General features: G+C 32.8%; 2 protein-coding genes across 10 annotated transcripts; both read right to left on the reverse strand.

Annotated features, from left to right (window-relative positions):
* Positions 1-589: 589 nt before the first annotated feature.
* LOC118187517 (mitogen-activated protein kinase kinase kinase kinase 5-like) lies at positions 590-171,193 on the reverse strand. Of its 9 annotated transcripts, XM_085809407.1 has the most exons (29): positions 170,731-171,193; positions 141,783-141,840; positions 131,428-131,518; positions 129,967-130,031; positions 129,707-129,853; positions 124,658-124,730; positions 122,330-122,524; positions 114,820-114,901; positions 98,776-98,883; positions 90,339-90,417; positions 80,699-80,757; positions 80,547-80,591; positions 75,213-75,289; positions 64,124-64,162; positions 60,822-60,875; positions 60,585-60,630; positions 48,843-48,987; positions 41,694-41,896; positions 35,203-35,244; positions 30,002-30,086; positions 29,637-29,716; positions 29,485-29,545; positions 29,267-29,372; positions 28,975-29,137; positions 27,855-27,952; positions 22,963-23,129; positions 21,116-21,208; positions 20,892-21,018; positions 590-3,824 (listed from the first exon to the last, which is right to left on the reverse strand). In XM_085809407.1, the coding sequence occupies exons 1-29, from the start codon at positions 170,830-170,832 to the stop codon at positions 3,737-3,739; spliced, it is 2,778 nt and encodes a 925-aa protein (XP_085665533.1). In that variant the 5' UTR covers positions 170,833-171,193; the 3' UTR covers positions 590-3,736. The 9 variants fall into 9 exon arrangements, with proteins under 9 accessions (XP_085665533.1, XP_085665535.1, XP_085665534.1 ...); XM_085809409.1 differs by lacking the exon at positions 80,547-80,591; XM_085809408.1 differs by lacking the exon at positions 64,124-64,162 and having other exon boundaries at positions 170,731-171,192.
* A 44,786-nt stretch (positions 171,194-215,979) lies between these two features.
* On the reverse strand, positions 215,980-251,662 carry LOC118197095 (uncharacterized). Its single transcript, XM_035368574.2, has 5 exons — positions 251,513-251,662; positions 232,647-232,711; positions 229,735-229,894; positions 225,376-225,500; positions 215,980-216,225 (listed from the first exon to the last, which is right to left on the reverse strand). Exons 1-5 carry the CDS (start codon positions 251,553-251,555, stop codon positions 216,088-216,090), a joined length of 531 nt encoding a protein of 176 aa, XP_035224465.1. The 5' UTR covers positions 251,556-251,662; the 3' UTR covers positions 215,980-216,087.
* Between the last annotated feature and the right edge of the window lie 9,081 nt (positions 251,663-260,743).

Here is a 260,743-nt window from a genome sequence, read left to right on the forward strand (position 1 = left end):
AAGAACATTCCACTCCTCCACCAGCCTCCCTAATCACCGGATTTAGCACCATCAGATTTCTGGCTGTTCCCTAAGATCAAAATGGGCCTTAAAGTTAATCGTTTTGGCACCATAGAAGACATCAAAACCAATGCCATGCCTGAACTTTGGAAGATATCACAACAGGACTTTAATCATTGTTTCCAGCAATAGCAGGAGAGGTGGAGCAAGTGTGTATGTTCTGACAGAGCATACTTTGATGGTAATTAAGTAAATGTGTAATTGTATTGTAATAATAAAGAATTACAATGAAATTTCAGGAACTTTTTGACTACCCGTCAATATCCTAATTTATGCTTCTGAGATATGAAAAACACAAATTCTGTCGACTGGCCTAGTAGAATGAGAGATATAGAACTGTATTTTTTGTGCAAGGTGTTCATGTACCATGCTTAAGAGATAATCATAAATAAGACTTGAATGAGGAGAAAGCCATTTATCCAAAAGTCTACTGAATGCAGCATATTTTGTCCAATTCTAGGAAACTTCCTACATAAGATGGCCCACACATACCATAACATAAAATATGCAAGCTCAAATTACAAGATGCTTTAAGGTCATAAAATTCATTTTATTTTTTACAGTAATTACATTTTTGATAAATATTTTCAGCTTACAAAACACTGATGTTATGGAGCATTTGCATCACAGCTGATGTGTAGGTGACTTTATATAATACAAAAGGCAGTACTTGGAATTATCAGAATTTTCAAAAATAAAGAATATGTTAATCTTTTTTCCACTTCTACCAATATTTCAAATATTTCTCAAGATTCAAAGTAAATGATGGTTATAGGTAACAAGAAATATCCAGTCACACAGAAACAGTTTATCTATCACACTTCTGAGCAATAAGTTTAGAAAATTAGAAAATTTCATAAACTTCCAAAACAAGCATTCTCACAATTCCAAGCACTACCAATATAACTGCTTTTCTACTAAGCAGCAAGTAAAACTGAAAGCGCTCTTTCTTTTTAAATAGTACTCACTTAAAAGTAACATACCATTTTGGAAAACTTTGTATTCTTTGTACAATTTACACTCTCATAACATTTCTGATACATACTTAACATCACTCACAAGAAAAAATTTCCAATTACATATAATTGTTATGAAGAAATATCTAAATGCACAAACCTAACAATGAAATTTAACATAAAAACATTCACATAAAATAGACTTCTAAAATCCAACGTGTATAACAGTGAAAATCTAAACAGATAACATAACAAAAATATTTTGCATTTTTTATTAATAAGCTTGTCATAAGAGCCACAAGCACAGAAAATCATTTTATGTTGAATTTTAAAATCACAATGAATATAAAAGTTTTCATGCATTTTATTACTCCGCTGCATATCTACCATTTGAGCAAATGGGACAAAATTTAACACTCAATTCTAATTTAAATTTTGTTTATTCAATTTTATCATATGATACAACTACCTTTTTGCTACTATTTTGCATTTAAATTTTAAACTTTGAAAACAAATCCTTCAAAGTTCAAACCCTTAATGCAGTTTCAATGACTAATCAGGTGCCTGTACCAGTAAACTGAGCCAATATCATTAGGACAAACTGAAGCATGGTTTTGCCTGGCATTGTGATCTTTGTTTTCCACACGGGAGACCCCAGTTCAACCCAAAGGTCATTTAATCACCTTCAAGGATATTGTGGATCTCCCTGTGTTCCACTTTCTATCCTTATTAATATAGGATATAGATGGTGCAATAGCAGCCTTAAAGAGTGAATGCTGGTGTCCACCATGACCTACATATACGAACAGATTATGGATCTACTGCTAAGGGAAAAGGTGTTTACAGCAAACTCAAAGTTTTATCATAATACTTTGGATAATCTCAGCTAAACATTTTAACAACTAAAACTGATTAAATTTCTGTGAATTTGACTAAATGCACTATAGTAAAATCCAGAGGAAAGTATATTCAGAAATTTTGCTCTAAGAAAATTAAAGATACTAAAATTGTACACAGCAATTGCTTTATAAAAGTTACTAATATAGGATTTTAAAACACAAATGAAACATATAAACAGAAAAATTTAACAGAATTAATTACATTTCACATGTAAGGAAAAAGTAACAAGAGTATTATAAAATATTTGGGTCAATAAGACAGCCAGCCACAATACAATGTCTTAATTTCTAATAATTGATTATACGTTTTAAACAGATTACATACACAAGTGTATAAATACATAAGAAAAACTATTACATTAAATTTTTATAAAATTTCAAAATGCAACTGGATGTTGACAAAAACTTTAACACATCTTACAGGTCAGCTGAACAATTAAACATTTCTTTCTGCAAATTACATCAATCTTTAGTCTTAGGACTCACAACTTTTTACATTTATTTATTTACATACATTATAAAAAATTTCATCTAACACAAAAAAATTCTATCACAAAAGACAAAATTTTAAGCTAAAAAAGATGGGGGAATGCAGAATAATACAACCCAAAATCAACATTTAAATCACATAATCATTTACAGTAAAATTATTAAATCGCTGCAAAATCTCTTTGGCACACTATCAATAAATAAAAATTTTCCATATCTAACACCACTTTGCATAAAGTGAACAAACATCTTTCCACAATACTCGTAAAATGTACAAAACTTTGGTGGAATCATAGAATAAATATATTTTTTCCAAAGGCATAATTATCTTATGCCATCATTCTTCACAAACAAGTACAGATATAAAATTAGAAAGCATGAAATAAATAGCTAGACAGAACTAACATAAATTACAAAAGTCATGGTATCAGCTTTGAGTTAAAAAAAGAAGTTATTAAAGAGTTATCACATAACCATTTGAACCTGAGTTGGAAAAAAAAATGTTGCATAGCTTAAGACTACTGAAAATAATAATATTGCATATTTTTAAAAATATCTTAATTACATAGTTAGTCGTTAAATTCTTCTTCATGTTTTTAGTCATATATCTGATATGACAAAAGCTGAGTGATCTTTGAAAATTCAAGAATTGAACACTCCATGACATTACTCAGTAGATTCGTTGAACTCATATTTCCGACTAGTACAATATCAGAAAAATAACACATGTATTTACTATCTACAGGAACACATAAGCTGAAAAACAATGATAATGAAGGAAAAATAAATTAGAGCTCCTGCATAAGCTGATAGTAGTTGTTTGCAGAAGTACAATAAAAGTGTCAGGTTCGGATGAGATAAATACACTTGCATTTACTACAAACTGCTTTTCAACAGAAAACAGCAGGGGAAAAAAATCACTACAATTACAGATAACTAAAAGTATGATCAAAATACAAGAACACGATATGGTGAAATTTAGCAAGCATCAGACTTCATTATAAAATGAATAAACATGAATTAAGGAAAACGTTGCTTTAATTAATATGTATCAATAGAAAATCATAAAAAGAATGATATGCTAAATTCTGAAAAATATGCAGGAGCAGGTAAAATGCTCATTCCTTCTTGAACATATTTTTCTCTAAGTATTATAATAAGAATATTAATCTCAAATTACAATAAGGTCATATTTGCTTTACATAATGCTACAAAGAACGCATGCATTTTATTTATAGAACAGCAGCTTGATTTGGAATAATAATCTGTTGCTGTACAGCAGCATAAAGAATTAGTCTTCTATTTATCACACAACACTGAATATAGTTCTCCTCAAAAGCTGTTTTCATGACCGGTCAAAATATATAAATTTGAAGGACTTTTTAAGTCATTTGTGGGCCTGCTTTCCAAAACCACAACACTGAAAAAGCAAACACACATTTTTCTTATATTTAAAAAAATTATGGAAAAAAAAACAAAAACATTTTTTTATCAAAAGTATCACACAACTTTAAAACTTTAATAAAAAATGATTCAAAAGTGATGCACATCAAAATTTCAAAATCTGTGTAAATTCCAAAACAGACATTAATAATAAATCATTTCAACAGATTACACTCCTATAATATCTCAAGTAATTTATCATTTGACATTACAGTTAATAGTGCTAGCTTTAAAAAACATTTTTTTTTTAGCGCAAAATGGTTATAAGTTTTTTTTTTTTCAGGCAGAATACAATTTTATGATTGAGCATTACACTGCAACATATTTTCACAGAAATGTTATTATAGCATTTAAAGAGACCTTGTAAAATGTACTGTGAAATTAACAAGACAATAATTTCCCACTTGGTAATCTGATTTCAAGAAACTGAAGCAGCCACCTTATAAATGGAGCAGTGGCTGCTTGTCTCTTCCAAGCTTAGACAAAATATGCAAAGCCAGGAACAAAATGTCACAATTATCAACAAACAATGTGAAAAAGATGCCATCATAATGAAATTTATGCCTTGCGAAATGCTCAATCAAAAATTCATTCTGCTTGGGAAAAACTCACTTGCATCTGGCACCAAACAAAAAAAACAAAGCTAAAAACATTAACAACAGCTTCAAGAGCTATATTAGATATGCAATCCACTGAATAGGTATGCCATTATTCATTCAAGAAATTTCAGTTTTTGAAAGTTTGATGTCTGCTACTTTCCAATCACCCAGTAGTTTCAAATATAAGTCACAGTCCATCTTCCTTCAGTTGTTAACAACATAAATGATAATATTATGATATTGTGCCAGCAAATATATCAGATTAAAGGTATGGCTTATCACGAATAAGCATATGAAAACACTAAACATAATATATGGACAACAGCTGGGTTTCTGCATTAGTATGGAAATTATAGTGGCAAAACAGATAATAGACGGTAAATATCCAAGTTTCCCATTCCATTCTGCCTACCTATTACATAACTAAATCACTTAGTTATCTTAAAATATTTAACAGGAATAGTAATAAAATACTTTTTATTGTATAAACCTAACATATATGTAGAAAATTGTCTTCTTAATCATTTAACAAAAATTAAACATATTTTAACACTTCATGTAATTTTTCCAAGAAATGAAACCCTAATACAGGATTTCCAATTAACCAATGAGGCCAAAGTTAGACAAATTACTTGTTAATCCCCCCCCCCAAAATACCTTTGTAAAGCAGATTTAAAATATATGCATATACATGCTGCACATAAACATTTATTAAACACATATTTACGAGGGCTATTTTATTTTCATGGTACGATCGATCACAAAATAAAAAATCTCATGAAAATTTGATGAAGCTGAGTGAAGTTGTGTTTCCTAGTGTCTCTAGTATGCCCGTCAATTATGTCAGGCCTCAGTTGTCAGTTGTGAGCATTCATTTGTCCAGTAAACATGCCTAGAACAATAACCTCTTCCACTAAGTGTGAAATGCATGCTGACATTTGATCCTGCTTGTTGAGTAGAAAGCAGCCGAAATTCATCGATGAATGAATAACGTAGTGGCAATGGTGCAGGAGCTTTGAAGCAAGATGTACAGACATTCATGATGCAGGCAGGCAGGAAAGGAAGTGAATGTCAACCAATGATCTTGTTCAGCGAGAAAAATCAGGCGATTGGCGAAAATCGTTGGTTCACAATTTCCGTGCTGACTGATTTGTTCACCTCATTGTTTCTCCAGCACTACCATGATGAAGAAGATTTTTTGAACAAAATCATGACAGGGGATATGACATAAGTCTGTTTTGAAACTGAAGAAACAAAACAGCACTCCAAACAGTGGATGCATACTCATTCCCCGAGTAAGCTAAAGAAATTCAAGTGAACCTTCTCCAGCAGAAAGTGCATGGCTACTGGGACAGAAAAGGTGTTCTCTTGGTGGAACTCATGGAATGCAAGCCTGCAGCCTCGTACAGCATTATTCTTAAATGTCTATGAAGGATAATTCAGAACGAGCACAGAGGACTGTTGTCATCAGACACTGTCCTTCTTAATTACAATGTGTGGCTGCACACTGCAGCTACAACAAAAACTCCTGCAGCAATTTTTATGGGACATGATTCATCACCCACCATACGCCCCAGACTTACCTCTCTCCGATTACTATTTCTTTGCTCACATGAAACACTGCCTAGCACAGAAATTTGGCTCAGACAAAGAGCTGCAGACCAGCATAGAGAATTCGGTGAAAGAAAGGGTGGGTGCCTTCTATGACGAGGGTATTGGAAAGCTGGTACCATGCTGTAACAAATGTCTCAGTTGGAGGGGTGGCTGAAAAGTGTATCTACATGTTCCAAATAAAAGTTTTGATTTTTACTGTAGTTCTCATTTCGTGACCAACTGGACCTTAAATAACCCTTGTGTTGCGCCTGCGCGTGCATTTCATTACTAGCGACGGCGCATGCACCTTGAGCTCTTGGAGTTTGTGACATGGGATTGTGAGCGAAGAGCGTGTGAGAGAATTCGTGGCTTCGAGTGGCCATGAACGATGTAAATTAATGAGAATAAAAGTGAGATATAATACAGTCCATTGTTCCTGAGTTTATTGAATTATAGTGTAGTGCCTGTGCAAAACATCGTGGTCCGTCATGGGCCAGAGATCTATGGATTATGAGTTATTTACAAGTAACAAGTTAAGTCAGCAGTTTCGATTTAAGAATAAAGTGCCATTTTGTTGTTTTGAGATACTGTGTAAGAGTTTTGTGAACATTTATATACTGTGTTACTGTGTTTAAGTAATTGAGAAGAATTACTTATTATCTTGTGTTATTTCATTAAGAGTACAAGGTTGATAAAAGGTGCACTAAAAGAGGATTTAAAGCTATTAGCTTTAGAACTGAATATAGAATTAAGTGAAAAGATAACTGTTACAGATTTAAATTTAGCGATTAAAAGTAGTGAAGCTTTTAATTCCGATCCAAATTCGGTAATAGAGTTGGGTAATTCCATAGTAGAGCATCGTAAATCTGAAGAAGCTAAAGTATTACAGTTAGAACAAATTAAATTAGAGAGATGTAAAACAGAACTGGAAATTGCTCGATTGCGAGCTGAAACCAAAAGTGTTAATAACGATCAAAACGAAACTCTTATTAAAAGTATAAGAACACTAACATTGAAGGTTCCAAGTAAACCTGAAAACTGGAGTTATTTTTTCTCGTCTTTAGAAAGAGCTTTCGCAGCAAAAAATGTGCCTGAGAAATCTAAAGCGGAAATATTGTTAAACTTGTTAGGGGAACAGGCTTCGAACATTATCATGTATATTAGAGATGAGGAGCTAAGTGACTATGAAAAAGTAAAAGCTATTAGTCTAAAAGAATTCGAACCTACACCAGAAATTGTTTTAGAAAATTTTAAAAAGGCTCAACGCCTAAATGAGTCCCATGTGCAGTTTGTGTCGCGATTAACCACAAATTTCGAATATTACTTAAAATTGAGGAAAGTGTCTGATTTTGAAACTCTGAAGCAGTTAATAATATCAGACAAATTGTTTGAGACATTAGATCGAGAAACGTCAGCCCATATTTCTGTAAGGCAAGCCGAAAGTTCGTTTCCGCCTCAACAAATGGCAAAGGAAGCAATTTTATTTATCACATCAGGCAAGCCGAAAGTTCGTTTCCGCCTCAACAAATGGCAAAGGAAGCAATTTTATTTATCACATCTCGGGGAAAGTCCCTTGCTGCAAGTGTGAACAGTTTTCAAAAATCTCGCAACAATTACAAAACGTCGAAAAATGTTTCAAAGGTATTCTTTGCCGATGTAAAAGGTTTAAAGTGTGTTCTTTGTGAGGAAAATCATTTTTTGGCAAAACGCCCAAATTTCTTGAAACAACCGGTGAATGATCGGGTTGAAATCATCAAAAGTCATAAATTATGCTTTAATTACCTAGCATTAAACCATTCCGTCAAAAACTGCAAATCAAAGTTTTCGTGTTCCGTTTGTGGGAAAAGACACCACGACACTGCATTTTCCAGTAGAAAATAAATCATCAAAAGAGAAGGAAAAAATAAAAACGAAACAGCGAGTAGTTCCAGTGTGCTTTCCCCCCTAGCGCCAGACTTTCTGGCCTAACAGCAGTAATACTCTGCTTACAGCGACTAGTGTAAACAGATCCAAAAAAAGTGTTCTTCTCATCATGGCTATTTGCTTTATTAGTGATGGTATGGGTAAGCTACATCCAGTCAAAACATTACTTGATGGCGGCAGTACTTCATCGTTTATAAGCAGAGACTGTGGGAATAAATTCAACTTTGATTATGAGAAGGTAAACATTACTATTTCCAGATTAAATGATTCCTTGTTTACAATTCGAAAAAGAGTTTCAGCATGCATTAGCAATAAAGATAAAAGTTACATGAGACATTTAGACTTATTAGTAGTACCAAAAATCACGCAAGATTCGATTCCTTCAAGGAAAATTGATATTAAAATGCAGGATATTTGTAACATAAAATTAGCTGATGAGAATTTTAATGTTCCAGAACATATAGAGATGCTTTTAGGAGCTGAGGTTTTCTTTGAGATATTAAAATCTGAACAAATTCGCTATGAAAACTCGAGTCTTATTTTACAAAACAGCGTGTTCGGGTTTATAGTGTCGGCAAGCATTACATCAGAAGAACAGAGCCGCGTACATTGTCGGTCAATGAAAACATCTAATGACTTAGAACAAACAATGAGAAAATTTTGGGAAATAGAGAATGTTGAAATAGCCATTCCAAAAAATAAAGAAACAGCAATATGTGAAGAACATTATGTGCAAACTCATAAGCAGAATGAAGAAGGGAGTTACATTGTAACAGTGCCACTAAAGGAAGATCCTATTTGCTTAGGAAATTCAAAAGATTTTGCCCTTGAGAGATTAAATTCCCTATGGAAAAGATTAGTTAAAGACCCTGAATATTTGAGTCTGTATCAGGATTTTTTAAAGGAGTATGAAGAGCTTGGGCATATGACTGAGGTTAAAGAGAAAAATGAGCCTAGGGTAGTGTACTATATGCCACATCATGGGATATACTGACCTCAAAAAACAACTAAATTGAGAAGTGTTTAATGCATCATGTTTAACATCAAATGGAATTTCGCTAAATTCTTTACAACGTAATGGAGGGGTTATTCAAGATTATCTCTTTTCAATCATGCTTAGATTTAGAAAGTACCCATTTGCATTTACGGCGGTTATTAGAAGAATGTATAGAATGATTAAAATTAACCCTGAACAGAGATGCTTGCAGCGAATCCTGTGGAAAAAAGAAAATGATGCCCCTGTGAAAATCTATGAGCTGTGACTTACGGTACAGTTAGTGCGCCATACTTAGCTACGAGAACTCTTAAACAATTGTCGATTGATGAAGGTCCAAAATTTCCATTAGCTGCGCCAGTCTTACTTAAAAATTTTTATATGGATGATGTGCTTAGCGGAATCTTTGAGTACAGCTAAGGAGCTTAAATCTCAGTTAACTGCAATACTGAAGCGTGCAGGAATGACACTGCATAAGTGGTGCAGTAATCATGCTGAACTTGCGGAAGATCACTCCTATTCCTTTCCTAATGAAGCAGATTCTACAACACTTGGAGTGTCTTGGAGGTCTAGAAGAGACTGTTTCCGTTTTAGAGTGAAACTCGATAATGACATAGTTGTTACCAAATGACAAATATTGTCCACAATTGCAAGATTGTTTGACCCGATTGGTTTACTAGGACCAATCATAAGTAAAGCCAAAATATTCCTGCAACGGTTGTGGTTGTTAAAGCTGAATTGGGATGAATCACTACCAAAAAAGGAAGCTGGTGAATGGAAGAAGTTCTCTACTGAATTGGAAGTTTTAAGCAAAATAGAAATTGAAAGGTTTATTCTTATTGCAGAAATAAACTATGTGGAACTTCATGGATTTGCAGATGCCTCTGAGGTAGCTTACGGAGCAACCATATATTGCAAGTGCCGTTCGAGAGATGGAGAAGTGAAGACAAGACTAGTGACGAGTAAATCCAGAGTCTCGCCTATTAAACGAGTTACTATTCCGAGACTGGAGCTTTGTGTGGCAGTCCTACTTGCAAGGTTGATGGCTGGAGTAATATCTGCATTAGAGATTCCTGTGAACAAAGTTTATCTGTGGAGTGACTCCATGATCGTGCTGTCATGGATACAAAAGGAACCTTACCAGTTGAAGACATTTGTTGCAAATCGAGTGGCAACAATTCAAGAGTTGACTAATGGTCATCAATGGTGTCATGTGTCATCAAAGGAGAATCCGAGTGATCTTATATCCCGAGGTTTGGATCCCAGTAAACTTCTACAAAATATGTGGTGGAAAGGCCCTCTGTTCCTGAGATATGACGACTACCCAAATAGAGAGATTCCGGCGGAAGTCATTGTGAAGGACTTTCCAGACGAACTTAAAATCCTTACTGACTCTAATATTTTTCTTAATGTGAAAGCTAACCCTTTCATTGAAGATTTCTTAAATTTAAGTAACAATTACACTAAAATTATTCGTGTTTTAAGTTTTATTTTTAGGTTTGTAAACAACTGCAAGGGGAAGGACAAGGTTTCAGGTCCTCTTCAGAGCTCAGAATTAAAATTAGCTGAACTTAAACTGATTAAGCTAATTCAATATAGTGAATTTAAAAAAGAAATCTCAAGCCCTGAAAAGGAGGGTAAGGTACCTCCAGATAGCAAGGTAAGAAGTGTTTTTCAATTTTTAGATCAATATGGAATTTTATGAGTTGGAGGCAGATTAGCTAATTGCAAGTTGAATTTTGATAGAAAATTTCCTATAATCTTACCAAAGAATCATAAGTTGACTAATCTAATTATTGTGATGTTTCATAAGAAATACATGCATATTGGTCCACAAGGCTTACTGTCTATTGTTAGACAAGGGTTTTAGCCCTTAAACGGGTGCAACACTTGTAGAAAAATAGTACATGAGTGCGTCGTATGTTTCAAAGCAAAACCAGTGCCTTGTCAACAACTTATGGGTCAACTCCCTCAAGAAAGAGTCAGCCCGAATTTTCCATTCAATTGCGTTGGAGTTGATTTTTTTGGTCCTTATTTTATAAAATACCCACATCAGAGAAAAGGTCGCCTTAACAAGGTGTATGTGTGCATTTTCGTTTTAAAGAAATTGAATAGACTAGTCAGCAAACCAGATGATGAATTAGGTAATTATTTATCGAGTCAGAGTATTGATTGGTCGTTCATTCCCCCTAGAGCTCCCAATCATGGAGGTCTTTGGGAGGCAGGTGTCAAATCTGTTAAGTTTCATTTGAAACGCGTAGTAGGCAATTTGAAACTAACCTATGAGGAGTTTCTTACAGTAATTGCTCAAATTGAAGGCATTTTGAATTCTAGGCCCTTGCAACCTTTATCATCCGAACCAGAGGATTTTGATATCTTGACACTAGGCCACTTCCTGATAGGCAGACCTATCACGGCTATTACAGAACCTAATATTTTAAACGTTAACAATAATAGATTAAAGAGCTGGCAAAAATTGACTAAAATAGTACAAACAATTTGGAAGTATTGGAGAAATAACTATTTGAGTGCAATGCAAGGAAGAACTAAATGGTTCTTTGAAAAAGACAATGTCAAGGTTGGAACTATGGTAATTTTAAAGACTGATAATGTTCCTGTATGTAACTGGCCCCTTGGCAGAATCTTAGAGATATTCTTAGGTAAAGACAATAAGGTTAGAGTAGTTTCAGTGAAAACGAAAGGAGGTATTTTTAAGAGATCAATTAATAAAATTTGTCTTTTACCTATGCCAAATTAAACAAAAAGTATGTTTTTCTTATTATAGTAGTTTGATTTTGTTGATGTTATTATTTGATGTTTATAATTATTTACCCGTATTTCATATTGTCACTCTGTGTAATTTTTTATTGTGAGATCTAATTTTGAATGATTACATCATGTCAAGGCGGGCGGTATGTTGCGCCTGCGCGCGCATTTCATTACTAGCGACGGCGCATGTGCCTTGAGCTCTTGGAGTTTGTGATGTGAGATTGTGAGCGAAGAGCGTGTGAGAGAATTCGTGGCTTCGAGTGGCCATGAACGATGTAAATTAATGAGAATAAAAGTGAGATATAATACAGTCCATTGTTCCTGAGTTTATTAAATTATAGTGTAGTGCCTGTGCCTTGTATTAAACTAAAAATTCATTAATTTCTCGCATAGTACCTTTGTCTAACATCGAATTCTTATTTACACAATGGCACATTTATGAAGTGGTGGTCCATCTAACCTGTATTTTCTGTGCCCCCTCATCTTAAGATACAGGATATATTTGCTATTTTTTATTAATTAGCTGATTGAAATATGGAGGCCCCTTGGAACAAACAGGCCCTCATAATTTCAACTTGGTCACCACCTTTAGATTTAAAGTTTGGTCATTATTATTATATTCCAATGCATTTCATTTCATTTATTTTCTCTTCAACCAATTCATCATTCCAAACTAATGTAAGGGAGTGGGGAGAGATTTAATTAAAAATACATACATTTAGCAACTACAATTTAATATGCACAGGTAATAGTTACTATTGTGTTGAAACATAAGTAATGGCCGTTTATGTTGTTTTCAAAATTACGTGGTAAAAATAAAATGTATTGGCATAATGTTTTGTATTATTCAAAAGAGAATCATTCCCTCTACAAGATGGCGTATATGATTTTTTGCCTGAGTTAATTTTTGTTATTTTTCAGATCATTAAAATGGAGTGTCGACAAAAAAAGGCATTTTCAACACCTTCTTCTTTTTGCTTTTAATCGAGGCGCCAATGCTGCAGAAGGCTCCCAAGAGATTTGCGAAGTGTATGGAGAAGGTGCAACACCTGAAAAAACCAGAAATTGGTTTGCCAAATTTAAAAATGGAAATTTTGACCTCAAAGATTTTGCTCGTTCTCGACAACCAAGTGAGTTTGATGAAGAGCGTTTGAATCAACTTCTGCACGAAGATGCACGTCAATCCACTCGCGAATTAGCCAAACGAATGGGTTGTAGCCAAATGACTATAGTTTGACATCTTGGATCTATGGAGAAAGTATAAAAACTCGTAGATTATTGACTAATTTATTGTTTTTTGTTTTGTTAAAATAAAAATTTTAAATTAAAAAAAAGCCATTGCTTATGTTTCAAACCCATTAATTAAAACAAGAAATCAACTTTCAAAATTACTTTTACCATTTCTCTTCTTGAATTTTCCATTAGGACAAAATCAAAAGCAACTCCAGATAACAGCATACTGAGCTTTTTTTTTTTTTTTTTTTTTTTGAATTTTCAACGGAGATTTGTTTGCGGGGGGGGGACTTAATGAAAACATGGCTAGCAAATAACAGGTTGGTTCCTGCTTAAATAACAGGGACTCTGTCAAATGTAAAAATATGGCTTTAATATCTTTACATTTGATACACACATACATCTGAATTTAGAACCAGTAGCTAAATGTCTAAAGGCACTAAACAATGACATTTCACCCCAGGTCATATCCTTAGGTTTGTTCAAGGCCAGTTATAAGAAGTTTTCATATTTTTTCTGATGTGTATCACAAATACATGCTAGTCTCCCTTACAGTGTCCTGTATTAAGACATACTTCTCCACAGCATAATAGTTCTAGTATGCTCTTACATAATTAAATGTTCTGCACTAAATGATTTTACTACATATGTACTGTCATTTTTGTGGAATATGATATATGAATATTGTTGGATAATTTTGTGGAATATGAAGATATGTACACATGCATTGTATGGCACAGAAATAGGCCTCATAATGTGGATGCCCTTCAAATTATGGAATGCAGGTAGTTGTACAACATATGCAAAGAAATTAAGCTTTCTAGTTAGTCATGTGAAACACACACATGAAGCATCATATAAAAATTCTTGCGGCTGCAAGAAGCATGTTTTTGCTGTTATTGTATGTGGGAAAAGAACATCATGTATATATATGTGAGAATAAGCCTTAATGCCTTTAAAATGTCATCATACAGAATTTCTTCAAAGGGAGCTGTTCATGCCAGATTCTATCACAGGTCCTATACTGTCAATTGTCCTTCTCCTGTACTGTACAAGAAATGCAGTATAACAACCATGGTTGCATTAGGAAGCACTGTTTCCATGATGAAAATGTACAATGTCATAGTGGGACCAGAGCTTTGAGATGAACACTTAAATGCACATATCATTATCACATCAGATTTCACACTGTTAACACATACACATGGCATCACTCTCTGAAATACAAAGGGATTCTTTTAATGCTCTGCTATCAACATGAACAGTGTTGCACTAATTAGCTGTAGTCAGTTTGCTGTCTAGCCAACCATTGTGCTTAAACAGCAAGCATCATCATCATCCTCACTTAGAAAAGTGCTGCATTTGAACTGCATGGAGTACAGAATGAAAGAATTATTTATTGACAAATTTATATCAGAATTATCAACAATAATTCATATGTGAAAACCTGGAGGTCACAACTATGCAGCAGATTTTTCAGCCAATCAGAAGCACCACACAGCCTATCATTACATAATCATAATTTGGGGTGTTTTATACACCAAGAGCCACTCAGCTCTAATACATAAAAGGTATATATTAACAGGCAGCTCTGCTCATAAAATGCTGTGTGCCATGGAACTACTATATCTGCATCCCAGATGCAATTTTTCACACCATTAATATGCCCAACCATATATACTTCAGATCAGTCTAGTGTGCACAGATGCTTTCTTCACCAGTTTCATTTTCCTGACTGAGAATCTGTGGGACACAGCATCAGTTTCAAAGCCCCCCTCCACCAAAATAAAGATTAATTGTGAACTCCAACTAACATCACAGGGTCCCCATATTCACATTAGAACATTATTTGGACACTCATCCAAGCAAAATGCTTGCTAGGTTTTGCAGTATAAAATCCAATATAAAGATTCCCTTCTTACTAATTGCCCTCTTTTTCAGCCCACTAATTTTTTTCAGTATATGAAAATTAAATCATTTGTACTGAATTTATTTGGCTATCTATGCATATAATTCGGTCTGTTTTTGAGTATTCCTTCATAATGCCACATTTCTTCTACCAGGCAGTCTACCTACTAATGAACATAAATTTACAGTTGTATTTTTAAAGTTAGCTGTTTGTTCACCAGCTGTCAAGTGTATAAGACCACTGGCAATTCATTGCATGTTCCATTCCAGTGCTTATGCTAAATATATTAAGGTTTTCATCACACTTCCAGAATGTAATACAGAATGGAATCTTGGATCACAATCTTTCTGAACAAAATATGTCTTGGCTGATGAATGGTTTAACAATACTCCAAAATGCAAGTCACATAACATGTGAACTTAATGTTAGCTAGTAGGCATCATTCGTTAAAACATCATGGTGACTGGTAAAAAAAACCTAGGCTACCTATAGCCGATATTGATGTCCTCAAAGCTAGCAGATGGTGGTTTACAAAAAGTAGAGGCATACATAAGATACTTAGGCATGGTGGAGTTGTAAGAGTGAATCAAGAATTTGCTGAGTAATTTGTGCAGGATTTTAGTGTAAAAGCTGACGGCTTTCTTCCTCGGCAACAATTCAACTGTGACAAACCTGCTTTGTTCTGAAAAAACAGCATACATGACTCAAGAGGATGTAGTTGGCACCTGGATACAGGTCAACAAAGTGACCTGCATCCAGGTGAAGAAAAGCAAATGGAGACTTAAGGCCTAACTCTTACTTTTACACCATTCAGAGAATTTGAGGGTGTTTAAAAAAAAACCATGTGATTAATCGTACACTTTCCATTACATGAAGGGCTAAGTTTAAGATTTGAATTAAGCACACAATTTTTATCAGGTGGATTCATGAAGGTTTCAACGCAGGTGTGCAGAAATACTTATGAGCAAACAATCTGCCATTAAAGTGACTTCTTGTGACAGTCAGATTACATAACAGTGAAATTCCTGTCTCTTAATATGACTTTTCCAATACAGCACATCGATCAGCATATTATCTCAAATTAAAAAAAGTTCTACACCAAAGCACTTTTTAAAAGTGTTTACAGGTAATCTATGACAGAAAATCAAAATTCAAGAGATTTCTACATTCAGAAATCCTTTCAATATTATTCACTGTTTAAGTCGCTTAGAAAAGCCAGGCAGCAAGCAACAAACATACAAGACCATTAATTTGACTTGGAAGAAATTATGGCTAGACAGTATTCTAGGCAGAGACTTTTAAGTACTCTGACACTGAGAAAGCTTTTGTTATCAATTATATTGCACCTTTAGACAAAAATTTGGAAACTTGGGCTTGAAAGTCAACAATAAAGACATGGAAGAGTCACAAGAAGACTACAAAAATCAGCATGGGAGACAAGGAACATTTTCAGAGGCAGCAATAATAGGCAAGTGTGGTAGAATGCCTTCAAAACAAGAATTTTATATTCCTAATTGAAATCTGCACAAAACAGGGTGAAGTGTTAAAAGTTTCATACAAAGTTATTGATAGATAACCTGATAAACCAATTGTAAGCTGTAGCATAAATATATATGATGATAATGTCTTGGTTTAAGAAAATTTTAAAACATAAACAGAAATAATCACATTGGATAAATTTTTAATGGGACAAAGCAGTTCTCAAGTAAAGGACATTAGTATTAAGAAAAAGATTAAAAAGATAATAAACCCCTCCAGGCAGTAGCTACCTCATATGTTTACAGAAAAAGACTACCTTTCAAGCAATAACATTTCGTATCTTTAACTTCTTCACAGTTTTCTGCATACACAGTCAAATTTAATTTATACAGATATCGTATTTTTTTTTCATATATGTTAGTACAGTAAGTATTCCTGTTTTTTTATATGTTTAGTTTAATGTATTAATACTCTGTATATGTTTTACTTTTCTTTGCTTTTTATATATGTTAAGTATTCCTGGTCTTTTTATATGCTTAGTATATTGTGTATATGTTAGCATTATACAGGTTTATTATTATGTTTATTATGTTTGGCATCTAATGGTGCAAACTTCGAGCATCTGTTGTAACATTCAAGCTGTCGCACACGATTTGTATTCATGTCCAATAAATGTTTCAAATTAATCACTTTTTTTTCCTTTCTCATCTTCTATCTCTGCTAACACTTACCCCTACCATTTCTGGGCATGGGTTCCTATACAATTCTTAATCCTTATGATGTGCCCTACGTCCCCCAAAAGTTTGTCGCAACATTCACGGGACACCCTGTATATGTATTAGGTTTAATGAAGTCCACTGGTTTTGGACTGCGAGCTGATGTACAAAGCACTCTTTTTTAAGCTATCATTTAAAGTCCAGAACAAATTAATTCCTTTTATATTAATTTCCATGGGGGAGGGAACTGTTTTGGTTTACAAGCATTTTGGGTAACAAAACTACCTTTAGGAATGAATTAAGCTCATGGACCCACGTTTCATTGTACATACATGCTAGTTTTAGTCAGAATGATCTCAAAGGCATTCTGTTTAAGGAAGACGGAATTGAATGCTTTACAATAACAAATAACCCAGCTGAAAGCTAGCTTTTACTTCACCCGTTACAGTGGGAATTGTGTACATGTTGTTTACTTTTTGAAATGCAAACATAAACTATGGGAAATAATTTACGGTAAAATTCAGGGAGAGAGACATGCAGTTTTATACGTGGCTTAACAAATATACAAAAAAGTACATTTACCATTGTTTACTGGAACAATTAAAAGCTACATATTATTTTATTAAAAAGATATAAACGAACTCTAGATTTTTTCCTTTTAAGTTCCTTTTCTTGAATAAATTATTAGGAACTTTCTTGTAGTTTTCAAAAATCCTTAACAAAGAGACATGCAGGCATTAATTCCCATACTAGAACATTGACACAAAGCTGTTTAAAACTCAGGATGCAAAACTTAAAAATTACCTAATTTACCTCTTTAACCTCAAAAGATATTTCTTCCATGCATCTAAGTTTGATTTGGTTTATTTAATTATGGCAAAGCTTATGAGAGCTATCTGCCTAGGGAAAGGGATACCTTCATGGTGGACTATTTAAGGGAAATGTTATCCATGTTACAAATGGGAAAAACAATGAGAATAGTCATGTAGCCATACCATTCCCCTGGAATCGAATAACCAGTGTTCAGCAACTTTAACTGCTTGGGGAGACATTTATTTGCAGTTTAGAGAAAAATCTATAGCAGGCCTAAAAGGTTTAATTTTCTGCAACAGCTCAACAAGTTGAAATTCCTATAGGCAATATGAAAGTTAAAAAAATAAAACATTAAGAGTATATTACAAAATTAATCTTTTATTGTTATGCTCTTAAAATTACTTTCTGGAAACCTCACATTTATATATAGTAAAATTCACATTAACAGATTAATGCTTAAAAACGGACATAAACATGAAGACTGAAATAATATTTACAAAATTATGCACAAAGTTAAACAAGTGTTCTGAAAATGAATAACTGTAACTCCATTTTCCTCTAATAAATATTTTTTTTTCACACTGCAGCCACATTTTATCTATTTCTTTAGCATAACAGCTATCTACCACTCCCTTCTGAAACCATTTTTAAGTTCTACAGGAATAATGGTGGGGTGTGAAAAGTTATTTTAACACTCGAAATCTAGCACAATTTATCAGTACTCATGATAAAACTTAGAAATTAAGTAAATATCAATAGACTTCATTAACCTCAACTCAAAACAATTAAGAATAAAACACATTTCATATTTATTGCTAAAAGATTCATCAGGATAAAGTTTCTCTTTATAAATTTAGTGATCATACAGAACAGTGAAAAAGAAAATAACAGAAAACACTAAGGTTCCCACATTTTTAACACACTGACTGCAACAGTACTTTTCAGACAAACCGATTTAATCATGTTATATTATTAAAAATATAATTATGATTAGTAACAATCATTAAAAAGGTTACAGGATATTATTTTTGTAGAAAAAAGGGTCCTACGAATTATCTCGTAGTCAGCTTTTGTTAGACAAAGCTCTTCACAGAAGTCTACTATGAGTTGATTCAAACTGACATGCTTCAACTTGTCGCCCTGGTACAACTAAAAATAAGCGGTAAGCGAGTTAGTAACTCGTAGTGGCACAAAAGTGGTAAGTCAAGAAACTACGAGATAACTTGTATTCAGTGTCCTGAAGAAGAGCACTAATATGAGTTATTTTGTGCTGGGCAGTCCATGTGTTAATTATGTACATATTTTTCTCTTCAATTTGCATATAGCCCTGGATTCTCTATTTTAATATATTTTTTAAATTTATTATATACCCTGCCATTAGGAACAACATGGAATGTGAGAGATACCATGTGGAAGACTTCTCAAGGGGAAACTGGCTCGAATCTACATTACACATCCGTAAAAATGGCCATGTAGTCGGCCCATTCTCTGGGACTCGAATCCTAGACTGAACAACATTTCAGCTACTTTTACTGCTCAGCCGCTGATGGGTCAACATCAAACATTTCAGTCAATTTTTGTCACATAGGGATAAAACTTCTTGTGTTTTATTTTTTATAACAAGTACAATATTTTGCTTAATATAAGCATAGGAATCGAAAAGATATGAAAAAGTTAGAACTTTGTATTTTATAGAAAATTGATGCTTAAATTTTAAAACACAAAAACATGAATCACTGCATCCCTTAACACATTTTTTTATCATTTAACACATTTTTTAAGTGGAAGCATGTATTACAGCTTTTATAAAAATGGCTTTAAAAACAGCCCTAATTAAAACACGGAGATTAGCACAACATGTAAAAAGTGAATGATAATAGATTATTTAATATCATGACTCTTCCTTACAAAAAGCCTAAGCCAACCAATGGCTGAATAGTTAAAGATTGTTGAACATTGGCAGTTTGACCTGTGTTTGGATTCTGGACATGGGCTGGGGTGCTTAGGAACTTTTGTAATTTTGTTCCATAAGAAAACAGAATTCATTTTCCTTAAGAAGTCCTCATATAGTTACCCTTTTCCTTAAGTAGAACACCCTCTTACACTTTGTCATATTAAACTGAACAAAGAGAAAACAGATATCCTTATGCAGAAAAAAAGAAACAAAAAAAAATATTCAAATGAAGGGATTAAAATAAAAAAATAAAGATATTACATATGACAACAGTAAAACTGATCACACTTAATGTAAGTTGATAAATGGAAATAAACAGGAAAAAAAAAAGGAAATTAATTGGACTGCAATGTCATAATCAGAAAGGAAAAGCACTGCACTCTGTTAAGATAAAGGCAACACATCTAAAATTTTGAAATGTTGTTTATACATTATTGTGGCATATACTCTCATCTTCTAACACATCTGCTTCGCAGCACCTAAGTGCAAGTTATTCAGTGTGATTTTTTACATTTGGTGGCTTTAAGGATACAGTTTATATAAGCTTATTGAGTACAGTTAAATATACAGCTCATGATCATAATTAAGATTTTAATAAAGTTTTAACTCTTAACAGAGTAGTCTGATGTGAATTTTTCCATTGTTGTGTTGCTGTATTTCAAAGCTTCAGAAACATAGCCTCTTACCAATCAGACTGCTATGATGTGTATGCTCACTACCATCCATTCAACTTTTTTGCTTCTCAACCTTCATCATTTTTAGGTTTTATGTAGAGACATTTTGCTGTTCCTTTCTATTATGTCATGCACAGACAGTTTGCTAATTTCATTGTATAAAAATCAAATCATGCACATATTTCAAAATTTATTTTGATTTTTTTATTCTCAATTTACTTTCAGTAAAGGACAGCTGCTACATTAAATAATTTCAGTATTATCTCTTAACATTATCCTATTGCAATAACAGATTTAAATTGCAATTAAATCAAATCATAAGCAGAATGAGACACAACTCCTTTCGATGCATATTTTCACAAAACGATAACATAGAAATTTTGCTCACCTATCAGCACCAAGCATACGGAATATTCGACTGTTATCACTTATTTCTTGAACAACTTCATTGTTTTTAAAACTACGACCTTGCATGCCATGTTTATGAAATGCTAATACACTATCCGTCAAACAAACTATTAGAAAATATAATAAGCAATAAATCAGTAAACTTACTGGAACAGCATTATGCACATTATATATACATATATATTTTAAAAAAGGAATACCTACCTATTGATTCTACTGGGAAATCAAAGTGGAGTTCAGCAGGTTGTTGGCGGCTAGACTTTAATTTTCCTTGCAAATTAACAACTTTAACAACATCTGGAAATAAACAGGAGCTAATATTATCTTCTTCAGAAAAATTAAACATCTTTAGGAAAGAAATAATTGTAAACAATAATCATCATTACTTAAGTCAAAACATAAAATCTTATGTAAGACAACAAGATCTAGGTTTTATGATACTATTGCTAAAAAAATAAGCAACAGATTATTGTGAAAATAAAAAATATTGAATGCAAGTTACATGAAAAGTTTTCAGGTACAAATTGCACCAGATAGCAAAAATCAAGTGATTACCAGGTAAATATGATTATAACTTTTAGAATATGGTATACTCTAATGAACTAGAACTCCATTTCATGTTCAGAATTATTTTATTCTGTATCTTAACCTTCTGATGATCATCAATGAGCTCAACTTGCAGTCTAGTTACACGCCACAGTGTTCGCAAACTAACACAGCCAGCATTAAAAATTTATGACTGACAGATATCACATGTATTTGGAAAGAAAGAATTACTTAATCTTGCAACCGCCAAAGAGTTAACCAAGCAACCATGTAGATGAGTATCATAACCTAAAAATATAAAATTATCATCACTGTGGAGAAAAATGAAGGAATATATGCTTTTAATATGTTGACTTGACACCATGTAGTAGTTATAAATCCACCAGAAAACAAATGAAGCTCATTGTTATTGTTAGACTTGTTCATACAAACCCTTTGTAAGTCTTTTTCTAGAAACACATATCCCATGGTAGTAAGACACATGCTCTTTAAAAGTCACCAAGAAACTTTCTGGAGATTAAAAAAGGAGACTTAAGAGTTAAGACGTGATGTTCATGGGTCGAATTCAAATGAGCTCATGACAGTGTGACAAAGGGACAAACACTTTGTCTCCATGCACCTTTAAAAAGCCTAAAGATACAGTTTTTTTAAGATGGTAACCTATCCAATGAAACAGATAGGTAAGAAGCTACTTATCATACTGGCTGAGTGTGATAATGCTCAATCAGCTGCAAATATAATCCTTGGACCTCCAAATTCATATCTTCTGGACACCATTTTATACTTGTGATAGTAATTCCAAAATCAATATGTGGTGCTAGCAGCATCCCATACTCTTGAACACATTTCTATACCTAGATGGTTCTTATTCAGTGCAGTTATCTCACATTTGATGCAAAACTCAAATAAATTAATATTTTTATTTAGGTAATAAAACCCAAATCATACTGCTTACATTGCCTTCAAAAGTAACTTGCGTAACCACAATTTAGATTTAGATATAAGTCAGAAGCAAAATTAAATATTTAGTATAAATAAATGCTAAACTGAAACCAAAATACTCAATGAAAATGTAATGCTGTGCTTGAATAAAATATGCATAGTACCAGCCATATGTATTACGTGTCTAGTTTACAAAATACTGACATCTAACTTTGCTTATAGATAGCAAACAGCACAGCTTAACATATATTCAACAACAGCAAAGTCTTTAAATCTTACGCAATTTTGCAACAAAATATAAAATCAGATATTTATAGATTACACATATATGCATACATATATCTGAAAAATCTATATTACACCACATTAAGAACAAGTATTAAGGATATTAAATATGCTGCTTTATTCAACTTTTGACTTCTACAGTGAAAATGTGTCCATGGGAAGATGATAAAATGAACGCTAGAAATGGCAAATGATTCTATTTTCAGAGCTTTCTATTGGATAAAAAAATACTGTACCAGTTAAAATCAAATCTAAGACAAACAATTAATCATACTTACTGTTAGAGCAAACAAGTATAGTATCTTTTTCTAACTGAGACACACTAACAACATCAATTGAGTCATGGCGAGGTACAATTGTTTCTGTGCCATCACTGTCTTCTCCAAACCAATTAGCATTTGAGTTTAGGTTTATCATGTCTAATTTCAAGTTTCCTCTATCATACCTGTAAAAATGAAGTAATAAAACTAGGGAAATAAAAAAGCAGGGGAGAAATGGCTTCATTAAATACTGAAATAACAGAAGACCAAATTGAAGACATAAATTATTGCAATAAGTTATAAAAAGTAGAAAAGCACTCATATAAGATGAAAATAATTCCTTTTTTAAATCTATTTTAAAAAGTTGACTTTTTGCATTTATGAAACTTACTTAGAAAACTGTCAGAATTTAAAATAGTATTTATGCCACATGTTTTATTTAATATTTTTTAATGACAGCTGACTATAATATTAAATTATGTCACTACTTGTGATTTCCTCTTTATTAATTGACTGTTTCCCTATTTTCACTTATCTTACAAATGACTGGATTTCCACTACTTTAATGGCATGTTAAATACCCAAAGTGAAATCCCAGATGTAATAAGGATAAGGAGAAAACAACTAAGACAGGTGAAAATAAAAAATTTCCTAGTTTCATTTACATTCCTCACTTGACTAACACGATATGAAAACTCTTTCTATGATTTATCTATTACTCTTCATTAGTTGGCTCATTATGATTTATCTACCACTCTTTATTAGTCTGCTACCTTTTTCTATTCAATGTTTTAATAAATTAGCATAAATAAATTTAAACTACCTTCCAAGTTCTTGCAGTTATTAGTAGATATTCACAGCAGAAACATACTCATACATGTATAGTTTAAATGCATATCTAAATTTTCCTTCATATTCTAAGACTAGGTCTTGATTTTTTTATAATGAGTTCTAGGGAATTCACAGACATTCTGAAAGCTAATTTTGTGGTTGACGTTTGCTCTCCAAGTACATGTAAATCTTTTAATTCCTTAAAAAAGGCTTAAAATTGTTATTTCATACATTCAGTTGTTATTTTCATTTATTCATTACTCACATCTTTTCAAAATGAACATAAGTGAATCCAGATAATAATTTGGAATGAAGACTTAAAAACTTCTTACATATAACTTTTACTGGTCTCAGAAACAACAAAGCCATACTGGTCGCAAAATAAAAAAATGTCAAAATGACAGTTGAATTTTTTTTAAATGTATGAGCAGCATACAATAAAATGACAAATAATATGGTGACAATCTTAAAAAGAAATAGGCATTCAAGCATTCATATTCTTGAAAGAGGTTACCACAGTGAATTATATGATGAATGACAGTCATAATCCTGAGAGCTTTAATTTTTTTCAAATAGAAGAAAACATATTTAGAAGTATAGTTTTCACAAAGTAATAAAATGTTTCATTGTGTGATATGGATTTTAATTCCAACTCACATACCATCTATCCAGATTAAGTTAAAAAAATTAAAAAGAAAAATAAACCTTAATTTAAGAGTTTGCTGGTATTTGTATGTTATTCTTTATTTCTGGAATTTTTATCCTAAATTACCCCTAACAACTGGCACTCATTATAGCTGCATTATTAGAATTCACAAAATATATATAATCAAAGTAGCAACAACAGCATCTACATTACTACATTTTATATAACTGCGCTATATAATAATAACCATAAAAAATAACAATAGTGAAACTTCACTGCAGGTTTAAGCAGTATGCATTGATCAGTCGAGGTTGCCTTGGGTAAATTTAAAGAAAGAGAAAAACAATCACAACATTACTTGAAAATAATCCTGTGAATAAATTAACAGCTAAAATATGTACAGTTAAAAAAAAAGTAGTTGTTCTTCCAGGACCCTCAAAATCCAACTCTGGTGAAAGCTTAGTTTTTCTTTGTTTTTTTATTATATATAAATTTTTAAGTTTATTTACAGCTAGATTAAGAGTATCAATTATTACTCCTGGTATTTTCAACATAACAAATTTGTATGCTGATCATGAAAGAAATTATTTTAATAATTCCCTAGAAAGAAGTATAGTGTTAATTCCTCCTATTCAGTATTTATCTTATCAAAGATTTTGCTTTATACATAATGAACAATTCTTATTCACATCACCATGACAATCACCATCAGTGAGACATCAATATACAAAATGAATGTTTTTTCACATTGAGGCAAAAATACAACCTTAGATTGATACAGGTTTTGAATACAACTCTATCAGTTTTGCAGGCGATCACACATAGGCCACTCTCCCTTTTTTCTCATTATTATAACATCTAAGAAGTTTTAAACTCTACATTGCTGTTCCTACTCCCCAGTTTTCTCATTTACTTGGGTTATTTTATTTCAGAAACAAGTGTTATGACAGATTCTCATTTCAATATTCACTAAAGTGGGGAGTACACTTTGCAGCTTCAGTTTTTTTTTTCATTTTAGCTGTTGCAGGTGATTAGATTAAATTTAAGATTAATTGACACTTGACCAAATTTTACCTTTTTCATTTAAAAATGCACATTTTTTTGACTGCCAAAATTTTGCTATTAATTTCCTGCTACTATTTATTTGATAACACATTTTGGGGGTGTAATGGGGCACAATTGAAAATTTGAGTTAAACAGAGAATAAAATAAACCCCAAACTTGTAAACATTTGGAAAACTAAATGAGCTTAAAAATATACCTGTTAAAAGAGATGAAGAACAGAAGTGGCCACCATGGCTACATGGAGCTGTAACACTCCACACAACTTCCTAAACATAGGTAACTCTATTATCAAAATCCATGAGGTGCAAAGGTAAAAGAGATATATACTAAAGCAGCAGAAACCAAATCACATCTCCATTTGCAAACACATTATTTGCTTTAAAAAGCACAATCCTTTAGAACATTAAACACAGCTGATTTATTATATTTGCACTGTAAATAAGAATAGAAATACCATGTGTGGCCTATTGATATCTAATGCCTCATCAGAACCATGCATTTATGAATCACCTTATCTAGAATGTTACATGCTTATCAAGATTCAGAGTTCTCTAAAATTATGATCGTTACGATAGCACAAAACAAGTCACACCTGCATTTAATTCACACATATTAACGTATCAACCCCAAAATATTTAAAATTTATCCTTTTTACGTACTCACATCTAAAAATTTTATTAAGGAATTTAATTTGTCAATATTCTATAACTTTTATATTTAAAGGTGAATATGAGATTTATATATAGAATATCCTTCATTCACCAGTAGGAAACAACTGATGATGATGTCAGATAGATTGTTAAAATGCCCCACAATGCAGCGAAAGCCTAAAAAGGCATGGCCAAACATCATAGTCACAGTTCACAAATATAATTATTAATCACATCAACATCCAGAGATAACAATCACACTCACAACATGGACTTGACTGTAACAGCTAGTCACATCCTTTAATATGGCATTCCAGAACGCTAGATTGCTGTGAGGCAACCAATGTTTACAGGGAGAATAAGATCTTATTATTGGTCCCCAGACTACAGCCTTCTTTAATAAACTTGGATACCTAACCTAGTAACCAGGATTCTTTTCCACTATCTGTTCTGATAGTGGGAAGCAACATCAGAAAGAACAACTTAACATTGCAGATTAAAGTTAATTATCAGCACATCAGATTTCAGGACATTAAGCAAGCCATGCTCCTCAAACATGAAAAAAAAAAAAAAAAAAAAAAAAAAAAAAAAAAAAAAAAAAAAAGCATACTTACCCAGTTTCACATAAAAATAGAATATTTAAGCTATTTAATATCTTTCTTGCAAAGAAACTTTATTATATCAATCTTATAAATACAAAACCATTTTATATGCAAATTTTCCATGAAAAACTTTCAAACTGTCATTTCACACATGAGGTCAATTTACTTTAGATGCAATACAGTATTTTTTTACATTTATATTGCTCTATATAACACATATAGAGTTCACTTTATTAAAACCAGCCTTGCATTTTTCATAATCGCTTTGCACTATTCTTCTAATTTTGGGTATCAGCCAAAAAAGACTTATTCATGACAGAATAAGGTTTTTTTATACATTAATAAAATACTTCACATGACTATGTGATAGTTACAGTGGGGGCCTTGGTATACATTATGTTTGGGTGAAAATTTTTGTTTGGAATACGACTCAAGTGATAAGCCATGCCTGTGTGCAACACACGAAGAGAATCCTATGATTCTCCATGAGTGTCAGTATAACAGTTGCTGAATTTTCAAGTGATTTTGTGTTCCTTTGGCATAATTTTTTTTGCAAATTTGAGTTTTAGGAAAGTTAATGAGAAGCATAAAGAAATTAAGAATATTAAGATCACCATGGAAGTGGAGAAATACATTGTTGAAAAGTAATGAAGATAGCATGCGTATCCAAAATTTCACTATTGCATACTGTTTTACCAAGGATGATGGTGCTTACAACCATGAAAAGTAAAAACATTACTAAATCAGATTACGTTGCTATGGGAATAAAACTGATTACCAAACCAAGACCAGAGATATCACAGCATACTGCAAAATTGTTTTTCAATTGGACAACAGAAAACATTTATGTGCAGTATTATGTGTAGTGCTTCATTTATGTACAGTATATATTTCACTCACTGCATTTGTATTTTAATATCAAATAATGTTAAAATATATATGACTTTTTAAAAGGACAATAGGACTTTTTTTAAAAGAACAGTTTAAATCTTTTCCCTTTATTTCTTATAGAAAAAGTTTAGCATACATTCCAGGATCTGAAACAGATTCATGACACACATTGAAGCATCACTGCAACATGAAATATATGAAAATATAACTGATAAAGCAGCTTACCCTTTCCGCACACCAACACAAATCATTGGATACTCCATTTCGTGAGATATAATCATCTCAAAGATTGACAATTTTGATGGAACCCAGCATTCAAATTGCTGTAAAACAAATGAACAGAATATAGTGTACATTGTAATCATTTAACATATGAGCAAAAACAATCTTTACCAGCAATGAAATCATAGATTTGAAAGGAAAATGTTGAATAACCTAAAACATAACTAAGCAATTATTTTTAATGAGTAGAAAGTTATTAATTCTATTGTGCATAGAAAGCTACTGATGAGCAATACCAAATATTTCAACATTTAAAGTTCAGCTTTATAAATATTATCAAAAGATTAAAACAAAATGGAAGATGAAGAAAAAAGAAGATTCTTGGAAAAAAATTAATAAAATCTTACACATATTTAATGTAATGAAAGAATTATTTTCCACAGGGGGGGGGAGTATTATTAAAAACTGCAACTGGAACTTTAAACTGAAATATTTAGAGAACTAACACTGATGCATAGAATAAGAAGCTAAAATTTATTTAGAATTTAAATAGCATTTTCTTGTGCCCTTTTTCTCTCCTTGTGCAATGTAAATTTAATCTCCAGTCATGCATAATATAAAAATCTAATTTGAATTTTACATATGTGAGACATTAATCACTGAAATTCAAGTGCAGACAAAATTAAAAAAACTGCACACAAATAAATGTATTAAAATTAGGCACAGCCACAGATTTTGCCATAGTATTTAAGATTTTGCCATAGTATTTAATACATTTATTAGAAATCAGAAAGTAAATATATCTTTTCCAAGAATATCCAAATGGCTAATTGTAATATTACAACTCAAATTTTTAAATTAAGTTCAAATTCAGTAAGAGTGAAATGTAATTTATTTCTTATTTGGACAAGTAACACACATGGGCAGTAATGAAGACACAAAGATGTTACTATACAAAACATACTATTTGCAGAATATACTATTTTACTATAAAATCATACTAACACTCACAAAACAATAATATGGTAATACAAATGCAACATCTGTTGATAATTTTGTTAGTTTACAGTTACTGAACATCAAATCGCAATAGTTATAAAATACCAATAATTATGAAACATACTTTCAAAAGCATAAATTTATTGAGTGGGTTATACCACTGCATGAGAAATAAACCATTCATTGTAGCTCCACATAAATATTTATAGCCATTATATGGATTGCGCCCAACACAGCACTTGATACACCCTTTAGTATCTGGAACTTTTGTTGTAGTAGCAAACCGCCTAAAAGTTTAAAACAGTGAAATTTAATGAATAGCCGAAAAACAACATACAATAAAAAACAAAACAGTGACACAAATGACAACAGCTTTAGGATATATATAATGTATTATGCTGGTTTATTTAACTAACCTTGGAACAAATCTTTCTGGGATTTTATTCATTGACAAGGAGAACCTGTAAGTTTGCTTGCTGTGGAGGGCCAACAAATCATGGCGATATAACTGTGGTGTTTTGCCTATATATTGAATATAAAAATTTACTACACAAAACAACAAAACAAACATCACCTACAAATTTATTAAATTAAAAAAAGTTCCGTTATCTCCAAGAAATTTCAATTCATGTACCTGAAAGTGTCATGAGTACATCTTTAACCACAAACATCCAAGTAGTTCGCCTTGGATATAGCTATAACAGAAACACGGAAAGTGCATTAAAAAATAAGATATAACTACAAAATAAAATACTTTCAAATTTTAGCATTAAATTAAACACTTACTTGATCCATACAAGCATCGTGTAGTTCATTGAGGTTTAAAGTATAAATGCCTTCTTCACACCCAAATAAAATATGCTGATCTGCAAATATATTTATGTAACTTTAAACAAAATAAATGAAATATACAATTAGTGTGAAACCTTTTCAGGCAACTATCCTGGAAAAGGGACCAGTATTTTTGAGAGCATAATTAAATAAAGACACTGGAAATTACTGGCAGTCCCGTTTTTTAAGATAACCATCTTCACAGAGAAATACAATCATCTGCAATTGTAGATGGCCATCTTGATGATTTATTATTTATTTTGATAAAATAATTAATAAATTATCACATTAACATATTTTTAAGTAACATTTTCTTTTACCTCGTGTTTCAGGATGAATCCATGTGGCTGTGCAGTGAATTCTCAAAGGACATTCATTAAAAACTTTGGAAAAACAGGCCCCCATCTGAAAACAGATATGGAAAGGTAGTATTTTTAGCAATTCAAACATTACAAATGAAATTCATAATAAAATAACCTCTTACATTTCAAAAAAGATTTTTACCTTTGATGAGATGATAAATTACTAGGTAGCTGAGAAATTTTTGGATATTTTAGAGTTTGGACAAAGTTGTATTAAAAAATCTCTTCTTTAACAGAATATGTATGTTTCTGCTGTAGATTTATATAAAGAAAAACAATTAAGCAACATAAATGTGTAAACGTGTTAAACTCATCTTTTATGCATGAACTCCAAAGTGCCTCAGACTCAGATCTTTGTTCATGGATATCAACTTTATGCCTTTCAATCTAGGTGTGATACTGTTTAGTTAACAATAAATTCAAAAAAGTGTTGCAAAAAAAAAAAAAAAAAAAAAAGCAAACTACTGTTTTATGCTTCTTTTCAATGTCAGAACTTATAATCGGCCCCAATTCAAGACAGCTTTCAACGGTGAATTAAAAACGCACATATGTATAACTGAGTAAGTGTTTGCAGAAAGCTAAAAAATACGTAACATCACTATTTCCTGGACACCCCTCACTTTGAACATAAGCTTGAACTGTCCACTGAAAATTAATATTATAGAGGTATCTGTTTCTCTGTTGCTTCATCTTCACACCAATATATGGATGTTTTTTATCTACTCAGGGTGTAAAAAATATGAAACCCATGTGAACTTGGATGAAGAACACACTGCTCAAACCTAAGTCTACAGAAGGATCTACTTGCATAAAGTGATGCTGAGTTTTGAGCTAGATTCACATTCATACTCATTTAGAATCCTCTTCCATTAGGCATCAGCTAAATGTCAAACTTTAATGTTAGGAACTACAACATGCATTGAGAAATTTGTTAAGATGCAGAAAAGCTACAGATTTCTTTTGTGAATCTTTCAAGACGACTAGCATCATCATATAACTTGAGCAAGCCATGAAGATACCAGAGCTAGGCTAAGTTTAGCCCAACAATTTACAACAACAAGCATTTATACTGTTTATTATGGAATACATCAATTCAAGCAAAATCATAAAACCTCAGAGAGAATAATTTTTTTCACTTCTGCCCAAGAAGGATCGCAAGCAGTTTACTATGCATTTTAAAGTGAGGATTCAACTGAAGACTAATCAAACAAGCAAATACATGTATGAGTAATAAAAATATGATAATAAAATTATAAATGTTCATGTAACAATATAATGCAAAACAAAACTATACAATACTTATGCCTTACTTTTTTTAAGGATTACTATATAACATTATATAATACACAAATATAATCAACCTCATATTTTTACATACCTTTACAACATATTAAAATAACAGAAACCACCTGTGACGATCATCCACAGTTCGAAGATACTTTGCATTTTTGTTGAGGAGGTTACCTCAAGAAAGACTATGTTCAGTACCAATGTTTACTTATGTGCTAAGAACCAGTGGGCAGACATGGCTGCTATAAGACATTTCACAGTACTTTCTATTTTACATATTATTTTTAATAAATTACTTGAATAAAAAGGCAATAAAGGCATTTTGGTCGGGCATATGTTGAATATGTTGTATAATTCAACATATGCAACATTGGTATTCTGGCATATGTTGAGAAGGAGGAATACACCAAAAAAGAATGAAAACCACTGGTGAAATTCATCAAACCCTTACTCAGAAATTATTTTTATTTAAGATCTTAGAATCAAACATTCTCATGTAATTTAGAAAAGTCAAACAATTAAAAAAAGTGGGAAATAATGGTGATAACAAGAACTTAAAATGCTTTCTCAAAGGTACATATGACTTCAAAACATCATTTATTGTAAATAACTGAATGTCCCACCATCACAGATTATAACCAGAACTACATGAGAATCTGCCTTTCAATTGCAGAGCTATACAAATTTCAAATAATTTCTAACTACTCATATTTAAACTTTATATTTAAACTCATATTTAACTCAAAGGTACATATGACTTCAAAACATCATTTATTGTAAATAACTGACTGTCCCACCATCACAGATTATAACCAGAAGTACATGAGAATCTGCCTTTCAATTGCAAAGCTATACAAATTTCAAATAATTTCTAACTACTCATATTTAAACTTCAGCAATATATTTTCAGAGAAGTATAAAGAGGTATATTTAAAAGAAAAAAAAATTACTGGATATTAGAAAGATCCACTTGTAGTCCATGCTATTAAATCATTATGCCTATCTTTAACTACAAGGGAGTTATTTTACTAAATGGTAACACAAATTCCCATAAAAAGTTACAAACTTTGGAACTTTTGGATTATAGTGCAAAGATTTGAGCTAAAATATTGTTTTAGCTAATTATAGGTACGATTTTCGGAAGTACATTACAATTGTATCAATTTAAGCATGTATTTTATTCAGCGATTATATTATTAGGCTGTTGAGAAAGAATTCTCTTATTTCAGCATTTAGCAAAAAATCTCTTTACTGAAATGTCTTGAAATTTTGGCTGCAAAGATATAAAAATGTAAGGTATGGGTCCTGTTCTGTTATCAGGACCGGATCCAAAAATGTATGTCCGTATGCATGCATGTATTATGGATGTATGTGCTCATGTATGCATGTATATATGTAAGTAAGAATGTATATATACGCATAACACATACACACATAATAACAAAAAATTAAATGTTTTGGTTTTAACTTTTAAAATTCTTCGTCACATTTACATGATTTTTTGAAATTTATTAATTATGAATATCAATTTCTGGTCTGTGTGAGATATTAGTTCTAAATTTTTTACTTTATGTCTTCACATACACATATATATGCACATATGTTCATACATTTCTGAATCCAGTCCGAATAACAGAAGAGTACCAAGGTATGAAACAAACCCTGCATTCAAGTTAACCACTTGCGCTAAAAAGACGTGCCACGCACGTCGATAGGCATTTATTGCAAAAATGAAAATAACGTGGTGCACACGTCGCCTAACAGCGAAATTGTTTGTTTCTCGAGTTACAGCTCTGGATTGCACTTGCAGACATGGAGCGGCGTAAATGAGACACTTTACTGCTTGTTATATTGTAGTGCACACCATGAAGTTTAGTCGTAGCGCAAGTGGTTAAATGCACTCTTTATGGCTGAGCATGAGCTCTAACAAGCCTTTGAATAAATGCATTTTTCTTGCATTATCTATTCTCAGACATCAAAATTGGGTTCAGAGCCCCCAAATAAAGTTAGTGATTTAGCCTCTCAACCAGCTAGGCTATAAAAGTATCCAATGCATGCTATTTTATTCACATGCTTCCACAATGGCATAATAACTCTAGCAAATCAACTCCAACTAGGACATCTTAGGGTTGCAGATCACGGCACATTAACATGTAACTGTGCATAAGCATGCAAATCTTACTTCTACACAATATCACTGTGATTAACCACTTGTACGTTTTAAGCTCGAAGAACACGATTTAGCAATGACACAGTGTATCTAATGATAATTAGTACAAGAGTTCTTCTGCTTCTCTGCTGCGTTACAATTACACCAGTAACTGACTTGATTTTATCATCACAAGAGAAGAAAAATTGTGTCTATGTGTATGGGAAGTGTATGCGAATACAGATAAAGAACACATTGCTTAGACATCAGAACAAAAAAATTCAGCATTTGGAAGAGAAAAATGTATTTAAAGCAAACAACATGGCTTAAGTTATTTCTGATCTGCTTCTGCAGACATCAAAATCACAGTCATACTGAATCACTATCACCTATAGCATGTTGTTGACAAACTCACTGAGATACAGCCACAGTACAATGTTGTTTGATTTCTATATGAGGGCATGCAGGTAGAAATGACTAGCGAGAAATTACTGGAGCTGGGGAATTTTGCCTTATCTACTGCATAAGCCAAACTTCTACATCTACCAATCACGGTTAAGAGGCATCTTTGATCAACAAAGCAAAGGTAAATGACTGAACGACAGTTTACACTTCTAAGCAAGAACAGTTTTACAGGGATGGATCCAAAATTTTCAAGAAGTTACCAAAAGATCACTGATCTAGACAATGCCAATTTTTAAGTAAGATCAGCTTTTCATTTTGGGCAAAATAATCACTCACGATGTACATCTAAGGTGGCCAGAAGTTTCTCAGCAACCCCATATAAACAGATAATCAGAAACCTTTAACCCTTTCCAGCACGCTACCTTTTAAAGTTGGAGATTTGATTTAAAAAAAAAAAAAAAAAGTAGGCAATCTAATTAGGCCTAGAGGAGTACACAAGTAAAATTTTGTGAAGATAGCACTTATAATTTAATTCTGTGGATGTGCCCAAAGTTGGCACACTGATTGAATAGAGCTTCGAAAAGAATGCTGAAATGAGCATTGTTGTCAATGAACTGACCGATGAGATGTGGAGAAACAAAGAATACAGACTCTCAGTTGTCCTAGATTATCGGTGGGATCAGTTTGGGCACACCTAGGGTTCACCGTTTTGTTTTAGGCAAGATTTCAAGGTAAATATTTAAAACTAATATAGAATAAGAAGATTAGCATACAGCCAAAAAAATAACATAGAAATTTCTTTTCAAATAATTCCTTTTATACCCTAAAAAAAATCTAGAAGATTTGTTTGAAGAATGAGGGTCTTAAAAAACTAAACAAGACTAAAATATATGGACTGGTTTGTGTTGAGCTGCCATCTACTATAAATAAAGAAGGTTCAGAGTAACCTATAGTAAGCTATAAATCCTTTTCATTCATTTTTTTTCTGTGCATACAGAAGGAAATTTTTAGGTATGTCCAGACCAGACACACTGCACCGCAAAGGGTTAATGAGACATTTAGAATACTTTTTAAATACTTTAGACACATTAAAATTAAGCACAGTATTCATAAATTAACATCTATGATGTTCAAGTACAGATTTACAATAACAGACATTCAGTGTTGTAAAGAAAAAGGTATGAAAAGAAAAGAAAATTTATTTTAAAGCACTAGGTAATTTTGTTGCATTTCAGTTTTAAGCACCATACATTGATTTTATGATTATTTTGCTTATTCTGATTACATTGCTTATAGAAGATTAATAACTACTTACATGAACTTTTGGTGTAGGGGGAAGTCCATTGCTGACAGGTTTCTGAAATTATAATGGAGGTATGAAAATTAGTTGAAGTGGACAAAGGTTACTGTTTTTTATACATATGGACAAACAGGCACAATTCAATCCTCTCAAGACATCTTGTTACATATATCTTGTAAACACACTTATTTATAATCCTGTAAACTAATGTTTCACACCACTGCCTAACAAACAAGGAATATGAAAATTGCTCTCATATTAATTATTATAATATTTTTTTGCTGTGATTTTTAAGTTACAAGAGTTTTCAAAAGATTTCAGGACAAAGCCTATTCTTTCTGTAACAATCTACAGCTATCTTCATTGTAACATTCTATAACTAAATAAAGCATTCTACAGCTTCTAAATAAATTACAATCCAAAGCAATCATTAGAAAACATACTTCAGATAATTTATCAAGAACAGTTACAACAAAAAAATTGTTTTACTTCAATAAATATGAATAATTACAATCAATAAGCAGTTTAGTATGTTTACCTATCATCACTAGAGTGTTAATCATATCCGATGTTTGAAAACAATGCAACAGGAACATTCATGTACATATCCTACTATTTAGAGTAAATATCTACTAGTAATAAAACGACACGCCAAATGATTTTTTTAAAAAAACTGCACTCAAATCCAAATATCAAAAGAAAAATTCAGTTGATGTTAAATAGAGAACTATATCTCAGAAAACTATAACAGACAGAATGACTTTACACAGATCTGTAGCAAAGAAACATGAATATAATTCTTAAAAATGAGAGATTTATCATCTATCAATAATGAAAAAATGCCATAGCCAGCAAAACTGGAGAAAACGTCACCCTAAAATAATTTACTAATGCTACAATATGCATTCTAAATAATGTAAAAGAAGCAAGATCCCAATTACTGTTAACCCCTACCATAGGCTTATCATATTTTTTTGGTCCAAAACAGGACATAGTTTTTAAATTAAAAATGTTTTTTAAAGTTTACTGAAAATTAAACTTTATTTACACAGTTCTGTATGTCTTACTAGAAATGGTTTCTTTGTTTTAATCATACTGTAAAATTTACAAGAAGAAAATTCTGATTTAATTTTAACATTTAGCAGATGTTTAATAACAGATATTAAAAATATACTATAACTATAACAGATATTGAAAGTACTATAACTGTAAAAGACTCTCTCAAATGGAGATGTCCCAGGCAAAGACATCACAAACGCAACCATTTTTGAAATATTGCAACATGAAATACCAGTCTTTTGAGACATCTTAAAAATTGTTTTTCTCTTCTCTTTAATAGCATCTCGTGCTTCCTCAGAACCTGAACCACGACTTACCCTTTGGTTTTGAATTATCTGGTTCAACAACTTATGTTCATTAAAAAGGTCATCATTATTTATACAATCTTTTACAATTTCATTAATAACTGTGCACTCTCATCAGACCAGGCAAATCAATGCCTGGTCTGATGCAAATCAACTTCTAAATCAGACCAGGCAATTTCAATTCATAAATTTATCCACTGAAACTAACTTTATCCAAACTGGTCTCCCACAAATCTAAGTATTGGTAACTAGAATTATAAAAATTGTTTATGCTTGAGAATTTTTCTTCCTGGACATCAATATTTTCTTTTAGAGTGCATAGTAATTCTTTGACTTATATTTGTGGGTTTTTCTTTCCTGAAGTTGACAAATCAATTTAAAATGCAACTGAAATGCTTCTGTTGCTGTGACAGAATTAGCTTCTAATTTCAGAACTACATTATTACATAAACGCAGCGTACCATATAAAAATTTCAAAATCAGCTCACTTTCTAATGAAGTATGATTTGGGGCCATCAAAAGAGGAAAGAATTCTTTCTATTGAAGGAACTGGTAAAAATATATTTCAGGGTACCCCCCCTTGGTGAAAATTGGTGATTTTTGGGGGGCCATTCCTGTTTATGTCCAACACCCTCCCCAGTAAAATGGCTTCCAAACATAATGCAATAAAACATAATTAAAATAAAAACTATATAATCTTAATAAATTGCATTTTAAAGCAAACAAGGAAATAACATAAAAATGGAAATACACGTTATCTAATTAATCTACGCAGCGCAAAAAGGACATATTGACATACCTTATTTTAAAATTTATTTTCCTTCGATATGTGTGACACACAGAGTTCTTTAACAGCATCCCAAAACTTTTTAAAATTATCTGAACTAGAATCTGTTTACTGCTGTCACCACATAACTTCCCAAAAATAAGAATCAAATTTAATTAAGGCTTAATCATTTTAGTATTAGCTTCATACATCCACGTAAAAACTCAAAGTCCCAAAAATACTCAAATGAAGCTCCTCAAACCATGATCACTTTATAATGGAATGTTTCATAATGTGAGCGCTTGAACCTTTCTTGCGAAAAACCTACTCAAAGTCACATGAACGATCTTTACGTTCAAACATATGCATTTCCTTTGTACAAGCAGGACACTTATAATGATCACTGAGTAAATCTTCATTTACACACAAATCCATTAATGCTTCTTTTAACATTCATTCCAAATCGTATAGAAACTTCAGATCAACCTTATCATAGGCAGCCATTTTACAGCGTACAGCACAAATAAGCAATGTACTTCCTACGTGACATCCAATGCAGAAATAAGCTCTGAGAAATTAAAATCACTGTGATGACGTATTACAACCAATCATGTCATAGCAGGATTTCCTTAATATTCAACTACTCAGGTTTCCATAAATGTAACAACTTGGTGATAGTCCAAGGGGTACCCTAAAACATAGATTAACTCAGGAACCTAGTGCTGCTATGAGATAATACTTTTCTGTAATGTGTTTCCACAAATTCACAGAACTCTTTTAAGTTTCATTACTGTTGCTGTATATATGTAAAAATATTCATAAAATTTTATAACTTATGTGTCCAGAAGTAGAGAGTCATATTCTCTTTGCAGTGAATTGTGTACAATGAGGGCTGAACGACCAGTTCCTAAAACAGGTCTATCTAAATCATTTTGAGCTTTTCTGAACACGCTTTTATTCCCCTTTCTCTTCACACAACCAAAATTACTGTCAGTGTTATCAACAATATAACAGACCAACTTTTCTTCAAGTTTGTATCATTTCGCATATTGCAAAAGATACTGAGTCAAAATGTGAGCAATTCCACCTGACACTTCATTGAAATTTTTTGTCTAGTTTAACTTGTAAGTGAAGTTTAACTTGAATTTCCGTCCTCTAGACTAAAACACCTTACAGAAATCGGAATAAATTTTACTTTCCTTCTGTTTTAGCGGTGTGGAACCATAGGCGGAGGGCTAGTTTCCCTTGGTTTACCAGGTAATGGCCCACTGCGACGGGCTCGCCCATGCGACTGGCAGGAACAACTGACGATCAGTGCTGTCTGGTGTCATATCCAGGTGATGGCTGCTCCCCTGGAAGGATAATAATGGAGGTTGAACCTCCACGAAGTGCCCAAGGGGGGAGACCCGTAGTGTGATATAGTTCATGAGGCCGGGAAGACAATAACCTTGTTGTTGTTGTTTCCTTCTCTTTGAACTATCGATTGATAAAGTTTTCCAAAGAATGTGAAACATTATAAGGTATTTCTACCGCCTTCTTAGCATGCCTTCATGGTGTAATGGCCAGCACACTCTGTGCGTATTCCGAGAGGTCCGTGGTTCAAGTCCCAGGCAAAGGCATTGCTCATTTTTCACCTTTCCTGCTTTAAAATAACCTACTAAAAACGGTGGTAGATGATGATTCTCCACACCATGAGGATTTGGCGACTGGGTCCCCTAATTCCAAGTTGCCCTTTAAAAGGAAGAGTATATAAGGTACTTCTAGCACCTTTTAAGCACACCTTCATGGTGTAATGGTCAGCACACTCGGCGCATATCAAGAGGTCTGAGGTTCGAGTCCCACCGAGGGCATTGTTCATTTTTCACTTCTCCTCCTTCCAGATAATCCTAATGTCTGTATAACATTATCAAACAGAAATAGCGAAATAACGTTAAAAATATTTGCCTCGATTTTAGTTCTAGCAGATGAAAATTTTGGGTCATATAAATTTTTAACCACCAGTTTAGATGTCTGATGTTTTGAAACTGAGGTCATGTCTAGCACTGTGGTATGAAAAATGTAGCCTTTATCAGCAGCACCAGAACACTTGTATTGTTATTCCCTTTTTTGGCTTTAAAATATGTTTTATATTCGCTGAAGCAGCAATTAATAGCACTCTTATGTTTAGCTGTTCTCGGTCGGTCTGCAATATCACCCTTTCCTTTATATGCAACATAAAATTGCATATGTGGTGTTCAATATTACCCTTTCTTTTATATGCAATAGATTTCCAGGTGGTTTTGGTTTTCAATATCGACCCTTTCTTTATATGCAACAGAAAATTATCCAGCATATAGTGTGAAACAAACACATTCATTATTGCTGCCACTACACAATCTCAAAAATTTGTATTCCTATTGCAGACTAACATCAAACACATATTTCTTTGCCCACAAATGAAGGATGAGGGGGGGAAAAAAGAAAAAAAAATACCAAAAACGTGTAGACAAGTTGCTTTGCACACAAAAACAACATTAACACGTTTCCTCTGTTGCGCTGCCAAATGATTAAGTAAAAAGTTGTGGCAAGAATGGCAGCCATGCCCCTGTCAAAACTGACCACAGTGCTTGCTCCAAGATCAGCTGAACGACACATGCCCATAAGAGAATGTTTAAAAAACATGACGTTGAACATCTAGGTCTAAAGTTTAAAAAATCTCACCATAAAACAGTCGAAGCACGGACAGCACTAAAAAAACAGAACTGTCCAGTCTAATCCTCGACATATGAGAAGCTTACCCTACCAGTGAGCAGTTTTGTTGTCTTTAAAGGTCAATTTTGCATAAGACCTTCCAAATATGAACTCTTTTAATTTTTCTTGATGAATATAAACAAAGCATATTTTTAAAGTAAGTTTTTAAAGAAATTTAGGTGCAGCAGCACTGTGGCCAGCATACTGTGAATGAGCACTGTTTACCTTTATCTGTTAGCATGCCATAGGCAACATTATGGAAACAAGTCCATTATGGAAATTAGTCCAAACAACATTAACTTTGATATCAGTGAATTTCTCATAAAAGTTGCTGACATTTTGTTTATCCAAATTCTTAACATTTTATTTAGTTATTTATTTATTTCAGACGTTTCACAATATCACTTTTCCAGAATGAAATTATATATAATCGCATCCTCACATATTGCAGTATACATAAGTATTTACCTCGCGTCTTTCTTCAATACAAAGAAGTTCAACATTGTAGGCTGGATCTTTACTCATTTTCAAATACATTTTATCAAACAACGTGCAAACAATTTTGAATTCTACTTAATATATTCCGCAACCATGAATTCAGCCAAACTCCTAATAAGATACATGTTTTATTTTCATATACTTTTATTACATTTATTTTATTAAATTTAATACTTTTATTAAATTTAATGACATCACAATAAAGGTAATATTTTTGAAAAAATGTGAAGAAATTCAAAAATTACCAACTGAAATCGAGCTAAAACTGCTTTAAATTTGGTAAAATAATAATTAAACCTGATGACACAAAGTAAAAATGTGGAAATGATAAATCATCCCACATTTCTTCCACCTCCATAGGAAAAAAAGTTAATTCGTCTAATGATACAATGAAGACTAGTAACCCCAAATTTGATAAAAGAAATTATAGTTTTTAACCATGTGATCTGAAAGTAATTCACATCTAACAAAAATTATGCTGAAAACAAATCTGAAGACAAATCGCCATGATGGAACAATTTTAGGCATTTTTTCCAAAACTAATGCAAAATTATTTAAAAAAGTGTCTTCAAGCATAAAATCATAAAGCTAGTTGTTTTCATAAAAATTACAAAAATTTTGTAAGAGCTAGTACATATGCCACTGTAATGTACAGAACTTAGTTACTGAGACATTGCCACAGCAATAGATTCAACAAGTTATTATCTACTCCAACCAGTAAAGACAATGTGCCTAAAACCCTGTGATTTCTTTATAAAGATATGCAAAGGAAAATAAATGCAAACCACCTCTCTCCTAAAATAAACATGAACTCAAGATCACATTAGCATAGCAGTGCAAGAACTGATAAGAATACATTGGAATGCATCTGGCAGACGATGGATTAGCATGTGAACATTTGCGGAACAACATTTTCAAGCAGAGCATGTGGGAGCTTGTCACAGAATAATAGATAGTCCTTTAGACATGTGTGAAATTGTACCTAATTTTGATAATTCTTAAGTAAGGTATGACAAATTTAAATCATTTCTAAATACTTTGTATAATTAGACTTCAGAAAAATATGTATAAATTCTAACTTGGAGGTAATATGAATTAGAAAAACAACACTACTCTGCTTAACCAATAATAATTATAAAATATTTTACCGGACAAGAGCTTTTTTTCTGATTTCTTCGTCTTGGAGGAGCTTGAGGTGGCTGCTTATCTTCCTGACTATTCTCTTTGTCATCATCTTCACTTAAACTGTTCCTGTTATAGTTCTGAGTTTTAGGATGTAACCTTGGACTGTTTGTAGGTGTCATGGATCCATTTTGACAGGTAGAAGCAGTGTTATTAAGATCCTGCAATTCTAAAAGGTACATAATAAAATGTTATTTTAAAAGATAAAACATAACTTAGCAAACAGCATTTAATCAAATGAAGAGCTTATCCTAATCAATACGAAGTATGCGAATTTCATTAACAATGCTCTCATTTTATATTTATTTATATGTCAACCTATAAAAAAAATTGCAAATTTTCCCTTCTACACAACATCCTAGGGCTATGTGGAGAATAAAAATTTAAAAAATAAAAATAAATTACTTATAAATTTACAAAATAAAAAAATTTTGTAATTTTTATAAGTAATAACACAGATAAGAATTTTCAGAAACACAGTTTCACACAGAACAGATTTTTTATACATGATTAACTAACTTTTTTTTATTTGAAATTATATATGATGAGGCCTGACTAGTTTCTCAGGATTGACATTCAATGCAATGACTGTTTACCAATATATTTAAAAAATGTTATGTATATGTAAAGAATTTTACTAAAATTATGTGTAAATTGTAGCATTTCTAGTATAATGTAACATGAAAGGCCTCAAGAATGCGAAGCTTCGCTGGAAGAACACGGTTACAGGGACAAGTCTATTTAAGACAGTGAGATGGCTAATGGTGACTAATTTTTGTCACAAAATTTGGCAAGAAGTCACCAACTTGGTGACAGTATGGTCTGACCCCTGCATAACTGTAACTGTTTCCAGCTGTATGTAAATGAAACTGCATATGCCTTCCATGAATTTTGAGAAAGTGATGGTAGTGAAAATTTCTCAGCCAGAAGAACAATACATAACATTGGAGAGAGCATCAGTTCTCAGTTTAGTTAAGAGTGTTAAGCACTGAAGGATTACTGCGCGAGTTTACGCATTAAGGCTTTTAAAATTGTCTTGTTCTTAGCAGTTTGAAGTGGTAACTACTGATTGTGCTCTATCACTGAGAAAAGCTGTATGAGTATTTTTGAAAAAAGTTCCATAACTGTTAAGTGCTTATTTTAAAATAAATTTTATAAAGGTATCATGGGTTCTGTGTGCATTTAATCCATTATGAACCCATACGCACCTAACAACATCATGGAGCTAACAACTTAATTGACAGACTGAATTCCAAAAGGATATTCATACATTGTTGTAACAATGCATAAATTCTTTCTTTCAGTAGACTGGGACTTTCAGTAGAATGAAGACTATATTAAGTAACAGAGAGAAATAATATAAGTTTCAGTATTATCTCCTCCGATAGTGAAAACATTCAAAGAACCAGTAGCAAACATATGCTCCACTAACAGTGAACACATTCTATGATACTCTTTATCAACAAATGGCCAGATGAAAACTTGCACGAAAAAATCCATAGCATAAATCTCACAATTATAATTGTCCACTCAAAAAATAGCACCACAGATAAAAGTACACATGAATATATATGCATATATGAGGCCGAAAAAATTCTTATTTCAAAATTTAATTGCAAATATATTCCAAAACAGACTTATATTCTTAAAATTATATATTTTATTATATTCTAACCTCTAATAAGACTCTAAAACAAATAACACCAGATGTTTTAGCTTCACTGTTTTTCCCAACCTTTACAAAATTATACAAGAGTATAAAATGCATGTAAATACAAATAATACATAAGGAGGACAGTTATCGCTATATTAAAAATGATTTAATAGTTTCAGAAAATTTTGCATGCATTAAATCAGATGCACGGGACAGGAATTTTAAGAACAGTTTTTCATTTAATAATAGTGACAGTATCTTACTGTGCTTGTGGATATTTTTTTTTTTTTTTTTTTTTTTTTTTTTTGCGCTAACAGAAACACTTACAAGAATAAATTGAAAACAAGGTTTCAAAATATTTTCTTAAGCAACTATCACACTTTACATCATTGTAATTTCTTAGACCTAACATTTAATTACAATTATTTTCAAACTTTTCAGATGACCAAATTTTATTTTGTAGGCTTTTGACACATAATCCTCTAAGTGCTGCTGGCCATTCACTCTGTGACAGCTGATGAATCATTTGTGATTTTTTTTTCTTCCATTCTTAAGTGGAAGAAGCAATTTAAAAAAGGAGAGGTTCACACAAATGTTTTAGTCCAATTCTCTTTTGAAATTGCAAAACTAAAGTGGACGTATATTGTACCATGGCTTTGGCAATGTCTCTCCACATGCCACACTGTAAATTAGGGATTGCGAATGTATTTCCAGTTATCCCTTATGACTACGTATTTATTCTGAGGAAATGTTAATGAGAACAGTTGTCGGTAGTCAGAAAGAAATTATCTTTAAAGGGATTTTTAGAATATTTAATAGAAAATAACACATTTAAAATTTCACAAGAATTGTTTTGGTTATTATTAAAAAAACTTAGTTAAAAAAAACTAAGAATTAGTTAAAAAAAACTTCCTGCTTTCCTTAAATTTCAAATACAGGTACCCTTCCTACAACATAGCATCCTGTAGCATGGTTTCACTATAACATGATTCATAAATTGCGAGAATCCTCCTATAACATGGATTTCCTATAACACGGTTTCTCTCAAACACAATAAGAAAATTGCCCAAGCAATCAGAATAAATTTAATGATCAATCACCAGGTAAAAATGAAGAAACAAGGCACTCAGCATTTGGATTGATGATAGCTGTCAAAAAAGAATTCCGTTGGATGTTAATATTGTTAAACAAAAAGCACTCAAAATTTTCAAGCACCTTAAAGAACATGGATAATCATTTCTCAACCCAGATTTTCTGACAAGTAAAGGTTGGTTCGAAAATTTAAAAAAGTGTCTCGCAACTCATAGCATAAGAATTCAAGGAGAATCATCGGCTGATTATGACGCTGTTAGGATGTTGATTATGAAGCTAAAGCTTCGCTTTTAAAATATTTTGTGCCAGATGCAAGGCAGAAAAATTTGAACTTCAAGGCTCTATTACTACTAGATAACTCCATGTCACCCACAAGATTTGAATCATCCTAACATCAAAATACTATTCCTACCACAACTTCGTTACTCCAACCATTGGATCAAGGTATTATTTATACCTACAAAACATATTACAGATTACAGTGAATTTTAGATGCAACCGATTCAAAATCAATTAAGGTAATAGAAGCTTGGAAGACATTTTCAATCAAGTACTGTACTGACAAGATCTAAGCATCAATGTTAAATGCATGTTAGAAGATATGTCCCTCTTCAGATGAAATAGAAAACATGTTTGAATCGTCAGAAAATGAAATTGTTGGCTTATTTAAATTTGCTAAATAAATCAGAGGTGAAGATTTAGTCGACATGGCTATTGAAGATGTTCAAGATTTATTAGCGGAAGAAGAAATTGACTAGAAATTTACATTAACCCGCTAAGAACTAGTAAGCAATTAAAATTACAGATTTTTTAAAGAGGGAAGAAAATACCAGAACTTTAAATGAAGAAAGAAATTCTAAAAGTGAAAGCGATCTCATTCCACAGAAAAAAAGTTCTCGGTTGATTATACTGAGCAGTTAAAATATGTAATATTTTTTGTTTTGTGTTGTACATACATATATATAAGTAATAAAAATTAAGTTGCTTATGTAGAATTAAAAAAAAAAAAACATTTGTTTTTAATAAGTTTTCGGAATGTAATCCCCCTTTTTATAATAGCTCTGGGTCTCATACAACACGGTTTCACACAACACAGCATTTTCTAGGAACCTATCTATCGTGTTATACGAGGGTTACTTGCACTTTACAAATTTTCAGCAACTGAAAATTGAAGAAAATAAAATAATATGGAAGATGGCTTGGAAATATTTTATACCATGTTTAATGATTTCAGCAATAGATAATCTGCAAAATAAGCAAATTCTTGGTTGAAATGCTTCTTTTCTAGCATCTGCATAAACCAAAACAATACATTAAACAACCTTTTAATGAAGTTATTAGCTATGTCTGTTACAATAAAGGAAAAACAATTTAAAAAAATTAGACTACTGAATTATTCTGAAGAAATGAAATAAACAGATTTCCTAAAATTTACACAATGACACTATCTTTAATTTCAGAATTTTTTCCTTCACATACTCCAATTTGGATTTAACTATATTAATGTACTTGCATTCAGCAGTGAAATATGCTACACCTGAAAGAAAGCATTTATGCTTAAAACTCATGAATTGTGAGCCCACTGTATATTGAAAAGAAATTAAGTCTTTCATGTTAAAAATGTTTGCGACTGCAGTAAAACAGTGACTACTGAAATATGACACTAAACTCAATTAGCTCCAGATATTAAAAAATAATTTTAAAGTAATGTCAAAATGTTGATATACACAGTAAATTTTTTCAGAAACACATTTTTGAAAACATTGAAAAAGTTGCAATTGTGAGTAATATGAACAGCTCATTCATTTTTATTTTAATTGCACTTCTCAAGTTTATTTGCCTATGAGCTTATATTTTAAGAAAAATGCAGGAAGCTTATATTTAAGGAAACTGTTTTGTGAAAATAAAGTAGTGTTTGGCCTGACATGTTCCTTACATTTTTAGTACTCTTTCCCTTACTCTGAGTTTGGAAATTCACTTCTCCCTTCATATTTGTAGAGTTTTTCAGAAGATTCATGCATCTAAAAAAGTGTACACAGAGACATTTTTAACAGAAGTGCTACTGACCAGGAATTGAAGCTCTGTTAGGACATATGCAGATACTAATTCCTAGTATTTTGTTTGATTTAACTACATGCTTCTTTTTTTAAACTTATTTTTACTTCTCCATTTCCATGTTTATTTTGCATTTCTTGTGAAGCCACTATTTTAGCTAAAGACTTCAAGGCATAATACTAATAAGCAGTACAAACATTTGCAATGAAATCAGTTATGCAAACTAAAATGGGCTAAATAAACATTATGAAGTTATTAGGAAAAAACAAATGCTTATAAATTTATATGACATTATTTTCAGCAACCTGGATTTAATAATGAATTAATGTTGTTATCAATTATGGAACAGCATAAAATACTTCTGGCTTCAATTATTTATACAGTAATGAGTTTTAAAACAAGCGACATTTCAATCCCATGTGATGAAAGCATAGCAGCAAAATTTGCATAATTTCAACATAAAGAGGGAGGAAACTAAAATTTTAAGTATTTTGAAATATTTTACGCTGAAAATGCATTCACTGTTTAAAACTCTTAATTATATATCTCTCACTTTGTTTTTTAGTGGTTTCATTTCTGTTATATCTAGGGTGCTGTTCTGTTATCAGGCCCAGATTCAGATATGTATGAATGTATGCATGTGTGTATGTTAAGTATGTACATATATGTGTATACATGAACACATACATGCATATATTTCTGAATACATTTCTGAATCTGTTCCTGATAACAGAACAGTACCATATCTTCCTTAACATAGTCTTCACAACAGAGAAATAATTCAACAACATGAAATAAAAGTTTATCTTATAAGTAATGTCTCTGAAGACACAAAATTAAAAAAAAAATCACTAACTTGAATACTCTTCTTTCCTTACATATGTAAAACTGAAAGCACTACTTGCTTACACTACATTTCTAGAAGTCTGCTTTTATAAAATACATTGTCATTTAGCTTCTGTTAAAATGCTAAAAGCAGAAGTTTCCAGCAGGTTTTGGCGGTATGTATTCTTTGGCATAGTTTCAAGCAAACTGACTTCACATGTCATCAGCACCACAACAGAACTGAAAACTTGCATGTCTTGCTATTTCCAACAAATACTTTTAATCAGAATACTACTAAATACTATACAAAAAACAGACATAACTGTCTTCTCCAGGACTTGCATAAAAGAATTACTATGCAAGAGTGCAAGATGATTTTTCTCAAAGCTTCAAATTTTTAAAGTGTTTTGCTCAAAATTAGGTTTTTCAGATTCATTGCTTTAGTAGAGGGATGATAATATATTACAGCAAAATTATGAATTATAAACAGTTAAAAATACTTGCAATATTTCTATTCCTGCAGGTGCCTATTTAAGCCACAATTGTTAAATGTTGTAGATAGTACTGTCTCATCATATTTACTCATATTTGGATTTCATAATGTAGCTTTTCATGTGTCTAATCAATTATTTATGCAAAATTAATTTTCCGACATAAATAATATAATTATTAAATTTTGATTCCAAATACTCAGTCAGTTATTGCATATCAAAGCAGTCCTTTACAAATCACATACTTTTCATAACAATATTAAAAATGATCTAACAAATAATATGATGAGTAATACACTGAATAGCTCTCAGAATTATATTGCTTTCACTTGAAATGAGAAACAGAGAGAAAGTATTATAGAGAGAAAGTAATAATATCAAAGAAAGTTAGATGCTATGTGAGGTTGCAATTCACATCACATACAGAACAAAACAATTATTTAAAGGCAAATGGAACTTGTTATTTACCCTGAATGATAAACAATCAGTTCAGCAATTCATACACCAGAAATAAAATCATTTGTCACTTACGAATAGGATACTTAGCTCCACATTGAGCTGCATAACAAACTGCATTACATATTTTATTTTACATTATTCCATGTTCATGTGAATTTGATAATCTATCTATGTGAAAATATAATTAAAAAAACTAAACTCAGTGGCATAACAACCCTAATGGGCCAAGGCCTGCAGTGCCCGAAATCTGCTTTCTTGACCGTGGGCCGCGGGATGCAAAAGCATATGCCCTGAACAAGTGGTCAGCTTGTCGCAGAACCCCTTCCCCAGTGTTTAGTCCCCAAGCAAACTTGGTACTTATTTTATTGATCCAAATGATGGAAATCAAGCAATGAAAGGCTGAGTTGACCGTGCCCAGCCCGGAAATCAAACCCCGGACCTGTGGTGCTGCTGCGCGATGCGCTAGCCACTGTGCCACCGGGCCTCGAAAATATAATTAAACTATACAATTTGAAAAAAAAAAAAAAAAAAATACATACCAGATGAAAAATGGTTTGATAATTCATCCATCAGTGATGATAGTCTATTCTGTCCCAAGTTTTGTGCATTAGGCAAATCTGTTGACACATAGTTTTCATGATTCTCATATATTCGATCAGACACACCTCTTACTTTGGGTTCAATCTATTATAACAGAACATATATGAATTTTTTCAAGGAAGAAATGGAAGCAATGGAAAAAGCTTTTATGAAATGGTCAATTTTTGTTTCTTATGCAAATTAAAACATTAGTATAAATTAAGATATAATATATAATCTAGTGATAAATTTTCTAAAAATACACTTTTAAACATATTATTTGCATGAATATATTGCAATACAAATACATTAAATCAACTAAGACTTTGGGAAAATAAAAAAAAATAAATAAATAAATAAATAAAAAAATTAAATAAAAAAAAAAAATAATTGTACAGTATTTGATAACATCAAAATACATGATTTTAACAGAATCTTTTACAGAATGTCAAGCTGCGATAGAATAATTGCTCAACAATCATCTAAGAAGATATACATCAGTAAATATCTAGTAAGAAATCATAAAAAAATCACATAATTATCATACACAATAGAGTTTACACATTGAAAATGAGATCCAAAATCAAATTCGTGGAATATCAAATTATATTCACAACTCTCTCGAAACATTTCATACAATAACTGAAATATGACATGATTTAAGGTTGTAAGCAATTAAGACTATATTTCAACACTTTTAGTGATTGCTTTGAATGAACAAACTTATTTTTTCTTTCGCGTCAGTTACAACAAAGCTGCAACAGGAAAATACGGTTGACCTTCTATTTTTGACTGCGCAAGCTGTTGTGCAAACAACTTGCCCAGTCAAAAATTATATAATTATCAAAACTATAAATACACAATTATTGATAGCATAGCAAGTGTCTGCCCAGTAGATTAAATACATATAAATGGTAAAACTTGGATGAAGCTGCTCTTTGTAATAACTTGGTGTGGTAGATGGATGCATAAACCAAAAAATTGTAGATACAGCCGAATTCAATTGCTTACTTTTTATTCATTTATTATTTTATTCATTTATTATTACTTGCTATTCACTTTTATTTAATCTAACACAAATCAAATCAATGCTACAGGGCCTTGTTCTTAAAGAATGCTTTACATTCAATAAACCTGAAAAATATACTTTTTGAAGGCAGCAGCATATTGCTGTAGAGAAGCAGAAGAGTGCAAAAAAGCGGCGAACAAAAAGAGCTAGAAAAGAGATGTGATCAAAAAGACAGAGAGAGAGAGTGCAGCAATGACCTTTTATACCACATTACATTTCAGATCACATTGCAAGACTGTTGACATTAAATGAATTAAATTTCAGACAAACAGTGAATTATTATTCAGATGACGGGTTAAGATTTCATCGCCTTCCAGGAATAATTGTGCAACAGAGATTAGATGTTAGATCTTTTTCCAGAATTAGAGGAAGTAAATGTTAGAAAAAGTTATTATTTGTTATTTTTAGAATGAAGAAGGGAGTTAAGAGTGCTATTGTTAATTTATTATAAGATATTTTTACATACACATAGCCTGCCCTGGGCTGGAAGCCTTAACAACAATATAAGCAGAAATTTAACACATATTTTTCTTTTATGTTATATTCTTGCAATACAGATGGAAAAAGTTTTTTAAAAAAATTCAGTGAGAAAATACATCAATACTGTACTGAATCCATCAATATGAGTTTATGACCAGTTTACAAGATGAACTGCCCGTCTGTCAAAATATGCATCAGTGTTACCTTAGACGATATAAGGACAGGTATTTATACAGACAAATTTTTAAAAAAATTTCAGAATCAAAAAAGAGTTACCCAAATAATACCAAATAGGAAATAAATGCAGAATAACATTTGACTACAGTAAAAGAACTGGTATGAAAAGTATGTGCCTTATACAAAGTAGAGAGCTTTACAAAGCTTATACAAATGTATATGTACCACAGCTTCAATTTCTCAGAATCAAAGAAACAGTATACAGACTGAAATGCTGAGATGTAGTGGTGATGGTCTGTTTGGCTGAGCCACTGGATGTACAGAAGACTATATTGTAAGAGACAGAGTCACCTGTTTACATATTGAATCCATGAAGTAGTCAAGATGCTAACATCTACACCTGGTATATTTATCTTCTTCAAATCACAGGTCAGTATACATTGTGTATTGCTACCTAAGTGGTAGATCTAAAATATGACAGCACTTGACTGCTCAACTTCATGCATTTGCCTAACTTAAGAGTACTTTACAGACACTCAAAACATTTTAATGATATACCTTTAACCTGCATGCTCTTTCATAATTACACGCTGAATGCTCTCATTAAAGTAAAAATTTATTTTTATATTTCTTTTGGTTAGTGAAAACATGTACAGATTTAGGTCTTTTGTAAGAGCAAAATAGTATACAGCAAACTCCTAAAATGGAAGATACCAGTTTTACTAACACTAGGGGAAAAAAAAAAAATTAAAAACATGAAAAATGTAGCAGACATGATTGACTGTGTTACAGGAACCAGATAAATGTGATCTAGCAACTATTTTACAGTAGTCTAGCCAAGTTTATATACAATATTAAATACATAACTTTTTATGTTGAGATTACTGCAATCATATTCATAACAGAGTAATGTAAACATTATGTTATTACAAAATTATAAAGCATACAAAGTCATTTGGGGCAACAGAAATATTCTAATTTGTATTTTACTTCTTGAAAGCAAGCCAGCAAAAGTAATGACACTCCACATTGTATTTATGGTGTTACTTAAGGCTTACAGTATCATGCTGCTATGCATATAAGCAAAAAATAAATCCAAACTATAAGATTATACTTTACTTGCACTGATTACCTAATTATAACAACACATAATAGGGCTACCTGTCTACAGGAAGGCATGAACTCATGGAAAACTTTCTAAAGAAACCTGGCTTGCATTTATATTATTCATGAACAAAACTAGAAAAAAAAAACTCGCACATTCAGCCTTTTCAACTGTTAAGATAAGAACACTGGTAAACTATCAAGTTTTGTAACCCTGCCACTATGTCAATGAACACTTTATTGCTATGTTCAATTAATTAAAGAGATGAAGGGGTTTGGTTTGGTTTATGTGATTGTGGCAAAGCCTCGAGGGATATCTGCCTAAGAGGAGGGATGCCTTCATGGAGCTCTTTTTAAGGGAAACTGGCTCGTACACACATTACACATGGGGAAAACTACAAAAACGTCCATTCCTGGGATTCAAATCGTAGACCTAACAACCAGTGTTCAATGACTTCATTGCTTGGCCTCTGCTGGGCACTCTTTAACCCTCTAATGCCCACGGTAGCATATTAGCTACCATACATTAAACACCACGTTTTTATACCAGGAATGCCATGATATGTAATTTTTTATGTCATAAATTTATAGACTAAACCTTTCTCATGTATTATTAGAAAATTTTAGGCATAGACAGCAGCACCAGCTTAAAGGGAAAAATTAAAAGAAACATGGATGCAGCAAACAATGCAAGCACCTTTTCAGACGTAAGTTGTTTGTTTATTTTACAAAAATTTTATTAATAAAACAGTTAATAATTACTATTTATATAAAGTAAAAGAGTTAGTGTATCATACAGTATAAAATAACTTTTACATAATTATCGTTTTTAATGCTAAAATGTATTTTTAAAATCATGGTAGCAAATCTGCTACCACCATGGGCATTCGTGTATCTAAGCACAGCAGGTCTCTGAAGAAAATATGTTTTTACATTGAAATTAGTTCATGAACATTAATCTTTGTAATTTTACAGATAATATATCCTTACATACAATTGATGGATTTCAATTTTATTAGTTTAAATTTTGATACTTTTCAATTTAAAAAATATTTTAAGATATATTTTTCCTGTACAAAAGTCTCTAGGAAAATTCATTTTGAGATTTAAGTTGAAAAATAAATTTAATCCTCTGTAAATCTCAAGTTCTTTTTAATATATTTGTACTTTATTTATTGAAAGAAATTTTTAAAAATAATTTAATAAAATCTTTGGAATTTTAAATAAAATTTTGAATTTCCTTTTCCCACAGAGTAAGAGGAAGAAATGTGTTTAAAAAACTAGAAGATGCCATAGCGTATATGAATGATTTGGAAAGTGATTTATCCGATATATCTGATGACTACTCTGACGGTGAATATATGCCTACATGAACATCTGATATCTTCCATGACGGAAGCTCAGATGATGAAAACCAAGATCATAATGAAGACGTAGAAAATAACCAAAATGCATCAAATATTGAAGAACGTGTATATCTACGTACGAGCTATAAAAATTTTAAATTCTCTGGAGGAAAAAAGAACCTAATCTTATGCCTTTCCTGATCCTACAGAAGCTCTTCCATCTGCTCATGCATATTTTCAGATTGTCATATCAACAGATATGATAAAATTTTTAGTTGAACAAACAAATCTGCATAGTGATCAACAAACAGGAACTTCTCTTATAGTGACGGCAAATGAAATAGAGCAAGTAATAGGAATGATTATCAGATTGGGACTAGTCTATATACCTCATATTATTACAGGATATTGAGAAGAGGGAATAAAGGATGAACCAATTGCAGAAGTAATGTCTAGAAACAGATTTGAAAAAATCTTAAGATTTTTGCATATTGTGGATAATTTACAAATTGATGATGATGTTAGAAGTGAAAAATGCTAGAAAAAGCGACCATGGTTGTCTACACTTAGAGAAAACATGCTATCCATTCCAGGTGAGACCAAGCAGTCTATTGATGAAATAATGATTCCATTTCGTGGGACAATCCATATCAAACAATATACGCCTAAAAAACCTCATAGCAAACAGGGTTTAAAAATGTCGGCCCGGTGTGGACAATCAGGCATTTGTTACAATTTTGATGTTTACACATGAAAATCTGAAGGTTACTATTGAGATCAAACTGCCTACGCATTAGGTCTAGGAGCAGGTGTTATGATGCAGTATGCAGCACTCTAAATAACCCAACAAAAACTACTATCTTTGTGGATAATTTTTTCTCTGGAATCCCATTAGTATATGAATTATCAAAAAAAATATAGGATTTGTTGGGAGGTTGAGAGAAAACAGGCTAATGAAATTAAATTAAAGAACGAGAAGGAATTGAAAAAAGAAGGCAGAGGATCCATTGATTATTCTGTAGCATCTGTAAAGAACGCAGATATCATAGCTGTAAATATAAATATTGTAACCTTAAATAATTGGTTTTCAATTATTTATTACTTTTAGAATCAAAGAACTGATGGTGTGCATTACTGGCCAGTGTAATAATTCCATACAGCAAAGATATCACATATGCCCTAAAGGAATATTTACTCAGGTTAAATGTGATAAATGTGAAAAATATCTTTGTTTTAACAAGGACAGAAACTGTTTTAGAGTTCATAATTTGCAAATAACTGTACATAAACTAAACGAAATCTTTAAAAAAAAAAAAAAAAGAAAAGAAAAGAAAAGAAAAAAAGAAAGAAAGAAAATGGTGTTTGAAAATTTTGAAAATCACTTGATTTTTACCTTAATCATTAAAAAAACATTTTAAAAATTTTTTTTTCACAATTTTTCGCCATGTTTGTTTTATTTGACCTAAAAAAAACTTTTAACTAACAAATAATTTTTTGTTTGGAAATTTCTTGTAGTGGGCATTAGAGGGTTAAGGGAAGATGATCTAGCATTCTAGGAGAATGCTTGTAAGACTTACATCATATCAAGTCTTCCAAATATGTGCTGGCTAATAGCTTGGCCTGGTTGGTTTTAATTAAGGCAAAGCATGTGATGTGAACTAGCCAATGTAACATCTTGGCAAATTTCAACTTTTTGTAAGAGGTTTGGGTTTGTTTTATGGTAGTATACCTGCCAACCTCTAAAGATAAATATTCAGATTTCTCCCCCAAATTCAGAAGATTTCTCCAAAATTCAGAAGAACACGAAGAATTAATATCATGCTTTGATATTAAAAAAATAACAACTTATACAAATAGAAAAAAGAAAATTGTACTTACATTAGTAAATCTCAATTAAGTAGTAACTAAAAAATTTATTCCGAAACATAAAACAAGAACTTAATGTTACGCAAAAAAATTATTGCAATGAATTTAGAGTGCATTTTTTGGCTTTTTAGAGTGCATGTTTTGGCAAAAATTCTTTGGAAAATTTCCTGTCATAACAATTAGTTTCCTCATAACATTTAGCAATTAAAATGTTTTCTAGAGTTTTTGGTGAAATTGAAGAACGAAACATAGTTTTGTTTTTCTTCACAACACTGAAGACTCTCTCGCACTCAGCATTACTGTGTGGAATAATGAGATTGCGACAATCCACGCTCGCTGAGTTTGAGCTGAGTAATTCCCTTGCTGCTGAAGCGAACGTGAAAAAAATAATCTGGCGCCCACAAAGAAAAGAGTGGGATAAACAAGTTCAGCGCACTGGATTGGCTGGTTAAGGGGCGAGTTGGGAGAAACCACAGGTTACTGGATTCGAAGTAGTCGGTAGTTGGCGGTAAAACACGATACAATTGGTGAAAAATTCTAAAATTTTGACAAAAATCACTAAAAACACTTGAAAAAGGAAAAAAATCATAAAAAATGAATTACGATCGTAAAATCGTAAAGAGAAACGCATTTTCGTAAAAATTACGAAAAATTCGTAAAAGTTGGCAGGTATGTGGTAGTAAACTATAAAATAGGTTAGTAGCTACATGGATTTCATTTATTTCTGATACATCTAACTTTTTTTGTTAGTAAGATTTTCCAAATTTTTGCATATCTCCAAACAGTATTCAGATATATTCAGTGAAAACAAATATGCATATAGCTGCATGGACTAAATGAACATAACACACACATAAAAATAAGCATATAATTAACAAAGAATTGCACAAGAACTGATGTAACATTTCATACACATCGAAGTCCCTTCATCTCATGTTCTCAATTTAGGGAACAAAATCATAGTTAAATTCGCCTATATCTTGTAATTCATTCTTTGAAGAAACTGGCATCAAATTAATTAATGGGAAGATAAAAAAAAAATACTCAAAAACACAGTCAAACCTACAATAATAATTATGCCTTAACAATGCAACAATAACAACAGCGAACTTACAATATAGACTTAGAACACTAATAATATTAATAACCAACTTACAACAGTTATAATCAATAAGTGGATAAATGGTTGATCTAGATCAGTGGTTCCAAAACTTATAATGCCCTTGGACCCCTTCTTAGAGCAAACACATGACCATGAACCCCCCAGCAAAATAACTATATAGGTGCATAAAAGAAAAATTATAAATTTAACTTTGATGTTTTAAATGGTTAATGGTGATGTAAAAATAAAAATATAAATAAAACATTTTGATATTAAAAGTAACATTTATTGAATTTATAACTTGTTTTAAAATATAAAAACACATTTTTTCCCCCTTCATGTGATTGGTGAACCCCTGATGAGATGATACGAAATTATTTATGTTCAGTTCTGTGTTTGTTAGTAACATTCATAATTCTCCATTTTCTGATGAGGTTCATAACTGCACTAAATCCCTGTTCTATTAAATAGAAAATTTTGGGCAAGCAATCAATAGCTTTTCTAAAGTGACCCATAATGCAGGATATAAATCTGGTATCTGTTTTTTAATTAACATTTGTAATATCCTTGTTCAAACATTGCCGTCAGCTGCTTATTTGTGAATAATTCAATAAATTTCCCCTGTATTAGTTGCAAAACTACTTGCAAAAGGGCTCAACACTCAATCCTGAATAACCAAGAGAGGAATGTTTTTAAATCATTGGCTGGGGTCAGAATGAAGAGCTGGCTACGTGTTGATAATAAGCAAGCAAATTTGCACCTCGTTTTTGTAATTTTGAAGGATTTGGAAACAGAGCATTCTCTTCTCTCCGAATTTGGTTTGTATATGAAAAATTTTGCAACACATGCACAGAATATTATATAGTTTTTATTATGTTTAATTGATCACCTGAAAAAATTGCTTTCACTAAATTTGGCAAATTAGTCAGTCATATAAGCTATGTCATTTTTTGAATTAGAGTGAGCAGCATACCATTACCTTTCATTTCCAGGAATTGCAACACTGAATCAAAGACTGCATAAAAATCAATCTAAACATGGACTTAGATAGCTAAGGAACTTCTGAAATAAGTAGTAAACTAATCAACTAATCAACATTTTCCAACCAAAGTGAAATAAATAATCTCTTACTTAATCCTTTTGATTTTATTAACTAGTTTAATGACATAAACTAATGAGCCATGCAAGCATTCTCCAAGATTTTTGGCAAATAAATGTTGACGATGAATTACAGATAATACAATCGTTATAGCTTGTGTCAAGTATGCCAGAAAGCTTCAGTGTCATCCTACCATTGCTGGTGCACTATCAGAAACAATGAAGACGCTATTACTCAGCATAGTTTTTACATCAAAAAATCTTTTTCATTAATTAAGCATTGTTTTTCCTTTCATTTGAGTTTCCAAACACTTTGATAAATAATGGTTCTTGGGAAATTTTTTCTTCTTCTCTTACAAATCTTTCATAAGCTAAAAGTAAAGTTTTGTTTCCTGGCAAAGTTAACTCATCAAGCTATACAGAGAATTCAGACTTTTTAAGTAATCCCATAAAGAATTTTCTATAAATTGATCCATTCTGCCAGTCTTTTTTTGTACTGTATTATTACGCATTGGAAGTTTACTTATAATATCAAAACTGATTTACACAGCACAGTGCATATTACTTCATTTACAGCTGGTAAAATAAGTTCATTAACTATGTGTGGCTTTCTGACTTTGCAATCAGTAAAAAAATGTTATAAGAAGAATGTAGTCCACTGCCATCCCTCTTAGTTGTTGTCGCAAAAACTGAGTTTTCAATTTTTCCCCTTGATCGTTTTAAAAGAGATAAATCTTTATCTTTCTTGTCACTATGGACTTGTTTCTCAAATGTTTCTTATGCTTCATTGATTCATTTGATAAATTTTATTGCACAGAAAACACACAGGTAAAATACGATATCGTGCTGATAGACTACAGCCGTGTTTTAAATATTTAAAGTCTATGCTGTCTATATTTTTTCTTCTATCTGTAAAAAAAGGTACAATTTGTATTACTTCACTCATGATATAAAAATTACTTCCAATTTATTTCCTTTTGTTTTATTTTACTAATGACATAAATTGCTTCAAGTTTATTTATTGCTATTTAGTTTAACTTTCACAATAATGAAAGAGGGTCACAATTACTTTAGTTCATACTATTAAACCATTCATGCCCTCCCAACATTGTCCACGCACCCTCAAATTTATTTTAATTTGTTACAGTTTCTCTCAATGGTCATAAGGACCCCTGGGGATCTGTAGGAGCCACTGATCTAGAAGTCAGACTATTCAAGCTTCACACAAGAAATTGTTAAAATTCCCCTTCTATGAATATTTTAGCTCATGCATACTCTAAGACATGTTATCAAAACTAAACACTATTTTCAGTATGAATTACTTGCTCTTGGAGACTGCTAATCTCTCGAAATACAATGATAATATAAAAGGCAAAATTTGCCAATTATTATTACACAATCAGTTTCAACACACTGCTTTTCCAGTCAGCTAAGGAGCAACATAACTTTTAAATGACACCATGGCTTCAAGGTTAAATAGCAAATGCATCAAATTTTGAAATTCTGCTAAGTTATATTTAACATGAAAATAAAGATTAAACATTTGCAATCTTGTTTAAATTCCTCTTTACAAGCATAAAACAACTAACTTAACAGAAGGAAATGTTTGCTTAGTTGAATACAGCAAAGCACAACAGTTAAGATTGATGCTTTCTTGGAAGATCTTTTACAGAAAATTTGTGCATGAGTTACACATGAGAAAAACCACGAAAACAATCATGCAGCCAGGCTAGTTGTGAGAATTCAAGCCTCAGTTGAACTACCAGCATTCAGTGGGCTTATCCACTATTAGAGATTAATTAGAGTTCTCAAATTAGATAGAATTAAAATAACAATAGAAGACAGAACACTAAGAACTCTTAAATAAAGTTCAAATAGAGTTCTTAAATTAGAATGACATTAAAAATGGAATTTACTCTCACTTTCATTTGTTAAGAGATTCATTAAAAAGCGCACATCGATTTTTGTTTGCTTCATAACTATAGATCAACACTGACATACTTTACAATGAACCTTAACACAAGAATCCATTTTTTTTAAAACTTTTCTTTTGATGATTCAGAGGAAAATACATGATCTGCATGATACATGATATGCGGAAAATACATGATACATGAACACAGATTTTTGCTGCCTATGTAAAATGTCAGTTTGTCTTACTTTACAGTACAGATGCCAATATATTAAGCATCTCAGGTCAACATGCTACTGCAATTTTTGAAGAGAGTTTTCTGCAATAACTGCCTTGATACTTAACAAACCATGTATCAAATTTGATTGTGGAGGCAAATATCTATCTTATTTTTATCTATTTATTTACTTCATCAAATTGGGTGATGCAAAAATCTGAAAATTTTAATCAACCCGAAAAATTCTTTTTTTCTTCTTAATCTTATATATATGTATATATATTGAGTTCGTAAAAAAAAAAAAAAAAAAAAAAAAAAATTCAGTTAGAAAAATGAAGAGGAATTTAGCTCTAGCACTATGGAGTACTCTGCAGGATAAGCACGGTAATCTGTGAAAACCAGTAAACATGAATCCAGTTTAATGATAATTATGTTTCCATGTGTTATTAAAAATTACATTTTCAGTCTACTTCATTCAAATTTATTAATATTTATATATTATAGTTACATACAGCAACAGGTAAATATTTGGATAACTTAATCGTTTGAGTCCAGCGAGCGCTTCACATGTCGTATGCCAAAAATACGGTGCAGCGCGATAATGCTTCTCTTGTTTTGTATCGAGAATGCGAAGACACTGCTGTTGGTTAGTATACTTTACGCAATTATTGAGAGCAGTTATAGTGATATCAGTAGCAGTTGTTTTATAGGAATTGGAAATTGTTTTCATTCTTTTTTTACCAAGTGTTATAGTGATACTTATGAAATAACCCATGTCAAGTTCTTCATTTGAAAGTGACTATGTTATGAGAAGTGATAATGAAGAGTATAGTAATGACCTTGAAAGTGATAGTGGAAGTGACATCATCATTCGTTCTAAGAGATTACGAGTTATTAGTGATAGCAGTAATGATGATGAAGTAACTGCAAGTATCTCTGATGATGATATTATTGATGAGTTTTTACCCATGGCTACAATTTTTTCGAACGAATCGAATACTTTTCTGAAGTACCTGGACCAAAGCATGCCCCTCCTCCTGATGCGAAACCAATTGAATATTTCAATAATTTTGTTTCAATTTTCAATAATTTTTTTTCAAGCATACTAACCAACAGCAGCGTCTTCGCATTCTCGATACAAAACAAGAGAAGAGCTATCGCGCCGCGCCGTATTTTTGGCATATGACAAATGACGTGCGATAGCGCTTCGCCGGACTCAAACAGTTAATATAATCAAAGAAAAAAAATGTAAATATCACATCTTAAATATTTTGAAATACTACACTTCAACACACTACAGAAATATGATGTAAACAAGGGAAGTATCTCACCCTTTTGGATGATTCCTGGCTATTAATACCCACAGGCAAAGTAGCTCTATAACAATTTCAAAAATGAAAAACATCAATTTATCATTTTGATACATATGTGCACTAAATTTTGATTCATGGAATGGAATAAATATGATACAGAAAATTATTTAGGCTAGGAAGAAATGCAATAAATAAAATAAATGTGTTGTATTAAAAAAAAGAAAATTTTCAAAATTATTTCTGAAATATGCTTACTGCTGACAATACTTGTAATCATCATCTAAATCAGCTAAGCGCTCTGTATGTCCCCTGTAAGCAAGCACAGGGAGGAAGGTTAAAGGTTAGAGAGCAGAATTAAATTATTTCAAGCTTCAAGTCAACATAAACAGCAAGCCTGGAAAAAGCTACTGTAATGCACAGCGATTTCTGACTCAGAGAAGAGTCATTTAATAAAAGGCACAAGAATTATAACAAACCAACTATTGTTACAAAGTATTAGACAAAGGATTCTATTCATCTTTCTGCAATGCCTGCACAAAATGTACAAGTGTAAAAAAAAGCACTCATGTAATAACAGTAGTAACAAAGGAAAAAGCAATATTGTGAAGTTGGATAACACAGAAGTAGGATAACACATTACTAAACATAAAACTGATATATGAAAAGTGAGCTCATAAAATCCTTGCATGCAATTAGCAACCATTAATTAATTATTGCACAAGACAACAAAAATGATGAAGCTTTTGAAAACTATCATGAATTTATAGAATACTTTTATACACTTAATCACAGAAGAAATATTAGATAACTATGTTACATTTCATATTTCTTACTACAGATTAAAAGCTTCCTTACAGTCAATGAGAATTAGCAAAAAACACCCAAATTTCACTAAACTGTTAGCTATACATTTTCCTAATTAATATAATTATCGCTAACTGTGATGAATAGGATCACCAACTGAAAGCCATTCATTTGAAGAAATTCTTAAAAAGCAATTCCCAAATGCAAAAATAAGTGGTAACAGATTGTTTGCCTGATTACTTGGGGTATTAGGCAATTTAAATGGGATTCTAATCAGAAATGAAATTCCTCACATTGAGCATTAAGTGCCTTCAGCACACTGAAATGTTACAATATTTAAGAACAGATTATAAAATTAGTTTTACCTTTTCATAGTGTGAATGAATTATGTATTAGTATGTTTTTTGAATTTTTTTCCCCAAGATGCTTTACATTTCCATCAAGATCCATGATCTACACCAGGTCTAATATAACTAACTTATCTGTTTCTGTGGCATTCCCATTTTTTTTTTTTCCAACTTTGCTTTTTTTAAAATACTTTTCCAGCTTTGACATTTTTAACCTTTGGTCTTCAATTTTATTTTTTTAAGTTTTGAAATCAATTCTAGATGATTAGAACTATCTTGCTGGACTAAAATATTTTAGTTTTGATAGGGCTTAATTAACCAGAAATATCTCATTAATAAATGAGACAACATTCTATCCACATTTCTGGCTAAAGGATATTGCCAAAAAATTACTTAAACAAGAAAAGGCATACTCTAATTACTAATACTTATTCTATAAAATAATATCTAAGAAAATATAAGCTAATAAAAAAATCTTGCAAAAGTCTTAATTGAGAACTGAAGAATGAGGCTAGGAAGATCATTTTATTTATTTATTTTTAGTTAAAGAAGAAAACTGTAATTTTACTAAAGAATTCTATATACGTATATAAACACAGTGACAAAATACATTATAGAAGTAACAGTCTAATCCATATTTTCAATATTTCTTTTCACTTATGTGAGAGGTAATGCCAAAATTTTAGAAGAATTTACCTGAAAAATATTGCAATTTTAGAAAATATAATAATCCTTAGGAAACACTGCAAAATTTTTACCTCATGTTTAGAAAAGTTAATTTAAAATGCTTTTTACCTTTGAGGGAATAAACTACCCTTCACAAGGTAAAAAACAGATTTATTTTAAAGAAATGAAAAATAAATATGTCAAATACAACTTAAGAAACTAATGTGCATTTTAAAAAAATGCATAAATAAAACAAACTCTTACTGTGTAAAATATCAGGCATTTAAAAAAAAAAAAAGCAAAGACAGTTCAATAAATTGCACTTTACCAATGTTAAGATAAACACAACTTCAACTTAGGCATAACAGGGAGAGCTCGCACTGACTTAAAAGGTTCTAGGCATTTCAAGACACAATCTGATACATGCCCATTTTCAAAACATGCATTATTATCTGTTAGATCAGTATCACACATATACAGCCTTTAATTTAAAACTAATGCCAATGTATGGTTAAAATGCGTAATAGTTGTACTTTCATAAATGCTTCACTTTCTAACCAGCACTTGTGGACTGTTCATTTAAAGAACAGTGCTGATTATATCATGGCAAAATCATTTACTAAATTCACTAAGATGTAAAGCTATTGGGAGGATAAGAATGCACTTACCACATTCTCAGAAAACATTAGCTTAGTCATAATGTGATCATGACGGTGTTAAATCAACCCCAGTGTAAAGAAATATTACAAAAGGGACTAGCACCAGTAACAAAAGAGCAGGATTTAATAATGCTACTTTTAGAAATATCAAGTATCAAATGAAAACTTAGCAATCAAATCTTAATCAATTTCAAAATCAGTGGGACTACCTAGAAAGAAAGTGGACAATCTTATGTCTCCAAGATTTTTAAATGAGTTAAAACAAAGGTCTCGGGTGCATATAGTCTTTATATTCCTGGGACATGCCTGATAAACTAACAATTACAATACATGTCATTTATAACATAGGGAATGTCCCTCAAGCATTTAAACTCTGTGACCGCAATATACAGTTATGATACATTGCAACTGACATGCATATGGCTGCAAATCATAATGACCTATAAGGTTGCTCTGAAGGAAAGGAAGAAAAGAAAGATTCCTTGAAAGAAATAATTTCATAATGCAATAGTTATAAACACATATAATTATTGGAACTTAATTTCTAATTATAAATATACTCACAACTATAGTTAAGTCTACATCATTACACAATATGCATCATTACACAACATACAAAGCAATACTTCAAAATATTTTGAGAGCCACCAAAAATTGTCCACATTTTGAATATCACTGATACAGAGCATTCATAATATAGGGAAGGCAGTACGAATTATTTCTGCAGTAGTTTTTATAATCTTTTTTCTTCAGACAGACATTTTTTCAAAAATCCTTACTATTTTGTAAATGACACACAAAGTTAAAAAAATGGATCAATGTAAACTAAATCAAACTTTATTCCTAAAGGCGCCAATTGTTTTTCAAAGGATTTTTTGGGTGCTGTATAAAGGAGTACTTTTTTTTACTTGAAATCTCAGCTTATTTTTTATCAAATTAAATATTTCTTCTATTCAAATAAAATGCATAAAAATGAAGGAAAACATGCAGGTAAATTTATAAATGCTACTTTTTTTACAAATGCAAATTAAAGTTTGCAAGCATGGAAACTACTAAAGAACAAGGACAGTAAGGTGCATACCTTTGCAACAGTTCTTCATCTACAACTTCCAACAGACTCCTATGAATATAAAATGCTTTAAGCTGCTTGTACTTGCAAAGCTATTCCTTTAATGTTAGCAACACTTAAAAAGTTAAGGAAATAATTCTACTTCAAGGAAGGAGGAAATAAGCAACATAAATGACAGAGGATTCTGCAGCCAGAAAAGCACAATTTTCATACATAATAATAAAAAAAAGGTTTAGAATTCAATACATACAAAAATGAAATTTCATAGAACTATCAAAATATACTTTCTACAGTTAAGCTCCCATTCATGTTGTGCTTTTATATTTCAACCTATATTTTACTTTCAACACGGGAAATTATAACAGTAACAACTATACAAATTATACTATGAAAATGCATTTCAAGCTTGAAAAGCTGTATTTCATGCACTGCATACTACTTGTTTTAATTGGTACTATTTACTATGAATCGAGCTGAATTCCAATTATATACTTTTAACACAGCTAAAATAAATAACTAAAGCCCACTGTTTCAAATACATGATTGATTTAATATAGCAAATGAAAATTATTACTAAAATCATTCAACATATGATTCATTAATTACAGGATTTCAAGATTATTCAGTCAAGTAAATTATTAGCTTCTGGTATTTGTTTTTACTGCGTTCTATATTAACTTGTGCTTAGATATTACAAAGCACTGCTTCTCAAACTTTTCTGAAAAGTTAAAACTCAGTTTTTAAACTGACAGGCTTACTAAGCATACTTAATATTTCCTTACTCTTTTAAAATATATGAAAATTTATTTAATACTGTTAAGCCTTTCAACTAAATTTACAAATAATTCATGTCTGTTACATGTTGGTTAAAAAACTATTTTAATTTTTAAACTATTTAAAACTCCTCAAACTAAGCAGACTTTGGAACATCCAAATGCAAAGGCAATCAGTTTCAATCTTAATATCTTTTAAATTTAATAAACATAACAGTAGTTTAAATACAAAAAATTTACAAACTTGCTGTTATTAACTTTACAGAAATTGTTGCACTTCACTGGGTAAAATATGCCTCTTTGGAGACTTAATGCTGTTTGCAGAAACCAACACTTTTCCTTATGTATCTTCTAAATCTTAAAGTCAAATGGCTGTATATAAGCATTAGTCTTTTCATTTATTTCATGCTTGATCTGCACACAAGAGGGCATGGCAGATCCATAGAAAATAGGGAAAAACTATTATGATAACATGACCAGTCATGCACAGGCCAAACATCTGATAAAGCAATGCTTTTGAGAAATGTTTCTATGGTATCCTAGGGGAGAGTTTTCTAAGAAAAACAGGCTTATATTCAATTATAAGGGGGGAGAAAGTATAAAGAATCCATGCATTCTGTCCTGCCTCTGCAAATAAAATCCATCAAGAAATATTACTACTTAGCAATTCCATCCACTCAGCAAAAAATAAGTTATCTACCACGTCACTTAAAATTTTAATACTTACCCCTCCCCCCCCAAAAAAAAGGGAGGAAAAAGAAAGAAAAGAAATATTTACGAGGGCTATCCAGAAACTAGATTACGTTTTGGAATAAAAAAATAAACAAAGTATAGGAAACAAATTTTATTATATACAGATGAAAGCCACACTCAAATACTACTTTTCTACATAGTCACCATACAAATTAAGGCATTTATCGTAGCGATGTACGAGCTTGGAAATTCCTTCGTCGAAAAATTCGGCCGCCTGCGCCTTCAACCACTTCGTTACCTCTTCTTGCCTTCCATCTTGCACAAAACTTGTGGTAACCAAGCTTTTCGCTGATGATTTCGTGCAACAAACTTCGCGAAATTTGTGGAAAACTCAAAGAAAGTTCCGTTATTGTGAAATTTCGATTTTCACGGACTTTAGCATCGACTTTTTCGAGAAGTTCGGCGGTCACTATGCTGGGTCTCCCACTTCGATCTTCGTCGTGAACATTGGTTCGGCCATTTTGAAATCTTATGACCCACTGACGCACTCCACCTTCAGTGATAATGTTGTCCTCATACACTTCACGAAGCTGCCGATAGATTTCTATCGGTTTACAGTTTTTTGCAGTCAGAAACCTTATTACTGAGCGCACCTCGCAGCTCGCGGGATTTTCAATTAACGCAGACATTTCAAACCGTCACAGTATCTGAACGGAGCACAGCACGAACCTCTCACTAGCACGGCTAGATGCAGACTGAGCTGCGCAACGCTCTGACCCCAAGATGGCCGCGCTAGCCCCGCCCCTAGCGGACACAGACGGAAACGTAATCTACTTCCTGGATGGCCCTCGTATATCAAACAGCTGGAAATCCGGAATATCAGCATCAGAAATTTTTTAAATATCATTAGTGACAAATTATCACCATGCAAAAAATGTACAGGGGTGTAAGCATGTGTGAAAAGATATTATGGTTAAGATTCAAAGGACAACTTAAAAAAATACACTGACAAAGAACCAATATAAAAGTCTATAAGGCATTGTAGTTTCTATTAGTGTTATGTCACAGGAAAATGTAAAAATGTCAATGAATCACTTACTTAGTACACTTAGTTACATTTAAATGGGGGGGGGATAAATTCTAAGTAAACCATAAACACAACATTATGCATTAGGATTCGCAATACCTGCAGGTGAATGTACAGAAATTTCCATAACTAACTTTTATTATTCTAAATAACTACTAGGTCACAATGACACAATTAACTTTCTGTGAAATTTGATAATTATATATTCTTATTAACTTAATGCATTTTATGAAATACAACATCTGACATACACAACAATGCTATGAATGAACTGGGGTCATCCAAAAAGTTTTGCAGTTTTTCAAATAAAAATGTTCTTTTTTTCTAATTATTTTGTTACTGCTGATACGGGAGACCCTTGACTGAAATAGACTTTATAAACATGGTTTATTCCACTTATGTTGCATGATTCCAACACGAGTTGTGGCATATTTTTTGTTTCAGTGAATGAAGAATTTTGCTAAGAATGAAGGACTCAAAAGTTCATCATATCATGCTCCTCCATTAAAAAAAGTGATAATCAGATCTCCCATTAAATTTCTGTTATCTATGGAAAAAGTGCTGTTCCTGATGACACAATTTTTGTTTTGAGAAGTTTAAGCATGGATATTTCAGTATCCCTCTAAATCACCATCCACTTTAACTGCTTTCCTGATTATCCTGAGTTATCTCGGGTTCGTATATATTGCAGTTAATTATTATCCCGAGAAAACTCGGCCGAAGCAGAATTTGTTAGTACGATTTCTTTTATTACGGTTTTACTCGGACTGGGGGAAATGAAAGGAAATATTCAGCTTTGATTGGCAGTTTGTCAAATTTTGTTGGTTGAGCGGTTCTTTTGGAGGGACTGGTCACGTGTTTCCCTATTGTATAGTATACATTGGCTTGTGGATTAGTAATGTATAAAGAAGGATGCATGCGTTGAAAAAAAATAAAATAATGACATTGATGCAAGACAGCGAAAGCAATGATTTTTCAGATAGTGATTATGAAGAGGTGGAAAAGAAATCAAATCCAACAAGACAGTGTACTCTGTGCTCCCATGAAAGAGATTCCATTGGTAAGCCAGTAAGAAAAGAGAACAGATATCAGTGTAGAATGTCAGGTTATCACTCTGTGTTGTCCCTCGTTTCAAAAACTATCATACAAAGATTAATATTTAACTTTTTTGTTTGCCCGAGATAACTCGGGATAGTAAACTAATATTAAAATTAAATGCTTTTACACCTTCAAAAAATTCAACTTAAAACCTACATATTTTGATTTGTTTTGTTTTGTTGTATTTAATAATAATAAAAAAAATGTGATGATTTTTTGCAATTTTTCTAAAAAAAATTTGTAAGGGAAGCGGTTAAGTTAATTTAAGCCACTGTAAAAGAAGCTCTTGCTGAAAAATCAAGTTATACATTTCAAGAACTTTCAGACAGAAGTATATGATAATCTGAAGAAGACTGGGCATTTAAACTGCTATGATGTATGGATACCCATACTTTAAGACAGGAGAATATGCTTGCTCAAGTTTTGGCATACAGTTTGTTGCTGAAAAAAAAAGAAGCTCCTATTTTTGAAACAGCTCATTACTGGATATGAGAAATGGATATTATACAAAAATTCTACTGGAAAAAGATCATGAATAATGCTAAAAGAACTTCAACAACATTGAGAGGGGGACTGCATCCCCCAGAAACTGCTTCGTGTATGATAGGATTATACAGAAAATAACCACAAACTGCTGCCACCAAATCAGACATTAAATTTGGAAAACTACTGTTCCCAACTGGATGTTTCAAAAACCAAAATTGAAGCAAAGTACCCAGAATTGACCAATCCTTGAGGTGATATCTTCTATCATGACATGTTTAACTTCATATTTTAATTAATGTCAAACAAAAACTTATTGAGTGCAGAAGAGATGTTTTGTGTATCCCCCAAATTCATTAGACCTTGCTTTCTCGGATTTTCTTGAATGGCTCCCTGAATGGCCTAGAGATCACTTCTCTGGAGACTGTAAAGCAGCACATCAATAACATTTTTACAAATAAAACCTAATGACATTTCTAAAAAAAGGAATTTTCCAACTGCCTCAGAGATGAGAAAAAATCATAAAATAAATTTATGTTTATGTGAATCAAATGAAGTTCCCAATATTTTTATATTGCTTCATTTGCATTTATCATCAAAAACTGCAGAACTTTTCATATGACCCAATAAATGACACAAGATGTTCTGTGTATCCCCCAAATTCATTAGACCTCGCTCTCTCGGATTTTCTTGTCTTCGGTCACTTCAAAATTCCCTGAATGGCCTAGAGATCACTTCTCTGGAGACTGTGATCTCTAGGCCTAGGATCTCTAGGTTACATTTTTCCCTCAGTAAGAATTTAATCCCAAACAACCATTTACTTCACATTAATTCTATGATATTGGGTGTTAACTCCATAAGACCATACAATAAATCTAAGATACATATATTATACAAGCTATTTCATAAGCACCATTTTTAAATATTAAAATCACAAACTTACATAAAAATGTCTGTGATAATTTGCATAACAATGAATGTTCTGTAGAAAGTTTATGCATACATAGATTATTAATCATGGCCACAGGGACAATATGATTTCACTTTAACTGACAAAAACTGAGAGTAGCAACTAAGCCAACTACATCTGAAGGAATAAACTTATGAATGTATCATGTTTCAAAGCCATTCCTTAATTACAATTCAGAGATACATGCAAACTAATTTTTGAAAATAAGAGAAATATAGCAGTCTTACTAATATGCTCAAGCAGTTCAGAATAGCATGTCTCAGTATCAAGGTTCTAAGCAGTATTTTAAATTAACGGAATGAAGTCCAAAACACATACTAAGAAATCAGTCTAGGCCTGCTATAGGACGTGAAGACAGATTTTGGGCTGCAAAGGCAACATATTATGGCTTGCTATATTCTCAGTATTTCCATTTCAGTACATAAATGCAGACACCATGACAAACTATGACAAGATATTTGCAATACATTGTGCTGTACACAGAACTTGTAGTTGATGTTCCCCCTAGGTAAAGCTTAATATAATGTTTCCAAAAGTTCGTAGCCACAGAAACTGGACAAATCAGCCCTGAGCTAGTGTCATTAAGAAATGAAAATTGTTTCAATATATTGTCAGTTTGACTTAAATGTAGTATTGTATACCCTAAAAAGACTAAAGTTGCATTCACACTGGCCCAGGAGCAAGAATGAAAAAAAAAATTTTTTTTTTTTTTCTCTTTGCATGCAGAAATGCAGAAAAAAGTGCTCGATTTGCCTCACAGCTAAAGACTTTGTTTTAAAAGTTGTCATGCGAGTACAGTAGATGACTCTTTAACCACTGTATATATCTTATTTATTTTATTTATGAATACTGTTGAATGATAATTAAAAAATCTTATTTGAATGTTTCAATTTCACAGTGATTTTTTTCATTGGGAAGAACACCGCTTATACAGTATTTTGCATGATATTTGTACTTTCCTTAACGAAACTGGTAAATTCATATAATTAAAATTTATAATATATTGTTATAATGTGTATAGGGTTTATAGTTACCAAACATCCCACTTGAAGAAGAAGCAGTTTCTAAAAAAAAAAAAAAAAAAGAGAGAGAGAGAGAGACAAAAAAAGAAAGAAAGAGGAAAAGGGGGAAGAAAGTTAATAAGGGAAATTTTTAAAAATGTTTATTAAAATGTATTTCCTGCCTTATGTACATACTTTTTGCCCTTAAATGTAACAGCAATTACCTCAGTTAATCATTCATATATTAAAGACGAGTGAGTCAATGTAAAAACTCACTGAATTAAATGCATATCATATAATATTTCTGTTTTTGTTTTGAAAAAAGCAAATCTGCCAGAGTTCATGAAAGCATTCTTTAAACTAACAAGAAATTATCATCAAGGTCATCATTTGCCTTGATTCTTACAAAATTTGTGTCACGCATTTTGAAGAAAACCACAAGCTGTCATTAAAATGCATAGAAGTTATCCATAAAATCACCAACAATCAGACTGTGATTTTGTTTGTTTGTTTGTTTAATTTAAATGCTGTGTATTAACAAGCATCCTTTGTGCATAAAATGATAGTTTTCCTAAAGTTTTTAAACAAATGGCTTATAGTCACCAGCTACTTAAAACTAAGAATTCACTAATTTTTTTTTAATTAGGTTCAAAATAAATCTTAAATTGGTAACAATTTTAAGTAAAATTCCAAATATGTCATTATTTTCTCACAACAAACTGTTGCTTTAGGCTGTTCTGTAAAAATTATCACCCATTAAATTATCATTTACGATATTGATAATTACAGTTTATCACTCTTGAAAATTTTCTTTCAAATAATTTACTTAAATGTTGTGTTAACTTAAACATTTTCAATTATCATCCGAATTTTTTTATTATGATCATTACATTTAATTTCACATTTTCCTCAAGAATTTTTAAAAGCATATTCATTTAAAAACTATGGTAAAACAGGACACCTGAAACTATATATTTAAATCAGCAAATGGTAGAAAGTTGAAGTTGGATCAACTACAACAGTCTTTGCCCACCTAAAACATAATGCCTCTGAGCTCGTTTACAACTGGCTACTGCTGTTCGCCTCGACACAGGACCTCAGTGGTCTGAATTAAGTCTTTAGAAGTAAAAGACCTATACCAATGGTTGTAGTCTTGGTAAAGGAAGTTGAAAAGCTGCACCAAGTGATGTTAGGAAATGGGACTATGAGAATCAGTGTTCCTGTCTTTCAGTTTCCTGTGGCAGAAATCTGAAGCAAGTGATGTAGGTGGGCTTTCGCTGGAGTGTTCAGCAAAACATAATGATAGAAAAATACACTTGCTGATTTTTATAACTAAATGCTTCTTTTTAGTTAACATTCAAATGTTATTCGTCTTACTTAATTATTACAATAAAGCTAATTATAAGCTACAGTATGGTAACTAAATTACTATTTGATAATTTGCATTAATTAGACATACTTTTATCTATACTTGGAACATTAATGCTTAATTATGAATCTATTCAGTTGTATACTGAAGACAATTCATTATTATTAATAAAATCTAATGTTTTCAAAACATTTATGACAAAATGTGATCTATTATCATTTTGAAGTACTTAAAGAAATGAACATGCTACCTGCTTTTGAAATGCATTTGATAAAACACCAATGATGAATTTTATATTATTGCATGAATGCAAACTGGAAAATAGATAAGTACATCACAATTTATCAACAAAAAGCATTCAAGAATATTTTCCCTGAAAGATGCCTTTAGGGAATGCTTTCAAGGGAAACTGATTTGTAGTCACTCAACCAATGAGAAAAATAAATTATGAAAGCCCTTGGCAGCCCATTAGCATATCAGAAATATATATATGTATGTATGCACATACATAGATATACAGAAATATATACATATGTAGAAGTTCACATTTTTTAACATTAGCCATCAATCACATATTTTGCTACATGAATTAGCAAACATGCTAATATTTTACGAAATTCAAGAATAAAATGATTAACATGAATTAGTGATAAAATTGTTAATGTAAAGGAATTATGTCAAAAGTTTTATTTTATTGGTATGCTTTGACATTATTTGATATCATTAATATACTCATGACATCTTAGACCATGTAGTGTCTACGACATAGTTTTATATAATTTGGAATATTAGTTAAAAACCAATTTATTATCAGAACATAATTTTATAACAGAAATTTTTTTCCATATAATTTGGTACTCTTTTAAAAGAGAACATGCTTTTAAGCCTCATGTGATAGATGAGTTGATACTAGTTTTTCTTCATTCAGTTATTGAAGACAGATGAACTGTTTTTGACAAAATTAAGTCTAAAAGAAACATGAGCTGCCAAAGTACTTTACCTTTGCATTTTACAATTATTAGTTTCTTGTCAATGACTAGATGAAAACTCAAGCACCAACTTCAATTATTTTAATAAGTTTTACATCAGGAACTCAAGGAAAATTTTTGACTTTCACTGCACTTGCAAATTCACAATTTTGCATGCTCTGAAATATCACCATCCTAGGATTATGAGTTTTTTTCACTGATATTCTCATTGTCAAGTTTTATCTATTCATAACTTTTTAATCATTTTGAATCTTTTGCTTTTATGATTTTTGTCATTTCTTTAAAAATTTTAATGCAAAACAATAAATTTTTAAGCTTTCAACACTGTATTTACATCACTCAAATGGCTCACTTAAAACTATTTTAATGCAGACTGTTGACATTACATTTTAAACTCCCCCCTCCAACAAAATCTAAATTCTTTTTTCAACTTAATATTCTTTCTAAAAAAGAATCTTCAAATTTTTTTCTTAATTTTTCTTTTTCTCTGCTTAATTTCAATTGATTATTTGTTAAGATAAATTAACATTCAAACTGTAGATAGTGTATGTGTGTTTGCCTGTCACAACTTCACTGTCACATGTCTGGACCCAGTTGCTACATTAATATTTTAATTAAAAGGTATTAATTGTATATGTAAATATTTGCCTGCATTAACTACAACTACTGAAATTTAGCAGGACTATTATTGTATGTAGAAACCATATTGCATGTAGAAACCATACTACATCTGAAAAATCACCAAATTGCTTTTATTTATCTCTTATGTTGTGATATTTATTGGATGCAAAAATGTTCTAATATTGAATATTTTGATTTTGAATAATTTTTTTTGCAAAATACTAAAATATGTCTTTAATGGTAATTTCGTTAAAAATATACACATACTTAGTGTTATCATTTAGAAGTGAAAAGTAAGTGTATGTTTGTAATGAATGCATGTCTGTAATACACTATATTAAAAAATCAAATTTAAATGCATTAAAAACAACAATTGTTACAAGAGGCACTGGGGATTGACACCCATTTACATTGCACAGCATCCAGCTTGCCCTCAAACTGGTTCATGGAGGCATTTTTCTCTTCAAAGAGTCCCTGTCCTTAGACCCATTGATCATCACTTTGACTACTGCAATGAATTTGGAGCATTCCGCTGCATTTTAAACAAAGAACTACATTTTAGGAATGCCAACAAACACTATCCACACTTCTGAGAAAATGATACAAAAAAATATACTCATCAACAAATTATGTAGCTTTTCCCCCCAAGAATAACTGCTAAGGTCAAATTATGAAGGATTAAGAAAACAACAGATATTCATCCATGCTCTGAAGAAAGCAGGTTGACTTTGTTCCAGGAAAACCTGAGACTCAAGTGGTATTTTGACACTAATATGCTTACACTCTTACAATAAAGCACAGAACAACTAGTAATATGTAACTCTTGAGAGGAAGCACTCATTAAAATTTATTTACGACACATTTTTATGTTATTCAGTTATACTCTTACTTATGCAAACTGAAAGTTATATATATGGTTACCTAATTTCTTTGTACTACTTTACACATTTATGCTTGCAATTAATTCCTATTTGAAACTGTCAGTAATTCAGAAAATGCTGATAAACAAGACATTACCTATACACTAAAATTAGCTATAAAGAAATAAAATGCATAATAATTTATGCTAAATGAACTAAAACAACACATCCTTCTTCAAAAACTGCACTTACGTTATAGCTGTGTTCACAGACAAAATAGATGATTTACATTTATATAAATAGTACTGTTATTGTTTTAACTTTAAGAAAGGTGAAGAATGCAGTTTGAGATTCTTTGTCTTTTTTTCTTTACTTTATGAGTATGAATTGAGTCATCAGAAGAGTTTGTTAAATTTTATGATGCTGACAGCATCTAAATAATCCACATTTACTTTATTTTGTATTGCAGCGCATTTCTTTTATTTTGTATCGATATGAACGAAAACTACATTCTTTATTACATACTTTTTTTCATCTAAACAAGTGTTTTTTTTTTTCAACCCTTAGTCCTAAAGAGCAAAGTTAGACCCCCAATATATGCACATTTTGTCTGTCGCACCTATCATGCAACTTCAAAGTATTAACATCACATAAATATTATAATGTATTTTTTTCCCATACTTGACCAAATTTGCATGCACAGGTAAAAATACAGCATACTTAACCTTCTGACTGCTTATCCTGTCATTTCCACAGGCAACATAAATGTAGCAAAATTTGCTCATCCCATAAAATGATTTTAAATAAATTTGACTCAGTAACTCATGTTTTGTTCAACATATGGGATTGGCTGCTCACTAAATTTCATATACTTGCATAAATTTTGCAAACTGGTGTGTAGATTTCAAATAAGAAATAAAAAAATATGCAGTTTTGGAAGCGATTTGATAAAAAAAAAAATATTGAGCAAAGTTAAGCTCAACACTAGTGTAATAATCTCATTTGAAAAATTTTGTCTTACAGTAACACAAGCAAAAGCCAACAACTAGCTTAGATTACATTATACATACTACACAGAAAAATGCATTCTTTCTTTCAATATTGCAACATGTTACAAAATTATTAATAAAGGCTGAACATTAAAATATGGTGCTTACTTGCAAATTACATCTGAATCCAAATCTTGTTCCATCCAAGCAGTTGCTAAATCATAAGCAGGTTCTACAACTGGCTCCTAGTGAAAAACCAAATGCAACTAATTAAAAATTAACACAGAAAGCTCATAAGGAATAAAAAGATCAGAATGTCTAACCCGTGATTCATAATGAAAACACTGATGTATTACTAAAGTCAGAGCAAATGCAGGAAATGGTTAATTCGAATAAACGCATTTTTTTTTTTTTTTTTTTTTTTTTTTTTTAAGGAAAAAAATTCGAACTTAGTTTTGTATTTATTTCAAATGAAAAAGAGCCACTGAATTCCAAAAGAAAATTTGAAGCAAGTTTTTCTCCTTGTTGAAGTAAAGTTATTGTGCATACCTTTTAGTTTATAACCATTAAACATAATACAAAATACAGAAAATCTACCAGACTGAATTTGAACACATGAAGTAGTATAGACAAAATTCTTGAAAAATGAAAAACAAAATACTGTACAAAGTTGAAAAGTTTAATGAATATGGAAAATATCAAGAAAATTGTTATTAACCATCTGTATTCTCAAAGGTAATCTCCAAACTCCATATACTGTTGGGAAGTTTTGAGGGGAGATAAAGAACATCAGTATCAGCCATATTCAAAGATGAAGGCATGATTGGACATATACCCACAAGAGATACAAGACATGATGATACAACACGAACATAACACAGAAAGAAATGTAAAGTGCTTTACTTGGCGAAACCTAACAAGTGCAAGTGGTAAACATAGAATATAATTTCACAAGACAAAATTCTGACCATTCGCAGGCATGATTAGCACAAATACTACAGGGATGGCCAAACATTTAAAAAATAACAGAAGTTTCTCAAATGTTAGTAGTGGTGATGGTAATTCTTGCCACAAGGTCCAAAATACAACCAAAAAGCATTTAATACTTAAATAATCCTGAAGGTTCCTCAGAAAAAGAAATCAATGATAGATAAATACATGTGGGGACTATGAATAAAGGGCCCCATGCCCAAACCATCAATTCTCAAACATCTAGTGCAAATAAGTACACAAATGGTGTAATGGCTGCAGCCCTGTAGTGTTGAAACCACAACTAGTGATGCATAATCAACAGAATCATCACTCAGTAAATTAGAGTGAGCCTCCTCCAGCTTACATCTGAGTATCCAGTTGAGGTATAAGCCAAATGAACAATCACCCATGTTACTTTGCAGCAAAGCACATGTCTGCAGTACATGATTGCATGTAGGTTCTAAACCATGGTTTCTAGACTATGGTGGGGAATGAAGACCTCTTCATCAAAGAAAGATTTTTCATACATAAACAACTTATGAATAACAGGCCATCCACACTTTCCTGAAGAAGCCACTGCTTAAATGCCACATATTACAGATAACCTCCCTTTTGCAGCAAATGGACATATATTGTTGATGAAAGGGTAGAAAGAAAGCTGCAATATGCCCAACATGCCATATAATAGCTCAAAATACTCTCTCTTTTACAGTGGCAACTACACATATGCTTGTAAAAGGAAATTTTGGTGCATGTTTTGACTTAGTCATACTAAAAAAGAAATGGGACATTATAATAAAAATTCAGATATGGAATATGGCCATAAAATATTGAATTATTCAAAGAATTTTACCACAAAAGTAGATTCAATTTTTTGTTGAAAAATTGTTCAGAGAATCCAAGCAATTTGAATCCAGGCAATATTTCAATGAAAAAGAAAGATATGGTAGTTATCAATTAAAGTTCATTGCCTATAATGATAAGTACCTTGCTTAAAACATTTACAAAATATAATATATAATTCACATATTTAAATAAAAATATTTACACATTAATTGTTAGTTTTCACAAAACCCTCTACAAATCTGTCTAATATTTTAAAACACTTCAGATAGAAAAAAAAATTAATCAGAAAAATAATTCTGATAATCACTAGAGAAAAAAATAGATTTTGTATAACTTTAGTTTCATTAAGAGAGAAAAACATCATTGACCAAGTTTTTTTTTTTTTTTTTTTTTTTTAAAGTATCAAAATTTTCTTTATAGCATTCCCTTACCCTTGGCACATTATCAGTATTCATTCTTGATTTACATATGAAAGACATTATCTAAATTCAAGTAAATTAAAACCAGAGATTTAAAGATTTACCGAGTTACTGAGAGATGCAATAAAAAATCAGGAATCTTTTAGTTTAATAGCACAGTTGGCAGCTTTAAAATATAACAATTTTCGGAAGTGAAGTCAAAAGAGCATGAACAAAATTAAAATTTCCAACTAACATGAAACGGTTTAAACTCTCTTTGTAACCCCCCCCCAAATAATGGGTTTTAAACAATTTGGTATCATTGGTGCATAATATCATCAAGAAGACAACAGAAGTTTCCATGATTATTTATTCTGTTTGATGATGATATGATTTTAAAAAAGAAAGTGCACCATATTAAAAGTATTCTAATACACAGAGGGGGCACTGCTTTGAAACCAAACCAATTAGATAACTTTTTATGTTCCATAGGTTACCATCTTATCTTTTGGTTTGGTGGGTTTTTTTTTTTGTTTTGTTTTATTAGATTGAGGCAAAGCACTCGAGGGCTATCTGCCAGGGAGGGATGCCTTCGTGGAGGACTTTCTAAGGTAAACTGGCTCATATACACGTTACACATGGGGAAAACCACGAAAACGCCCATGCAGCCAGCCCGTTCGCGGGATTCGAACCTCGGACCGAACTACCAGTGTTCAGCGACGTTACCGCTCGGCCGCTGGTGGGCCCTCTTATCTTTTGGAGATGACAGAAGAGAATTACTAAATCTTATTACCAATTATAAATCTTACAAGTTATTACATTCAGTACACTCTTGAATTAAAATGTTTAATTTCTTTTTTCTCAGATTTCAATAACAGATAATGAATTTAATTTAGCACAGTACTTTATTGATAGGTTCTTTTCTTCCTCACACCATCTTAGGACTAATTAAACAAAACAAAAAAAATTTCTAATTTAAGATTTTTATACACTTCATGTTTGCTTATCACAGTCTAATCTTTTCTAGACAGATTTAACTATTTGACAACTGCAGCTTTGCAGACATTTCTCATTTTATTTCTGACAAAGCTTTTATAAATTTATGTACATTTATACACTGCATCTTTGTATTATATATAAAAAAAAAAGATGGTTCAGTTTGCTGTTTGTACATTTCGACCTTCTGTTATTTAAGAAAAAATGTCCAAACTTTGACAATAGGTTCAATTTTGAAACTATTTTACCCCTCTAAAAAATGTGTATTTTTGTCAGCATGGTTTAACTTGCATTACTGATGCTAAGAACACCTTGGAATATCATATTACCAAAACTCTAATCTTACATGAGAAAAGGAATCTAAAATGCTACCAAATATTGCCCCTAATTTGCAGTCTTCCTCTAAAGACTTATTTTACATAGCAAAAATATCTAGGAGAAAATCACCACTGAAGCATTAATTAGTGGTGGGCAGAATAATTAGGTAATCTCTTAGGTAACTAGAAGTCAAAATAGTAATGTACATAATTTAGGATTAGTAGAAAAGTACAAATCTATTATCAGAAAAAGAAACAATGTTCCTGAAATGACTGGCATAAAAAGTTAAAACACAATTAAATACTCAAGTTTAAAGTTAAATAATGGTACTCTATATATGTAATGTATTTTATTTATCTGTATGTAATTATATTTATATAATTACATATAGTTATTATTTATTTCTCATATATGCAAAGTACTTTATTTCTATTTATGGTACTTTATATATGTAATGTATGTATGATATAAAGTAATCACATATATTTAAATAAATTTAAAAAAAATTAATTAATTAAGAAACACTACGACAGTGGAAATAAAATTGATGTTATTGGAAAAATTAAAGTAAAAGTGTTAACTATCCAATGGGGGGGGGAATTCAAGTACTTGAGTCTTAGCTGTTAATTATAAGCAAAAAATCCAAATTCAGGAAAACATATTTGTCCAGGTCCACATTTTCATATCTTCAGAGTTTGACAGCTAACACACATTATTATCATCTTACAAAGGATTTCCTTTACTGCTGTAACCTCTCCCATCTTTATCAAATTCATTTCATTTTAATATTTCTTCAACAAAGCTTGCATATCAATTATTAGCCCTTTTTACAAAAATTCTTAGAATATTCAAAACCATATATAAGTGCAATGCATAAATAAATTAAGCTTTTTCAGTGTTTGTAAAAAATGATTAATACAGTTAAATCCTGCTACTGTGACCCTGTTTATGATAAATATCTGCATATAAAAAATAAACTTTTTTGCTCCCATCCACTTTCCAAGATACTTAATGTTATTTCATATGGCTATAGCAAATTTACAAATGTATTAAAACTGAACCTATTACACTTTTTTACGAATTTTTGTTAGTTTTTACGTATGCTTGTCATCGTGTGCATGTGTGCGTGTACAATATGCATGTCATTAATTTTTATTCACACAAATTGTAGCACTGAAAATGGTGGATTTGGACAAAAACATAGATGAAATTTTCTTACAATATGCCTCAATCCAGCAGAGAACTGCAGATTTCTTTTGAGCTCAAAAGAAATATGTTATTCATATTTAGTATACTTATATTTTTATGGATTAAATTATTATTAAACACATATTTTAAATGAAGATGTATAATTAGAGGGAGAAGTCTACACCATGACTTTTATAAGCTAAGTCATTTGATATATAAACTTATTAATAGATCGTGAAACCGGAAAACAATAAAAGAGAAATTTTGGGACTGCACATAATATTGAAATTAACCCTCAATATGGTATTTTTTAATTAGAATCATTAGTCACTTCTTTTTGGAAACAAAACAATACTAATCATTCTTTTGTGAATAATCAATCAGTTTTTCTTTATTAGATCAGATATAGTCAATCTAGAATTAACAATTTTGCGAATGTTAAATTATGCTACTATGGTTATTTGTGCATTAGTTAGATAAAAGAAGCCAGAAAATATAATGGCATACAGGAAAAAGATTGAAAAATTCATTTCTTCTTTGGCCAACAACCTACTCTAGTTACATTTCAGTAAATTAAAATATAAAGCCTATCAAAAAATGAGCTTTTACTCATTTTTCAGAATAATCTAAACTGCATACAGCAAAAAGTCACTGGCATGCCTGTGACTGCTCACCTCTCTCTCTGTTCTAAGTTAATCTTAACTATTAATAATTAAGCGAAATATTTTGAACAAACTTATTTAACATTAAAACTCAAAACAAAATGATAAAGTTAATTAAATACCTCAGAAATGCCCCATGCTTGTGATACATCATACGCACCAGATCCCTAAAAACAAACCGTCTTAAAACTGCTGACATTTAGATCCTAGGATACAAAAATGATGAAATACGAAATATTTTAGAAATAACTACAGTTTATGTAATTATACTTACTTTGTCATTTGCAGTTGACAATTCTGACATCAGAGGGAGGTCAAAACTGACACTTTCAACTACAATAAATTTAAGAATATTAAAAGCAAAATTCTAAAATATGCTAAAAATTTACAAGATATTAAAACTCATAATAAAAGAAGCACATTTTGAAACTAACGAGCATCTAGACAGATGTCATTTTGCTTGTCTTAAGAACTACTATCATTCTCATAATTCTTTAACACATATTACACTAAGACAAAATAAAATTTTCAGTCTATATGCAAATTGTTCAAATGTCCCAAAAAGATACAATTTTGCTGGAAGGGCTGGGTTGTTACACTGCAAAATAATTGCTTTTCATACACCTAGTTCAAATTACTTCCTATCAGACTTTCATCTATTTAATTTAATATAGATCAATTGGAAATATTACATACAAAGGGAGTATTGCATTACATATAAGTAGTAGAAATCTATCATTTATGCATTTCATTTTATAAGCAAGTATGCTCTCTGATAAGAAGAAATCTATAAATGAAAATAGGAATACTAATTCATAACAAGGGATTAAACTGAAGAAATGTTAAATGTACCGCCAGTCCTCAACTTATAACAACTTGCTTTCATGACAGACAAACACAAGGGTTTAAAATCCTCTATTTAAAGTTAACCATCCACATATACACACAATTATCATCCAAAGCAATAACAATTACTTACCTGTCATTTTTAATTAATGATACCAATTATAAGTTTCTGTGCTTCCTATTAACTAATAAGAATAGATATGCTAATTCTATAAAACCTGTACATATGCAAATAAATTGTTTATTATATTCTTAAACCTATTTTATATCAAATGAAAGCCTAATTAATGAAAATATTATCAAAGCCATTGCGATATAACATACATCTTGAATTTATGGCAGAATCAAGAAATGATCTGACCTTTCAAACAGCATTTGTCATCTAATTAAGGACTTCCTATATTTTACTATATCAAGTGCAATAATTTTATGAGTAAATTTCTATAATTTATACAGAATCCCAAAATATTATCTAGACAGCTATAACAGTAAAATTTCTTTTCACTACAAATGTATTTCAATATTACATTAGTTCATCCAACTTTTAATTTTTTAAAAATATTCTTGAATCATTCATTATAGAAATGATAAGTTGCCAGTGAAAAGTTAAGGATACCACATACAAGAAACAAATACCTATGATTGCCTAAATTTAACACAATAATATCACATAATTATACTTCTGAAACGTGTCAATACTTTTCTCATATTGAGTGAAATAATGCTAGTAATCAAAATATACTATACTTATTTCATTGAAAAAATTAATATCCTTTAAAACTCATTTATTGAATTTTCCTGTCAGTCTAAAAGGTTAGATGAAAAACACCTAAATACATCTGTTTAACCCATATTGGAACAAAGATATATATTTGCAAACTGTTTACTTGACACCTAGTATCACAGCTCTGTTGCAACCATTGTTCAAGGTTTAATAAAGAACTTTAATCAAGAGCAGAATAAAGTGATGATGGATTTTAAGCAAAATCTGCTTTTTACAATGAACTAGTAAACATCAATCAATCAAGATCTAGCAGTGACTTTGTAGAGTCATTAGGTTAATTGGAAGCAGAAAAGATGAAAAATATGCAACCGCCTTCGCTGGGAATCGAACCACGGACCTCTGGAATACCGGCCCAACGTACTACCATTACACCATGAAGGCACGCTAGGGAAGTGGGAGAAATACCTTATAATTTTTCCATTTCTTGTTGCTTATTACATAAAAAATTAGAATGAGAGTAAAATCATACAAGCAGTCAGGTGTTATCCTAGAGGAAATCACAAGGATGAACAGCAATTTTATTTCAAATAATGACTATCTGGGAATAAATAGAAGAAAATGAAGAAATTTTTATAAATGCATAGTTTTGAAGATGGTAGTTTAATGAGCAATAGCCTACTCTGTGTCAAAACTAGATAAAGGTAGTGAGAAAAAGACCCACTAAAATCACCACTAGAGAAAAGTTTTACGATATACACATATATTAAACCTTTACATTTAATGTACGTGTATACCTTAAAGCTACATTAAACTTTGACATACATACCATGAAACCTTGATATTAAACCAATGACTCAAAACTCAAATTCTGGAAAATAAAAAAAAGGTTTTTCTAGACATTTCCCAAATGACTTTACCTATCTGTAGTTTTTCATTGGATGCACTGCCTTCATTACTTGGATACAACTGAAGATGCATGAATATGATGCAAGGATTCAATATAGTGTTAGATATAATGGCAATATATATATATGTGTGTGGATAATATATGTGTGTGTGTAAAATATAAAACATGAAAGAAACTTAATTGGCAATGGACCTTTAAATAACTAAGTAAAACACCGTTTACATCTGCCCTCTTTCCTTGCAGTATTCCACATTGCTGTGATCTTATATCCAGTCACCATTTAGAACTCAAAAAATTTCTGAGTATATAAATACTTACGTGCACGCTATTTCACCATTTGCACTTTCCTAGTAAATTATGTCTCTTCACTAAGCTACATTTCTGCACTGTTTAAAAAAATGTAACTAATTAGTTTTAAATTGTGGGGAGGGGTGGGGGCAGATTGCTCCAAATGTTCTTTGCCAATGAGATACATTATGCAATAAGTTGTAAGGTTTACCCTAAGTTTTTAACAGTTAATTTTTAGTTAAAGCCACTTTCCTATCTTTCCTAATTTCAGCTTACAATTTCCTGCCAGAACATGTTTTCAGAATCGCGGTTAAATGCAAATTGAAGGAAGAGAGAATATTTAAAGTTGAAGTTCTACTGACTTCATTGAAGAGCCAGAGATTCTAACCAGTGCGTGTTTACCTTTTAAGCTACACTCTCTCTAAGCAATTTCTACGCTCAGCCATATTTCAGGCCCATGATAGTTTCACAGTTTACTTAGCGTTAAGGGGTTAACTCCTGTAGAAATTTAATAGCTTCGGCTATATCTCTTAAGTTTCATTCCTTAGCATTTTTGAGTTCAAACCCAAGTAGAGGCTTTTGCGCATGTCCTGAGAGAGCACCATCTATTAAATTTATTTTGTTCACTAAAGGGTAATTAAACCTTCCTGAGTTCTGTTTTCTGTCTACTGAACTAAAGCGATTATTTGCTTACCAGTTCTCAAGGTTCCGTACATTTAGCTGTAAATTATAGGTTGGAACATGACAAAGTAATGAACAGATGTTGAGATTATCAAGTGATTTTGTGGTTCTTCAAAAGAATTCCAGTTATCTACTATTTCCACAGAGTAATGCTATCTTCTATTGCCATCACGACTGCGACGCAATTGTCTTTTTCATTGTCTAATAAAAAATTTATCATTATATATATACACACAGAGTGTTTCAGCAAATCAATTATAAGCTTTTGGGAGAGATAGAGTACACTTAGATCAGTGATTCTCAACTGGTGGTATGCAAGAGAAAAATAGGTGGTATGCAAAGAAATAAAGTATTTTTAACTATTAAATTCAAAAATTAAATACCCCAACATCCAGTTTAAATTTTTTCTCTAAACCACATAAATTTATGTGCCTGAGCTTTGTTCAATGTCAATAGCTGCTCATAGACTTTAGCAAAGTAATCCGTTTTTATTTTCACAAATATCTTTTTAGCCACAGACATAACAAAATCTGTCATAAATGATGTTTTTTAAAGGAGTAATAGAAATGGATGTTGTATTTAATAGGAAATAAAAATAAGTTCCAATAAAAAGGTAATAGTACCTCATTAATTCTTTTAGAGTTGATCGATTTATAAGCATGCTAACACTTTACTTCAGCAACATTTCTGGGCTCATATTGCTCTATTTTCATTCAGAATTATTTTTATGTCAACTTGCTGTCTCTAACAGCAGGTATTTCGTCCTCTTGCAGCTTTCTATTTCTTACAAAGCAAATTTTGCAGTCCTCCCTTCCCACTATTTGAGAATATCATCGCTTGTTTTTGAAGAACTCGTAATATATTGTGTATTTAAATATTTACACATACAAATAATAATAATAATAATAATAATAATAATAATAAAACAAACCTGGATCTTAAAAATTAAAAAAATGGCTAGGACTGACTAAGCAGAAAAGTTATGATTCACAGGTGATGGATCCAGAACAATATAATAGCATTAAGAATATGGAGAAGGAAAGAAAAATTGTTTATAGAAAATATTATGAAAGTTATTTATCATTTGAGTTTACTTGGAATAGATCTGAAATGGAGCCTCAACTTCAATGTGTTGCGGTAAACTGTTATCCAATAAAAGTATGAAACCATCGTTTTTTAAAAGACATCTTGAATCAAAGCATGAAAATTTAAAGGATAAATCTGAAGAATATTTTAAGAGGTTACAGTAAACAAGTAATGGATGGTTTTGTTACTTCAAGTGAAAGAGCTTTCGAAGATAGTTACCTAGCAAGCCTAAGAATTGCCAATACTGGGCAGGCTCACGCTCTTGGAGAAAACCCTTATATTACCAGCAGCTAAAAATATCATTTTAACCTTATTCAATGAAAAAGTGGCTAATGAACTTAATAATATTCCATTATCAGATGATACAGTTAAGTCGATTTGATTCATAAAATGGCCAATTCCATAATAGAGACACTTATTCAAAAATAAAACACAGTGAGTATTTTGCATTGAATCTGGATGATAGTTCTTATATAACGAACTTTATTCAATTATTAGTTTAAATACGTTTAGAAGAAGATAAATGAACTGCCGAAGAGTATTTATTTTGGGAATCTCTTCTTGATAGAACAACTCCACATAAAATTTTCAAAGTAATTGATCATTTTGTCTGAGAATGATATTCCTTGAAATAAGTGCATAGCCGTTAGCAGTGACGGAGCTTGGGCTTTAACAGGAAAATGTTCTGGTGTTATTTCTCAAATAAAGAATGTCCCACCTGAAATTAAATTTACTCACTGCTCCATCATCGTAAGCTTTAGTAGCCAAAACTATCCCCGAAAATAGTTTTGAATCAAACAGTGAAAATGGTTAATTTTATTAAAGGCCAAGCTTTAAATTCAAGAGTATTTACGATTTTTTATGCCAAGAGACGGGCAGTGAACTTGAAATGCTTTTGTTATATTCCGAAGTAAGGTGGTCATCCTGAGGCAAAGTTTTAAATCGTCTTTTTGAACTTCGATCAGAAATTCAAATTTTCCTCAGTCATTCAAAATTTGTATTGCAAAATTGTTTATTAAGTAAATTACGATTGACACATTTAGTACATTTAAGTGATATTTTTGGAAAGTTAAATGAATTAAATTTAGGATTACAAGGACAAAGTGTTAATTTGTTTACCATTAGAGATAAAATAAATACAATGATATAAAAAAACTCAAGCTAATAATTAAAGACTTGGCTTAAGCTTTTTACCACTTTTAGAACTTTTTCTAGCTGGAAAAAAAAAAAAAAAAAAAAAAAAAAAAAAAAAAAAAAAAAGACGACGACGAAGAAGAATTAGCATCCGACAATCAAAATCTTTGTTTTTCCTCTAAATAATTTCAACATGTATTTTTCTGAGGACTGTGAAAAAGAAAATTGGATTAGAAATCCATTTTATTCAAATGTACCTGAAATTTTATCTCGTAAAGAAAAAGAACAAATCAAAGAAATTTCCTGTGATCGAATGCTAACTGAAGATTTCAAAAATAACACACTTGTTAACTTTCGGCTGAACTAAAAAAAAGAAATTTAAAGGCATTTCAAATAAAGCTATTAAATTTTTATTGCCATTTAACACAACTTACTTGTGTAACAAGTTACTTTGTAACTGATTTGCTAAAACAATCTGTACATATAGTTTGATTAACTGGAAGATTAAAAGCTCATTTCTAATCTATGAACAAAATACTAGCTAAAAAAAGATCATAAGATAGTGCACACATTTAAAGGGAAAAACTAGATTTTTAATTCTACATAACAAGAATTAAACTGAAACTTCATTTTAAAAAGTAAAAATGTTATAGAAACTAATAAAACATTTCTTCCATGCTCTGGAATAAATCTACATTTCATGAGAAAAATCTTTGATAAATTAATTTTAAAATACTTTTGCAATCACCTTACTTAATATATTATCAGTTTAATCAGCCTTCTGATTGATGCACTACTCACGTTTAGTTGATTAATTAATTATATGAAACTATTTGACATAAAATGCAGAAAACTTCATACAGACTTTATTAGAATAAATACAATAAGAAATAAAGAAAAAATAATGAAAGTGGTGTAAGATAACATTTTAATGATAGGTAACTATTAGAATTTATTTTGAAATCATGACAAATTTTCTAATAACAGCAGAGATGCAAAAATGACTGCCTGGATACACATAAAACTTGTGGCAGTTCATATGATGGAATTTTGGGAGCCAAAGCTCTGTATTACAAAGACATAAGTACACATTTTATAACAGTTTCAACATGATATACCTGTCCCAAATTTCAACATAATATATATACAGTCAAAAGTCGTTAATCCGGACTCGTCAGGACTTCGGCAATTCCGGATTATAGATCATCAGTTTAAATCTGATGCAGAAATTATAAAATTAAAAATATGAAACCGTAATTGATGAAATAAAGAACAATTATGATCTAAAGAGTATCAAAATTTACAAAAAAAAAAAAAAAAAAAAAAAAGCTTAATACGAGGGCTATCCAGAAAGTAGATTACGTTTTGGAATAAAAAAATAAACAAAGTATAGGAAACAAATTTTATTATATACAGATGAAAGCCACACTCAAATACTACTTTTCTACATAGTCACCATACAAATTAAGGCATTTATCGTAGCGATGTACGAGCTTGGAAATTCCTTCGTCGAAAAATTCGGCCGCCTGCGCCTTCAACCACTTCGTTACCTCTTCTTGCAGCTGTGCGTCGTCATCAAAACGCTGCATAGCCAGCCACTTCTTCATTGCTGGGAATAGGTGGAAGTCGCTCGGTGCCAGGTCGGGACTGTACGGCGGATGAGGAAACAACTCCCACTTAAAAGATTCAAGAACTTTACGAGTGACATTTGCCGTGTGGGGCCGGGCGTTGTCGTGAATCAACAAGATCTTAGAGCTCAACATTCCTCTGCGCTTGTTTTGAATTGCTCTTCTGAGTTTTTGGAGAGTTTGGCAATACCTTTGAGAGTTTATTGTAGTGCCTCTTTCCAGGAAGTCCACCAAAATTACACCTTTTCTGTCCCAAAAAACAGTCGCCATCATCTTCCTTGCCGACATTGTTTGCATGCATTTCTTGGGTTTTTGGGGAGAACTTGTGTGCCCCCACTGCATTGATTGCAATTTCGTTTCACAGTTCACATGTTTCACCCATGTTTCGTCACCAGTAACGATGCGATCGAGTAAAGAGTCACCATCCTTATGGTAAGCGTCCAAAAAGTTCAACGCTGCAGCCATTCGCTGATTTTTGTGGTCCTCTGTCAAGATTTTTGGAATCCATCTTTGCACAAAACTTGTGGTAACCAAGCTTTTCGCTGATGATTTCGTGCAACAAACTTCGCGAAATTTGTGGAAAACTCATAGAAAGTTCCGTTATTGTGAAATTTCGATTTTCACGGACTTTAGCATCGACTTTTTCGAGAAGTTCGGCGGTCACTATGCTGGGTCTCCCACTTCGATCTTCGTCGTGAACATTGGTTCGGCCATTTTGAAATCTTATGACCCACTGACGCACTCCACCTTCAGTGATAATGTTGTCCCCATACACTTCACGAAGCTGCCGATAGATTTCTATCGGTTTACAGTTTTTTGCAGTCAGAAACCTTATTACTGAGCGCACCTCGCAGCTCGCGGGATTTTCAATTAACGCAGACATTTCAAACCGTCACAGTATCTGAACGGAGCACAGCACGGCTAGATGCAGACTGAGCTGCGCAACGCTCTGACCCCAAGATGGCCGCGCTAGCCCCGCCCCTAGCGGACACAGACGGAAACGTAATCTACTTCCTGGATGGCCCTCGTATTTATTTGTTTACTTTATTAAACATTTCTTTCAATGCAAGTTGTTTAAGTTGCTTCGTTTTTTATGTGATAATACATTCTCTTTAATTCTATAAACAGACATAATTTCTTGTTCAGTTACAAAGTTCCGCTGTTTAAGTCCTATAATTGCTGTGTGGAGAATAACGACTAATTTGTCAATCGAAATTTTTTCATTTTCAATAACCTCTGTGTCACTTTCTTCACTATGGAAGCAAATTATAATGATGAGGAATTTCATTTAAATCATATCAAAGATGGAGTACATTGAGATGAAATACTACATTTAGTAAAGAATTATAAGCCAAATAAAATAAAAACATCTGCCCTGAAGATAAGGATAGTGCTGACAGATCAACTTCCAATTCATTGTGCGCCGCGGCTTTAAAGATAAACAAAGTTTAGATAAACAAAGGATATGCCTTTATCCATTTTTTGCAGCAATTCCACTTTTAATTGACTTTGAAACATACTTTCGCTTTGTAGATCCTTTACATATTAGTAAATATATATCAGAAATTCTATTTGACATAATCGAAAGTTCAAGCTTACTTTTATAAAATTGCTCTAACAGTCTGCAAAAAATAATAAGCGGAATCCAATTCGAAGATTAAGGAACAACGCAATCTGCAACATTAACGGAATTAGATAATTTTAGCTTAGCTTATACTGTCCGTTATACATTAAACGCGCATTCGTAAACGTATTTTGCGGACACGCATATTTGCAGCCGTAAAGGTCTCAGCTGTTCGCAGCCGCAAAGTTACAAACTTTCTCATCTTTTCGTCAAAGCGACGCATGCGCAGAAAGTTTGTAACTTTGAGGTCCGGATTATAGATCATTCCAGATTATGGGTGTCCGAATTAACGACTTTTGACTGTATCACCAAATTTTGCAAATGGACATAACTATGTTACTTGATCTGTTAAAAAACCTCATTATTTAAATTACCAAAATTTATAAAAAAAAAAAAAAAAAAAAAAAAACGTAATATTTATTTGTTTACTTTATTAAACATTTCTTTCAGTGTAAGTTGTTTAAGTTGCTTCGTTTCATGTGATAATACTTTCTCTTTAATTCTATAAACAGACATAATTTCTTCTTCAGTTACAAAGTTCCGCTGTTCAAGTCCTATAATTGCTGTGTCGAGAATACCGACTAATTTGTCAATCGAAATTTTTTCGTTTTCAGTAACCTCTGTATCACTTTCTTCACTATTGGATGCAAATTATAATGACGAGGAATTTGATTTAAATCATATCAAAGACGGAGTACATCGAGATAAAATACTACATTTAGTAAGGAATTATAAGCCAAATAAATAAAAACATCTGCCCTGAAGATAAGGATAGTGCTGACAGATCAACTTCCAATTCATTACGCGCTTGAATGAAGTAATAAAGAATGAAGCAATGAATGAAGTAATAAAGCAATTTTTCTCTAAAAATTCAAGTCATGATGTACCTGTTGCAAGTGATTTTAAGGAAACAAAACTTAAAAAAAAATTTTTTTTTAAATTGTAAAAAGTACAGTTAAAAAAACTGACAGTCAATGCAACATTTAATGAACTTACAATTAAGTTCTGATTGAGTTTTCTGCCGACTTCGACCAGACTGCTTTGAAGGTATTCTTTGTGGAACATTCATTAAAACCTAATGGAAAAAAAAAAATTAATGTGATTTTAAATGCTTAAAATAATTTCTGACAGTTGAATTTTATAATTTACAGAATCCCCCTTCTTTTGAAGTATGAGTATGAAGTATATCTGCACTTGGAATTTTAATCCAATCTAAGTTCGAGTATATAAATCTAATAATTGTAATACAATTTCAATTCTTTAAATTTTATTCAATGAAATCAAACCATACTAATTTTAATGTTAAAACTTTAGATTACAATATCACAATCACTGGAAAAAAAACCACAGTACGAGGTAGAATTCAAAAGTTCCTGGACTGAGTCTATAATGTAAAAAATATTATGAACTGAATTGCAGAAACACATCCTCCTTCGAAATAAGACCCTTGTGCAACAACACACTTTTGTTACCGCCTGTAAAGTTCATTGAAAAATGTCTGGAATACATTTTTGGCCATGTTCTTTAATTCAGCCTGCGATGCACATTTAACCCCATTTGAAGATTGAAATCCAACTTCTTTGAATTTCTGTACCCTATTAGAAACAAAAGGTTTCCAGTTGCTTGAAGATCCTTTAATCCAGTATAATACGATTTGCGAATCTGTCTATAAATATATCTGTTGACAAATATGATTAAATAATTTAGTTAGATATTTTGCAATTCTAGCTGCTGTCACTGCTCCCATCAATTCCAATCGGGGTAATGTTAAGCTTTTAAGAGGAGCTACTCTGGTCCTTGATAAATGAAACTCATTTTGATTTCACCAAACTTATTTGTATATCTGAAATATATCACACATCAATATGCGTTACTACTTGCATCACAGAATATGTGTAGTGAAATGTCACTATTTTGCTTATCAACATCTCGAAAGTATTTTCTATCAATCGATATTTCTTTTGAATGAATTATTTCTGCAAGCCATTTCTTAAACTCAATTTCAATATCATTTGGAAGCTGTTCGTCCCAATCAAGACCCTTTATCCGCATCTGTTGTAGTAGGATTTTAACTTTGATCACGAATGGCGATATAAATCCGGTTGGATCATAAATTTTAGCAGTAACTTGGAAATACTGTTCTTTTAGTATATAACACACAAGTAGCTGAAGATAATTCTAAAGATTTTAAATATAGTTTAATAGTATCATTTTCTGTATCCCAATCAAGACCTAAAATTTTAACTTGCGCAAAGGAATCATTCATTGATAAACCGTTTTTTAACTACATGTCTTTTAACTCTTTAGAATTGAATTAAATTTACGTAGATTCATATTCCCGTGTTTTAAGATCGTAACTGCATCAGATCGCAATTGATAGGCCTTTTCTACTGTACTTGTTCCATAATACTAATCGCTGACATATAAAGATGAATTTAACATTTCATAACTTTCAAGATTTTTAGCGATGTATTTTTTAATATGGTGCTTTATTGTGGCTGCTAGAATGAATGGACTGGTACTAATACCAAATGGTAAACGTGTCAAGTTCATAATTTTGAACGATTCACTGTTGTCATTCTGAAACCAAAGAAAATATTTGCGATCTTCATCGGCAATACTTATAATTAGAAATGCCTTTTCTATATCAGCGGAAAAAGCGATATCGTGTTCTCGAAATTTAAGAATAACATCTAATATGTTAGGAATTATAAATTACGAAATTTTACACAAAATAAAACCCCAAAGGAATACCTTTGAATGACATTAAATGGAAAAACATTAATTTTGACATTAGAGAAAATGAACGAATAGTCATTGGAGATTAGTAATGCAAAAATTGTGGAAAAACCCCCACAAACGATTTTTCTATCGGCGTTAGAGAGTGCTTCTCTTATCAGAAAAGAATGTTAGTTAGTTCAGTTTATGACGTAGTAAGCAGTGAACCATCGATGCAATCCAGGTTGCTCTGAAAATAAAATCATTAGTTTTGTAGACTGCTGAAGTATTGGCTTCAATTATATTTAAAGTATGACCAGCTCTCTTAAGGAAGTCATTATAATATAAATATAATGTACTTTTTATATCTTGGTGCATCGGCCAGGAAAAAGACGAATATGCTGGTTGTGCTTTGAATAAAGAATTATAGTATAGAACTGTTGCTAACTTTGGAAATATGTGCTGCTATCTTTGGATACCTTGTTCCAAGTAAGATAAATATGAAGATAGTTCAAGGTATGATTTAATATTCACCTTTATGTTAAGAAATGAATCTTATATTGCAAATTACTTTTGTTTTGATTGAACTAATGACTGAACAAGTTGCAAATGACTTCTAACTCCTTTCTTTACGTAATTAAAATCAGAAGAGCAATTTAGTTAAATGAAGATATCAAGTTAGTTTGAAAGCATTGTTAAAAGTGATTTCGAAATGGAAATCACAAAGGCTAAAAGAGCTACGCTTAGATCTCTTACAACAAGATTAATTTCTAAAATCGAAGCTCGAATTTTAGAAAATGAAACATAAGAAGAGTTGGAAGAACTTTCAGAACAGCTAAATTTGGAATTTAAAACAGTTGAAATAAATAGATTCTGAAATTCAAGTCAGATTACCGATGTTAAAGAAATAGAAAACAAAATTATAAAATGTGATGAGTATCATGAAAAATTGATTAATTGCTCATGTAAGTTGCAAGCTGCTATCACTAAATGTAAACCAAACACACAAAGAACATAAAAACCTATTAGTTTGTTAAAATTAGAAAAACAATCTCTTAAATTTCCGTCGTTAATAGTGTGGGATGGCATCGTTCATTATAATTGGATGACGCGACAAGCTGTGAGAATAAATCTTTTACTTTTCCGATGATAGAAGTCAGACGATTCCGCCATTAAGACGATGACACGATTAAAAGATGTTTCAATATAAAAGATGATTCCTTCTCTTCATCTGTAAATAATCTCACCTATTTCCTTCTACGTACGTAATTACTTTGTAGTTAGTAGCAACTATTCATGTTTCATTAAATATTCAAGTTTTACATAAATCGGACTAGTTTATTAGCCCCTAGACAGCCACCTAAGAAGTAAGTTTACAAACATCATATTCCTAGACAGTAAGTACCGATTCTACAGATTTGGGGGCTCGGGCCGGGATGAGCCTAGGAAGAAACATGATGAATATTATAAAAGAAGAGAAGTAAGTTTTGTTTTGATTTCCACATTGTTACTTCTAAGAATAGTGTTCTATGATATTGTGAATTAAGATGACTACCTTAAATTCTATTCCTAGAATTTCAAATTCTTTAAAGACCGGGCCTACTAAAGTCAATTAAACTTTTACATCAAATAGTGTTTCGAACTTTGGGTGATCGAAAAAATAGAGCTAGATTGCGTAACTTTTGTGGTTTTCCATCTGATTTTAATATTGAAGAAACAAAACAAAAATTACTTAAAACTCTTACTGCAAATGATTTTATTTCTGTGTGTAATTTGTTACATCTTAATTATGATTCAAATTCTGATAAAAACTGTGATTTAATATTGAATAGTGTTTGTTATTTTAAGCTTTTAAAATCCGAAAGTGATGACGATGATGAGTTATCTGAAAACGAAAGTGTTTATGATTCTGATAAAAATGAAGATATTAATTCTGTTCGGTCAGAATCACCTCCCTCCCATAAATAACTCAGTGGATGAAAACATTATAATGCATAGCAATATTTCCCTACATTTTCGTGATATCTTAGAAACCATTTCTGAATTTAATGGCACTGATACATATCCAGTTGAATCCTTCATTGGTGATTTAGAAGAATCTTTTAAATTATTTAAGTTATCGGAATTACAGAAAATTGTGTTTGCTAAAAAATTGCTTACTCATTCTGCTAAATAGGTCTTTGAAGGGTATAATATCATGGGACAAATTAAAAGAAAATCTTTTATCTGAATTTGGTTCTAAAATAAACAGTGCACAACTTCATAATTTGTTACAGAAACGACACTTAAAACCTGGTGAATCACTTTCCGAATATTTAATTGCCATGCGTGAAATAGCCAGTTGCGGTTCTGTTGATGATTCATCAATTCTTGATTATATAATCAATGGGATACCAGATCAGAGTAGTAACAAAATTGTTTTGTATGGGTGTAAAAGTATTTCTGAATTCAAAGAGAAATTAAAAATTTATGAGAAAATCCGCGTTCCAGATACGAAAAATAAGGGTTATTCAAGTACTAACACACAAAATAAAACACGCGCTGTACCTAGTAAGATTAAAGAGCCAATGTGTTATAGTTGTGGAAGTTTAGGCCATAAGTCGAATTTTTGTAACAATAAGAGTAAAGGATTTAAGTGTTTTAAATGCGATTTGTTTGGACACAAAGCCGTAGATTGTTCGAAAACATCATCTAAAAATATCGAAGATGCCAAAGCTGTTACTCCAATAACTCAGACTTGTCAGAAAGAAATGCATAAAACTGTTAATTTAGGCAATTTGCAAATTGATGCTTTAATAGATACTGGTAGTCAAGTAACGCTAATCCGAGAAGATATACATAAGAAGATAGGTTCTCCTGAACTTAAGTCGGCCGAGCTACAGTTAACAGAATTTGGCAACAAACCTATAGAGAGATTTGAAGGTGAATTCCAAATTGATGGTTCTTTATTTAGATCAAATATTTGTGTTATCGTAGAAAACAAGAAATCTGAGGATGATTCTGAAGAGCAAAAAAATGCTTATTGCAATGGAAATGGTTCTGAAGAAGGATTTGAAAAAGTTGTTAATTATGGTTTTTTACTTTCAAAACCAGAAACTGGTCCTATTAGTATAGTTCCTGTTAAAGTACAGAATGTGATAAAACTGGACACTTCATCTACAATCAAAGCAAGTGGCATTGATTCCCTGATTTTGAATTCTGATGATGTTCCGAGTGATGCAGATTCTGCTGTAAATGAAAATGATGCTATTAAAGATGAATTAATGCAAAAAGGAAACTCAAGCACAATACAATTAGCTCTGAAGCCAACGAGGAGAAAGGCCGCTGCAGAAGGAGATTCTGAAGAGAAGCATTTTCTAGAAGAAGAGTCATTTGATGAAGTTGATGAATCAAATGCTAATTCAACTAAAACAATTTCAGTAAAATGCCTTGCAATAGAGAAGCAAAAGAAGCCACTGGAGACGAAGAAACTACAGAGACCACCGAAGAAGAAGAGAAGATTGAAAAGCCGAAGTCAGTCAGAAAACCTGATCACAACGACGCTGATACGGAAAGCAAAGACGGAACAAAAGAAATTAAAGAAGGTGAGAAAAAAGAAACGAAAAAGCAGATTAAGAAGATCCAGGAAGAAAACCAAAAGGCTTTGATGATGCAATGCCGATTTTAATGATTCCTGATTATAGACTTTTTCCCAAGTTGACAAATTTCTCCCTATTTGACTAATGAACTGTTTTAAGAAGAATGAAGATGAGTCTAAGGATGAAATGTATGAAGGAAGACGGCTTAAATAAGACGATTTTGAGAAGACGCATTCGAATGGCGGATCTTGAAGATATCTAAGACGCATTCAGAAGACGTATCCAGACAATATCTAAGAAGACGCATTCAGAAGATGTATCCGGACGGTATCTAAGAAGACACATTCAGAAGACATATTCAGATTATGTTTAAGAAGACGTAAATACGAAGATGAATTGTTCCAGACAACATCAAAGGAAGATGTGTTTGTAAAATTCATGTATTCAGATAGACTGTTGAAGATGGACGAACACTGAAAGAGCATTTAAGAAGAGCTAACGCCGTTATTTTTGAAGATGTTAAGATGATAAGGGAAGATGGCTGAAATAAATCATTTAAGATGACTTTTCACTCAATAGTAACTAAAAATCTTTTTTTTTTTTTTTTAATTTTATTTTTGAGATCCCTAGATGTAGATGGTGGTGCTACGAGAATGCGAGGCCACATTCCATCAGGATGGACGAGCAGTTGTGGGATGGCATCGTTCATTATAATCGGACGACGCGACTAGCTGTGAGAATAAATCTTTTACTTTTCCGATGATAGAAGTCAGACGATTCTGCCATTAAGACGTTGACGCGATTAAAAGATGTTTGAATATAAAAGATGATTCCTTCTCTTCATCTGTAAATAATCTCACCTATTTCCTTCTACGTATGTAATTACTTTGTAGTTTGTAGCAACTATTCATATTTCATTAAATATTCAAGTTTTACATAAATCGGACTAGTTTATCAGCCCCTAGACAGCCACCTAAGAAGTAAGTTTACAAACATCATATTCCTAGACAGTAAGTACCGATTCTACAATAGTAATAAGATTCGATGGTGATCCCGCCGAATGGCAAAAATTTTGGGATCAGTTTGAATCCCTGATACACAGAAATGAAGATTTATCTAATGTAGACAAATTTAATTACTTACACTCATATTTGAAAGGAGAAGCCACAAATGCAATTAAAGGAATTACACTAACAAATCAAAATTATGAAGCAGCAATAGAAAACTTAAAGAAGAGATTTGGACAAAAAACTTTTGTCATTAATTCTCATTTGAATAAGCTGTTAAATCTAACACCTGTTAGGAAATCAACAGACATCTCTATGCTTAGAGAATTGTTAGATACTTGTCAAAGAGAAGTTCACAATTTAGAAGCCTTAGGGGTAAATCCACTTATAGTTCTCTATTATGTCCCATATTGATTAAATTAATACTGCAAGATATTGTTCTAGAGATCACTAAGAAATGCGGGGTACAGAAGATTGGAAGGTCACGAAAGTAATTAATATTCTAAAAATAGAAGTTGAATTCAGAGAAAAAACATTTTTGACACGCAACAAGTATTCAAATGAACATGAAACGAAATTTCAAACACCATTAGGAAAAACTACTGATCCAAGTGCAAAGTTTCAACACTTTTGTGAAAGGAATTCATAAAAGTACACCATCAGCAGTGGCATTCAATATGACGCAGTTTACATGTATTTTCTGTTTTGCACCACGATTCATTTAAATGCAAAATGTCACCACAAAATAAAATAGGAATTTAAAGGAATACTATACGTTGCTTCAAATGTTTCAAAATGTATCGCATTAGTAAAAACTATCGTTCTAATAAACTTTCTTGTTTCAAGTGCAAAAGCAAAAGTCATCATAAGCCTTTAGAGATACTCCAAACAATAGCCAAAACATTCAAGTAAACAGAAACTATGATTACACTTTCAAAAAACTTCATAAAATTTTAGCATAATAAAACTACAAAAAGATTTCATGATGAAAATGTGTTTATAATGCAAATACACCATCTTTCTTTCATTCCCCCCTGCTCTTTTACAGAGAACATAATGAAATTAAGCCTAGTGTCTTCCTCTGAAAAACATTGAGATAAATGATTTTAAAAGATAAAATTTATTTAAATGGACAAATTCCATGGCTATATAAATCAATCCCACTTTCCTATATGTGATATAGTATCACACAATTACGTTTTGAATCAATTATACTTGTCCAGACAGAACTTGTCCACATCAAAGAATGTACTGCTTCTAGGATATACAAAAACGATGGTACATTATGAGCTGTTCACCCCAGACTTGCATTTTTTATACACTGTTCTGATATATTCCATGGAATAGTTTTCAAAGCAATGAATAATAACAGAGGCATTTTTTTTTTCCTCCTTATAAGAGTGAATGGTACTTTTCCATTTTGCTGCCGCAAATCTCGCCAAACAGACTTAATTGGCGACAACACACAGTACACACATAAAAAATGTTAGTTCAAAAAATTTCTTTAAGGCATAAACATTTTAATATTGTTTAAAATTTTGTAAAAAAAAAAAAAAAAAAAAAAAAAAAAAAAACAATAAATAAAGACAATAAATTTGTAAAAAAGACATTAATTTAAGAATTAACTATGCTTTCATGGTAGAATAGCTTGATTCGCTGGTTCATATCACGTGACCCCAATCTCGTGTAAACTACGCTACAAAAATATAATTCTCTCAGTAATTTCAATATATATATATATATATATATTTGCAATATACAAAAATATAATTCTCTCAGTAATCTTTCAGTAATAAACATTTCCATGGGGCAAAAATAGTCTTTAAAATTTTTTTACATATTTTCATGATAAAAGCAATTTTAAAAACAATTTTTCTAATAAACAAAGGAATCATTAATTCCTCTTCCAATTACTAAGTATGCAACTTCAATTAGAAAACAGACTAGCAAATTTTATTTAAAACATGCCATTTAATGATTGAAATCCTATCAAATTTGGGTCATTAAATGGGAAATCTGTACAATTCAAAACTTTTGGTTTTAAAAGTATAAAAACATTTTAAATTGTTACTGAAAATTGCCATCATATATGCATTAAAGAAAACATGTTAAAATAGTATTAAAAATTACCCCTTCATCGTCAGGATCCAAGTCTGAAAAATTATGCTGAGGATTGCTAAATTTGTCCAGCAATTCTCGAGCTAAATGTTTGCCAAGATCTCCTTGCAGAAAAGGATGCTAAAAATTATAGAAAAGAAATGCAGTCTAAGCCATAAGTGTTAAGCATATTAACTATTATGAAAATATATTACTTTCCCTGAAAATTTTAAAACTATTGAAAAACATGAGCACACAACGAAGCTTGCGCAATAAGTGTGTCAATACAACCTTGTAACAGATAGCAATTTTGTATGTACAGTTATAGATTTAATTGCAAACTCTGATGTGATGCAGACGGCAAAAACTGCTAAAACTACAAGAAGCGTCAACAAGCTAAGCAACTATAGCAAGTTGCAATAATTGCAAATTTTTAAGTCTATCAACTCCAGCATTAGATCAACAGCTGCTTATGTATGTTTTTAGAATTAATCTGAAGTTGATGTAAAATGATATAATTCTCACAAGTCTTTTACAAGTTCTCTGATGATTTACAATTGTTTCATCAATAATTACGATGCACACAACAAAGTTACAATAAACAAAATATAGAAAAAAAAAACAAAAAATAGTGCTGACTAGTGAAAAAAATCACAATGAAGACTCTTGAATACTTTGTGTAGCAAAAGACCAGGCATCTCTACTTGCAAAAAATACTATACTTATCTTCAAGATTAGGAACACTTCAGCTGATAACATGCCTGCAATGCACTTATCCAAACATCCTGTCTCAAAATTAATAGATAAGAGTCTTCAAAGGCTGTTGAGAGAAATGTGGCTATTTTGTGCAATAATTATGAGACATATACATGCATTTCATAAGTTCTGAGTCTGGTCTTTCGGAGCTCTTTTTCACCCTCTTTTAATTGCTTTTAATCTAATTTTGTTGCATTGGGAAAAATTCTGCCTTATCCTTCTATCAATATTAACTTCTGTCTAGTGCTGTTACAGAAGGAATCTTATTTATTATTTAATACTACATAAGAATAATTTTACAAATTAATGAAAACTTACATGGGCAAATAAACTGATGACTACTAAAATAGTTACTGTATAAAAGAAAGCACACAGCAGAATCGTATTTACTCACAAATAAATTACATGGAAATAATGATTAAAATTTTCGGTAATTTTGAGGCACAAAATTCAGAAATGAATATCATAAGCATCTGCCTCTAGAGCAATGATAGCTGTTATATGGCAAGGTATGGGGTTAAACAGACTTTGGATGGCATTTTGAGATATCGCAATACATGCAACTTCAATTCTGTCAAAGTTCATGTTGTACTGGCTGATGGGTGTTGTCATGCAGCCATTGACAATATGTTTTCAATCCGTGAAATGCCAGAAGAACATGCTGAGCAAGGCAGAAATCAAATGTCCTATATATTGCAGAAATGAAGAACAGCATGAGCTACATGCAGTCTCGCATTGTCCCACTTAAGGATGAGATAATGAAAGCCCAGAATCATGGGCATTAAAATCGCAGTAGCATAATGGCAGCTGGTCAGAGCATGGGATATGCAGACTACAGGTGAACAGAATATGTACCCAGTGGCACCCTATATCATCAATCCAGGTAATGGAGGGCTATAATGAAGAGAACCTGCTTTTAACATTCATTCCCTCCAAAGCCACCACATACAGATACAGCCATCATAATGCTATAAGCAAAAGTGGTATTTGTCAGAAAAGGCAATGTTATGCTGATGATGTGTCCATATGCATCATTCAACATAACATCAGACATGAAGCTAAAGTAAGTCACTTCGTTGAAATCCAAGATAAGGCACATACCATATCATTGCATGATTCTTGATGCTGAGCAAGAAAACTAATTTCCTTATGGAGAGTACATGATGTTGCTGTGCAACTGCTAAAAGTGATGTGAACAAGATGTCATTTACCTCTGCTGCTGGTGAATGGGGGCCGTTCAGATCCGGGAAATCTCTGTACGGCTTTGTTGGATGCATCAATACAAATTTTCATACACTGGATCTTTATGAACACAAGCAGCAACAAAATGGTACAATAATCTATTTTTCAATAGATATGATTCTCTCAGGATCAAATTCTGAAACATGCTAGTATATGTTCCTTCTCCTTACATGAGGCCTAATGAACATTCTTGAACACAATATTCTACTATGACCACAAATACAAAAACATTAAATAAATGGGATTTCCAAATATGAATCTGCATTTTAGTCTAATTTTCTAAACTACTTCTAAGTGCCATTACTCTTGCCAGTAATGTGCCAGTTAATCATTTGCATAGCTAGCATGTTCTACCCTTCAAGCAAATTTCAGGTTTCTTTGGTGCTTTCTTCATGGTACATAAATTTTAATGATGAGCAATGTATCAAATCGAGTAAGAAAAAAATCTATTTCCTACCAGACCAATTACTAACTTACTTGTACCTACTTGCATATTTATCACTAGCTTTTTCAGTATTCTGAATTATAGCATAAGTAAGCAAAGTACAGGTAAACAGCAAAATATAACATATGAGTAAATTCAGAAACATTAGTATATCTGCTCTTATGCACTCTTTAATTAGTTAACTACTTCTTTTAACTCGTTTCTTTCAGAAATGATGTGTCACATAGCTCTCATTTCTCCATTTTCAAGAGATAAAATTAAGGAGAAAAATATGCAAGTAAATATAATGTCTGTTATTCTTTATTCCGCATTTGATCACTAGTTTTTATAAAACTTGGTATTTCAGATCCACAACAGGCCAAAACAGCTATACAATGATTTGTCATACATATGCTTGCTCATGTTTCAGCTCAAGAAATTAATCAAATTAAACTTACAGCACGGTTAGTTATGTACAACTACTAAGAACTCAATATTTTTACATAGGACTTGCAGAAAATAAATATCAACTGAAAAACGTTTTCCATACCCTATAGTAGTGAAAAACAAATAAATAAATAATGTAAATAAACTCAAAATTGTTTGAGATATCGACAATTAGTTAAAATCTAAAGCGAGTGTATAATCTAGAGCGACGTATTTCTAAAAACAACTATGCATGTTTACAAACTTTCAAATGACACTTATTATGTCAGATAAAGATTAACACCAAAGTAAATTTTTCAGATCGCTTTTAGGAAAAATGCTAAAATTTTAAATTTTTAGTACTTTCTGATTACCTACCTTTCTGACTTCTGAAAAAGTATAAAAATGTATTGGTGAGGCAACACACCATATCATAAAAAAGCATTTATGTGGCAATGCAGATACATGCGTATCACACTCATGTTTGAGTTTAGACTCAATGACACTCATGTGACACTCATGTTTGGATTTGTACTTTTAAGACTTAATGGTCATTTTTTTATTAATATTTCTTATTGCATTGAGTATATTTGTTTGGGTTGTAAAGAAATGTGATGATTTTGTAGTAACAAATACAGATGGAGGACAAAATAATGTGAACACATGTGAAAAAGTATGACGTACTTCACACCTGCAGTACAGCCGCGCCACCTGCAACAGAAGTCTGCCACCTAGTGAGCGTGAAGAGGAAGGTATCAGTCTCTCAACAGCAGTCACCTGTGTTGCATGCTTCGATCAACCTGTCTGTGAGAAGTTGAAATGTCAGATCTGTCAGAGTTCCAAAGAGGAATGATAGTTGGAGCGCATTTAAGTGGAGCATCCCCCCATAGCACAAAATATCCTCAGGATGTCCTATTTCAGTCACAATATCCCGGGACATACTTAGGATGTCCTAAGGATGTTGATTCTCAGATGTCCTGAGGAGATCGTAATTTAACATCCTGAGGATGTCTTATTTAAGTCGCTATGTCCCGGGAAATGACAGGATGTCCTGAAGATGTTGATTCTCATATGTCCTGAGGAGTTCACCAATTTCACATCCTGAGGACATTCATTCTGCATTGTCCGGAGGACTTTTGTTGTCAAACATTTTGAGGATATTTGTTCTCAAATTTACCAGTTTTAATTTTTTGACATTGCACATCTGAAACTTGCACATTATTTTATTTTTCATATGTATTTTACTAAGTTGTTTCTAAATGCTGTACATTAAAAATATTGATATTATTGATGATTTATTCTTGTTATTTTGTTATTAATTTTAACTGCTATTTTTTCTGACTTTTTTAAAAATTTATTTAGTCATAAAAAAGATTTTTTTCAATGGATTAGCATTTTCTAGAATATTTGCAAAATTCTAAATAACATATATTTTTTTATAAAAAATGTATAAATTACATGTATAATTACTTACAGATTACAAACCCTACTACAAATATAGGTAAAATTAGATATAGATATATTTAATTACGGAAACGAATTTTTTTTTTAAATTTGGGTATAGAGACATTAGGTATTTTTTTGGAAGCAGGAAACATGAAAAATTAGCAACTGCCTTCGCCGGGAATCGAAGGACGGACCTCTGGAATACCGGCCCAGTGTGCAGAACCACTACACCACGAAGACACGCTAGGTGTGGTGGTGGTGTATTTAATTATGGAAAAGCACACTAGGGCTATCTGCCTAAGGGGAGGGATGTCTTCGTGGAGGACTTTCTAAGGGATATTGGCTCGTATACACGTTACACATGGGGAAAACCACGAAAACACCCATGCAGCCAGCCCGTTCGCGGGATTCGAACCTCGGATCGCACTACCAGGGTTCAGCGACTTTACCGCTCGGCCGCTGGTGGGCCGAAGACACGCTAGGAAAGCGGGAGAAATACCTTTTTAAAGGCCGACTTTTTTTTTAAGGGGATCCAATCACTAAATCCTGGGTGTGGATATACCTCATCCAACACCTTTTTAGTTCGGGTGCCACTGTAGAGACATTAGGATTTTTTTGGGAAGCCGTAGAGATGAAAAATTAGCAACCGCCTTCGCCGTGAATCGAACCACGGACCTCTGAAATACCGGCCCAGCGTGCAGAACTATTACACCACGAAGGCACGCTAGGAAAGTGAGAGAAATACCTCATAAGGAAAATTTTTTTCCTCTAATTACAGGACAGAAAATGTTTTTCAATCGCGCGATCTGTTATTGATATTGAATTACAGTCGTGCGATAATTTCGCAGTAAAGATACATCTCTGATGACTATCCAAGATTCTAGAAACTTTGGTCTTATATAGAGATGGTCGTCTTATAGAAATAATGCTTAATATCAATATTTATTTATAATCTCAGACCTATTGGTCACTTTCAGAAGCGGTCGTTTGAGAGGCGATATTCTATATATTTATTTACTGATACTCTCAGATTCCAAAATTTGTTTATATTCTCAGAAATATTGGACGGAAGGTGGTCGTCCCATACATGCAAAATTTTACATTTCATTAAAAATGAATTTGGCATTATTTAACTATTTCCCTATTAATTAATTAATTAGATAAAGAAAAAATTAGGAAATAGTACTGTTTATTACGGAATAATGTAGGAAGTTCTAGAGAACTATATTCTTTCGCGTCATTGCACATTGTATCCGGCATACTAGTTCCTCATATTCTTCCGCAAATCCGTAAACATTTGTCTGATTTGAAACGAAATCCAAAATGGCTGCGCCATGAGGTTAACTTGTATGGATATTTTTTGTTGCATGAAAGGTACGTTCAGTTGCAATACTTGTATGTTTACTTTTTTTGCTTTTCGAATTTATGTTATTAATGTCATTTTGACAGTTAAATGTTTCACAGCTTTATGAATTGTTACCATTCTGTCGTGAATTACGTGTATCTCAATGGCTGGCTGTCTTTTCAAATATTTAATTTGCCCTGCTATCCAAATGTTTATGACTGAATTTTTTTTACTCTAGTTTATGCATTCAGTTTCAAAATAATATGTGTGATCAGATTGCTTATTATTTTATTGCAGCAATAAATTTATGTTAAATAGTTTGAACAATTGTATAAAAATAAGAGTTTGCATTGTTTTGTCCAAAATATGTATGGTTGAAACATTATCTTAATCTAGTTTGTAATTAAAGTTTTTTTGGGGGTACTGTTCTGTTATTGAGACCAGAATCGGAAATGTATGAACCTGTGTTCGTAAGTATGTGCATAGATGCGTATATGTAGACACACAAACATACAATATACAAGCATACATAAATACTATTCTGAACCCGGTCCTGATAACAGAACAGTACCTTTTTTTAATCTTTTTTGAATATTTTATAAAAGGATTAAGCATTTTTCAAACTGCATATCATTTTAAGATTCGACTTGCAGGAAGACAAAATATGGTCATTCAATCAAATGCTTATGATTGCTTTTAACATTTTCTCATAAATATTGTTTGCATTTTTATTGTATTTTAGATACTTTAGTTATGTAAAGTGAACATGAGAATATTAGGAAAGCTGAAGAATATGAATAGCTACCATAATACATGTATTTTTTCATCGAGCCCATTGTTTTAGAAACCAATGCACCATTATTATATGCTGGCTTATTTTATAGTTATATGCAGTTTAATTTTATGTTCATGTTACTGTAGTATTGTCATTATAATAAAAGTATTGATAATTTTTGTTGAATCTTGCAAGTTGCCTAACATTCAGAATTATTACTACCGAATTTTACTGATAGGTTTTTTCTAGTTGACATAATCTGTCTGATAAATAAAATAAACTGGTGTTTAAATTATGTGCATTTCTCTTAATGTTTCATTGAAAGTGAGATGGAAATATAAATGCTATCCAGAAAAGTGAATTCTTTTTGCCTGAAATAACAAACTGTACTAAATGATTAATGTTTATATCATTTTAGAAATGTCAATATTAAAGTTTCTCCCCCTTCTCTTCTTTGATTTTGAAATAATTTATAATAAAATAATATATGCATAAGTGTATTAATGTAAAGTGTCATTCAATAATATAATTTATTTTTACTGATATTTTTATATTTCTTATTTGGGTTTTCTTTTGGTGTTAGAAGGAAGAAAAGACTGTAATGTTTTAATTAAGGAAATAATTAAAACATTACAGTCTTTTAAATAACACAGTTACAGTAATGTTTATTGAAGCAATCAGTACTGTGTGATTGCCAGTGATTGAATAATGTTAAAATGCATTGTTCATAAGGAAATTTGCTTATCTTTGTGTTATAGATTTTATTTTGACACAAGCTGAAATTTGAATATTGGAAGCACTTTGAAAAACCGAATTATTTCCTGAATCATTAATCAGGCCAATATATAACATACAAATTTTCATACAAAATTATTTCTTTGAGCATATTATAAAGAGCTCATTTAATTTTATTATTTGTACAAATTTTAGACAAAAGTAGCATGTAACAGTTAAAGATTTATTGAAGCCTACTTGTTACTTGTGGTAACAAAGAAGTGTGAAAGATATTGCCACATCAGCGAACATGACGATCATTGATGCTTAGTTTAGTAATTTAATAATATATTGAGAAATGCTGGGAACTTTCAGAAGTAGACATTTTGGAAATGATGGGCTTGATAAGAAATTTACATGGTTTTATTATTTATTCTTTAGTTAAGAATGGATTTTAGATGTTCATGTGAAAGAATTCTATTTAATTATATGTGAAAGAATTGTTAAAGTTTGGCATTTAAAAAAAATGAATTAATAATATGCAATTATCTTTTTATTATATATATATTTCTAATGCGCTATGTAAATGTCAGTGCTAAACAATTGAGATGCTATTGTCAGGGCAATCTTTTCTTATACATGAAAAATTCTGATACTTTCTTATCATCTGCCCTCACAGCTTCAACTTATGCTAAAACAGCAAGAGTATGCACACGATAATAGCAAACTATGAATATGTATACCACACACATGTATTTACATGCTTTATATTTAATATTTATTTCTGAATAATATTCCATTGGATGAAAAATATGTGAATATTGACCCAATGTATATATTTTAGTGTGTGTGCATCCTAAAATTTCTTGTTTCTTATAAAGTGCTTATTTGAATTACTACTTGTGAACAGAGCAGTAGATATGAACCATAAACTAACCATTTTGCCAATTTTCACAGCTTTGCAGATAGTCAGAAAGCACCAAAATTTGTAATAATGTTAAGTTTAAATGATGTTCTATACTTTTGTGTTAATTTTTCTATTCTATTAATTCTATTACTGTGTTATCAAACTTTCTGCAGGAATTTCAACTGGTTAAGATGTTATTACCATGTGGAGAAGAATTTGGTTTTCAAGCTAGAAAAAATTGCAGCTGAAGGATTTTGTAGAAGGTCAGTCAAACTGGTTTTAGTTAATTATAATTTAATTTTGGGTGAAGAATTCTCAAATTTATTTATCATAAGTGTCTAAAGGTCTTCTAAATTAAATTCTGCTTGTTTTTTGAAATTTTTCATGACATTCATTCTTTGATTATTATTATTATTATTATTTTTTTAAATTTACTAACTTATATCCAGGCACATAATGTTGCATTTAATGCCATACCTTAAATATTGTAAAATGTTAAAATAATACATTTCACTTAAAAATGTGGTTGTGACGGTAAATTTTCTGTTACATTTAATCATATCTATAAACATTGGTATACATCATTTTTCAATAATCTGTATATTATTTTGTGCATTTCTTTTACATCCAAGATCTGGCATATGACTTGCTTTTCAAACTGATAACATGATGTAATAATGTAATCTAATGGTTAAAGTTTACTAGGGAACGGGCCAAATTTAATATTCTTTGATAGAAATTTATTCATGTGTTCAGTGTGTCTCATCTCTTTAAATTGCTAAAGTAAATTTTATGTACTTGCATTTAGAAATTTTGACTGTATCAGAGTAATTTTGTTTCAGTTATTATAACATGCAAGGGAAAAAATTCATTCATAGCTCCGTATTTAAAATTAGTTAATTAAAGTCCTTAATAAAGAGGGACATTTTGTTGTTTTTAATGTCGATAGAGTTTAATTCAAAAATATGCCACATTAAGGGTTACTTTTTAACCTAATTTAAAATTTTCATTACTTCAACATGTCCAATAATTGTTATTTTAACTCCGATATTGTAATAATATCAAAATTCCTTACTTTTTGATAGGTAATCCAAATGTAAAACAAGAAAAGAAAAAATTAAAATCTAGAAATATATTTACTTCATACCTCTAACAAATAAAAACAACACAAGCACTTTTTACTGTCTATCTGCATAGTGTGGCATGTCCCGTAAGACTGAGATTTGTATGGTCAAATCCATGTTTCAGTTAAAGGAAAATGCATGCACAGTCTTCTGATTTTCCCTTCGATTAAGGATTCTGTATATACTAGCATAAGAAATATATTAGTTAATGCAGTGTTATACATCAATATTTATAGACAATTATTGTGGCTATGTTTATTATAATTTTGTTCACTGTAATGGCTGGAGTGCCTAAACCATCATGCTGTGTAAACAAAACTCAAATCTTCATCTCTGCATACTGCTCCACTAGTGTTTAAACCACTGAAATGGTGATTATGGTAGAACATCTTTGGTAAAAATTTACTGTACTGTAACCCTTGGCGAATCGTTTCTTTTTTTTATATCAAGATCATCACCTGAGAGGATCGGCACCAATTTCAAGGTGGCCGCTACACAAAACCAAAATAAGAAGTCAAAGACATACACAAACTCTGTGTCTATGTACACATCGACCTATTAAAACACAGAACTGCACAAACTGGGCATTGTGCACTGCCTTAACTTTGTCCATGTGCACATTGATCTATTTTCACTTTAAGAAAATCAGAAAGTTAAAAATATCATAGTTACCAGAAAAAATTCGCCACTGTCTTAACACACAGACAACCAAAAATACACAAACAGAGAAGAATAAGTTACCAAAAATACATATTTCCTAACATAAAAACATTAAACAACAAATCTTCTAACAAAAATTAACACACAGAGACAAAAAAATAAATGAAATGTCATTTTTTTAACATACCTTTTTTTTTACATGCATATGTTTAGGCTTCCCACCACCATCCTCCAGGTAAGCAATTCAATTAAATTTTTCGTCTCTTAGTCACCTCAGACATACTCAAACAATGGTACCCACACCAAAATAATAGCATGTTCAAAATACAAGACCATACCAAACACAGCAATTGAAAAGAATAGTATGAACCAAAAACCTGGGACTGTACAAAAGGTTTACTATTAAAAAAAGTAGCCCAAAACTAAATTTATCACTGCACGTTGGCAATATTTGCAGAAATAACTCCTTTTTATTGACAAAAAAAAGTTTTTTTTTTTTCTCCCAAAGGCTACTTTCGCCAACATTATCAACATTAGGGTTACCGAAAAACTTATTTGACGCAATGGGCTTCCACATTTCACAAACAACCAATACAACTTTGCGATTTTTTTTCAGACAGAAACCAAGGTGTACCATACAGTAAAGATTAGCCACATCTTCATTTACTACTGTTACAAGTACTTCTTTGGTAAATTTCTGCAGTTAAATTCAAAAGTTTAAAACTGTATTAACATGATCAGATTCAGAGTCATAGCTAGGGTTTTCAGCACTCAGGGACAACTGAAGATTTCGCGCCCCCTACTGCTTGCCTAGGATGGAAAACATTTAATTCTAAAATGTTCTAACATCAGTTTGGCGCCCCTTAGATTCTGCACCTGGGGACAGATGCCCCCTTTGCCCCCCTCTAGCTACGCCCCTGATCAGATTTTATTTTCTGCACGTAGCTAACAATTACTTATGTGTTGTCAGATAAATGTTACCAGATGCAGTTAATTATTTTTTACTTGCCAATCTCATGAGACAAGTTTTTTTTTTGCTCCTGCAAGACTTTACTTTGTGTTGCAAAATAAATTCATTCTCACTCTTTCTGGACTTGCCTACACATTAAATTTAAAATAGTTTTATGAATAGGTAAGATGTGATTATCATAATTTTGTTTCTCTCTTTATCATGGCAACTTTATATGTTGATTCAGTAACCAGGTTACCTACCAGTGGCTGATTGATAAAACTGCTCATATGTTCAGCTGGTGGTTTGAGTTTATTTTCTGATATAAAAAATTTTAAAAGGCATCCCCCATGTTTATTTTACTATAATCGAAAAATCAAATAATTGCACTCTGTTTATAGGTACTAAATGTTTAAATATTTTAAATGCTTCCTTTAATTTGCATTCTAATAGTCATTTGTTTAAATTTAATTATGAATTATATTCACATATAGTAATTGTGAGTGTTTTTTTATTGTTTTTCATGAATTCAAATAAAATGTGATAAATTGGATTAATAAAAACTATTTTGAATTTTGAAATGTGTTTTTCCTCTGTTAATCATAACATAGTGCCATAAATTTCTGAATGTGTTTATTTTTCATCCAAATAAATAGCTTTACAAAAATTTGTCATATTAATAGATATTGCATAATTTAGCATTATTGTAAATATTTATTATAGCAGATTTAGCTGAACTACTTTTTTAGTCTCTTTGCAGATAAAGTCACAAAGGTAAGTGGTTAGATATTTTTCTGTATTCCCCATTAAGTAATTTTATCTGGTAAATTACCATTACTTATATACTAAAGGTGAAAGAATAAGCTTTCCTTGAAGATACAAAAATTTGCAGATATTTCAAAAAATTGGTATACGTAAAGTTCTTAAATTGTCACATATGCGAAACTGAAAATGTTATATATGAAATAGTTCAGAAATATAAATATTTTCACTATTTTTTAACTATAATTCACTGCATTTGTTATATATAATCACAGTTTAAGGTAGCAGTGCTTTTCTCACTGTGATTTCTCATGTATTTTGATTCATAACTACACGTACATAAATCCACGTATTTTGATTTCTCTTTTGAGACCAAATAAAAAATGAACTATTCTCGTTGACATTGAGAGTTGAATAAAAGCTCACCTCAAAATAAAATGAATTAATAAATTTATGGAAAATTTTACATTGCATATATTGAGCAGAAAGAGTAAACTGAATATACTTAATGAAATTAATTGGTAGAGTTGATAGCAGAATAAAATGCCTTAATTGCATCGTAAACAGTAGATCTTTTGAAGTTTTTCTATGTTGCATAAAATGCAGATTTAAATTTTTGATATTGATTGTCATATAAATAGCAATTACTGTTTTATTTTGCTCTGAAATGAATGGTTAGTAATAAAATTCAGGATGAGACAACCTTTAACATGCGCTAGAATTTACAAAGTTTAATTTGGTGCTGATTTCAACGGGTAAATTTCATTTTACTGAATTTTGCGTAAAATAATGCCAATGAATCATTGCAAATTATTTTCAGAACTTTTTTTTTTAATCTAAAAGGGCTGTTAGTTTTGAAATGTGACTTCATATTGTCAGTCGTAAACTTGTTTTGCTTTTCATTCAAGTCTTGCCATTTGGCAAAATTTAACATATTTACCTTTAAAATCTAATATATTATTGACTAACAAGCCAAGCTATTTAAAAGCATTACACACATTTGTTAACAATGCTTTTTTTAAATTTTTAATCTGATTGATTTAAAATGCATTTAATTCATGATATATCTAATTGAAAACATTTTAATATTTCTACATAATAACATGATATATTTCTTCATTTTTCAAATATATAGAAGATATATAACTTTCTGGTGTCAGTATCTTATAAAATGTTTTGCTATTTCCACTGCCCCATCTGTATTGATAATCTATGCATTCATAAACTTTTAGCCTCTTTGAGTGACTGCTAAAATGAGGCCTTTCAGATTTTTTTTTAATTGTGTGAGCAGAAAGATAGAATTTTAGAAGAGCTTCTTGAGTTACCTTTTGAATGATATAAAGAATTGTTAACATATTGTCAAATTTTTACAACTAAATATTAAATATATAAAAAAGCCTGCAGCATTCTCATGTTACGAAAACATATTTATTTATTCTGAGGCTAGGAATTGATTTAGTTTTAAAAATACAATTTATTCCTTTTAACAATTTCCCAACAGTGTCATCAAAACACTATAAATTCCTTACATGTTTTAAAGAAAGATGATTCATTTATGTAAAGATTATTAAATGGGTAATTTTATTATTCAATTTTTAATACAAATTAACTGAAATTAGAAATTGATTTTGTAAAATAATTTAATTATGAATAATTCAATTTGGGGGCTATTGGATGTTTAAAAATGATCAAAAGATTTTTAATATCTTAAAAATAAAAGCAAAATTTTCAGTTTTAATATTTTGTATTAATAATTCATTTTAATTTCCTTGCTCAGTTTTAATATATTCACAAATTCAGATTTTAAAACAAAATAAGTTGTATAAATATTTTCAACATTTCTGATTTTTCCATAGTAACCATAGGAGAACGATTTGAGACTATCCGTGTAAAAAAAAGTAGGTTTTAGATCATCACACCTTCACATACTTTCACTGGAATTTTACTTTGTATATATACTGGGATGTGACACTAAGCAGTTGAGAGTATGTATTTAAGAGGTTAAAGGGATATTGTAACTAGTGTTTCAAATCCTGATAACATCCCATACGCTGTCGGTGGGACGTAGATAGGATGTCCTAAGGATATACTGGGATGTGACATTAAGCGTTCAGGAGGATGAGTTTAGGAGGAAATTGGGATATTACAGGATGTCCTGAGGATGTAGTAAGTAGGACTTTAAATCCTAATAACATCCCATATGCTGTCGATGGGACATAGATAGGATGTTTTTAGGATATAATGGGATGTGCTTAGGAGGTTTGTGGGACATCCCGGGATGTCCTGAGGATGTAGTAAGTAGGAGTTCATATCCTAATAACATCCCGCACGCTGTCAATGGGACTTGGTTAGGATGTCCTGAGGATATCCCGGGATGTGACATCAAGCACTCGGGAGGAGGTGTTTAGGAGGTTCGCGGGATATTCCGGGATGTCCTGAGGATGTGCGCATATCCCGCGAGCAACATCCTTGGGATATCCCAAGGATGTTTTTGTGCTATGTGGGTCAGTTACGGAAACAGCAAACCTTGTGGGGTGTGCAAAGAGTACAGTATCAGCTGTTATGACAGCGCACACAAAAGAGGATAAGATGACTGATAGGGATAGATAGGTCTTAAAGCGCATAGTAGCCCGAAAGCACAAGCAATCGTTATCCAATATAACATCCAAAATGAACAGTCATCTCCAGGACCCCGTTTCAACAAAAACTGTCAAAAGGGAACTTCATGCTGTGAACATTTATGGCAGAGTGGCAATTTGTAAACCCTTGGTGACAACAACTAATGCTTTCAAAGCAACGCCAATGGTGCAGAGATCACAAAGGCTGGCCCCCACAGCAGTAGCAACAGGTAATATAGTCATATGAATCGTCATTCACCCTATTTCAGACTACCGGACGCGTTTACGTCTGGAGAATGCTCAAAGAAGCATTTCATTCTGACTGCCTCTTGCCGACTGTGAAACACGGGGGTGGTGCCGTTACGGTATGGGGTGTGATATCTTGGCGCGGTCTTGGGCCACTTGTTATTCTGCATAGGAAGATCACTTCCAATTACTATCTAAGCATTCTAGAGGATTATGTCCAGACTGTATTCTCTGGGGAGTAACCACTTTTTGAAAATGACAATGCCCCTATCCACACTGCTAGGTGTACTCCAGAATGGTTCGAAGAGCATGATGATGCAATTGAACATCTCACTTAGCCCCCCTCAGTCTCTGGACATAAATATTATTGAACATTTATGGGCATATTTGGAGTCCAAATATGCCCATAAATGTTCGTTCTCGATTTCAATCTCTAGCCGGACTTTCAGAATTAGAGACTGCTCTGCAGGAGGAATGGCTTAATATTCCTTTAAATATTGTCCATGACCTTTATGCATCTATACCATGTCTCATTCAATCTGTACTCCAGTCAAAGGGTGGTCCAACCCCGAATTCATAAAAATTTTCCATTATTTCACAGGTGTTTGTATTATTTTGTCTTCCATATGTATCTTCCTTCTTTTATTTTCATTACGCTGGAGATTACATTGAAGTTTCAACTTTCTTCAGCGTTGGTTGTCGGTGTGCAATGTGGATTTTGTGCAGTTCTTTGATCTCTTTTTACTGAAAACAGAGCGCTGTGTACACTGGGAAAACAGCACAAAAACAGTACAGAAAAATTTCTCAAAAAATGCACTTTATTTTTTTAATGAAAGTTAAAAAAAAAATAGGCAGCTCAATTATTTAAATGCATGGAAAGATACACAAATAGATGTTTTTCTGCAATGTCACCAGAGAATTTACCACTTTTCAGTGGGGGTGTGGTTAATTAGAAAGTACCAAATTTTTTATTGATGGAGTTTGTAACTCCCCTCCCACAGGTAAAACTGTCACATAATTTGAAAATTTATGTCAAAATAAATTTTGCATGGAATAAAACTTGCTTTTCATCAGAAACTTCTGTAGTAATATAAGTAATACCTTACTAATTGGAATGTTTTCCTAGAGGGATATTAGGTCAACTTATTTATCAAATTGCTTAGGGAGAAATTTACATAAACCCATGTTGTATTTTACCTAAATATTATGTACATTACTTCAAATACTGACTTCCCCCCTCCTAACACTTAAGTATGCTGACTTCCTTGATTTCAAATGAGTGTTAATAACATGCATATATCTGTCATGAATTTTTTTTATATTCAGCAATATGAAAGCAGAATTTACTTATTATTTTCAACACATTTTCTACTTTCTGCTTTAAATTTACAGGAAAACCAAAGTTAACTTCATTGATTTAATTACACTAAGTGAAACTGTTGATTAATTTATTCACCAATTAATGAACATTAGAGAAACTGTTAAGCAAATAGAGCAGAAGGAATAACTGTAACTGAACCATCAGTTAGCTTAACTATGAAAAATGAATTTGCAAAGCATATTGGAAGACATCAAAATTATTAAATACAGATGAAATAACAGTACAATTAACATAATAATTAAAATAAGCATTTAGTTAAGTAATTAAAATAATAACAGTATGCAAACTACATTTGGCCATACCTGTAATAGTCTTTCTGCAGTCGGCCTTTTTTTTGGGTTTTTTGTTAAAGCTACTTTGACAAAATGATGGAAAACAGGAGTCCTGAAAGAAAGAGTTATTTCAAATGATAATGCTTAAATTAATTTAGAAAGAGCTTCTGAAATTAAAGCCAACATTATTTTTTAATTGTGGTTATTAGACAAATGCAGAGGTCAAATACCTTAAAAAATAATTCAACAGTTCTTTCACTTATTGATTTATACTGAAAAAAAAAAGAACAATATTACACTGCATTTAAAACATTTTGTTTTATTAAACAAGGGATGAAAATAATAGCATGGAAAATTAATATTTTACTAAATTTGTTAATTTTTTATTTACACCTGAAAGCTTTTATTTGATGCATAAGATACAGTAACATAATGGCCCTATCACTTCTATGGACGCGCTCGCTTACCCGGCACAATTCCGAGAAACGAGATTCTAGTAGCATGGCTTTAAGCGGCAGGCTTCCGAGAAATGTTTTGTCTACCTAAAAGGAACATGTCTCGGCTACGAGCAACATTTTAAAACTTGTCTAAAAATGTTCTGGATGGAGACGTGTTCCTCGAACGTTCAACCAATCAGACAAAAGTTCTGCTTCTGAAGGATCACGGGTAACTTTCAATATGGCGATGGCTCTCACTATGAAGTCATGGACGGTGGAAATAGAGGCCGATTTAATTATTGCTGTTTTGTTGTAATACAACTGCCTGAGTCACTTTCTAAATGTGTTTTAAATTTGTCGCATTTCGTGCTGATCGTGTATTATCACTGTTATATAATAGAATTTTATTTCTCAAAATTTAAGTTGAATAATTTTTTTAAATCCGTTTGTATATGCACGGCTTTTCTCCTAATTACTTGTCTTTTATATTGTTAATTGTATAATCAGTGACACATTTTAAACAGCATAAAACATGCATAAAAAAAGAAAAGCATAGCTTATGTAATAATGAGAAAACTCATTAAATTTGTCTATTATTTTCATGTTATTAATGAAATACTTTTTGGATTATAAATACATTAGAAACTATACTTTTATTGTAAATGCTACATAATGAAACATTGGAAATTTATGGATTTATTATTATGCATGATGAGAAACATTTGTATATACATTCATTAATATAAATCTTATTCATTACATTATTACTAATAAATATATATTAACAACTTCTAAACCACCGCATCTCTCTATCTGTATGTAAATATATGACTTATTAGATGTGTATATATATATGTATGTATGAATACAAAAATGAACATTGCCAAGAAGTTTATTTAAAGTTACTTTTAATTCAGATAACGATTATGTAATTGGCAGCAACTATACTTATCAGTTCTTTGCAAATTATTATGGGTATGTAATCAGTTGAAAAATAATTGATGAGTATTTGAGTACTAAAGAGTGTATACATTTTGTTATTGGGTTAATTCATAATTATATCATATGTATGATCTACATAATAAAAACATGATTAATAAATAATAAGAAATGTAACAGCTGTGCATTTATAACATTTGATTACTTAAAACAGTGCACAACTGATTATCACCTTCATATCTGTTTACAAAATGAATTGCACTTTCCAATTAAGTGCACGGGCCTACTAGTGGCCGAAGTGTCGTTGAACACTGGTAGTTCTGTCTCAGGTTAGAATGCCGCGAACAGGCTGGCTACATGACGTTACCTAGGTTTGCCCCATTTGTAACTGGTATACAAGCCAATTTTAAAAAATCTTCTACAAAGGGATCCCTCCTGTTAGGCAGATATCCCTCAAGGCTTTTCCGTAATCACATAAAACAAACTCATGATGTGCACCACCTAATTTCTAGAGTTGGTATAATTAATGTGTTTTAGGTGTATTACCAAGTGTTCTATGGGACAGTAAACAACTCGCACATGTATTCATATGCTTTATTTGATCTTCGTTTTGCTGGCTGTGAGGATGTAAATATCAGCCATATAGACTTTTGTCATAAGAGATCTTCTTCTTCTTTTTTTTTTTTTTTCTGTTTGTTTGTTTGAATGGACAGAACAGTAATTATGAGCCATAAAGTTAGTCAAGGTCAGAAGGCTGTCACCAGGACATAAATAATGTCTGATAAATAGACTTATCCAGCACACGTTTTAAACTATTTTTAGTGTATACAGAATTTGGCTATTACTGATGTAATTGATTACTATAACCAGAAGTGTGTTTATCTGTTACTTGAAGTGCCAGAGTGGAGATCAAAGTGATTAATTTGATAGCAATCACCTTTCTATTATCTTCCATTACTAACAATAAAGTTTAAAACGAAACGCGTATGACCGATACAAAACAACACGAAGAAGCAAATGTCACTTGAAAGGAAACGTCACTTTCGCCAATCTGAGCGATAACTGATTCTTGTTTGGCTTTCAGCCTGTTTACCAAGTGAAGCTGGTAACCCTATTTCGCCAAAGGGTGTTTCTCAGAACTGTTGCTGCCAACGTTTTGTTCCGGCAACAAATATCGTATATAATAAGGGTTTAAAATGTTACTCTCACAAAATAACTGATATTTTAACAAAATGTAAGAGAAGCATACAGAACTTCTCAATATAGCTTTTAAGCATGTAACAGAAACTGCAGAATGCGATTATGCTACATCTTTCCCTAAATTTCGAAATTCCCTATCAAACACTACTAAAAATAAAATATATATACACAAAAAAAGGAATAACAGGAAAAAAAGGACCATACCTCATATTTATCTCCAACAAATTGTGTCTAGCCCTTATTTTACATCTAAATTAGTGAAAGTAGCATAGTTTCTTATCATTCAATATATAAGTACATTTATACAATACTTGGAAGTCGTAACAGAAACCACATTTTACCTCAGATGTGCGATCAAGCATTATTCAATGCAGTAACATCAACAAACTGAGTTAAAATAACATGCCGAACAATGGTTATTGAAGACCAAAGGTTTAAACACAGAATCTTCTTCTTCAGCAGCTGAAGTGCAAATTATAAAAGAGAAGCCTGTGCTCATTTAGAATGTCAGACTCTATTTCTATTGCCATGAATGTTTATTGCAATGAACCAATTTATTACTTTCATAATGTTTTACAACCAGTGTTTACTTGACTAGAAGAGAAACACGCTAATGTGACAATCAAAATCGTAAAAACAACCTTGTATTTAGCATAAGTATATTGAAACAATCAATTTCGAGGGCAGCTAAAGGTCCCTCCTCATCAGGAGAAAGAAATACCTAGAAAGAAGAAAACAAGTGTTTACATCCATGCCTATCGAATTAATTTCCACTTTTCGTTGCCCTGCGTTGGCAACATGCTTTTGAGATTTGTTGTTCATAGAATTTGGTCGCTAAAAATGTAAATGACCTATAAACTATTGTAATTCTTATTTTAAAGCTTATCTGTATTGCTGTATTAACACTAAATGTTTACATGTGAATGTTTTATTATTAAATGTATGCAGTTTGGTTTAAATAGACAGAGAGTGGTTGAATTTATTAAGGATATTTAAAATCGAAACTACTTCATCCATTTTGGCGCCATTCTAATATGAGGAACATAAACAACCAGTAAAGAATTTTATGTATCATATCATGATAACATAAACTAATAATTCTTTGTATAATATTTCACTGAATGGAATCACTCAGCTAAGGTCAGAATGTTGCTGCCTCTCACTACATTTATGCGAAACTTAGCAACCTTACATTTCGAAAAGGATGCCACTAACTTGGCAGGAGAAACCATCCTCTTATGTGGGGTTGATATGGTGCTTATACTGACACTAGATCCAAACGGTTCAAAAAATAACTATCAAGAACCTCAAATCTAATAATGTATAATTTAATTTTTATTGCTTCATTTTAGCAAAAGAAAATCAAAGAAAGCCTCCATCACAAACACAGTTCATTGAAAAGAAACTTCATGGAAACATCAAAACATAACAAATTCAGCAGACCTAAGAAATTGGGATAAAAAAATTAAACTTATTCTCAAACAAAATCATCAGGCAGCATTCACTACTACTTGCAACAATTCAGTACCATTGCTGCAACAATGACGGAACTCAGTAGGAGATGATGGCACTTGATGGTTGTGCTATTATCGACAAGCTGCTGATCACACTAACATTGCTTGACATCAGTGTCGCTGGCTATAAGGAAAAGGTCCTCAAGAGATATGATTTACAGTATATAATCTCATAAGTCAACAAGCATGTTTAAATTTTGTAGACAACTAGCAGCAACTGCTAGGTAAAACTGTGCAACTGGCATGCCAACAATGAAATACAGAGGTGGTGAAATACGATTTGAAGCCGTGATTTTCAAGTGAACATCGAAGGCATAGTTCCTGCCAAACAAAACAGCACAGTGCTGGTTTCAAATGCAAAGTCATTTAGTTTGTGGAAAGAAATGGAAATCATGCTGCAGCAAGGGTGTTTCCTGTTGATGAAAGATGGAACGGGTGATGATTTTTAGCCCAAAACAGCGTTAGCCCAGAAAAACTATTTGTGCATATCTTTAGAATTTCAGATATGATAAATATGGCACAGACATTACAACAAGTTCCAGATCTGGCCTTTCAAGTGCTCATAATCAGGTGGAGGAGTACATTTTTCAAAATTTGATGGCTTTAGATAATGTTATTTCTGAATGCGAGAAACACATGGTAGGAGCAATTAAGTTTTCTCTTATTCCGAATTTAGCTTCTCAGTTTTTACTTCTTAATATTTAAGTTCTGAACTGCATACCATGGCAGCATTTTGGAAATCCTTCCTTCTCATTACAGCACGTCAACTGAACTTGCTCACAATGGAAGTCAATTTTATTCCATCATCTGAAAATATACAAAATTAAATGGGCAAACAAATGCCATAACATTAAGTAGGATCTTCAGGATAAGCTGGAATGTTGATTACTTGTCACTGCTCAATCAACTATCGCTCATCAACTGGTTACTAGACTACAGAACAAAAAATAGAAACATAGTTTAAGAACAATTTTTCAGAAGTTACAAGAGTACCTATCACATAGCAACTGAACCTGAATTCCTATTAACACCACTTCAGTAGCCTTAAAACAGTACTTTTGCTTATATAATGGAAAAATAGAAATTATTCCTTACAAAAAAGGAACTACATCCCATTAATCATTTCAGGAAGCTTTTCTAAGAGGAACTAGGATTTATTATCCTCAGTCAAAAAAAGCTGCAAACATATTCGGTTAGAAAACATCATGTCTGAATATTTTAAATGCACACAAAATAGCAGGAAAGAAGACACACGAGGAACATTAACAGCCAAGAACAACACGTGTATAAACAGGAAAACAGAAATAAAGAAAACTGTGCAGTCTTCACACAAAATATATGCCAGAATTTTAAAGCATACCAAATCATGTTACAAGAGTAAATTATTATTAATAGACAAAATGTGAATGGATGTGCTCTAGACAAACCCTGTATCAATCAGTACAAATTAACTTATATTGCTTTAAGCTACATAAAATTTGTTTATTTTACATTTACTCTCTAAACTGATGTTGCTGATTCTTGAGAATTAACAAAAGTAAGATATCTAAAATATTGTGACTACTAACAATTTAAAATAATAAAATTTAGTTATGCTCAGTACCCACACTTTAAGTTTCAATGGAATGGAAAAATAATGACTTTTATTTTGGCCACTCACTAAAGTACTAGTCTTTCACAGAGTGAACACTTCACTGCTATACTCTCTTTTAAGGATTAGGCTAAAAAGTCAGAATTTCTTAATTTCATGGAGATACCACATTTGACGGCATATAAGACGCACCCTTATTTAGAAGGCCACACAAAAGGAAAAAAAGTTTCAATAGTCCGTGTGAGACCACAATAACTTAAAATGTGGTTTCTTTTAGTTCTCATGTTCCGTTAAAAGCCAAATAAACAGACATTAAATGCAATTACCAAACATATTTTTTTAAGAAAATTCACAAACGGCAAGCTATTTTGAACATGATATGTAAATTTCAATAATGAATAAATGAATGAATGGCAAGCAATCAAGCATAATACAAAATAAAGTAGAAACAGCAAAAAACACAGATTCAAGGAAAACATTGCCTATCACAAAATTAAACTTTAATCACTTTCAAAACCATAAAAATCCTTTTCACTATCATCATCGAAAACAAGAATATCGTTCTGATTCCCATGTTTTTCTGCAAATCCTTTGGCCTCATTGATTATCAGTTTGGTTGAAACACTTATCCCAGATTTCCTCTTATCTATCACCCACATTTTTACGGCATTTTCAAGTTCAGGCCAAGATGGAGCTGGGCATCGAAGGTTATGTTTTTGTTTTTTAGCAATCTTCAGTTGATCTTCAAGTATATATAATTTTTTCGGTAGGTGGTGGACCGAAATGCCTTGCTGCTGCTCTGTTCCCATGCACTTTGGCGTAGTTTAACACTCCTAGTTTATACTGAATTGTATAGCTCTTGTTTCCTGTAGTCATATTTTACAGGGTATTTTTTTAAACAAATAGTTTTAAGCACCGATACCAACACGTTTATACACTGTAGCACCGATACCGACACGTGTGTCGGCTGAGTCAAAGAAAGTCTATGTAAAGAAGGAAAGGCTCCATAGACGTAATGTGACCGTTGAACCTGTTCGAACTTCGACATCAGCTTCGAGCTTTGCCGCTGTTTGGCGACAGATATTTCACACATGCGCAAAATAATTATGGCAGATGTAGAAAAAGTTATGTGTGTCTAGACCTTTATACGGGCTAAAAATAGCATTCAGTTGTGAAAGCTATTTTTAGCCCGGATAAACTAACTGGCTAACCTGTGTCCTTCACGTATAAGATGCAGGTAACTTTTTTGAGACCAAATTTAGGGAAAAAAGTATGTCTTACATGCCGTCAAATACGATAATACTCAGAAATAATACTCCATGCCTTTAGTAATACAAGCTTACAGTATATTTTTTGTCAAAAGTATCATACTGTGTTCAGTTTACCAATTAAGCTAGACCAGGGGTTCTTATCCATAACAAAGTTTCATAGTTTTAGTGAGATGCAGGCAGTCAGACTCCACTTGCTTCCTCCCATGCAGTTAAAAAGTAATCCAAATCTAAATAAACAAATATGCATTTTTTGGAGTTTTGTTAAGAAAGTAATGATCTTCTAGCAATGCTGAAAAGAGTACATGGGTCAAAACAGGTTGAGAACTATTAAGCTAGACAGCATCTGTACATATCACAAGTATCACATGTAATACAGTATTTCCAATCAGTCACTGTTGCAGGTATTTTCACTGTATCGAAATTTACTATTTGGGGATATGAGAGCACAACTGTATTAATATTTTAACAATTTATATTATTATTATCATTATTGACTACAATCGTTCATAAATGCACATTTTCAATAAAATTGAAAAAATACTCCTTTCAAGAAATATCTTGGAATGTACAATAAAAAATAATGCCTACCATTTATTTCTGTCCTTCAGCTGTGGTGGTTTAAAACCTGATTTTGACATTAAAAATAAAGCTCTCATTGGATGCAAATCAAACATAGGAGGCTGTAATTCAGCAAGTTCAATTGAAGTGACACCAACAGCCCATATGTCACATTGCTGGTTGTAACCACCTTTTCGTTCCACAGCAGCTACTTCAGGAGCCATCCTAAGATTAAAATTAATTTAGTTTGTACAGTAATAAAGATAGTATGATAAACAATAATATCTCAAAATATACGAACAGGAAATATAAAACTTAAAAAAAAAAAAAAAAAAAAAAAAAAAAAAAACTTAAGCACATTAACATAAAATTTAAAATTTTTTGTTGTAAAATTTAAAAGTTCCTTTTCTTTTGGTTCAATCTTCCTAGGGGGGGACATAATTAACCTTCTAATTGGCACAGGTTTCTGGAACTGCTGATGATGTATTTAAACAACTTCTATTGGCAAAATTTGTGTAATTACTTATTTTAGTCTGTTTTCATGAAATTCCATTTATGAAGAATGATATTTACATAAATGAAGAACATAAAAAATAACATAATTTAAATTATAAGCTAAAATAAGTCAAGCTAAAAAAAACAATCTCATGACAAGATAAAGGTGACCACACTATTTACAGGGTTAAAAAATATAAATTCAATAATGATGTGTGTAATTTATTTCAAAAGGTACATCACAACTCAGCATCCAAGAAACAAAGCCTCTTCACATATCTGCATTTATCAAAACACAAGAAAAATGTGATTATTTAATACTTCATAAAGAAACAAAAAAAAATACACTTATCTCCACAATTAAACTCTTAGAAGCATGTCATTTGAACAGTACATATATATATATGGGTAGTATTTAACCACATCATGAGCTAATTTAAAAATGAACTGCTGCTAATTAAACTTGTTTGGAACATTTTACATTTTCCTTATTTTTTTCACAAGACCTCATACAAAAATAGTTTCTGCACATATTCAAGTAATATCCTTAATATACTGCCTCTATAACAAACAGCCTAACTACAATTTCCAAGTTACCTTAGAAACAATGACTTTATTAAATTCAAACATCCAATAAATTTCCATTTTAAACATAAAATTAATTGCAGTATGTCTCAGGTAAAGAATATCTGTATCATCATCCCAATACACACATTTGATACTAACTTAAAAATATCTTTATTTAAAGCATCTTAATGTATCTGTGCATTTGATATATTCTTTTTATACACATACTTCTAAAAACATGCTTCAAAGTCTAAAACTGCTTCTTCGGATGGATTTGTTTTTGCAGCTTATTTTTCTCTCCAAATTCCTATTTATCTTATGTCCTCCTATTGAGAACACTTTGCATCAAAGAAATTTTTGGGAGAATAAATTAACCAATAAAAGACATAGCGCAAATTCTTCTACATATCAAGTTTGAGTTTATCAGCATTTAGATAATTTACTAGAATTTGCTAAAAAGCATAATATGACAGGAAAATAATTACTTTTAAATGGTAAAGGGAAATAGAAATTTGCATACAAATCAAGCTTAATAATGAAACACTAAGATAATTTTTCTAAAGTATTACTGCTTCGTGTTGCTTTACTGCATGTGGAAAAGTTTCTCAGCACACCAATCATCCCCTTCTGCATAATGCAGAGGATGATTCAGAATGATTCATCCAACTCTGTTTTACTTGTAGTTTTAAAGATTTAAAAAAAAAAAAAAAAAAAAGATTCATTACAGAAAAAGTTTTGTCAGCTTGTAAGTATTCTATGTAATACTTTCCGATTTAAATAAGCAATGTTGAGATGACATTATATTCATCTCATACTTAATCTAGCATAGCCTTTATCACTCACTGTGTAGTTGTGGCGAGGCAATCTTTGGCTCATCCATACTTATTCAGTTGCATTCATGCCAGAACTGTCCAGAAACTTGAATAGTTAAAAAAATTGCAGTTTATTCTAGCAGAATGATTATGTCAGAATGAATGAAATGCGATCATGGAGTCATTGGTTTAACATTAAAAAGTACTGAATTCTAATGAAATAAGAAGCAAAAGCTGCATAAATTTTTCATATGTAGCTCATCACGCCATTGAAAACTTCAAAAACATAATAATTTTGAGTTAGCTTATACTATTCATTAGTTTGATTTTTCCCTTCAGATCACCATCAGTCAATAAAATTGATATACTTTAATTTAATTATCTGAGAAAAACAGAATTCTTGTGCAAAAATTACCACTGTATTTAACCTACTTACACAACAAAAGGAAGTTTAAAAGTTTACATTATAAACAAACAAACTTACCAATAAGGTGTTCCAATAAAAGACTTCCTCTTGCTTATTGTTGCAGTAATTTGGGCTGAAACTCCAAAATCAGCTGAAAAGTAAAAGAACATACTATTGAGAGGCAACGATAACAAAATTTAAGAAATAGCACACCCAAGTTTTAATGCTTTAAAAGAAAAGAAAAACATGGTTTCAGCATCGATTGTTTGTACATAATCTCTTACAAGATAAAAGCTGTGAAATATTACCTACGGACATTTATTTCATTACAATTTTTTTTCTTTTTTTACCATTTGCCCATTCATAATACTGATACACGAAGTCATAATTTACACCAGCATACTGTACATATTCATGCAATACTTGTTGTCAGCCACATCTAAATGCAACTGGTTTTGCATTTAAATGCACAACCTTTTCAGAATCATTCTCAAGAATTACAAGTTTCACATTTTACTTGTGTGTAAATACAAAAAACTTCACCCACTACCTTTACTATGTTCAAAATAGTTTTCAGGACAAATATAATAAAAAATAGTTTTTAAGACAAAGTGCCTTGACTGTATCTACTTCTATAAATAATAAAACTACTTTCTTCCAGTTACACCCACATTAACGGCATTTCAATCTCAATGGACATTCATACAAGATAATGTTCATATCCTCTATCAAAAGAAAACAGTAATCACACTGTCTATTGAGAGTAAGGGATATTCGAAAATTAAAAATTTTGGGTTTTGATTATAACAGCAGACTTTATCAATTCCAAATTTCTACACCTTTATTATTAAATTCAAAGTGCATTTTCCATCTTTTCTATAACTACACTCCTTTCGACACCCCCTATCATTATCATCACCATCTATTATGACAGAACTCCAATTACTTGGAATCCAGCTTTACAATTTTTCTTTTCCTTTTTGTCAAAAAAGCATGTTTTGCATTCAGTTTTAAGGAAATGAAAATAGTTTACTTTTCCTTATGATCTCTGATGAAATAAAACCAGATAAGTAAAAAATTTCTTCACTTGCAGTAGAGTACATGTATTTAGTTACAGAGAGATTAGCTTTCAAGACAATCTCTCTACTTCCATTGTTTTCTGTCATTATGCTTGCAGCAAGAATAAATCTTCCTTTAAAAAGCGACCATGAAGGTCTGGAAATCCAGTCTATCAAAACTTTCTTGGACAAGCAGAACTGATGACCAAATATGATGAGGAGGAAATTAAAAAAACAATCAGGATTTTTTTTATTATCTGGTTATGCTGTGGTCCAGTTTTTTAGAACTTAGTGCCTGGAGTTCTAAAATATGTGGTATGAATCCATAACATAATATGAGAATAAGTTTTCTCTATATGTGTGAATTTTGAAATATTAACTATAAAGCAAGATCAACTCTTATTCAAGAATGACTTCATTTTAAATATATATATAGTGCCTGATTTAGAGATGAACATTTTAAATACCAGCAACATGAATGACATGGTTTCAAAATAAAGAAAAAAAGAGCTTCCACACAATATGGTAGCTGAATACATGATTTTTCTCCAAATAAACTACCTAACATGATGTTTATCAACCAAATTTATATGCTAAATCAGAGGATTCCCATCACATAAAGACTCATACAGAATTAATTAAAATCTACAATTAAGATTTCTAACAATATTCATTGCTAATATATTAGTACAAATCATGCAAATTTAGGAAATTAAAATACAGATATTTAAATAGTACATTGTAACAAATAAAAATACAGGTACACCTCTGAAACTTCAAATAAGAACTCAAAAAATCCTCTCACGGCTACAGTTCATTAAATATGCAGATACAGAAAATGGCTTTTGCTTATTATGACAAAGACTTGCTATACTAAAAGTATACAAAGGTTTATAAAAGAACTAATCTCGCCAAAAATTAACATACTGACATTTTTTACATATAATAATGAAAAATCATCCTCTGAAATTGGCAGTTGACATACAGAATATTTGTCATCTGTATGGAAACAGCTTTTCAGTTAGCAAATATTATGTTTATTAATTCTGCAGTCATCAAAATGTAAAAAATGGGATTAATTATAATGCTTGAAATTCTCATTCTGTATTTTCCTAATCTGCAAGACAAATAAACAGTCTAAAGTTGCATCAATCAGTTACCATATCTATGACACAAGTTGTCTTCAATAAACATAGAGATATTTATTGTGAAGAGCAAATTATTTCCCACAGATAAAGGAACAAGATGTTTTAGTGTTCATCACTTCTCTCACTAGCTTTCCAGCTGTGAGAAGTTGAAGCATTATTGGTTTGAATATTTAGAGAAAAAGGACACTGTGTATTGCTATTTGTACAAATATTTTAATACTAATTGTAACTCTCTTGTCAGACATGAGTACAGAAATTGGAAAAGTCTTGTAGCTTCTCTCTAATCACAAATTAACTCAAAATCAAACAGATCATATGTGCCAATGGAAAAAAAGTGCCTCTAAGAGTACAAAACTCAAAATTCAATAGATAGAGAAATGCAAGATCAAAATGAGAAGGAAGAAAAAAGACAGAAACTAGCTATAGAGAGCTTGTTCTCAATTATTCTTCCAGGACAGAAAAATCTTCCTTTAAGGGGTTATCATGAGAAGCTAGGAGATACAGTCAATCAAAACTTTCTCAAAGAACTTGAATTAATTGCCTAATATGACAGTAAATAAACATTTCAGATGAATACTGAAGTGAGAAGATTGGCAAGGATATTAAAAATGAAAAACTGTATATTTATATAAAAAAAAAAGTATCAGAAACAAAAATTAAAATCAGTTGTTCTATCAGTTCTAGAGTGCACTCCAAACATAAGTCATAAAGAAAAGCTGAATATGATTTATACTGATGTATATCTAGATCAGTTACAATTTAAGAATATTTGTTTTGATATTTTGAAATAGGAAATATCACACATACTGGAACAATGCTCAATAAATTATTGCTTTATATAATCTTAATCTTAGGGTATCTTGCAGACTGCTGTGAACAGTCATACAATAATGAAAATTTGAAAGGTAAAAAAAAGGGATACATGCATGCATTTTTTAAAAGAGAACCCACGAGCTCATTTACATATCTTGTTCTGTTGATTGCATGAATTTGTCTTTTAAGATTACAATTAAAACTTTAAAAATCGCACTAAAATTGCTTCAAAAACTGCACTCTGTGTGTGAGGGGAAAGACTTAATGTAGTTCCCACATCTATGAAGTTCTTAAAATTTTTTATAAGTCATATTGCTATTGTCATATGCAATAACCATTGGTCATTTAGCTATCTCATCGTCGAGAACAATGCCCAGGGTGCATCATCACACAGAGCAATCAAACCACGCCCATGACAAAGGGAAATTTCCTCCCAATTTTGATGAACACCTGGGGAAAGGATCCAAATTTCTTGACATACTTTCAGCTTGCCAATGTTTTATTTGAACCCTGAGAATTGTAAATACTAAATCTGTTATATATAAATTTAAGAATACGTGTCTTAGAACAACTTAAAGAAAATTCTATTTCCACTTGTTTCCGTGAGACATCTAGTTTGTTAAAAGAAACTATGACTTTTATATTTTTGTTATATCTTGTGATCTGGTACAATATCTTTATTCATGTCAATGCAGTTAATAAAGTAATTCAACAAGAAGGCATGCAAATGTGAACTAGAATGACACTAAGTGTTACTGAATAATCCAGGTGAATGGATTTCAAAAAGGAAAAAAAATTACAAAAGAATTTGTTATATACTTACAGGAACGTGTTCAATTCAACGACACCAAATGTAGAAATTTCAAACAGCAAATTTCTTTTGAGGCATGCATGAATGCAATTTACAGAAAGTGTGTTTCACATTAGAGGTTTTTACTTTGCTTGTATTTCATTTGAATATGAAAAACTTAAGTTTGAAAACTAATACACAAAATATACTATGAAAAAAACCTCTTTTATTTTATTTTGAAATAAAATTTAGTGCTAACATATTATATAACTATAGAAAATGGAATTTTAAAGGTCACCCTACAAGGAGGCTCGCATATTCCAGCTTGAAGGGGTTTCGAAATTATTTAAACCAGTTTTGCTAAAATATATTAGGAATGGTGCTATCCATAACATGTATAAGTAAAAATCACTTTTAGCCGTTTTAATTAAAACATTAAAATAATATAAACACAGAACATAAATTTGTAATCCATAATTTCAAATTTTAGTTAGTCTCCTCCCACTCCAAAAGAACCAAAATCTATTTTTTTAATTAACTGAATTAGAACTGGATCTTCATTTCTAATTAGCTGAATTTAATTCTAACAGCTTACTCAAAACAGTAGTACAATTTAAGGGTTGCTGAGAATAGGGAAAAAAAAAAAGAGAGCTTCAATTTACAAATATGCCAATGAAAAATTATTAAAACTTTTGAATTTTCACCTTTTAAATAGAATGCATTATTTGCATTAAATAATTTATATCTTCAGTGATTTTATACAAACAAAATTTACAAGTTAATGGCGAAATCTATTTATATCATATTCACAGCCATACTGTATGGACAGCATAACATGCTCCCCATGACAGTGTCATATTATTAATTATGTTTTGAACATGTTTGAACTCCAAGTTTTTTCCCCCAGATTGTAGAACTGAATCTATCATTTAAGCAACCTGAATGTAAAGTTTTAATTTTATTTGATTTCTAAATTTAACAACTACAAAACAATGTAAAATTTAATGGTATGAAAAACATTACAAGACAGTATTTATCAATAAAAAATAATAAAAATTGATCAGTTAAATAAATAGCAGCAAGAATCTTGCTTAAATAAATTTCACACCAAAATTTATGCAATTCAGACTTTCCAGTTTATTATATTTATAACCTAATAACTGTATACGCAGCATATGAATGAATAAATACTTTATTATTTTCAATATGCTAATATTTGTATGCTGATGATAATTTCTCACTTCCTACGGAAAATGCAATTGTCAAAATTTAAAAAATAATAAAATCTACAAAAAATAATAAAAATATAACTTAATACCTAGTTTCACATCTCCATTTTCTGTTAATAAAATATTTGCTCCTTTGATATCTCTATGCATTTTCCCCATTGAATGAAGGTATGCTAATCCTTTTAGAGTTTCACGGCACACATATGCTATCTGCAGCTCAGACAAAGGCCCAGTTACTAAAGAAAACATACCAGATATACCAACAAAATTAAAATTTCCTCTTGTATATTTCATATTGCTACTAATACCAACAGGAAAAGTTCTGAATGCTAAAAAATAAGTAACTTACAGTGATATATATCTTGTAAAGATCCTCCTCCACAGTACTCCATGCATATCCATAATTTATCTCGCCTAAAATGAGTTTTAATTAATGAAATTTAAACATAAAATGTGATATGATAAAAAAATCAATATATTCTGTTTCTACATTTAAAAATTATTTTTAAGCATACAGAAGCTGTGTTACTAATATTCAGCTCTACATATCCTATCTCTCAATAAATAAAGGGAACCACTCAAGAAAAATCATCTCATAATTTCAAAACTAAACAAACACATTTCAGCCAGATGTGCAAATTATAGAGAATTCACAGCCAATAAATCCAGCATAGGACAAAAACACAAAGGAAATATGCAAAATATATATATTGTATATTACTTGGCTATGCTTAGTTGAACTGCTTGTAAGTGTTGTTTGTAGTAAATAAGAATGAACGCCCAAATTCTGTAACTAATTGGAAAAATTATGCTAATGAATCAACTGGCATGAAGGCAGAGAAAAAATTACCCAATATGATTATTTTTTCAGTGAGCCAAACATAGTAGCAATAGGATGACAGCTTCACAAAAGGACTGTACAGGATTGGTATCTGGCAGATAACAATAATGGCTTCACTATACAGCTTTCAGAACAACATACCCATATATCTTGGACATGGTATGACAAAAAATGTTTGAAAGTCCCAGTTTACCCACTTGAACAACTCTGGAAAAACTGGGGCTCATATTAAGCACTGTGACTAACTTCCCAGCTTCGACGACCAGATTTACTATACCTCTCAGGAAAAGAATAAAAAAATTTTTATTTCCAATTCAGACAGAAATAAATATCTATCTCTAAAATATTAAGTAAGCTTCTACCTATCCATCAACCACATGGTCATGGAAAAAACACCAGTGTCATCTGGTGACATTGGTGTTTCTGTGTCACCAGATGACACAAAAACTGAACACAAAATTTTGCAGTCATCTGAAATATATAAGCTTATTACATCTTTGAGAAACACGTATCCTGTCTCAACAAAGAAAGATTTATGAATTCACCAAAAAGTATTTATGGAAAAAAAAAAAAAAAATTTTTTTATCGAACGGTAGGCACTTTTCTTTTTTCAACATTGACAACTAAGGCCAGAAGAAGTGGCCATTTTATTGTGGAGGCACCTAATAGGTGGCCACCGTTACAATAGGTGGCCACTGTTACAATAGGTGGTCACCGTTACTTCCTATAAAGGGACAGACAATTTACATCCATGCCTTCTCTGGGATTTGAACACGGGCCCTACGGTATTGCAGTCAGCTCCCCTAAGCACTATACCGTCTGGATGGCTCATGAAAAAATTATTATGAATTATTTCAACAAAAATTATTTATGAATATTTATGAATTGACAACTAAATACAAAATATATTCCAGATATTTTTCTGACTAATTTTGTATATGTGCTCAGTTCACTTTATAGATGCATTACCTCAAATAGCTTCCAAAATACGCCACGATATTAGGATGTCTACAACCTTTCATCATGAGTATCTCTTGCTGTATAATAGCAAAATCATCCCCTGAAATAGCATTAAAAAATTCAGAGAATTATCAGAAAATGTTTAAAAAAACTATTAAAAATTCCAAGAATTACCAATAAAAATTAGAAAATATATCAGATACAGAAAAACTTTTCATTGCATACATGTATAAATGAGCTCACACAATACATTACACTACATAAAATTCAATTTATTTCAGCTACATTTTCATGCTTCAACATTCAGGACAATATTTTGTACTACTACTACTAGGAATTTTTCATTGTTGTAAGCTTATTCTCCCACATATCCTAAGATTTATCAATACAGCATTAAACAAAATGTGGCAACCCATAAAATGTAATCTGAATGACTCTTAGAGTAGATAACAAAAGAATGTTGAAAAACATTTGATACCTAACTAGTGAACTGCATAAAATCAACCATTTTCTCCCTTTTTGTATTTACAATATAATTATATTTTAATATTCTTTGGCTAAGTCCTTTCAACAAAACATGTACCTACGTCCAGAAAGAGATTTTTTGGGATGGCATGCTAAAAAGCTACAGCACCAAGTTTAGATTAGTTTCAGGTATTAATTGATGAAAAATTGAGAACTGAAGAAAATAACTTTATCACTTAGTTTCAAGGAGATTTTTTACCCCATGAAATGTACAACTTACCGCTGCACCTTCTTAATTTGCAAAAAACATATGGTTCTACTACACTGCTTGCCATTAAAATTGCAACACTATGAAGGAAAATAAATATAAAACATATTTATTGTATGTAAACAATGTAGCATGAAGACAAAAGGATTAAATTTGTAAGCAGTTTGGGATTTACAGGGTGCAAAATAAGTAGGAACAGCTGCCACCCCTGACAGCTAAAACCACCCTTACCCTGTTAGGCATGGAGTCGAGGTGGGGTTGAATGACAGAAACGGGCAACTCATTCATACGGCCATCAGAATATTGCAGGCAGAACCGGGACTCCTATGAAAGGTCAACATTGTGCCACTCCTGTATCCAGTTTTGTCATTCAGCGCATCAGAGTCATCATCTCTCTCTATTCTGCACTGTCAAGGGAAGCCGAAATAATGGTCGCCATGCTGATAGTCCGTGCTGCAGCAAACACTGACACACTGTACGAGCAGATACTGGGCATGCTGCAGACATTCCCACTTCCTGACTAATGGTACATGATGTGGTTGTATGGTTTTGAAGAGCTGACCTCACTATATGTCTTTCCTTTCGGGCATTAGTCATGGGAGAGCATTGAGATCCTGCATGTTGTTCAGTATGACCCTCAGCAACCCATTTATTTCACATTAGCATGCCAGTGGTTGGATGTCCACCAGTGCGACGGGCAATATCACGGAACAATAATCCACACTCCCGATAGGCACTAATCCTGCCTCTATTGAATTTCGACACTTGCTGGTAAGCATTTTTTATTCTTATTCGAGACATAACATGATATTCAAACAAAAACAGAGCAAACTCTGAACTTACAAAGCACTTTCCGAATGAGAAATCGACTGCAAAACTTTTCTTTTATGCAGTGGGTTCAGATGTCATTTCTCCCTCCTGCGTCGTCCAAATGTGCTGAAATACTAATTATTTGCATATCCCACCAACCTCTTCTTCCCTTCATGTGATTTTTGACTTTCATCAGATCATTCCTTCCTGGTGTTCCTATTTTAATGGCCAGCCAGCAGTATATATGAAAAATAAAGCAATACCACACCACAATATAATTTCAGCATCATGTAATACAGTAGAAAGTATGAAATCCAGACATTCAAAATGAAAAAAAAAAAACTTCTCTAAAAAATCTAGGAAAATCTAGGAATGTTAACTCAAAGGTTGTGTCGATAGATTGTGAAATATTTACTGTGCATAAATGAAGCACTGTAAAAAAAATGCATTCTGCAATACAAATCAAAAGAACTCTTTAACATGCTCTAATGTCTCTGATCTTTGTTTGATAACCAATTTCAGCCCCATTGCAACGTTAGCCAATTTAAAAGCCTCTTCATTTTTCATGATCATAGGCACCATTGTACTTGCCTTGTGGTATCCAATATCTAAATCCTGGGTACACATGCCATCTTTATACTTTTCAATAATTTCTTTTTTCATCTTTATGGTTATCTTAATTTTCTCCTTTGCTTTACTTCTCATTAACTTTCCTAACACTCATTTTGCAAAAGATCTACATGCAAAAATACAAATATTTTGAAAATTCAATTATAGTGCAAGCTCTTTACTGAAAAGTAGCAAAAGGCATTCTGATGCTCATGGGCAGTCATACCATTGTCTCAAAAGGAGTAAACAAGTATAGTGTGCTCAGACATAACTCATCCAATTTGAGTCACATGCCAAAACTTTTCATGTCCAAGAAGTACATATACGAAGTTGGATATATCTAAAAGCGGGTGTATACCAGGTACCACTGTATTTCGGTTCATCTATTACTACTAATAAAATCACAGTTTTAAAAAATGATAATGTTTTACTCCTTCACTGAAACTATGCATTTATAAATCAGCCAATGGATATCAGAAATTTGCACACGCTAAAATGCAAATAAAATAGCTTTTTAAAAGCTGGTGCAGGAGCAAATTTACCCAAGAATTTCAAAAATATTTCAATATAAAATCCGGTGTTGATGAAAAACCGCAACTATGAAATTTTCAAATATCACAAGTAAACAGCAAAATTTTGTGATGAACCACTTGCCTGTTTTGAATGTGCACTGCTTTCAGATCTTTGCTGGTTTATCCGCACACTGTACAGGCAGTCTCATTCCTCTGTTTCTTTTATTGCTTTGCCTGCATATTTTCTACTTTTAATATCAAATTAATCACATAAATGGCACTAGATATCCACTAGCGTGCATTTGTTTCACATTATTTGTATGTATTAGCAAGTTTTTATTTTTCAGTGCTTAACTTTTTGCATGTATTTTAGTGCTGGTTTGATAACTTTATTGACGTAGTCGTTGAAGCTTTTTTTTTACCATTAATAACTGCAGATTCTTAAGAGCAGCTAATTTCCTGTGATTCAGTATCAAAATCTGAAATGTCTGTAAGTAAGTCTAGTATTACTGAAAGTTTTCTTGATGATTTTGATATTAGTAGAAAAACCATGGGGGGTGAAGATATAAATTTACAGTTTTGAATGGATACTACCATTTGACAAATTGAAAGGCATGCAACAGTAAAAAGTTAAAGAAAAGTTTTTCTGGATATTTACCTGTACTGAGACTTGCAGAAAAAAATTTTTAGAAATGACCTACAGAAACTTACCGAAAAAAAAAAAAAAAAAAAAAAAAAAAAAAAAAAACTAGGACCCACAAGACAGTGTGATGTGTGTTCATTGAAGTAAAAAGACAACAGCAAAGGAATAATTAGAAGAGAGACTCGGTATTTTTACCTGAGCTGTGCCTGCTGTCTCTTTTTTGTGCGTGTGTGTGTAAAAGAGTAGGTTAAGTCCAACTATTATTTTGTTCAGCAAAATCATTAGTGTTGAAGAGCTTTCATCAGGATAAAAGTTTCAGCACAAGACTGCATAGACAGCATACACTAAGAAGCACTGGCCATCAAGAAAATGCCACTTTTAACTGCAACTATGCACAAGTATGTAAAATTTACAAATCTAATACAATCTCATCTACTGAATTCAAGAATATTCTGTGCTGTGCAATGAAATAGGGATGATAACATAAATTTCAGTTCACAAACTACAGTTGAATAAGGCAAATTATGTGCATTCAAGATTCTTCTATACAATGAAGACCATTTTATTTGCGAGTTCTTCAGTAATTAACCTCATTGAATTGCTGAATTCAATGAATGTGCTGTAGAAATGAACTACTTAGATCAGCATTTCCCAAATGGCAAATTCAAATCCAGAACCAGATCCCTGGAAACATAATGTCAAATCACTTTTTAAAAAATGAAAATCTAGGATTTGTGTGTGTGTATGTGAAACTATAGAATAGAAGTAAACAATGATAAACTGGGATTACTTATTATATAATTCATTTAATAAAAATAAAAAAAACTCTCCACCAGCATCAGCAACACCCTACAATGTCACAGTCATTGTTGTCTCATTGCTCATAGTAAACCATACAAAGGCAGTATGGTGGCAGGAATATAGCTGAAAATAAAGTGCCAAATCATTTGCACATGCCTGTACTTCTGTTTGCTTTGCTTAAATTAAATATCAGAGGACAGAGTTTTTCTTTCTTTTTCTTTCCTTTCTTTTGTATTTACTGAATTTGAGGCATGAGTTCTAAGAATGGCGTTCACACTATACAGTGTTTCCTACTTTTACATAAAAGGAGATGGCCTATATTCTAGTGTATTCAGAGAAGTTACATACATTTTGGTTCCATAAACAACACTGAGGGCAAATTTCTATATGTTATGCATTACGTAATGTTCTAAACCTGCTCTATCAGAACTTTAACCCTCTGAGCAGCCAGGGTTTTTGCTAAGAAAACACAAATTTCCCAAAACTACTATGAGAACAAATTATTTTTTATTTTAATGTAAAAACTCTCCTGGTATTTCATACATGGATTTGTTTTCTTTTGACATATTGCCTTAATTTCTTTGACATATTTTAATATGCACATATAGATATACGTTCTTACAGATATCACAAAAAATATTCTAAGCCGTATATATATATATATGGCGTTGCCGCTTACAGACTTAACGTTGAAATGAACACATCCACAGTAAAAACGCTAACACATTTCTTTATAAGTTAAAAAAAGAATTCATAGCTACCAAGAAAACAATGGATTTGCATTTTTGTCATGGTCTAAAACTTTTTGTGAAATACCAAAATTAATCGCTGAAACTGGTCATCCTTACAGAGTTGCCAAAAAATTGATATTTTTATTAGTAAAAACATTTGATAATAAATAAAACAATCAAGTACATATGTAGATTCTACAGTAGGCACTACTTAATTGTGATCTCATTTGTCCACACTTGTTTTGATAACATTCACTAAATAATGGCATTAAATGATGAGGGAAAATATTGCTTCAAAATAGCAATCGAATTTAACTAATTTAATATAAATATAACTAAAACCATATGAAGAGGCTTTAATCACAGCTTTTAATCATGGGAAGTGTAAAAGTTTATGAATTGCCCACAATGTTTTTTTATACGAAAGTTCACTTATGAACAAATCATTCATAACATTTCTGCAAATTACTGAACCAATGCTTAATCTCCAATCTTAATACTTCGAAGGCATTCCTTATTAGAAATTTTTAAATTAGGTAAAAAAGCAGGCTTAGTTTGGCATAGAATGTTTTTAGGGAAGTCCCCCCTTTTGTTTTCTAAGAGGTACCAATGCCTAACTGCCCTCAAATCCAATAACTGCAACTATGCATGAGTATTAAAATTTATAAACTCTTAAAAATCTCATTCACTGAATTCCAGAGCACTTTTTCAATTGTGCAATAAAATACAAATGAAACAAAAGCATCTTCTTTTACACTGTGCAATGGCTATCAACAGGAAATGCATTAAGAAGACTAAATGAAATGAAAAAGTTTTATGTTCTTAGATTAATATCACCCCAGCAGCTAGACTTCAAATTCACATATTGTTTTCATAATGTCAATGAGATACATTCTGCAAGAGAAGAAGAGGGAAAATGTGGTCATGTGTTTAAGAACAACAATATCCGCATGTGCTATGTTTACAATGGAGTCGATAGCAGATATTCCACTGAAATGAATTGATTTTTGGAATTTAGAAATTTATGGCTATTGCAAGAAATTAAAAAATATGCTTGGAAATGGTTCCTCTTTTCTTGATGTCGACATGTACAGTCTTTTGTTATTCAAGGAAAAGCATTAACAATATTTGTTTCAAAGTAATGCCGGATATCACTGTACTTATAACAAGCCGTGTTAAGGGAAAATGAATAAATCAATTAATTATGAAACATCTGTGCAAATTTCTGCAAAAAACGATGTAAGATTTATAAATTTTTCTTATGCGTGATGCTTACCAGTATTAATAATGTTTTTATTACGAATATTAAGTGTATATCAGTTAATTGAAAACTATTCCCAAGACCTTGAATAACGTTTTCCACTTTTAAATGTAAGTGTAATAATAATAATATATTCATAAATCAAGAATAGTTGTTCTAAATTACTGAAATAGTCGAACTCGGGAAAGATCTGTTTATCTGCAAGACCATGAGAACAAAGCCAATTTTCTCATTAATATTAATTAATGTCATAGAACATTTTATGCGGCTAAAATTTTATTAATTTTATCAGGCTATGTTTTAATATTTTAGCTGTTGTAATCGATTTTTAATAAATACACATTAATATCAGAATGGTATTTTTTTTAATACTTTCCATTGTAGATATTAAGGATATTAGAAAAATCAGTAATACTGAAACATTTTAATATAAAAGGATGCTTTTATAAGAATTTATATTTAATTCTAAATTTTCAAGGGAGATTGCCGAGTTTTTTAGTTTAAATATTAAATTAGCATGTATATTTAGTCCTTGAAAATCAGTGGTTGTGTCAGTCCGTAACATGTGTCTTAAGTATATGCATTAGAATTACACTAGTATATTTCCTATGATAGATCTTTTAAATAAATACACTTAAAAATCTTTTTGAGCTACATGATTTTAAAATAAAAATTTCTGCACATAAATTATGTAACTTACAAGGATAAAAAATAACTTCAAATTTATTTTTTGAATATTGAAAATGTATACAGATAGTACATTTTTATTATTTATTATTATAAAATGAAGAAAAATGTATTATGAAAAATTATTAGTTTCACAGCTAATACTGCAATGAACTCAGTTGCACAAATCTCTATATTTTTCTTTGTGACATTTACATTATAGTATACAAAATATGTTAATTTGCAGTTCATACTATTGTTACGGATTTGGTATTTAAATAGCTAATGTTAGTTAAATTATAAATTAAATTGTTTTATTCCCCATGCAGTGCAGCGCGTGACGAATATTAAAGGAAAGCTAAGCTGGAAAATTAAAAATACAAGAGCGTGTGCATTTAACATTTAATATATATCTCTTTTGATTTCGAGAAAGTACTAGAAAATTCTCTCGTGCGATTTTAAAATCTTATAACACGAGGAAAACCTCTCAGTTCGTTGTACCTACGTAGTTTTTTGTTGTTTAGAAAACTGCTCTTGTTGACTGTAGCGAATTCGCGGATTAGCTTTCCTTAGCTGTGTTGAATTAAGTTCTTATGAATGTTTGAGTAGTTAAAAGATAACTACTGTGAGATTTTGTAATACTGCATGAATATTTGAGGAAATTTAAGCATATTTCTTGTGATGATAATAAATTTTTGTTCATTTTTCATCGGACTTGTGCATTCAATTCCAAATGAACCCGTACGCACGCAACACTATCAATAGGATAATAGTCAGTTGCTAAAAATTAAATTTTAAATTGTATAAAATTATATATTAATTTTGAACTGTGAAGAACATTGGCATCGTTATTCTTACATGATTTACGGGCCAACTGCATTTACAGTGCTCCGGAAATTTGAATATTACGATTTTTAAAAATCAACTATTAATATTTACCGTTCTGCTTGTTAAGCTGATAAAATTATGACTTAAAAATATTTATAGTAACTTTCCTTTCACTGTAGAAGAGCACTCTATGTAAACATGATTTAATGTATTTATTTTTACATTTTTTATAAATGAATTAATTATCAGAGCAAGGAAAGAATTCATAAATAAATATTAACAATCAAAACATGGTAAAGTAGAGAGTAAAAGAGTATCATGAAGATAACAATAACATATGAGTTAGCATAATTATACAAACCAAATGAATGAACAATTAATTAATGGATGAAATAATAATTAAAGATGAAATGCAAATTTCATAACTTATTAAAAGTAAACAAAATTTCCGAATTTTCAACACATCTACCACAGCACAAGCTTGTTTGTTTACATTAGCAGTTCTTACATCACATGACCTCCGATGTCACCGGAATGTATCTCATTAGTTAATCCAGATAGCATCCCTTTGTGTCATTTCTTACTTTTCTGAATAATTATTTATTTGATAGTACAAAGTACCAATTTCATTATAATGCAAGGGAAAAAGAGACTGATATAAAGAAAATTTCTAATCCAGTCATGTGGAAGACAGAAAAACTTTAACAAATGTAAAAGAGTATGAAACAAGTTCCATGCTAGATAAGTTTTCAATGCCTATCAAGGAAATCAACTAAAACTGCAGGAAATCTTTTAAAATCTTTTCCCCAGACAATAGCAATAAAATATGGATAAGAAAACCTCTTATGAAAAATCTAAGTTGCCAGACTTAAATTATGATCTGCAATTGAATAGTCCCATGATACAGCACTCAAAAAAATATTAATGATGGATTTTTCACCATCTTGTTGCCAGGAATATGTAGTTTTAGCAAAAAAAAAAGTAATAAAACTTCTAATGTTTTTTGTTGTAGTCTATAAATATGAAACAGGCTTTTCAATACAGGTTTTCTTAAACCATAAATAAAAACACATTAGAAGTTGAACCAGATTTAAATAGTAAATTACCATTTTATCAATTTAATCTGAAATTTTTACTTAACAATAATCAACTTCTCATTAAAAAGTAATTTTGATTTAATTTGATTTTTTAACCATTTTGTAAGAGAAAATACTTTATTATAATAATAAATAAATAAATAAATAAATAAATCCCCATGAACAGTAAAATACCTTGTTTTTTTATTTTACCTGCCATTAGTGACACAGCTAGGTGAAGTAATACCAGGGCAAATCGATCATAACCACTCCAAAGCTTTGGCTATGAAAATTAATCTTAGGTGTGAGCACGCATCTCTGAAAGACACTGTCTTTCATTGGCTACCCTGCAATTTCAAAATTTTTAAACTTTGAAGCTCTGAAGGCAATGGATAATATACCTTTAAGCCCTTAATAAATACTCTTTTTGGAGATTACAAATTTTTACATATTCTAGCAATCATTATATCTACTCTCCCAAGGCTATCATTAAATTATCCTCCTGCAGTACTTCTGCTTATCTAACAAGTCGTAGTGAGTCATGAAGCAGGAATATTAAAAAGACCAGGTCATAGGAAAAAGGGTGGAAATTGCTATCTAAATAAAGGAAACTTTCATTACTACATAATAAAATAATACTTCAAATTAAAATCGGGTAAACAAAAATGACTTATGAAAGAACTATCGTTAGCTCAAGGTGTTAATTTGTTTTTCTTTGACTCTTAAAATTTCATACTGAAAATATCTATTTCTTAATTTCATTTTCCTCAGAAATATTACTGAATGCATTATGTAACTAAATCAGAAATATCTTCATTCACTTCTTTCATTTTTGATTAACTCAATTAGAGCACTATCAGTAACTGGTATATGACTTCTTATATTCTCTTCATTTCCTTATGTTAATATTTTTGTCTTAGTCATATAACATGGTACATTACCTGTAATAAGAAAAAAAAACTCCTCAAACTCTACTCCAAAACATAAATACATTTATTAATAGCCACCATGAGTAAATGCTTCAATGAACAGGTTTGGTTCCGTTGATTATAGTAAAGCACGTGATGGCTATTTGCTTAAAAGAAGGATTGTCTTCATGGAGGACCTTCTCGAAGAAATAGTCTCATATCAACATAACATATGAAAATACCCATGTAGCTAGCCCATCCACTGAGATTTGAAACTGGGTCAAACTACCAAACATGTTCAACATTTTTACCACTCAGCCACTGGTGAGCCGCTTTATTAAATACCCTATAATATACACTATAATTTTAAAAAATTTTGAAAAAATTTGATAGTTTTTCAGTTGAAAAAAAATAGTTTTCGAACAGCACTATGTAAGACAATTAAATTGCAGAAAAAGAATTTCCTGAACATTTATTATAAATGGAACAGAAAAACCAGCATATCATTAAACACACAATAATGAAATAACATAAAAACAAACACAAAGAATAACAAGCAAACAAAACATTACATCTTAAAAAAGAATGTGTCGAATAATACAGAGATGGGAAAGAATAGAAAAAATACAAAACTACAATAAAATAATGAAAAATAGATTAAAGCAGACTTCAAGAAAACAAATTGCAACATATATATATATATATTCAGTCCTACTCAATAAATGAAAAAAAATAAGGAAATAATAAAAAAAGAATTAATGTATTTATGCATGCACATATACTGACCAGGTTCCAATTTAATGACTTTCACTGCAGATAGCTCTCCAGTACTAATCCTCCTTGCCTAGAAATAAAGATTAAAAAATAATAAATAAAAAACTTGAATTTGACCAAAAGAAAATAATTTACATATTTTACTCAATAATTACTAAATATATATGCTGGCTTACAAAAGTTAAGCACATGAAGGTAAAATCAACAAAAATAAAACAGTAATGCTCTGATAAACACCATATTTCACGTGAAAGAAAACCACCATTCTGTATAAAGATGAAAACAATATTTAATTTTCATAAACTATAGAATGATGTTGCATATGGGTAAAAAATTTGATTTTTACAGCTAAATGCAAACAAATAAAACTTTCATTAACAAGGTATGTGACCACTCCAGACCACACACATTTTACAGCAATTACCCACACTGTCTACTAGGCAATCAAACATCCCAGATGATAGCAATGACCATTCCTTCATTAGAATGAAGTAAACATTCAGAAATAACATGTCCGACGGCATCCCAATGATTTTTAATGAGGTTACAACTAGGCTGAGATGCTTTAAAATTATGAGTAAGAAAAATGTCCTCTCTCCCTCCAGGTACTCATTATCAATGCTGGCTCAACTGAAATAGCATTATCATGCATAAGCAGGACAACAGTAACAGAGTCTCACAATGGAGTTTTAGGACTTCATCCTGATACTGTGTACCATCACAAAATGCTTTTAAGTATGTGCAGCTGTGTGTGACATCCCACTGTAATTGCAGGCCACACCATGCTGATGCCACCTATGAATGCATGATGTTCTGGACAAGATTCTGTATTTCTCATTCTCTCCGGACCCTTACACGCTTATCTGATTCTAGGGCAAATCTCGCCTCTTCTATGAACAGGGTATCTCACCAATCTGAGACAGTTCCTTTGTGATGTTGATGATACCACTTTATCTTGCATCTCTGGATTGGATGGTTAGTGGAACACAAATACTTGATGTTATATGTATAACTGTATTTATTATTATTATTAATGATAACTGTGATATAGACTATTGAAGTAGCAATGTAGAATAAACGATGTTTTTGTAGATCTCATAATCATCATTTTATCCAACATATAAAAAGGATACATGACGCAGCCAGTAGTAGATTTAAAGAAAATGAAAATCTTTTTTAAAGAACCATGCTGCATCATCACTTGTGAACAACTTTAAAGATATTCTAAATTTTGAAATATGATGGGAAGTTGTTTACGATGAAATCAAAACTCTCATCGCTGGTAAGTGGGTTGTTTATTTTTATTTGAAGTGGCTAAAATATGTATATATAAATTATTTGAAGATTTTAATTAAATATGGGTGGATTAAAGCCACCAAATAAAATAAATTTTGAAAGAAATTTAAGAGAAAATTGGAACAAATGGAAACAAAATTCCAGATCTACATGTTAGAATCTGGAGGTATTACTAAATCACCTGAAATTAAAGTAGCTATTTTATTGCATATTATTGGTGAAAAAGCACTTGAAAAGTTTAATACTTTTAATTAAGTGAAGAACATAAGAAGGATGTTAACAAAGTAATTGAAGCTTTCGAAAACTATTGCATACCAAAAGCAAATGAAAGTGCTAACAGACATATATTTTTCTGTCAAACACAACATATGGGCCCACCAGCGGCTGAGCGGTAAAGTCGCTGAACACTGGTAGTTCGGTCCGAGGTTCGAATCCCGCGAACGGGCTGGCTGCATGGGTGTTTTCGTGGTTTTCCCCACGTGTAACATGTATACGAGCCAGTTTCCCTTAGAAAGTCCTCAATGAAAGGCATCCCTCCTCTTAGGCAGATAGCCCTAGTGTGCTTTGCCATAATTAAATACACCAACACCAACACCAAAGACAACATATAGGCCAATTGTTTGATGATTTTTTAACAGATTTAAAGAAATTAAGTAGTACACCAGTGGATTTGCAGAATTAAAATATAATTTTAATAAGAGATAGAATAATAGGTGGAATTTTAAGTAAAAATCTTAAAGATAGGTTATTAAGATAAGTTAACATTGGAAAAATGGATTAAAATGTGTAAAACTTCTGAATTAGCAGAACTTCAGCTGAAAATTTTAAAAGAAAAGAAAATAGAAATGATCAATCAGAATAAAATTCTAGCTTCAGAAGAAAAAAGTCAGTTGTGTAAGACAAAATACCATATTAAACAAAATCAACAAATTATTAAATCATCTTCAAACTACCAAGGAGATAAGTATAATAATCCAAAACCATGTAGAAAATGTGGAACTTTTCATAAGTTATACAGTTGTCCTGTTTATAATAAGATTTGCTTATACTGTAAAAAGAAAAACCACTTTTCTAAAATGTGCCCTTATAAAAATTTTAATGTTGTACAGAATAATTTAGACCACGAGTTACATTATAATGGTAATGAATATCAGTAAAAGATAAAAATCCAGTTTCTAAAAATAAAACAGAATGGTTTGAAAGACTAAAAGTTAACATATCTAAATATTTATTTGTTAAGTTGGATACGGGTACTCAGTGTAATAAGTTGCCTAAATTTAAACAATTAAATTTAAGAGATAAACATTTGACTGAGTCAAAAGTCACTTTAAATAATCACAATGGTTCTAAAATTGATGTAGATGGAAAACTAAGTTCGTATGTGAGACATCTAAAGGTGATAAAGATGAAGTAGAATTTCAAGTAGTAGCATGTGATAAACTGTCCCAGCTATTTTAGGTTTACCTACATTGCAAAAATTAAACCTAGTACAAAGGATTTGTACAGTAAATCCTGAGTCTAATGAAAAGTTGCCAGAATTTTTAAAAGGATATCAAGATTTATTTAAACGAACTGGGAATTTAGCTGGATATACCTATCACATTAAATTAAAACCAGACACTGTTGGTAAAACAGGGTTCGTACACATTTCTGCACATGGAAATTCAGTACTTTTAAGGAATTTTAAGGACCATTAAAGAAAAAAATTAAGGACCTATGAGCAGATGAGAACTCAATAAATTCAATTAAAAATATTATCTATGCCTAAAATTCACTTTTGTAATACCATCCTAAAAATAAAATAGATCCGCAAGTAGTATGCATTATTACTAAACATGAATTAATTAACATAATTATTAATAAGTTAGACAATAAAATAAACTTTATGCAATTTATCAAGTAGCATTAAAGATTTTACACTTATAATAGTTGAACATATTTGAAAGATGATAAGTGACATTTATGTTTTACTAGCTTTATGTTGATTTTTTTTACGTCTCATTTTGTCACATACTTGGTCAGTCTAGAGGTTTAGTAAATAGCATGTAGATTTTATGTCAAGCGGCATAGGTTAAAATGAGAAGTAAGATCATAAGCAGCATGATTCGTAACAAAAGACTGAATGTTGTCACCACTGCTGCTTGTCTAGATAGAGACCTGCTGATTAGAACAAACCTGAAAGGCCTGATGTAGGCACGGTTGGCAAGTGTTGAAAGTTAGTTAGGCTCTGTTTGATGCAGTTAGTAAGTTTTTTTGTATTATTTTAAGTCTCACTAGATGAAAAGAATAAGATTTACTTAAATTTTTACATTTTTGTGTTTTATCTTGTGACCACAGTGACTATTAATGAAAGACAATAGCTCGCTCTAATAGGTTACAGGTTTTGGAGGACAGGGGCACCTGGTGTCCAACATAGGTAAACAGGCGTATATCCCTGCCCTCCTTTATCTAGCAGCAAGAACTCCCTGGAGCCCCAAGAGGCTGCTTCAGGAGTTTATTGAGACATGAAAAAGGCTGTACATGGCCAAACAAGTGGGCTCATGTTTTGTTTTACAGATCTGGAGAGACTTTGACTGAACAGATATGGCAAGGAAACAAAAATGTTGCAGAATTTAAAAAAAAAAAAAAAAAAAAGGAGGCTGCAAGAGCAAGAATTAAAACATGCAAAAAAATATAATTAAGGCATGTCTTGAGCTAAATTGCTAGGATAATGACCTCAGGTGGCATGCGGTGCACAGTATGTTGAGTTCTGTGCTACGAGTTCGTAGGGCATAGATTACACAAGCGTTTGCACATAAGGTTGTCCATGGTTGTGTAGTTCATACAGCTAAACAGTTTGCACATGTGTGTAGTCGCAAATAATTCGCTGTTTGCATGTGTTGTTCATAATTTGCACATAGTATACAGTTGCTTCAGGTCTCTGTTTACGAACGTGCACAGGAGGATGCAGCTGGCAGCAGTTGTAGTACATGAGGATGAACATTTACACTCTCTGCAGTTTCACAGTTTGCGCATTAGTGGAGTGCAGGCATTGCACATTGCTTGTGACAATTTCATGGAACCTAAAATATTTGAAGTCAATACTCTTTGGTTGCTCATGTAGATCATGTTCTTGTTACTGGGAAGCTGGCAAGGGTTTAATGTGGCTGGCACACATCTTGGCCCATGGAGGCTAATGCATTGATGGTTTTGCAGATTTGTGTTTTTGTTGGCTTAATGATGATAATGTAATGCTGGAAGGCCTCAGTTATTATTGTGGGATGCTTAATATGAGTTAAGGTTGTCAGTGGGCAGTGGAAGATGTAATGATCAGGTGCTCCTTCTCAGCCGCAGATGCAGGTGTCTGTGTTGGAGATATGGTGTCTGAAGTAATATGAAGGGAAAGGGCCGTGTCCAGTGATATGTCTTGTGAGTTATGGGGTTGCAATGAGACAGGCCGTTGACACTTTTGGAAGAAAGATATAGGTACGGCGACCTGTTTCACTTGTGTTCCATTCATGTTGCCACTCTCTTGAGGACTGCTTGATGCAATATTGGTTTTAAATGAGACGGCGGAACTGGGATATTCTTTCAATGGACGTCGGGTGCGTTGGCAGCTTCCTTTGCCAGGACATCTGCACCCTCGTTGCCCTCTGTGCCCTCGTGCGCCTTGACTGTGGTTAGTTGAATACTGCTATATCTGCTGTGGTAAAGTTGACTCTGTATACCTGTAATTACTGGTGATGAGTGGCGGTGATTCAGGATGACATGGAGAGATGATTGGCTGTTGGAGCAGATGCAAATGGGATGCTGTGTGATTCTTGTAGTTTGTAGATTTTATGTCAAGCGTCATAGGTTAAAATGAGAAGTAAGCATAATCAGCATGATTCATAACAAAAGACTGAATGTTGTCAGAGCTACTGCTTGTCTAGAGAGAGACATGCTGATTAGAACAAAACCTGATGTGGGCACAGTTTGGGCTTTGTTTGATGTAGTTAGTGTCGTAGCTTCGTGTAGAGTTCCAGGGGTTGTAACCCAGTTAATATACTTTAAGGTTTCAATACGCCACTAAAGCACTAGAGGTGATAAGTTGTTTTGTATTATTTTAAGTCTCACTAGATGCAAAGAAAAAGTTGTATAGTCTCACTAGATGCAAAGAAAAAGTTGTATAGTCTCACTAGATGCAAAGAAAAGAAATACTTCAATTTTTTGTGTTTTATCTTGTGACCATGGTGAGGATTAATGAAAGGCAATAAATAACTTGCTTTAATATGCAGAGATAATTTTTAAGGGTATGCAATTAGTTATAAATAATTAAATTAGGTTATTAGATAATCTTAGTCAGGATTTACATGGCCACTACTAAATTTTATTTTTTAATAATATTTGTTAGAAAATCCCTATTAAAATCAAAATCTAATCAAATTTCATTGTTTAAAATACATGTAATTTATGACATTGATTCTTAAATGATATTAGGATAATTACACATTAAAAGCTACAAGAAAACTGAACAAAATATTTATCTGTCATTTTAATTTGAAGCCTTCCCAAACATTTTGGCTATTTTATATCGATTTCCTTCTCTTTAAGATTCTTTTCTAACAATTAGAGATTTATCTCAATATGCAAACCAATTCTCTCGCTAGTTTCTGCATGCTTTATCTCCTAACTTGTCAACCTCTCCACAATGTACCTATGAGGGTTTACTTGATCTGGTAAAAGTTAAATAGTCCAAAACCCCCAACAGACATGAAGCAAATTATCACTATGTCTGAAAGTAACTACAATATCAGACAAAGGCTTAAATAAGCCTCTTAGAACATAAAGACATGTTCTAATGCTAACAAAATCAACTACAGCTCACGGTGATGTAATTAAACAAGAACAGTCAAATTCAAACTAAAAATGTGGACTAGTGGTCAAAGATTATACAATTTAATTTTAATTTAATCTGGCTCAGTAACTCTATCATAAGAAGAAATAGAAAGGGAACATTTATGGAGATTTCCGGTTATGTTTTACCACCAATCCTCGAATTCCATATCACAGATTATGTTCTTACTGCATTAATATAAATACTAACGAGACATAGTGCACAATAAAAATTAAACTTTATTTAGGAACATCGCGCATACTCCCCGACAGCCTGCCTGTTTCGCTCTGCTCGCTACTCGTAAGAAATTTCTCCTCTAGGGTTGCCACACTTATCGGAGGGCGCAAGGCACGCTCCTTATCGCCATCACCACAGAGTTTCCCCCCAGTTCCTTTAATGACTATTCAAAGGAACGACATAGGTTATGAAATTATCTCAGAGTATCCGTACTGTCGGGTATTTTTACATGATTACAAAATTAGAATAGATCAAAATGAAATTCAATATATAACAAGGTATTGACACATATAATAAACATGAAATAACAAGAAATATGTTAAGATATGAATTTTAAAAAAATGTTTTAAATTGTTATGTAAGAAGCAAGTTTCTTAGGGAAGTGAACATGTCTTCCCGATCTGGTGACAGTTTGTGTCTTAGAGAGTTCGTTTGCAGATTTATTCTGCTGAACTGTCTTTAAGTCTTTACTTGTTTTCAGTTCAGGCAAATTAGAGTCCGAAAGCAAATAGGCTGGTTTCACACGGTCTATAGACACAGTAGATTTCAGACCGTTAACATCAATTGTGAAAGTTTTGTCCGTTCTAGAAAAGACTTTATGCGGACCTGTGTATGGTTGGCACAGAGGTGGCTTTACTTGATCGACACGTAAGTATACATGCGTACACGACTTTAAGGTAGCACTTACGTAACATTTTTCTTGGCAATGTGCAGATGTTGCTATTGGATTCAATTGTTGCATTCTATGCCTAAGATTCGTGATAAATTGTGTGTCATACGGAGATATCTTAGATGACGTTATCATATCACTAGGCAGCTTGAGAGTTGTGCCGTACACCAGTTCAGCACAAGATGACTGTAGATCTTCCTTTACGGCTGTCCGAATACCAAGCATAACAACTGGTAGTGTTTCAGTCCAGTTATTGGTCTCGTGAGCCTTGAGAGAAGATTTTAAATGTCGATGAAATCGTTCAACAATGCCGTTGGACATTGGATGATAGGCTGTTGTTGTGATTCTGTTCGTACCCAAAATGCGCGTGAATTCTGCAAAAAGTGCGGATCTCATTTGAGAACCTTGGTCTGTTGTTATGATCGATGGGCAGCCAAAACGAGATATCCAACAGTTGAAGATGGCTCTGCAAATGGTTTCCGTTTTCATATCCGGGATGGGAATGGCTTCAGGCCATCTGGAGAATCTATCTATTAGAGTCAAAAGGTACACATTGCCTTCTGATGGAGGTAACGGTCCGACGATATCCATATGGATTTCTGAAAAACGTGCATCAGGAAGAGAGAATGTGCCCAGTGGTGCTTTAGTATGCCTAGTAATTTTCGATTTTTGGCAAGATTCACAGGATTTCACCCAATTTTTGATATGACGTTTCATATCAGGCCATACATAACGAGAACAAATAAGCTTCGTAGTAGCTGCAATTCCTGGATGTGACAGATTATGCAGATGATTAAAGATGAGTCTGCGAAAGGAATTCGGAACAAATGGACGAGGAATGTCTGTTGATATGTCACAAAGAATATTACCATCAGAATATTGGCACGGTTTAAATTCCAGTTTCAAAGATGATGTGTTGTTTTTGAGAAGGTCTTGTACCTCCGGATCATGCCGTTGAGCTTCCGAAAATTTTTTAAAATCCAAAAATGGAGATTTTGTTATGGAATCAATTTCGATTCTTGAAAGAGCGTCAGCAACGACGTTTTTTGAACCTTGCACATGCCTAATATCAGTAGAGTACTGAGAAATAAAATCTAAATGTCGCAATTGTCGAGGAGAACATTTATGAGGGTTCTGTTTAAAAGCGTATATTAACGGTTTTTGATCCGTATAAATTATAAAATTTCTGCCCTCTAACATGTGTCGGAATTTCTTAATTGCAGAATAAATAGAAAATAATTCCCTATCGTACGCGGACCATTTCTGTTGACTTTTACTGAGTTTCATAGAGAAAAATGCTATAGGTTCCCATGTTTGTTGAGACAACTGCATAAGTGTGCCGCCGATTGCGACGTCTGAGGCATCTACCCAGATGCTTAGCTGGGCTCCGGGAATAGGGTGTCTCAAAAGGGTAGCCTGAGCAATGGCATTTTTGGCAGCAATAAAGGCTTGTTCAGCATTCTCGTTCCAATTTAATTGTGGGGATGAATCCTGAACACGAGAACGAGATTTCTTTTTATTAATATAGCCTTCTAACAATTTTATTAAAGGAGAAAGAATATGTGCTGCTTTAGGTATGAAACATCTGTAAAAGTTAAACATGCCTAAAAATCGGCGAAGCTGAGTGAGAGTGGTAGGTTGAGGAAAATCTAAAATACATTTGACTTTGTCAGGAAGAGGCTCAATTCCGTTTTCACTAAGGTGAAAACCTAAGAAATCAATAGATGTTTGACCAAAGGTGCATTTTGAAACATTTATGCAAAGTCCATATTCCTGAAGTTTGGAAAATAAAGCTTTCAAATGCCTGCAATGTTCCTCAGAATCTTTAGAGGCTATGAGCAAGTCATCGACAAAAGCGTAAACGCCTTCTAAATCCCGCGTGACTTCATCTATAAAACGTTGAAAAGTCGCAGATGCATTGCATAAGCCGAGTTGCATACGGATACTTTCGAATAAACCGAATGGTGTGCATATGGCGGTTTTGTGGATGTCGGCTGGGTTAATTGGTATTTGATGGTATGCCTTAATCAGGTCGACACGACTAAAAATTTTAGTACCGTGCAATGCAGCAGTAAAATCGGCTAAGCATGGAATAGGGTATTTGTCTTTTATCGTTTGAGCGTTCAATGCTCGATAATCTCCTACAGGTCTCCATTCCAGACTTCCCTTTTTTGGAACCATGTGAAGTGGGGATGCATAATTGCTGCTCGAAGGTCTCAAATGCCCCAATTGCATCATAGTTTGAAATTCTTGTTTTGCTATTTTTAAGCAATCTGGAGCTAACAGACGAGGTTTTGCAACCACAGGTGGACCTTTAGTTATGATATAATGAACGGTGTTATGTTTAACAGGTTGGTTAGGATCTGGTAATCTAGTAACTGAAGGAAATTCTTTTAAAATTTTGTGATATGGTGTATCATTAAATACAGTTTTTACTGAATAAATGCTTGCATTTTTCACGCAACCGACGGTTTTAAAATGCGTTTTTAAATCTTTGAGACATTTGTTTCTGAGATCAGGCACCAATTCAAAGAAATGGAGAAAATCTGCTCCAAGAATGGGTGTACTAACATTTGCTATAAGAAAAGTCCATGTAAACTGTCGTCTTAATTTGAAATCCAAAGAAAGTGTTTTTTGACCATAAACATGAATAGTAGAAGAATTAGCAGCGAAAAGTGCTTGTTGGGACGAATTCCGTTTTTGAGAATTATTTGCTGGAAGTAAGGACACGTCAGAGCCGGTATCGACCAAGAATGAAAGGTTTGTTCTACGGTCACGAACGAACAGGCGACGTGAAACTTGAGGCAAAGAATAAGTCGCCTCTATTCTTTGCTGGTTTCGTTTCCCTGCCATGAACAAGGTTTTGTACATTTGTCATCTCTACACTTTTTCCCAAAACGTCTATGATACCAGCAAACAGAATAATCTCTCCTTTTGGAATTGCTTCTTTCCCTATTGCGATCTCCGCGGTTTGGCGAGCGACCACGAGAAAGAGAAATGCGATCAATACGTTTGTTTAATTTTTCTATTTGTTTAAATAATTTATCCTCAAGAGACTGATCGACTGTGCGAGAAACGGCACAAGTCCCTGGGGTTGGATTTACTTCTAAAATTCTGTCGGCAATTTCTGCAGCTTTATCTACAGTTAAATTGGAAACCGCTGCCAAAATAGACTGAACAGTCGAAGGCAAACGTTGAAGGAATAATTCTAACATTAAGTTATCAGGAACATTTAAAGATTCTGCTCGACGTTTCATATTTCTAAGCAAATCGGAAGGTTTTCGAGAACCTAATTCTTCTCCAGATAATAATTGGCGAATTTCTTGCTGAGAAGATTCTCCTGAACGATTTATTAACTCAGTTTTAAGCTTTGCATATGGATCAATAGGGTCTGGTTTCATAAGTAAATCCCGTACTAGTGATGCGATATCTGGAGGAAGATGAGAAACTACATAATTATATTTAGTAATGGATTCTGTGATAGGTTTGTGGGTGGCAAGAGGAAAAGTACTTTCACACATAATAAACCATAAAGATGGGTCTGATCGGTTATAAACCGGAATTTGGACGGCATGAACATCAGACATTGTGCAAGGTTTTTAAGCCAAAATAAAAGCAAAAATTTAACTAAAGAAAATGAAATTAAATGATAAGTAAAAAACAGAATTATAAAATGATCTATAATTACTACTCATCTGTGATCCGGAGGATGAAAACCGATGTAATCCATTACTTCTGGTTTGGAGATCTTGAGTGATGGCTTGTAGTCAAAACCGAAAGTGTTTGAGAACTGTTCATACGATTTAACACAGTCCAGGTTACCATTATGGAGATTTCCGGTTATGTTTTACCACCAATCCTCGAATTCCATATCACAGATTATGTTCTTACTGCATTAATATAAATACTAACGAGACATAGTGCACAATAAAAATTAAACTTTATTTAGGAACATCGCGCATACTCCCCGACAGCCTGCCTGTTTCGCTCTGCTCGCTACTCGTAAGAAATTTCTCCTCTAGGGTTGCCACACTTATCGGAGGGTGCAAGGCGCGCTCCTTATCGCCATCACCACACATTATAGTAAAGGCTGAAATCATAAACCTTTGGGTAATTTACATAATAATAATTGCACATATTTTTGAAGAATAATTTTCTTTATGTATTCATTTCTTTCTACAACATGTTTCCTTTTCATTTTAGGATTTTTGGATTTAATTAAGGATTTGTGTTATTCTAAAAAACATTAAATGAATTTAGAATGTATAAAAAAAAAGTGGCTAATTTTATTTCTTTAGTAATATGAACATTCTGAAGAAATATGAAATATATATGGTAAAGGCCGGTTACAGAGCTGGTGTCTCAGAATTTTTAGAATTTAGTGACACACCGAACAGCAAAATTTAGAAATGGCAAAACTTTTAGAATTTAGAGCAGACATTGGAAACAGAATTTAAAAAGACACTAGGCAGCGGAATTTAGGACCCATAGAGATTGCATCAGCTGGGAAAATGCCTATGCTCTGTGTATGATGCATTAAGACATATTAGATGAATATTTTAAATTGTAAGTTTTTCAATTTCTTTATTAATAAAAAAAATCCCTTTCTATAATGCCTGCCCATGGGATAAGATTAGAAGCATTTTTGATGTTTTCCATGTTTGTGCCAAGTGAAAAGTAGAGAAAATAAAGGAAAGATAAACATGTTAAGAAAAAGATTCTAGTATCAGGAGTAAAACATTCAAATATGTTTTCATTCTTCCAGAGGTTCTCTAAAAAGCAAGAAATTCATCACTAACTTTCTTTTAAATACATCCATTACGTGTTGATACCATGGAGACATTTTTTCTTTTGTCACATATTTCTCGAATCTTCTAGAATCGTGGGTCTAAAAATCTTGCCTTCAAATCCTTCTAAACTTTCCAAGCTGCAATGTCTAAAATACTAAAGAAAAATTATCCCTACCAATTCTGTAACAGCAAAAGGCCAGAAATATCTTGGGGGGAGGGGAAGGAGAGAAAACTGTAAAATTAATTTTATAGAGAAAACTGATGCATATTGAGAATTTTGAATATTCTAAGACAATTAAATGAGAAAAACACTTGCTATGAAAAAATTAAAAAGAAGACATTTTTAATTAATTGCATAGCTAATTTTGCTTTTGCTAAGTGCTGTTTGCTGTAAATCTTGCTTTATAGCATTATACCTTGTTTATTTCTCAGATCCAAATTATTGTATAATAAGTGGCCAAAATGAAACTTTATAATACGACAGCGAAAAATAATTTTTTTATTTTAATGTTGTTTTTTAAATATAATTTCAATATATTACCATTATTTTAATGAAATTTATCAATGTTACAATGTTTCAGAAAAAAATCGTCGAAAAATTCTCAGATCTTGGAATTAAAAATTTTCTATAGAAACTGATCTAAAAATCACCAAATTTAGAAACGTTTAATAAAAGAATTGACATCCCCAAAAGCGAAAAATTGTTTAAGAGCTCTTTATTAGAAAAAATGAGTTTCAAAATGTTTATGTTTCAGTCACAAAAACAGATAGAAATTTCAGATGATTAAAATTAAGGACCTTCTGCTAATTTTGGCCAAAATTAAGGACTTTTAAGGACCAAAAATCGATTCCAAAAAATCTAAGGACTTTTAAGGACTCTTAAGGACCGTACGAACCCTGTTAAAAATAGAGCCCTGTAGAAAAATTCCACTGAGTTTATTGAATCCATTAAAAAAAAGGAACTGGCAAAAATGGAAAAAGATGGTACATAAAGAAAGTTAATCCACCTACAGAATTTGTGAATTCATTAGTTGCAGTAAGAAAAAAGGATGGTAATTTAAAAGTGTGTTTAGATCCTCAGCACCTTAACCAAAATATACTGGGAACATTATCACAGACCAACCTTTGAAGAAATTTCATCTCAAATGTTAAATGCAAAGGTGTTTAGTTTTTAGATGCCAACAAAGCATTCTGGCAAATTAAACTATCAGATTCAAGTTGTGAATTTACTACATTAAAATACTCCGTTTAGCAGCTATTGTTTTTTAAGGTTCCATATGGATCAAATTCATCACCAGAAGTTTTTCTGAAATTTTTAGTGATGCAGAAGGAGTTCAAATATAGTATATAGATGACTTAGTACATTGGGAAAAAGATAAAAAAGAGCATAATTTAAGATTAAAGAAGTTGTTGGACAGCGTCAGAGAAAAGAACACACAAAGGATCGCACAAAGGTCTCCTGAAAACTATTCAACTTACTTGGAATTGTTTTCACGTTAGAAAATTTACTGAATGATCAAAGTAAACAGCAACATCTCTGATTGATTGTCTTGCTTCAATGCATCCGACAATATGCCAGCACTTACTACCTGCCATAGGAACCTTCATCCAGCCACAGGAACACAATATCATCAAAAATTATCCTATGAAAGTTATACACACTTTGTATCAGCATTTAAACGAACCTTCTCAAACCCTTCAGAGTACTGGCATCTTTAACAATTGCCTTATTAGCATGTCTGAAGAGACAGTTGTGATTGACGGTAGTAACGTATCATCTGCATCTACCGCTAGTCTTAGCCGCTCAAGTTCAACTAAGCTTTTGTAAAATTGCTAATTTTCATTACATGCTCAACTTTTTGTAGCCAGTGTATTAATTAATACTACTTGAAATCTAAATTTTTATATGATCATAAAAGCTTTTTACAAATAGCTCAATGCAAATCAACCCAGTTGAACATCAACATTAAAATTGGTCAAACTTGCTGCATTTACATAGAATTAAACAAGACATGATTTTTGGCATGCATGCCCAAAACAAGATAGGGGCTTACTTGGGATTAAAAAAATTAAAAGTGGAAAAACAAAACTGAATATAGAAATATACAAAGCAGTTTGACACAGATAAAAACTATGTAAAAATTAAAATTGCAAAACTTAAAAATTTTTCTCTGTATTTTATCAATTTCTTCTTTAAATCATGTTTGCAGCTTGTACAAAGATTTTACATTTTGCTTATATCATTATCTAGGTGATTGATGTACAAAAAGCAACTCTGCATGGTCTTTTGAAAGCTTAACAAGAACCATTTGCTCTTTTAAATTGAGATATACGAGGCACGTCCAGAAAGTAAGTTCCGTTTCAATTTATCTCCGCTGCAGCTCTGCGATCACAGTTCCACACATGCGCAGTAGACGCTCTGTATCAAGGAGAAGAAAAGTGCACCATTTGGAAATCGCTGTCAGTCACATACGCTTTGTTGTGCTTGTTTACAATGTTGGTGTTGATTGAAAATCCCGCCGCTTGTGAAATCAGATCTGTGATTCGTTTTCTGAATGTGAGGAAAGTGAAACCTAGTGAAATTTATCGGCAAATTTGCGATGTTTACGGACCAAAAGCGATGAGTGATTCAATGGTGAGAAGATGGGTTCGATTCAAGCGATTGATGACAAGATCCATGAAAACCGAAGGTTTACGATTACTGCTCTCGCTATGGAATTTCCCCAAATTTCCCGATCATTAATGCATGAAATTGTTACCGAAAAACTGAAATTTCGTAAACTTTGCTCATGTTGGGTACCAAAGATTCTTACTGAGCAACACAAAACAAAACGGATGGGTAGTGCACTTCAGTTTTTGACCCGTTATGCTGAAAGCGGCGAAGAATTTCTGACACAGATAGTCACAGGAGATGAAACTTGGGTTTCTTACGACACCCCTGAAAGTAAGCGGCAATCAGTGGAATGGAGGCACACTTCATCCCCAGCAAAGGTTAAGCCGAAGCAAATCTTGACACCTCGAAAAATGATGTGCACAGTGTTCTGGGACTGGAAAGGCATCTTATTCATTGATTTCTTACCGCGTGGTCAAACAATCAGAGCAGATGCTTATTGCGAGACACTTTGGAAATTGCGCCGCACAATACAGAATAAGCGACGAGGATTGCTGTCAAAAGGTGTTTTTCTTCACGACAACGCACGACCACACATTGCAAATGTGACGAAAAACCTCCTACAGGGATTTGGGTGTGACGTGTTTGACCATCCTCCGTACAGCCCTGACCTCGCTCCTAGCGACTTTCATCTGTTCTTCCACCTTAAGTCTTTCCTTGGCGGTCAACACTTGAACAATGACGACGAGCTGAAAGAAACTGTTTCCAACTGGTTGAAGACACAGGCGGCAAATTTCTATGAAGAAGGTATACAAAAACTTGTGCCCCGCTATGACAAATGCCTGCAATATTTCGGCAGTTATGTGGAAAAGTAGTTTAAGAGTTGTTGAATTTTGTGCAATAAATAACTTTTCTGTAGCTGTACACAATTTACTTTTATTACCAAACGGAACTTACTTTCTGGACGTACATTGTATAATTATGCATAAAAAATTCTGTTGATATTGGAATCCCTTTAATCATTTCAGTGCAGCATAAAAAAAATCTAATAGATAAAAATATCATTAAACAAATATTAAAATTCATCATACTTTGTAAGGAAAACATTTGTTTAACATGCATGGTTAACAATTGCTACTTTAATTGTATCATTCCGACTTTCTAAAAATATGTTTAACCTTTTAAAAGTGCAAATTAAATGCATAAATAAAACAACTATAAATATAATTAATTAAGCATTCACATACATTTAAATCAACAAATCAAAAACTGATGAAATGTCCATTTTTTAAATACAAAAACCAAAATGAATAAATAATTGCTTAATAAAATTTTGGTCTACATTTAGTTCTTTATGTTTAATAAGCTTAAACCAACACTGAACAGCATTATTTCATTTTTAGATTTTGTTTTTATTTAGTAAAATGCATGTTTTCAAAAGGATCCAAATTAGAGCTGTTCCTTGGATGGGCTGATCATAATTCTGTCAGACAAAAACAGGACGAGGGAATAAAAATTTGATAAAGAAAACTAAAAAAATTGCTACATAAGAATACTGATGATGAACACTTTTATTCTACAGATAACTCTGCAAAATCTTTGTTATTATGAAAGAAAAAATGCATATCTTCATGCTAGTACCATGCATTTTTTCAGATTAAATTTTCAATTTTCAAATATGTTCAAATTCTATTACAATTAATATGAATTTCATTAGTTTGATATTAAGTCTGGATTTCTCCTTAAACTGCATTCACAGCAGAAAGTATATTTTTCACCAGAACCACCCTAAGCATACACGGAATAAGCTCTACCGCATCAAAAAAATCTTGTACTTTCTGATTATGCACTCCCACCAAAAAGTCTCGAAAAAGCATGCATGAGACAAGGCAGTATGTTGTCAAAGTAGTTATATGGCAATCCATGATGCTGCTGTAAAGTACATATGAGGCAGCCCTGATATGAATACAGCACATTGGTTTTGATCGGTGAGCGATGCCGAAGCTGTATAATGTAGAGTTTGTGCAAGACTGATTTTTTTTTTTTTTTTTAAGTGAAAACAGATTGCTGTGTACATGGGAAGAACAACAGCACAAAAAAGAAACCAGGCATGAGTGTAGCACATATGTGTTTTGGCAGGAGCGCAATGCCGAAGTTATACAATTTTGAGTTCATGCAATTCTCTCATTTTTAATGCAAAAACTGATCACTGTGTAATGAAGAGAAAAAGAGTACAAAAAAAAAAGGATTTCTCAAAAATGGTAAGTGTTTTATTACCGATGTTCCTTACCTGATTTCATTCTGTGTGGAATTCTCAGAGAACTACTAGTTCAAAAATGGCTGTTGCATTTCCTGCATTAGTTACCAACAAGTTTGCAACTACACCAAAGAGCCATTACATTACGACCACCCTCCAACTATAACAATGGGCTTGCACAGGAACAAAACCACTGCATGTGCACAGCTGATGTTGGAGTATGTAAAGCAGCCATGTATTGTCTTTCCAAACATAGCGAGATTAACAACATAATGGGAAAAGCAGGTGTTTATCAAACTTAAAAAAAGGTCAAATTGTTATGGCTCGCCGACTGGAAACGTCAACATCAGAAACAGCACACATGCAGTTGTTGTGAGCACACATCGAAAGCGGTGTATGGATGGTGAAATGACAAGTCACCAGCCAGCTGTGTGTTGTCGACAGCAAATTGATTCTAGAGGAAAGCGGGCCAACAGCCGAAATCACCAAAAGCTACAACAGTGGTGACTCGGGCAGTGCAGCGTACATTGCTGTGTACGGGTCTATGCAGCTGGAGGCTGAAGCATGTCCCTGTACTGATGGCACATCATCAGCAACTGCATCTGCAAAGGGCCAAGAAACATCAGAATTGGACATTAGATGAATGGAAGAAAGTTGCAAGATCCGACGAATCATGTTTTCTGGTCCATCATATCGACGGGCATATGTAGATTTCTAAACAAAACCCTGGCTACAGTGTGGGCAATGTTTTAATGGAGCACATTAGGACCCATAATCTCCATAGAACACTCCCTGATGTCTGTATGCTACATGAACATCGTTGCAAACCAGGTTCACCCATTCATGACAACAGTATTTCTGGGGGGGATGGTATTTACCATCAGGATAATGCACCATGTCATAAGGGTTGAATTGTCAGGGAGTGGCAGGAACAGTCCAGTGACTTTCAAGTCATGTCTTGGCCTCCAAATTCACCTGACATTAATCCAAAAGAGCATTTGTGGTCCCACCTGGAAAACCAAATTCGTGCTGCCATGCTACCCCCTCGCAATCAATGCCACGCCGGGTTCTGGCATTTTTAAGAGCAAAAGGTGGTCCTACATGTTATAACAGGGTGGTCAAAATGTAATGGCTCTTCAGTGTATAAAATTAGTAATGTAACAATCTTGAGTTTGGCACAGATTTAGTTTAAGATCTCAAACGACTTCAAGGTCAAACAGGTATAGGTACCTCTTTGTTAGGAGCAAAGAAATCTGTAAGACTTCTATTTCCAAGTTTGCAAATGCTCTCAAAGTCAGCAACAAGTCTGTAACTTTTGTGCAGGGTTGTAGATAATCAAAAAGGTAAAGAACTCATTAAAGTTGAACAGCAAAATACTCTAAAATGTTTACTTTGTAATGCTTGTAGCCCAGTCATTATTACTTATGTTATTCATATTTATCTTAAAAATACCAGTTATTTATCAACATCATATAATATGACAAAAATAACATGCCAAAGAACAAATGTTAAGCGTAACAGAGAACAAGAATCAGCTCAAGTTACATAAACTTTCAGGATTATACTTCTGAAAGTTAAAAGAATCTTCTTTAGCTGCATAAGTGGTGGAAATGATTTTCCTTTTTTCTTCGTTCACTCCTGCTGCTCAAGAAGGTTCTATTTAACCTTCCAAACTACAAGTCTGCAAATTTATACAACTTATGCTGACTCTTGTTGCTACAGTATTTTCACATAATACATATGTCCAGTAAAAATTGGAATGGCAGCAATGTATTGAAGATCTCTCATTTGGCAGTCCTAGTTAAAAATCTGTTTCGCCCAGAATCATTCTAACAGTGATGTTATAAAGCATGGATGTCCAAAGTGCAGCCCAAGGGCCACATGCGGCCCAAATGCAAATTATGAAAGCATTTAAATTTACACATTTTAATTTTAAAAAATGAACGCTTGAATTTGATTCATATATAATCGATACATTGACATTTGTTTTAAAATAAAAATTTTAATAAAAACATCTTAATATGTCACAATGTATTAAAACCCTCCACGTTCGGCTCCCGCGATTTCAAAAGGATGCAAAATCCATCTTGTAATATGGGTCACGTAAAAGTAGTGTGCATACGTTTATTTCATTTATTTTCAATACAGATCCTGCTTTTTCTCCATGTAGGCTAAGAATATTATAATATTCATATTTCACATCTCATTTTGCACCTAGATGGTGTTACAGGTTTATATCGTTGTAAGGGAGTACTATTGCTTCTTTCTTTCTTGACGGGAACTGTCTTTGTCTTTTGCGAGACCAAAATTTCAGATTTATAAATAATTATAAGTACAAGTTATATTATTAGCTATACAAATTAGTTAGCATGTGGTATCAGTTCATTTTATACTTTTGCAATTCACTAGAGTTCACAACTTGTAAAATATTTATACACCCTAAAACCGTTCCATGTGGTATATTTTACCACACATGAGAATTTACGTTTTGAATTATGTGTGTATCCACTCGATTTTATATTTCAAAAATAATCAACCGTTAATTGTCAATGTCTTTTTGCCGTAGTAAAACTTTTAAAAATTTTAAATATGTATACAAATTTTTAACAAATTACAAAGTTTGTATGCAGTATATTGCACTGCATTTTATGTTCCCGATTCTTGCATCAAATTCTTAAAAAGGTATGAATAATTCATATTCATTATGGATATTTTCTTATAAAATTAAAATATATAATTTTGTTAGATGACCTCCATATCATTTAAAAAACAAACAGAACATAAAAAAAGAAAAAACTGAAGCTGAAAAAAATGAGTTTTTAATGAAAACTGGACAGAGAAATAATTTTGTATTGAGGAGAATATTAAAGCACTTTGCTTAATTTGTAGGGACTTTGTGCCAGTTTTTAAAGACTACAATTTGAAATGCCATTATAGTCAAAAGCATGCCGCAATATATGATGTATAGCTCGGCATTTATCCTAAAGATAAAATGACAGAACTAAAAAGGTATTAATGTCTGAACAAAAGTTTTTTAAAAAGACAGCTACTTAAAATAATAACACTGCAAAAGCAAGTTATGTCGTAGCAAATTTGATAGAGAAAAAAAATCAAACCCCTATATTGATGGCGAATTTATAAAAGAATGTATGGAAAGCGTAGCAAACATAATTTGCCCTGACAAAAAAGTTGGATTTTTCTAAAATCAGTTTATCACACCAAACTATATCCACAGAAATTGAAGAGTTGGGGAATTGAGTTCAAAAGTCCCTAAAAAGCAAATGCATCAATTTTAAATTTTATTCATTAGCCATGGACGAAAGCACTGACACTTCTGACACGGCACAATTGGAAATCTTTATCAGAGGAATTGATGAACATTATAATATCACGGAAGAAATAGTTGCTTTAGTATCCTTAAAAGACACAACCAAGTCTTTAGATTTATTCGATGCATTAAAAAAAAAAAAAATGACGATGAAAAGGTTTGACTTATCTATGAAAAATTTATCAGCTATCATAACCAATGGAGTCCCTGCCATGGTTGGAAAAAATGGGGGACTCGTTAAAATGGTTAATAATGAAGCCATCAATGCCTGCAATATGATGTTAATGGCATATTACTGTATTGTATATCAGAACAATTTATGAAGAAAAATTTTTAAAATGGAAAGAGTATAGAGCGTTGTTATAAAAACCATTAACATTATAAGAGCAAAAGGACTTAATCATAGACAATTTCAAGATTTTCTTAAGGTAATGGGCACTGAATTTGCTGATGTTATTTATTATACAGAAGTGAGATGGGTCAGTAAGGGGAAAATGCTCAAAAGATATTACGATTTAAGATCTGAAATAAAAATATTTATGGAAACAAAAGGGAGACCTGCGATTGAAATTTGAAGACAAAGATTGTGTTTTAGATTTAGCTTTTTAGTAGTAACAGAACATTTGAATGATTTAAATTTGAGACTTCAAGGAAAAAATAAACTTATTAATAATATGTTCCAAACAATAATAGCGTTTGAAAGAAAGTTAAAATTTTGGCCCAATCAAATAAAAGTAAAAGATTTGACACATTTCAGTACTTTGGCTGCACATAAAGCTGCGAGTTGCATAAAATATGCTGCATTAATTTTTGATTTAATTCAAAAGAGTTTGAAAGCAGATTTCAAGATTAAAAATGAAGAGAATTTAAACATATTTTCTATCCCATTTTCTCTGGAAATAAGTAAATTACCTTCAAATCTTCAAATGGAATGCACTGAACTGCAAACTGAAAGAAAAATTTGAAAATGTTTCTTTACTGGAGTTTTATAAAGATTCCCTACCCCGCGATAAATATCCTAATTTTCACAATCATGCTCTATTAATGTCTTCAGTTTTTGGCAGTACCTATATTTGTGAACAATTATTTTCAAGAATGAAGCATACAAAAAACAAAATTAGGACAAAAATCACCGACAAACATCTTGAAAATGCATTAAGAATTGCAACCTCATCTATTGAAGACAATATCAATTTGCTTGTTCAACTCGACTTGTATAACTCGGAGAATTTTAAATCCTGTTACCATAAGCAAATGAATGGTACAGGGTGCTTTTCTGTTAACATGGCACCACTTACTGCCATTTGTAATGATGACGTGAAATTTAACTAGATGGTGATTCTAACAATATATATAATTTTATAGAAAGAATGTCCACTTTATAGTTCAGAATAAATATAAAAAACACTAATGTGGATATCACGCAACATCCTAGTACGGAATATGGGTAGAGTAGACTTTAAGGTACCCCTTGTATTATGGTGAAGTTGTTGTTTGATTTAGCGCCAAGTTGTTGTTTCATTTATGGTAGCCTGAGTAGTTGAATTTTATGGAAACCCTATTGTGACGTAATCGGGTGCATGATTCTGGGAAATTTTGAATCATGGGATGTTTTGTAAGCATTTTCGTGGTGTGTGTTAAAACCATTTAGATGGATTTGAATGGGTTTGTAGGAAGAAAGGTTCAGATGGTCACTATGTGAAGTGTTCTATCAGAAAGAGTACTTGGTTTGAAAAAAGTCATTTGAGTATGATTGATATTTTGATTTTCACATGGCTCTGGGTGTACACAGCAAACTCGAAAATCATGGTAAGTGAATATTTGCTTTTGGTAGTGCTTACATGTATAACATGTTTTTCTTTTTTATGTTATTTTATCGTTTGGTTTAAAATGTATTTCATTAAGACTATGTATTTCTTGTTTGCCTATATTGTAGAATTTAGTGCTCCTTTGACTTTTTAAGTGAAAATATATTGATGTGTACATGGACAAAGTAAAGGGAGTGCACAATGCAAGTTTGTGCAATTCTGGGATTTTTTTTAAGTGAAAATAGGTTGACGTGTACATGGATAAAGTCAAAGGAGTGCGCAATGCCACTTTTGTGCAATTCGGGGTTTTTTTTTTTTAAGTGAAAATAAGTCGGTGTGTATATGGATACCGAGTTTGTGCAATTGTTTGTCTTGTTATTTTGGCTTTGTGTAGCGGCGATTTTTGGCCTCTTCGCAAGCCAAAATAACGAGTCAAAGAATTGCACAAAATCGGTACCCATGTACAGCCAAAAATCACGAAGTTTCGCCAAGAGGTACCCTAAACTATACTTTTATCCGGAATATTAAATTACAGGCATTTTTTGCTGCAAACTTATTTCCTTGAATTTCATTAGATATATTTCTCATTCAACTAATTCAGTTCTCACTTCGCGGCAAGACAAAAATGCATAAAACTTCAAAATATCTTGATTAAAAACTAAAAATTTAAAAAAAAAAAAAAAACTTATAAAACACCAAATACATTTACAACAATTTTACAAAATTTATAATTATAAATAGAGTTTCTAAGCAAAAACAAGCAATTCAGCTAGTGGGCAAGATTTTTAAATGCACAAAACTCAAAGCTTACTTTTGGTCCCACTAGACAAAAAGACACAGAAGATTCAGAAACTGACTTAATTCACTATTCTGCTAAGTTCCAAATGTAAACAAATATGGCTGCTATGGTTAAAAAAAATCAGGCTTAGCCACACTTAAACAACTTTAAATTGTTGATAATTCTACAACTATTGCATGCAGATTAACTAAAGTCATAAAAACCTTAACTGGAAGATAAGAACAATGTAATTCAATCACTTTTAAAGCAAAAAAATGCACAATTTGCCAACATATAAGAATAAAAAAAAAATGAGCTCGCAGAGCCGAGTAACAGAGTGATACTTTTGGTGCGGCCGATTGCAACCAAAAAGGGCGGTGAACAACTACATATTATAGCAGTCCTATATACAAAATTTCAATGTTCTGAGGCTACTTATTTTTGAGTTATGCGAGATACATAACGTACATACGAACAGACATCACCAAAAAAAAAAAAAAAAATGCCTGAAAATTTCCATGATTACAATACATCCTCTACTCCATACAAGGAAGTAAAAATGAAAATAAATACATATAAAACAGATTTTACTAGGTCAGTTTTAATGAAGAGGAGGCATTACACAGAGACCAATTTAATGTAACATTGCTGAAAATATTTTAGTCTCTTCATGCAACTGATACCAAATTAATTCAATTCATTCGGAGGGTTGATGATGGCGGGAAATGCTATACTGGCATTTATTTTGAAATTTTGCATTACCCAACAACCTTACAAAAGTTCCTCAGCAAAAGATAAACATGTGAAACCCCCTAAAAAAATGAAAAGCTATAGGAGAAAATTACTGTATAGAGTTTAGTCTTCTTAGGTAGCATAAAATAGACTAAAACTCTAAAAGACGTTAGTGAATTTTCACTATGCCTTGTAAATACCACAGAGACATGGAAAAGTTGCAAAGGACACTTTCTATGTCCATGTTTATTTGATTCAAATAACTGAATCAATCAAAAATTTAACAGACAGCATTGACTTGTGCTTAAAGAAGCCAACAGTTATGCCTTATATCAAAGACAATAGATTAACTAAAACTCCATTTATATATATTTAAGTCTATCCTGTTGAGAAAAAGCTTAGCTTAATCAAGGTTATGGTTATTCCTTCATTTGGGGATTTAAACTTAATTATTGGCAAGGTTTATTTTTGCTGTTTTACATAAAAAAATTTTATAGTTTATTTTATTTGAAATATTAATGAGGTAATCAAAAAATTAAAAAAGTATTTGAAATATTATCAATATTCAAAAGTATTGTTCAGAAATGTGCATGGAGGTCTGGAACACAATAACAGGCAATAATCAAACAGGAACATAGGGTGGCATGCATGACCTTGACAAGAAAGAGTGCAATGAAAGATGAGGAAGTGTGACCAGACGTGAAGCTATAGAAAGTGTTATTTGTGTTTATGAGCATGCATGAGTACGAAGCTCTACTCGAATACGGGGTGACGGATTAGCTTCATTGCACCCATTCCACAGCCACCTCCATCTGGGTTGCACATACAAACTTATCTTAATATACGATCACTGAATGTAATCGTGTTCAAGACCTCCAGGCACATTTCTGGAACAGCTGGTACACGTGTCAGTGTGCATGGAGTTTTGTGTACTCACCACAAGATCTCTTTCCCCTCTGTGAATTTTGACAGATTCTGAAACTGAATTTTTCATCATAACAATAAGAAAAATAGAAAAAATATTTAAAAAGATGAGAAAAAAATTGAAATAAAAAAAGGTGGAAAATTAAACAGCAAAACGGAATCTAGATCATTATAAAAACAGTATAACAAAACAAGCATTTTGTCTAACACATGCAATAAAATATTTTGAAATTTTGATAACGAATGCATAAATTCAAAAAAGGAGAAAATTTGGTCTAATCCTGATGAAATTTAAACTCAATATATAAAACATTTCATGTGAAATTTTAGGAATAACACATTCCTTTCTACCATACAAGATTTTACATACTGCATATAGCATCAAGGTAAAGTAAAATATTAGAAATGGTGCATTTGCAGGAGGTTAAGCAAGATTCTTCCACAGCACAGAAAATCAGTCAGAAGAAATTTAATTTTTTACTTATTTAACAATAGTAATACATTTATATTTTATTCATATATAACACTACTTTATTACTAATCAATTTAAAGATTTTCATTATATGCATACTTAGCTTCATTTGTATGCCTACAATAACTGACTTTGGTAACATGTATAACATGCATAGCACTTGCTATGAAGTCTGCTCTCAGATCTATAAGTTTGGAATTTGAAATTGAATTTCAGTTGCTAAGAGCAATAAAAATAAATATTTAACAAATTCATTCAGAGAGAGCAGGAAAGAAGCCTTATAGTTAAAAAACAATCTACATCATCACTAATGCAGAATAACATACTGAAAATGAATAAAAATTCTATTACACTTTTTACTTTACTTTTCATAGAAAATTAATTAGTATGCAGGTTTTATCCTAGTATCCGGTGCACAAGGGATTTGGCTACTTTTGGCAAATTTATAAGTAGTAAACGGGACATACACGATAAGTAGTTAAACGGGTCATTTTGGTGGTGATAATTTTCAAAATTGTGCCAAAGCTGCACCGTATACTAGGATTTTACCAGTATGCATTTTATTGCAGAAATAATTAAACATTTATTTTCAAATAAGTTAAACTGCTAGTAGTGATTTTATCTCTTTAGAGCACGCCATTCATTATGAGCATGCCATTCATATCTTCCAGTTTCTTCCACTGTCCTGGAAGAAAGATGTTTCTTCCAAAAGAATGTCAAACTTATTATAAAATCAATTATTCACAGAAAAGGAATCAAACCAAGCTGGCGGTATCTGGAACCCCGAAAATATATCTGAACAACAACAAAAAAAAAAAAAAAAAGGGCCAAGTTGTATGGCTTTAAACCTATGATGGTTGGTGGAAAAGTAAAAAAAAAAAAAAATACTGATCACTAACAATTTTAGCACACTCTTGAAGATTGTATAACAGAAAAGAAGCCATGAACTATACTTTTATTTCTTTAGAACTTCAGTAGCAAATCATAAAAGTACAATATAAGAATTTTAATAATGAATAAAAGAACTCATTAGTTTTTACACATATATTGCACAACAAAAACCTAAGTCACAGATTTCTTTTTTACATTTGCATTATTAAAACATACTTAGAAAACTGATTTTATATCACCTGCTTATGATACTCTCCAAATGTTTTAACGGAAAATTCTGCATAGAAGGCAGCATTCTATATTCATTATACATAAAAATTTCTGCTAGTTTTTAATGCATCTGATTTCGGTTTGAATGTATATTGGAAGAAAAGGAAGGTAAAATCCTAGTATACGGTGCAGCCTTGACGCGATTTTGAAAATTATCGTCAACACCAAAAATGACCCAAACAACGTCTATGTACTATACACTATATACATACCCAAACAACGTCTATGTATATACTATACACTATACACTAAGTATATACTATGTATAACTATATATATTCTTTGAATGACCTGTTTACTACTCATCGTATATGTCCCATTTTTATTGCTCATCATAAAGTCGCCAAATCCTGTGTGCACCGGATACTAGGACTAAACCGAAAAGGAATCAAGGTACAAAATGAGAGAGTCATTTTTTAATTAAAATCAAGAAAATACCACTTATTCATGACATTTTGAGGAACTTTGAAATTTCAGGGCTAAACCCTCAGGGTAAGCAGTTCCAGAAAAAGTTATACAATACTTTTTTAATAGAAAAATTCTTTTTTCTTATCCTTTATCCTTTTTTTGTATACAAATTTAAACATACTACTACTTATATTTTAGTTATAATGCACACTTTCCAGATCACGTTTTTAAACTTTCTATCCTACACAACACAAAACTAAATATTAACTACAGTGCAATAGAACTATATAGTATACTACAAGACATGTAATTGTATGTATGTTGATGCATACAAGAGTAAGTTTGCATGCATAATTATAAAAAGCAAGAAGCATAATATGCAAAAATAAAACTGAAAAGTACTTAAAATATAAGCTTTAAGTATTATACAGATTAAGAACAGAAAACAGCACACAAGAAACTGCACTCTAAATTATATAACAATACTTACACATCCACATTAATAGCTACATATAATGCAAGATATATAGCAAATACATAATTTATATAAACAAACTGGATAATTATCCAACTTTTTCTAAATTAAGTACTTTAGTTCTTTAATATATGTGTATAGGACAAAAATACAGTAAGTGAGGGATTTGTTTCACATTTGCATAATAGACACATGCTTAAAAATTATGTCAATTGCTCATAATTTTTTATAACTGTCAGGTAACTGACTATTAAAGTGGATCAGTTTTTTTCAGATTCACAGTAGATGTATCACTTGGCTTTTAATTTTTTTAATACTATACCTTTTTATACGTATACATAGCTATAAAAATATGAACTATATTCAAACTTTAGTTTTCCAGTTTTCATCTCTCATGTAAATGTCAAAATACAGGTTGAAGGAAAAGAACAAAAACATCAAAATTTAAAAATAAACTTAACTACTTGAATGCCTTAACTGTTTCAAGTACTAAAAATTTAAAGAATTTTTTTTAAGAACCAAGACCCTTTTCATCATTTTAATTGGGTGATGACATATTGACACTGTACGAAATTATTATAAAAATTAATTATTTTACTTTCTAATGAGTAAGCTATAGATCATAAAACTTACAAAAAAATTAATATGTAACTCTTAAATGATTAGTTTACAGTTGTATTCCTGACTATATATAAAATTAATATTAGATCTAACACTAATCAATTTTGAGGAGTTCTTTAAATTCACTAATTATACTCACAATAACTTTGAAGGGGGAAAAGAAAAGAATACTCAGCACTCTAAAGAATACTGGCTAGCATCCAATTCTAAAAAAGAGGTTACTAACCTCTTTCAGATTCAAAGGCCTTCTTTAAAATGGTTGCAGATATTGTGAGAAAGCCAATATCAGAATAAATACACAATTTAACATTCATTTACAATAATATTATTACACTGAAGAGATGTGCTGAAGATCAAAATGTATTTTTTTAAAGAACTATGCCTACTTTATTAATATTATAGTAAAAGTAAATATTTAACTATCTGAAATGAAATATGATCTTTAATTTACTCAGAATATTAAGAAATATATTAACAAAACAGAAAGCCTATTAATTAAAAAAAATTGCAAAAAATAAGAATCTCTTCAACAGTTTAACACAAGGCTCTTAATCAAGAATAAACCTGAGCAATTGAACTATAAGCAGTTCTTTTAAAGACTTTCCTCATCATTTTAACTTACTGCCAACTTTATGACACTATAAGAGAGCAATTTAAAAACAAATTATTCTACATTTAACTGCCAATAATTCTTATTGTGTTTATTGCTGGTAACATTAAGTTCTGATCTAAGCAACCTAATAGTTAATTTTTGAAAGTATAGCTCTCTTTCCTTTTGATCAGTTAGTTCACAACAAATAAGTTAGAAATGTAAAATTAATTTAAAAGAAAGATAATGTAGGTTAGTAATTACTAAATTTGCCCCCAAAGCCTGAAATTTAAAAGGCCAAAATAAAGACTACTGAAGAAATTATACAAAAACACTTAAACCAAATCAAATATTTCACATCCTATTTCAAATAATTACTTTAATTCACAAAATTATAAGTCTGTTTGTTATCAGATAGTTTACAACTATTGGTTCTGCTCATTATTATCACAATAATCACTTTCATTTCTAAAAATACAAACTGTTGCATTATACAGTGGAAAACAGCAAAAGCTGCAAAATATCAATCAAATTCTATTATTTTATTGTATTTATAGGAAAAATTTTAAACTATACCTGTCCTCCATTTATTTACTATTAGCTACCTGTAAATAAATGAGGTACACGTAGTTCCTGAAGTAAACAAATCTAAATTTGACGGTAGGCATGAGAAATGAAAGTGATCCAGTATTTGTATCATGCACTTAAAAACTTCAAAAACCCAGCTTCTAGCTCAGAGTTAAGAGAATGTTTTACAAACCTAAATACAAGCATGCTTATATATATGTTTTTTGAAGAAAACTTATACACTCTGGTTTATATTTCATCCTCCAGTTTTAGGACACTGCGATCTTTATTCAGATATAAGTCCTAATATATTTTTACAAAATTTCCAATATAGATTACTGAATTTTATTACAGCACTTTAAAGAAATAAACGCAATGTACCTTATATACATCACCATAAGTACCACTACCAATGCGCTGGATAAGATCATACTCATCTTGAGGGTTTCGTCTCGAAATTTCCAGTCCAGTAGCGGCTGCCATCTCATAGCATTAGCTAGTCTTTAGCATTATAAAATATAAATTTGAAAATTATTCATTACTGTCTCTTACTTTACTCTGACACATTCAAGCCATTATCAAGTATAGAAACTTTATCGCCCACCTAAACAATTTGTGAATTTATATTCTTCGTTAAAATGTTAAAATATTAAAAAAGATAAACAATCTCATCTTTGCATTTCTTCATTCTTGTGAAACATTTTTAAGAAACATTAACAGCGACTCCCAAAAGAGAAACACAACGATATACAGAACACCCTTCCCTAAATCACAACACTTGATTTTTAACAATGTTTTCCAACATGCATCAATACAGAAACTAGCGCCCCTACTGCTACATAAACAAACCTTCCACAGCACAGCCTGGCACACCACAGAAGTATGGTTAACAACCAACTCTGATTTTCATTGGTATTAACGCATTAAAAGGATAATAAATTCAAAAATTAAATCTGAATGACAAGATTTTAAAAAAGGGTCTATTTCATATGTTAAGTCTCTAACTGTAATTTTTTAAAGCTAGAATTTCTTTAATTCTAAGAAATTTGAAAATGACACATATTTCAAAGTTCGTCTGAAAAATAATATTGGTTAATTCAGTGACTTTTAAATTTAGGCGAAATTCAACATCGGATGGGTGCATTCCTATCTGACGTTACCGCAAGATATATACTGGGCGTTTCCCAGTTCATCTCTCTCGCCAAAATGTTTAAAACACAATTTATAAAATGTGCCCGACAACTGCAGTCATGTAACTACGAAACAAACTTAAAAGGATTTTTTAAAAAGTAATCTAGCTTCTTCGTGTGGTACAAACACCGGAGTACCTGGTCTGTGGTGACATGACTCCCTCTAGTAAATAGTTACTTAAGAACTTACGGCGAAGTAACAGAGGTGCTTCTAAATGGTGAGGAATAATCACTAAAATGGTAAAGGCTCTAAGCATAAAAATACCGCGGTCACATAGCACTTCGCTTACAAAAGAAACGTGTAAGACGAACTATCGAACTGGTGAACATATAAACAAAAATAAAATTAAACATATAAAGACAGTGCGAGTCTAAAGGGCATCATAACAAATTTTAAAATAATACAAAATCATAAACGGATTCAAACTGCAAAACAAAAAGTCTAAATACCAAATACACACCACTTTCTTCATTGTGGCTTTTGGCCTCTCAGAAGTTTTAATAGCGAATAATCTAATATTGATAATATTTCTGCTTTCCTCAAGTCCAGATTTAGATTTATCAGCACGAGCAATTATCATTTAGTTTCGTGGCTCCTCGCCACATGGTACAGAGCTGTTTTTGCTATAGTCAATAATTTTTCAGAATATTTTTTACGTATATTTATTGGATTTGGGGGGCACTTAGAAAACCTGGCGGCATATTCGCCACCACAATTGCAGCATTTCGATCCATTTTACATGACAATCAGAACTTTCGTGTGCGAGAGCACATTTTACTCACCTCGGAGCAAGTTTACACTCGTCCGAGGAATGATGGAAATATTAGCAGTTGTGGCACTAGCCCCCCCCCGGCCATTGAATTTGTAAGGCTCGACAGAGACCTTGAAGAAAGATAGACTCTCCATATCGTAGGTCTTTTCCACATATGGGTTCATTTGCGAGCTGGTTTTGGAACATAGGAATGGGAACAAATGTTTTGAATTTTATCATCTGTGCTACCTTGAGCACGTTCTATCCATCTCTAATTAATCATCCTTTATTTCGTCCCAAGTACAATCAGCTGGAATACCCCTAATCACAACTCTAATGGGTCTGACTTTTTTAGGATGTACGAGATAATATTGAAAATTGTTGTCAGATAAATACCTCGAGATAACTCTGTGATCATTCTCATCAACGGGAAAATTTGCAGAAAGTCCCCGGCTACTCTAGCCGTAGATACAAACTTAGTTTCCACAGATAATTTTTTTTTTCAAATTCGTTAAATTTCAAAGTAGTTATCACTATAACAGACTTCATCCTAGTAGCTGGAGCTTTTGTGCGAAGCGGCGCGTTACCTTGCACACTATCATTATTATCGACATTGATTTTAAAAAATACATCGAATTTGTTGCTGACATCAACATCCAAAAATTATTTATCATATAATTTATTAATTTATTATAGATATTACAGATTATTATATATCATTTTTATGACATTAGAATTGTAAGATCTATCTCTAGTTATCCACATACACTAACTTAGATCCTACAATGAACCTGGCGAATTCTCGCACAGGCGTGAATTAAATACCAGCACAGAAGAAGGGTGCAAAATAACCCTTTATTAACTCAAACTAAAATAACAGAAAGCACGGACTTCGTGCGTTACAAACACCGTTCACTTGCGGCGATAACTAAACGCAGACTAGAATACAAATCAAAAATCTAAAAAAATAAACGAGTGCAAGAACGCACTTCAAAATTACTCCTAAGAGATAGGCTCACAGAAATCTAACCGGCGTGATACTATACAGATATGGCCAAGAAGCTTACTAGCGTGATCGCGGAATAACAACGAAACGTGCCCTAGGCTAGCGAAACTGAGATAATCACCCGTTTAAATAGCATTTCACTTAACTTTAAATTTACATCCTGGCGAGAGAATGTGTGGTGAAGTTTGAGAAGTTGAGAACAGGAAAACTTAATAAATTTGTTATGCAAATTAAGAAAACCCTACAGAATATTTGATATTTTTAACCTTTACATCAATGGGAGCCTTGCTACAACTAGGTAGAGATGCATCACTATTAAACTTATCCTTATTAAACTTATCACTTAGTAAACTTAATTTAGGCACATTTTACAAATAACTTTATCAGCACTAAGAGCATTAGAATGTTTTAATTTATTATTATTAATTTAGTATTTATTAATATTAAAATTCAAATTAAAGCATAAGAATTTACAAAATATATTTAGAATTAACTAAGAACAAAAAGTTTGAACTTACTATGGGAAGAACAAAGGAACAGAAGGCAATAATTCAAAAGGAAAGAGCAAAGCTAATGGATTGCCTGTTAGACACTATTATCGACATAAACTAGCGATAGAAAGTTAGAAATCTCCCAAAAGGTGAATTTATAGTAAGATTTTTTTTTTAATTTTAAATTTGTAAAGCATTTAAGTAATGCAAGTAAGAAAAGGAAAAAAAAGGATGTTACATGTTAGGAAAGAATAAAATTTTCACACCATGGACTTATCATCACGATTTAGAATAGAAGAGGCCCTCAGTTAATAAAAGTATCTGGGTGTAACGAAAGTTTTTCGCCAAAAAACGTTCTTAATAAAGGTCCAGGGAAAAACATGAAAGCAGTGCTTTTAGCGCGGGTTGTAATCACCAACAAATCTATGATTTTTTGACAATGTTTTGGTGGCTTTTCAAAGCCTTCAGACCAAAAACTTAGTGGCGGCGAGTCCAAAAACAGATCAAACCCGTTTCAGATGTCCTGTGCAGAATGGGTAACATCAGGGATGGCCTAAGAACGATGCGTAGTGCCGGGAGAAAATTATGCCGCGTGCGCATGACGTCATGTGAGCGACAGTCATTAGTTCTTGGCGTTTGTTTAAATTCCTTGCATCAACAGTTTCATTTGATTTGTGTTGTGGATTTGCTATTATATCTGGTCAGAAATGGCAAATTACACTGTAGCATTAGAATTTAGAAGAAATACTAGAAGTCAGGGTATCACAGACCATCGTTTTCCAAGTGATCCAGAACTTCGTAAATTGTGGATTGTTCGCTGCAAAAAAGCAGATAATTTCAACATCGAAAATTCAAGAATATGTGCTCTCTATTTTACACCTGATGTACGGGATCTAAAGGCAGAATTGCTTGGTTCAACTTCTAAAAGGGTGCTGAAAGTCAATGCTGTTCCCACCTTACATCTTACATCCTCATCGCGTGAAAATAACCCACCAATATGTTATACTTCAAAAACTGAAGTTAATCTGAAGAGAACGATTTCTAACACGAATTATTCATCCAAATTTATGCTAAAAAGAGATAGAGCAAACAGGTGCCAGGCTCGCGAAAATAAGGAAACGAGCGTTGGAAAATTTAGCTTCCCCAAAAAAGAAAAGGCTATAAGCTGATAAAATAGACTGTGCAACTCAGTTTACACCCAGTGACACATCTGATTTAGTTGAAGTGACACATCAAGTGACACATTATCCAGTGACACATTTGAGTTAGTCGTTACAACCAAATAAAATATCTACTTATTTTTTTAATGAATTTATGTAGTTTTGATACATAATTGTGATCGAATGGACACATTAGTATATGTAATTGTACATTTATAGGTCATTTTACTATTATTTTACATTTAAATTAAAAATTTTTTTCATCTTAAGTGAATACAATTATTTCAAAACAAATTGAATATTCATTTGCCCCACGGCTTGGTAGTTTATTAACGAGTTAACAAAACTTAAATTCTGCTTTTTGTGTCTAAGAATACAACAATATTTTAAATATTTATAAATAAAATATTAAATTGGAGTCTCACCAGTTACCTAGCATTTGAAGATTGTTAATACTAATTGTTTGTTGCGAAGTCTAACCCAGCTGCATGGTTGGTTTTCGTAGTTTTCTATGTTCTCTTTACAAAGGTTTTCTATGAAAGCATCTTAACCAAATAGCTCCCATGTTCTTTCTATGTTCAAATAACCAACTAACCTAGTGTAAGCGCGATGTAGCTTGCCAGTCGGGAGTAACATGAAAGATACGGCGCTAATAATTGAATTGCTGTTACGGTACGCTGCTTCTAAACTTATATGGTCATTTCTTAATTAAATATAATTGATTTGTAACTTCTACTAGAGTTGACGGTAAGAAATAAAGTGCAAATAAATAGTATCGTGTGCAATCTTGATTAATATAAAATTAGAAATATTTTCATTCAGACAGAAAGCTTTTTGAAATATTTGCAGTTACTTTATAAGAAGGATTTATTAATAACCGTAATAATTACTTATTATATTACTGATGACTAGAATTCAGTTCTTGACAATTACATTCTAAAATAGAATTTTAAGGATATAATGAAAATACGCTACGCATAAAAATACATTTTAGGATAAAAAATGAGTTGATTTTTTTATGTTTAAAAACCTCTTAAATTCTTTTAATAAACATCGTACCCTCGTTGTTAATTGACTCCAGAATTTGGATGTCGTTTATATAATTATTCTTACTTGTCCACAGAACCTGCTGACTTATCCAGCCATTAAGTAGCTGCAGATCATTTCTACATAACCATTGAACTTTCATTTATTCGTTCTCTAGAGGGTTTTATATTTATATCATAGTTTGACTTTTATAAAAATGATTATTCTAAATCTTATGTTTCTAGTAAAATATACTGTGCTTTAAAAATATGGATGATAGTATCATCCGCTCATTCAGTCACTTAATAAGCAACAGCATGTCTAGAAATAAATTATGCAGTTAATGTCATAAAATATTTTCGTAAAATTCAAATAAACATCAAACGAAATTTCTCAGTTTTAGACAATTCGATTTAAACGAAGTTAAATTAAAGTAGCAGACGATAAAACGCCGAAGATAAAAATTTATTCTTACAAATATTTTTTTAAAACAAGGAAGAAAGAGAGAAATTAAAAAAAAATAGTTAAAAATTTGAATAATATCATCTATAATTTAAAATATAGCTTTTCATATACTATTAATAAATATTTATTACGTATCATTGAGGGAAAAAATTTCGTATAATTAATTCTCCGTAAAATCTTACTTGAAATTTAAGGTTAAAAATAGCTGTGGCAATTCACTGCAACAAAAATCCATAAACCACATTTGGCGTTATTATCGCTCAGAAAAATATGCCAAATTTCAAAACGCGAAAATATGTAAATTCATGTATATCTTAGAAAATTTTGAATAAAAAAGTCTAATTTTTTGCAGGTATGCTTAGAAATACACCTACTTTAAGATGATGGTAAAAATTTTATAGGTTATAATTCAAAATATTTTTCGAAAAATTTATAAAAATTATTTAAAAATAGAAATTTAAAAAATAGAACACAAAAAATAGGTAAATATTATTTGGAATGAACCTAAATTTCGAAATGTGAAAGGAAAAATCAAAAAAATTTAATAAAAAAAAAAGATATTAATAAATATTTGCCAAATTCAATTAACATTGAGGAGCTAAAATTTTGAGAGCTAATATTTTAAAAACTACTCGTACGATTTTTACAAAACTTGGTATTCTGGCACAATTTGAGTCGTAGAATCGAAATATGGAAAAAAATTGGTATGCTATTTCAGAAAAAGTCCGATTTTGTGTCAAAATACCTATGTTAGAATAGTGCTATATATAAAATCTAATATATATCCTAAGTCGCGCTTTCGAGACATGAAGACCGCAATTTGAATTTCGTGAATCGCCCCAGTAGAACGGGAGATATAGCACTGTTCCATTTTTTTTCTTTTGAGCAGTGTACATGCTAGCAGGCATAACGCTGGTAAATATGCCTGGTGGCATACGGCTTGTAAATAAATGTAAAGTAATATATCTTGGTGTAATAGGTCAAGGAACACGCATCAACAGCCTACCTTCTGATCATTTGGATACGTACAGTGTGCGTTCCGTAGTACGCATAGATGTTTTTATGCGCATCATAATTTAACATTGTATCTGTGTATTGTGTATTTTATTTAGATCAAATGTCATTTTTATTGCATTTCCTGAAGGTGATTAAATGTTGTAATAATTCCAGTTATTATGAAACATGTGTAGTGTGTAGAATGTAATTCTTGTGGGCATAATGGCTTAATATTATATTTACGAGGAATGTACTATACTTAGTTGAATGTCTTATTTAGCATACATTATAGAAGTAAATAGTTTTTATATATGTATTTTTTATATATTTTTTTTATATATTTGCTTTTTATAGCAGCAACATCTGCTGAATTAAATGGGAGATCTACCTGCAAGTACAGTGATTCCAAGTAGAACCATTTCAAAGGTTGGTGTTGATTATGGCGGACCATTTGCTGTGAAATTGAAAAGGGGGGAGAGGTATAAGGCCAGTTAAATGTTATGTCTGTATTTTCGTTTGTTTAGCTACGAAAGCTATCTATTTAGAGATAGTTAGCGACTTATCAAGTGAAGCATTCCTAGCTGCTCTAAAACGATTTGTTTCGAGGAGAGGAAAAACCTCAGGAAATAAGAACTAATTTATCTTAAGGAATCAAATAAAAATCCTTAAGGAAGCAGTTTCTTCCGTCCAGTAAAACTCAGAAGTTCAAAGGTGGTTGGCAAATGAAAACATAAGGTGGATATTCAATCCGCCAGATGCTCCACATCATGGGGGGTATATGGGAGGCAGCTGTTAGATCCATGAAGCTGCATCTAAAGAAATGTGTTGGAACTCAAATTTGTTGAAATGAAGATGTTCCAAGGGTTTTGGAAGCGGTGGTCTAAAGAGTACCTGGGCCAACTACAGCGGCGCAGCAAATGGAGACAGCCTAGCAGAAATATTCGTCTAAATGACTTAATTCTCATTAAAGAAGATAATAGGCCTTCACTACGGTGGAAACTCGGACGAGTAATAGAAGTGTTTCCTGGAAGAGACAATAATGCCCTAGTGGTAAGACTAAAAACTGCACGGGGATATTAAACGTCGTGTTACCAAACTGTGTCCTTTACCAGTTAAATGAAAAGGAACATTAACTTAAGTGTTTGGTTCATATTGAATATGTTTTATTATTATTTTTTTATATTTCTTATTACACTAATAATTTTATTTGTTTTAGTTTAACCTTACAGTTAATTGTTCAATAGTAAGCTATTGAAGATGTTTTTACTGTTTAGATGTTTTGCTAGAAGATTGGTAAGTGTAATATGTAATATGTAATATTCTACTTTTGAAGATTTTTGTATGTTTTCAGTTTCTATATTTTTCATTTACTTGTTTGCATATATTGAATATTGTATTGAGATGAATGTAATTCATCGGGGGGGGGGAAGGATGTTTTAGCCTCCTTGGTGATTACGGTGATTTGTAACCAGAGGGCGCACCGCACAAAAAGTTAGTTGCGTTATAGAACGTAAGGGGAGCGGACACGCCAAAAAATGTCGGGCGTATTACTGCTAATTGATATAATTGCGTCGTATCTGCCAGGTTGCAGAAAACTAGTATGATGTATCAATTTACATGCCAGGTGGCAGAATATGTGTATCATGTACATGCCAGGAGGCATAACGCTGGTAAATATGCCTGGTGGCATACGGCTTGTAAATAAATGTAGAGTAAAATATCTTGGTGTAATAGGCCAAGGAACACGCATCAACAGCCTACCTTCGGATCATTTGGATACGTAACAGTGTGCGTTCCGTATTACGCATAGAGGTTTTTATGCGCATCATAATTTAACATTGTATCTATGTATTGTGTATTTTACTTAGATCAAATGTCACTTTTATTGCATTTTATGAAGGTGATTAAATGTTGTAATAATTGCAATTATTATGCAACATGTGTAGTGTGTAGAATGTAATTCTTGTGGGCATAATAGCTTAATATTATATTTATGAGTAATGTACTCTACTTAGTTGAATGTCTTATTTAGCATACTTTATAGAAGTAAATGCTTTATATATATATATGCAGCGAGTAGTGCGTCCGCTGAGTAGTATGCATATAGTTTCTAACTTGCATCATAATTTCGTATTGTATCTATGCATTGTGCATTTTGCTTATTTTGCGTCATATTTTGTGTACTTTACTTGTTATAAGTGTAGAGTCATTAGGTTATATCGACGCAGGAATATGAAGAATGTGCTATGACCTCACCGAGATTCGAACTCCGGGCATCCCGAATACGCGTCGAGCGTGTTTGAACCACGAAGGCATGCGGAAAGAAAAGAGAAGGTACCGTATTAAGTGTTTTAAGAACTGCAAGTATTAGGTAGCATGCGCATTGTGTAACTGCATTTCTCATGCATATAATTTAATACTGTATTTGTGTATTGTGCGTTCTAATTCGTTCAATGGCCTGTTTAACTTGCTTTACATCGGTAATTATGTACTTTATATTTGTATGCATATTGCAGTCCGTACATTGAGTAATAAAACATAAAGATTTTTATGATCATCACAGTTTAATATTGTAGTTATGCATCTGTGTAATTTACTTAGTTTTATGTCAGATTTAGTGTATTTTCATTATTTATGTGCTTTATAACTGAATGTATTGCGTGGGACTTGCAATATGTAGTATTCAACTATGCGTAACATAATTTAATACTGTATTTACATATTGTGTTTTCTATTTGGTTCAATGCCTTACTTAGAGGATTATAAATAGATATTTAAGTGCTTAATAATTGTTTGTATTCTGCAATATGGGAGCTGCGTAGTACCATACGGATTTTATGCGTATCATAATTTAATATTGTATCTATGCCTTTTGTATTATATTTAGTTCAATGTCCTATTTGGAGTACCATATAAATATTTATGTGGTTTCTAACTGAAGATTGAATGTCTGCATTGTGCATTTTATTTAATTCAGTACCCTAACTTAATGTATCTTATAGGTATTTATGCAATTTATAACTGTCTGTTTTGCCAAGTATGTGCACTGTGTAATACGCATATAGGTTTTTACCCGTATCATAATTTAACACTGTACCTATGCATTGTGTACTTTATTTAGTTTAATGTCCTTTTAATGTATTTTACATAGATTTTAAATAGGTATTTACATGATATATACAGTAGGTTGTGTAGCATGTGTATACGAGGGCTATCCAGAAAGTAGATTACGTTTTGGAATAAAATAAACAAAGTATAGGAAACAAATTTTATTATATACAGATGAAAGCCACACTCAAATACTACTTTTCTACATAGTCACCATACAAATTAAGGCATTTATCGTAGCGATGTACGAGCTTGGAATTTCCTTCGTCGAAAAATTCGGCCGCCTGCGCCTTCAACCACTTCGTTACCTCTTATTGCCTTCCATCTTGCACAAAACTTGTGGTAACCAAGCTTTTCGCTGATGATTTCGTGCAACAAACTTCGCGAAATTTGTGGAAAACTCAAAGAAAGTTCCGTTATTGTGAAATTTCGATTTTTACGGACTTTAGCATCGACTTTTTCGAGAAGTTCGGCGGTCACTATGCTGGGTCTCCCACTTCGATCTTCGTCGTGAACATTGGTTCGGCCATTTTGAAATCTTATGATCCACTGACGCACTCCACCTTCAGTGATAATGTTGTCCCCATACACTTCACGAAGCTGCCGATAGATTTCTATCGGTTTACAGTTTTTTGCAGTCAGAAACCTTATTACTGAGCGCACCTCGCAGCTCGCGGGATTTTCAATTAACGCAGACATTTCAAACCGTCACAGTATCTGAACGGAGCACAGCACGAACCTCTCACTAGCACGGCTAGATGCAGACTGAGCTGCGCAACGCTCTGACCCCAAGATGGCCGCGCTAGCCCCGCCCCTAGCGGACACAGACGGAAACGTAATCTACTTCCTGGATGGCCCTCGTAGATTTTAACTTGCTTTATAGTTTAATACTGTATATGTGCATTGAGAACTTTATTTAGTTTAATGTCTTATTTAGTGTATTTACTGAGAAGTGTCTCACATCTGAATGTAAGTGCCTCGCATCTGCGTAGTTTAATGGTTTATCTAGTGTATTTCATATAGAGTAAAACCTAAGTACACTTATCTGAGTGCTGTATTATACTTTCCATAGTGCAATATTTCTGTGTAGTTAAACTCATAGTAACAATTTTGTGTCAAATATTTGTATTATAACGTAGGTCTGTTAAATGACTGATGTACTAAGGACTTGTAAGGCCATGTGATTTAGAAGTAGTTTACAATAAAATCCCGAGGCAACCTATTACGACAAAGAAAATGTATGTAAAGAAGGAAAGGTTCCAGAGACGTAATGTAAACCAGTTTGACTATTGCGCTGCTGCATCGCGGAGGATTTCTCCCTCCGCGATGCAGGTCCCGTCTAAATCCCCAGGTGTACAGGAAATTGAAGACTACGGTACAAATTTAAAGAACTTATTGGATTCGTTCTTTGATAAAGCTTTTCTTCTTTGACTTTTGGAAGTGATGACCAATTAGATGAAGTTTCATTTTCATTTGCTGTTGATTAATCCATATAGCACTTTAATCACTGATTTTATTTCCGTCGATGTGCCAAAAAAAATGGAGTCACAGAACTTTGAACTCTTGATAAACGTGACCTTCGACACTGGATCAAAAGCTATTTCACGCATGCGCAGCTATTTCCCTGTTGCGATATGAGTAAGCCACTCCTGCTTTGGCGAAGTTTTCCTTCTCAACAATACGTATTCTCTGTTTTGCGGATCCAGAGAGTTGATGCCTTTATATGATAGGAGGGCGCGGAACAAATACCTACTTACCTTTGTTATCCACTAGGTGTTCCCGTCGTCTCACACTTATCACCCGGGTGAGGCATCCAGGAATAGCTGGTCACTGGTAAATGCTAACTGTAGCTGTTGTTGCCGTGTGCAAGTTCAAAGAATTTCTTGGGCCTATATGCGTTTAACGGGCTTCCAGCGAAGTTTCCTTCTTCCAAAATTTGCATGCGGTATTCTTTTCTTTCTATTCCATCATAAATTACAAAAGTGATTTATTATATATTCTTAAATTTTGAGAAATGCTTTAATTACGATTTGCTCATTTGAATACAGGCAAAATTAAGCATTGTTGTAAGTTTCGACAGCTTGGTAGAGATTTGAGAAGGAGAAGTTAATAATGCTATGGATTATATTACACAGTCATGTCCAAAATTATCTTCATATCAGATGAAATCACAGATTTTTCAGAAAATGTTAACTATAACACTGGGGAACAACAATTTCGTTATCTTAAGTCTGTCACTTATTTTTGACCAACTTTGGGCCTCGGAATACAAAATTAGCCTCAGTTTTTGTCTATCACGACAACGTTTTAAGCTGCACTCTCTTTGTGTCAAACTGATGCAGAATATCCCTATAACCCTTTGCGACACGCATATTTAAAATATATTTAAATCTTTAAAAAAATGCCTTAGAATAAGTCAGATGGACTTACTTAAGTGCCTTTAAGGCTTGAAAAAAATTCTGCGCTTTTATTTTTTACGGTGGAAGGTGGGATACCGTTTGTCCCACCATGCAACTAGCACATGTCTTATAGCATATTGGTGTATAGCAGGGAAAAAAAAATCCTATGTGGAATGAATAAACAAAATAAAGCGTGCATTCTAAAATATTCATAATAAACACACTAAAATGCATTTTGTACTTTTTGCATATATGCATGACTTGTAAAATTTTGCATATAGTATATATTTAACATTTTTAAATTTTAGGAACAAAAGAAAATATTTTTTTGAATATTATTTTAAGATTAAAATTTGATACTCGTACATATGATACTAAATAAAATATTAAAATTGGCACTTGATTCAAAAACATTTATATATGATTAAAATTGAAAAAAATCATTTTTCATGAAACTTTGAAAAACATGTTGTTTCATTCTTTTGTAAGCATAGAGACACTTCACATGTTTCACAGATCCAAAATGTTCGTCGTTCTTCTTTCGATATGCTGCAATACGCACATCTTCTCCTGCTCGTTCTCTTTGGCGTTTTACTTACATTTTTTAGTCTTTTTTCTGGTTGTACGAACGGGATTTTAGTTTTTATTTGAACTAGGGATTTCAGTTTTCTTTTCAGCTCTTTCTTGCCTGCAAGTGCCATTAGACCTTCTGTAACTGAGGGAAGAAAATCTTTCATTGTTTTTACATCATGATCAGGTTCGCGAACAAACTTGACTAAATGTGTTTACTATACTCGCATCTAAAAAGTAAAGAAAAATCATGTGCCACCATTTCTTGCTTTTGTGGTCTATTTCATATAGTCTGTCAGTTGATCAAACAAACTTGACTAAATGTGTTTACTATACTTGCATCTAAAAAGTAAAAAAAAAAAATCATGTGCCACCATTTCTTGCTTTTGCGGTCTATTTCATATAGTCTGTCAGTTGATCAATCAGTCGACATATCCCATATTCTTATTGTATGGAATAATGCTGTTTGGGCACAGTACTTTTTTTTTTTTTTGTCTTTCCATCTCGCTCTTTTCTATTAATTTCTTTCATTTCAGTTGCCTTTTCCAAGCAAGACAGGATAGAAACGCATCTTTTATCCTTCCATTTTATGCAATAAATTGAATCATCGCTAACTGAAAAGTCTATATATTCTCTTGACATAAATTTGTCTTTTAAAATTTGGGTAGATACTTCCGATCCATATTTACAGTGTCACATGCATAGATGGGTCTGTGTCTTTAAAAAGCGAAACAAATTATAACTACTTCCCTTTCTTCTTCAGCAATAACTTCAACCTCAGTTATTCTCTCCTGGATTTCAATTTCATCTAAATCAGAACTGACATCTGAAGCATTTGAGTCGCAATCGGATGGCAATTCAGCAAAAAGATCCAAATCTTCCTGAGTTGTTAATATTTTTCTAGATATTTTAGCACATCAGAGCATACAACGGATGTAAAAGCGCGCACAATCACCAAAAAAGTAGATGCAAAAAAGAAAAGAAAAAATAATCGTGAGTGCTGCCATCTATTGAGCGGAAATTCAAGTGTGTGGTGGGACAAATTTTAACCCACTTATTTCAACTGCAAAATTAATGTTATAAAATATTGAATCCAATTAAGATTTTTGAAAATAAAATACCTTTGAATATTAAAAAGAATCATACATATCATAAATTGTATACCAAAATTTTTAAAATATGGAAAAATGCGAGATACATGGATATCACTCTTGTGATCCTATTTTGAATATTTTTTGTTTATAAACTTAAGCCCTGGTATAGTAGTAACATATACTGAGAAAAATAATAACTAAAATAGATTATTTTTAAAAGATTAGAAAATTTCTAACGGAAATTGCTAAGTGAGAAAATAAATATTAATTAGGTGGGACATATATTGACCCACCATGCCGCAAAGGGATAAAGGGAAAACTAAGCAAATATACTGTTCACAAAGAATAGTTTTATTCATACAGAAGCTATATATAGTTACTGCAAGTTAAATTTTGTTCATACAAACAATAAAGGTTTTTAACCGAACGATAAAATAAAAATTTCGCTTATGACTTTTTCTGGAAAGTTTAATCTGTTGACATTCTCGCTTGATGTTCCAACAATAGTCGTTCATATGTACATCCCATCTCTTTTAGTACCATATGCTTCCATGACCTTCACATCTTGGTAAAATCGCTCACCCTGTTCTTCACTGATTGCACCAAGAATTTTTGGAACGTATCCTAATGGCTAAGTCTGTGTATTTTCAAGAACATCTCTAGCAATGTTTTTGAATGCCAACCAAATATTTTTGTTGAAATTCTGTTGTTGCTACGATGAAAGGTTCATCTTTAAGGAGATGCCGAATCTGTGGACAATCAAACTCACCAACATTCATCTTTTCAAATGACAGGCGGGGAAATACCAAAATAGGATACTTGAAACAATCTCCTTCAATTGGCAAAGCTTATAAGGTATTTCACCAGCCTTCCTAGCATGCCTTCGTGGTGTAGTGGTTCTGCACGCTGGGCCGGTATTCCAGAGGTCAGCGGTTCGATTCTTGGTGAAGGCGTTGGTAATTCTTCATCTTGCCTATTTCCAAAAATACCTAATGTCTGTACAGTGCCACCCGAACTGAAATGGTGTTGGATGATGATTCTCCTCACCCAGAATTTGGCGACTGTGTCCCCTAAAAACCCCAGTCGCCCTTTAAAAGGAAGAGTATATAAGGTATTTCTCCCGCCTTTCTAGTGTGTCTTCGTGGTGAAGTGGTTCTGCATGCTGAGCCGGTATTCCAGTGATCCTTGGTTCGATTCTCGGCGAAGTAGTTTGCTCATGTTTCATCTTGCCTGCTTCCAAAAATACCTAATGGCTCTACAGACTTTAAGAAATTGCTTCATGCGACCCAGTATTTTATCCACAGGTGGAAATATAATGTTATTTCTGTCGACAAGTGGCTGATATAGAATGTTTGGATCACAAGGTTTCAGGTCAGATCTTGGCGGTAATGCGACAGCACCCAATGATTATCAGGAGCTCTATTGTCCCCACATACACAAAAGATAGCGATACTTGGTATATCTACGTTGCTGGTTAAGGAGGAAGCAGCCTATTTTAAGGTCCAGACGACATGATCCGTTGGTGCGTGTGATATTGCAACAAATCAATCACTCTCTTTATTTCTTCATATTCTTCACGCAAAAAAACTGAATGGCCTGTTGGGGCTGCACCAAATGAATTTCCATTGTGGAGTAGGACATACTTCAATCTCTGCTTTGAGTTATCGATGAACAATCGCCATTGAATTGTGATATAGGTTGAAATTCCCAATTCTTCCATTAAACCATGTACATTATGGAAATACACAAATCCATCATCACTTAAAATATTGGAGAAATGCACTTTCTGTTTATCGAAAGTATGATAAATTATCTCCTTTTTGAAGCACGTTTTTCTCGTATAGTCTTGATGCTAACGGCTCTGAAGCGTTTTTGGATAGTCCCAAATCTCGTGCCCAAATAATTCAACTCATGCTGGTCAAATCTCTTGCTACTGGGATTTCAGCTGAGTGTACTACTGGGTTTATATCTGATAGTAAACTAAGATACTTTATTTTACATATTTTCTTATATCTTAACGTTTTTGCTATTCAAGAGTAACAATAGCTTGAGTGATCTTTGGGATCTTGCCAAATTATAGGTATAGAAAATGGAAATTTATAAAGTGTTCCCTTCATCCACATCCGCAAACTCTAGACACACTGCTTGTACACTTTATGAGGGGTCCAAGATTTATCTTTATCACCAATTTTCACTTTAAAATAGTCAGAATAGGCTTGCCTGATAAACATACTGGTGTTTGACCTTTCACTGGGAATGGTAAAACTCCCATATATATAACAAAAAGAATCGGGATTGTTTAAAACACTTATACGGAACCTTCAACAAACGCTTCTAAGATTTCAAGAGGATTTCACTTGGTGCACAGTTTGTCAAATCGCTTTTTATAGATATTAATGCTGAAAAGTTCTCTACTTGTGTCATGGAGCATTTTGATTTTCAAGAAGACCATACTGCATTAGAATTGGAACTGACTGATTTTCAAAACTATTTACTTTCCATATCGCTTTCTTCAAGCTCTGAAAATATTTGGCCTCCTGTTCCTAAAGAAAAATACCCAATTTTGGTCCACGTTTGCCTCAAAGTGAAAGCAATGTTCAGCTCTACATACCAGTGTGAAGTTTCTTTTTCTAGTATAAAATTTATTAAAAATAAGTACAGAAACAGATCCACTGATGAACACTTGGACAATTGTATTCGAATGACAGCCACTACCTACTCTTTCAACACTAAAAAACTTGTTGATGATTAAAAAAAAGAGTTCCCATTAAATTTCATAAGTCCGTTAAAAAATCTGTTATTATATTTGTTATTTATTACTAACTGCACTTCAGTTTCTTTCTTAGGTACAATTCAATTTCAGTTTCTTTTTGTTATATACAATTTAACTAAAATTGATTTCATATTTACTAGAAGTTTAAGTTTATAGGCAATAACAAAGGTAAGATATCTTTAAAAAATTTGGCATTTCTTTAGGTTGGTAGCTCATAGTAGGACTTAAAAACGGTACGGTAGCTCAGAAGCTTCATAAGTTTGGCGACCACTACACAAAACTATCCTTCTCCAATGCAATCAAAAAATTCCACTGCTGAAATGTAATGAACGATATGGAGTATACTGAAATATATGAGGAGACTGATATTAAGTATTATAAACAATGCTCAAGAAAATATTGGAGCACAAGTACATGAATTGAATGCACGTAGAATGCATAAAGGCCCGTCCACACGAGTACGCTCGAAACGTAGCTGACGAACGCGCTTTTACGTTACCAGCGTAAAAGCGTCCAAACGAGTACGCTTGCGAAGAGTGCGTTTAACCAATAGAATTATTTTGCGCAAAAATCACGTGACGCTGTAATATAGCGTCAACAGAGCTGTTATCAGGGTCTATGTTCCTTCTAACCTTCTTCGGGAACATACAAGGACCTGAGTCGGAACAGAGAGCTTACTAAAGCTATGTTCACTAATTGTGGTAAGTAGACAGTATACAGACGAAGGGTATACAAAACCCTTTATTTTTCTCTATATACAATAACTTCCGTACTTCGGAATACACTGACCCGCCACTTGGGGTCTAACGTAAAAGTATAAAAATAAAACTAAACTCTAATTTAACTTTAGAATAATAAACGTGGAAGATTGGCCTTATAATAACAGGAAGCGTATGTAGCACAGAGACTGTGAACACTACAATACGTTTAATTTATCAAGAGGATTAAAACCTCTGGCCTGGAAGGCAAACAGCAACTGCGTAACTTCTAAGGTAGGCGGCCTGCTTTGACTCACTGCTTCCTCTCTCGCGCTTGGCAAAAGGCCACAACTTAAATACTTGGCGTTCGCCAAACAGACTTTGCATAAAAACCTTCACGCTTATAATTCTGGCCGGAAGTAGAAAATAAGAAGTGATAGTAAAGATTTAAAATAAAATAAACGTTAGTAAAACTTAAGATCCTTACATACTTCCCGCCAGAGTTAATTAGTTTGAAACTGAGGTCTAAAACGACCTTGTTGAAAACTTTTAGCTCTAGAATCTAACGCGAGGCCAATCTTTTACAAACATACTTCGCTAGAAACTAGAAATTTAAAAGAAAGAAATTTGTTACAATAGCAGCTCCCAGGATATACAACAATTTTTTTTCATCTGTACTGCATCTAAACAGGAGCTTTTATTCAATTCTGGTTCCTTCCAGAGATCTGGAAGGAAAACTAGTTTAATGAAATGTTACACAATGAAATGGCAAGTAACATATACAATTATACTTCTCTTAACATTCTTATTTCATTCATGATTATTTTAATTATCTCTCCCCGTGCTCTCTGACATGTGTTGTAAAAGAACACCAAACACGAATGTGTTTCTGTCTACGTGTGCCACACTTCCTCCTACAATCAAAACACTAACGTGTTAAAATTCAACATAACAAGACCTCTTAACACACCCTAATTTCAACTCTAAACCCTGAGGTACTATTCTGAAAGTGTCTAACTCTAAAGTGTAGCGTCAGAGAGCCTAACTACATCATTCAACCTTTAACACATATTCGCCATGATTTAGTCTTTACAGTCACACGAATAACAAATTTTTAACATTACTTTCACTTTTACCATATCACGGTACTTCTTAACATTTAAAATAACAGTTCACATGTATATAAGAACATATCAACATGCCGTTAATTTTACACATTTGAAAACATACATTAGTAGTACATTGTTAACTTCTATTCTTTTCAAAGCAAATGCCAATTCTTTCTACATTGAAATAACACATTTCAAAAAGTCTTTCAGACTAAAACTTCTTTCTTGCTAGAATGTTTTAAATAAAATTTATACAATAACTTTTTACAATATTTAAGTCTTTACACAACGCTATTATACATCAACTTTAGTTTTACGCGCGAGTAATTGAAAAACATAATACGAAAATCGGTCACAACTCATTTCTCGCCCTTTTGGCGATAAAGGTAGACCTCGCATGAGGTAAAACTTCTTGAAATCTGCCACTTGCAGTAAGAATGAAAGATTAACTTAAGTTTGCAAAGTAACATAAAATTTTACTTATCTTTGTAATATTCGGACATCCTTTTCTGGGCCCAGTCTTTAAAGCTACTGCAGATAGTAGTTTGATTTATCCTCCTTCTTGTACGGGCTCGCCCTTCAGTGCTTTCCTCTGGAAGCTTCATTTTTTCACCAGTTCGGCCACCCTTGAATACCTTCTTTTTCTCCTCTGCTTGTGGTCTTGGCCGTTTGATGGCAGCTGGTCTTGGCGGAACCGGGAAACTTCTGTCGTGTTCCTGCTTGGACCTCGTTGTTGGCCGTTCAAATTTTCCTTGTAACTTTTCCTCCGCCGCTGATGGCCCTTCCGCAGTTCGGCGACTTTTGCTGCGGAGAGTTCTGTCGGATGAGTAGATCTTCCGTTTTAAAGCCGGGTTATAGTTGCCGTCATTTCTCCTGGTTCTCTTCACATACGTCGTCCTTCTCCCTTCTTCATTCTGGGGGTGTTCGTGAACTCTCTTTTCTGGACGGTGGAACGGCTTCTTTTTCTTGTTACCTTCAATTTTTCCTCGGGGCAATTTTCTTTTCACTTGCTTCTGTCTCTCATTGGCTTGCCCTTGTACTTGTCGTTTTTCCACCTCTGGAGCTTGTACCTGCGGTGTCTGCCGTGCCGGATCCTGCAAAAGATCTGAAAAGATTTGCATTTTATTACGATCGAAGTAGGGCTTGATTTGATCAATGTTTGCGGAACAGGTTTCACCATTTCTGGCTTTTAACACTACAACAGCGTGAGTTATTTTTTCTATAACATATGGTCCTTCAAATCGTGGAAAAAATTTGGCAGTTTTATCTTCTGGTGCTGAAGAAAGTGAATGCTTAATTTTTAAAACTTCATCCCCTACTTTATAAGTTACTCCCCATCGTTTCAAATCATAATATAGCTTCTGTTTTCTTTGTGCTACTTCCGTATTCTTTTTTGCTTCTTTTATTAGTTTTTCTATATCACCCATTTTAAATTCTGGGGCTCTTTGTTGCACATAAAATAATTTATCTAACGGTGTTATAATCTTTCTGCCTAGAAATAACTCAGCAGGAGTTTTGCCCGTTGTATCATGTTTTGCGGTCCTAAGGGCGAAAGCAAATTCATTGACATAGTTATCCCAGCTTTTATGAAAATTTTTAACATAACTACGGATAATTTTCACTATATTTCTGTTGACCCGTTCCGCTATATTTGATTGCGGCCGATACGGGACCATTTTTAAATGACGTATGTCCAGTTTTTGGCACATGTCTTCAAATATATTACTTACAAATTGAGGACCATTATCCGATATAACTTTTAGGGGCGCCCCGTATTTTAAAATATATTTATTTAAAATAGAATCAGTAACTAATTTCGCGGAGGCTCGTTTTAAGGGAACAATTTCGGTCCACTTACTAAAATGATCAACCATAACAAGGAGATAGCGACTTTTATTTAACTGACTTTTTGGGAAAGGGCGCAATAAATCGATGCCAATTATTTCATTTGGAAATTCGGATTTAATACTATTTAGAAACCCGGCCGGGCGGAAATTAATATAATTAACTGCTTGACATGTTGGGCAGGACTGGACATACGCCCTTGTTAACTTTTGCAGTTCAGGAAAGTAGACTGCCTCGCGTACGCGTTGGATAGTTTTTCGAATACCAGCATGAGAAGCTAAAGGGCTGTCATGGAGCTCCTGCAGGATATTTAATCTAAGACTAGCTGGGATAACAGGTCGAAATTCGTTGTTGGAATTCGTAGTTTTTGTATAAAATAATAGACCATCTATTAGTTCGTAATGGGCCGCCCTATTTCTTATCGCCACAATATCTTGGTGGCTAAAATTTTCAGGATCCTTCAAATACTCATAAATGCTTCCAAACTCAGGATCCTTACCCAGTTCGGTTATTACAGTTTCTCGGGAATTTATTGTACATGCTGTCAGCATTGCCATCTTTACGGTATTGCCTTGTTCGTCTATTTTAATCCTTGATAGGGCATCTGCTACGATATTTTCATTTCCAGGGGTATGCTTGATTACCAGATTATATTCTTGCAGCTTGAGTGCCCATCTTATTAACCTTGGGGATAAATTTTTTCCTGAGTACAATCTAGTTACCGCCGCATGATCAGAGTACACTGTTATCGGCGCCTTTCCAAAATAGACTCGGAACTTTTGCACTGCTAACAGAGCTGCAAGTGCCTCTCTCTCGGTCGCGGAATAGTTTCTTTGTGTTTGATTTAAAGTTCGGCTAAAAAATGCCACGGGCTGCTGATTTTGCGAAAGTACCGCTCCTACCGCATAATCCGAAGCATCCGCTGAAATTTCTAAATTCTCATCCTTTTCAGGAAATTTCAACACAGGGGCTTGCGTTAATGCTTGTTTTAATTTTTCGAAAGCACTATTGGCTTCGGCCGTCCACGAGAATCTTGCCTTTTTCCTTTTTAATTTTAACAATGGCTCAGCAATAGCTGCAAAATTTTTTATAAAGGACCTATAATATGAACAAAGTCCTAGAAAAGAAGAGAGCTTCTTTGCCGTGTTTGGAGTCGGATACTTTTGTACAGCGATTATTTTTGATTCATCTGTCTCGATCCCTTTTTGAGATATTTTGTAACCTAAATATTTTAATTCAGGGGCTGCAAATTTGCACTTTTCGACATTAACTTTTAGACCGGCCTCATTTAATAAAGAAAACACCTGTCTTAAATCCTGTACATGTTGGTCGAGATTATCACTAGTAATAATGATATCGTCTAAATAGATAAATGTGGACTTTCCAAGAACAGGTCTTAACACAATGTCCATGCATCGCTGAAATGTTGCCGGGGCCCCTGAAAGGCCAAACGGCATACGCAAAAATGCATAAGTGCCAGACTTGGTTATAAAAGCAGTCTTAGGCACGTCCTCAAGCCTCACCCCTATTTGAAAATAAACAGTCGTTAAGTCTAAAGTCGTCATAAATTTGGTTGATTTTATGTTCCTTAAAATTTCTTCTGTGATCGGTAAGGGATATACCGGATATTTAGTTATGGAGTTTAATTTACGGTAATCAATAGCGAATCTCCATTTTTTGGATGCTCCAAAGGATAGTCATTATTTTTCTTACATAAAACCACCGGGCTAGCATAACTACTTGAGATGGGCGTTATGATCTTTTTACGTAGCATATCGGTAATATGCCATTCTATAATTTTTTCCTTATTCTTATCATACCGGTATGGTTTTTGGCGAACTGGCATTGCATCTCCGGTGTCAATACTATGGTTAGTAACCTGAGTAAATCCTGGAATATCACTAAATAACGAAGCAAATTCACTTACCACTTGTCGGATTCTATCTTGCTCGTCATTAGGGATGTGGTCAAGTTTTAACATCGGCGGTTCAGCGTTTTCAGTACGAACTGGTTTCATTGTCAGCTTAAGGGACGCTTCATTAAAATCCAGCGTAGCTTGTGCTTCTGAAAGAAAATCTATTCCTAAAATTAAATGTGCTTGCAGATTCTTTACTATAAAAAACATCACCTTTACTTGTTCGTCCTTGATACGGATATACAAAGGTACTTTACCTACGCACTTACATTTTTCTCCTTGCGCCGCTAACACTATCGTATTATCCGCATTATATATGCGGTATTTGCGAAAATTCTTCCTAAAAAACTCTTCTGCCACACAGGAACACTGCGCGCCGGTATCAAGGAGTGCGGTGGCTGGGATATTATTCACCAAGACTTCAATCTTCGGAAGAGTCAGATTTTTCACCATTACTGTATGTAACTTGTAGGAAGAGGGGTTTTCGTGGCCTTCGGATTTCCGCACCCTCTCGTCAGCAGAAATCCGTTTTGGTTTAAATTATTTTTCCTTTCCGTGCTTTCCTTTTTCCCCTGGCCTTGAGACTTTTTTCCTGGGTTGCTATTGAACTGTCTGTTTTTGAATGCTCGGGTTTCCTTGCCCACTGATTCGCTTTTTCTCCGTAGCCATGTGCTTGAGTTTGCTGTAGTCTTGGCGTACCAAATAGGTTTCGCTGTTGATACTGGCGTCTTCTTTCGACGTCCGCCGTTCTTCTACTTTCAAACTGGATTGGTAGCTCAAATAACTTTTCCAGTGTAGTCGGGTTTCTTAATTCAATAAAGTCTTGCACTTGGGGTAGTAACCTCGGCAAAATCACTTGAATTATTTCAGGATCCGGACGGTTTCCATACAAGAGCTTGAAAACGTGAATTTTTCTTAAAATAAAGCTCGAGAGGTTTTCGGTTCTTTGTTGATATATACTGAAAATTTCCATTTCTAATTTCGCACGATCCCTTACAACAGGGAAGGCTTTTAGTAGGGCAGTCTTGAAATTTTCGTAAGTATAAGTGGGACTTCCTGCTTGACCCAAGAGACTTCTGCCTATACATTTGAACCAGTTAAGCGCTTGGCCCCTCAAAGCGCTGGTAGCTAAGGAAACTTTTTGAAACTCGTGCACGGGGTAGAGCATGAAGTGGTCATCCAATTTTTCCAAAAAACTGGTTACCGGTGAGTTTCCATTAAACGTTGCTTCTGGTTTCATCGAAGCGCGCATGGTCTGGAAGATGTAACCGAATCCTTCCAGGGCGGCAGCTGGCATTTCTGGATTCTGAGCCGTTTCTGCAGGCAGCACAGGTTCTTCTTGAAACTCGGCCATGGTTATTCTTCTTCGTTGGGCGCCACTATCAGGGTCTATGTTCCTTCTAACCTTCTTCGGGAACATACAAGGACCTGACTCGGAACAGAAACCTTACTAAAGCTATGTTCACTAATTGTGGTAAGTAGACAGGATACAGACGAAGGGTATACAAAACCCTTTATTTTTCTCTATATACAATAACTTCCGTACTTCGGAATACACTGATCCGCCACTTGGGGTCTAACGTAAAAGTATAAAAATAAAACTAAACTCTAATTTAACTTTAAAATAATAAACGTGGAAGATTGGCCTTATAATAACAGGAAGCGTATGTAGCACAGAGACTGTGAACACTACAATACGTTTAATTTATCAAGAGGATTAAAACCTCTGGCCTGGAAGGCAAACAGCAACTGCGTAACTTCTAAGGTAAGCGGCCTGCTTTGACTCACTGCTTCCTCTCTCGCGCTTGGCAAAAGGCCACAACTTAAATACTTGGCGTTCGCCAGACAAACTTTGCATAAAAACCTTCACGCTTATAATTCTAGCCGGAAGTAGAAAATAAGAAGTGATAGTAAAGATTTAAAATAAAATAAACGTTAGTAAAACTTAAGATCCTTACACTGTATCTTATTACTTCGCTGTTCTTCTGTATGTTTGCGGCAAGTTGTCCGAATCAGATGATTTTTTTTATAGCTGAAACTTTACTATTATGTACAATTATTAAGCAGAGGCAAAACCGCAAAAAATGGCAAGAATGGGTCCGAAAGATTTATTTAGAGCGACCTGTTCAAAGAGATTTTTTTTTTTTTTTACTGCCTTGTTTGCGAAAGGAATATCTGGAATTATTAAATTCCTACTATTAGCTCACACTCTCCCTATATCTTGTTCAAATTTTCAGTACATAAAATGCTTTTTATTCATCCACTCAAGTTCAAATACAATTTTTTTAACTTGCAGTGAATGACACTTGATGTTAATACAGCTTTTTCAGATATTAAAATTTTTTAATTTTTAATTTAAAAAAATTATGTTTGTATTTTTATTTATTTATTTATTTATTTTTGTATTTTTAAACTTTTCTTTGTGGACCTAAGTAGGAATTGACTTAATTTTTTTTTGGGGGGGGGTATATTACTTGTTTTTTAATTCCTTCAGGATGAGTATCGACCAGTTTGACAGACTTGCAGATTCTATATCGTATGAAAATTAGGATTTATAAAATTGGTTTGGAATACAGTATATAAAGAGAATTAAATTACTTAATTCTCTTTATATACACCATCCACCATATAATAAAACCAACTTCATATTTTTTTAACTCGATGTCTTTTGTTTTTCTTTTTATTTATTTTTGAATTTAGAATGAAGTTCAAACTTTGGACAGTTTATGAAAAATTATGTGCATGATCAAATATGCAATAAAGTAAAAATAAAGAGAGAATTTATAGATGATATATGATAAAGAGATGCAGATATATTTTTACATAAGGATTTCTATTTGCACTGAACTTTTTTAAACTAAATTTAAAAAAATAATAATAATGAATAAAATAAGAAATAAAAACAATAATAATAAATAAAATAAGAATATAATGATTCATGATTAAATATAAGAAACACGTTTCAAAATGAGAAAACCTAACTGAATTACACCGTCTACGGGTGAGGTTCGAACTTGCCACCTTTCCATCCCTCCGCCAACAAAGCAGCGCGCTGACCACTCAGCTATCTGTGATAGCATTGTTTGTGAAAAATAATGTAACAAGTAGAAGTTGCTGCAAAGGTCATTTAATTAAACTTAAATAAATGATTGCTGTATGACACAACTTTCCTCCAAAATTTCGTAATTGTATTTTATTGAATACTCTTTCACAGTCAACTGCTTTATTTTAGGAGTTATTATATTGCTGAAGTTAGGTTTTGGTATATTTAATATTGGGATATTTATAGAGCTTTTTATTACACATGATATAGCCAATATTTATAATAATTAAGGAGAATTTTGTAAGGCAGAAACTTTGATTTCGTAGAAACTGTAATTTATTTAGGCTCCTATTACTTACGGTGTTATAAATAGGTGAAGCATATGGACATACTGGTCGGATCATTGCTTTATAAGTATACAGTTTTCCCCTTTAATGAGAATTTTAAATTTATACTAATATGTACGGTTTGAGAAATCTGAAGATGGCGTGAACAATGCTGATTATTTTATTGCTGTATACAGTTATATTTCTAAGCAAAAACTCATCTCTGTGTGGCTCTGACGCCATATTGAAACGGGTAAGCAAGAAGGTTTTCTGATTATGACACGTGATAAGAACTCGGTCGGCTATTGGCTATACGCGCGCGTCGCGGGCGTAAAAGCTGAACAGGAGCGTACTCAGTTTTACGTCTTCTGCGTCCTGCGAATTTACGCCGGCGTCAAAAAAGTTACGTCAACTACGTCGGGAGCGTCCTCGTGTGGACGGGCCTTAAGTTCGATAATAGGTTAATAAAATTTATTCTTAACAAAAGAAATATATATCAGAACTCTCGAATTTTCCTCAAAGTTGTTCGTACAAGTGTTCAAAATATCACGCAATATAATCAGAAGTTATACTTTAAACTACTAAATAAGTTAAAATACAACGCAATGCAAAGCGCTATCTAAAGAGCTAACTACGATTTATCTCAGTTTACGCGGAACTACAACTCGCAATAACAGTAACTAAGCAACTGAACTGAGACGCACTCTCTCCGGCATTTTATAATTTTCAACCAGTCGCGCGAGATAATTTCTGCTTCTCGATATTTCTGGAAAGCAATAAGAGGATGGAATTACGGTTACAGCTAATGTAGTGGTCAATTAGATTTATTCAATTTAAATACAAATTACCGAGATATCCATTTACTCAAAGTTTAATGCACATGCTCCTATATTTTTACTTTGACGGCATAGCTTTCTGTTAAAATTTTACTAAAATTAGCTGTCTAAATATAAATTCGTAACAATATGTATTTCTTAGCCTAGATACTTTCGTAGGCTGAAAAGGTTTTCGACGGTTCTCCCTTATCCATTTTCAACGGAGATCTGGATAACTTTGGAGAAGAAAAATTGACACGTTCGATTTTCCGTTATAGTTTCTTTGCATTTATTGATACAACATCGAGCGGGTACGGCGTGGTTTAATTCAAGAGGAAAACACTAGAAAAACACACGTCATTTACATGAGAAAACATCTTAATGGCGATCGGTCAAAGCAACACCACCCAGAACTAGTGAAGATATCATTCGAACGTCAAGGCTACGAATCGCAAGAGTCTTTTCATTGTGACTTAGCGAGAGCAGGAATATAGCCTTCTTAACTCTCGGCGGTGTCGCCACAACACGTTGCAGACAACCTTAATATCTCAAGTGTTTCTGCCAAGCTTTTCCCATTTTGGAGAAGTAAACCCCAATTTAGGGTTAACGCAACTGCAGGTCCACTTTTGACATCTCCGGACTATCTGTTGATTCCGCAAACTTTAACAGTGTGCTATCTCCTTTTGACTCTGATATCCTTAATATTGTTTATGATATTGTTTTATAACATTCATTGACTGGCAAATACACATCGTATTGACTGGGAAATCCGTATCGTATCTAAAAACGCATTGAATCGGGTTTCATTTTGAGAGTCAGAAGTCGGAAATCCGTAACCTGCTTCAATGGTTAGAACATGACAATCAGCGCCCTTCTCAATTACTTTCACATAAGCAAAAACGCAGGAAAGACTGTTGAAGAACCCTTACTAAAATCCCCATGGATATCCAGCTTTCAGCAAAACAGACAGAATATTCTAAACGTTTTAATTCATTAACTCTCAAAACTCGCGTCAGTGGCTGACAAAATTATCGATATCCCCAGTCTCCTTAATATAAATAGCGCTGCCATAGCACTTTCTCCTCGAATAGCAAATTGTGGAGCTGACGAAGCAAATAAATAAACTCTCGCTAGCCTTCAAAAGTAAACGCGAACGCCCCGTGAACTTAAAGGCAGTCTTTCTCAAAACAGCAAAAGGCATAGTAGGTACGACGGACGTTATTGACACTATAAAGAGCCGATCATTAATATTTGCTTTTATTTTAGCTTCTATCTTATACTTGTTTATGCTTGTTTAGCCATGATAAATTTCTATCATCACTTCTTATCAAAGCCAGCTGAGACACAAGCTCCTTTGCACGATCTCTTAAAAAATTAAAGGAAAAATGATAAACGCTCGTTCCTTGGAACAAATAATTAGTAAAGCATTTAAAAAGGTAAGTACCACTTTACTAACGCACCAACTCTCAGTTCTTATTCTTCTGGTCAAAAGCTCTATATTATGGTCGACGCTTCTGACACTTTCATCTGAGCTGTTTTAAACGTTCGACACACTAACAACTGTCAGTCATTTTCTCTCGAAAACTCTCTCCCACTGAACAAAAATATAGCACGTACGACAGAGAGTTACTTGCCATTTATGCGCTATGAAGTTTTTCAGATATAATCTCGAGGGTCATCATTTCACTGCATTTACTGAACATCAACCGCTAACTTATGCATTCACATTAAAATGAAATTCTGCCTCATCGCCGTAAATTAGGCACTTAAATTACTAGCTCAGTTCAGCACTGACATCCGGTATATATCTGCCTTGAGCAACGTCGTGGCAGATATGCTCTCTCGCATTCAAAACATTGATACGAATGCACCATTGAATTTCATTCTCATTGTTCACTCGCAAGCCACAGATGACAAGTTGAAGAGTCTCAATGAAGAACCAAACATTTCATTAAAATTCCAGTCATTATAACTTATCCCAGACCACCAGTGTGTGACACTTCTAATAACAAACTTCGAAGCTTGCCGGCCGAGCGATTCGACCACGTTCATATATACATCGTCGGTCCTCAACCTCAATCTGAGAGTTATCAACTTCACCCTAGAAAATAAATTTTTGACCCTTTCTACAATCTATCGCATCCAGGCATTCCGGTTTCCGAAAAGCTCATGCAAGAAAATTTCGCTGATGGCCTGAAGCTATTCCCAAACAAGAGCTCTCTGTTAATTCTGTGGCTCTAAAATTCATCTCCTTCTGGTTTTCACGATTTGGTGTACCATTAATCATGATAACTGACCAAGGTCGACAATTCCAGTCTCACCTTTTGTTTTCTCTAAAATCCTTGCTTGTATGCTTGTAACATTCTGAATTCGCACTTCACCGTATTATCCTTCCACAAATGGCTTGGTGGAACGTTTTCGTTGTGACTTAAAAGCAGCTCTAAAGTGTCATAATAATACTTGTTGGACTACATCACTTCCTCTTATGATTCTTGGGGCCCACCAGCGGCCGAGTGGTAAAGTCGCTGAACACTGGTAGTTCGGTCCGAGGTTCGAATCCCGCGAACGGGCTGGCTGCATGGGCGTTTTCGTGGTTTTCCCCATGTGTAACGTGTATACGAGCTACGAGCCAGTTTCCCTTAGAAAGTCCTCCACGAAGGCATCCCTCCTCTTAGGCAGATAGCCCTCGAGGCTTTGCCATACTCACACACACACACTTATGATTCTTGGTCTACGTTCTTCCTTCAAGCAAGACCTCTAAGGTTCATCTGCCGAACTTAGTTACAGCATGACGATTCGACTACCACCTGAGTTCTTTCAACCATCTTCTTCTTCAGTCGAAGTATCCTCCTACCTTCAGACTTTCCGACAGGCGATAAAACGCTGTCTCCAACTCCAGCATCATGCCTCAACACAGCAACCTCGTTCGTGCATCCTGCACTGAGCACTTACACTCAAGTGTTTGTGCGTTAACCGAGGCGGTAAAAACTCCGCTCACTCTTCCATACGATGGTCCCTTCAGAGTCTGCGCCCGTAACAACAAAAATTTCACCGTTCTCGTTAAGTGAGACGAAAATTATCCTAGGAATTGATCAACTGAAGCCTGCATCCTTCGAAGCTTCGAATCCTCCAATTTTTGTGATAAGTGATTCTCCTGTTCCTTCAATCACTCTGCTTCTCCAAATCCTCCGCCATCGCTCAACCTTCAGCTTCCTCCCAGTGCTCCACCTGTCGTTACACGCTCTGGAAGACGTGTCCACTTCAACACCAGATATTTGTGCCTTCTTTTCTTGAACTTGGGCGGAATATTGCGTAGAACGTTTAGACAGAAGAAAGATCCAAACTATGGAGCTACCTCTCGTCCTTTAGGGGGGGGGGAATTTGTGACTGGAAAGGGCCCTCTTTGGCAGCTATCGATGAAGCATAGAAGTAACCTCGCTTAAGTTGACTTCCAAACTAGCAATTTTACTCACTGTGGAATTCTGCCTATGATTCTTCTTTGATTGTGTCGAGTTACATGTGATGCTTATCTTTGTTATTTGTGGATATGTGTTTAAATTAAAGCAATTTATGTAAAACCAGGCATATCATCTTCGTCCTTGCATTAACACATGTCTGTGTGGAATGGTGACTCTAATCTTGACTAAGGTAAGATGTGACAAGCTCGTTTAGTCAGGCCGAAACAGAGTTATGACAAATGCTTCATAAAGTATGTTGAGAAAATTTTCCCGTCTTTTAACACTGGCAAATTTCTAAAAGTATTATTATGTTAAAAAAGAACATATCTTTAAATATGTAAAGTAAATTTAAAAAAAAAGCTTGTTATACTATCATATTAATGATAAATATTCCCCAAAATGTATCGTTTGATTTTTTATTAAATACAGAGACATTTTACTAGTTTGAGCGAAAATGGAGAGGGGGGGGGAATTAGACGAATAGCTTAACTTCCGAATGACGTGGCTACGGTAAGAACATATTGAATGAAAAGTATTCATGGATAAACAATGGGAAACAATAATATTTATTTAAGAAAAACTTACAATCTTATAAGAATACACAGCAATATTAACATTCTAATTCTTAATTAAAATATCTTCATTTCTATTTTCTCGCGTCTCAACTCTTGTCCGCTCTTAATGTTGCCCACAGCTACTTCCCGGGCATTAAATCATTCAATGTTGCTGAAATGGTGTTGTCTGCAACAGCTCGCAAGGTCATCCCCATCATCACCGTTACGGTTCAATCTTCCTCGAGCAATGATTTCGAATTATTAACAGTATTAGATATCATGTTTTCTTGAAGATCATCACTATAATTACTTCATCAATCAGAGCCTACATATTCAAAACTACAAGGAATTTAGTAAGAAGGAATCAACCACTACACGGACGAAATGGTTTTAAAATTTAGGGAAGCTCGCTTTCTGAACTTCTTGAGATCGGGGGAAATTGCTCGAATACTTTAAAAAATTTCCCAACTAGGGGGCCAAATGCCTGAGTAAATACGGTATTTAAATTTTCAGCATTATATTCGACAGACTATCAGGTTCAATGTTCCGTCTAACCTTCTTCGGGAACATGCAAGGACCTGACTCGGAACAGAGAGCTTACTAAAGCTATGTTCAACAATTGTGGGAAGTAGACAGGATACACAAGAAGGGTATACAAAACCCTTTATTTTTCTCTATTTACAATAACTTCCGTACTTCGGAAATACACAGACCCGCTACTTGGGGTCAAAACGTAAAAGTATAAAAATAAAACTAAACTCTAATTTAACTTTAAAATAATAAACGTGGAAGATTGGCCTTATATTAACAGGAAGCCGTATGTAGTACCGAGAACTGTGAACACTACAATACGTTTAAAAATTATCAAGAGGATTAAAACCTCTAGCCTGGAAGGCAACCAGCAACTGAGTAAACTTCTAAGGTAAGCGGCTTGCTTCGACTAACTGCTTCCTCTCTCTCGCTTGGCAAAAAGCCACAACTTAAATACTTGGCGTTCGCCAGACAAACTTTGCATAAATACTTTAACGCTTATAATTCTGGCCGGAAGTAGAAAATAAGAAGTGATAGTAAAGATTTAAAATAAAATAAACGTTAGTAAAACTTAAGATCCTTACAAGACTACTGATGGGTCTTCTTGTCAAAGAGACCGTACACATTTGGCCAGTGGTTCTCAATCTTTTTTATTCGCGGAACTCTTTCTAGGAAACAATTCCTATGGCGGAGCAACTAAACGGCTGTTCTCACCGGGATTTTACGTCCTACAAAATACTGATTGAAAATACAATATTTGAATTTAAAGATAGCTTTAGTGATGTCAATTGGTTGAAGATGTTATCTTGCCTTCCTAACATTTCTGATTTTTTAAATAAATTAATTTTTCTTTACAAGGCAGCAAAATTACTGCTTTTAAATTGCAAGAAATGATGAACGCGCTGGAATGGAAAAAGCTTAGTTTGTCGACCCTTCATGTGAAAATAAGAAATTATTATCCTTTTATGAAGCTAACTGAGGTGCAAAAAGAATACAATATTAGGTCCATTTCTGTTTAAATTTCAGTTGCTTTCAAGGAACATTTGATAGGATTGCAAAAAAATCTGAAAAAACATTTCTCCAATTCATGGCAACAAAGCATGTATGAGAAACCGTTTCACAATTAATATAAGATCAGAATCTTAAATATTAGATTCAGTTATTGAATGTGTAATTGGACAGTCTTGCGATAAAGCGCTTAGAAACAGATTCGACAAAATATTTTAGGTAACCTTTTGTGAAGAAATTGCTTTTTTAGTGCAAAAGGAGACTTAGTTTTTAATGTCTCTTGCTACAGCTCAAAATGTGAAACAGACTTCTAAGCGCTTGATTTCCTAAAAAATAAATATAGACACCGATTAGATGTGGAATCAGATTTTAGTAATAAAATAGTTATCTTTTTTTTTTCTGCAGACTTGAAAGTTCTAGTTAGCTAGAAACAGCACCACACTTCCCATTAAGACCTTTTTCATTATTTTACATGCATTTTTGTTACTTTCAAAATAAAGGAAAACTATTTGAACGTTGGTCCTAAAACAACTCTGGCAGCCATAACTAATCGAAATGAAATCTCAAATATTATCATTTGAAAGTAATGATTTAAAACAATACAGCTCTTACGGTTATGGTTACAGTGAAAAAATTAAGAAATTTCCGAAGGGCAACACTCAGCGTTTTCCTGCTTAAATTGATCAGAACACTGGAAAACCATAAATGGCGTTGGATTGATACACCTAATGACGAAAATTGCCGGAGTAAAACATTTACAAAAAAGATCATCGTAGAGAACCAATGGCAACGCAGGAGACGAAACGGAAAATAACTTTTATTGTAATTTTCAGTTTTCATCCTTCCGACCTTCACAGACGATATTACGTATTTCCAGCGTCATTCTGACTAGAGGGCGCTGCGTTCGTCCTAATAGTCAGTGGCAGGCAGGATACTAAAGGTGTAAGACGTGGAAGGCAGAGATGCCTAATAATATATCTCTAATTGATTGAAATTTTCGTATATTTTCTTGTAAATAAATGTTGTTATTGTTAACAAAACCTCTTATTATCTCTTGGATGCACCTTTAGTCTCACAGAACCATTAGATGCAAAATTGGTGCATCTTGTCCGCGAATGTGGAATACCGGAAGTAATTAGTCATCATTACTGGATTATATTTCTGAGAAGTTTGGATACTTTACGCACGTTTTTGAATACGTAACATTGCATACTGGACTGTGGAGGTAAGACCTTTTGAACTCACAAATTCTGAGTTAATATGGATAAGCTGTCGAAAATAATTGAAAAAAGAAGTAACGTTCGCGCTAGTGTTACTAAACTAGTTAAAAGAGTGCAGAAGCTCGATGAAGCTGTCGAAGACGTAAGTTCATTATCAGAACTACTGGAACTATTAGAAACGAAAGAGCAGATATTGAAAAGCCATGATTTAGAGGTGGAAGCACTCATAGACGATCCAGAAAAATTTAAAAGCGAATTAAAAGCTTCGGAAGAATACGAGGACAAAATATTGTTAGCTAAGATTAAACTAAAGAGCAAAATTAAAGAATTAGCAGCAGAAAATGTTCAGCGGACCTCTTCAGTTCTTAACACATCTAGTGTTTCGGAAAACACTGTTACGGCTTTAAAATTACCAAAGTTAGAAATTTCGCGATTCTATGGTGATTCTGGAAAATTTATGGAATTCTTAAACTGTTTTGATAGCGCAATCGGTTCAAACAATTCACTTACGAAAATTGAAAAATTCCAATATTTAAAATCTCTTCTTTCTTGTCCTGCATATAACGTAGTTGCGGGTTTTGAATTGAATGAGAAAAACTATGACTCATGTCTTCAGCTTTTAAAACAAAGATATGGTAGAACTGATTCTATTATAAATTCTTACATGACTAAATTATTAAGCTTAGAACCCGTGAGAAGTTCGTCTAATGTTAAGGGTTTGCGTAAATTATACGATGAAATAGAAGTTAATATAAGAAATTTGCGTTCATTAAATGTAACGGAGGGTTCATATGGGCATTTATTGAATCCAATATTATTGAAGTTGCTACCACAAGAGATTTGGTGTTAGATTTTCACCGAAAACGAAACAGGGAAGTGAATTGTGAGGTTTCGGAAATTATTACGTTTTTGAGGAATGAAGTCGAATCTAGGGAAATTGCCGAAACAGTGATGAGCCCCCTAAAAAGTTACGAAACGAAACGATCCTTTTCCCAAAATTATCAAAGTGGTCAAACTTATCAGAAAAATTATTCAAAGCCTAAAAATATATCAACCGCTTCAGCGTTAAATACACAAATAAAAAATGTTTGTTTATTCTATGACGGTCATCATGATTCCGTAAGTTGTAAAAAATTTGATGTAGAACAAAAAATAAATAAACTTAGGACTGAAGCTAGATGCTGGTGTTGTTTCCAGAAATATCACGTGTCTCGTGTATGCAGGGCAAAAATATCATGTAAAAATTGTTTAAGCAATTTTCATCATGAGTCAGTGTGTAGAAAAAATAAACCCGTTAATGTTACGATGAAAGATTGTGAGAAGCGAGTGGAAAGCGAAACTGTTTTGAATGACTCACAATCTAAATCTAATAAAAGCGCCGAGAATATTTCTGTGTCTCATAATAATATATGTACCAAAAATAAGCCCTTTTTACAAACATGTACAGTTTTAGCTTGTTCGGATAAAAATTCAGTCTTAACTAATGTTATTTTAGACAATGGTAGTCATCGAAGTTTTATTTCATCTCGATTAGTTAAAGAATTAAAATTAAAGCCAATACGCTACGAAAGAATAGCTATTTTCGCTTTCGGAGACAAAATAGCACGTGAGAAGGAATACGGTATCGTTTCATTGACGTTGCGCAATAGGGATCAAAGTTCGAATTCGTACGAGTTAGAAGCTGTCATAACGGATTATATATCTAATTTGTCCTTGAAAATTCCTGTTGTATCTATTCGTAATGCGTTGAAGGAAAGAGGTTTACCTTTGGCTGATTCATTTTCTGGCGACTGCCAGACGGAAATACTTATCGGATGCGATTCATTTTGGGATGTTGTTTATGACCAGAGAGTAAAGTTAAATGAAAACATTACTGCGATAAATTCTTGTTTCGGTTGGTTACTAGCGGGAGTGGAAGGAAGTAATAAATTAACTAATAATTATGAAAATGTATGTTTAGTCATGGACTCTTCTTCCATTTTGTGCGATTTAAAAAAATTTTGGGAAATAGAAGTATTTCAGTCAGACAAACAAAAGTTTTCTGAATGGGACAATCAGTTGATTGAAAAATTTGAAAATTCTCTGGAATTTAAAGGGGAAAGGTACGTTTGTAGATTGATGTGGAAGGAAAACTTGGGACCTGCAGTTGGGTTGAATTCTAATTATGAGGTTGCGAAAAAGCGTTTTGATTCGTTAAAGCACAAACTAAATAAAAATCAGGAAATTTATGACCAGTATAAACAAATTATATCGGATCAGTTAGAATGTCAGATTGTGGGAAAATGTGTTAATGAAGATAAAAATTCAGGATATTATATGCCTCACAGAGCGGTAATTAGGGATGACAAGGAAACAACTCGAGTTAGAATTGTTTATGACTGTAGCAGTAAAGCTAATGAAAATAATAAATCTCTTAATGAGTCTCTAGAATCAGGAGTAAATCTTTATGCAAATTTATTGGACATAATTCTTAAATTTCGAGAATATCAAGTTGCATTTTGCGGAGATTTAGAGAAAGCTTTTCTTATGATAGAGATTGCGGAGGAAGATAGAAAATACCTTAAATTTTTGTGGTTTTCCGAAGAGGTAGGTCATTCAACCGAAACTCTCCATTTAAATCGTCTCCCATTCGGTTTAACTACTTTGCCATTTTCCTTGGCTTGCGTTTTGAAATTTCACATAAAGAAATTTAAGGAACATCATCCAGAATGTTATGACATGTTAAATTCTTTTCTTTATGTTGATGATCTCTGCTATGGAGCCAATACCGTTCAAGATGCTTATCATTTAACTTCTACGGCAATAGAGATATTAAAAGCAGCGGGATTTCATTTGAGGAAATTAAAAACTAATTGTCCGGAATTGTATAAACTTTGGAATGAAAACGGATATGAGGAAAATACTGACTTTGGGCAAGGAACAGATTTCTTGGGATTGAAGTGGGATCCGATTGAGGATAAAATTAAATTAGATTTAAGAGATGTTAGGGATTCCATTGATGCTAGAATCACCAAGCGTCACGTTTTGAGAGTTATTTCAAAGATATTTGATCCATGTGGACTGATCAGTCCCTTTGTAATCACTGTGAAAATTCTTCTGCAAGAGATATGGGAACGTGGTCTACAATGGGATGAAGATTTGCCAAGTGACCTACAAAATAAATGGAGAACCTGGTGTTCTGAACTTTGTGAGCTTGAATCAGTATCTATTGAAAGAAGGTTTTTTGAAAGTGTAGAAATAAGTGAAGTTTCTCTTCATGTGTTTTGTGACGCCAGTCCCAAGGCATATGGGGCTGTTGCGTTCCTAAGGTACGTGAATTACAATGGCCAAATCAAAGTGAGCTTTATAATGTCAAAAAGTAAAGTTGCTCCTTTAAAAACTTTGACTCTTGCAAGATTAGAGTTAATGGCAGCTCTCCTCGCTGCACGTTTAGGAAATTATTTACAAGGTCTATTTCCTAATTTCGCGAAACAAATTTTCTTTTGGAGCGACTCTCAAATCGTCCTTCATTGGCTGAAAGGATCTTCTAAACAATGGAAACCATTTGTCGCCAACAGAGTAGCTCAAGTGCAGTCGCTGACTCTACCAGAGTGTTGGAACCATTGCAGTGGCTCCGACAATCCCGCAGACCTTACTACTAGAGGAGAATCGGCTAGGAGGATTCTTACAAGTTCTCTGTGGTGGTCAGGCCCTGTTTGGTTGTCTAAACCACTTTACTCGTGGCCTCTTCAAGAATCGCTACATGATTTTAATGACATCTGTGATGAACGCGTTATAGTGAAAGAGCGACGGACTGCACTGGTTAATTCCATGGTAACCAATTCAGCTAATGGAAACTTACCTATGTCGTCGTTATTGGACTTTAATGACTTCAGCAAATTAAGTAGATTACTGCGTGTTACTGCTTGGATTAAAAGGTTTGTGCACAATTCTAAACCTAATTCTACAAAATTAAATGGACCTATATGTGCTCCAGAACTCGAGCAAGCTTTGCGTTTTTGGATCAAAGCTACTCAATTCAAACATTATAGTACAGAAGTTACCCAACTTCTTTCTAAAGGAACTATCGATAAGAGTTCACGCATATTTAATTTGAATCCTGAACTTGATGATAATAACTTACTTTGTTTAAAGGGACGTTTACAGTTTTCAAGTAACGATATGCGAGCCAAATATCCTTGGCTTCTTCCGTCTAATGATAAATTTGTGGAACTACTTAACTGTGATTCTCATACTAAAATGTGCCATTTAGGTGTTGATGCAACTTTAACACATTTACGAGAACAATTCTGGATTGTTAAAGGTCGTCAATTTGTGAAAAAAGTGTTAAATAACTGTCTGATTTGTAGACGATTCAGAGTGAAATCTGGAATGCAGGTGGTTGCCCCTTCACCGCCTGATAGAATTCAAGAGCATCCACCATTTGATGTATGCGGTGTGGATTTTGCCGGACCATTTTTTGTTCGTGATTTTAATTCAAAGTGTTATTTACTTATATTCAGCTGTGCAGTGACAAGAGCTATCCACTTAGAAGTAGTTCTTAACATAAGTGCTGATTCCTTTTTGTTAGGATTCCGACGATTTGTTTCTCGTCGAGGATTATGTTCCACTATATATTCTGATAACGCCAAAGCTTTTAAAAAAGCAAATAGTGAATTGAAAAAATGGTGGAATCAGATAGATAATGATCAAGTTAAAAATTTGTTTGCTTCTAAAGGTATAGTTTGGAATTTTATAGTTGAAAAAAGTCCATGGTGGGGAGGTTTCTGGGAGAGACAGATACGAACGGTTAAAACCTGCTTAAAGAAAATTGTTGGACGATCCTCTCTCTCTTTGAAGGAATTGGAAACTGTTAAGGACAAATAAAACGCTCAGTGCAACTTGTGTATAATTTGGAAATTAATCCTTAATTATGTTAGTTTAATTGAGTTGCAACCTGTTAATGTTCTATCTGTGTATTAATGATAGTTTAATTGTGCTTATATTTTAATGCTTGATATTTGAAAATTTTTTCTTTGAAAGTTAAAAGTGTAATTTGTTTTTGTATGTTAAGTCACTGAATAATTTTGAAGCTTTGTATTTGATATAATATGCTATTTATATTTTTATTCTTGTAATTTTAAATGGTTCCTGAATGTAAATTTAGTTGAAATTCAATGGTAAGTGAACTCAAGTGAGTTCAGGTGGGGAGTATTACGTATTTCCAGCGTCATTCTGACTAGAGGGCGCTGCATTCGTCCTAATAGTCAGTGGCAGGCAGGATACTAAAGGTGTAAGACGTGGAAGGCAGAGATGCCTAATAATATATCTCTAATTGATTGAAATTTTCGTATATTTTCTTGTAAATAAATGTTGTTATTGTTAACAAAACCTGTTATTATCTCTTGGATGCACCTTTAGTCTCACAGAACCATTAGATGCAAAAGACGATAACTCATTACTTGTGGGAGATTGTTTGTAACAATGACGAACTTAACATCGCAGAAGAAATCTCTATGATTTCACGCTTTACAGCGTCATTCCATTCTGTCATATCTCGTGGATCTGATGTGTACACCTCAGATTTCAAATAACCCCAGAACCAGAAATCCATCGGAGGAAGATTGGGGAATCGCAGTGGCACGAAGCTGCAAAGTTACAGGAAATGACTCTATCCCCAAAGTGCTGTTGAAACACTTGGCGATCGCATATGGCCATGCGTGAAAGAGCATCATCTTGTACCCATACAATATCATTAACGACATTTTGCTGCTGCATTCTGGAATTACGTAATTCTGCAACATTGTTGTATATCAAGCACTTGTGATGTAGCACATTCTGATACTTGTGCTCAGAATTTCGTTCACTGGCTGACGAAAATCCCTATGGTGTGGTACGAGTGCCTTTACACAAAGTGACTGTGTGGTGAGGCATCATAATCACATTCATTCTCGATCCGTACTTCTTCGAAGAGCTCACATCCACAGGTATGAAAATGTGCTGCACTACAAGTGCTCGGTATACAGCAATGATGCAAAATTAAGTAATTCCAGAATTGCAGCAGCGAAAAAGGGCGTCAATGACATCGTATGGATTCAAGATGACGCTCCTTCACACGTCGTCATATGTATTCGGCAAGTGCTACAATAGGCACCAGTCATCTTCCGTAACTTCGCAGTTTCGTAGCCACTGTGGCTAACCGACCTTACTCCGATGGATTACTGGTTCTATATTTTGGGGTTGTCTGAAATACATACCAAACTTACAAGACTTGTTAGAATTGAACGATGCTATAAAAGGTGCAGTTATTCCCGAGAAGATTCTTCCCACGATGTTACATTTACAAAGGCATCCCTCTCCTTAGGTAGATAGCCCTCGAGGCTTTGCTGTAAACAAACAAACCTTCCATATCCTCATACTGTGTCTAGAATTCTCAAGATCCTTCTTAGTGGAGTTTTAATCGTTTTAGTTTTTTCCTTGGTGTGCTGCAAAAAAAAAAAAAAAAAAAAAAAAAAAAAGAGTGGCGACGGTCATCCCTTGGAACAGTACCTACGGATGTCTCAGATGGATATATAGAACATTTTGCAGCTGATATAAAAATGTTTCGTTTAAAGCGCTGTGTCTTGTAGGTTTACCCAAAGAAGTGACTTTCTTTTAAGTCAACGAAACAAATGCTCCTAAAGCGAAAATTCGAGGAGAGGTTTCTTTCGACGCGCTTTTTTTTTTTTTTTTTTTTTTCTTTTTTCTGCTTGAGTTTAGGTAGTAGAAGTGATATCGGTTTTAGCCTAGATGAAACTGTGATTTAGTTCAGCTGTACGCGAGCAGTAAATCCAAAGGAGCTGACAGTAGACATTAATTATCTCACGAATAAGGCAGCTATAAGTTTAATTTATTGAGAATTAAAGATGAGACAAAATTTAAGTGCAGTTCGTCAATATATTAGTTTAGTCATTTTAAGTTATTTTCTTTCACACATCTGTATATTGTTTGAGAAATGTGGTCTGAGGCGGTCATGACTCATAGAAGACAGAAGGTGTAAAGATCATTAATCAATTTTGTTATACCGGAGCAGGAAACTTGAAGAGTGCGCAGTGTTCCCACATGGATTTCAACTTCGAACCTTCTGATGCTAGCCGGACGTACTTTCCAATTACATCCCGACAACAGGTAGTATGGAGGTAGAAAATAAGTTATATTCTGCCCAATTTAAGGCCGATTGGAGAGTAAGCGACACAAAAATCTGGTGGTGAAGAATTAACGTCCAACCCATTCAGTTCGAGTGATACTTCTGGAGTGATTTAGAATTTTTCGCAGTCAGGAAACAGGAGAAATGTGCAATACTTGCTCCAGGATTAGAATTCCGGAACTTCCGATGCTAGCCAATGGGCTTTCCAATTAGATCTCGAAGGCACACGGCAGAGAGGGACAAAATACCTTAGAAAGTCAAGAACCTTTCAGAACCTCTATTTAACTTTGAACTCTTAAGTAACGTACTAGAATACAAATGTTAAGATTTCAGAACTTCTAATATGATATAGCCTTTTTTTTGGAGGGGGAGAGAAGCCGTTAGATCATAACTAAAATAAATTATCATTTTTCATGTAATGGGGACTATGTAGTAGGAATTTAATTTTATATTTCATAATTAACAATAACTGCATAATTATACAAACAAGTTTGTTAAATCCAAATATATAAACTCTTTTTCAGTTTGAGTTACCTCTTTTAATAATATTTAGTGTATTATTTTACAGCTGCAATGAAATTCCAGCAACTGGATACTAAGAATTTTTTTCTTCTTTTTAATCTGATAGCATTCTTTAAAGATAGTATGGTTCCGATTGTTTATCTTAGAGATTTTCGCCAATCCTCTGCTAAGCTCCCTGAGCTGTGTGTTAAGCTGTCCTGATTAAGCTTTGTCTTAAATGCAAACTTGTGTTTTGAAGGGGAAGGAAGGGGAGCCTTTAAAAACTCAGGGTCATCTTATGCGTAAATACGCCTTACATTTCGTGTTAAATGCTGCATTACACGTGGAGACAATTGTTTTCATCTGTTTCCTTCTTAGCCTTATCAACATTGCTTCACGAAAATTGCAAATACATTTTTTAGAAATAAGAAATTGTAGAAGTACGCTTCTAGATTTTTTCATTTAAGTGTTAAGTCTAACGCATAGCTTTTCAATTTGTGGTCTTTGAAACCTGCTCTTATAGTCCTTCTAGATTTCCAAAAAAGACAACAAATAAAATTCACTTTAACTGCATATATCCTACTATAGCTGAAAATCTCAGTTCAGAAATTGCACATAGCAATTCCTCCTTTTTTTGTTCCTTAAGGCTAATATTTTGTGAAATTTATTAACTGTTACCACACCTACAGGCTTCCCACTCTACTGTTAGCATCTAAAGATGAGTTTCATGTACTGAACTGTATTGCTTCTTGCCAGCATACATCCAAACACAGAACAGGAATCGGCAGGAATCGGCAGGCTCATTTATCTCATCAATATGAGTATCAACATTTATTTAATTTTCAATTAATACACATTTAAATAAATTTTAGCCTGTGCTTCCCATACGCTATCGCAAGAAAACAAGACCTTGTGATAATCAGTCAATACCTCTAGTCACGCTGAAATGTTTTGTTTCTAGTATAACACCATGTAAAATTTTCAGCTGTTTCAAGTCACTGCATATGTCCATTTACATTCTTGTTCCTTAATTTTGCAAATTTTTCTTGATGTAATTTAACTATACGTCTATAGTTGTATCCACACTCTGGCCTTATTATATTTGTATGCTGAACTTATAATTCTTCGATAGCGATCATGTGCTTTCTCTTCTTCCTCCGTTCCTTTTAAAGTTCCTCACTATACATAGTAAAGTTCCGGAGACTAAGCTCCAATTTTTTTTTTTTTTCTTTATCGACGGGATTCAGCAAGCTGACCAGCACTTAACCTATAGAAACAGCTGTTACGTCGATGGCGAAAAGAAAAAAGCAGATAAATAAAATAAATTGTCAAGGTTATCCAAACTACAATAGCCCTAAATTATTAAAAACAAATATGATTTTCCCTGCTAATTTAGTTATTTAATACCAGTATAAAATTAAATTAATATTAATTCTGTTTTAAAAAGTAAGTATACTGGTAGTACCATATTGTTACGAATATTGTACACAGATAGATGATTTTAGTGCAATTATATGTGAAACTGTTGTATTTTTCTGTGCAGTGTAACATAAAAAAAATAATCTGAAGAGAGCTATGCCAGAAAAGTAAGAATACAGGGGCAAGTCTGTTTAACATTGAGTAAATGGGTATCTCGGTAATTTGGCAAGATATCGCGAAGCTGGTAATGGTTTTGAGGACTAATTTTTGTGGCCAAATTTGGCAAGAAATCTCCAAAGGTTATCAAACTTGGCGACATTTTGGTCCGGTACCTGTATCATCGTAATAAGTATTGTAACTGAATAAATGTAATTGAACACTATATTAGCCATAACCTTAATTCGACCCTCATATGGCCTTCCAATGTTCTCGAGAATCAGAAAGTACTAGAAATATCTCGAAGGCCAGGTAAAAATTATATTGCTCCCAGTAGTTGTTGTTCTTGCTGTTGGAAGTAGTTCAGTTCAGCGCGAGTTCTGAGCACCGAAATATCTTCAGGTTAGCTTTCTCTATAAAAACGCTTTGCATTGCATTGTGTTTAATGTTATTAGTAATCTGAATCGTAACTACTGATTATACTCTGTGATATACCTATTCGAGTATTTCTGTAGAAAATTCCAGAACTCTGAAATGTTTCTTTTGATAAAATAAATTTTATCAACCTATCATCGGGCCTGCGTGCATTCAATCTATTGCGATCCCGTACGCACGCAAAAATATTTTAAAAGATTGCTTTCAAAAGAGAAAGAATAAGGTGGTCCTCAGAAAGTTCTAATTTATAAAAGTAGTTTCCACTTGAAAAACTCTGGTACTTATCTAATGGGATCATAAAAAATGCCCAGTTCAGTAAAAAACAGTAATGATATACACAGTGATATGATTACGATGCATGCAGTGGGAAAGGAAACCCCTTTGTTACTAAATGTTTCATGTTAGTTTTATTCGTTCTGAGAAATACCCCCGTGCATTATGAAACAGCAGTTTTAGCCATTCAGAAAGAAATACAACGAAATCTTTAACGTAGTAGGACAAGTATATATTTGAATTTGGGGACGAATAGTTTTCTTACAAAAAATATTTCGTCAGGCACCTTGAAAATGTCAAAATATGCCAAGCATTTTAATACACTGAAGTTGAATATCATTGTAACTAAGTGGGTTATGATGAGGAAATTTTGTATACGTATTTCGATACCTTTTGTATTGTATTTTCTACCTTTACTTCATGTTTAAGATAATAAATATATCAAATAAAATAAAAATAAAGTACCTTCTTCATCACTGACATAAAATTGCAATACGTACTGAGCTCAGCATTATAACTAAACATTTTAAATACATTGAAGCTGAATATCATTGTAACTAAGTAGATTACGATACAAAACATTTTAACACACTGAATCTGAATATCATTGTACCTAAGTGGGTTATGATCAGGAAATTTTGTATACATATTTCAATACCTTTTATATTCTGTTTTTTACCTTTATGTTTTAGATAATAAATATTTCAAATAAAACAAAGTGCCTTCTTCATCATTCACATAAAACTGTAATACGCACTGAGCTCAGCATTATAGCTAAACAAATCATTGTACTTACCTAATTTTTTCTCCAAATTAGAAACCTGATGACCTATTTTAGAAATAATTGAATAATGGATTTCTCGAAAAATATATATATATTTTTAAATTTGAGAGCGCAAATACAACTTAAATAGTTTTATGGAATTGGATTTAATATATATTGAATATAAATAATAAATAAGAAGATGCAAATGCATTTATCAGTTAGTATGCATAATTATATATTTAAACAATATTACATACATAATCACTATAATTTTATTTGAGACAACGAAAAGTGACATTCGAAATTTTCATACGATTTCAAATTTAAGTATACTTTTAAAAGGTCTCAGTTAGACACATAATAATTTGTCATTTTTTTATAGATATAGTGCTTACAAAATTCGGCAAAATTTCTTGAAATTCTAATCAGCAGGTTCAGAGAAATTATGCCACGCAAACAGGAAAATCACATTTTTGTGAAATCCTAATTGAAAAATCTAATCGGGATTGAAATCGTGTTAGCACATTACTTTCTTAAATTAATATGCTTATAAGTGAACTTTTCTATCATGTGTAACGATTTATTTGTATAAAACAGCATACAGAAACATTTTATAAGTATTTAATACGAGAAATTTGCTGAAATGTAAATACAAAGTTTATAAATTTTGTTTCAAGTAAGATGACATTTTTAAAGTATTTATTTTGATGTTATACATAGTATTTCGCACGAATAAAATAATCTTTCATTTTCATTCTGTTTTGTTTTTTCAGTGTGAGCCTTGAAACATTTTCTTAAATATTTAAGGTGCATCGTCATTAGTTGTAGCATGTTTAGGCGCAAAAAAGATATATTTAATATATAATATATTTTATATATAATATATTTAATATTTCTTGCTGAAGGAAATGGATCTTGAAATAATGGATCTTGATCTGGAATAAAATGAATTCGTTCGCCACATCGCTTTCATGTACACGATTGTTATGATTACAACTTCTTGAAACTTATTTATGACAAAACCTCTTGAAAATAGCGAGTCCTTCATGAGATAAAAATGCAGAATCTGTAACTGAGACATAATATTTTAAATGAGGATACTATTAAGCTTCTTCTAAGCATTTGTGAAAGGAATTTTTAATTTCTTTGACTTTTTTAATACTTTTTTATGGTTTCAGGTCAAATATCCTATCAAATGTTTCAGTTTATTATATTGGGTATATATCAAGGCTTTACTACTTTTATGTTCTATTTAGGTAGTTTTCCTTTTTTTTTCCCCTTTTCTTTTTCTTTTTTTGAGTAAACTTTTATGTTGTGGAAAGGAAACAATAAATGTTTCAAATGAAAAATAATTTACTTCTCATTTTTGGCTTTAGGTAATATTTCTTTATTTGTGGAACAATAACTCTACTCATTATTTAGAAATGCAAAGAACAATGTAGAATTTCAAATAAGTCCGAAGAAGTTATTTTTAAGTAAAAGGTGTTGCGTTTGGATTACGCTGTTGAATTTGTTCTTGAATTCTTTTCTGTAAGAATTGCTTGACCTTTTTTTTATGCTGCATATGTTGCCGAAGACGCCTTGGAGATTGACCTTGACGGATAAATTCCTGAAACAGTGAATGAGATTAATTATATTTTAGTAATAAATTTCAAATAATTGTACTCTAATCATATTTCTTTAAATAATACGAATTTATATGTTCAATTTAATTTCTTATATAACATATGAGTAATATGTAAAAGACAGGAAATGGATCTTATTCAGCTAAAATATACTTACTAGAACGATTAGCAAATTTAAATGGCTTTAAAATTATTAATTTTAGAAAACAAAAATCAGTCATATGTTCATTTATAATAGACAACCTTTGTTTAGTTTCTCTGTGAGTAAATTTACGATATAAATATATATATATGTAAGATATAAAATATGAAAGAAAAGTACTAACTCTCAGTTAGCAATAGTTCTTTTAATTCATCATTATTATCTGGCTACCTCCTCTTTCTGCCCTAAACGTAGAAATTGTTTATGATAACGTTCTGGATTGCGTAGATATTGATCCGTAATAAACAGTAAATTTAGCAGAGGAAATAGATTGAATATTCATTTTTATTTTAACTTACTTTTCTGGACACAACTTGGTACTCTAATCGTGCTTGATTCAAAACACTTGCGTTTTTATAGCTTTATGATAAGAAGAGAAGCCGAAATAATGGTTGCCGTGCTCATAGTCTACGCTGCTGCAAACGTCAAAGCACAGTACAAGCGGATATTGGGCGTGCTGCAAACATTCCCATTTCCTGACTAATGGTCCGTGATGTGGTTTTACGGTTTATGATAAGAAGCTAAGACGAGATGCGCAAAGCAATTGCTTTAATTATCCAATATTAAGAGTAAAGCTTCAGTTCTAGAAATTTTGGCTTTAGGTTTCCGAATCAGCTACATAAATTCTTCGTTATTTATGGTATGGATTAATCTAGAAGTAAGGCAGTCCAGAAAAAAGTTAATAAACAACTGCTATTATTAGAAGGGGATGCAATCAAATTAAAATGAAGAATTAAGGGGCTATTGCTAATTTGAGTTATTGCTTTGATTTGCACATTTCTTATCTTACTTAAATGTATAATATATATATATATATATGTGTGTGTGTGTGTATATTGCAGTTTCCCAGTTTATACCATCCTCAAAAAAGTCCTTACTCATCCTGTATTTTCGCAACCGCGGTCGTAGACATATACTTTGTAAAGTATGTTTTAATTTTATAACAGTTATTTTACACTGCTGGCCATTAAAATTGCAACACCAGAGAGGAATGATCTGACGAACGTCAAAATCATATGAAAGGACGAAGAGGTTGGGACATGCAAACGATTGGTATTTCAGCGCATTTAGAGGACGCAGGAGGGAGACAAGACATCTGAAGATCTGCATAAAAGAAAAGTTGTGTAGTGGATTTCTTATTCGGAAAGCGCTTTGTAAGGTTGCAGTTTTCTCATAATATCGTGTTATGCCTCGAATAATAATAAGAAATGCTTACCAGAAAATGTCGGAATTCATTGCCCATCGAGAGTGTGGATTATCGTTCCGTGATATCGCCCATCGCACTGGTCGACATCCAACCACCGTCATGCGAATATGGAATCAATGGGTTGCCGAAGGTCATACTGAACGGCATGCAGGATCTCAATGCCCTACTATGATCAACGCTGCAGAGGACAGACATATTATGAGGTCAGCCCTGGAAAACCGTAAAACCACATCACGGACCATTAGTCAGGAAATGGGAATGTTTGCAGCACGCCCAATATCCGCTTGTACTGTGCTTTGACGTTTGCAGCAGCGTAGACTATGAGCACGGCAACCATTATTTCGGCTTCCCGTGACAATGCTGCATATAGGGAGATGATGACTCTGGTACGCCGAACGGCAAAGCTGGATACAGGAGGGACACAATGTAGTCTTTTGAAATGAGTCCTTGTTCTGCGTGTAGTATTCTGAAGGCCGTATACGTGTCTGGAGGAACCACACATAGCCTGTTTGCATTTGATATCGGCATAGGGGCGCTGCACCCGATGTGATGGTTTGGGCAGCCATTGGGTACACGACACACAAATCTCTAGTTCGGATCGACGGTAATTTGAACGCAGATGGTGCATTTCTGACATGTTACGTCTAGTGGTTGTGCTCTATGTTCGAGGCCTGCCAAACGCCATCTTCCAACAAGATAATACAAGAACATATGTTGCACTTCGTGTTCTGACATTCCTCGATACACAGGGTATTCGACTGCTGCTCTGGCATGTACCGTCTCCAGATCTGTCACCCATTAAAAGCATCTGGCTATGGGTTGCTGAACACCTGGCCCGCCACCCCTCTCGAGCTAACACGGTTGATGAAATGTGGCATAGATTTGAAGCAGCATGAAATGAGTTGCCCGTTTCTGTCATCCAATCCTAGTTCGACTCCATGCCTAACCGGGTAAGGGCTGTTTTAGCTGCCAGGGTCGGAAGCTGTTTCTATTAATTTGGTACCCCTATAACTTCCCAAACTGCTTAAAAATTAATCATTATGTCTTCATGCCATAGTGTTTACATAAAATGAATATAATTTTTGTATTTGCCTTCCTTCATAGTGTTGCAATTGTGATGGCCAGCAGTGTAATTTTTAAACCCTTTCCTTTCAGTTCTTGTTTTCACTTACAACTCCCTACCAGAATGAGGTTTTAGAATCGAGTTGAATGCAAATGAGTTAGAAGAAATGTTTAAGGCAGGTTAAGCTTACTTCGATAAAGGGTGCTGGGAGTCCTTAGTGGCGAGTATTCGCCTTCTGGCCAAATCACTCTTGAAGCTGTTACGTGCGGCCTTATTATAAGTGCTTATTGATATTCACCGGCTAGTTTAATTTAAGGGCCAACTACGTTAGATAATTGTGTCTAGCTTCTGTTAAGTCACGTTTAGTTAATTTTAGTTTAGTTGCTGTTTCTTATTCTCAGTTAAAGCAGAAGTAGAGGCTCTCCTGTAAGCCCGAGAAGCGGCCGACTGTTATTCTTATTTGGGTGAATAAAAGGGTAATTTAATCCTTCTCGAGTCTTAGTTGTTCTGAACACAGCAATAAGTCGCTACATAGTTCACTAGGTTCTTCGTTGTTTCATCATAGACAAAGGGGAGGAACCCTACAACTTACAAAATAGTTTAAATGATGCGAATATTTTTGTTTTTGCTTTTTTAAATTAAAAAACACCAATTTTGAAAAAAATATGACATCTAGTTTTCATGCGGTCCCTGATCCCTGTGCTTATATTTAGGAAAAGTTTGTACTCATTACAAAAAAACACGAAAAATTTAACTATTTCAAAATTTTGGATACTTGATGTCTTTTTCAACTTTGCCTTGAGAAGTTAGTTAATAAATAAGTTATGAAAATATGGGGTCTGTTTTCCCCCTTTAGTGCCACTCAGTGATATCTTTTGGGACTTACTATTGTGTAGCAAGCATTCCGTAACTTGTAATTTCGTTACAATTTGTGTGGTAAAAGAATTTTCGCAGAATCAATTTTTAAGTTTTTCAAACCCTCAAACTACGTTATTATTCTCATGAAAATTTATTACTTTGCAATCATAATCTGATAAACAAACAAAAAAATCGTCAAGTCAAAAATATGTTTTTTTTTTTTTTTTTTTTTTTTTTTTTAAATTTATAAGCAATGTTGTGCTAAAACTGAAGTCTGCTAGTGTTTTCTGGGAAACGAATTCTATAAGATTCTGTGAATAAGATCCCCTTTTTGAAAGTGTTTATATTGATCAATATTTTTTATAACAATGTGCATAGAAATGCTCGTCACGTAATCTCTTAACATCCGACCACTTTTTCTAAATTGACATTTTATTTTTATTTGTGTATAAATGCAAACATTTTGTTCTTTAATTCGTGTATGGCCCCTGAATATGAATTCCAGGTTTAAAACGAATTCTCTGATAAAGGGTACTCTCGATTATCCGGATGCGGATTATCCGGTTTGCGGATAATCCTTGTGTGGTGGGGTCTCCACATGCGCACATAACTTATGGGATAGAGTGTGTAAAATACAAAAATGCGCAAGTCCAAGCATAGTATAAAAACTGCTGAATTACGTCCTTTAGTTTAAATGATTTCCTCACACAAGTCAATCTGAATGTACATAGTGGAAGGAATCATTTCTGTTGACCGCTGTGATTTTTTTAGTACCAATTTATTGTATTTGTGTATAAATGTAGATTGGGAAAAACACTGAGGAATGGTTTGAAGGCGATTCTTCTGAGCGGAGGTTTGATTGCTTGTGTGCTGCGGATATCATTTCAAATGCCAGAACAGAAGAGACAAAGAGTGATACTGAAAATATAAGTGAAGAAGAGACTGACGATTACATATGTGCCAAGACAGTAGTGGCCTTCTGTTGAAACTCCATTGGACTTCGTCGACCAAAGCGGATTCGAATACAATCGTAAAATATCACTTCAAAAACTGCGCTGTGATATTTGACAAATATTTAAACGTTTTCAAAAATAAAGTAAAATTACTGATTTGTTTAAAGAAACAAACATACAATATGCATTGAAATTAATAGTTTGAATTATCCGTGTTTTTTAATTATCCGTGACCTGCTTCCGCGGCATTAGCTCGGATAATCAAGAGTACACTGTATCTCGGTCAACTTTTGTCGTATGGATTGACGCTTTTTGTATTTTATATTTTACGGGCTGTATAAACTTGCCTAATCATGGAGACCGGAAAAACGTAAAAAATTGGATTTCATAATTTCTACAAAACTGATTTTTTTTTTTTTTAAATTCAAATTTCCAAAACAAGAAGATTTCTGTCATTTAAAAAATTTCTTGCAATTTTAAGTACATGTTTATGATCAATGTGAAAATACAGGTAAGGATTTCGGTGGAGACGGTTTATATTTGGCCTGTTGATAATAAGAGTGCTTCTAAAATCCAACTATGAACTGAATTTATGGAGGAAAAAAAATCAAGGAAGAGATGTATTGCAGAAAAATGCCGCTACATCCTAAAAATAAAATTAAATCCATTTGGAGGAATTAAGTTGTCAATAAAAACAGCAAAATTAAGTCTTTGTAATGCATAAATTCTTTTTTAAATTATGGAATCTATGAATATGATGGGAATTACTAAGTTGAATAATGGATATTTCAAAATTAAGAGGCTATCAAAATGTGCTAACCCATACCATGGTCTCTACAATGAATAGTTTACCCCAAAATTAAAAGGCTTTCAAAGAAAATATTCTAATTTTAGTAAAACTGAAGCTGTTAAAAATAATACTGGGGTAACCTCATTTACTTTCTTCCAACCGTTAAGTGCTCTCAAACAGAGTGAAGCATATTGTTGCGTGCGTATGGGTTCGTAACAGATTGAATGCACTCAAAATTGATGATAGCTTGATAAAATTTATTTTACCAAAAGGAGCCATTCAAAGTTCTGGAACTTTCCACAAAAATACTCTTACATTTCTTCACAGTATTATAGAGTATAATCAATAATTACCCTTCAAATTACTAAGAGCGTTAAACACGAGGCAGGGCAAAACGCATCTAAAAGGAGAAGCTCTTTCGAGTATCTCAATACTCCGACCTCAGTCCTGAACTAACAACTGAGAAACTGATCGCTTCTCTCCGGTCTTATATAGTTTTAACTCCCGGTCGCCAAGAAACCTCTAGTACTTTCTTCTTCTCGAATTACTGGAAGGCATATGAGAGCCGGATATTACAGCTAATATAGAAATTAATTACAGTTATACAGGGACCGAACCAAAATATCGCGAAATGGTCGTCAAGTTTAGCGATTTTTGGCGATTTGTCGTCAAATTCGGAGACAAAAATTAGTCGCCAAAACCGTTTCTAGCTTGGCGATATCTGGCCAAATTAGCGAGATAGCTGATTACTCAATGTTAAATAGACGTACCACTATATTCTTATTTTTTCGACAAAGCATCATTTCTCTCAAGCTTTTCATGTTACAGTACACAGAAAAATGCAATAACTTCACTAAAATTATATATCTGTGTACAAAATTCGTAACAATATGTATCACAATATATGGTCTCTGCCAAAAAATTACTCAGTCATATTCGATTAGTGTTTCATGCACAGAATTGATAATTAAAAGACCAAAAAAAAATTGAAATTCCTTCTAATTTTTGTTATAGCTGCATGGAATTAAAATTAAAGAAATGCGAAATAAAATTATGGCTCCGAACGATACGCATAATATCAGATCAATGGTCACCAGCTTACATCAGGTGTCGGCAACGCGACGCTTGTGGCACATTTTAGATGCGCAACTCGCTACTAGCGTCTCAAAATACTTATTGTATTATGCTCATATTTTTAAGTATGCTCTTTTAGTTATTAACTTGCATGTATAATCTTTACTTTGTACAAAATGTACCTATTTCAAAACATAATTATTGCATATTTGTTTAATATTACAGCACTGTGATTAAAAAATAAAATTTATAATTTGATTATTTTATTTAATTAGATGAACCTTCGATGGTTTCTAAATTTTTATTGCACCTTAGTAGTAAAGTGTTCCCCCCCCCCGATTTAGATCATCGTGAATGTTTGTATGTTAATGTCCTGAATGATGGTGACCCAGAAAATGAAAGCAACAGTGCAGTTTTGTACAAATTAGGGCATCGTACATTCGTGACTTACAAGGAGTGTTGTAAACTTAACAAATAATTTCACTGTTTGAAAGCTAGAAGTTTTCTTCACCACACCTTTTCTTTGCTGGACGTTTTTGAATCATTATGGTAAGGGTGAATAGTTTCCGTTAAATCTAGCTTTAATCCGGCTTTAAATCTTTTCTTTCCCAACCTAATTTATTTTAAATTATCTCCTCTAAAAATATGTTTTTTTAACGATTCTGTTTAGATTTGGAAATAATGTATAACAATTTTAGCCATTTTTCATATTTATAGCATGCTTTATTTTTACTTATATTTTTATATAACTTGATAATTAAATAATGAGAATGAAGTTAAAAAATTAAAAAATAAATGAAAAACAAGAATGTAACTTATTTTGTATTCAAAGTACATCCTTTTTACATCTAACCAATAAGTGGGACTATCTAATACAGTCTAGACTAAGCAGCGTTAAATCTGCACTTTGAAATGCTGCCTGCTATCTGAATATCTGTGCACAGCATAAATAATTATATCCATACATTTGCCTCATAAAATGAACTTCCTCAATAACATTTTTTCAGAATTGAAAATAAAATTTAATGTTCACCTTTTGTTCCCTGCTGACTCAACAACGTTCTTTCACTAGCTAAACGAAATGTTTTCATATTTTCCATCATACTGGGTGGGTGTCAAAAGCATATTACCGTACTATACAAGAGGATTCGCTGCCGGTGCGACAAACTTACAGGAGATGTAAGATACATAAAGATGGCTCGGAATCACATAGCACTGTAAAGTCCGAAATGCCTTCAACCCGAGCTGCGTTAAAAGAAGCAATATAAAAGAACAGAAACAGCAACATTTTAGGGTAACAGACTTTATTTTATTACAAGTTTTACTTTGGCAAAAATCTAAGTAATACAGAAGGTGTTCTAAATGACGTCCAGAAGCAGTCACACAGGCTTCACAGGGGCGCCGCATGGAATTCCTAATGTTCTGGAAGAGTCCTGGTGTGTCTCTTATCCTCTGGTGTGTCAAAGATGTGAGCGAGGAAGTCTTTAACTGAATCAACGGGGACCTCGTACACAAATGCCTTCATCTGACTCCAGAAGAAGTTCAGGCATGATAGGCCCGACGATATAGCAAGCCAATGAATCGGAGCACCTTGACCTACCCAATGCTGTCCAAATGTAACGCTTAGGACGTCATTGTATTAGTGTGGGAGAGCTCCATCATGGTAGCACCACACTGAACGACGCAACGACCGAGGAACACATGCTTCTTCATTAAGTTCGGGCAGGACTTCACGTAGGAAGATCAAGTATGTTTTACTGTCCATACGAAGGGGTAGAAGGTACGGTCTAAGAAGAGAAACGGCTTTGAGCTGTACGTATTCGTATACCACGGGTCTTATTCAAAGCCCAAAAATGGGCATTATGTTGATTGAAGGCTCCCTTTCTTGTGAAAAATGCCTCATCCGTGAACAATACGGAGAAAACACATGCGCAAAGATGGTACTAGCACATTTGGTTTCCTGACAGTATCCTTCATACAATGGATTTGGACAAACCCAATCTTTGGGCTATTGCTCGAGTACTTGTATTCGGATTGCCTTCTGTCAGATATAGGAAATTCTCCTCACTATCTGGCGTCTTCCTTGTTCGCTCTCGATTCATGGTAGATCTCATGAAACAACGTCTCAAGCAACCTTCTATGCAGACGTACGAAGATCGTATGATGTGGATCACGCCAGTGCGCGAAACGTTTCTGGTGTAAGTGTAGAGTGCCACGTCCGTTAGCGTACTCAGCTTCATATGCGAGATGCATGTCTCCCAAAATCTTTTAAATGTTCAGGGCCTCTAGAAATCTTAATTCGACTCTGATAAGTATCCAAAATAGCAATTCATGTAAGGGTACATCATAAGGCATTTTACGATTTAAAACCTCTCTTACAATTTTCACAAAGAAAGTGTCCATCGTGGATAGTCTAGATGTAAGCATAATAAGTTTAATGTCCAAATAAGTTTAAAAAACAAAGTTAAAAGTTAAATAAAGTTAATTGTTAATTATTAATGCCCGGCACGTAGGAATCACAGGAGGCGAAACGCATAAAAACAAGTGTTCTTCAGTAAGAGTTCATTCTACTGCCTCTTGAATGCATTTTCGACCCTGAAATTTTATGTGCTTTCAAACCGTCATTTTGCCCTCTACATCTCCTTCAAATTTATCGCAATGGTAGCGAATCACTCTGTAGATGAAAGTTGGCGATTTGAATGACCATGAATCGCTTCTTCAATGATTCTTTTATCTTATCTGTCATAAATTCAGACTCATTATTTAATTGTCAGACCTTGCTTATTATCATTAAATATTGTACTAATAATTATTATAAGACAGTGCATTATTTGTCATTTTATTGTTAAGTTATTAAATGAGAGTTTTGTACAAATTTGCTACCAGAACTCTTTTAATAAAGGAAAATTAATAATCTTTTTTTAACTGAATATAACATTAAAATTTTACACAGAAATGAAATATTTCGTTTATAAAATTCTAATTACGGGATTGTTTTTCCGCGCTTTGCTTTGCTTCTTCAATTTTCTATCAGCCCCTGTGAACAATTTGTGAGACTTTATTGCATCTTCTTTACCAGAGATACTCCCTCTCCTTTTCGAATTCCTGTTACCTATAAAACGAAAATAAGAAATACATTTTATTTACTATTTACTGAAATTTAGAAATGTTTAAATGTTCAGATATTGTATTCTCGAAGCAAATCATACATCTATCATGGAACATTTCGTGAAACACTGATATGAAGACAAATAATGAGAAAAATGTTCTGACGCATATAGGCGAGGATTTCCTGGAGACGAGGTCCTACATCGATCAATAAATTACGTCAGTGTTGCGAATGGCAGTTTTATATAACGTTCACAAGAAGTCCATAACACATGAGAAGAAGAGTTTTCGTAATAGACTAACAGGATTTGTAAGAATAAAAGCTATCGAGAACTGGTGACAAAAGCAAACATTGATTACTAGGAATCATGGACAGGACAAACCAGTAAGTAATATAAACACGGGCTTAGGGCAACAAAGAAAAGGAACACCGCAAAAATGTCCCTAGGTATTCAGGAAAGGGGACATAAAAAATTTCCCTTTGACGCTTTTACCATAGGATGCATAGTGCAACTAAACAAAAATCATCAGAGAAAAGGTATGAAGGAAAAAACTGGTTAGAACGTACGTGAGGGTACTAAAATCTTTTAAATGTTCTGGGCCTCTAGAAGTCTTAATTCGGCTCTGATCAGGATAACTATCCAAAATAGCAGTTCATGTAAGGATTATAAAAGGTTCATGTAAGGCAATTTACGATTTAAAACCTCTCTTACAACTTGCCCTTAGAAAGTGTCCATCGTGGAGAGTCTAGATGTAAGCATAAGTTAAAAGTCCAGTACACGTTGATAATTAGTGATGCCCGGCACATATGAATCACAGGAGGCGAAATGCATGAAAACAAGTGTTCTTCAGTAAAAGTTCAAGTGAATATGTAACATAACACACTCTATATTGTGAATAAGTCATTGATTCATAAACTTCACAGAATTGATGCCCAATAAGCGTTAGCACAAATAAATTCTTTGCTAGATCGCCAAGTATTTGAATTAAATTACGAACAGCTTAAAAATACATGAATAATACAAGCGGGACAATTTAGAGCTGCCGGAACAGTAAAAATAAATAAACTACATTTATCAGCACCGTGAGGTACACATAATTTAATATACATATCATTATGGGACTAAGCTTCAATAATTTATATACATTTAATTAGATAAATTATAGTAAATAGAAGTTAATTTTGTTTTAGGGTAAGGATATCTTCAAAGAATGAGAAATTAAAAATAAAATAAAAAGTTTGCCAATAAAATTTAGAAATTTAAACAGCTTTAATTTAGGCGATACGTCTAGAAATTTTCTTAATAACGTCCAACAGAGAGAATTCTGAACATTTCCTTTAGTTCCTTAATAACGTTTTGAAATCACAAATATTTCTAATATTACTGTTATCGCATAAGCTTTGAAGCTTACCAATAGTAATAGAAAAATGAATGAATTTTGTAATTTCGTAAATTCTCTCTCAGTTCTAGATTCCTCAATCAATTGTAACTGGAATAGACGAAGCCAAACGCGTGTGATAAGTTTGTTTATTTGAGTAAACTTTTTCACATGGAAGCCTCTACTAAAGAATTCGTTTTCAATTTTGTTAACTGGAGAATACCTAGAGAGCTAGTCAATTATTACCTTAACTGGTTTATCATTCTCTGCATAGGCTACATAATGTTCTACGCCATTCGTCATAAGATAATCTTAAATACAGAGATGTGCTGCCTTATTACTAGGAGACACCTTAAGGAATGTCTTTCGCTGATAATAGCGTGTTAAAATTACATGTGGTTTGAGCACTAAGGAATTGAATGAAATTCAACACTGGGTTTAAACATAATGGATCTGACTCGATGTGAATTAGCAGTGTATGTAGCTGGCTCATAGATTTCTTAATTAGCCTGAACATCAGTTTCCATATTATTTGCATCAGCGCTTAGAAAAACATTAAATTAATAATCATTAATAAAGGGGACAGTATTTGGGATTGCCTTGGTTGGTCTTGCTGGTTCTTTAGGAGATTTGTAATATTTCCACAGTCATTTTATCGTATTCTTTCCAAGTGCTTCGAAAGATAGGTGAAAAGTATGCTTATCATCAGGAGTAATTGCTCCTGAAACGAAGTACCTATTGGACCTCGATATCGATAGGGTTTCAATTAAAGCAACGCGAAATACAAGGTTATTTTTTTTTTTTTTTTTGCGTAATTTTAAACTAAATTCCTGCTATAAACAGGAAAAAGACAGGGTTTTGTTTTTTTTAATAGAGAAAAATAAATCATTCAGTTTCCCTTTTTTCTGCTTTTCATGTTGTTTCTCTAATCGTGTCATTGTCCCCGGAAATCTGAAAAAGATGTCTCGAGGTAGATAATAAATCGAGCAATCATTTAGTGAGACTTTTATTCAAAACGTGTGGCATCTAATCGAAAAAAAATACTCCTTAAGGATAAATCTAGAACATGCTGTCTTAGAATTTAGGTATTCTTTGTGATTTACGTCCGGCATGCAATTTTAGACCTATTGAATAATATTGTTTTTAATAATATTTTTTTAACAGTACGCTATTTTTTTTTCATAAGAAATCATTGAAATAATTTCATTTTGAAAGTCTTTGCTTAAGTACATAACTACTCTTTCTGATTTCGTAACTCTCTGAGCATGTTCGTTCAGCAAGGATACTCTTATATGGAGTTGACTACAACTTGTCCTAGGAAGTTTCCAATGTTTGGTTTTTCTAGCTTTTCTTGATATCTTTACTAACTTTTCTTAATTTTTAAAGAAGATTTCATTCTGTTCAAATGAAAATGTCAGAAACAAGTATAAAGTATATCTAAATCTATCATTTGACTGTCTTCTCAGTTTGACCTTATATTACTTCACCCATTTGTTTTTAATTTTAGACTTTTAGAGACAATCATTTTTGTTCGAAGATACGACTTGTGTAATCTCGAGACAATAAATTACATAGAAGCTTATAGAGCCCTTTCCAAGCTTTGTATAACAACTAGCTAGGTACAAAGTTTTACGAAAGAGGAGTATAGAACTCTACTCTTGAAATTACGAAACTCTGTAGCGCTTGGAAAGAGAGTACAAAGCTCTGCTCGTCTCTTTCCAAGCTTTGTAGAACAGCTCTGTTTTCACAAAGTAGATACAATTAGAACTGAACTATTTGTAAGAAAAGTACTCCGCCAAAATAGCCCAAGTTAAAATTGCCCCGACAAAACAGCCCATGACAAAAGAGTTAGTGACAAAATAGTATAAAACATATATAAATATAGTTAAGTTATTATATTAAATATAGTTAGTGACAAAATAGTCTGAAACACAAGCTTCTGAACTGGGTCCCGCAAAAGGTTTTTCATATTTTTAGTACATAATTACATGCAGGTGATATAAAAGAGTTCCAGGGCGTATTTAAAATCCGTAATTACATTATAAGGTAATTTTTCCCTCTTTTCCGCGTGCCTTCGTTGTGTAATTAGAAGCATGCTCGACGCGTATTCGAGAGGTCCAGGTTTCGAGTCCCGGTGAGGGCTTTGCACTTTTTTCATGTCTCCTTTTTTCAGAAAAACCTAATGACTACAACATATTGGACGCAAATGTGTTTAAAAAATGCGCATGTTCAAATTTGATGTTGTACGCATTGAAAAATGTTTTACAGCCACTTGATAATTAGGCTGCTGTAGTAATAATTCCGTATACAGGTTACTGCTACATACAAAAGTTTGGTATCCCCTGGTTTATATCGAAAATTATAATTGTTATATAATTCAGAGAAGATTTATACTTTTTGAGCAAAAAAAGTATCTAAGAAGAGCAAAAATCTTGAAATATGAGTGTCATTAAAAACTGATTTTGTTGTTTTTACTGTTTTATAAGTCTTATTTTTATTTAAGAAAAGTATAGAATTTTTTTCCCTTTATTTTTAGAACTATTTTTTCATGGCTACTTTGTCATGGTCTATTTTGACGGTCACAAAAGCAATGCATAGCATCCCCTCTTTTTTAAGTATGCAAACCAATAACGGTTCATTCATTTTTTCTCCATTTGGAAGCCGACGAAGTGACAGAAACTTAAACTATTTTTGGTGGGTGGGGGGTAGGGTGGAAATCTGTTAAGAAATATTAAGCTCTCACCAATAAATATCTCTAAGATATTCAGAATTAATTTGAATGCCAGTTTCCTAATGAAGAAAAGGATTACATTTAAAAAATCATTTATAAATTCAAGACAATATTATTAGCCACTCACCTTTTCTCCTAGACTTCTGTTGCAATTGAGGAATGGGTGTAGGGATGTCTTCGGCCTTGGTGAAATTTGAAGTACGTAGCACCACTTCATGTCTTGGTATGATTAGCCTCTTATTTCTTTTATGTGAAGCTTCAGGTATATGCATTTCTGATGATATCCACTACTTACATCCAGTAAAATGAAATAATTATTATAAAGTGTTATGTATGACTTAGAATATAGTAGTATAGTAACACAGTGATTTTAAACTCTTCTAAATATTGCATTTCTCTTTACTTAAAAATTTGTAAGCTACATATTCAAAAGCGCACATCGTTTCTTTATTAGGTAAAAATGCTTAATATAACCTTTACTCGCATATTTACACATTTTATTTTTACTAAGCTTACCTCTTGAAAACCGAAAATGGAAACTTACGCGTTGTGTACTTTTACTGAGAAAAAGAGTGGAGTTAACCGGTATAATGGTTAGCGTTGCTGACTGCCGTGCCGAAGTGCCCGGGCTCGAATCTCGGCGAAGGCATGGATGTTTCTAAATGTATAGTGTAGGTGCGGCATGGTGGCACCGTGACAAGTGCTGCCGCAGTTACCCACCTCTCACCTCACATCAAACATAATATTTCTAAAAAGTCATGCAAAAAGAGAGTGAATTTCTAAACTTCTCTGAATTCTAGGCAGTATAACAAAGTAAACTTTCTTCGAATAAGAGGGATATCCAGTAAGTAAGCTCCTTTCAAGAATGCTTTTAAGTTACTGTGATGCAGGAAACAGTCGTTCTGTAAATTTCAGTTACAATTGTACCATGTAAGGTGAATTTCTTTTGCTATTGGCAAGCTAAAGGTGTCATTTGGAAAAAATCAGATGATGCTGAGATATTATTTTGCATTTTCAAATAGTTTAAGATAAACGAGCGGCTTATTTCTGCTAAATGCAGTGTCTTATCCGACTGTGAATGTTAAAGGGTGTGAAAGTATTAGCCATTAATCATCGCCTTTACGAAGTGTAATAACAAAAATGCTATGAGTAATGCAACAATAAGAACTGAAGACATTTCTATAAGAATTACTTGATCAGCTTTCATGTACTCACAGCTAAATGACTTTTACCTTTCATTAATTTAAAATGTTTTTTTTAAGCCGTGTTTTTTTCCGACGACGCCGATGTTAAAAAAAGTCGTTTACAATTGATTTCGATCACAGGTGCATAATTTACATGTAAAGCAAAACTTGATGACTAATGTAAGAAGTGTTTTAATAATGATGCAAACTACACATAAAAGTAATTTAAGGTACATAAGCGACTCGCACTTTTTTTCTGGATCCCTTAAGTATAGAGATACTTGATACTATACTTTCTATACTTTAAAAAAAAAATAATTAACCTATTGTTAAAACATAAAAATAGTCATAAATAAAGGTTTCTTAAAGTATCATATTCTTTCAAGATAATGCGTAATGCGTTTACTTTTTCAGTTTCAATCGTCAGATTCAAAATACATATTTAATTAAAAAAAAAGTACTTAATAGCATGTAATGAAGTAGCAAAAAATTTAATTTTAACAAAGCAAATTTAAAGTACCAAATTTAATATATTGATATTTCATTTAGCTAGCCATCCATTATACTAACTGGTAACTAACCATTAACTATACTGGTTTTCAAGGTTAAATATATATTTTAAAACTAAACTAATACAGATTCACAATATTTTTCATGTAAAAATGCATCTCCTCGTAAGCAAGGATACTTCGCTTAAAACAATAATTCGAACAATACATTTTTTCTGAATAGATATATCTCTTACTTTCGATATTTTCCTTTAAGGCTAGGAAAAAAAACTGCTGTTTTAAATAGTCATAAGCAAGAATTTATTTACATTCTGGAAAAAGTTAGTAACCGGATTTAAAATTTAGAAACTATTTTGGGTATCACGCAAAGCGAAGGTACTACAAAAGACAAATTAAAAAAGTCTGCAAACCCCCAAAACCCTATTAAAACGATTCTCGGAGTAGCGTAGTATTCTTTTAGCGGTTTCTAACGTCTACTTTTCTTCCTTTCTAAGGAAAAAAAAAAAAAACCGCCATGGAAGTACTATAAGTTTATTTGGCAGTTCTGCCAAAATCTGGACCCTAGTCTTGTGCCTCATGACCATAATCAGTAATAAGAGTCCGTTGATTCCAGAATTAAAAAGATAGTTCTTATGACTTAAGTAGCAAAGTAAAAGTCATTATAAATAATATTCGCACGAAAATTATTTTTATGGCTCGTTTGCATGAATACAAAAATCCCAATGATACCGGCTTCTTAACACTTTTTGAAGAATCCTTTCGTTAATAAGTTTCTTGTTTAAGGGAATGTTTTGAGCTTTTCCTAGACCATATTAGTAGCTTTCTGCATTTTTATGGTGCAAATTTACTAATCTGTGACACTTGAGACGCAAAATTTTCTACATAAATTTAAAAAAAAAAAAGAGAGAGACATGGAGATGTTCTAAAAATGATTATTTTGCATATTAAATAATTTTTTTATCAATATTATAAAATAACAACATCGTTAGATAAACTGTGAATTGCCATTTCTTCTTTAAAGATTTGCCTGCCATGTCAGGACACCCTTGTCCTTTAATATTAAGAAGTTAAAGAATTAAAAGAAAAGGCAGTTGGTACATAGCACTTTCTTACACTGGCGTATCGAAAGATACTGTATTCGCATTCTTATAGACTCAAAAGTAATGCAAAATCTGAACCGTGCAGGAAAAGTTAAATCGGTTAATAATAAGCCACCGACAGCCGTATTTCCCAATTCTAGAGTTAGTATCATCGAGTGGTATTTTGTATGCATGTTAACGAGCCCTTTAAGTTCAGTTCAGTTTATTTCCTTTTTTTAAAGAATGAATTAGTTTTGAAAAACTAACCTTATATCCAATTGTGCTGTCTAGTTGATCTGCAGTTGGAAGAAATGAACTCTCCACGAAAAAACCTGAGGGAAAAGATATTTACTTTTGACTCGGAAAGAACGTCGTGATACGAACATACAAATTACAGTGAAGCATCTTTATACGTTTCTTATTTCTGCCTCATTTCACTTTTGTCTCATTTCATTCCTAGTCCTGTTAATATTAAAATATTTCTTTATACATTATTTTCTTCTAACTTATTCATTGACACGACTTTTCACAGACTATACGTTTCTTTCATATGTTATTTCTTTCTTTCTGTAGTACCTGGATGTTGTATACTGGGATCCAGAGGGGAGAAAAGAAGACATCAGATAACTTGGAATAGTGTTAGGTTAGGCTTGGGGCTTGGTCATCTAAATATGTCAAAACTCACGAAGTCTATCTGCCTAAGCGGAGACTTTGCAGCCCTCTGACAAATGGTACAAAAGGTCATAAAAGCGTAAAAAAATCCTACTTTTTCTTCCTGCGAAACTGATTGCAGTGGAAATCCTAGTTTCTGCCAACGCAATAAGAACATTCCCCGCTTATTTCAGGATGAAAAGTGAAGGTGTTATTCAGAGATTCCGCTTTTGGAGAGTTAAGGGAAATCGGCGGTTTGCATTTATGTTACACATGAGGAAAACCACGAAAACCACCCGTACAGCCATTCCGGTCGCTGGGGTTCAAACCTGATTGAACTACCAACATTCAAGCGGCCTTAACCAATCGGCCACTGTTAGGAGTCTTAAGCAAGGTAGGTTACTTTATTAGATTACGGCAAAGCACACGAGTGCTATCTGCCTAAGGGGTGGAATGCTTTCGTAGATCACTTTAACAGAAACTGGTTCGTATCCGCATTATTCATGGAGAATTTTGAGAAAGCACCGATGAAGCCAGCCCATTCGATACCAATGATGAACGACTTAACCTCTAGGCCAATGATAGGATCAGACGAGGTAGCAATTTTCATGATTGACGAATTGGAGGCGGGTCGCTTGGAAGGGTAGAATAGGCAAAAAATGTCTAATGAACAGATAAGCTTATTAATAGAAGATGATTCTTTCTTATATCATTTTATATATATTTTAAATTGGGCTGGTGTTTACTTTTTGCACTCTTAGTGTTTTGCGTAAGGTTCAAAATAGGCGGCATATCAAATAAAGCCTGAGGGTATAATCCTATTAGAAAAGTTAAAATCTGCATACTTGGTTAAAATCTTCCCTGGAAAAGTATTACTTATTTAAGATGCAATTAAAAAAAAGTTATTGACATTCTCATTTTTATGTTAAATATCGGCCAGCTTAAATTCTTATGATTTTAAAAATGATATATTTTAATTTTTTAAAAATATAATAAGTATTTTAAACAAACCAAAAACAAGATAATAAAATTAAATTTGTATAATACACTAGTGAGCAAAATTAAAAGAATTTGCACATTATGTCGAATTTCTGAAAACTAATGGACAGGTTTTGATGAAGTTCAGCATGAATATGTGTTTATAACAGAGAAAGAGACGTACATTCGAAATCATTCTATGTACATATGATTATCAGTTAATCTCATAATGCTAGGATGTACAAAATTCACATTGTGTTATCGAACAGAAAATGAGTTTAGTATTGGATATGGTTTCCTATCACAGCCCAGACAGGTCGCGCAACGTGATGGCATACTGGATAGGAGGCAATCAAGGAGTCCCTGTGGTACTCGATCTCACTCCTACAGCAAGGCAGTTTTCAAGACCGGGATGGTTCTCGGAGGGGAATGGCGAGATAAAATTGCGCTGCTAAGAGCATTTCAGACTTGCTCTACCAGAGTTAAGGTCAGGAGATCCAATCCATCTTCGTTGGCCAATCCATGCGGAGAAAATTATGATTTTCCAGGTAATCGCCGATCAGCTGAGCTCTATGTGGAAGACCGTTATCGTCCATTAACAGGAACCCAGGATCAACTGCACCCCTGAAAATTCGAACTTTATGGCTCTAAGATCTCCTCTCTGTACCTCACAGCTATCAGAGAGCATTTGTCAAACACATGCAGGGGTGCGCGGCCGTCCAACATAACGCTTGCCCACACTTTTATACCCCCACCACTGTAATGATCCCTTTCCGTGATGAGGTAGGAATACTATCGTGTTGCAGGCTGTCTACAGATACAGGTACTCAGAGAATCAGTGTTCAAGCTGAACCTCGACTCATCTATAAACGCACGTTGCTCCACAGAAGTCTGGATCAAGGCGCATGTTTTCCGCACCAGTCTTGTATGCTGCAGTGAGCAGGATGCAAACAGAAGATTTCTGGTACATAGCCCTATCTCACTAAGCCTTCGGGCAACTGTTGAACCGTGAAACTCGGGTTCCAGTGGCATACAACATACAACTCACGTGTGAGCTGTGAAGCGGTAGCAGTTTTGTCTCGCCCCGCTGAAAGGGCAAAACAGCAATCCTGATTCCTCGCTGTGGATCTTAATAGACCTTATCCAGGGGTTCTTGGTATGGATCCAGTATCCTGAAACCGTTTCATCAAATTGCAGACGACAGCGGGCGTTACATTTAGTTCTGTAGCCGCCTGCTTGTAATTAATTGGCCTGCCTCCAATGTACTGGCAGTTTTTCATCTCATTCAGTCACGTATAAGTTCGGGGAAATTCATTTTACCTGGTACCTCATAAAATGTACCCAACTCTTGTGAGAAACACGGCGAATGTCTTGAAGGAGTTACAGGCGCAGAAATCGTCGAAAACCCCTCGTGCACTTATATTCTCTCCACAATCACAGCTTCGCAGTCATGTACGTGTACATTTACGTATTCGACTCTGAATATGTGTATAATTCTTCTGCGGCATAAATTAGTACCCTTGGCTTAATATTTTTCGTAAAAATAGAAATAATTTGCAAAGTCTCTTAATTTTGCACATGACTGTAGTAAGGTAACAATATTGTTTTAGTATTAAAATTCTGTCGCATTCCTAATATAAAATCTCGATTAAACGTCTTTTACAATAGTACTTCCCTTTCTTTAGCGGTTCCTTGAAAGATGTATTATAGTTTTTTTTCTTTAGGAGTTCGTTGAAAGCCGTATAAGCAGTGCTTTGCTTCATGTATCAGAAAGACAATTTTTTTCTTTATCATGAAATAATCATGAAAATGGGAACATTTTTTAAATCGCAATTTAGATTGATTTCAGAAGGAGAATTAAGGCTTCAAATGAAAACGGTTAATTCATAAGAAATTCAGTAGCCACAAAAGTATAGTAACTGATTAGGAAAAGTAAAACCTTTGTCTAAATTTATATATGTTTAAGGGGGCTCATACACCTTAAACCCCTTGTGATCTTCGAATATGTGACTGTTGCAAGAATTGGGATAATTCATTTATTTTAAAAGCAATTACTTCCAACCTTTTACAGCTGACTACATAATATAGCTGCTTTAGAAACTAGTAACCAGAAAGTTTGTGTTGCCACAAATATTTTTGTAATTTAATCCGCTTTGTGACAAAAGTTTTCGTCATGTTTCCACCTTGCGCGCATATTTTAAAAATGGCTAATGGTACATACTTGAAATTCAATGGAAGTCTTTATATGGGCACTATTTTCTAACTGAACCGAAAATTTGATGAATATTGTAGTATTAAAAAAAATTATGCACAAAAGCATTACAGATTTTTTTAATAAAATACATTTTATAAACTCAACTCCAAATAAAATAAAATTTAACATGAAATTCTTAGAATTTTAGGTTCACAGTAGTTTCCAAATGTTATAAAAGCTATATATTAAATATGAAATTAAATTATACAACAGAATGTTTTAAACTGTGCGCGCAAGTTGGAAACTTGACGAAAGGTTTTGTCACAAAACTGATTAAATTATAAAAATATTTGTGGCAACACAAACTTTCAGATTACTATTTCAGAAAGCAGCTATATTATGTTGTCAGCTGTAAAAATTTGGAAGTAATTTCTTTAAAAATAAATAAGTTATTCCAATTCTTGCAACAGTCACATATTCGAAGATCTTATAGGTTTGAAGGTGTATGAGCCCCATTAACTCTTTGTACTCTAAGTTGAAGCGCTTCACGTGAGCGACCGCAGAATGACTGACCAAATCAACGAGATTTCATTTTTTTCTTGTTTGCTAACCAATGAATGAGGTATAAGGTTTCTGCCAGTTTTAGACATATACGATAGAAATAATTTCCGAACATACACATGAGAACGAAGCATGGGAGAAGTAATCTTACTTTAAATGTGTCTAAAATGAAAAAGGCCTGTGATTTTTGTTTCAGTTGTCCTTAAAAGGGGGCGATAAACATTTGAAAAGCCAACATATAGTCGAATTTTTAAAAAAATTCAGATTTAATAAATTATGGGAAATCACATTACGGCAGTTTGCCAAAGGAGAGATATGACTCCTGAAAGAATTTTTAAGGGAAACCGGCTTACGCCTACATGGAGAAAATCACGAAACCGACTGTCCAGCCAGCTCGTTCGCCGGGATTTGAAACCGGGACGAACTACCCACGTTCAGCGGTTGAAAGGAGTAAATCAAAAGGTGGAAATTAAAAATATTTGCAACAATGTCCAATACTTACAGGAAGAAATCATTAACTTAGTCAAAATTCTCTTAGAGAATAAAACCCCACTATTCAAAATTTCTATAACTCTAATGAAAGCTGATATTAACTATTTTTTTTTTTAATTTCTCATCTAAAGTGATATGATAATTATTACTTAAACCTTAATGAGATAATAGTTGAATGACTACGATAAGAAATAAGATAAATGTAAATATGTAAAAAGATCTTTTTCCCCCTTTCAATTATTAGTTATACTATCTTTCTACTATTTATATTACTACTATTTCTACTATTTATATTACTACTATTTCTACTATTTATATTACTACTATTTTTACTACTATTCTACCTTGTAGGTAATAGTTTTTAAAGACCACACCCAACTTTTGGCATCCCCGCACGCAAAGTTTAACAGGATAAGACATTTTGAACACATATTTAAATACTTAAGTCTGCTATTGGACACTTTGAACCTTATCGCATATTTTCCCCAAGAACTACAAATTTTTGCATCTCTAGGGCAGCTTTGAATTCTAAAAGGAACAGAGTTGGGTGCTCTGAAGAATTCAGTAAATTTTCATTTAGAAGGTTATCCTAAGATTTCAGTAAGTTTGCGTTTACTTCCATTTTTGTTTCTAACAGTTTTTCGATTTTTAGCTAATTAAGACTTGATTTTATTATTTAAATAAATCTCTATGAAATGTTTTTCGTTTCTTTGGTATTAAAAGTTTAGTTTAGCATAATCGTAGACCACCCACTATTTGAGTACTGTTTAAATGACTATTTGGTTTAAAGCAGGGTTTCTTAAACCTTTTTCAGTCGCGACCCCTTTTTATCGCTGAGATTTTTTCGCGACCCCCAGGACCCCATATTTACAAAAATTTTGTAGAACCCCATAAGTACTGCGCCCGACACACGCGTGAATGAAACTGTCAATTTTTTCACTTGTACTATAATATACTATTGCAGTTTTAGGTCATTAACTGTAATTTCCAATTTTAAGACACAGAACAATGTGAAAGTTTTAAATAAGTGACAGACGAAATGACAGCGTCACGTGCAAATCAAAGAAAATGAACGTTTATATTATAAAAAGAATGCGTCGAAACGTTTTCGTTTTTTTCTTTGTCTGTTTGTCTTATCTTTATCTATTTTCAGATACATTGTGTAAAAATATTCGGTAATTGTAAAATTATTATAATAAGTTAAAGAAATATCAAAACTGCTAACATTTTTGGCGACCCCCTGCTGCAGATCCCGCAACCCCCTTGGGGGTCGTGACCCAGTGACCCACAGTTTAATAAACCCTGGTTTAAAGTATATCTGTTTTGATTTTTATTTGTATTTACTTTTGAATTTCGGATTTGCATATAATGGTTTTAGACTTTTTTTTTTTTTTTTTTTAAATGTATATTTTACATAATGCAAAGTTTTACGGCCTTTTTTTTTTCTTTTGAGTAGTCAATTTGGCACAGTATTATATTTTATTCTTGTTTCTAAGTGTTTCGAAGGCACGTAAGGAAAATTCTAGTACATTAGAGATTCGATTTCTCGGTTTTATATGAATTTTAATGTCTTAAATGAAAATTTAATTGATTCTTATTTTGGTTTTTGATCTCAAATGAACCAGGAGAACGAAACACGTTTTTGAAACATATTAATCGACTTTTATGAAGCTTTAATTCATTTTATCCTGGAATGGAGTTCTGAATTGGAATTTCAGTAAAAGGAGATTAATTTTTATATTTCTATTAATTTTTCTCTTTTGCATTTTTATTTTCCGAGTTTATGTTACTATGAATTGTTATTTTAATTTTGATTTGTTTAGATATTGTGTTAAGCCTTTTATACAAGGTTGCAATTATTAATATTGTCGAGAAATTCCATTGTTTTGACTCCATTCGGTGCTTTACGTTTATTATATATATATATATTGAAATATAACTAAAATTAAGAAATTCATTATTATACTTTTCAGAGATGACAAAATAAGCAAATAAAATGAGATAAACAATTCTGAAGAAAGTGGTAAAGGGATGAGATTAGATTATTTGAATGTGCTAAAGTTCATAACGGATATCTGCCAAAGGGGATGCCTTCTTGTGGAACTTTCTAAAGGATCAGTGTCCAGAGTCTTAAACTGTCACTGGAGTCAAAGTCGAATTACCAGTATTCAGCAGTGTTACCCACTCGGCCACTTGAGGAGCACTACAGATATGAAATCATATAATTCTGTTCGCGAATTACGAAGTATATTTATATACAAAATGAAAAATGAAATGTATTTATATATAAAATGAAAATTTATAAAAAAAAAATAATTCCTTTGCATCTGGAAAATTTATTTTTCCTTTTGGCAGCAGAGTTATTAGGTAAAAGCATGAATGTGACCTTGTAACAAAACGCATATTTCTATTTTATATGTTTATAAGTCTTTTTGGTTAGTTCGATAACTGAGCAGAGTATTAAATGCTTTAGAATATGGAATAATAATGTAAAATATTAAACAGCTCAATTTCCCTCAATTCTAAATGGAAATGTAGACTATATAAATTGAATTTTCCTCTGAAGCTTTTATCTTTACTTCTTATCTGGAGGGGAAAAAAAGGCTAGTAGAGAAAAGAAACTACTAGTATTCAACCACTGCATTTCAAAATAATTCGGGGTTTAAAAATAGAAATGTTACTACAGTTTTTCCAATAAAACTGCTTAGACTTGTTGCTACTTGATCATTTCTGATGCATGAAGTCAATATTTTTCACTTGTAAGTATTAATCTTTCTAGATGACTTAAGCCTGAGAAAGGAAAAAAAAACTGAAATTGCTTTTAATAGTATTCTAAAATAATTTAATTTTAAAACTAAATGCGGCTTGCCAGCGTCTGAGTGTATGAGAATAAAAACTGCAGTTTGTTACTGTAAAACAGGCACTTCGAAACTGTTCCCAACCCTCCTCATTTGTGACTGTAGAGGGTGCCGTCATCATCGCACAGCACTTAGTTTCTCCATCTCAGGTAACCATGCTAAACGGAAATGAATGAAATGGAGGAAAAAAATTAAGGAACTCAAATCATTTATTGCAGCTGTCATTCCCATGATTACGAGGAAAGTCGGGCGACGGAAAATAACCTTAAACTCCTATTTTTAAGTAGCAGGTTATAGCAATTCGCAGGGAGGTGAATCCTCGGTTGATAAACAGGCTGCTGCATAGAGATTTCGCCTCCTTTCCAACCTGTATCGAAAACATGAGCCAATTTTATTTAGAAAGCGCTCGACGACAACGTGCTTTTTATGGCAACTAATTCTCGGCGACTTTATAAATTACCTTAAATTACAAAGAAATTTTAAAAATGAGTTTTCTTTTCATGTGTGTTCTTCTGTAGAATAGTTGATGTAACATGATATACTGTTAAACAAATTTTCTTGTTCCTTTCAAAGTACTCCTTTCGATGTTGTTTGCTTCGCCTTAAATAAATACATAATATTTCCAAAAGCGTATTATGATTTGCTTGAATATTGAATTTCTGTGTCTGTTTCGTAAATGCTAGTTTTTCTAACATAATCAGTCCACGATTCCTTTATCCACATATAGCTATGAGCCAGTTTCCCTTAGAAAATCCTCCCTTAAAGCATCCCTTTCCATAGGCAGATAGCCATCTAGTTGCTTTGTCTTAATTGATTAATCTAACTTCCTTAATCTACACGGAAAAAAAAAAAAAAAAAAAAAACCACTTAACACCACTTTGTTGGTTGGTTAGTCGGCTAGAGAAAAGTTTACGAGGGCTACCCGCCTAAGCAAACGGATGCCTTCTAAGGATTCTTTAGGAAAAAACTGATTGAACATTACTCACGGGTGAAAACCTCAAATATCCTACGGAGACGCCCAAGTTCTATCCTTTCCAGGTTTACCGGGAATCGGATTCGGAACGGATTACCAGCGCTCAGCAATCTTAGCCATTCGGCTATCAGTGGACCATTTGGCATGTTGATGTTGATATTTCAGCTGTAAATTGAGCTGTCTAAAAATATCTTTCAGTTATTCCTTTGGACAATTGCATAATTCATTTCTGAGTAGAAATAGCTCAGAGATTTTGGAGAAAAAAAACTGTTTAATTAAATATGGTAAAGAACGCCAGGCAACTGCTTAAGGGGAGAGACACCTCCTTGAGGGACTTTCTAAAGGAAACCGGCTCTTATTTTCATTACATGCGGGAAAAGCTATGAAAATGGCCAACACCTAACCCGTTCACTGAAACCCGAAACTGAGTCAAACTGCCAGTGTTCAGCGGTTTTAACCTCTCGGCGGCTAGTAGGCTGATTCTGATATTAATACTGAAAATCAACTCTATTGACATTAAATCTTTAAAATATATTGCTTTAAAGGTTATTTATAGAAAGGAATATATCAATTTGAATATCACTATTCATCTTTATACCAGACATTAACGCCGAAAAGAAGTGACGCCAATATCTAATTTTTGAGAGTTGTTGAATTTAAGGAATGTGGCAAATTCTAGTTTAAAAAAAAGTAGGAAATTACGCGGCATTATTTCTTGTGTTCTGGTTGAGCTATTCTAATGAAATTATATTGAGTGTTTTAAAGTGCGGATGGCAGGAGTATCCATCTGAGTAAAATATGTATAGGTTCTCATTTGTGTGTGCAATTTTCGTTAACAGAAATAACATTAAAGATGATACATTTGAGAATTCCGTGAATTTTGTTTACGTATGTGGTTTTATTCAATATTCGTTCATCAGAGAAACATGAGCTCACCAGCGGCCGAGTGGTTAAGACCGCCAAATACTGATAGTTCGAGCTGGGTTCGAATTCCCGAGAATGGACTGATTGCAGGGCTCTTTCGTAATTTTCCCCCATGTATAACGTAGATGCGAGCCAGCTTTTCCTTAGAAAGTCCTCCCCGAAGCATCCCTCTCGCCAGGCAAATAGTCCTCCCATGCTTTGTTGTTTTCAACTAACCAATCCCTCCAGTGGATAAAAAACAGCGGTGTCATTTAGATGATGTGCTGTCTTTCGCTTAGTTTGTCCTATCAATAGCCGACTAGTTAAGACCGCTGAATACAAGTAATTCAACCTGCTTCGTGTTCGATCCCAGGCGAATAGGCTGGTTGCAAGGATAGTTTTCGTTGCTTTTCCCCAAGTGTAACGTAGATGCGAGCCAGCTTTTCCTTAGAAAGTCCTCCCCGAAGCATCCCTCTCGCCAGGCAAATAGTCCTCCCATGCTTTGTTGTTTTCAACTAACCAATCCCTCCAGTGGATAAAAAACAGCGGTGTCATTTAGATGATGTGCTGTCTTTCACTTACCAGTTACCTCAGAACTTTTACAATATGAGCCAGTTACCTCAGAAGATCCTCCATGAAGGCATCTCTTCTCTTAGGCAGATAGCTCTCGTGGCTTAGCCATATTCAAATAACCTAACCTAACATTTTGCTTAGTTTCGCTTTCCTTCTTTAAATACTTCTCTACTAACTTACTTTATAGCATTTGACTCTCTGGCATAATTATGTTATTTGTGGCAATTTAAGGATTAGGTTTTATAATTTCCATTTCGTTCTCTTGTCATTGATGTATGGGTTTATATTTTGCGTATGCAATTTTCTTATTTTACGATCATTTGTCAATAATTTAGATCATAGGTTCCAGCTTTTTTTGGCTTTCTGCCCCATTTTTGAGGTTTATTTTACTCAACGCCCCTTTCAAGTTTCTTCAGCTCCACCCTGTCTAATGGCAGCTTAGATAGCTTTGTAGATAGTAATTTGTAGGTATTGAGATCAAACACATACTTATTTCAGACTTTATTACCCTTCCACTGCATCTATTTATTAGTTAAAACTCCTGTGATATAATATGGAAGGAGCATGCAAATGATTAACGGTTTTCAACAAATTAACTGTAAGGAACCAACATGCATTGGCTGGGTTTATTCGAATATGGCAACGCACGCTAGGGCTACCTGCCTAAGGGCAGGAATGTCTTCGCGGAGAACTTTTTAAAGGCAACTGGCTCGCATCCACGTTATACATTGGGAAAACCATGAAAACGCTCATGCCGGTTGCTCGTTCGCCTGGAATCGAGCCACCAATGTTCAGTAACTTCATCGCTCTGCCGCTGGTGGGTTCCAGTATGCAATATAATCTCACGGTAATATATACCGTATTACTTTGAATTGAAGCTGCAGCTAAAAATTTTAAGACGTGAATTTCGGGTGCGGTTTAAAGCGAATATTTTAAAATCTAACAAGATATCCCCGAAAAGATTATGGAAAAAAATTAAAATGTTGCATTGCTAACGGTTTAAACTGCACTGAAGATGATATACTGTGGTGCAATAGGGAAGATGAGAATTCAAGTTGCGAAAGTGAAGACGTCAAAAGTGGGAGCATATCCGAAGAAGATTCTCAATAAATTAAGTAGTTTATCACAGTCATATTAGCAACAATTAAAAATGCTTCTTATTTTTAATACCAATTATCAAATCATTTAAAATTTTTATTATGCTTGCAATTTTACCTGGGCGTAAATTTAAGGGCAGCTATTTATAATTATTTTTTCCAGTTTTAAAATACTGTTGCGGCTAAAATTCGAAGTAATGAGTCATTGAAAGAACATGTTACTTGGGCTCGCTGGATATCATTGCAGCTGTTGTGTTTTTAGAATATTAGGCTGATAGTTTTTATCTTCTTATCTCTTGCAACAGAAAAATGGAGCTACGTGCTGTTTCGAGCAACTCGTGCTTAGGTTTGCCTGACATAATTTTTGGTATGATTCTTAACAAGATGCGTGATTATAATAGTTGTACAATCAAGTGAATGTTTAAACGTTTGTTTAAAAAATGTTTCAGAATTTTTTTTAAAAAAATCAATATAAAATAATAAAAATAACTGTAAACATACAATTTTTGGAAAATTTAGAACTATATTAATTTTATTTAAGTTTGACTTTAAAGATGTTAATTATTTAAATTTGAAAGAAATGCTTATTTTTAATCATGTAAAATATCGTCAGCATCTTACCCTCAGCTGCTTTACGTGTGTCCTATTATAATGAGCAAGTTTTTGTTTTACTTCTATTTATTTGTTTTATCTATTAAATTGCCCTGATTTTAATTAAATTAATTTTGATTTAATAAAGTAGAAGAAAGTTAAAAAGCGATAGAAAGGCAGTTATCCAGTTTGCACAAAAAAAAAAAAAAAGAAGAAAGGCTTTAAAGGGCGCTTTTTAACGTTTTGTGTGTTACCTTTATTTATTAAATATCATGTTCTACGTACTCAAACTTTAAAATTTAGTTCAACAGCAATATCGCAAATTAATTTTAAAATGAGCATATCTTTAGAATTTCCGATACAGAGTCTCGCGTTGGAGATAATTTTTTTTCACACAGTGTTGCCATTGCTGGCTTTGAAATCGTTTAGTTTTTTAATCAAAAATTCGTTGAAGTGTTACAAAAATCTGAAATCGATTAAAAAAAAATTCAAATTGAAATTAGGTCTTCCACGTACCCATATTCTGTGGAAGATTACGTTATTCAAATTTTGATGGTTCTTAGGTACCGTAGTTTTATCACAATGCGAGAAACATACATACATTTATGCAGATACTTCATTATTTAATCTATTTAAATATAAGACAGGGCGATAATATATGGTGGCAACGATTTTAAAAGTGATACAGCCTTTTAAAGTTTTCGACGCAAAATGCCAAAACGAAATTAATAGTCCTTCAAGACAAATTGCCTCTTTGGACTAATGATTCATTGTACGAATGGATATGCTTCCGAAAACTAGTTTTAAACCACTTTACCTTTTAAGATGATAAACTTCAGAGAAGTAATTTAGACTGCAATTCTTTTCCCGATTTCCTCAAATTTTGACTACTGGAAATTTTCTGATGTCAAATAAAAAGAGCTCTAAGTTTATTTTGCTGAGGTGAAATTATTGAATACTACGAACGCATAAATACAAATAAAATTACATTGCTTTCCAATTCTTTAGGTGATTAGGGTAAAGGAAACTACAGTTGTGTGCCTCAGGACAGAGATGCCTTTATTGTGGACATTCTACGGAAAGTTGACATTTATTCATCTTACACATAGGAGAAGTACCAAAAATGTTTAGGCCAACCACACGTTCGTGAAGATTCGAACACAGCTTTAACAAATGTAATAGACATAAACTTAATCAAAGCAATAAGCTTGTGTTTGATGTAGTTTTTAGTCAAGACTCTATCGATTTCGAAAGCAAACAGCTATAGGTCCCTCTTCACCAGGAACCAAGAAATCTGGAACGAAGCGAAATCCACGGTTGTATTTATGCTCAAAAGGAGCAAAGCAAAAGAAAATGCAATCCCATCTGTCAGCAGAAATAGTAACGAAAATTGAAAAATTAAGTTGATAGAATGTTAAAAGCATGATAGATGATAGAATGTTGATAGATGTAAAATAGATGTAAAATGTTGATAGAATGTAAAAGCAGTCCTTCCTGACTGTATTGAAATTAAAGCTTTAACTAAACAAGATAAATCATTGTGAATGGGAAAAGCTTCAAGAAAATACAATTCACCAATTATAGAAGCTTTTTGGAAAAATTTTTGCAGACTTACTTGTTCACTTAATGACTCTAATTACATTAACTAAACAAGACAAATCTTTGTAAATGGGAAAAGCTTCAACAAAATACAATTCACCAATTGAAGAAGCTTTTTGGATAACTTTTGCAGAATTTCTTCTTCAGTTAATGACTCTAATTAGAATCCAGTGCTTTCTAACACTTTTAACATTCTATTAACTTAATTTTTCAATTTTCTTTACTATTTCTATCGACAGATTGCGCTACCTCCCCTTCGCTTTACTCCTTTTGGGTACAAATACAACCAGAGCTTTCCCTTCGTTGCAGATTTTTTACCCCTCCAGTTGAAGAGGGAAATCACTAGTTTGCCTTCGAAATCGATAGAATTTTGACTAAAATCTACGCCAAAAACAAAGTTGTTGCTTTTCCTAATTTTATGTTTCACTTTGCCATGTTTCTCTACGGTCTTTAAATTCAATAGACTTATCCGCTTGGTCACTCATAGGCCTATCTTTTGCTGATACGTTTTGCACACGCAATTACTTATTCACATAGATACTTAGGTGCCCTAAGGCCTGGCCACGGAAAGAGGGTACCACGGCATAGCCTAGCCCTGATTATCTTGATAAATTAAGCTCCTAAAAGTTGAGAACACAACGTTGGTTTTCAGGTGATAGCTGATTCAATAATTGTTCATTCATTTTAGCGATAGTTCATAGGTTTTTTTTTTTTTTTTTTTTTTTTTTTAAACATCAGAAATAAAGGTCAGAAATGTCGGGGAAGCAGGCGATTGGTTACGATCATGGAAGCTTAGCTATAAATGGAAAAAAAGTACAAGACTTAGCAGACTTTCGGGAGGGTAGAGGAGACTTTCTCAGATCGCATACAGTTTAGAATGCAAAAAAAATGGGAAAAGGCAGGGAAAAATTTCTAGAATAAATTAAAATTTGTATTACTTTAGGAGTACATTAACGTAGAACTCTTAGGCTTGCGCCGGAGCGTTTCCTGTTGATTTCAGCCATATAGTCATAATCTAAAGATTGAAATTAGTTATAGTTAAGTTTAAAATATTTCTCAAAAATTTGTTGGCAGTTTTTGGCCTAAATATGTCAATGAGCTTTATACCCGTTTTCTCGTAGATCGCTTTGCTCCTAACGAACCAGCGTGATCTTGTTAGTTTTCGCTGAGTAACATTTTGAATTACCTGAAGTCAAAGATCAAAGAAGTACATGTAAATTCTCAGACAGAACAAGCATATGTGATAATTGGTCGAAACATGGTATCATAGATGAGCAGCTTATTGTCTAAGGAAAGAGTTAAGTTCCTCAGAATTAAGGCGTATAGTGAAATAACTTAAAAACTTAGAGATCACTTCTTTAATGTGAGGCATCCATGTGGGTCGTTGGTATAAAACAGCACCGAGATATTTTACCTGCTTGACCCACGGTATATACATAGAAAGTCTTCCGAATGAACATTACTGAAACTGTGTTGTCCACGCTAATCTTAATTTCCGACTGCTGAAGTCAGGCCTCCACTGCATGCATATGATTTTGCAGTAAATTAGCTATTGAACCCAGAGATGCATTTTGTGAAATGATCGCAGTATCATCTGCATACATTGCTAGCGTAGTGTTGTGAGACTGAAGAATGTCATACACATACAATATGAATAATAAAGAACAGTGAACAGAACCTGTAGAAGGCCAGCGTTAATTAATCGACGCGTGGAATATGTGGTTTTGATGCGAAGGACAAAATTTCTTTATAACGTTTACGATATATATAATTAATTATCATTATCATTCTATTAATAATGTGTGTAATGTAAAATAGAAACCAAAAGTGTTTAATTTATAAGTGAGACCCTCCAGCCAAACACGATCGAAGGCCTTCAGAATATCGAGAAAAAGTCCACTAGTTGATCTTTGATTTTGAAGTGCATCTGAAATTTACTCAACCATTCTAACTCTATGAACAGTTGAATGTTTTATACTTGTTCATATTGGTGCATGAAATAATCATTAAATTTGGCTCATACCACTCATAGCTAAAGGTTATATATTCACCCTTTATTAATCATTGAAGGAGTTTTTTTTAATCAAAGAAGAAAAATTACTCAAATGTTGAATAATTATGAGAATTTACTTTCAGTTTTATATGCAGAATCATCTTCCTTAAACGACATTTCAGATTTCCAGATCACTTTGATCTTCTCTGGATGTAGTTCGACAACACGATTAACAGTGATGTTCATTATAGTTACCAACACTTCGAAGAAGTGTTATTGCTTTCACTTAGCTGTAAAATCATGTCTATACCAAAGTGCAGAAACACGAAAACACGTCATTATCAGTCGATGGTGGATATCAGCTTTTATTTATCTTCTGTATCAGAGTTTCTTAAACTGTGGGTCACGTATGCAATTGGGTTCGCGGGACCTTCAGCAGGGGGTCGCCAAAAATTTAGCAATTTTGATATTTCTGTAACTTATTATAATAATTTTACAATTACCAAATATTTTTACATAATGTATCTGAAAATAGATAAAGATAAGACAATACAGGCAAAGAAAAACCGAAAACATTTCGACACATTTTTTTATATAATAGAAACGTTCATTTAACTTTAAAAAATTAGACAAAATTAGACATTTAAAAAATAGACAATGACCTAAAACTGCAGTAGTATATTACAGTACAAGCGAAGAAACTAAAAGTTACCCTCACGCGTGTGTTGGATTTGCGCAATGCTTATGGGGTGCCACAAAATTTTCGTAAATATTAGGGGTCCCCACACCAAAAAGTTTAAGCAACCCTGTTCTATAATATAAAAATGCATTGCTTATCTGAGAAAAAAAAAAGGATGAATTATTTTAAGAAAATGATTTTATCTGCATATCTTAATGACATATTGCAACAAGTGTTACTTTATACTCTAACCGTTATCAATAAAATATGTTTCAAGCCTCCTGTGCACTTATTTCTTATACACTATGTAAATATACATCGATTGCAAAATGCTTAACTATATTTCTGGCATACATTATCATATACGTTCAAGTGAAAGTCTGAATGACCCCCCCCCCAAAAAAAAAGCCTCAGTATACAAATCACGTGTCTCGCTGTATGTATTACTTTTTTAAAGCTCATTTATACAATAATAGACTTTTTTTCAATATTTTGATATTCTCTCCTTTGCACCATTTCCCATTTAGAAAAGAAATGACGAAATTTCTAAGCTTTTAAAATTGTAATTTTTTTTTCAATTAAGTTTTAGTATTAATCACAAACTTCAAAGACTTAGTTTTATGAATTGATATCTCAGATACTATATTTGTTTTATAAAATAACGCACATATCTTTACAATTTTTATTAGCTATTGTCTTAACTTTTTTAATATTTTAAATGCCAAATGCTTTTTTGAAATGTTAGATTGAAATCTTAACTTTTCTGGTTTTAAGATAATTATTTTTAATATTTATATATAAAAAAACTAGTAATCTGGTCATTTTCAGAAGTGGATGACTAAGGGAAACAATCAGCATGAGATATGCGTATTCCTTGCTAATTCTGGATCCACCAGCGGCCGAATATAGTAAAGTCGCTGAATATTGGTAGTCCGATCTGTGGTTCGAATCCCGGCGAAGGGGATGGCTGCATGCGCGCTCTCGTGGCTTACCCCGTGTTTAACGTACATACAAGCCAGCCTACCTTACAAAAGCCTTCAACAAAAGCATCCCTTCCCTTAGGCAGATATCCCTCGAGTGCTTTGTCATAATCGGTTAAACCAAATCAAAACAACCTTACTCTCTTCGTTGTATAATATATTCTCAATTTTTTTAAATACTGCATAAAGTAAAAGCTCTGCTGATTATTATGAAATCAAAACTACAAATGGAAATTTTTAAGAAAATGTCAGACAAACTGTTAAAACTATTCTCCTTGTTGAAAAGCTATTTAGCACAAGATTTCTTATGATATTCTCTGTTGACATGTTCTCATCAAACCTTTAATTTTTTATGGCAAGTGAATCTAAATATGAAATTATATCCGCAAATAAATTAAATTTTAAAAGAATTTCTCTCTCAAGCCAATAAAGAAAGCTTTTCAAAATATTTCTTTCTCAAACCAAACCTCTAATTATTCTCATAAAATCTTAATTTCTTTTAAAAACACGCAGATTAAAAAAAAATGAATATCGTAATAACAGAAATATTGATTTCAAAAACAAATTTAAACAATCGATATTTATATTTACGATTTAATTAATGCATCGAACAATTAAAAAAACTGGTTAAAGTTAAATTAGAAATTCCCCATATGAAATTATTAGTTAAAAAAGTTAGCGCCAAAAGTCGTGCACACAAGACTTCTCGTACGAATTTTACAGAATCTGATGTTTAGGCATAATTCGACGTGTAGAATCGAAATTTACAACAAATCGGCATGTCATTTCAGAAAAATCCAGTTTTGTGTGAAAATGCTTGAACATATATATATATATATATATATATATTGCTTCACTGATATTTTTGGTTTTCTCCTTGAATTAGATGATAAAAGGAATAAAATATTCTGAAATACTTTTCATTTATTATTCATGCGGATTTCGTGGAAGGTAGAAAAAAATAATATTATATCATTTTTTAAAATATAGACAACATCATGGACATAAATTTTTCAAAAATAATATTGACATTTTATTCTCAAATGAAAGAAAAATGGAGAGGGGAATCTAAAATTTATTTGTTACATAAACTGATTTTCTGATTTTAAAAAATAATGTAATGAAAGGAGTTGATTTTAATCAAGTACAATAGGTAGTAAATAATAAAAGTTAATAGAAGGGATGAGTTTGTCACGGTTGTTTAGGCTTAGTGAGTTTTACCTCTTTCTTGATCTATTTTTTCACAGCACGACCTCTACGCTTTTAAATTTGTGTTTTGCATTTTGTTCCATGAAATCTGCGAAATTGAGGGTGATAAAGCATATGTCATTTTTCTTCGGGAGCTCAAAAAATGCTTTTTGCTCCTGGAAAAGAAGGATGCCTGTCTTTCGCGCTTAAAATTGCTAGATTTTTATTGAAATCTACTTCAAACCAAACTTGCCATTTTTGGCCTTATTTTAAACACTAACAGCAGTGATTCTCAACCTTTTTGCCCCACATACGCCTTACACCATTGCTAGATGAACATACCCCCTTCCTTTCCAAAACTTGAAAAATATATACAAATTTATTTAAATTTAGATTGTTTTAAATATGTTCAATAAATTAAACAAGAAAAAGTATAGAAGATGTTGATAATACCAAAACTTGAGTAAGAGAATTTTTATATATATATATTCATAAACTAAAATTAAATTCTTAACACATAAATAAAAATCTGACCAAATCCCCTCTTGAAACTATGAAAATTCCCTCCTAGGGAGAACTCTGTTGGAACCCCTGACTTATAATTTACAAAATATGTAATGCTGTCTGAACAGTGAGAAAAAATGAGTTTATTTCATGCTTTTATCCTTTTATAAATAGCAAAGCAATACACGAAATAAATTTTTCACAGAAATGCTATTTTGAAGATAGCTGTTAGCAAGCAAGGGTCATGGATGCTAAAAATCCTACATGATTTTGATCTTCTGAAGCATTAAAGAGACCAAACATAAAGTCAATTACTCACCTAAGCCATTTAGGAGCAACCAGAGAAGGGAGCAACCCACCATCCCGCTCCTGAGATTCCGCAGCGATCCGGAATTCTCTGCAGAGCATGCGATCGAATTGCTTCCCGTAAAATCTCCTGTTTGTTCGACCAAAGGTGATGGCGCTTGCGCATAAGCAGGTGCTTAATTTGACGCGTGAAATACAAAAATAATAATAACCAGCAGCGCCTTCTGTTGGAACACTTTCGATTTCAGTGTAGATCGATTAGACCGAGCAGTTAAAAGCATATGAGCGCAATTAAAAATATTACGAAAGAAATTATTTACTAAAATAATTATACTTCTATAAATAGAAGATGTGCATTTCAATGGAATTTAATCATGATATATGTTTCTGTTAGATGGTTCTACCAACTTCTCAGCGGTAACACATGAATGTCACACTGTATTGAACGAAAGACACTAGAAAGAATAGAATTATGCTTTGAGCCGTGCCTTAAGGAGGCTTTTCAAAGTTCTCATTTTCATCTGCATGCTAAATATGATAATCCTATGCTCAGTGTTATATTATGAGTAAAATAAATGAAGAATTTAGTGCCAATAGTGCAAAACGTATTCACGTTTAATAATTAATAATGTAATATTAGATTCAGTAGTAGAATTAAATAAAAGGAAAACAATTACTAAAAGCACTCAGGAAAAGAATTACGTTAATAGCTGCAGCAATTCATTTCTTAAGTGTTTTATGTACAACTTGAGAATTTTCTTATTTTTATATATACTTTTATAACAGATGAATTACTTTGAAATACTGATGAAATCTGAAGATCTGATGAAATGTTTTGCTTTGATAATGAAATATTTTGCTTCTTTTTTTTTTCCCAATGATATTTATATTTTTAAATTCTCTTCTGCCATTGAAAGGAAATAGAAGAAAGTTGATATCAAAGGGCATTCCTTCTTAAATTCGCAGGATGGCAAACAGCATAGCCGCAGCCCTGGAGAGGGTTATAAATATTAAATAGAGAAATCTAGTTGTCTGCTATGTATTTATGGGAGCATATTTTTGTGAAGAGAAATTTTAAGCTTCTGTATGATGATAAATCAAACTATCGCAAAAAATCATTAAGACAAATTTAAGAGTTTTTTTTAATTCCACATATAGATCATTTAATATATTTTTTAGAATTAATGACAGAAAAACTTCATTTGGAACAGATAATTTTTATGGTGGACAGAAATACCACAGTTACTTTTCAGTATCTCTGATATACTGTGCTATATTATTAAATTTAGAAGTGCATTCTGTTGCTGGGTAAGAAAGCAAAATTAAAGCAATAAGATCTCTTAAAAATAATATAAAGGAAATTGAAATTACTGAAGATGGTACTATAAATAGCATCTAAAATTCAGGCTCTAAATGGCTTGAAAGTTTATAAGTAAACTGATGCATAATCCCAACATTCAATTTACAACTATTTTGTATAAATTATGATCTCATTGCAAAGGGTTTGGAGAATATGAGGACCGATGAAAATTTTGAAAATAACATTACTTCTACAAAGTTGGTGGTAACCACCTCCATTACCAATCCTATTTTCCAGAAATTTGAAAGGGAAAAAAAAATGTGTGGATGAGAAGCATCATATGAGTCTATAAATAAAGTCCTAGAAGATTTTAATACCCAGTTCATTTTCCCCTTGTTTTTAGATACCACGCTGTCATAAATAACACAGAGGTTTGCACAGTTAAACAGTATAATAATGACTTTAAGCTGTTTATTTGTAATTCAGCCTTTGCATTTAAAATACAATATTGGATGCAGATTAAGAGAATGGATTAAAATTTATTTAAATATGGCAAAGATATGCCCATGAAAGTAAGTGACACTAACAGTTCTAACGATGGGATACTAAGTGATATTATAAATAAAATAACTTACAAAGTTTTATTGAAAAAACTCATTGGGCATTAAGAAAGTTTTAAAACGGAATTTTTCATGCTGATCCGAGTAAAGCAGCTAGGTCATAATTAGTGACAGCAGTTACTAACATATTTCATCTTGCTTCCATAAAAATATCATCTTATTGTGTAAAGAATTTTGAGGTAAATTTTTGTATTTTCTTTTAGGTAGCAGATACCAGATATTGTAGATTTCAATGGCTAAATAAAGAGAAAAAAATTTTCTTCGCCCATTAAAATTTGATCAAGGAGCTTATTGAAAACCATAGTATAAATGTTCAAAATATTCTTTTTTACTCACTAGATTTGGATACAGGTGGATTACTGTGTGTTTCACCTGTATCCGAAGTTCCCAAACCATTCCTTCCTTTGATGAAGTAGCACCCATCTGAGGATTTGGAGCACTATAAGCACGACACAAAAGAGTATTCCAAGAGTTTATAACGTATTTCCTCCCCCTTCTTAGCATGCCTTCGTGGTGTAACGGACAGCACATTCAGCGCTTATCGAGAGGTCCGAGGTTCGAGTCCCGGCGAGGGCATTGCTCATTTTTCATCTCTCCTGCTTAAAAAAATACCTAACCTCTCTACAGTGGCGCTCGAACTAAAAAAGGTGGTGGATGATGATTCTCCACCATCAGAATTTGGCGAATGGATCCCCTAATCCTCAGTCGCCCTTAAAAAAGGAGAGTATATAAGGTATTTCTCCCGCCTTCTTAGCATGCCTTCGTGTTGTAATGGCCAGCACACTCGGCGCGTATGGAAAGGTCCGAAGTTCGAGTCCCGGTGAAGGCATGGGCTCATTTTTCATTTCTCCTGCTTAAAAAAATACCTAGTGTCTCTACAAGTTGACTTCTAAAAAGCGGTAAAAGCTCTGGAAACATGCCAAAAAATGTAGACGCCGGACATGGAATGTGTATGGGAGACTAAGTAGCAGCAACGAATTTTTTTTTTTTTTTTTTGCACTTGCCTTTGGCAGAAATTGAGTCCTAAAGTTTTGTACTGTGTATATCTCCTTGTCATGCTTTTGAATAGTTTTAGGAAAACTTACCTAATATAGCCTAGGAAAAATTTTTCAAAGCTAAAATTAAAAAAAATATAATTTGCAACAATATCAATAGAAAATTACACTAAGGATTATTTGCATATATACGGTATAACTAAGAATTTTGTGGACAAGTATGTAATGAATGATATTATATATGCTAAAGTTCAAAATACATTACTCTGTTATGATTTTTTACGCTTAAATTTTTATTAGTGAAATGCCGTATTTTCATATATAACCCTCTGAGGGTCCACCTAGGCAAGGTGGAGGCTAGCAGCGTTTAAGGAGGGAAGCGATAAACAGACCCGCCATCAATCAGCAGCCGGTTTCCAATATGGGGGCAAAGCAGAATTTGGTGGTACATTTAACATCGTACACGTAAAGCTGTTATCAATGACATCGGCTCTCAACGCATTCCAACGTGTGCTATCACTAGCAGATTCGAGTTGCGTGCAGCTCGAAAATTCTGTGAATGTAAACAGGGATGCTTCAAAATCCTCGAAAGTTGTATAGTGAACCCTGATTGGCAAAGTAACGGCAGGATCCAAATTTGATTGTTAAGCTCAACGTTGTGAGTTTGTAACATCTAGCGACGTTCACCAGGATTTTCTTCATTTCCATTTCAGGTGATCGACGTTGTTCGCTCCTCATTCTTGTCCTAGACGTATAATGCAAGTGCACTCCATCTTCGCATCCCCCGGGAAAGGTCCTAGGTAAGTATTGAACCACTGATGAAAACTTCCAAAGTTGAATACCAGAAGAAAAGAGTGCAGTCCCATCAAAAGAAAAAAGGAGGTTCGTCAGTAGTGAGGATGCTTCTTCGGCTTCACAATGAATAGCAATGATAGCATCTTGTTGGTGCAGGTCAGCGTGTGCTTAACAGACGGGTGATATGTTGCCTCATAGCCTGAGAAAGGATAATTCTAAAACTGTGTTTTTTCTTGTAGATATGTAAATAATATTATACATCAAATACATAAAAATTCTCTGAAGTTAATTTCGTTTTTATTATATTTATCTTTTTATAGGGAGCGCTAAAATATAACCACACAGATGCCTCCAGTCTGTCGGTGCACTGCAACTAGGTTTAGTTATTAAGCACATGGAGAAATTACACATTATCAGTTAGGTGTGCCTGATATTTTGACTCTTTATTTGAAATGGAGTTGATAACTACACCGATTTCCAAAAAATAAGGAAAATCACAAAAATAGCGATAACTCTTCGAAAAATAAGTCAATCCGTATAAAATTTGAATGTGTTATTAAGTAAGAATTGCTGAACAAAACTGCGGTATGCAAATTAGTAGCGCTGCACTTGAAATACCTCATCTGCGAGGAGAATAAAATTGCATGTTTCAGAGCAAGCCTGCAAATTTGTCTGTGATATTGAAATAAGAAATCTGGTATAGCAAATTTATAACAATGACCTTCAGGCATCATTTGCCCAAAGAACTGCGATGGCGAGTTATTGGAGACTAGAGACAGAAAGAAGTTGACCAGATGGACAAATGTGAGTTCTACTGCGGTTCATATACTTTGGCAATAGTTTCGGCAATCGGAAAGTTCAGCCAAGAACAGCCAACCGCTACAACGGCGATGATGACCGATATTTGTTATTATGCGCAGGAAGAAATAGAACCTCAACTACGCCTCAACTCAGATCCTCCCTTGCTGCAGCCACTGGAAGGTTGGCGTTAACGTCAACCGTGGGTGAAAGGCTTCACGAAGGAGATCTGTATGCGCGGCAACCAGCCATTTGCCTGCCGCTCACGTCATGTCATGGAAGGGAACGTTTGACATGAGCACTTCAATATGTCCACTGGACAGCTGATCAGTGGAGGACTGTTCTCTTTACGGATGAGTTCAGATTTAGTCTCCAAAGCGATACTAGGCGTTCCGTGAAAGAGATGCATAAGGAGAAACCAATGTCTGTGTTTGGGATGGTATCTCTTTGGGTGAAAGTACAGATCTCCATGTCTTTCCACATGAAACAATGAATGGTTAGGCCTATAGAAATGACATCCTTGATTCTTATGTGCACCCATATGCCGGAGCAATAGGTGATCATTTTCTGCTACAGGACGACAACCCTAGACCTCACAGGGCTCGTATCGTGGATGATTATCTTCAGCACCAAACAATTCAGCGCATGGAGTGGCCAGCTCTATCACCGAACCTGAATCTATCCAGCATGCTTGGAATGCTTTAGGGAGACGTATAGCTGCTTTCAGGTCTCCTCTTCAGACTTTTGCCACACTCGCAACTGCTTTGCACACTTGCAACTGCTTTATTTTCAATAGCTCTCATTTCCTACGGAACTGAAAGACTGCATAATTGACAGTTTCACACATCGCTGTATGTGTTTTATTGCTCTTAAGGGAAATCATACTCCATATTGAAGGTAATTTTCCGATACCAGACTGACACATCCGATTTACACATTTTTACATATGCTAATTTCTATAACACCATAACTGTCTAGTAGTTTCTTTTCATTTTATTTTATACTTTACTATGCATTGCATACTGTGGGTCAGCTTTATGAAGTTCTGCATGTAATTTTTTGAGCAATCGTCATTTTTGTGGTTTTTCCTTAATTGATGATAACCAATGTATGTAATTAAGTTACTCGTAAATATTAAAAGGTGTCATTTATGGTTAGTATTTAGAGTAGTACATTTTCATGCCTCTTGATGACTCTTCGCAGTTGTTCACACTTGGTGATACCTACAAAAAATCTTGAAGCAATGGCATATCAGCGCCCCCCATAATAGCACGTAGTCTGATCGACTTTGGCTTTCGTGCTTTCACCATTTTTACCTTTCAGAAATGCTACTGTCTGTCTTGTTTTTTCAATAAGAAACCAGCGAAACTTCCCACCTTTCTTTCTGATCCACACGAAAGGCAACGTTTAATTTTCAAAACTTCATCTCCTACATTAAAATCAACTTCCTGACTTTTCTTGTCTATAATATTATCCCCCTGGCCATATCATAATATCTAATTGCCTTGTGCACTAATATCTGAATGTCTGCCATCTTAAATTCCGCAGACCTCTTTTGAAGAAAAAAAGTTTAGCTAAGAGCGTAATTAACCTTCTGCCAAGAAATAATTTAGCCAGTGTGTTTCCGATAGTATCATGTTTGGCTGTTCTCAAGGGAAATGAGAGTTCGTTGACGCAGTTATCTCAACGTTTGTGATAATGTTTTACATAGCTGCGGATAATTTTAACTATGTTTCTATTCACCCTACTCTTCAGTAATCTACTATAGTTGACAAGGAACTGTCTTAAAATATTGTATGTCAAGACCAGTATATATATCCTGAAATGTTTGACTAACAAATTGCTTTCTGTTCGTTATTATTTTAAGTGGGACTCCATATATTTCTACCCACTTTGAGAAATGATCAGATGTTACGAGTAAATATCTATTTTTTTTTTCGCTATGTGGGTAGGCACCTAATAGGTCAATTCCTATTAAATAACTATTCTAACCCAGGCGAACGGGCTGGCTGTAGAGTTGGATTGCGTGGTGTTCTCACGTGTAACGTGAATACGAATCAGTTTCCCTCAGAAAGCTTTCTACGAAGTCATCCCCGCTCTCGTGGTTTTGCTTTTCAAATAACCTAACCTGATATGTATTTTATCTATGACCACCATTTCTGTGGGACTAAATATATATTATCACAATGCTTAAAATACAAGGTGGTCATAAAAACTTTCCCGATATAAGAAACCCTAGAAGCTAATCTACTCAATCCATTGAAATGAAATTTTATTTACTGTAATTTGAAGGTTATGCGCTCTCTTGAGCGCACAATCTTTTGTGATGATTTAAAACAGCAGAGTTCTCACTATTACGATTACAGTCAGCATTTTCTATAATTTTTCTGGTTTAATTTATAAAACGCAATAAACAGTTATCTTAATTCAAATAAATATGCATATATTTTCCAATTTTGTAAATGAGGAAGAGGCGAATGATCGTCTAGCAATGAGAAAAGGGATGCAAGGGGGAAGAAAAGTAGAGAACAACTGGTATAGATAAGTAGTTAAAGAAAGCTAAGTTAAATAAAATTTAAAATATTAAGCACAGCATTCATTCTAGAATTTATAGAGTTCATTTTCTATAAAAGGAAAAAAAAAAGAATTGATTTTCTTAAAATTTCACTTTGCAATAGATTTTTCTGAAAAATTTCTGAATAAATCACTTGTAGATTCATTAGGTTATATCGAGGTCAGAAAACTGAAGAAATCCGCACTGCCCTCACCAGGATTCGAACGCCAGACCTCCCGAACACGAGTCGCGCATGCATCCAGTTAAAACACGAAGGCCAGCGAACGGGAGGGAGAAAATACTTTATATTCTGTCCTTTTAAAGGGCGATTGAGTAATAGGAGACGCAGTTTTTAATCCTGGTGTTGAGGAATTATCACCAGTTATCATAGTTCGGGCGCCACTTGTATAATATTTAAAAATTTTTCGAAGCAGGAAATCGAAGAAATCCACAGTGTCATCTCCGCGCGAGCTCTGGACCAACTGAGTACGCATCGGGGGGGGGGGCTTCCAATTACACTACGAAGGCATGTGGAAAGGAGAGCGGAATACCTTATACACTAATTAAGCATAATGTAAAGAAAATGTAATTTATGTATACAATTGCATTAATTTTGCTTTACCTATATTTTCTCTGCTTAGTAGTAACTAATAACTAACGTTTTAAATAATTAATACAATTTGCAGTGCAATTTTTTAAGTGTCTAAATATTTTTTTAAATAAAAATTGAAAGCTAAAGATGTTATTGTGTCAGTAGGTTTTTAAATACACTGATATTAGTCATAGGTCTGGTGATGTAAAAAGAGAATAAATATTTCCTGTATCCACCTTTTACGACCCTGCATTTTCAAATGCAGCTGGAGAGTTTTCCCAATTTTCTCAACATATTCTTTTTTGTATTTTATATATAAATATATATATATATATTTATGAAAGAGGTAGTTTTAGAGAAATGCAGTGTGATCTTGCATTCAGTTTGAAGCAAAGTGAAACCTCGATTCACGAATTCAATTGAGTAAAGAAAAAGATAGCTTAAGAGAAATGCAATTTGATATTGTATTAAGTTTGAAATAAAGTGAAACCTCGGCTCACAAATTCAATTTATTCCTGAAGGCCGTTCGTTATTCGAAATATTCGTAAACCGAAACTATTTTCCCCACAAGAATTAATGTAAAGTCTAATCCTGGACCACAAATATTCGCTAATTTAAAACTTACAGCAGTACTTTGCATAGAAGTCCATTATGTAAAAACAATAAAAATTATTAAACCTAAGAAAAAATAATAATATAATAAGAATAAACACAATATTAAGCAGATAAAACAGACAAAAATTTAATTTCATTCTACTCTACCGGTACGAAAGTGAGTGGACGGCTTATATGGAAAGGAGATTAGGAAAAGGGTAGGAAGCGAAGTTATTGTCTGGATAAAAAGTCACCTTTCATAATAATAGTATATAATTGTTAAGCATTTTCTTTTATCTTCTCCTCTTCCCTTTTTAGCGCCACTCGACTCTGCTCGAGACTCACTGGGCTCCGTTTTACTTCTAATTCATCCAGGCTGATTTATCACTGTTAACGTTTCAAAATTTTTCTAAAATAAGACATGATATTATAGTGAAAGTGATCTGCTACAGCTAATTTCCTCTTTATCAGGGAGATAATCCTTATGTGAAATGTCCATCTTACTCCATTTTGCGCCAATTTCTCTGATCAAAGAATTAAGTTCAGTTTCTCCAAAATGCTTTGACCTTGAGGTTCTAGTTGATGTACCCTTTCTGCCCAACCTCTCAAAATATATTTCTTTAACCACTGCAGTGTAGCATTACATACGCTCATTTGCGTAAACAAGGGTATGTAAGGAACGCCATCGCATAGGGGTCCGAAGGCTTAGGGGGCCCATGAATGTCCTGCTGAACTACATTTACATGTTTAAGCTTAAAAACACTAATAAAAATCATGTATTTGAGTTTAGTGTACCAAAACGTTTTCTAAAATGAAAGGAGGGGAAACACTTTACCATACATATATTCTACAAAAATTGTATGTTCAAATAGATTTCTTTATGAAATTTATGATAAATAGGTTTTCTCTTTAACAAATGCATCATTTACATTATAAAAGTTCGTAAACTGAGTTGATCACAGAATGCTATAAGTGTAATTACTTTTTTGTGCGTCT

This window comes from Stegodyphus dumicola, chromosome X2, assembly GCF_044657685.1.
Source record: "Stegodyphus dumicola isolate Sdum_Otavi_A_Nest chromosome X2, ASM4465768v1".
In the NCBI taxonomy this organism is placed as follows: domain Eukaryota; kingdom Metazoa; phylum Arthropoda; class Arachnida; order Araneae; family Eresidae; genus Stegodyphus; species Stegodyphus dumicola.

What these genes read in the sequence shown, in the direction of transcription:
- LOC118187517 (XM_085809407.1), bottom strand. Translation starts at nt 170,832, where the DNA reads ATGGCAGCCGCTACTGGACTGGAAATTTCGAGACGAAACCCTCAAGAT. An exon ending in AAATGGAGATGTGAAACTAG is followed by an intron (nt 124,731 to 129,706) that starts GTATTAAGTTAT and finishes TTTACTTTTCAG; the next exon opens with CTGATTTTGGAGTTTCAGCC. An exon ending in GCCAGGAATCATCCAAAAGG is followed by an intron (nt 48,988 to 60,584) that starts GTGAGATACTTC and finishes CTGTTATAATAG; the next exon opens with ATTGAACCCAAAGTAAGAGG.
- LOC118197095 (XM_035368574.2), bottom strand. Translation starts at nt 251,555, where the DNA reads ATGGTGGGTTGCTCCCTTCTCTGGTTGCTCCTAAATGGCTTAG. An exon ending in ACAGCACAATTGGATATAAG is followed by an intron (nt 229,895 to 232,646) that starts GTTAGTTTTTCA and finishes GGATGTAAGTAG; the next exon opens with TGGATATCATCAGAAATGCA. An exon ending in ACAGAAGTCTAGGAGAAAAG is followed by an intron (nt 225,501 to 229,734) that starts GTGAGTGGCTAA and finishes TTCGTTTTATAG; the next exon opens with GTAACAGGAATTCGAAAAGG.